This window comes from Gallinula chloropus, assembly GCF_964237585.1.
Source record: "Gallinula chloropus genome assembly, chromosome: 27".
Lineage (NCBI taxonomy): Eukaryota > Metazoa > Chordata > Aves > Gruiformes > Rallidae > Gallinula > Gallinula chloropus.
The window spans coordinates 849,164-1,131,352 of NC_140112.1; the positions used below are offsets into that span (position 1 = coordinate 849,164).

The window sequence follows — 282,189 nt, forward strand, 5'->3', positions numbered from 1 at the left end:
GACTTGGGAGATTCCCCTCCTGTACTCTGCCCTCTCCATAGCCAGGTCTGAGATACCTTCAGAGCATGTGGTACCAATCATGTGCATCTCTTGGACTTCAAAGGGGTCCTGCCAACCCCATCATCAGGCCAGGCCTGGCCACACAGCATCAACACAATCCCAGCACCACAGTGCCCAGCACCCTGCAGTGGGCACAGGTACCAATCCTGCGTGGCAGAGCACAGACTGCTGTCTCCCCCCAGAAGCTTCTCCCTCCCAGCACTCAGGGCACAATCTTCTCCCTCCTTTCCTTGGCCAGAGCAAGAAGATTATAACCAGCTCCAAGGGACATCCCTGATCCTTGGGGTCTTGGTGTGTCCCTTCCCCTTTGTGGCTCCAGCAAAGGCTCCTCTGACTCCAGAGAGTGGGTCCATCAGGATGGGGTATGGGCACAGGCCCCCAAGATGTGTGGACAGACTGAGTAGTGAGAGCTGCCCTGGGGACATGCCCAGGACATCTCCAGGGAGGAGGAAAGGGTTGTTTTGAGGGTTTTTTGGGGGGGGAGTGCAGTCTGCTGAGATGGTGGCCTGAGGGAAGACAGCACAGAGAACCTCCAGCCCTGCTGGGCCTTGGAGAAGGGAGGGCAGTTGCAGGGGGCTTGGGCACTGAGTCCCCAGACCCAGCCTCATTTGCATGTGTGCTGATCAGGGAATTTCCCCATTTTTTCCGTCAGCAAGCAGCAGAACCTTCTGCACAGTGACCTTTGTCCCCACCCAGGGTGGGGCGCCCATGGCAGCTGCCAAATGTCACTGTGGTGCCCCACTCCCCACAGGTAGGTTGGGGACCTGTCCCTCTGCACGGGGGGTGCAGTAGCACCCCCTGGGCTGTGGGCACACAGAGAAGGCAAAGGCAAGGGGTCTGGACCCTACCCCCTCCCCCCCCCAGCACCCACACAGCAGGAAAGCCACTCTGCCACCCCCAACATGTCCCCCAGGGAGGGCAGGGTTCCCCTGTCCCCAGTCACCCCCCTCACATCACTGGGGTGGGTGCCCACCCTGCTTCCAGCCCAGGTGATAACACACTACCCCACAGGAAGGGGAAGGCAGAAGCACCAGCCCTCCCATGTCTGATGGCAGATGGGGTCACACCCCCATTCCTGGGGGTGCTCAGCACCCCCCTGCATCAGGCCCTGGCTGCTGTGGCTGGGTGCTGCCCATGGATGCAGAAGGAGCAGCCCCTGGATGGGGCAAGCTGCCTGGTTTGAAGGCACGCTGGGAGGAGGGGGGACCAAGAGGTGCCATGTAGGAGATGTGGGGTGGGGATGTGGGGTGGGGCAGGGGTCTCTGAATGGCACCCCTGCAGAGTGGAAGCCTGTGGCCACCACCCCACCCCTATGGGACTCCCCATCCTGCCAGGGGTGCCTACGGGAGGTTCCTTGTGGGCAGCCCAGCCAAGCTGTGCCCAGAGATGCTCTCCCAGGGGGCTGTGACACCAGACTGCCCTGCTGCCATCCTCAAAGCTCAGCACCTCCCAGTAGGGATCCATCACCCCTGCCCAGGGGGGCCCATCATCCCCAGCAGCACCCAAGCAGGGACATCCCATCCACCAGCTCCTGCTGCTTTCCAAGGAGACAAACCCTGATATTCCCAGTAAATGCAAATCAACCTGACTTTTGCTCCAAGACCTTGGCTGGTTGAGGCAGAGCATGGCCTGGGGCCAGCACCCTGCCTCTCTCGAGCCTGCTTGGCATCTGGCCTTCCACAGGCGGGTTATTTTCCACCAGTGTTCCCCTGGCACCCAGGTTTTGGCAGCAGGTGGGTTGTGGTTACAGGTCACCCGAGCTGCCTCTCCCTCTGCCGACACAAGAGGGGATGGCAGCCCAGGCACAGGCCACTCAGCACAGGTCCTCTGTCCCCAGAGCCCCCACAGCCCTTTCTCATGCTCCTCTGCCCACCCCCCCAGCTCTGCTCTGCAGCCCCATGGGTTTTAACTGCCAGGACTGCAGGAGCTGGGACTCCCTGAGAGCAGGTAGGGATGTGAAACACCCTGGAAGTGGCACTGGGAATCGGGATGTGACAAGCCCAATAGCCTGCAGCACGGTGGTTTTCACCAGTGCTGATGTCCCCCAGGACTTTGAGGGGGTGCTGTCACCCCAAATCCAAGCTCCACACAGCTCTGAAGCCCCCAACTGCAGCGTGGCACTGGTGGAGGAGGAGGACACAACAGCAAGGGAGCTTCCCTTTTCCAGAAGCAGGGAAAATGGAGTTGTTACTTGAGCTGGGGGGGCTGACCTGAGGCAGATGAAGCAACCAAATACCTCATCCAGCACAAAAAAAGAAGGTGAGAGGCTTGAAAATGGTTGATTTTCCACCTTAAACTTATGACCAAGCTGCATTTGTGAGTCCAGGTATATTTACAGGGAACTCTGGGGTGGATCACCAAGGGGACTCCACCACAGAGCCCAAGTTCAGGGCCTCCCCAAAGTGACCTCTCCCTGCTTCAAGACCACCACTTACTTCATTCCTTGGGAAAATACTGCCTTTGCCCTAAGCTGAACTCGCCTTGGGTTCTCACTTCCTTCCCTGCACACACCATGACCCACCACTCCTGCAAACACAGAGCTGCACAGCCCCTGCTCCCAGCTGCATCCCATGCTGCAGCACCCAGCCCCTGGATGTCCCCACCAGGGCCCCGGTGAGGAAGCCCCGGGGAAGTTGCCTCCTGCTGCGGCTCCAGGAAAATCCCATCCGTCCTTTTGATTTCCCTGCCTGCAGGATGGGGGTTGAGCGCTCGTGTCACACTCGAAAACCAGTGCTTTACTGGGAAAGCAGCCAGCGGGGAGCAGCGCCAGCATCCTGCAGGCATCCGGGAAGGCCACGGGGTGCAGGTTGGCTCCAGCGGTGCAGGATGCAGCGAGCTCAGCCCGAGCGTGGTCTGGTGATGGGAGAGGCTTTTCACAAGCTCTGGGGAGGAGGTGCCAGGAGCAAGGGGTGGGAGAGCTGCAGGCTTCTGCATCCAGCTGGCTGGCACCTGTTGTGCTGAGAAAAACTGGTCAAACGTTACAGGCTGCTTCACCTCAACAGCCCCCAAGTCCTGGGGCTGAGCTGGTTCCTGCCATCCCTGCAGGAGACAGCACTGGTGGGGGACTCTAGGCACCACCAGAAAGCAGTGGGTGAGGTGGTGTGCTCCAGGCATGGAGCAAACACTGGGATGAGGGGTCATGGTGATGGTGGGAAGCTCCTGCCCACCTCCTGCAGACCTGCCTCTGGAGCAGGAGCTGCCTGAGTACTTGGCAGGAGAAGAGGGATGGAGTGAAGCTGGAGGAGGGAAGGGGGAGAGGAGAGATTAGGGGGAAGTTCTTTGCAGAGAGAGTGGTGAGGGGCTGGAACAGGCTGCCCAGAGAGGGGGTGGGTGCCCCATCCCTGGGGGTGTTCAAGGCCAGGTTGGCTGGGGCCCTGGGCAACCTTGTGTAGCTCCAGGCCTGGAGGTTGGTGTCCCTGCCTGTGGCAGGGGGTTGGAGCTCTGTGACCCTTGGGGTCCCTTCCAACCCAGCCCAGGCTGGGATTCTATGATTCTACTGGCTTTGCCTGCACCAGCTGCCTGTGTTTACCATGTCCCCTCCCTGCCCTCTCCCCTTTTTTCCAAGGAACCACACTCTTTACCAGCAAACAGGCGTGTACCAGCCCTGCTGCTGCTGCTGTGCTCCCACGGAGCCCAGCCTGTGTGGTGGAAACAAAACACAGCCATTTTCCTCCTCTCACTGGGTATTTTGGCCTCATCTGCCCTGAGTCCCTCAACCAACACAGATGTATAAGGTCCACAGTGTGGGGCACCTGCAGTGGCAGGGCTCTGGAGCAGCTCAGCGTTGCAGGTGAGGCATCCAAGACACATCTGCTTCTGCTATGTGCTGTCAGAGGGAGCTGGTGGTAGCCCTGAGGAGCTCATCAAAGCTCACCAGGAGGCAGGCTGAAGAAGCCTTCAGGGTCTAACATTTCTACTGGTTTAAGAAAAAGATTATTCTCATCAATGAAAAAAAAAAAATCAGGGATGGAATCAAGTCCAAGTGTGGCTGCTCCTCAGTGGCCTGAGCCTGGCTTGGGGGGTGAGGTGCCTGGGCAGTGCAGGAGAGCTTGTCCCTCCCACCTGGCTGCTCTCCCAGCCTGCCTGCACACAGCTCAGTGTCACTGGTGCTGTCCATCTCCTAGGAAAAATGGTCCTTATCTCCCACACAGGCAGCCTGGTGGGATTTCTGGACACAGATGGTGGGATTTCTGGACACAGACAGTGGGATTTCCCACATACCTTCAGGTGACAACCCACCCAACTGTCCATCTCAGCACATGGCACAATGATCTTACTGCTGCCCAGGCATCTGAGTGTCCTGCATCTCAGCCCTGCCCCTGCATGGGGCAACTGTCCTTCTGCCCAGAAGTCACAAGGCCAGGGAACAATGTCATATGGACTGTGACCAGGCACAGCTCACCCTGCTGGGCTCTTTCATGAATAGAATGCTGGAGCATGAGAGGGAGGACACTGTGGCTCCCTGTGGAGGTAGGAAGGGAGTCAGAGAAACCCCCTGAGATAGGGAGGGGGTCTCAGCTGGCACAGATGCTGCCCACTCACACACCCTGGTGTCTTGGTGATGGAACCCCACTATCCCCTCCAGCCAGGGAGTGACTGCAGCAACAGGACCAGACATGGCATCTCCCTCCTGAACCATCCCCAGCATCCAGAGAGCTGTGGTGGGACACAGTGGGCACTTGGATGGGAGGTGAAGCTTCACAGCTGCCCTGGGCTGCAGCAGAACAGTCTTGCTCCAAAAGACCAGCTTTAAAAAAGCCCCCAGAAGCATTTGGTGTGGCACAGTGCAGGCTCAGAAATACTTCTGCCCCTTTTCTATCAGATTATTTAGAACTTGTTCCTGAGGGGGCTGCCACCCTGGGCCTCAGGGTGTGGAGATAGATGCAGCTGGGATGGGATTTTCATGCAGACTTGTCCAAAACTTGGAGGGTTGAACAAAATATCTGGAAGAGGAGATTAAGGAAGAAACGTCCCCTGGGTGGCAGTGGAAAGTTCTGGCTGATGAAAGTACCTCCAAGGAGATGTCTCCAAACCCAAAGACACACTCATGTCCCGAGAAACAGTCTCAACACACCCATGAATTTGGGTTGGAGAAGATACATGTGCCCTTCCTGAATGGTCTCCAGGGCTGCTGGTCAGACCCCCAGGGACCCACAACTGGTTAGGAGCTCCTGGCTGGAGAGAGGGGACTGAGATGAGCATCTCAAGGAGGCTGCTTGGGCAGTGATTCCCAGATCCTGCCTGAGGTCACTCCCATGCCAGTGAAGTGTCACCTTGCCCTAGTGAACTCTGCTTCTGTCTTCAGGCAGCTCCATGACACACCCAGCCATTGTGCAAGGGCCATGAAATGAGACTAAAAATAGCTCACTCTCCTTGCAGGAAAACACCTTGCTGCCTTGCACCAGGGCCAGGAGGTGCTGGGTGCCAAGCATCCTGCCAGGAGCTGTATCCATCCTGCCTGGTGAAGGAGCACATGGAGGGCTCCCTCCTCCAAGCCAGTGTGGGCACTGAGGAAACACCTCCTGCTCCGTGCTCCTGCTCCAAGCCCTGCCTTGCCCATGTTCATCCACTGCTCAGCTCCCTCACCAGGCAGCTGGGTTTTCCTCCAAGCCTTCCCCAAGGTGCAGGGGCATCTCTCCCTGAACCTCAGGTGGGGGTGGGTACCACCCACCTCTCACTCCCAGTGAAGGCAGCTCCAGGGAGGTGGTCTGGATGTGTGAGGGTGTCTTGAGTCCAGGCTGAGTGTGGCAGAGGACAGGGCATGGTGGCCAGTGCTGGACCTGGGGCATCCTCATCCTCAGTGCTTCCTGCCCAGGGGACAGACCTTGAGTAGGATGAGCAGAGGCCAGCAGCCCATTCCCAGTGCCAAGCCACAGGCAGCCTTTGCCTGGTTTGTACTGGGGAGATACTGGGGATGGGATGTTGGGTGATGCTGGGGAGGATGCTGAGGAGGATGTCACAGGCTGTGTGTCCCTTGGTGCCAGGGATGCCAGGGGATGCTGAGCAGGATGCTGGGTGCTGTTGGGGATGCTGAGCAGGATGTTGGGTGCTGTTGGGGATGCTGAGGGATGCTGAGCAGGATGTTGGGTGCTGTTGGGGATACCAGGGGATGCTGAGCAGGATGTTGGGTGCTGTTGGGGATGCTGAGGGATGCTGAGCAGGATGTTGGGTGCTGTTTGGGATGCTGAGCAGGATGTTGGGTGCTGTTGGGGGATGCCAGGGGATGCTGAGCAGGGTGTTGGGTGCTGTTGGGGATGCTGAGCAGGATGTTGGGTACTGTTGGGAGATGCCAGGGGATGCTGAGCAGGGTGTTGGGTGCTGTTGGGGATGCTGAGCAGGGTGTTGGGTGCTGTTGGGGATGCCAGGGGATGCTGAGCAGGATGTTGGGTGCTGTTGGGGATGCTGAGCAGGATGTTGGGTGCTGTTGGGGATGCCAGGGGATGCTGAGCAGGATGCTGGGTGCTGTTGGGGATACCAGGGGATGCTGAGCAGGATGCTGGGTGCTGTTAGGGATGCCAGGGGATGCTGAGCAGGATGCTGGGTGCTGTTGGGGATGCTGAGCAGGATGTTGGGTGCTGTTGGGGATGCCGGGGGATGCCGAGTGGGATGTCGGGAGTTGCCGGGGGATGCCGGGGGATGCCGAGCGGCCCTGCCTGGGCGCTGGCGCATCTCGGCGGAGCTTGGCAGCCGCCCCCGGCGCGGTGGGTGACCAGCAGAGGGCCCGGCGCTCCCCAGCGCGGTTTTTATCCTGCCCAGAGCTCTGCAGACAGCCCAGAGCAGCGGTGGGAGCCAGACAGAGCGGCTGCTCCTGCGGACCCGCACCCCGCTCCTTGGGGTCCCTGTGTTTGGGGCTGCTCCCTTTCCCACCACAGGTTCTCTCCGGACCATGCCTCCTCCTCCTCCTCTTCCTCCTCCTCCTCCGCTTGTCCCGCTGCTGCTGGTGCTGCTGCTGGCGCCGGGGGCTGTGTGGGTGCAAGGCAGGGCTCAGCACCCTGGGGAAAGCAGCACCCACCCTGCCCAGGGTGCAGATGGAGGTAGGACTCAGCCAGCGATCCTCCGGGGTGGTGCAGAGGTGCGGGTGATGGAGAGGCTGCGCCGGGGGACGGAGGAAGACCCCAAATCTGTGCAGCACTACGTGCCGGGGGTGCGCGTGGAGTTCCCCCGGCCCCTCAACTCCGCCAGCCTGCACCCAACCAAATCCCTGCTGCCCTCCAGCACCGACCCATCTGAGCAGCAGCAGCCAGGGGTCCCCACAGATGGGGAGGGGGCAGAACCTCGAGCCAACCTCACCACCGTGGCTGACAAGAGGCTGCAGATCCAGAACCCCTTATACCCCCTGACAGAGAGCTCCTACAGCGCCTACGCCGTCATGGTCCTGGCCCTGCTGGTGTTCGCCGTGGGCATCATCGGGAACCTGTCTGTCATGTGCATCGTGTGGCACAACTACTACATGAAGAGTGCCTGGAATTCCATCCTGGCTAGCTTGGCTTTCTGGGATTTCCTCATCCTCTTCTTCTGCCTGCCCGTGGTCATCTTCAACGAGATCACCAAGAAGAGGTTGCTGGGGGACGTGTCCTGCCGCATCGTGCCTTTCATGGAGGTAAGGGACTGCCCTGGAAGGCTTGAGGACTCATCTCCTCCCTGCTGTCTTGTTTTGCTGGCAGTTCGTGCTGCCCATGGGCTGTGTACCCCAGAAACCCCCATCATGGGTCATGGCAAGAGGCTGAGGGATGGTCCGAATATTCACCTTGTCCTGGGTGCAGCTCCTCAGGCTCTGCAGCCATCAGCAACCCTGCCAGGGCTGGGAAGAACTCCTGAAACCAGGTGTTGTCCAGCCAGACTGCTGTCTGGGGTGGTCCTTCAGTCTGTCTGTCCCTATTGCAGCCCCACAGTCCCCAGCCTGATGGCCCAGCACCGGCTGTGGTGGGCTACTGAGGATGGTTCCAGAGCAGCACCAGGGTTGGAGAGCCCAGGGATTATGTTTGGGGACCTGAGATCTTTGGTTGTCCTCAAGCTTCACTCCTGATGGGCTGGCCATCTTTGGGGTGAGCTGGGTGCCCACTGAGAAGGCTACAGGGATGGTGGTGACACAGGAAGACAGAATGAGCAGAAACACCCTAAATGTGTTTTGTGTGGTGATCCTCTTGTGTTGGAAGCTGCCCCACACTGTGGGGCATCTCCCAGCCTGTAGGGATGGCTGGGACCAGGCTGCTCCCTTCCCTGCCCATGTGTGACAGACAGATGCAGTCTGCAGGGCTCCACAGCCTGGTTTACTGAAGAAGGGTGTGGAAACAAGCTTGGAAGGGATCAGAGATAGTGTCAGGTGCCTGAAGATCCTCTCAGGCTTGGTCAGGTCAGGCCAGATGGAGTTCAGAACCTGCCCATCCCACCAAGCAGCTGCTTCCAGGGTCAGTGCCCCAGGTACAACACAGCACAAGGTGAGGGCACAGCTTGTGCTGGAGCTCCTAGGAGACCCTTGCTCTTTCCCAACCTGGTCAGGTTGGCACCCTGTGGCACCCATGCCCAGACCAACCCTGCCCCTCCCAGGGCTGTCACTGTGCTGAGTGGGACCTGGCCATCTGTCACTGCTGGACCTGTCTGTGGCCATCACCAGGACTCAAACCTGCTCAGAGGAGCAACACCTGGAGCAGGCAGAGAGCAGCCCTTGGTACTCAGGTGGGGAAAGCTTGTGGCTGTAGGGACCTCAGTCATTGCTAGAAAAGAAATGGCCCCAAGACACTGACATGTCCCATCACAATCCTCTCCCCAGCATCCCTCTCCCTGGTCCAGCTTCTGCAGGAACCCTCAGGCTCCTTGGCCATGTCCCTGCAGGGGATCCCTGGGGTGGCACCTTCAGCAGCACCAGGGTGCCTCTGGGACACCTCCATGCCCAAAGGAGGCAGGAAGGATGATGGAATGGTGGGGCTGAAGGATGGCCATGGTACAGTCCACCCGGGAAGCTACTCCTACACTGCCACTCCTGCCCTGTCCCCTTCCCTTGGGGTCCCAGAGAAAGGGCAGAAAGGGGCTTTCAGGGCTCCTCTGTTCACATGGGACCAAACACCAGGGTCCCTTCTGCCTGGGTGGGACAGCACAGCCAGGCCAGAGCTAAATCCCCAGCAAAGATGGGGATGAGTCTGCAGCCCAGTAATTAACATCCAGCCTTTCTGTAGGGGGATGTGCACATGTTCCAGGCTGCTGGTTGGACCCAGCTTTGGGGCTTCTCAGATGCTCTGTGGGTGTGGCACCAAAACCTGTTTTTTGGAGCAGAAATGGCTCTGGTGATGGGCAGCCTCCAGGGATGTGCCTGGGGTGACCAGTGGCACCGGCTGCATCCCTGCCAGGGCACTGCTGAAGGATGCTCTGCCTGGACCAAGGGGACCAGGAGAGGCAGAGGAACCTGTGGGATGCTACAGGGGCAGAAGAGATGCAACAGCACAGCAACACTGGGAGGGCTGCAAGTGCTCTCCAGGGAGCTGGGCAGCTACACTGGGTGCTGGTTGTGGGGCAGAGCAGCGGTGCTGGGTGATCAGGATGGCTCTGGACACTGGGCAGAGGAGCTGGGACACGAGCTGCTGGGTGGGGGGGGGCTGTGCAGGATGGTGCTGCTGGGCTAGTGCCCTGATGCTGTGTCAGGGGAACGCTGCTATGCCAGACCTGTTTACATCATGCAGACCTCCAGGAGGTTTTCCTGAGTGCTGGGAAGGTCCTTCAGGACAGGGTGATGTTTGATGCCTTCATGAGGCCAGGAACAGCCCCAGGGCTGGGGGGGTCACCAGCACGTGACTCAGGGAGTGAGGGTGCTGGGAGTGTGAATGCTGATTGTGCCCCTTGGGTGCCTTGCCAGCCCTCCCAGAGCCACCTCAGGTCCTCTGCCTCCTTTGGCCTCTTCTCTTTGGCAATTGGGATGTTTTTCCTGCCCTCTCAATGCAGCGGAAATTGCCCCAAGCTGATTTGTGACAACAGCCCCTTCAGCTCCTTCTGCCTGCCCAGGAAGTGGGCAGCTGCTCTGCTGAGCAGCACAGTGACCTGGGAGAGCTGGGGGGGGCCACAGGGACCCTGGGAAGGTTCTGGTGGGTGTGATGGTCCCTGCTTTTCCTCCCCAAAAGCCATCCAAAATAGAGGAAGAGTCTGAGGGGCGATCCTGCTGTTCCCACCACGGCTGGATGAGACAGACAGACATCCAGCAAAGCCTCTCCCTTCTGCAGAAGAGGCGTCTGGGCAGGGACAAAGGGGTCAAGGGACATTTTTATCCACTGCCATTTCAGGAGTTGCAGAAAAAAAATGTCTCCAACCCACAGCCACAGGCTGTGACCCCTCTAAAACCCCAGAGGAAGGGCTCTTGGGTAGCCAGGGGTTTGCCACCTAGCCTGGTAAAGCCAAAAACTCCCCTGTGACATCCCTGTTCTTACAACATCTTCCCTCTTGCCAGGTGTCTTCTCTGGGAGTCACCACCTTCAGCCTCTGCGCCCTGGGCATTGACAGGTTTCACGCAGCAACCAGCCCCCAGGCCAGCGCCCGTCCCATTGAGCAGTGCCAGTCCATCATTGCCAAGCTGGCTGTCATCTGGGTGGGCTCCATGATGCTCTCAGTGCCCGAGCTCCTCCTCTGGCAGCTGGCACAGGACACCTCACCCGTGTCTGGGGTGGTGAGTGAGTACTGCACCATGAAGCCCTCAGCCAGCCTGCCCGAGTCCATCTACTCGCTGGTGCTCACCTACCAGAACGCCCGCATGTGGTGGTACTTTGGCTGCTACTTCTGCCTGCCCATCCTCTTCACCCTCAGCTGCCAGCTGGTGACCCACAGGGTCAGGGGCACCCAGAAGAAGAGCGAGTGCCGGGTCACCAAGCACAGCCAGTGTGAGAGCCACCTGAACTGCACCATCATCGGGCTGACCATCATCTACGGGCTCTGCACCACCCCTGAGAACGTCTGCAACATCGTGGTGGCCTACATGTCCCCAGACATGGCCAAACAGACCTTGGACCTGCTCAACCTCATCAACCAGTTCTTCCTCTTCTTCAAGTGCTCGGTGACGCCCGTCCTGCTGCTGTGTCTCTGCAGGCCCCTGGGCCAGGCCTTCATGGACTGCTGCTGCTGCTGCTGCGAGGGCTGCGGCCCCGACACGGCCTCCAGCGAGGGCAGCGCTGACAGCAAGCTCAAAACAGAGATGTCCTCCTCCATCTTTTTTGACAAGCCCCGGGAGTCCCCTCCACCCCTCCTCACCCTGGGGACCCCTTGCTAAGGGCCTCCTCCGGGGAGCTGTAGAGATCAATCCACCACGTCCTCCCAAGACCAAATGTTGTTTTTGCCATTAGTGTCCGTGGCTGGACTTGGAGCAAGGAGAAGAGACAGCTGAAGGGGGCTGCACCATGGGCTTCAAACCCCCACGCTGGGCGAGTGGGGCTTTAGAACACCAGTCCCTGTGGCTAACTGGCAGCCTTCTTGCCTCTACCCAAAGGCAGCAAGGACAGCAGCACCCTCCCATCCTGGCTGCCTGGCCAGGCTCAGCGGGGTTGCTGCTCTGGTGATGGAGTTGTGCCAGAAAGATCCCATCTGAAACTCCGGAGGGTTTCCATGGTGGCTTGTAGAGGACATAGCAAACAAACTGCCCTCGTCCTGTCCCATCCCCTCCTGTCAGCCCCTTCCACAGTAGTAGAAAGTCCCAGTGACTGTATCCCACCAGATCCAAGCAGTGCCCTGTAAGAGCTCAATAAACCAGTAACCTAGAGCACCCTGTGCTTGCAGCCATCCAGCACTGGTGCTGCTGTGCAGTGCCTGGGGCTTGATTGGCTCTTCCCTAAAATCTATGGGGGGGTGCCTGGGGTGGGGGTGAGGCAGCACCCCAGGGTGCTGGGGAAAGGCCCCTCTGCCCTCTGGGGTGATGCTGAGCAAGCTGGTGCCAGGCCAGGTCCTGGAAGGGTCTCCTCCAAAGCCCCAGGCTCGGGGTGGTTTGTAGGACTCAAACTGATCCCAGTAAAGCCCAGCTCAGCCCAGCACTAGGCTGAGGTGCTCCCACAGCCTGCAAGGTTGTCTACCCACACCCTGCAGAGAGCCAAGGTGCTGCTGTGCAGTGCTGGGGCAGGGGGGCCCTGTGGGACCACATTCCCACCCCCCCCAGCACCCTTTGAGGAGCAGATATCACCCACACAGCCCCGTGCAGGGCTCCTGACCTTCATTCACCTGCCCACCATGAGGACAGAACTGTCCCAGTGCTGGTTTAAGGGTTTTAAGGGGTTTCTATGCCCTATATCCACCCCCTGCCCCGGGGCTCCTACACCTAAGGGCGGGGTAGGCCTCAGCATCTCAGGCAGTGGGATCGGGCAGGGCCAGGCCCGTCTGCCCCAGCTCGTTAAGGGCTCCTTGTGCTGCCGCTGGCGCCCACCCCAGCCAGAGAAATGCCGGGGCGAGGGAGACGGTTGCTAAGGCCGGGTGAATGCGAGGGGCTCACTGAGGCCTTTGTGCGGCACCCGCCACCGGCCTTTGCTTTCTCGGCCCGGTTTCCAAGGAGACAAAAGCCCCAGTTTTCTTCCCAGAGCACAAAACCGGGTGTTTTTTTTCCCATTCCTCCTCCCCTTCTCTCCTTCCATCCCCATCCCCGAAGTTTGGGAGCAGGAGGAGGGGGTGTGGGGCTGGGAGGGGGATGCTGAGGCCCCGCTGCCCCTGTGCGCTCACCCCCCCCCCCACCCCTCTCTGCGGCCCAGCAGCCAGCGCGGTCGGGGCTGGGGGGCTCTGGGGGGCTCTGGGGGGGTGTCAGAGGCGGTGGGTGGGAGGAGGGGAGCCCTGCTGCTCTCATGGGCTTTCTCCGTGCCGCTCCGTCCTGAGCCCGGGCCAAGGGCGGACAAAGCCGGGCTTGTTGCTGCCGCCCGGCTGCGTGGGGTGGGGGGAGGGAAGGAGGGGGGGGGGGAAGGGAAGAGGGACACACGGGGGGCAGGGAGGGCACCAGCAGCAGCACTGCAGGGTGAGAACCCAGCGCTGGGTCCCCAGCGAGGCACAAAGGGTGACCCTGAGGGGCAGGGACCAGCCCTGGGGGACAGAGGTGGCTTCACCAGCAATGGCCACACGCACCCACCCCCCGGTTCAGGAGGGGCAGGGGACAAGGAGAGGGAGCAGCATCCCTGCAGCATCTGGGCTCCAAACACATCACGGGACAGGGCGCTGCAGAGCTCCTGGGGGACACGGTGTGGGGGCAGGGGAAGGTTCAGGATGGTCACTGTCCTGCCTGTTACCCCCCCATCCCGCCCGTTACCCCCCATCCTGCCCCTTACCCCCCCATCCTGCCTGTTACCCCCCATCCTGTTACCCATCCTGCCCCTTACCCCCCATCCTGTTACCCCCCCATCCTGTTACCCCCCAACCTGCCCCTTACCCCCCCCATCCTGTTACCCCCCCAACCTGCCCCTTACCCCCCCCATCCTGTTACCCCCCATCCTGCCAGTTACCCCCCCATCCTGTTACCCCCCCCAACCTGCCCCTTACCCCCCCATCCTGTTACCCCCCCATCCCACCTGTTACCCCCCATCCTGCCCCTTACCCCCATCCTGTAACCCCCCATGCTGCCTGTTACCCCATCCCGCCTGTTACCCCCCATCCTGCCCCTTACCCCCATCCTGTTACCCCCCCATGCTGCCCGTTACCCCCCCATCCCGCCCGTTACCCCCCATCCTGCCCCTTACCCCCCCATCCTGCCTGTTATCCCCCATCCTGTCCCTTACCCCCCATCCTGCCCCTTACCCCCCCATCCCGCCCCTTAACCCCCCCATCCTGCCCGTTACCCCCCCATCCTGCTCAGGACCCTTCCCTGTGCAGCCACAGCACCTCCCAATGGAGGTCTCTGGTCTCACCTTTGCCCCCCAGCCAAAACCCAACAGAATCCAGAGCTATCAGAGCTGCTCTGACACATCTTTGGTGAGCACGGCCATGCAGGTGTCTGGCATAACCTGGGGTGGGGGACAGGACCCCTCACACACCCTGTGCTCCAAGACAGGGGGCCCAGCACTGAGGTGTGGGGGGGGGGGGAGCGTCGAGGAATCAAAGGTGACAGCACCCACCACACCCCCCCCAACACAAAATTGTTAATTTATTATTAGGAGGCAAAAAAATTGTACAGTTACAAGAATCATTTCCCAACAGAGGTAAAACCCGAGCCAAAATATCTCTTAAAAAAAAAAAGGGGGGGGGGTAAAGGGATGGGGATGTGGGGGGGGGGGGGACGGGACAAACACTTTACAAGACGTTAAATTAAAGAAAGGAGAAAGAAAACCTCTCTTTGTGCAATTCTGCAAAAAACAGGAACAGAAGAGAAAGCCCCAGCCTCACCTCCCTGGTGCTGAGCAGAGGAAGGGGCAGCAAGAGGGACCCTGCAGTCCCCCCCCACCCCATGGCCACCAGCACCCCGTCCCCCAGCCCTGAGCTGGGGACAGGCAGCTGCTTCCCCCTTGTGCCACTGAGCTGACCCAGCTACACCCCCACCCTGCTGATGCAGTGCATCCCCACCCCCAGCCCAACTAAATCCACCCCCCACCCCCTCCCAACTGGCCTCAATCGAGCTGGCCAGGCCCCCAGGCTGCACCTGCAGAGACCCAGCAACTCGTCACATGTCACAGATAAGCAAAGTCTTCCTGACTCCCCCCCCCCCCCAGATTTCCTCTTACCCCCTCCCCATCTGCAGATCAGCACCCCAGCCCTGTGCTCAGCTGCTCTGTGTCCTCTGCTGGGGGTCAGCAACAGAACCAGGGCACACAGAGCAGGGCACATGCTGGGCACACCCCCTACACCCACCTCAGTGTCTCCCCTGGCACGGTCACCCCTGCCTGGTGTCCTGCCCCTCCTCCCTGGTACCCCTGCCTAATGTCCTTGGGGGGGGCACACGGGGAGCCAGCACAGCCCAGGCAGCCACACAGGCATCTCCAGGGCAGGGAGGGGGGGTAGGAGCATCACTGGCCCCTTCTGTGCTGGCACCAGCCCCTCTGAATGCTGCTGTGAAGCAGCAGGGCTGGGCAGAGGGGCAGGATTTGGCCCAGGGGTCAGGGTTGGAGGGGGGGAGGAAGATGTGAGGCAGAGGGATGAGCAGCCCAGGGCAGGGTTGGAGAGGGGGAGGAAGATGTGAGGCAGGGGGATGAGCAGCCCAGGGCAGGATTGGAGGGGGGAGGAAGATGTGAGGCAGAGGGATGAGCAGCCCAGGTTGGGGCTGGAGAGGGGGAGGAAGATGTGAGGCAGAGGGATGAGCAGCCCAGGGCAGTTGGGGGGCTCAGGGCAGTGGTGATGGGGGGGGAGGCTGGTTGCAGTGGCTCATGACTAATCCCAGCCCCCATGAAGGGGGGAGGAGTCTTTTGGGGGGTGGTGGCATCACCTCCCTCCAAACCCTGCCTGGGGTCTGCAGCCTGGGGAAGGACAAGGGGTGTTACACATACATGCTGACACACCCAGGATGCTCCCTGCCCAGGGCTGCAGGCAGACCCCTCCTGGAAGGGATAAAGGGAGCAGCAGGGGACTCACCCACAGCCTGGCACAGCCCCATCCCCAAGGGGCAGCCTTCTGCCACCATCCTCATCCTCCTCCCACCGCTGGCCTTGGCAGGGGGGAGCCCACAGCCTTCCTACCACTCACAGGGCCCAGTTTAGTAACAGCTCTATCACTTAAATTAAAAAAATTAAAATATATATACATATATATATATACTGTATACACAGACAACAACAGAACAGTGCCAAAAGGTGGTGGGGGGGGAAGAGACAGAGAGAGGAGAGGGCAGTCAGACATCTTCTTTACAATAAAAACAAGGGCTCCACCTCAATGCGAGCAGAGTCTGGGGTCCCCTAAAAATACCCATCTAGAGGGAGCTGGAGGGACAGAGCAGGAGAGAGAAGGGGGATGGGCTTGTACAATGGCATCTTCCCAATGTGAGCCGTGCTCTGCAGGATCTCAGCTTCTCCTGGACTTTGAGTGCTGGATAAGCCACTGTAGGGTGATGTCTGTGGAGGGAAGAAGGGGATACACTTAGAGCTTCTCCCTCCAGCTGTCACCCCCCCTCTCCTGGGTTTGGGCAAACAGCCTGGGCCCTGCACTGGGCCACCAGTACTCACCAATGTTGTCCTTTTCTTTGCAGGAGATGGAGTAGCAACAGATCTCTCGGTCCTGGATGGCAGAGAGGTTCCTGTGGAAGATGAGCAAGTTCTGGCTGCTGACTCCCAGAGCTGCACGGTGGCAGCAGCAGGAGACACCTCCAGGCAGCCTGCTGAAGGGTCTTTTTGGACCCCAGGTCTAAGATGAGGAACACAGTGCAGGGACAATCTCTCCCCAAGGAACTCTGTGTGGGTTGGGTAATGCCACCAGCATCAGGGCTGGGGGCAGGTGTGGTGTGTAGGTGTGATGGAATGGGGCAGGGGGGAACAGACCTTGCAGAGAGCCCAGCCATGGCATCACACAGCATCCCTCCCAAAACCTGTGCCAAGACTGTGGCAGGAGGGTTTGGGAGCAGCCCAGGTGCCTGTGGGACAGGTGAGGTCTCTCAGGGGTGGCCAGAGGAAAGCAGAGATGGTAACAAATCAGAGCAGCATCCTGGTACCCCAGCTTCAGTGGATGGGTGGAGCTGGGCAGGAGGCAGCTGTGGCTGGGAGGAGGCCCTGCACCCACAAGACAGAGGGTGCCAAAATAAGGGAGACCTCTGTGGATTGTCTCACACACTCATGAGTGAGACAATTCTGCCCTGGTCAGGCCCCACCTGGAGTGTTGTGTCCAGTTCTGGGCTCCCTGGGATCAAACAGACAGGGATCTCCTGGAGAGAGTCCAGAGGAGGGACAGAGATGCTGAAGGGCCTGGAGCATCTCCCCTGTGAGGAAAGGCTGAGGGAGCTGGGGCTGTTCAGCCTGGAGAGAAGAGACTGAGAGGGGATCTGATCAATGGGGATCAATAGCTGAAGGGTGGGACACAGGGGGCCATGGGCAGCCCCTTTTCAGCGTCTGTGGGGACAGGACAAGGGGCAATGGCTGCAAGTTGGAGCACAGGGAGTTCCACACCAAGATGGGGAAGAACTTTTCCCCAGTGAGGGTGAGGGAGCCCTGGGACAGGCTGCCCAGGGGGTGTGGAGTCTCCATCTCTGGAGAGATTCCAGCTCCACCTGGACACCAACCTGTGTGCCCTGTCCTAGGGACCCTGCTCTGGCAGGGGGGTTACACTCCATCTCTGGGGGTCCCTTCCAACCCCTTCCATCCTGTGACTCATCTGGCCCTGGCAGGGAGCAGCCAGGGAGCAGCACAGACAGAGCAGGGGGAGGGAGGGGAAGGAGGAGCAGCACCCGAGCAGGAGCCCAGCCCTGGGGCCCCAACGCCACCGTGTGGCACAGGGGACCCAGCGCTGGCACCGGCAGCTCCCAGCTCCTCCCAGATCCACCAGTGCCCATCCCCACCCACCCCAGGCGCTGGGGTTGATGTCCCCCCCCGGCTGGGGTGCCCATGGAGGGGTGTCACCCTGTGTGACAGTCCCCCTGCAGCTGCCACCAGCACACTTACATCTTCTCAATGAGCTCCTTCTCATCCAAGGCACCGGGCAGGTCTCGCTTGTTCCCCAGGACTAGAACCTGCAAGGGTGGGGGAGAGGGGACACCTGAAGCTCCTGCCCACCAGACCAGGCACAAACCTGCTTCTGCTGCCCAGAATTAGACCCTGCTTGAAATGTGTGACAGCCCTGGACACTTCCCCCTCAAAGAAAACTCCTTCAGTGGGCAATCAGAAGGCAAAGCACTTCAATTAATGCTTTTAATTAGCCTGCACACAGCATCTCCCTGGACTCTCTAGTCCCAGTGAGAAACTAGCCCCACACAGCACCTCCTCCCCTGAGGGGCACCAACGTCTCTCCTGCTCTCTAGGACATTCTCCTGGGACCCTTGAGCTGCCTTTGAGCAAAGAACCCAGTGACATGGCTAAATCCCATGGTTTTGGGAAGGAGATGTGGGTATTGTGCAGAACCTGCTCTCTGCAGGCAGCCAGTCCAAAAGCACCAGGGCTGTATGCACCAGGCACTCATCTCTTTACTTCAAGGCTTCCTCACATCCCATAATGGCATCCTGAGACTATACAAGGGAAATAATCACCCAGCAGGACTTGGTCACCCCTCTGGAGCGTGTCACACGACTGTCATCTGACAAGGACACCCCGGGGTGAGCTGAGGCCTCTGCAGCAGCACCAGGAACACAGCACCCCCCAGTTCAAATGGGGAGAGTTGCTCTCAACCAGGAGGACTCAGAAGGGCTTCAAAAGCAGCACGTGGTGTTGACAGTTCAATTTAGGGGGCAGTGAGCACCAGGGATGTGTGGCAACACCCCCAATTAGCTCTATTGCCAAAGGATGATGATTTCGGATGCTCCATAAGCATCCCCATCCTGGCATGTGCAGTGTACCATGTGCTGCCACCACAACCCACCTCCTGCAAACACCACAGCCCAGCAGCTGCTCTCCTAGGTGACAAGACCCTCCTGTCCCACTATAAATATAGTACAAATTCATGCAAGACCCCTCCTCAATTCATGGGGGGGGGGGGAGTGTCTATTTTAAAGCTCTTTCCTGTGGGTTGGCCCAGTCCTGAGCTAGAAAGCATCCCATCTCCAGCTCCTACAGGCTGCAGCAGGGAAGGGAACCCCCAACAGTAGGGGATTTGCCCCCTCCCTGAATCTGCTCTGGGAAATTCAAGCCCCTGGCAGCCACCAGCCTGGGGACCTGAGCAGCAGGAGGGAGCCTGTCCAGACCAGCTCACCGGGATGCCCTGGAGCTGCGGCTTGTCCAGCAGGTTGTGCAGCTCATTCTTGGAGGCCTCTATCTTCTCCTGGTCAGCAGCATCCACCATGTACCTGCAAGGAAAAGGACACCCCTGAGCACACAGAGTGAGGTCAGCCCAGCCCAGGGCTGAGGTTTATGCTCACACAGAGCAGCTGCATCACCCCCCACCAGCCCCAGGGGCCAGCGTATGGCAGGGATGGGGAACAGGATCCTTCCCCCAGGACCCCTCTTCCCAAAGAGGGCTGTGGGGCCTCATGAGAGCCTCTCCTGTCTCCCAGGGGATGAGGGATCTCCATGTCCCTGTCCCCATGGAGGGTGTGGGGGGTACAGCAGGGACATGGAGCCTGGGCAAAGGAGCTGCCAAGCAAACGTTCCTCCTCAGATCTCAAGCAAAGCTCCTCATGGAGACACCCAGCATCCAGGGCAAGAGGAGAAGACATTGACTCATGTCAGGGAGAACAACCTGCCTGTCTTTGCAGGAGTGATCTTGGGCAAAGGGACACAAAGGGCCACAGAACAAAGGGCACACCAAGCCAGCAGTGAGAAAAGCCTGCTCAGAGCTGCTAGGGGGGATTTGGGGAAGGGTTCAGGTCTCATGGGCCTGTCCTGTGAAGGATGGAAGGGGAGCCAAAACTGGGAGAGGAGCTGCTCAAAGCAGCCTTTATTTTACAGATCAAGAAGGTGGGAGAGAAGTGAGAAACACTATGAAGCTTCTTCAGGCTTTGTGGGTTTTCTAGAAGTAGGGAAACAGCCTGTGGGTGCTGAAGTGCTGGACACAGGTGGCTGCATGGAAGGGGACAGGGAAAAGCACTACCCAGGCACTGCCATGAGCCTTTGGCATGCTGGATGGGGCAGGAGGGCTGAAGGCAAGAGAAAAGGGAGGTGACAGCTTGAGGAGAGGAAGGCAGACTGGAGCATGACTTGGATGGTCACAGGTCCTTTCATTCCCTTTTAATCAGACAGGCTGCTTTAGGAAATGATTGAAAGAGGCAGTAAACAGTGAAAAAAAATGGGATCTTGGCATTTCCAGCAAAGCTCACTGCAATGAAAAGTGTCCAGGATCTCTCCTGACATGGTGACAATCAGCAAGGGCAGGACCAGACACTGCTGTCCTACAAAACAAGACAGGAAGGGCAGCACAGCAACCCAGCTCTCCCAAGTCTCAGGGCACTGTCAGCTGGTGAAGATCATATAGATCTGATGTTCTATTTGGGTTTAAGCCACACTGCTGTGGTGTTCTGGGGTAAACTCTTGCCCTTAGGAGCAGGCAGTGTGTTTCCCAGGAGCATCTCACCAGGCTCATCCCCAGCTCCCTGGGGCAACGCAGGAGGTGATGTGTGGGGACACTCAGAGGCTTCCTGAGCCAAACCCATGGCCTCTGCACAGCCCCTGTGATGGAGGAGCAGTGCAGGGAGCCAGGGAGAGCCTGGCAGCAGCTCTGGCATCGGGAGGTGGGCGCTGGGGGTCGCAGGGGTACTCACACGATGGCGCTCACGCCGCGGCAGTACCGCTCCCACATGCTGCGAAACCGCGGCTGCCCACCGATGTCCCACAGCTGTGAGAGGGAGAGAGGGCATTACCCCACTGTCCTGCCCTGCCCATTACCCCCCATCCTGCCCATTACCCCACTGTCCTGCCCATTACCCCACTGTCCTGCTCATTGCCCCACTGTCCTGCCCATTACCCCACTGTCCTGCTCATTACCCCACTGCCCTGCCCATTACCCCCCCATCCTGCCCATTACCCCACTGTCCTGCTCATTACCCCACTGTCCTGCTCATTAACCCCCCCATCCTGCCCATTACCCCACTGCCCTGCCCCTTACCCCCCATCCTGCCCATTACCCCACCGTCCTGCCCATTACCCCACTGTCCTGCCCATTACCCCACTGTCCTGCTCATTATCCCCCCATCCTGCCCCTTACCCCCCATCCTGCCCCTTACCCCCCCATCCTGCCTGTATCCCCATGACCCTGCCCCTTACCCCCCATCCTGCTCCTTACCCGCCCATCCTGCTCATTACCCCATCCTGCCATCCTGTTCATTACCCCCCAATCCTGCCCACTATCCCCTCATCCTGCCCCTTACCCCCCATCCTGCTCATTACCCCACTGTCCTGCCCATTAGCCCCCCGTCCTGCCCATTACCCCACTGTTCTGCCCATTACCCCACTGTCCTGCCCACTACCCCACTGCCCTGCCCATTACCCCCCATCCTGCTCATTACTCCCCCATCCTGACCCTTACCTCCCCATCCTGCTCATTACCCCCCATCCTGCCCCTTACCCCCCCATCCTGCCCCTTACCCCATCATCATGATCATTACCCCCCATCCTGACCCTTACCTCCCCATCCTGCTCATTACCCCCCCATCCTGTCCCTTACACCCCCATCCTGCCCCTTATCCCTCCATCCTGCCCCTTACCCCATCATCCTTCCCCTTACCCCCCCATCCTGCTCATTACCCCCCCATCCTGCCCCTTACCCCCCATCCTGCTCATTACCCCCCCATCCTGCCCCTTACCCCCCATGCTGCTCAGGACCCTTCCCTGTGCAGCCACAGCCCCTGGCAAGCACCAAGCCCCCACCCTCAGACCTAACAAGGAGGCTCCAGACGTGGTGAGGAGAGGAGACACCTCAGGAGGGACAGCTGGGGGGTGGTGAACACCTCTCCCAGCGTGGCTCTGCTGGCACAGAGGGACCCCAGGCCCAAGCTGGGAACTCATACCCAAACCCACCACCCCTCTGGCCTTTCACTGACTCAGCACACCCTCCAAAACATTTCTGCAGCAGGCAGAGATCCCAAATCAGCTTTGCAAGCCTGTCTAACCCTTGAGAGACCCAGAAGGGGTAGAAGCCTCTCCCTTTGCTCTCAAGGCACAGACCAGCACCCCAAGACATCACCTTTTTTCCCCTTGTTCCCACCACCAGCAACTTATCCACATCCATGAGTCCTGCCAGCAAGCCAGAGGGATAAGAAAACCTCCAGCTTTGCAGCCTGGACTGGAGGTTTGGATCTCCTACATCCTCTGGAGGTACAAGACAGGGCAGATCTTCTAGTGATAGGGCAAAGGGGGTGGGTTTAAGCTGAAGGAGGGCAGGTTTAGATGAGGTATTAGGAGGAAGTTCTTTCCTCTGAGGGTGGGGAGGCCCAGCAACAGGGTGCCCAGAGAGGCTGTGGAAGCCCCATCCCTAGAAGGGCCAGGTTGGATGGGGCTTTGGACAACCTGGGCTAGTGGAGGGTGTCCCTGCCCATGGCAGGGGGGCTGGAACTAGATGATCTCTGAGGTTCCTTCCAACTCAAACCTACTGGGATCTTTCAGCCTCCAGTAGAAGTCTCACCAGTCTCTCTTCACCCTCTCATCCCAAGAGCCCCAGGCCAGTGGTGACAGCTGCTCCTCACCTTTATGGTAACGTTCCCCTTGGTGATTTTCCTCATGTTGAAGCCCACTGTTGGGATCATGTCTTCATTGAACTGTCCTGACTGCAAGGAACAAGGTGGAACAGAGTTAGGAAGCACTGAAACCCTACCAGCCTGCCCAGAAAGAACCCCACACCCTGCTCCTGGTCCACACCAGGAGTGAAAACAGAGCCAAGGAGATTAAATATCTGCAGGAGGGAACACAGGGAGCCCTGTGTGCCCCAGTGAAGCCCCCAGCCCCCCTACAAGCTGCCACTCAGCCCCAGACATGCTGTCATCACAGTAGGGTGGTGGATGGAGGCTCCCCCAGCCCCTTCCTGGATTCCCAAGCCCTTTGCAGGAGGCAGAGACCTTCACTTGCTGCAGTGACCTCAGGGCAGCTCTGTGGGACCTAAACCTGTCCCACACAACCCCCTGGCAGCCTGGTGAGGAACCTGAGTGTGGGCAGCTGGCTGGGCTTCCCTGCCCAGGTCACAAGTCCTGGGCTCCAGCCTGTTTCCTGCTTTGAATCATCTACAGCCCAGCCCAAACCAGACTGACTTCTCCTTTCCTGCAGCTCTGCCTGAGAGGAGCCTCTGCCCCCCACACCCAGCCTGTGGCTGTGAAAGACAGGATCTTGTGCTGAGAGACTGGGAGGGATGTAAAAGGTCCCCTGTCCCCAGCCCCAGCAGCTGGCACTGCCTGGCCTCCAGCAGTGGAGCTGGGTCAGGAATCCCTGTGGATCTTCAGCATCCCAGTGCTGCTGCCAAACCAGGTTAGCCTGGTTTGAGGGGTGAGCTTCCCTCTGCCACCACAGGAAGATGCCAGCCAGCTCACCAGCTTTTGTGGAGGGTCAGGATGGTGCTGGTCTGTTAAGACCTCACCTTCCAGTTTGCTGCCTAAATCCCAGAGGGAACTGTCAGAGGGAAGCTCCACGTGGCCTGCAGCATCCCTGGGGGCCAGAGGGTGAAGCTGGCCAAGCCCTTCACCCTCTCCCTCCTTCAGCCTCTCCCTCTTGCAGCTTCCACATTGCATGACCAGGAGCAAACCCAGTTTCTCCTCTGTGCCTGACACACATCCCTGAGGGAGGCATGAAGAGGGCTCAATAACCAGGCTAAGAAGATGCTCCCAGGGCTTTTGCAAATCACCCACCTCAGCTGAATTCAGCCCAGCAGCTCTTCCCTGGCTTCAAATCTTGGTTTCCCAGAGGCTTTCCTGGGTTTTCTTTCAGCTGACACAGACCTCAGAAGGGGAAGGAGACTCAGGCCATTTCCTGAGCAGCAGAAGGTTGTGCCTGGCTGAGCCAACAGCCCCTCCAGCCCCACCACATCAGCTCGTCCCCCAGGGCTTTCCTGACCTCTTCCACCAGTTCTGCTGAGCACACCACTTCCCTTTTTCATTTCCCTTCTGGGTCCCTCAGCACAGCCCAGCAGCCAAGGGAGCTCCAGGCCACAGTGCACCCAGAAACCACGCTGGGGACTGGCAGGGAAGGGCAGAAAGGGAGCTGGGGTGGGGATAGGACCAGAGGGGATGGCTGCCAGTTGTACCAGGGGAGGTTCAGGTTAGAAATGAGGAGGAATTTCCTCTCCAAAAGAGCAGTTGGGCATCAGAAGGGGCTGCCCAGGGAGGTGGTGGAGTCATTGTCCCTTGGGGTGTGCAAGAGAGGTTGGGTAGGGACTGAGGGACAAGGTTTAGGAAGGAATACAGGTGATAGGGGAACATTTGGACTAGATGATCTTGGAAGGCTTTGGTACCAGGGAGTATCTCCTGCAGGCTGAGGTTCAACATGCAGCTTGACTTTATGGGCCAGGCTTTCAGGAGTTCTGATGGCAGGATGTGGAGAGCAATTGGTGAAGAGCTCTGCAGGCACCTCCATGGGGGATCTCAGACCACACCAGGGCTGCTGGCTGTGTGGAAACCATCCAAGACATGGCTCACATGTGATAACAGCTCTTCTTCCTCCAGGAAGGGATGGGCTGCAGGAGCCAGGAGTCACCTCCACCTTCTCCCATGAGAGATGGGAGGAAGCACATTGCCACAAGCAAAGCCCAGCCTTGCTCCCCTCCCCAAATTCTTCCCTCACTGTGGCTCCTGCCTCCAGCTGCCCATGGCCAAGGGGCAAACACACAACTGCTCATGCTGGGCTGGGAATGTGATGTTATGGCCCACAGTGGCTTGCACAGACTCCCTGGGGTCCTGGCACCTTCAATCTGCTGCAAGGCACTTGGGTCCTGGAACAAACCCTGAATGGTGCAAACACAACGTCCCCTGGGACCTCTCCAACTGTTCCAGATGCTGATGCCTCCAGCACATCATCAACTACCTGCAGGGTCCAGCCACCCACAGCTCCACGAGCCCAGCCTGGCTGCAGCCATGCCCAAGCTGCACTGGACACACCTTCCCCCCAAAACCTTGGCTGTGGGGTTTGGGTGTGGAATGGGATTCCCCCAGGAGGCATAAACATCACAGACCCACAGAGAGAGTGGTGAGGGGCTGGAACAGGCTGCCCAGAGAGGGGGTGGGTGCCCCATCCCTGGGGGTGTTCAAGGCCAGGTTGGATGGGGCCCTGGGCAACCTTGTGTAGCTCCAGGCCTGGAGGTTGGTGTCCCTGCCTGTGGCAGGGGGTTGGAGCTCTGTGATCCTTGGGGTCCCTTCCAATCCAGACCAGTCTGGGATTCTGGGATTCTGTGACTAGATTTACAGGGCAGTGGGGGTTGGGGGTCCTCTGGAGATCACCAAGCAGTGCCACAGCAGGGTCACCTCGAGCAGGCTGCACATCCAGGTGAGTTTGGGATCTCTCCAGAGAAGGAGACCCCCCCCCAACCTCTCCAGGCAGCCAGTCTCAGGGCTTGGGCACCCCTAGGGTGAAATTCTTCCTCCTACTGAGCTGGTTACTGGGAAAGGCAGCCAACAGCCCCCCTTTGTGGGGCTGAGCTGAGCCTCTGCCTCTTACACATGGACATGATGTCACCTGCCCCTGGAGCCACTGTCCCTGGCTCACCCAGCACTTGGCACACCAGGAGACCACCTCAGCCTTCCACACTGCACCCACCAGCTCTGTGAGCAACGTGCTGAGCCAAGGGGGCTGTGCCCAGCTCCTCACTGTGGCCAGGTGGCTGTCACCCTCTCAGGAAGGTGGTGACACCCCTATGCCACCCAAGAAATGGCTGCAGCATCCTTACCCCTATGAGCTGCTGGTGGGGACTGGAGATTGGCCCAGCTCCCAGTCATTTGAAGGATGAGTCCACCAGCATGTGTTCCTCCAGGAGGCAGGAGCACCTCAGCACCTCAGCACCCCCAAACCCACCCAGCCTCACAGCCTGGCAGGCACCTCCTGCTGCTTGGCACAGCAAGTGCTGCCCAAACCCTGCCCAAGCTCCAGCCCAGGGAGAAATGCAGGTATGGGGGGGGTTAATATCCCACCTGTAACCTCCCCAGACTGGCTTTGTGCACAGCACAGGGTGGGGACACCTGGCAGTTGGGAGCTTCACTTGCAAAGCCACCACTTTTCCAAGAGCTCAGAGCTAAACCAGTGAGGCTGGAGCCCCCCCCTCCATAGCACATCTGGTCACCAAGCCAAGCCCCACAGCCCCAGAGATGGGCATCTGACCCTGAGCACCCCATGGGGATGGGAAGAAGTGAAGTTCAAGCCAAGACTTCCTGATGTTTCCCTTCAAGAGTGAGTCCTACAGCTTTTGGGGGCTCTGAGCACTGCAGTTCATGAAGCTCTGTGCTCCCCTGGGGACAGGGATGTCCCCAAGCACAGCACAGAGAACCCAGAGACCATGGGAACAGGGGCTGGCACCCAGAGCTGGGTGTGATGGAGCTTCCCCAGGGGTGGCAGCAAGAAAGAAGAGCCACACATGGCCAAGAAAAGCCCAACTTTTGCCCCAAATCCACAGCTTGGCTTCAAAAATCTCCACACAGAGGAGCTGTGCTGAAGGGACCCATGTTGGCCAGACTGCAGTGCCACGGGCAGCACAGCACCCTGAGCTGGGCAAGCACAGTGCTGTGGGACAGGCACAGCACCCTCCATCCCAGAGGGGCCCATGGTTTGGCTCTGCAGCTCCCCTCAGCTCAGACATTCAACCCTGGGGTCCTTCAGCACAGCAGAAAGCCCATGGTCCCTCCTGGCCAGACTCCAGCCAGGTGATGCCACCACAGCTGGAACAGGCTGTGGTACCCCCCACCCCTCCATCCCCTGATCCCACCAGCCCTGTCTCCAGGACATTCTGTATCTTGAGAGCAAAACCAGGGCCCAAGGACAAGCAGCCAGGTCCTACAGCAGTGTCATCACCAGGTGACACTGGCCCTACCCTGCTGGCCAGCCCACAGGAGCCAGGCAGGATGATGCTCTCCAGCAGACTCATCCTGCTCCCTGCAATGCAGCTGATGGGGTCTGCTTTGGGGTTTGGGGTGTTTCAGGAGCCTGGTACCACTGAAGCTGAGTGTCTTTCAGGAGAACAAGGATGCTCAGGTGAAGGGGAAAAGCCTTGAGCTGCTTTTGCTTCTTCAGCACTGCAGCACAGCTTGAAACACCCAGGGTGCTGGTGCTGAGGTTGTGCTGACCCAACAGCCTCTCTGAGGCACAGACACACAGGGAATGCTCCCAGCAGCTCCTCAGCACAACTCTGGACTCTTCAGATGGATCAAGCATCTCTGGACAAGAGCTGCAGCAATGTTTGCTCCCACCTCTGGCTAGAGACACCCCAGAATTGCCTACAATTAGCAGTCATTAGCAGCAAGATGTGTCTCTAACGAGGCAGCATCAGGACCAAGGGATGGAGGTGGTGGCCACAGGGAGTGCTGGTGGCTCTAGTGACCACGTGCTGGTAGCCCAGGCTTTGGGCTGCCAGATGTGTGCAGGTCTCACCATCAGCAGGGCCTGTGACAAAGACTCTGGATAAAAGCAAAAGCCTTTGGATCCAAGCAAGGCACCAAGAAGGTCCCCCCACTGCAGGACAGGACTGGAGCAGAGCCAGCCCACATCCCAAGCCAACCCTGTAGTGCCTTGGGAAGCTTCTAGATCCTCTGGGACAAGGTGGAGGTCACAGCTGAGCAGCTCTGCCCTTGGCATCATCCTCTGGAAGGAAACAGAAGGGGTCTCCCTGCTATCCAGTGCACACCTCCCAGTACAAAGCTCCCATGTGAGGTGCCTACATGGTACCTGCACCCTTGGTTCTGGCTGCCCAGCCCAGTGGACAATCCCAGCAACAGAACCCTGAAGACAGAGTGGTTAAACCATATCCAGCCCACCATGTCTCCACATCCCTGCTCTGCCCATCCAGCACCCATCTGTCTCCTCCCAACATCCCAACCCAGCTCACACAGTCTCAGTGCTGGAGCAGCTTGGCCTGAGCCCTGTTCCTGATGCTGCTCACTCTCCCTTTGGTCTTCTCCTGAATTACAACACTCAGGCTGTGCCCTCTCCAAGCTCTGGCTTCTAAGAGAACTCCAGACATCATCCTTGCTCCCAGCTGAACCTTCTCCCTTCCCAGCCCCTCCTCCCCAGGCACAGCATCCCAAACCACGTGCACCTCACAGGAGGGACAATGGGGTCAGCAGCCTGGCCAGGTGGCACCTCAGGAAGACAAAGCCCTGTGCTCTCCTTCCTCAGCTGGGTTTAACCAAGGGGAAGCCAAGCTGCAGGGGATGTCCTAGACAAGCCTGGCAGAGGTAATGATGAAGTTATGGGATATGAAGCTGATCTGCACACAAAGGAACGTGGAGAGGCAGGAGCAGGTGGATAAACCCAACAGAACCAGCTGCTCCCAGGGCAGGTTGCCCCACACATGGGACACAATAGCAGGTGAGGAACCCCAAGTATGGCATGGAAAAAGCACCTTGGCATTGCACAAGGCTGCTTCTGGGATGCCCATGGCAGCAAACATGGGAGAACAGAGGAATAAGGAGATAAAAAAGGACAACAGGCTGTTTGTCTGGCCTTGCCTTGTGCTTAACCAGCAGAGTCTGTCCTGTCTTCTTACCAAACTGCATTTCCAACCATCTCCCTGGGTAGGAGGCTCTGTCTTGCATGTGCATGTGTGTGGCTGGGGCTCTGAGCACCAGCACTGGTCTCCAGACCAAGGTTCAGAGGCCACACTTGTTGCTGGTGCAACTGGAGTGAGGGTGGGTGGATGGGTGTGCAGCCCCCACTGAGCAGGTGGGGTGGTCACAGAGCCAGGGGGTGGGGGTCTCCAGGGGTGAAACCATGGGAGAAGGGGGTCTCCAGGGATGAGACCATGGGAGAAGGTGGCTGATGGAGGGACCATGGGGTCCAGGACAAGTGCCAGTGTAAGTGTGGGCTCTGAGGGTCAACTGAGATGGGGTGGGAAGGGGGAAGGTGTCAGAGCTGCATGGCCACCAGCAAGTGAAGCCCTTCTTTCCTCTAAGGCTGTAAAGATGAGACTGGAGTAAATATTTGAGCAGTGCCCATAGAAACCAACTCTTCCACCAGCTGGAACTGCTGCTCCTGAGAAGTACAATTAGCTAGAGGAGAAGATCTGTGTAGCAGCAGCAAGCAAAGATGAAAGCAGGAGTGGGGAAGCCTGGAGCTGGAGCAGTGCTGATCCATTCCCTGCTCTTAGAGGAAATCAGGACCATGTTTGGTCTTTCCATTGAAGAAAAAGCAGAACAAGAGGGAGAACTGAGCAGTGGGGCAGGCTGTGGAAGCAGGAGAAAGCTGGGGACTCTGGCTACCAGGCCAGAGGAAGTAAGAGGGAATAGAGGAGTTTGCTGCTTGGCCATCTGTCCCTGGCCCTGACCCCACACAGCCCTTGGCTTCTGATGCTTGTGGCTGTTCATCCTTGAAAGTCAGCAAGGTCCCACCACCAGATCCATGGGCAAAGGTGCCAAGCTTTGAGCTCAGACCTGGCCTTACTGTGCCCAGTGCCCCTGGGTTCTCCCCCAGCCCTCTGCAGAGCCCAGCAGAACACAGAGCCCCACTCCTCTCTTCTCCAGCTGCTCTGCTCTTCACTGCAGGGGTGGAGGCTGATTGCTGCAGTGCTGACACCCCCATATGGGACCTCTCCACCAGGGAAGAGACCTGCATGTGCTACAAGGGCCAGGCAGAAGTCTAAACCCCTCCCTGTGCTCCCCACAGCCTGGCAGCCCTTGGTCCTTCAAAGCTGGATCAACCTCCAAGGGCTGCCTGGTTTGAAAGACCAGAGATCTCCACCCAAGGCCACCCTTGAACTTCAGAGTCTTGCTGATGTTTACATCTTCCTGGGGCTGCCTTTTAACTTTGTGCTCTTTAATTAGGAAAAGAAGTCATAATTACAACGTTCCTTAATGAGAATCACAGACCAGCAGCTCTTGGCTACATCCGGACCTGGGGTTATGCTGAAGGGGACACACACACACACACACACAATGACCCTGCTTGGGTTTCTCAGGTGCTGTCACCCAGAGGATGGCACCCACACCATGGGACACACCTGGCCAGGCAGATACTCCTGCACCCAGCTCAGCCCCAGCACAGGCCTGTGCCCAGGAGAACCTGGCTGGGGGCCCTGCAGTCCTAAAACCTGATCACTTGGGTGCAGGGTGATGCCACTGTGCCCCAGCCCTGGGATGGGACAGTCCCTCTTCTCAGCTGTGCCCTGCTCAGGACACTCCAGTGAGCTGGAAGCACACTGGAATGGCCCAGAGACACACCACAATTGGGGTGGGGAGGGTTTAAGGCAGTGTGAGCATGGTACAGGGTATCCCACCAGGCTTGGTCCCTCTCCTGACATGCCCCTGTGAACCCTCCCTGTGAGCTGGACAGCAACAAACACAGTCAAGACATCAAGGTCTTGACTCCAGGTTGGGTTTTGGCCACAATTCCATTTGTCAGGTGTAGTTCACAGCCTTTCACCCCTCTCTGCACACAGGACTTTGAGCTCCAGCTCCTGCCAGCCAGGGAAAGAAAAACTGAGCCCTGCCAAATTAAAACCCCTGGGCAGATGACCCTGGACTCACCTGGAATCTGCTCTGGGCTGCTGTAGGAAACCACCCAATCTTCCAGGCATATAGATGACATTTTTTTTAGGTGCTGCTAAAACTCCTGGAAGAGAAGGATGGCACCAAACCTCCCAGGGTGGCTCCAGCCACAGCACCATGGCAGGTGCTGCACTCCAGGGAGCATCCCCAGCACCCATGAAGGATCCTGGGACATCCCTCCAACAATCCCCAAATCAGCTCAGGTTCTCCCCTCTGCCTCCCAAAGCCCCACTCCAAAGCTGTTTTCCTTTCCAGTGCTCCCATTACACCACCCCAAAAGCCAGAGAGCTCCCAGGCTGCTCGTGCAGTTCCTGTTGAGCTGGGATTTTCTGTGTGTCACGCTGGTGTTCAGCTGTCCCCAACAAGTTCTTCTCCACAGGACATTTCTGCAAAGGTCAGGGCCTCTTTATTTTTTTTTTTCATGGGCATCTGATACAAAACCCCCAAACTTTCCAAATGACTCCACAGACAAGAGGCAGAACTGCAGCTCAGCACCCTGAGCTTGACTGCCCTGCAATGGTGTTGAACACCCCAGCACACACCTCCTGAAGCCACCTTCAGCCTGTGCACAGAGCTGCTGTGATCCCTGGGCATCACTTTTCCCTACACCAGCAAAGCAGGAGGAGTCCTGGTGTGTGGGTATCACAGGTGGGGTCTCTCACAAGGGCAAACTGCAGGAGCAGGAAAGCCACTGAAGGCCATGCTGAGCCTGGGCTGCTGCAGACAGGGCTGGGAGAGGAGGAGGTGCACAGGGAAAGGGGAGCAGGGCTGGCTAAGGAGCTGTTGGAAGAGGGTGAGGACCATCCCTGGTGAATTCCTGCCCAGTGCAGGTGGAACAGCCCAGCAGGTTTGGGATAAAGCTCCATCTCTCCTTAATGCTTATCCAGTTATTTAAAAAGGTGCTGAACTACCTTCCATTTTCCATGCAGCCTGTGATGCTATTAGCAGGTGTGCAGCAGGGGCAGAGCAGGGCCAGCCCAGCTATAGCACCACCACATCCCACCCCAACACACAACTGCAAAACAAGGACCATCAGAATCATAGAATCCCAGCCTGGGATGGGTTGGGAGGGACCCCAAGGGTCACAGAGCTCCAACCCCCTGCCACAGGCAGGGACACCAACCTCCAGGCCTGGAGCTACACAAGGTTGCCCAGGGCCCCAGCCAACCTGGCCTTGAACACCCCCAGGGATGGGGCACCCACCCCCTCTCTGGGCAGCCTGTTGAACATGCAAAAGTCACCCCAAAAGAGGAGCAGTGCTCACGGGCACTGGCACAAAGCTCCCTGTCCCTCTCCAAGGTGATGAGCATTTTAGGGTGTCCTCCCTCTGCCCCCAGGCACTTCAGAAGGGACCTTGTGGTCCCTGCAGCACGAGGCACCAAGGGACACCCTCCCAGGGAGCAGGGCTGCAGCACAAGGAAACCTCCAAACCAGCTGCACAATCCCCTTTGCCAGCCCAAGCAGCTTCCAGTGCCCAGAGCCAGCAGAAACCACTCGCCTGGCTTGGGAGCCGAGGCACCAGAGGAAGCAACGTGCCCCCAGCAGGGACCCCCAGCTCCCAAGACTCAGGGTGTCCAGCCCCACGGGACACCCCGTGGTGTGAGGGGACTGTGTGGGTGCAAAGGGCACCTCATCTGCAGTCACAGGGCAGTTTTGTGCACTGGGAGGTGGGGTTTAGACCTGGCACCTTGCCACCGTGCCTCAGTTTCCCCAGATAACGGGCTGCAAGTGCTTTCACGTTCTTACCCCTGGATTCCTCAGATCTCTGCAGAGCCAGCAGCCCAGGGCCATGGCATGAGGCACCAAGGGACACCCTCCCAGGGAGCAGGGCTGCAGCATAAGGAAGCCTCCAAATCAGCTGCACAATCCCCTTTGCAGCTTCCAGTGCCCAGAGCCAGCAGAAACCACTCGCCTGGCTTGGGAGCCGAGGCACCAGAGGAAGCAACGAGCCCCCAGTAGGATGGCTATGGGGGGAACTGGGACAGGCACAGGACCCACATCTGCCTCTCTGGGAGCGACGACCCAAACCTGCCCCTGTGGGGTCCACCCGCCCGCAGGTCCTGCCTCTCAGCACCGCATCTGGAGAGGGTGAAACTGCCCAAAAAAGAAAGAGGAAAGACCCTGCTGCTCATCCCTGTGGGTGACACAAACCACAGCCCAGGCTTGAGGCCGGGGGGCTCCCAGCTCAGGCTCCACAGCCAGGCCTGGGCACTGCAGCCAGGGAGGGGTTGGGGTCCGGGGGTCCCCAGGGTGGGTGCTGCTGCCTTGTTTGGGGTACAGAGCACCCAGCAGCCACCAGACGCTGCTGCTGGAGGAGGAAGGGAGAAGGGTTGGGAGATAAATAAGCTCCCGGCCCGGTCCCAGGGCCTGTCCCAAGGCCCCACCGGCGCGTCCCTCGGCTGGGCCCGGCGATGACAAAGCGCCTGGTGCCGAGGGGACGAGGGGCAGGGGCATCCCCGGCCACAGGCACCGGCCAGCCCGGCTGGCAGCAGCCGCGCAGGGAGGGCCGGCCCCTGCCCTGGATCCAGCAGCTCCCCAGCCGCACAGCCCCGGCCGGGGAAGGGCGGGCAGGTGCCGGGATCCTGCCCGGGCTCTGTCCCGGCTGCGGCGCCCCAGCCCCCGCGGTGGAGGGTGATGGGGGGGGGGTGCGGGGAGCAGCCGCCGGGGTTTTTGCCTGGGTTCGGGCCGTGTGCTGCCCGCCCTGCGCTCCGCACCCCCCCAGCCCGCACCCTGCAACCCCCCCCCCCCGAATGCGTTCGCGGGCTGGGGCAGCTCTGGGGAGCAACCCGGGGCGGGCAGGACGGGGGAGCCGCGGGGCTGGTGCAAGATGGATGCGATGGGGATGATGGGGGGGGGGGGATGGAGGCTGGGGGGGGGGGATGGTCCAAGACTTGGGGGGGGGGGGGGATGGCCCAAGACTTGGGGGGGCGGATGGTCCAAGACTTGGTGGGGGGGGATGGTCCAAGACTTGGGGGGGGGGGATGGTCCAAGACTTGAGGGGGGGGGATGGTCCAAGACTTGAGGGGGGGGGATGGTCCAAGACTTGGGGGGGGGATGGCCCAAGACTTGGGGGGGGATGGCCCAAGACTTGGGAGGGGGGGGATGGTCCAAGACTTGGGGGGGGGGGGGGATGGTCCAAGACTTGGGAGCGAGGACGCGGGGGGCAATCGGGTGCAGGGTGCAGGCCGGGGGCTGGGAGCACGGCCGAGCATCCCCCCCACCCCCCCCCCCCTTCCATCCCTCCCCCGCGGGACCCGCTGCCGGAGGGGTGGGGGAAGGGCAGGGCAGGGCAGGGCAGGCGGCGCTCACCGCGATCACGTTGACGAAGGTGGTCTTGCCCGAGTACTGCAGCCCCACCAGGGTCAGCTCCATCTCCTCCTTCCAGAACAGCGCCCGGAACCAGTCCAGCAGCTTGTTGAAGAGCGCCAGCATGGTGCCGGGCCGGGCCGAGCCGAGCGGGGCCGAGCTGAGCCGAGCGGGGCCGAGCCTGGCCGGGCCGAGCCGGGGCGGGGCCGGGGCCAGCCGGGCTGAGCCGAACGGAGCCGAACGGAGCCGAACGTGTCCGGGCGGAGCCGAAGGTGGCCGAGCCGGGCCGAGGTGCCGCCGCCCCGGTATTGTCCGCGCGCCGCGCACCCCTCCTGCCGCACCGCCGCGCGCCGCCCCGAGCCCCGCGCGCGCCGGGTGGGGCCCCCGCGCGCCGCCAGCCGCCGGCGCCGCTACCGCCCCCTGCAGGATGGAGGACCCGCCGCCGCAGGCGGGGTACGGCCGGGGGGACCCGCAAGCCCGGGACCCCCGGGACCCCCGCGAACCCCGGGAACCCCGGGACCCCGCAGCCTGCACTGCCGGCAGCCAGCCCTTCTGCAGCCCCGCACCCCTGCGCCCCGCACCCCTGTGCCCCTGCGCCCCGCACCCTGTTCCGCTCTGCCCTGCACCCCTGATCCCCTGTGTCCCGCACCCTGTTCCCCTGCACCCCGCACCCCTGTTCCCCTGCACCCCGCACCCCTGTTCCCCTGCGCCCCGCACCCCTGTGCCCCTGCATCCTGCACCCTGTGCCCCTGCATCCCGCACCCTGTGCCCCCGCACCCCCGCACCCCTGCACCCCGCACCCTGTTCCCCTGCACCCCGCACCCTGTGCCCCTGCGCCCCGCACCCTGTTCCCCTGCACCCCTGATCCCCTGCGCCCCGCACCCTGCGCCCTGTGCACCCCGCACCCTGTTCCCCTGCACCCCGCACCCTCTTCCCCTGCGCCCCGCACCCCTGATCCCCTGCACCCCGCACCCGGTTCCCCTGCACCACTGTGCACCCCGCACCCCTGCGCCCCGCACCCCTGTGCACCCTGCACCCTGCACCCTGTTCCCCACACCCTGTTCCCCTGTGCCCCGCACCCTGTTCCCCTGCCCCCCGCACCCCTGTTCCCCTGCACCACTGTGCACCCCGTTCCCCTGCGCCCCGCACCCTGTTCCCTACACCCCGCACCCTGTGCACCCTGCACCCCGCACCCTGATCCCCTGCACCCTGCACCCTCTTCCCCTGCGCCCCGCACCCCTGTGCACCCTGCGCCCCGCACCCTGTTCCCCTGTGTCCCGCACCCTGTTCCCTGCGCCCTGCACCCCTGTGCACACTGTACCCCGCACCCTCTTCCCCTGCACCCTGCACCCCCGCAGCCTCAGCACCCTGGGACTTGTGCAGCCCCAGCCCCGCTGCGCTCTGCATGCCCACACTTTGCACCCCTGGACCCCTGTGTCCTTCTGCACCCCCCACCCACCGCACCCCTGCACCCACAGCATCCCTGCACCCAGCACCCGTGTGCCCCCTGCCCCTCTGCACCCTGCACCCAGCAGCCCTGGGGCCTTCCTGAGCCCTGTGCACCCTCACACCTCGTCACCCCGGTGCCTTTCATGCCCAGGGGCCCGTGCACCCAGGGCAGTGTGTGCCTGGCACCCTGCACTGGGTGCCATGTGTTCTGCACCCTGGGACAGAGGGTGCAACCTGCCCCCCTCCAGCCACACCGGCCAGGCAGAGCCCCAATCCTGCACCCTGAGCTGTTGCCATCCCTAGATCCCAGCTGCCTGGGGGTCCCACAGAGCACCCCAGCACCCACAGCAGTGCTGGGCCGGCCTGTGGGGAAGCTCCCCTGCCCTCCAGCCCCACTGCAGCCCACTCCACAGTCCCCTGTTGTCACCAGCCACCCCACAGGGCGCAACACCCAGCCAGAGGCCAAGACAGTTTGGGTGGCCCAGCAGGAGCCACCCCTGTGTCACAGCTGGAAGTCACACAGGGGCTGTGTGGCAGTGCTAGATGCTCCCAAAGGATGGTTCTGGCAGCTGGACAGCCCAGGGCCCCATCCAACCTGGCCTTGAACACCCCCAGGGATGGGGCACCCACCCCCTCTCTGGGCAGCCTGTCGAATGTGGAAAAGTCACCCCAAAAGAGGAGCAGTGCTCACAGGCACTGGCACAAAGCTCCCTGTCCCCCAAGGCCAGAGGGGGTCTATTGGGAGAACCAGCACAAGGCCTGAGCAGTGACTGCCAGCAGAACATCATCTCCAAGGTGATGAGCATTTTAGGGTGTCCTCCCTCTGCCCCCAGGCACTTCAGAAGGGACCTTGTGGTCCCTGCAGGGACACCCTCCCAGGCAGCACGGCTGCAGCACAAGGAAACCTCCAAACCAGCTGCACAATCCCCTTTGCCAGCCCAAGCAGCTTCCAGTGCCCAGAGCCAGCAGAAACCACTCGCCTGGCTTGGGAGCCGAGGCACCAGAGGAAGCAACGTGCCCCCAGCAGGGACCCCCAGCCCCCAAGACTCAGGGTGTCCAGCCCCACGGGACACCCTGTGGTGTGAGGGGACCGTGTGGGTGCAAAGGGCACCTCATCTGCAGTCACAGGGCAGTTTAGTGCACTGGGAGGTGGGGTTTAGACCTGGCACTTTGCCACCGTGCCTCAGTTTCCCCAGATAACGGGCTGCAAGTGCTTTCACGTTCTTACCCCTTGATTCCTCAGATCTCTGCAGAGCCAGCAGCCCAGGGCCATGGCACAAGAGCTGAGGAGCAGCCTTCCCATGCAGAAAGAGATACAGCTGAAGCTGTGACATTCTCCAGGGATGTATCTAGATGTTTACACAACCTGCTGCATCATCAGCATTTAGAGATCCAGGCTGAGCCCTTCTGCCACAAAACCCTCCTCATTTTCACCCAGCTCAGCCCTCCTGCCTTGCAAGGGGATGCTAAGCTGCTCCTGCCCTCCAGGTCCTTGTGCTGCCTGTGCTTTCTCTCTGCTTATCCCTTCTATGTGGGGATGCTGAGCACTCAGGCCAAGGCAGCCTGCTGCCAGATGCTGCCCTGCCTGGCTGTGCAACAACAAGGCTCAGTTACAGCCAGGGTGGATTTAAGCCAGTCCTAAAGTAAGGACTGACAGATCTGCCATCCACTTACACCAGGGAGGGTGAAGAGGCAGGATTTTTATTGCCACTCTTGGGCAAGAAGGGGCTGCCCCTGTGCAGAGTTTCTCACTGAGACAAGGATGCTCAATTCACTGCTGGGGCTCCCTGGGTGCCCAAGACAAACACATACACACAGAGCACAGAGAAACTGAGCTGTGGCTGGATCTGCCTCACAGTGGGTATCTCAGAGCCCATGACAATTAATGGGGGGGGGGGAAAGAGTTTCCATCCCATTCCATAAGTCACTGGAAAAGCTGCCTTTGTTTCCAGAGACAGAACCCATTTTGTTTGCAGAGATGCTGCAGCCTGCTCAAGCTTCCAGAGCTTTCAAGGGGAAGCCTGAGGAAGCAGGAATCTCATCACCACCTTTAATTACACCATTATAGCTCCTCCTCATACCAGTGAAAAATGCCTCATCCCCCAGTTCTTGGGTGTAATTTCTGACTGAAGATCTTTTTTTTTCCCCCAAACAGGTTTTTTTGGGGGGTTTTGGGTTTGTTTGGGGTTTTTTTTTTTTGCCTGGGGAATGTCCCCACACCAGTTTGGAGCTTCCCAACTCAAAATGCCTGTGGCACTGGAGTTGTTAGCAGAGATTGCCTCCTGATAGCATGGGAGTTACTGCTGGCCCTGCCAGAGGAACTGTCCATCAAGCTGATCACCCCCCCCTCTCAGCAGGGATGGGATCTGGGCAATTTCATGGGAGCCAGGGGCAAAAATGAGCAAATGAGCTAAAAAAAAGGTCCTTTTCAGGCACTGCCCCATACTGCCCATTACCATTCCTTTTGTTGCCAGCAAGGGAAGGGTCTCACACCAGCCCAGGCAGGGTTGGAGATGTTTGGCTGTTGCCTCCTGGTTTGAAACAGGCTGTTCCCTGCAGAGGAGCAGTGACAACCCACCTGCCTGAGCCACATCTGCTCCCTGCAGTTCCACCTCTGCAGCATCATCCCAACCTTGGGTCCCACATGGTCTCCATGCCAGGAGTGTCTATCTGGGCAGAGCATGGTGGGCAGGAGCCAGGACCACTCCAGGAGCTCTGCAGACAAAGGGCATATTTGACATTCCCAGAAGGTTTTGATCTGGTTGCTCAACCTAAGCTGAGCTGAGGGCTGTGCTCCACCTTCCCGTGGGGTAATGGGTGGATTCTGCTTCACATTCCCTCATTCCCTGGTTTAATCACTGGGCTTCTCAAGACCAGCATCACCTGATGACACTCTTGGGCCCCATAGTGCCCTTGGGGCTGCCAGACACCAGGTCAACCTGTCCCTCTGGTGCTGGGTGAGGTGCTGCTGGGTGGTGAGGTGCTCCTCCAGGTGCTCTCAGGGTGCCTCTGTGAGCTTCTGGATCCCAGCACTGCCCATGTCAGAGCATGCCTGGAAATTCCTCCTTTCTGGGCTGTGGCTTGCTCATTGATGACTTGGAGTCCCTGAGGATGCTTTTGGAGACTCATCTCTGGCTACAGTGCTTGTCTGAGAGGAGAACTGTTACTGGATGCTCCAACCACTGGATTTTGGTTCATCCTACTCCATCCAGGGCTCTGCTTTTCCAAGCAGCTGGATGAAGTGGTGCCCAGCTGCAGCCTGCACTGCTGTGCTGGGTTCAGTGGGGACAACATACTGGTGCTGAGGTGAATTTGGAGCACCCTGGCTCTCCTCACCCTCAGCAGGGCCTGTGGGTGCTCCTACAGCCATGTGCACCCCGTCAGCATCACGTTTTCTACTCCCTCCAGCCTGATGAGTTGTCCCAATGGTTGCAAACTGATTTACCAGCCTGGGAAACCTCAGGGCAAAATTGGAGTGGGGAAAGGACTTTTCCTTAACCCTGGGCAGTGCCTAGCCTGCTGGGGACATGGTTCCCAGTGTCAGCTCCCCACACAGTTGTCTGAGCACAGGAACCCCAGGAGAAGGAAGGCAGCTGGGTCCATGCCAGGGTTTTCAAGCTGGGGAATGAGGACCAGGAGCTCTCTTAGCCCCTTGGGGGTCTTAATCCCAAATGGGGGGCACAGAGGAACATGAGACTGGAGGGATGATTCCTTTCCCCTGCCTGCCAGGCACCCATGGTGTTTATGGATAAGATGAGGTGGTTTCCCAGGACACAGGTCTGCCTGACACAGCCAGACCAGACCCAGCACCCTGCTTCACCTCAGCCCTGACACAGTAACCCAGCATGGCCTGAGCAGCCCTTGGGAAACAGATGGATGGGGAGATGCTCAGATGGTGGTAACAGGCTGATAAGTGTTTCAGACAGATAGAGCTGGTTAGAGATTGAGATTGAAAGGCAGGAAAACAGCTTAACTGATCCTGATCTGTATCAGACCAGGGAACTGAGAAGCTCCCAGCAGCTGACAGGGAATCTGAGAGGGAGTGACAACACCCCCTGCCTGGCTGCTGGTCCCAGTGCTGCTCCTGGGTGCCCTGGGAGACCCTCACAGCTCTCACTGCCCTGACAGGTCTCTGACAGGAGAAAAGCAGTGTATGCCCTGCTGCCCAGGGAATGCATGGAAAGACTCTGCCTTCTCACAGTCCTCAGGATCCTCTGCCTGATGGGGATGTGGGAGAGAAACACTTAGAAATGTAAGGAGATGCTGTGGGCCAGCTGAACAACGTCTGACTCAGATGAACTCAGAACCTCCATGAATGGCTTGTGAGACACCATCAGAGGCCACATCAACTGTGTAGGCAAAGTCCTGAGCCATAGTTTGAGCTTCAGGATGCTTGTGAGGCTCTGTGGTCCCTCCAAGTGCCCAGGCACCAGGTCAGAGCCCTGCAGAGATCAGGGTCCCCCTGGTCAAGGCCAGGTTGGATGAGGCTTGGGGCACCCTGGGCTGGGGTGTGTGTGTGGGTGTCTCTGCCCATGGCAGGGATTTGGAAGCTAGATGGCCAGTAAGATCCCTTCCAACCCAACCCATTCTGTGATCCTTTGAATCTCTCCCACTTTAAGGCTGCACACAGGGCAGCCTCTGCCCACAGATGATACCCAGGCAGGAGAGAGGCTGTTTATTGGCAGGGTAACTGTACCAGCATCTTAATGGGGTAGACATTTCTGTGCAGCTAAAAGGCAAACTCTGCTCCCAGTGCTCACCCAGCTTCAGTTCCTCCACCCTGCTTGTTCTTCTGGTTGAGGATAAGATGTTTTGAAAGCCAAAGCTTCTTTCCAGGGGTGAAATCTGCCTCGAGCCAGCAGGGATGGCACCTTGAGCACCTCCAGAGTCTCTGATATGAACCCCCCCCAAACACTACCCATCCCCATGTGTCTGCTTGGCTGTGCTCATCCAGTGATAGTCATGCTGCTGTCGGAGGGGTTTCCATGGAGGTCTCCTCATGTCTGGTGCAGGGAAGGTTGGAGCAGGGAGCCAAAAGCCCAGTGGGAGCCCTGTGCTAGTGGCCTCCCACCTCCGGCAGCTGGGAAGCATAGAGAGCTAGTGTGTGATGGAGGAACTGGTACTGCTCACTTGTCTGGATCATCCCGCCTCTGCAAGGGAAAGACAGGGCCCTCTGATACCTTGCTGGAGCCCACAGCCCCATTCCCAGCTCCCTGGTCCCTGGGGGGCAAATATTCCTGCTTCACCCACCACATCCAGGTACCTCTGAAGCAACCACCAGGACTGCCCACCCAGTATTTGGGCTCAGAAGTATTGCTGGGCTGTTCAAGATGTACATTAGCAACTGATCTGGCCCCAGGTTTACTGTTGAAAACTGGTCAAACTGAGTGTTTCTGAATTCAGGGGCTGAGCTGGAAGGAGCAGAGCAGCTGCCAGGTTCAGAGCTTCTCTCCTCTCCCTCATCCCCAGTTCCCCAAAGCTCCAATATCCCTGACACCAAAGCCAGCCCAGCACTGAGCACTCACTCACTGCCACCACAGCTGCATCTTTCAGCAGCCCCTCTGGTTTCCATCACAAATTGTCCCTGTGCCCCCTCCTGACGCCCATCCCCAAGTGCCTCCCACGTCCCAGGCTTAGAATCCCAGACTGGGCTGGGTTGGAAGGGACCCCAAGGATCACAGAGCTCCAGCCCCCTGCCACAGGCAGGGACACCAACCTCCAGGGCTGGAGCTACACAAGGTTGCCCAGGCTTGGCAGGACCCTCCAAGGAGCCGCCTCCTCTGAGCACCCACCTGTCGATGCGGAGGCGGCACACGATTCCCAGGATGTCCACCTCTCCCTTGGCCTTCAGCTCCTGGCAGCCAATCCTGGTGGCAATGAAGCAGCCTGTCCGGCCAATGCCAGCACTGTGGGGGACACAGAGCTGTGTTGAGCCCACAGAATCAAAGGACCACAAAGTTGGAAAAGCCCTTTAAGATCACAGAGTCCAACTGTCCCTGTCCTGTGCTGACCCAGATCCCTCAGTACCTCATCTCCCCCCTGTTAAACACCCCCAGGGATGGGGACTCAGCCCCCTCCCTGGGCAGCCTGTGCCACAGCCCCACAACTCTTTCAGGGAAGAGCTTTTCCCTCCCATCTGCTCTGCCCCTGCCCTGGGGCAGCTTGAGCCCATTGCCCCTTGTCCCAGCTCCTGTCCCCTGGCTGAAGAGACCATCGCCCACCTCTCTGCACCCTCCTGGCAGGGCAGGGGAGGGGAGAGAAGGTCTCCCCTCAGCCTCCTCTTCTCCAGGCTCAACACCCCCAGCTCCCTCAGCTGCTCCTCAGAGGATTTGCCCTCCAGCCCCTTCCCCAGCCTGGTTGCCCTTCTCTGGACTCACTCCAGGACCTCCATGTCCTTCTGATGGTGAGGAGCCCAGAACTGGACCCAGCACTCGAGGTGCAGCCTCCCCAGTGCCCAGTCCAGGGGCACAATCCCCTCCCCAGACCTACTGGCCATGCTATTTCTCATACAAGCAAAGATGAGGTCACTCTGGAAACACAAACCAAGTCTGTGCCACCCCTCCCCATCCCTGCACGGCGCCTTCTCCTCTCCTCCAGATATGCTCCAACCCTGACAGCTTGCCCTGAAGCACCCCAGCCTGAAGCATTACCCTCGAGTGCATCATACAGGGACAAACAATTTTTGTCCCCAAAGTCACTTAGCAGTGGGAGAAAATACCCCAGGGGTGCCTCCTCCAGGAGGGCTCCCCTGAAAAGCAGCTTCCCAGTCCAACTGCTGAGCTGTGCTCAGTCGTGGAGGCAGCAGGAGCCTGAGCTGTGGTTCTGTCGTGGGTCTGGTGGTGGATCCTGACCCTGCAGCAATCCTGCTCCCACCCTGCCATGCACAAACCCAGGCAGAACACCTCATTTCTGTGTGTGGCAGCGTGCACCACACTAATGCCACCTCCTGATGACAGCACAGGAGATGCTGGCTGAGTAACTCTGTGTGGGCATGCCATGCCCTGGGGTGTCTGCACCTCACTGGGACCAGATCATCAGCTGGGGGGGGGGATTCTCCCCTCTGGCACTTGCAGACTGACCCCCAGGTGAGGGACAAGACATGGAAAGCTCTTACCTGCAATGCACAACGATGGGCCCTGGGCTGGCTGCAGCCTGCAGAGTTTCATTCACCTTGGACACCAAGTGCAGCAGGGGCTTGGCTGACTCAGGTGTCTGCTGGTCGGGCCAGGAGGGAAAGAGGATGTGTTTGACCTGGCGACATTCACCTTCCAGCTTCTCCAGTGTAGGAAAGAAAAATCAGGATGAGGGAGCACAGACTCACTGGATGAAGGGCTGGGGTCCAGCTCAAGGAGAGGCCAAGCAGCTTGTGACCATCTCAACTGCCCCCCCTCCCAAATCACTCTTTGATCCTCTGTCAGACACCCAAGAGAGACCCCTGGGCTGGTGTCCCAGCCCAGAAGATGGAAACAAACACAGTGTCCCAATACCATCCCCACAGTCCAGGTAAAGCCAGCAAGGTCCTTTTGGCTAGTGTCAGCCCTGGGTGACTATGGATGAAGCCCAGATGGGCTAACAGAGCTGCTCTCCCCAGCTGACCCTGTCCCCTCCAGCGCTCCCCCTCTGACACCAGAAGGGAGCTGGAACCCACCTGGATGGAGAGATCCCGGACCACGTACTCCACGCACTCGCTCACCCCCTGCACACAGATGCTGAAGGGGCCATAGGTACCCTCCTTCTCAGGCCAGTAGTGGACACATTTCTGGAAGAACCAGGCAGGTTTTGTGGCTGTGGAGGTGCTCAAGGTACCCACTGGGTACCTGAGCTATGCTTTGCTCAGTGCAAAGGGAAGAGGCATCACACAGGGAGGTGTGAGAGAGTGGGGAGGGTGGGTCTGGAGTGACACACAACATAGGATGGGATAGAACCTTCTCCCCACATCTGCCTCCCCAGCACCCTTTCCCAAGCCTGCCATATGGCTTGCAGTCCCCAGGGATGCCCATCTCTTCCCCAGTCCCAAAGGAGCTATGTCTGGGGCAGTCCATGTCCTGTCAGACCAAGAGGAGGTCAGGGAAGGCCATAGGGATGCTGCATCAGCCAGGAGAGAAGGAAGGAAGGACATGCCCAGGAAAGAGAGGGTGGGTTCCCCCAGCCCCATGCCTCTTGAACAGGGAGCTAAGGGCTCTGCTGGCTCCTTTCCCAGCCTGGATCCACTGGCTGACAGCTCTCAGCCCAGGAGGAGAGCTACTTGGGGCTGGAGGGATGCTGTTGACCAGTGCCTCTGCTCCCTCTCCCAGGGGTTGCCCTAATCCCTTTATCCTATTATCCAGCTGGCAAAGCATGCCCAGAGCACGAGATGCCACGTGAGAAGGGAAGGCTTTGCTGGATGGAGCCAAGGCTGCAGCCCTGAGGCCGTTCTCCTCCCAGTGGGCCCCATCAGGGGTACCCTCTGGGACCAGAGCTCACCATGTTTGGTGTTGCACAAGCCTTTCCTGGTGTCATCACCCCAGCCTGTGCTCCTGGCTGGGGTGCAGTACCCAGGCCAGGGGAGGGATAGCAGTACCTCTTTGCGCTCCTGGAGCTTGGTTAACATGACGATGAGGGGCACGTCCTCCTGCCACACCATCTCCCAGAAGTCAGACATGGTGTTCAGCATGGGGCCCTGGGTGGCAATGTACTCCCTGGGCCGCCCTGCATAGCCCTGTGAAGAACACAGTCCCTCAGTGACCCTGGGGAGGACCCTGATGTGTGAGGGGAGGCTGTCTCCAGCTCTTGTGGTGCTCATCATCCTCTACAGGTGAGAGGTGGAGCCACACAGGCCACTCATTCTGTCCTTAAAACCTGACTGCTAATTTGCTGATGTGCCCACAAATTCCTGCACCGTGATGCCCTTGGAGAGGTGAGTGGAAGAAAGGGGTCAGGAAGCACCAGCTCCACAGAGGAAAGTGGGGGAGTGTGCACACACACGTGTGTGAGAGAGGGGTGGGCAGTGTGTGCATCTCAGTGTGATTCAGAGGGGGACCCATGTGTCCATATATAGCCTGATGCATGTGGACAGGGTGTCACCTGATGGGAAGCTTGAGGAAGACTGCTCTAGACTACTCTGGGCTGCTCTTCCTCTGCTGCCCACGTTCAAACCCTCATCTGGACCAGCAAGCCTCCAACAGTTCTAGGCACGATGCTCCTGTGCCCAAAGTCAGACTTGGACCCTCCCCATGGGATGCTGGCAGCTCACACAGCTGCTGGCTTGTTGGATCATACCCATGGGCACCATCAGATAAGAAATGCTAATAAATGCTAATTAGTGCCCTCCAGCTCCAACCTGCACCCACAGACCACCTTGTTGCTGTCTCAAGGGCCCTTTTGTGGGCTACTTTTCTTGGGTCCCACACTCCCACACTTTCCTTGCTGCCACACACTCTGAGTATCTGTGGACCCACCTTTGCCCCAGGCCTGTCCCAAGGGGAAGAGGGCTGGAAGGAGATGAATCACTCCAAAAGAAGAATGCTAACCAGGCAGAGCAGGTACCTGGCTGACACAGGAGCCTGTTATAGGTTCAGCACAAGTAAGACTGCAGGCTGGAAGGGGTCATTTGCACAGGAGAATCGTTATAATTAAGTAACACCCTTGGTCCTGGGAGTTCTCAGCCTCTGGAAAGGGACCCCATCATGTGGCAGAGATAAGCCATGCCTGTGTCAGCATTCTTCTTGGGAAACTGCAACAAACCCACTGAGCAGAGAGGAAACTCCTGGATGCATAAGGCTTGGGATGCTGTGCTGACATGGCTTGCCTCCTGTGGCCTTGCTAGGCAACCATGTAGTGTGGCAGGAGACAGAGAAGCCCCTGTGAGGGAGCCTGGAGCCTGTATAGGTGCTCAACCTGCCCAAGCAGCAGGAGCTGAGAGCAGCTACCATGTGAGGCTTTCCCAGCAGAAGGGATGGAGTACCAGCCCTGCATGGATGGAGCCACACCTCACCAGCTCAGAAAGGGGTGGCAAGCTCATACTTCTACCCCAAGGCAGCCACAGGTCAGTGGATGACAGTCAGTGCTCTGGCATCCAGGTCCCAGCATGGCACCTGCAGGACCTGGGAGAGCACCAGCCGGGCAGGACACTCACCGTGATGTAGTTGGCATTTATGTAACTCTCCTCCTCCTGGATCCCAGCCCTCCTGAGACAGACCCGGCTCTCAGGATCTGAAACACATGGCAGGCAGTGCCCCAGGGACAGTCCAGAGCCTGCCCCTGCCCATCCTCCAGCAGACTCAGCTCCAGCAGCTGGAGATGGAGTTGGCCTAGCTCCATGCTTAGAGCTGTCTGCACCCTCCCTCAGACCCTTGTTGTCCCACTCCACCCTCCCCACCCAGTCATGATACACCCAGCCATGCCCAAACCTGCCTGTACTGGAGTGAGCCTGTGGGGTAACTTGCCCACCAGGCAGTGACCCTCTGGGGCCTTCACACTGTGCCCAAAGGATTCCTCCTATAATGTTCTCAGCCTTTATACCCCTAGCAACACACTTTTGGGACATGTAAGGCCCCCATGGTTGCAGGAGGGAACTCAGGCTGGGCTGACATGTGCTACACACCCTGGGAATAGCCCCCAAGGAGTAGCTCCCCTGGTACCACCCCATAACATGGTGAACACCCCTTGCAACACAGCAACCAGGTCCTGCAACATGGGCAGCAGGAACGAGCATGGCAGGAAGACCAAGAGCCCAGAAGTTCCCAAGAGCCCAGATGTTCCCACCAGGGCTTCTCTGAGGCACCCCTTTCCCATGCACAACACCCCCACCCCTTCCCCTGCACATAGCACCTGGGACAATGTGAGGGGAAGGGATGGCACTTACTGGGCAGGATGGTTTTGTATCTGTCCTTGGAGGCATGTCCAGGGATCTCCAGCTCCTCTGGGCTGACAAAGTTGGGTGGGATTTTCTGCAGGAGAAGAGAACATCTATGAGGAAACCTCTTTGCAGCTGCCTGTGTCCCCTCATCGTGGCAGAGCTGGGCCTCCAGGCACCTAGCAGCATCACCAGAACTGGAAGCTCCTGGGAGAGCCCTCCCCTTAGCCCAGATGTGGTGGGACACCTTCCACAGAAGCTACCTAGGGAGAAGAGTTTGACATGGGAGGGCAAGGACAGGCTTTCCAGGGCCACAAGGAGAACCTGTGTGCACCAGGGGATGCTCAGGGCACCCCTCTCCCCTGTTTGTCCACATCACCTTCCTTCCCAACAGTGCTATGGGAACATGGCTGGGCTTGGAGGGTCCCTTGCAGATATTGTGTGTGCCCCCCCAAATCCAGCCCCTTCCAGTCCCCATGTGTGGAGAGGGGAGAGGAGCATCACACCGAAAACTCCTCCTGGAGCTCTGTCAGGCTCTGGGCACGGTGCTGGAGCTCCTCTCTCCTCAGCGTGTGGCTGGATGTCCTCAGGAAGTTCAGCGTGATGTCCCGAGGAGTACAGATGGTCTGGATGGGCTCCACACTCCCCAGAGAACTCATGTCCAGCGTCAGTGACACGTTGGAGCCCCTCCTGCAAGGAAAGGGTCCATGGTTGCCCCTCTGCCACCTTGGGACAGGAGGGCAGCCCATCCCACCACATTGTCAGTTAAAACCACTCCACACCGAGCAAAAGCCAGGCTGGGAATGACATGGGATGAAGGAAGGGACCCAATAGAGACCCCAGGAGACCAGGGTGTAGAGGAGCAAGGAACTAATTGGTCATTTGGCCTTTTATCAATGGGAATCCCACAAGGTCTAGATTTGGCCAGGGGTGGGCTGAGGGGGGTGGTCGGGGCTGCCTCCATGCTCTGCAGACGTTGGCAGGCAGAGGTCTGGCTGGGGGAGGATGTTTGGGGGAGCCCAAGGCCTGAGAATGAGCAGTGCCTGGCTTGGGTACCTGCTGGCCAGGTTGAGGTGGACACCAAAGGGTTTGGGCTGCAGGCACTACCCAGCCACGCTCACCTCTCCTGAAGATGCACATGCTTCTTGGCAGAGGGACTGGGCTTGTCTGTCTTGTCCATGTCTGCCCCAGCTGTCTGGGCTGTTGGGATGCTGTTATGAATTCTGGAGCACACCAAGCAGGCTTGTACCATGCTGTGGCAGCCACAGAGCCCTTGTCCTGAAGCACAGGGAGTGGATGCAGGGGACCCTCAGCTCCCAGGGAATCAAGAAGCCATCAGAGGAGAAGCAGCTGGAAAAGACAAGGCAGATCTGAGAGATACCATGAAGCTGGGTGGACCCCTGACAGATGGTACCTAAGAAAGGGGCAGGTTTTAGGTCCTCATCTGCCCTGGCATCAGGGGCCCCAGCCCTTGAATCCAGGCACAGGGAGAGCTCCCAGCATGTTCACCCTCCAGCATGCCAGCAGCACGTGCCCACACAGGCACCCGTGATCCTGGATATCACACCAACAGCCACCTGTGTGTGCTGAGCAGAGGATGCCCACATCAGAGCATGGTCTGATTTTGGGGAAGCCCAAGATGCTCTCCACCTCCATGGGAAACACATGCTGCTGTGAGTTTCCAGTCCTTCCCTGGCATGCCTGATTCAGCCTGGGGCATGGTGTGGAGGAGGGAGAGCTGGAACCTGCATGAGGGCAGCAGCGTTCGGTACATGAAATGAGGTGGGCTGTAGGGACCACAAAGAGCCTGGCCAGCTCCTGCTGTTGGGAAACACGTGGCCAGACAACCTCAACAGGCTTTGGCAAGGGAGAGATGACCCTGGGACAGCGTCCTCTGTCCCATGGGTCTCAGCAACCGTCAAAAGGAAACTACATTATCTGGGTGGTTGAGCAAGAGGCGATGGGGTAGCCCAGCTGGAGGAGAGTGCCATGGCTCCACTGCCACCAGCCCTGGCACAGCCCCTGGCAGATACAGAGAGATGTGAGTGATGCTCATCTCCAGGCAAACTCAAGCGGCACCCTGAGAGCAGGAGGTTCTATCTCATTCCCAGCTCCCTCCACGAGGTAGAGCTGGACCCAAAAGGGCAGGGGATGCTGTGGAGTCCAAGCTCTCAAAGAGTGGGGTCCCAGGTACCACATCAGGGAGGTTCTGCAGAGAACCGTGTCCACACTGTGGCCATGCCCTTTGGGAGCAGGGCTGGGGCAGGAGCCATTCCCCAGGCCTCCCCGCTACCCAGCGGCATGACTGGCGGCGCCAGTGCAGCCACTGCATGAGCTCCAGTCCCCATGTCCCACACAGGGCACCCTGTGCTGCTGGGGTGTCCCTAGGCATGCAAGGGAAGAGCAGCTGCTCCATCAGGTGCTGCAGCATCTTGGCCAGAGCCAGCAGCAGGCTCCAACCCCCATAGCCATCCCTCACACACCATCCAGGAAACCCTTGGGAGATGCCCCCAGCCAAGCCCCCAGCAGAGAGGAGGTCCCTGGGCAGAGCCCCAGCTGTGGCACTTGAAGAGAGACTGTCCCATCACCCTGCCCAGCATCCCAGCCCTGCCTGGCGCTGCTCAGCGATGAGCACATGCCTGCTGCCCCATGGGTGCTAAGGCCCAGCACTCCCTGGCAGGGGTTCCCACTGCAATGGGTGCCCGGGCAGGCTGGGGGGTGGTGTGGGGGGTGTTGGGTGGGGGGGGGGGGCTGCCTACCTGCTGCCCTGTGGCGTGGGCTCCCTTGGTCCCGGCACAGGCCCGCAGGTGCCGCGGCGTGTGGGTCTAACACCAGGGTTTGAAAGTGTTCAGGAAGCTGCTTATCAAAGGAGCTGCTGCCTCTGCCGCTTCCTCTCCCTCCTTCTCCCCCACCCTGCCTGCCGCCCACACACATACCGGCCACATCGCCACAGCCTGGCTCCGCTGGGCCGCGCGCAGCCCCAGCCCCGCTCCCCGCTGGCCCAGATCCATGGGGTTCCTCATGGGGATCTCTGGCAGGGCCTGGAGGTGTGCATGGTGCCTCTCTCCTCTGGGAGAAGCCATGGTCAGTGCTGCTGCTGGCTCATGGGGCGTGGAGGGACAGGCAAGACCAGGCTGTGGGGCTGGGGAGCTGGCAGGAGGGTTGGGATGGGGTATTTCGTGCTCTAGGGCAGCAGGCCCCACCTGACCCACAGGGAGTCAGGGTGTCTGCTCCCCATCCCTGTCATGCTGGCTGTAGCCCCTTGCCCGGGCTGTGCATCAGCTGCTCCCCATGCTGCTGCAAGGCAAGCCAGGGCTTGGCACCTCCCACCCTCCATGCCTGCTTGTGCACAGCGTGGTCCACATGCCATCCCACTGTCCCCCCTAACCCATGTCCCTGTGGGTGCCACCTGCCAGCCCTCTGTACCCAGGCCCAACCCTGGGCACCTCGAGGGAAGATACAGGCCCAGCAGGTCAGGGAGTAGGTGTATTTGGGAGGGAAGATCCCTGGAAGGCCTGGCTCAGGTAGGACAAGCCTGCCCTTGGGGCACTGCACATCCTTCCCCTGATGCCCGCTGTGGCAGCTCTTCCTGTTTGTTATTGCCTGGGCCCTGCACAGCGACACTGCACACTTCCTTCCTCTTCTGCCCCCACCCTGCTGCACTTGCAGCGGCTCCCACTGTGTTTCCACCAGCCACCATGTGCCCTGCATCCCAAACACCTTCTCCCCTTGCTGCCCCAGTGGCTTCTGGAGCCCCCTGCCCCACTCCAGCCCAGTTCCCTGATTGAAGGGGCTGTCCCTGGGACATGTAGGGCTGGCTGGAGAAGTGTGGGCTACACAGGGTAGCTCTGCTGGCTGGGATCAAGAAGGACACCCAGGAGAGAGACCCTGGGAACCCCACCTGACCCCTTTTGGCTTTTTGGTATTCAAAAAGCGCTGGTGACGACTGAAGGGACTGTCCTGGCCATGGGTAATCATCCAGGATGGAGAGCACACAGGAGGAAGGCAAAGATGAGGTGCAGGGATGGTCCAGGCTCCGAGGGACAGACACCTCTGGACCCCTACACACATGTGGTGGCACAGGGATGGACCCCAGTGTGCTTCCAATGGCCAGCACAGCTCCTGCTCCTCCCTCTGCTGAAGCACCAGCAGGTTGGGCCATAACAAGGGAGGTGCATTTGGGGAAGACAAAGCATGGGAGGCCACATCCCAGTGGAGACCCAGAGCACAAAAGCCAAGGTGCTGGTGGAAAATTAGGCCTGAGCCTTGGGTGGACATAGACTGTACGTGAGGGAGACCACGAGCAGCCAGAGCAGGAACACACCACTTGACCCAAGCTGCTTCTCCTCTCTCAGTGCCTCTCCTGCAGCAAGCTCTTCCCCTCCACACCTCATTACACCCACCCCCATGGCTGCTGCCCACCTAGAATGGCAGGTGCTCCCCTGGCCTGCGTGCCCACAGGGGCACATGGGTGGGATGCAGCCCCACAGGTGCAAAGTGAACATCCTTGTTTACACACTGGTGTCCACCCATGCAGGCACAGGGCATGCAAATACCTCGCTGGCCTGTGCAGAGCAGTGAAGTGCCAGAGATGCTCAGATCTTCTGGCCACCTCTGCATCCCCCTTTGGAAGACAATGCTCCTCTGGAGGGGCATGGAGTGGTGCAATGGTGAGCAAAGAGTGAGGAGCTGCTCTGGGCAGCAGTACGAGGCAAGGGGCTTGCTTGGCCAGTGCTGCACCACCAGCTCTACACTGGATGCATCAGGCTGGCCTGGGGTACAGAGGAGCCATGGCTGGGGCCATGGAAGACCTGCCATAGGGCCTGTCCTCAAGGTGTCCACTCTGGGGGGAGACACCCACCCAGGGACACCTGTGATACAGCCCCCTGTATCACAAGCTGCCACAGGCATAGAGCAACTGGGCAGTCCAAAGCCCAGAGGGGATGAGGGGATGAGGGGAAGCAACATTGGAGGAAATGGCTCTGGGGTGGGATCCATAGGACCACAGCCATGACCCTTGCCATCTCCCCTCCCTTGCCTGGCAGGCCAGGAAGGGTCACAGCCCAGCACAGGAAGGTCCCTTGTCCCCAGCACTCCTCTCTGCTCTGACCTTGGTGGCAGCACGGTGTCAGTTCCTGGATCCCTCAAGGGTGACCTTCACACTTGTGCCCTCACAGCCCAGCTGTAGAGCAGGACTGCTGCAGGGAGAACGGCTGCCCTGCTGCCAAACCCTTCTCCTGCCTCGCTGCAGAAGCACCAGCCTTCTCCTGTCTCCAGAGGCATCCTCCCCACACAGTGTCCATGGTGTCCAGCACAGTGAACAGGGTGGGTAAGGGCTCCCATCTGTGCTTTGGGAGGGGATGGTGATACCCAGAGTGGTGTTGAGACCACAGAGAACTGGTGATGGCAAATTCTGAGGGAAGGGTCCCAGCTATTACCACCTCCTGGCCCAATGTGAGGTGCACAGAGATGTGGCGTGGGATCCTATGTGTCCCCTGTCTGGGGACACCTATGCATTAGTCATGAATTGGGATACAGGGACTGGAGAGGCTTGTGGCAGAACCTCTGGGGTCTTCAATGGGCTGTATAGCTGTGGAGACAGGCTGAGAGAGCTGGGCTGGTTCAGCCTGGAAAAGAGAAGGCTCTGGGGAGACCTCAGAGCCCCTTCCAATCCTTTGAGGGGCCTACAAGAAAGCTATTTACCACAAGGTCCTGTAGTTATAGGACAAGGGGTAATGGTTTTAAACTGAAGAAGGGAGATTTAGATTAGATATTGGGAAGAAATCCTTCCCTGGGAGGCTGGAGAGGTCCTGATACAGGTTGCCCAGAAAACCTGCAGCTGCCCCTGGATCCCTGGCAGGGTTCAATGCCAGGCTGGATGGGGCTTTGGGCAACCTGGTCTATGGGAGGGTGTCCCAGCCCATGGCAGGGGGTGGGACTGGATGGGCTCTGAAGTCCCTTCCAACCCAAACCACTCGAAACAATTCTGTGACCCTGCACCCCAAGCATCCTCTGACTATACCATCACAGCCAGCTCCCTTTGTGCAGAGAGCATCTCCCAGCTTCAGGCTGGGAGTTTCTCTCCCCGTTAACAACAAGCCAGTCCCTACTCCCATTTTTGCCCCCCCCAGCCTGCTCTCCCAGCCACCCTTCCCTGATCCACACACCCCAGCGCCCCTCCTCACCCTCTCCAAACAGCAGTGAAGCCTCAGAGTCACCTGAGTCCAGGCAGGCACTGAACCACCACCCAAAACACAGGGGGTACCCCACAGTCTCACTCCCCCCATGCTTGCCTACCGCACCATGACCTCGTCTCGCGGGTCCAGAGCTCAGCCAGGGCCGCTCTCGCTCCCGCTGCCTCCACTAAGGAGCTCAAGGATGTCTTGCAGTTTTTTTGGAGCTCAGCCCATCTCCTCGGCTGCCTAAACACCTCTCAGAGGCTTGAAGGTTAACTGGCTGCCTGGGGATTCAGCAGACTCCTTTAAAGCCAGCTGAACGGCTCCCGGAGCTGGCGTGAGGAGGACTCTGCAATCAGCCCCAGCATCCTGCAGAGCCACGGGGGATGCGAACAGCCCAGTTACCGCTCGGCAGCGGGGGACTCTGCATCACGCGCCTGCCAGCCTGGGGACAGCCAGACCCAGGGACAGCCAGGCCCAGGGACAGCCAGACCCAGAGACAGCCAGACCCAGGGACAGCCAGACCTGGGCACAGCCAGGCCCGGGGAGCTGAGGGAAGCACCTCTGCAGATCGCTCTTCCAGGAGAACGACCGTCTCGCTCCTCCAGCGTCCTCCGCCTCAGCGCGTTCCCAAGGACGGCGCCTGCACTCCCTGCCTGGACTGGAAAACGTCTGCCAGGAACAGCCCATGGTGGTGGGGCTGCCAGGAGCACCCCACACGAGCCTGGACCCTCGGGATCCCGCTGGGATAGAGCCGATCTTGAGGAGGGAGGGTGGAGGAGGGAGCAGCGTGTGACCATCCTCCCCGCTGCCGGAGACTATCCATGCAGAGTTCGCTCCTGCTGCTGCCCAGCAAACAATCAGGCAGTTGCTGTTTCATTTTTAAAAGGCTGCTGATCTCACCAGCCCCTGTGCTCCCTCCCTTCTCCTCCTGGAGAGCCAGAAGGATGCTTTAAGGATGGTTTGTCACCTGGATTTCTTGTTTAACTGGTTTTGGGCTGGTGGTTTTTCTTCTTCCCTGAATGACTGCTGAGCAGAACCACTTTTGCTTTCTGGAATCAGATCCTCTCCCACGTCTCTTGCCAGCAAGCTGAGCTTTCCTCCGAATCTGCAAACAGGAAGGCAGAGGCAAAGCAGGTGAACCACGAGCCCCCTCTGTGTGGGGCTGGCAGTGCCATAGACTTGGGCTAAAGAGGGGGGTGTGGGCACAAGAAACAGCTCCCAGGGATGGTGTTCTCCTGGCACAAACATGTTTTATATCAGTGTGGTTTATTGCTTTCCCCTTTGTGGGAACAAGTTCCCCCCCATTCATGTTTAGCTTCATGCATGGAGGATTGCTCCTAAATTGAATGGTGAAGGGAGAGGTCCCAGAATGTGGAGCCAGACCTCCAAGGTGCTGAGACTTTGACTCTGTCCAACAAATGCCAGAGGAGAAGCCACGGGGGTGTAGCAAGAGCCATGGGGCTACCTGGTCACCCAGGACACACTGCTGCACCTTGAGAGGACACAGCCCCAGCCCCAGCAGCAGCATCTTGTTGCTTAGGCTTGTTCTGTGTTTCCCTGGCTCCTTCCAAGAGCATGGAGCTTTTGGAAAGGCTGCTTGGAAATCTTTCTGTGCCTCACTTTCCTCTGGGGAGCTAGCTGTCCACCTTGTATGGGAAGCTTGGTGAGATGGCAGCAAACAGTGGCCTGCCCCAGACCAAGAGACACACACACATCATGTCTTCTCAGGAGGCTCTAGACTACGGTGCCTGCTTGAAAAACACCGTGGGGTGTGTGGGCAGGAAGAAGGCTCCCAAAACCAAGAGCCCCTCCCAGCTACTCTCCATCCCTAAAGCATACAGGATAAAGCAGCTCCCCAAGAAAAAGGCACAAAAAGGCTTGAAGATCCTGAAGACCTATCACATCAGTCATATCCTGGGTCCTTTTTTGGGTACGCTGCACCCTATAGCAGCAGGGACCTTGGCACCCAGTGGCATGGACTGAGACTTGCTGCCTGTCCCAGCAAAGGTTGCTTGGGCTTTGCTTTGCACATCCCTGGGCCGTTTTCTTCTGGTGTGTGGGCACCGAGAGCAGTGACCTCTGGCTGGGTGCAGAGGCCATCATCAATAACAGGAAACGAACTTGTCAGGAGGGGCAGAAAGGGAGAGAGAGGCCCAGAAAGAAAAGGAAGTGGTTAGAAAGTGCTCACTTCCATTTTTGCTGAGAGGGCCCGCGCCCACGCGCCATTGGGCTTGGGGGAAGCAGCGCTGGCTTTCTGCAGGCTTATCTGGTCTGGGATCGGCACTGAGTTGTTCAGAGAGCACTCAGATCATCTCCTACCCTGTGGTGACAGCTAGAAACAAGACAGTAAACCAGGGATGCTTAAAAATAGCCCGGTCTCAGCCAGTGTCTCTGGCAGATGTAGGTGCTGTGAGTCAAACAGATGAGGAGTTTGTGATTCCACAGGGGCCATGGTTCTTTAACCCCGATGAAATCAGCCTGTGCACGTGGTGGATGATGACTGTACTGTCTGACCCTAGCACAGGACAGACCTGTGGGTGCAGCTACCTGGGGTTGAGGGGCTTTGCTGCTACATGGCATGGGGCAGGGAGGATGGGCCAGCAGCTCCTGCGTGGAGCCTCAGAGGTGGGATGAGCTAGAAGAAGAGTGGTACAGGGTGGAGGTGACTCAAAAGCTCAGCTCCTCCAGTTCCCAGCTGCTGGTGTGCCAACCGGTGCTGCTGGACAGGAGGCATCTTTTCTCCATCCAGATATTTATGTAACTCACCTTGGCAGCCTCATCTTCTATTCTTGGGGCAAACTGCAGAGCTGAGGCCTGTCAAATCTTTTACCAAAAGCTGTTTTCCAGAGCTTCCCTCACTGTTTCCCCACACTCCACTGAAGTATCTTTTTAAGGTAGGAATCATAGAATCCCAGACTGGTCTGGGTTGGAAGGGACCCCAAGGGTCACAGAGCTCCAACCCCCTGCCACAGGCAGGGACACCAACCTCCAGGCCTGGAGCTACACAAGGTTGCCCAGGGCCCCATCCAACCTGGCCTTGAACACCCCCAGGGATGGGGCACCCACCCCCTCTCTGGGCAGAAGAAAAGCTTTGCTTTCCTTTCTCACAGAAAAGCTTTGCTGGCCCCTGCAAATGTGAATCTACTGCCACATCTCTTGTTATACAGCACCCTGCAAGGTGCCCCTTGAGCCCACAGGTTCAGCCTCCTTGCCCTGCATCTCACCAAGACAATCATGTCTTAGGGCAGCAGGGCATGTCCTACAGCCAGGACCTGCACTTGGTCAGCCAGGACCATGTGAGATCCATGTGAGAGTCACAGAATCATAGAATCTGAGCTGGAAAGGACCATTGAGTCCAACTCCCAGCTCCCAGCTCCACACAGGCCCAGCCCAGTCAGAGGTGGCACTGAGGCCATTGTCCAGATGCTTCTTGCCCTCAGCCCAGCTCGGGGCTGTGACCCCTTCCCTGGGGAGCCTGTTCCCAACCACTCTCTCATTACAGAACCTCTTCCTAACATCCAACCTGAACCTCCCCTGTCACAGCTTCATGCTGGTCCCTCCCTGGTTCCATCCCTGGTCACTGAACAGAGGAGATCGGTGCCAGCCCCTTCACTCCCCCTTGTCAGGAAGCCATGATGAGCTCTCCCCTCAGCCTCTTCTTCTCCAAGCTGAACAAACACAGGCACTTCAGCCTCTCCTCCTGAACCTTCCCCTCCAGACTCAAATGCCTTCGATCCTGTGGTTTGGCGCTAGGCCGCCAGCACCCACCGCTGGCTGAGGGCACACAGCTCTGCTCCCAGAGGAAGGTTCTTGAGCTGTGGGGCCTCTATCAGGAGCCAGAGGCCCATGGCAGGTCCCATCCCTTCAGCTGGAGGGATAGATGTGCAGACACAGGCAGAGGGCAGCAATGCAGAGACAACAGGGACCTGCACAGTGCAGCTCCTGACACCCAGCCAGGGTGTGAGTGCGTGGGCCTGCCTGCTCTTGAAAGCTGCTTCACACAGTGTTTTCTGGCCCCAGAAGGTTCAGGAAGCCGCCACGTTGGTTGGTGCATTGCTCCTGCTGAGACTCTGTGCCTCCTGAGTCCCCTTGGTCTCCCTGCAGCTGTGTGGCCATTGGAGCTCACAGTATGTGGTGTCTGTTTTATCCCAGCTCCAGCTATCAGAAGTGTTCCTCTTGGCTCGCTGGGGGGAAGCCATAGTGCTGGAAGCCACAGATGCCCCAGATCTGAAGGAAAAGTTAAGAAGCTGCTAGCTTTTTAGGGTTTTTTTCTTCTGAGATTGAGGCCAAGAGGGGTCCCCAGATGCTCTGGGGCAGGGGACACCTTTCCTGCCAGCAAGTGCAGGTAGCAGAGGATGGAGCCATGGAGCTTTCAGCGCTGGAAGATAAATCAAGGCAGCAGCTGGTGGCACCAGAGCCCCTGGTGCAGCACAGGAATCAGGCTTTTTGCCCATGAAAGCCTGGCCTTGCCAGCACTGGAAGAGCTGCAGAGGCAGACAGCAGACCTCTCCATCACCCAGGGATGCCAAACACACTTCCTCTGCTCCTGCCTGGCATGGGCATGGGGTGAAGCCATGGGGCTGGCATCAGGGCAGTGTCTGCAGTAACCCTGACCAGGGCACTGGGACTGCCATCACATGGAAGAGCAGCAGGTCACAGTTGTGGTGCCTGGTGGGCAGGTCACTTGCTCAGCGCTGCAGCTGTCACCAGCCCGCTCTTCTCCCCCTTTACCTCACCTCTGGCTTGCAGGAGATGTTGTGTCCTATTAACAAGGGCTGCTGGGCTGTGTGGGCATCTTGGGAAAGGGTGGGCCCAGCTGATCCCCCCAAGCCTTGGGGTAGTTCATCCCAGAGCCTGCAGCCCATCCCAGCTGCACCACCCATGAGAAGCAGGGCAGCGTGGCTTCGTGGCTTCACAGCCCAGATGCCAAACTTGCTGCTAATGACAGGACAGGGAGGGGTGAGGAGGCCCAGAAAAGCTTGATGCATCCCCGTTACCAGCCTGTCACCTGCTCACCCACCTTCCCCTCTGGCAGCAGAGCACCTCTGCTTCCTGGTGCATGGATGGTAAACTGAGGCAGGGCTGGCATATTCCACTTCAGAGGAGAAAATAGCTTCTGCCCCTGCTTTGGGTAGGGACCAGTCTCCAGGTCTGGCATCTGGGAAGGTCTTCATGCCCCACAAACCCTCCATGCCCCCAAACCCTCAAGCAAAGATGTTCAACCACATGGATACACTGGGACAGACAAGGCTGAGCTCCATCACACTGCAGGACCCTGTGAATGGTCCCCACGGTCCCAAGTCAAGCAGCAGAGGTTGTAGCTGATAGGACAGACACTGCACAGGGATCTGGAGCAAAACTGTCAGTAGGAAACAGAGGAGGCTGATCCCACATCCCTCTGTGACCACTGTGATGGTCACTGCAGCTGAGCCTGGGGGAGTAGTGCTGGGGTGAGGGCCCCCCAAGGCTCCGTTGTAGGGGTCTGGATAGAGAAACCAGCAGGCAGCAGAGAGGTGGCCTCGTGTTGTGTTTGGCTCCTGGTGTGGTGGAAGATGCCAGGGAGAAGCCAGGGAGCTGCAGAAGCAGGAGCTGCCAAGGGCAGGGGAGCACCCCTGGGTGCTATGCCACAGCACCCTGAGTACCAGGAGATCCTGCACCCTTCCCCACTCCCTGGGACCCTCCCAAGCATCACAGCTACGGGTCTACCAGGGTCCTGTGCTCCCAAGGACCTGGTCAGCAAGTCAGTAAGGTGCAGGGGTGGTGCTGCTGCTCGCAGGGTACGTGGGAGAGGGAAAGCAGCCAGGCAGCAAGATGGGACAATGCCCTGCCTTCCCCTGGAGCTGCCAGGCAAGCCTCCTGCCTGGGGGCATGGAGGATGGGCAGACCTTGTGTTTATTCCTCAAAAAAAAAAAACAACCAGAGACCTTCCTCCTGAAAACAAACCCTTTTGTGTGCAAATGCAGCCGCCTGGCAGGTTTGGTTTCAGACAGGAAACTTTGAACCAGGGGGCTGGGGCTGGTTTCATTTTGAAGTGATTTTATTTTCTGTTCATGGTGGCATTTGGTAACTGAGCTGCTTTCCAAATTTGGAGCCTGTGTGTTCACAGAGCTGCTGAGCATGGCAGCAATGCCCAGGGCTTCCTTCTCTCCCTGGCTGGTTTGTACTGAGCCAGCATCCCTCTTCCTTTTGTCTGCAGAGAGCTTTGCCCAGCTGGGGGTTGGAGGGGGCACCAGCAGGGATGGGTGCCCATGGTGGGAGGGCTGATTTCCTTGGGTGGCAACTGAAATGTGGTGACTCCCATGGGACTGGAAGGGTCAGAAGCAGAGGTATCCCACCCATGCACCTCACAGCAGATGCAGGAACCTGCTGCTCTCAAGTGGAGCTAATCCAGGCTGATCCTCCCAGCCTCTTGTGAGGAGGCCACAAACATGAGCTCCAGGTCTTGTGTCAGCTGGGACTGCAGGAGTCCTCACACTCACTGTCATGACTCTTGTACCTCCTCCTGCTGCATTTATCAAGGTGGGAGAGGGGATGCCTTGGGACCTGCTCCCATGGTCCCAGCTCTCCTCCAAACCCACCAGCAGGACCCTTTTCCTTGCACTGAAGGACCAGCTGTTATCCACTGGATGAGGATAAGCCCCATCGTGGACAAGTTCTTGGGATGCTCTGCACCTCCTGAGCCAACCCACTGGCTCCTCTCCACTTCCCCCTTGATGTGGAACTGAGAGGGACCAGGATGCTCTCACTCCAGGATGGTGACTGGTCTGATGGGTCTCAGAGCAGTGAAGCATTTGGCAATCACAGCCCACAGACACCTTCAGGGCTGGAGCATGGGTCTTGGTGGTGTCCGTGCTGGGTCCATCACAGCCTTGGGGCCCTCCCTGTTGCCCTTTGCTACAGCAGTATCACAGAATCCCAGACTGGTCTGGGTTGGGAGATACCCCAAGGATCACAGAGCTCCAACCCCCTGCCACAGGCAGGGACACCAACCTCCAGGCCTGGAGCTACACAAGGTTGCCCAGGGCCCCATCCAACCTGGCTTTGAACACCCCCAGGGATGGGGCACCCACCCCCTCTCTGGGCAGCCTGTTCCAGCCCCTCACCACTCTCTCTGCAAAGAACTTCCCCCTAATACCCAATTTAACCCTTCCCTCCTTCAGCTTCACTCCAGTCTGAAGGGATGCTCACCAACCCCAGGGATGTGTCCCATCACAGGGTGCTCCCCAGGAGCTGGGCTGCCCCCACCCACAGCATGTGGAGCAAAGCCAGGCAAGGAGCAGGGAGGTGAGACATGCCCAGCCTGCAGCGTGGCACCTGTCTCCTGCCCTCCCTGCTGTGCAGACCTGTGTTGTTACAGGGCCATGGAGGCACCTCCATCCACCTGATCGCTCCTCCCTGGCATCCTGCAGCCTCCACTCTGGGCAAGCCCAGACGGGCTTCCCCACAGGACCAGCCCAGACTTGAGCACCAGAGCTGAGCACAAGCAGGAGTAAAGGAACACTGTGAGGGAGTGTGAGCACACCACGTTGACACCACACGTGCCAGGCTCCTGGGGACAGGCTGTGGACCCCGCTGAGGACGGCCACCAGAAGAGGTACCACTCTTTGCCCCTCTCTCTCTCTTCCCAGGCACGGGGTGGAAGCTGAGATGTGTGTGGGAGGAGGAGGAGCACAGACCCTCCTGTGCTCTGCCATGGTGTGGGCAGACCCCATCCCATGGCCCCAGGGTGGGGTGGCAGGGGATGAGGGGGTCAGGGTTTGGCATCCTCCCTGCATGGCTGGGTCAGAAGCAGAGCCTGGCATGGTGCTGTTGTGCCCTTGCAGGGCACATCTTGTGCTTGGGGTCCCCAGCATGCTCAAGTGTGGGTGGGCACTGGGGGCTGCTTCATGGCTGCTTCCTGGCTCCGTGAGCATGGTATCCTGGTGGCACCACACACCTTTGCTGTCAGCCTGTGCTGGCACTGAGTGCCAGGGTGGGAGCAGAGCCCTGTTGGTGACAGGGTGGGACGTTTTGGGGACCATCCAGCTCTGTCCTAGCACTGCTTGCAGGAGGTGTGTGGTGGGGACTCCCCAGGCTGCTCTCAGCCCTCCCCAGCTGGTGTCTCTTGCCCCGGCCAGGGGAAGGGGACTCCTGAGCCTGCTCAGCCCCGGGAGCAGAGCAGGAGCTGCACCCGTGCCCGGGGGAGGGTGCAGAGCAGGTCTGCCCTGCTCAGCAGGCTTTGGGCTGCTCTGAGTCACCCCCAGCCCTGCTCTTCCCAGGTCTTCAGGCGCCTGGTTCATGCCCTCAGGCAGAGAGCACAGAGCATCACTCATGCACAGGCATCACCCCTGCAGCTCCTGGCCATCCCACAGAAGGGGTGATGTCCCCCACTGCCTGCCTTTCCTCCCCTCTCTGCAAAAGAAGAGGGGCTCCCAGGCTTAGGAGCACAGAGCAGGACAGGCAGGGATGCCAGGCTCCACCTGGAAATGGGGGTGAAGGGGGTGGCCCAGTATCTAGGGCTTAGGGGTAGAGAATAGTGGTATGTGAACCTTGCAAAGAGAGAGGCCCCAGTGGCACCTGCATCCTCCACAGGTTCTGCCCCCAGGTCCTGGCTGCTCCCCTGGTTCGCTCGCAGCTCTGGGCACCTGACAGGTGGAGAAATTGTGGCCTGGGGCAGGTGACAGTGCTGGTAGGCACAAGAAGGGACAGGGACTGGAGGGACAGGGACCAGAAGGATGTTGCTGCCGGGCTGAGGCAGGGCAGAAGCCCCAGAGCTGCTCCCAGCCCCGTCCCAGTGGCACCAGTGCCCCTTATCACAGGCCCCAGGGCATCAGCTTGGATGTGTGGGGTCCTGCACAGGGAGGGCTGGCAGAGCTCCCTCAGAAACAGCAGGGCTCTGCACCCAGACATGGGGACAGACCCCTCCTCACAGCACAGCACCAGGCTGTGCCATCTTTGGGGGGCAGGCTGAGTCCCTCAGGGGGGTGCCAGCATTCTGGCTGCCTGCTGTCCCTGGTAGCAGTGTGCAGGGACTGTGCCAGGCTCTGCCCATGCCCAGCCTCAGGTCACTGTGCTGTCACCACACACAGCCCCTTGACACTGGGGATGCTCGGGTGCCACAGGCTCTGCTGCCCACCCTGCTCATCCTCACCCCAGCTGGTGCTTCCCAGGGGGGGTCCCCTGCTTCATGGGTGTGGGGTGCCATGATCAGGTCTGGGAGGTGCCTCAGCAGGGACGAGCCCTGTGTCACCCACTCTGTGCCCAGTGCATGGAGTACAAAGGCAAACTGGGGGTGGACTCAGCTCTGGTCTGACATTGGCACTGCACAGGAGGAACCCTGGCCAGACAGGACCTTTGCCACTGCACTGTGGCTACTGCCCATCAGCATAGCAAGACCTGACACCACAGTGATGGGCACGCTGTCAGAGATCCCCTTTCCTGTCTCTGCTCCAAACTGAACAGAATCATAGAATCATAGAATTGTAGGGGTTGGAAGGGACCTCGAGAGATCAGTGGGTCCAACCCCCCTGCCAAAGCAGCTCCCCAGGACATATCACTCAGATAGGCATCCAGGTGGGTCTTGAATCTCTCCAGAGAAGGAGACTCCACACCCCCTGGGCAGCCTGTCCCAGGGCTCTGTCACCCTCACTGGGGAAAAGTTCTTCCCCATGTTGGTGTGGAACTCCCTGTGCTCCAACTTGCAGCCATTGCCCCTTGTCCTGTCCCCACAGACACTGAAAAGGGGCTGCCCATTTCCCCCTGCATCCCCTGCTTCAGATAATTATAGACTTTAATTAGGTCCCCCCCTTAGTCTTCTCTCCAGGCTGAACAGCCCCAGCTCACTCAGCCTTTCCTCACAGGGGAGATGCTCCAGGCCCTTCAGCATCTCCGTAGCCTCCTCTGGACTCTCTCCAGGAGATCCCTGTCTGTTTGATCCCAGGGAGCCCAGCACTGGACACAACACTCCAGGTGGGGCCTGACCAGGGCAGAGCAGAGGGGGAGGATCCCCTCCTGTGACTTGCTGCCCACACTCCTCCTGATGCCCCCAGGATCCCATTGTCTCTCTCAGCCCCAGGACACACTGCTGGCTCATGGCCACCCTGTCACCCACCAGGACACCCAGGTCCTTCTCCACAGAGCTCTTCTCCAGCAGTTCACCCCCAGCCTGTCCTGATCCCAGCAGTTATTCCTCCCCAGGTGCCAGACTCTCCACTTTCTTTTATTGAACCCCATCTGGTCTCTCCCTGCCCAGCTCTCCAGCCTGTCCAGGTCTCTCTGGATGGCAGCGCAGTGTCCTGTGTGTCAGACACCCCTCCCAGCTCTGGATCACTGGGTACTTGCTGAGGGTGGGTGCTGTTCCCTCATCAATAATAATCCCACTGGAGCCCAGGGCAAGGACCATCTCCCAGCCTGAGGCTCTCCCCGGTGCAGGAGGTGGTGCCTTGGTTGCACAGACCCCGTGGTCCCACCCCAGCTCTGGCCAGCACAGCACTCAGATGCTCCCTGGCAGCCGGGCATCCCCATCCCCTGCTCCTTCCCTTTGCTTCCACACGGAAAATGTGATGACTCTGCAGCCCCTGAGTTTCCAGGCTTCATTCCAGCTCCTGGGTGGAGAAACCTCCTGCAGTTGTTTTTGGGTCTGGCACAGCTGAAGGCTTCACTGTTGGGGGAACCAGAGGGGAGATCTGGCATCCCAACTGAAAGCAGGCACTCCCCCTGTCCTTACCAGCGGTGACACGGTGTCACCAGGGGGGGTTTGGGGGGGACAGTGCTGGAACATAATGAGCAGCTTCTTCTGCCCAGTATGGGAGGCTGCTGAGCCTGGCTTTGGCTCCCACCAGCACTTGGGGTTGTTCCCACCACAGGTATAGCCCAAACTCCTGGAGCTGAGGTGGGACAACCTGGTCCCCAGGTGTAGATCAGTGGGAGGGGTATGGATGTGTGCCCGTTGGTAGTGGGGACTCAGCTCTGTGTGCCCTGTGACAGGCCACCAGCAGCATGTAGAGGCTGGGAGAGCTGCAGGGACACCTCCAGGGCCACATCCAGAGGTTGGTCCTATCCTGGGGAGCAGCAAGGCACGGTGCTGGGGCATCATCACCCCCAGCGTGTCCTCATGCTTGGCAGGGGTCACCTCTCCTGGATGGGGATGTGCAGGGCAGCAGCACAGCATGGCAGCAGGCTCCAGGGGAACAGGGACACTGCTCCAGGAATCCTTACTCAGTTCCACAGCCCAGGGACCAGGAGGGGCAGGACAGACCCTCTTACCCTTGAGCAAGCCAATGCCTGGAGAAACTACTTTGGTGATGGAGTCATACCACCACGCAGGGCTGTGGCAGCAGTTTTCCAGCAAGCTCCTGGGATGCCACATCCCACCTTACTCCGTTGCAGGTCCATCCAACTGGTCCAGAGTGGCTGGAGATGGAGATGACTGGCTTTGCAGTGGCAGGGACACTGGGCTGTGGGCGGGCAGGTGTAGCAGGTACCCATGGGCTCAGATTGATCCCCAGCTGGGCAGGGCAGGTGGAGTTTCCCAGGACTCCAGTGAGTGGGTTTGTCCTCTTTCCAGCCCTGACCTGCTCTTTGATGTGCTTTGAAGCAGGAGGAGACTCACCTTGACTCTGTAGCCTGGGAAAATCCTCTGTCTGTGTCACTGCGGGGGACGCTGCCTCCTGCCACCTGCCTCAGACACTGGGTGATGCAAAAATCTCTTCCCATGGTTTTCCTTGATAATGCAGGGTCCCTCCTGCCCCATCCCCCTCCCCTGGCCCTCCATCCTAATTTCTGACCCCTGCTTCACCAGCCAGAGGCTCCCCTCCAGGAGTTCAGCTTGTGTCACCTGTCATGCACCGTGACACCACACAGTCCCCCCAGTGTCCCCTGCCTCTGCCCCACACTCCTTGCACTGCCATGGCAGGGGGCATTGCCTGACAGCCTGCACCCTGCCACAGACCTGCATGGGGACATCCACCCAGAGCCTTTCTGCAGATGCATTTGGGGAGCAGCCAGCTGTAACCTCCCAGACCCTGCCCTGGGCCCCCGGTAAACCTGGCAAGTCCTCACTGCGGTGGGGAGCTCCAGCCTCCTCCCAGCTGCCTGCAGCTGCCCAGCCCTGGAAAAGAGCCTTTGAAAACAGTCCCCAGCCCACTGGAGACAGCAGCAGCCAGCCCCAAACCTCCCTCTGCCTTGGCTTGTGGAGGTGACTCCCTCCCCACCCATCTAAGCAGCTAGAGGATCCATGAGCACCCACCTTGTGTCCCCAGTCACTCCAGCAGCAGTGATGGGTGTTCCCAGCTGTCTGTGGCACTGATGATCCCCATCACCTTGGGTGCTGGGGGACCTCAGTTCTAAGGAGACCCCCTAAGCCCCAGAGTTTTTCCCTAGGCCTCCAGGGCTTGGAGCAAATGCACCATTTGCATTTTTGACTTTCAGCCCTCTCTGGAGCTGCCAGGATTAAGGATTAAAAGAGTTTGCCTGTGCTGGGATCAAGGCATTGCCTCTGCTCCCACCCTGATCCCCATGTCCAGGGTGCAGGGGGAGGGCAGGTCTGTGACTCGAAGGGCTTCTGGTTGTTGAGAGGTGCCGTTCTGCTGGGGTCACCCTGGAGTCAGGAAGAGAGGAGAGAAAGGTGGTAAATAAGCCCTCACTGCTGGGCTCAGCAGGGCTCCTTTACCCTCAGCCCACCCCAGGCCCCAGACCTCTGCACAAGACATGACTGTGACCATGGAGCAGGACTCTGGGCACCCATCCTGCTTGGCCAGGACCTGGGGAATTGACTGTTCCCCATACCAAGGGGAAGGGACTTATGTGCCCTGTCCCCTTTCTCAGCTGGTCCCATCAGGCTGTCAAGAGGTTTGGGGGATGGACCTGGGGTTGGAAATGGGTCCTGGATAGGGGCCCTTCTGTCCCCCTCTCTTCTCAATTACCTGCAGGGGTGGGGGGCTTTCCCATGTCTGCACCAGGGGCTGATCTGTCTGTCACAGGTCCCACCTGATGGACTTCTGAGTTTTTGGGGGAGGATATCTGCTGTCCTGGGGCCAGCTGGAGGATGTGTCCCACTCACCCTGGCAGCCCAGTGGCTGCCAGCAATAAGCAGAGCTTGAATAGCCCCTGTTGGTATCTGTGCTGGCTACTGGGACAGACTCCCACGGCCACACAGGCTGTGCTGGCTTCCAGGATAGATGCATCACTGAACCTCATCCAGCACTGTCCCAGATCTCCAGCGCTGATGTGAAACCAATGGCATCTCGGCTCTGAATCAGAGCTGGCACCCTGCCCTGCATTGCACAGGCACAGCACAGCCCCACACAGCCCTGCACACAGCTTGGGGGGGGGGAGGGGGAGCACAGCGTGTTTCCCCCATGGCAAAGCATTGTCCCTACAGCCCAGGAACGGAAAAGGCACGGCTCAGACCCAGCCAGCCCCTCAAACGGGCAGGGATGCCTGTGGGATGCCCGAGGGATGGATGCACTGTGAAGGAACCTCTCCCAATAGGTACACCCCCAGCCCCATCCTCCCCCAGCTCCGGTCTGCCTGCCCCTCTCTCACGGGCATCACACAGATGCAGACAGAGCTCAAAGGTGCACAGAGAGATCCGCACGCTGCACAGCACCTCGGATCCACAGTCCTACCGATGTTCCCTCCCTCCCTCCAGCATCCCAGCCCAGCATCCACCCCGCTCCCCTCGCTGGGGGCTGGTTTGGGCACTCCTCCCAGCTCCCAGCCGCCCTCTGTCCCGTCCTGCCTCCTCCTCCTCCTCTTCTCCTCCCCCCACTCAGCACCATCTCCCACAACTCCGCAGACCGCCTTCTGATGGCCAGACCGGGCTCCAGCCCTGCAGAGCCCCAGCCAGAGCCTGAGCCCCCCCTCCAGCCCCCCCGGCGAGCAGCGCCCCGGCCGCGGCACTCACACGCTCCCCCAAGGACAGCGACAGAGCCACCGCAGAGGGACAATAGCACATGCACAGAGCGCCAGCCACACAGCCAGACAGACTGACAGACACGCTCTCGCCTTCTCCCAGCCCGCAGGCGAGCTCCGGTCCTGCCCAAGGACAGCTGGCAGGGCTGATGCGCATGGCATGCGGCGAGGGTCCCCACTGATGCCACTCTGTCCCCCGCGCTGGGGGAGCATGCGGGGAGGCAGCCCCTTGCTGCCGTGGGAGAAGGGGCCGGCTGGGGACAGCGGCTGCTGAGAAGCTTCCCCTCCATCCCCAGCTTGTCATCTCTGTCATCTGCAGCCACCCCGGTCCCAATGAGACCACTGCTGCTGCTGCTGCTGCTGCTGGTCCTGTGGGTGCCACGTCTCCAGGGAGCCCTGGCAGAGGTAAGCCCTTCTCTCTTCAACCCGCTCTGCTCCACGCAGGCTCCTGAATCCCCAGCTCGCTGGCAGCAAGGACAGTCCTACCCCGCTGAGGAATGACGGCATCTTTCTGGGCTGCCTCTCCAGCCCTGCAGCTGCACCGAATTAGCAGCGTTTGCAATTACGAGCTGGCTCTTTCCTCCACTTCCCCCCCTTCCTCCTCCTCCTCCTCCTCTTCTCCCCCCTCTCCCACAGTGCCCTCTGGCCCCGGTGCCTGGGATCCCAGCGTGTCCCTGGTGCCATGGCTGCATGGCTCCTTCAGCACAGGAACTGCCTGGCTGCTTTCCCCAAGCTCCAGAGCCCCTTCGTTCCCCTCCCGAAAGCACCGCGGCGCTGAGGGAGCCAGAAATGAGTCAGCCAGCAGAGCCAAGGGGAAAATAGCTACAGAGAGAGATGATTGCTCCTCTGTGGCTGGTTGCAGGACAGGGAGTGGGCAGAGATGTTTCCTTTCATGTGGAGGGAACTGGCCTCAACCTAAAGCAGGGCGCACCCTGCTCGGGAGCAGGCTGTGGGGAGAGGAGCGTCCCGTGAGCGTGCTCAGCACCCGCTGTGGTTTGGAGGGTGCCAGATGCTCTGGAGCTTGGGCCAAGCCTTCTCTTTGCAGGCTGCGAAGGATGGCAGCTGGAGGGTCAGGGGTCCCCTTCATCTCTCATCCCCTCCCTGCCATGATCATGGGAAGGTGGGGAGGTGCCTGTAGAGGAATGAGGTTAATTGGGCCTGTCCAGAGCTTTGTCCCTCCCCAAATCTTCCCCTTGTGCCCTGTTTGTTTTGGTGTGATGTCTTCCCCCATGGGCATGGCCCCATGTTGGTCTGCAGCCCCAGGACCCAGGGAAGCCCACAAGCTACATCTGCTGAGCCTCAGTTAGGGGAGGGTGATGCAAGCAGTGACCCTGAGAGAAGGGGTCACAGCCCCTAGGTGCCATGCCAGGATGGGACCTGTGCCTGGTCAGCCTGACACCTGTCCTGGCACAGGGCATCTCTCTTAGGCGCTGGTCTGAGCTCAGACTACCTCACCTTGCTCTGATGTGACCCCTTCAATCCCCCAGGGTGAGGGATGCAACCGCACGGCACAGGCAGGGCTGGAGGGACAGGACACCCGCATGGATAGAGGTAAGTCAAGCAGAGACATTCCCACTCTGCAGAGGGTGATCTTGGTGCCTGGGAGATGAGATGTGCTGGGTTAGAATTCCTGCAGTTAAGACTAGCTTTGTAAATACTCTGCCTTAGATTTACTGCAGGCTGCAAGTCATGGCCAGGGAGGGGGAGGGAGTCAGCCCCATCCTCCTCCAGCAACCAGCCTTCTGGGGTGGAGTGTGTGAGACAGACAGGGTTCCAAGCTCTCCCCTTCCCATGGAGCATCAGGTGGGCTCAGCAGCCACAGAGCCATAGGTGCACTGCACGGAGCCCCTGCAGTTGGCTGAGCAAGATTGTGCTCCATGGGGCAGCCCCATGGCTGTGCCAGGCTGGCTGGGAAGCAGCACAGCCACGCTTATGCTGCAGCCAGCAAGCTCTGCAATGTGCTTGGAGTCAGCGTGGTGCCTGCAGAGCGCTGGCTTGTGCCAGGGAAAACTCTTCCCAGTGATCTGCAGGCACCAGTCAGGGCATGGAGCATAGCAGGTTACAGCTGGCTGTGATGTTCTTGGTGGAGCTTATCTACAAAGACATGAGCAGTGTTGTGAGGATGCCCCTGGCCCATTTGAGATATTCATTTGTGCTGCAGAGGTGAAGAAGATGATTGCCAGGGGACAGATGGAGGCAGGCGATGCAGTCTGCTGGAGACCTGGGAGCAGCAGACAAAAACTGTGGGTGGAGAACTCATACCTTCAGGAGATAAGGAAGAGCCTGCAGTGAAAAACCATCCCAGCTTGAACTGCACACAGAGCAGGGTCCTGCTGGCTGTTGTCAGGAGATTAGCCATGCTCTGTGCTCCACAAGCTGCTGTGAATGGGTCTCTGCAGCCAGCAAGGGGAGCAGGGTACCCAGCACAGGGACACCCAGCTACCTTCAGATAACCCTCCCTGAGCAGCCTGGTCCTAAATCTGCACGTGAACCTTCTCAGGGTGGCAGCAGGCTCCCATCAAGCACTCAACACCGTCCAGCTTTGTGTTAAGGCCACAAAAAAACCCTGAGCAGTCCCAGTGCCACCCCTGGGGCTCAACCCACACCCCACACTGCTGCTTTTGATGGGAAAAGGCAGCCCCTGGGCAGGCTGCTGGGGCTGTGCTTGTCTAAAGCTCCCTTACCCTGCCAGGCCACATGTAGGCTGCTGCAACGTGTTGTTGAGCCCTAACTTTGAAGTCCTCATTACAAATCTGCCTCATTAGCACTAGAGTTGTTGTTGGGGTGTTTCCTGAAGGCAGAAAGCAGTAGAGAGCTCAGAGTTCACAGCAAGGCTGGGGATGGAGAGCCTCTGCTAGTGGAGACACGGGGAGGCAGAGATGGAGCCTGCGAGGGTCACGTTGCCAGCCTGGTCCCAACAGAGAGGCTCTGTCTGGCTCCTCTTTGTGTAGGTGGTTCCTGAGCAAGTCCAACAGCAGGGATTCTATGCCAGTTTTGGAGAATGACCCACCAGTTAGGCCAAGATCTGTACACCATTTCCTTGTCACCAGATGCCGCGACGCTGGCCAAGCAGCCCCAGCGTGCTGACCTTGCTGCTGTGGCAAGGCCAAGGCAGGGACACACCTCAGCAGGGGGTTGTGCAAACCTGGCCCCATATTTCCCCCACATACACAGTGTCCTGCTCTTCCCATGTCATTTCTGCACTGGCTAGGACAGTATGACATCCCTCCAAAGCAGCCTTTACCCTCTGCCAGAGCCCACACAGAGACTAATGCCCCGCTGCCATATCCGTCCTGCTCCCTCAGTGGGGATGACCCTCAACATCTTTTTAGAGGTTCAAACAAACCAAGGTGTCAAACAAATGATTATACCAATCCAGGGCAACCTGTCTGCCATAAACCAGGCCTGCCTGGACACAGCGAGTGATGGCCTGAAGCATTCAGGTCTTTCTCCAGGGGAGGAGATTCTCCATGCTTAGGAGCATCTCTTTCTTGTGGTACCTTTGGCCCCAGTCCTTGGGGGTTCCTGAACCTTCTCATGTTTTCCAAAGGCTGCCTGGAGCCCTTGGTGTTGTTGGGTGGCCTGTGCCAAGGTGTGCAGCAAGAGTGGTTGGGATGGGGAGCCTGACACTGCAAGCTGGCCACCCAGCAGCACCACAGCTCCCTCTTGAAGGTTTTGGCTTTCCTTCTGCAGGGACCCTCCTGAACCTCACTGCAAGTGACCATGGCCGGTCAGACTCCCTCCTCCTGTCCTGGGATGAGCCAGAGGGGGGTGCTGAGGGATATTTGCTTGCCCTCTCCTCCCTGGGCTCAGGCACGCTGCTGCAGAATGGATCTGCTGGACCCAACATCACCAGCTTCTGGTTCCATGGGCTGACTCCTGGCATGGACTATGAGATTGAGGTGACAGCCACGCTCACCTGCAAGGAGACCACCAGCCAGACAGTCACAGCACAGACAAGTAAGGGGTTTGCCAGGGACTGCAGAGTCAAAGGGCATTAGTGCTCCTGCCAGTGATCACTGCGCTGCTTTGGAGAATGTGATGTGCAGGTCTGTGTGCAGTCCCATGAGCTCATGGGGACATCAGGCCTTTCCTCACTTCCTCAAGGATTAGGGTCTTTCCCTGGTCCTCAGAGCTTCATCCAGGGTCCTGTCCCTGCATGGGCAGGGTTCATGCTACATCTTCTCCTGAAAAAATACAGCAAATGATGTTCCAAACCATGATATGGACTACAGAGAGCTGAGGGGTGGACAATGTCATGCCTGGAGGTGTTGTAGAAACAGCTACAAGGAAGCAGCATCTGCTCCCTGATTTTGGCACATCTCTGCCAATCCCTGCTTCAGCCACTAAACCAAGCTCTGTGCCCTCCCTGGTGGGTGCTGAGGACTGGGGGAAGGGTGCAGGCACGGTGAGCCCACAGCTCAGGTGAGGATGAGCTCCTCCCTTGCCAACAGCTCTCCAGAAGATCCTTGAATAAATCAGTGCAGATAGAGGAGGGAAATCTAGAAGAGGAGAGTAGAGCTGAAGGGAGAGGGTTGGCCAGCTGGAGGGGTGGTGGCAGATAGCAGTGGTGGCTGCAGGGAGCAGGGTGTTCACAGGAAGACAGGACCCACAGGGCCAGGAGGAGCAGAGGACCTGGCAGCAGGTGAGCTCACAGGTAAGCTGATGGCTTCACCTTTCTCAGCACACACCTGGTGTGTTGTCCCTGGCTGAGCCTCCCTGGCCTGTTCAGAGGGACTGTGTAGAGACTGATCCAAAGGGAACAGTGCATCCCACACAGCCAGTGGGAGAGCAGTGAGCTGGCAGGGAGGTGGTAGGGCTGGCTTGATGCACTGAGTCCTCACAGGACCTCATCAGATGAAGGCAGCGTTCCACCAACCTGGCAGGCAGGTCAGACATCACCAGACAACCTGCCAACACTGTGCCATGTCCAATGCAGGTCCTTCACCTGTCCACAACCTGAGCCTGAGCAGTGCTGGAAGCTCCACCATGCTGCATGCCTCCTGGGCACATGCCCATGGGCATCGAGACAGCTACCACCTTGCCCTCTACCACAGTGACACCCAGATGCTGGTGAGAAATGCATCCATCCTGCCCAATGCCACCACGTTCCTGTTTGAAGGGCTGCTGGCTGGCAGTGAGTACGCTTTGAAGGTCAGCACGCTGGCTGGATCCAACCAGGCAAGCACCAGTATCCACCAGTGGACAGGTAAGGAGTGATGGGTGTGCCTGCCCAAGAGGGAAGGGATGGGAAGAAAGGGTTTGGAAGGATGGTGGCTGGGCTGGTGGAGATGGGGTGGAGGTCTCTAGGCTTGGAGTGGGGAACAGCTGGGGGTTCTTCACATCCCTGCTATAAGCCCAGGGCACTTGGCCAAGGGGACAACCTTGCATCCCAGGCCTGCTTTGCAGGACCCTCAGCTTGGATTTGTGTGCTCCATGTCCCTGTGGTCAACCTGGGGATGCTGGCAAAAGGTCTTGGCTAGTGGTAGATGGAGAAATGTCACACTGCACAGGCTGTCACCCTCTCTGTCACACCCTGAAATGATGTGACACTATGGAGGGACCTTGAGAGCCCCTCAGCCTGCCTGGGAAGGGACATGGGAGAGATGTCCCTCAGCAGATCCCTGCCAGACCTTCAGTCCTTGTGCCAGCACACAGAGCATCTGTGGGGTTAGGAGACCCTGGAGAAAGATGAGGGTCCAGGGAAGCCCCAGCCCCAGTGCTGACCCTGCTGCCTCCTGCTTTCTCCTTCAGCTCCCTCCATCCCCACCCAGCTGAGGCTCAGCCCCAGCTCCAGTACCAGCCTTGTTGCCTCCTGGGCGGGTGCTGCAGGGGCTGCCTGGCTGCACCTCGTCCTCCACAACCTCCTCACCCAGACAGTGACCACGACCCTGTCAGCCAGGAGGGGCCTCACCAGCTACACCTTCCAGCATCTCCAGCCAGGCACCCAGTACGGGCTGGGGCTGAGCGCCATGGCCGGGCCCTATACTGTGGGAGGGCCCAACGCCACAGCCTGGACATGTGAGTAGTATGGCCAGTGATGGGGCAGGACCTTGCTGGCCCTGGCTTTCTCCTTGCCTTTAGTCCAGCTTCTCAAGTCAAAAGTGTCCTGCCAGAGCCTTGGGTGCAGAGGACCATTCTTCTGCTGGGACCTGGCTGACAGCTGCTCTAGCACCCAGTTTTGGGGACGGTGGGGATGGCAAGACCCCTGGGCAGGTGAATTCCCAGTGCTAGGCTGCTTCTCCCTGGAATGCACTGGGATCAGCCTGTGGCCTCTCCCCTTTAAGGAGGAGGATGGATCCTGCTGGTGTTGGGTGCAGCTGGGGACAGGCTCTCCTGCCTCAGGGTGTCCAAGGGCAGCAGAGGGAACAGGGGCAAAGGGACAGGTAGTTTGAATGGGAGGGTTTTGGAGGGAGGTTTTTGTGGGTCTTTGGTCCTCTGGCTGATGTCAAGGGTATGTTTTGGTGTAGCCCCTGATCGCCTCATCCTGGTGGATATCCCTAATGTGCTGGGTGCTATGCAAACATAAGCAAAGGAAACCAGACTCTGGCAGGTCAAGAAGTTGATGGTAGCCCTCCCAGACCCCAGCTCGTTGCACTGTTCAACCCAACTTCTTCCACCTTCTGCCCTCAGGCTGACAAGGGCCCCTGAGAGAGGGTGATTTCCACCACCACAGTCCTGGGTTGCTGCCAACACTTCATCCATAGCACTCTGAACAGTCCTGGCCCCAGACTTGCTCTCCCAGACATCCCCAGGAAAACCAGAGGGGAAATGGAGAGGGCAAGCCAAGCCTCCTGGACAAAAGCCAGACTCCTGCCAAATGCCAGGAAAGTGTTAGCCCTTTCTAGTGAGGACCAACACATTATGGAGGTGCCAAGCTGCAGACTCAGGGCTGTCATGGTCAGTGATTAGTCCTGACCCAAGGCAAAGACACTGGTCAGGCACATGCTGGAAGGACCTAGGTGCTACCAGGTGATGTGAAAGAGACCCCATCTCTTTCCTGTTCTGTCTGGCAGTGTGGGAAGCTGGAGCTTGCTCAATACTGACTCTGCAGCTGGGATTTTGGAAGACCTCCATATCCCCAGCTGGTTTGTTTCTGCAATGAAGCGAGTCTGACTCGATCCCTGATGTTGCCTACCACTACTGCTCTGATCTACTCAATTAATAAATCCTGGTGCCAGATGCACAAGCTAAGGGCATCCATCCAGGACTTCAGGCCAGGCCAGTTCCTGGGAATATCAGCAAGCTCCTGATGGGACATGAATGGAGAAGAGGGGCACTTTTAGGTATTTCCCAGCAGGGCTTCCACCTTTGTCTGAGCTCTACTGGACCAGGAGTGTTTGTGCTAAGGAGATGGTATGTTCCAAAATGTTGTCTAAGCCTGGATGTCACCCTGCAGATAAGGAAGCAAAAAATAAGCCCTGGGCAACCTTGTGTAGCTCCAGGCCTGGAGGTTGGTGTCCCTGCCTGTGGCAGGGGGGTTGGAGCTCTATGATCCTTGGGGTCCCTTCCAACCCAGACCATTCTATGATTCTCTGATTCTATGATTTGTGGGTTTCATAACACTCCATAATTCTGACACACACAATCCTGTTCCCTTCCAGACCCCCTGAGCCCTGGAAATGTGACCCTGAGCAGTGCAGAGGTGCCGAGCTCCTTGCAGGCTCACTGGAGCACCCCAGCGGGACAGAGGGATTTCTACCTGGTGATGCTGCAGGAGGCAGAGGGTGGTGCTCTGATAAGGAACATCTCCGTGGCTGGAGGCAACAGCCACCTCACCTTCCATGGGCTGAGCCCTGGGAAGCCATACTCTGTGCAGGTGGTGGCCGTGGCTGGGCCTTACCGCGCCTCAGCCCGCAGCACAGCAGCCTGGACAAGTAAGCAGGAGGCCCCAGCGTGTCTTTTTGAGGGAGGCAGGTGGGCTGGGGAGGGGGCCTGTGGCAGGGGCAGGGGTGGGCTGCACAGTGCAGTAGCACCTGGTCTCAAAAGCAGGACGTGGGCTGGAGCTGCTGCCCCACAGTTCCTCCTGAGGGTGGGCTCGGAGGTCTCGGTGCTGAGTAGTGTCAGGTCTGAATCAAGCCCAGACCCCACTCAGGAACCTCAGGGCTCAGTGTTTGGCAGGTTTCAAGTCAGCTTCCCCCCTCTTTGCCCGTGGCAGCTGCTTTGGTGGGTAGTGAGGCACCACCAGTCCCCCCAGAGCAGCACCTCCCCACGCCCAGTCCCTCTGGGTGACTCGTGGAGCCATGGTTGATGCCAGGTGGGCAGGAAGGAGAGGCACTCCCCCAGACCCTGGTGCAGGAGCAGTGAAAGGCTCTTCCTCAGGCCCTGGTTGCTTGTGTTTGCTGGTGGAGGGGGAGCAATCTGTCTGTCTCTCAGAGTGACATCCACAGTCCCACCCTTGTCCCTTGCAGAGCCACTACCACCATCTGCTGTGAGCCTGTCCAGCCTGGGGAGCCCTCACAGCCTGCTAGCCAGCTGGGAAGAGGCAACAGGGGAGGGCTACGTGCTGGCCCTGAGCCCCACGGAGCACCCTGTGAAGAACAGCTCGCTGCTCAGAGGTGTCACCAACTTCACCTATGAGGGCCTCAGCCCTGGCACCCTCTACACCTTTGAGGTCAGCACCGTGGCTGGTCCCTACACATCCTCACCCCGGCGCGGCGTCAACTGGACATGTGAGTGTGACACAGCCCTCACTGCAGCCAGCCCCAGCCTTCCCACCAGGGTGTGCCTTGCCCTGCAGGGTCAGGCCTCAGGGCAGGTGATAGCACAGGTCTGCTGCAGCTTCAGGCAATTAAAGGGCAAAAGGCTCCAGAGGAAAGCAGAGGATCTGCTGGGTATTGTTCATCCTGGGCTGGAGCCCAACTGCCCAGCATAAGGGGCAGCAGAGCCCAGTGCCCTCCTCCTCCTCCTCCTCCTCCTCCTTTGGCCACCCACCTGTGGCACCGCTCAGGCTGCATCTGCCTTGAACCACCTCTCCACCACCCTGCTCCAGACTGCTTGGCCCACCACCTCCTCCAGCAACAGAGCAGTCCCTTGTACCACCATGCCAGCTCAAAATCTGTGCTGGCCCCAGTCTCTGCCCAACTGGTGTGTAGGTGTCATCAGGTGGACAGTGTCCTGGTCAAACCCTGTGGGTGGCCAGAGCACCTGGATGTGGGTTTTCCCAGGGAAGGGGCTCCAATCCCAGCACATTTGGGGTTGTGCTGTTGCTGGGTGACCCCAGTCAGGGTATGGCTGTGACTCTAGACCTCTCTTTTCCTAGATCCTCTGCCCCTGGAGCAGCTGACCCTCAGCAATCAGGGCCACAGCACCTCTCTGCAAGCCTCTTGGAGAGCAGTGACCACTGGCAGCACTGGCTATGCAGGGACCCTCTGGGAAACCAAGTCCCAGCAGCAGGTCAGGAACGTAACTGTGGGGAAGAACTGGACAAATGTCACCTTTGAGGACCTGGTCCCTGGGCGACAGTACACACTGGAGATGGCAGCTGTGGCTGGACCTTACAGATCCCCTGGAGAATCAGCCACAGACTGGACATGTGAGTGTGACAGTCCTACCTCAACCCTACTGCAAGTTGCAACTGTGGCTTGCCAAACAGCAGAAAGCTCACAGCATGGAAGCAAGGCAGAGTGTAGACCAGGTATGGGGAGGAGGGGGAACCAGGGGTAGACAGACAAGGAGTGGAAGGACAGAGCAACCACAACCCCATTCAGCCAGGTTGGAAGTAAAAGGTTCCTGAGTGCTGGAGAAATCCCTCCCTGAACAGAAAACTGTTCCAAATGTCGCCCAGCAGTGGAGGTGGGGATCTGCACCCATGTTGCTGTGGAGCAGGAGCTCAGGCTTTTCTGGGGTTTGATGTGCCAGGGCTGATTTCTGACCTGAGCCCACCAGGGACAGGTGATGGAGGGTGCCCAGGACAGGCACATGTAGGCCCCTGCTCCACCCCACAGCAGCTCCTCCACTGTGGCCTCTCACTGCCTGGATATCTTCTCTCTCAGACCCCCTGGCACCAGCTGGCGTGACCCTGACCAACACCCGACACCCGCTGGGACTCTCAGCCTTCTGGGAAAAGGCTGCTGGTGATGTGGACCAGTTCCAGCTTGAGCTCTACAGCAAGAGTCATCCAACACACAGGAACATCTCCGTGGGGCCCAACACCCACAACTTCACGTTCCTGGGGCTGTCCCCTGGCATTCAGTACTTCCTGAAGGTGACTGTCCTGGCTGGTCCCTACAGATCCTCATCACACTTTGCCACCGAGTGGACATGTGAGTGAGAAGAGTCCCCAGCCTCCTGCAGAGAGGGGTCATCTCCTCACTGCCTGCAAGACTGGCAGTGACACGGATCTGTCTGGGTGCAGGGAGGGCTCCAGGGAGACCTGCATGCTCCCTGCCCTTGGGAATCAGAGAATATGTCAGGAGTTAGGTGCTGTGTGCTGGTTTCTGGGCCTAGGCCACTTGTGATCTGAAGGCCAGCCTGGGACTGGTGGGAGAGGGGTGCAAGAGAGGAAGCTCAGAGACCGATCTGGGTTTGCTGCTCCCTGTCCATGGAGCAGGGCAGCCCGTTGGAGAGCCAAGTGCCCTCTTTCTCAGTACAGCACCTGGCTGTTGGCAGTGCCCTGGGGACATGGATGGGCAACTACCTGTGTGACCTGTCCTAGGGAGCTGCTTTGGCAGGGGAGTTGGGCTCTGGAGGTCCCTTCCAACCCCTACAGCTCTGTAAATCTATGAATTTACTCGTCCTCCAGGACCACAGGAGAGCTGACAGTCAGCTGCCACTGCTTCTCCTTAGGCTGTGTGCAGAGGTGCAGGCTATGTCCTGGATCCTCCAGTTCCTTTCCTCCCCCATCTCATGGGTCTCCACGCTGTGTTTTCCCCTAGATCCACTGTCTCTGGCTAATGTGAGTGTACAGCCTGGCCAGAGACCCCAGGAGCTACATGTGAGCTGGGCAGAGTCAGGCGGTGGCAGAGACCACTTGGTACAGCTCTCAGTGGCCGAGTCCCTGTCGATCATCAGGAACGTCTCTGTCCCCCGTGGAGTCACACAGCTTGACCTGGAGGGTCTGGTGCCAGGGGCCCGCTACCGCGTGGAGATCATTTCTCAAGCTGGGCCTCACCGCACCTCCTCTCAGACTGCCATCAGCTACACTGGTAAGGACACAGATCCTCTGCACCCAGCCCTGGTGCCCAGCCTGGCTCTGACCTGGTGAGGCATTGGAGACTAAGAGGGCTGTCCCAGGGCTGTCCTGCAGGATGGCACTGAGCTTCTACCATACCCCACAACCCACTAGTGCCTGTCTCCTGTTCATGATGCTGTCTCTCTTGTTGGGACCCTCATCCTGAGAGCAGCAGCTCAATGGGGCATGCTGTGAGCCCAGCCCAGCACTCTGGGACCAGAGGGTCTCAGACCATGGTAGTGATGCACCATTATCACCTGGGACACAGGGAGCAGCTTCGATCTGGGAGCACCCCACTGTTTGTGGCAGTCTTTAGACAGCATGTTAGATTCTCACAGCCCTGCAGCTTCCAGCTTCATTCCCAGACTAGAGACAGGCCTGAGCATCCCAGGTCTGTTCCCTGTAACAGTGTTTCTCTCCCACAGTCCCACTACCTCCTGTTTCCCTGTTGGCAAGCCCTGTCAGCACTGCCTGGGCTCTGGCTGTGCAGTGGGAGACCCCTCCTGGGCAGAGGGACAGATACTTGCTCAGCGTGCATGAGGAAGGCTCTTCATCACCAGCAAGGAGCTTGGAAGCAGGGAAAGACAGCACCAACATCACCCTGGCACAGCTGGCACCAGGAACTTGCTACCTTGTTGGCATCTGGGCAGTAGCTGGACCCTATCGCTCCCTCCCCAAGAATGTCACTGGCTGCACAGGTGAGAACCCCCACCACCCATGGGGGACTGGGATGGGAGCACTGTGAGGAGGTCTAGAGTGGGATAGGGCTCAATGGGAGGGCACCTGGTCTGGAGACGCTGGTCTGCAGTCATCTCCTGCCTCTTGCAGCCTTCTTGTACCATGTGGGCACAGAGCATTTGCTGGCCAGTTGCTGCTGGGGAAAGCAAAACTCCTCCCAGTAGGCAGCTGCATGTTCAGAACTGCATCTGGTTCTCTCTGACTCACGTGTCTCTCCTCACAGTTCCTGCTGCCCCGACAAACCTGAGCCTTACCAACCCAGGCAGCTCCTCAGAGCTTTACACCTCCTGGAACAAGCCTCCTGGCAGGAGGGACCACTACCGTGCTGTTCTGCACAGCCTCAGCACCCAGGGCAGGCAGCGGGTCCAGACCGTGGGCGCGGGCGCACAGAACATCACCTGGGCTCAGCTGGAGGCAGGCAGCAGGTTTGCTGTGCAGGTCATCGCTGTGAAAGGCTCATCTGAAGCCTCCTCCACCAACATCACCCAGTGGACATGTGAGTCTGATGGCTTGGCTTGGACAAGGCACCCCACTGTGGCCCAGAGCATCCATCTGAGCCTTGTAAAGCACCCACTGCCACCTTCCCCATCCCAAACTGTCCCCACTGTGCCCCCAGCTTCTACACAGTTGTCCCACCTTTCTGCTTACTGTCCTCATTCCCTCTGGACACAGAGCCAATCCCTTCTACCCACCTCCAAGGCTCTTCCTATCTCCCCTGACATATCCAGCTGCAGACCCTGGGGGTATTGCACTCCCATCCCTCCCCCCCTGCCCCCTCCCCAGTTGGAGCTGGTGTCCAGCACTGCCAGAGCTCAAGGAGCCACTGGGCAAAGCTCACAGCTCTGAGCAGAGCGTGCTGGCACGAGGATCTGACTGTCTCCCTCCTGCTTTTCAGATCCCTTGGCTCCTGCCAACCTCAGTCTGGGCAGCCCCTCTGCCTCCACCCTGCAGGTCTCCTGGGCAGCCATGGGCCGAGGAGCAGAAGGCTATGAGGTGGATGTCTATGACACAGCCTCCAGCAGCCACGCTGGGCACGTGATGCTGGGTTGGGTTGCCAGGAGTCACATCTTCAGGAACCTGAGCCCTGGCACATACTACAGTGTGACAGTGAGGGCCACTGCTGGGCCCTTCCAAAACAGCACCCCCAGTCTCACCCACTGCACACGTGAGTATGATGCTATCCTTGCAGCCAGGCATCCCCCAGGTCTCCCCCTTCCTGGGTCAAATAAGAGGCCATACTGGTACAGCCAGACCCTGCCTTCCTCTTACCCATGCAAGCACCCAGTGCTCATGTCCTGCTGGATGCAGCATGGGGAGTCCCCATGACCCTTGTGGCCTGGCCACCCGTGTCCCTGGGAGCTGTGCACAACCATCCCACAGGCTCAGGCAGCTGCCACAGAATCAAGGGCAAAGCCAGCCCTTGGCACCTTGCAGGGCTGGCCCATCTCCTGCACAGCAGGCTTGGCACAGACATGGAGTGTCTCCTTTCCCTCAGCCCAGACATGGCTCCTGGCAGTGTCTCCTTGTCTCTCCTCCTCAGGCCCACTGCCCCCAGCTGCCGTGCGCTGGCTGAGCACGGGGCACCCTGACAGGCTGAGTGCATCCTGGGGACCTGCTGCTGGGGGGCGAGATGGCTACACACTGACCCTGTACCACCTGCTGCTGGGCACCGTGGCAGCTACAGCCTCACTCAGGAGAGACACCCACAACTTCACCTTCACCAGCCTGAGCCCGGGATACGAGTACTCTCTGCAAGTCAGTGCCACAGCTGGGCCATACCAGGCAGCAGCACCCAACATCAGTGGCTGGACACGTGAGTGCCTGGGGGGAGGCTGTTCCCTGCAGAGGGGTGGGAGATGTTGCATCACTGGGCAGTCTTGAGGAGGGGTGGGAGGTCTGCAGGGGACCTTTGGAGAGGTGCACACGCAGCTGCATGGACGCAACACACAGCAGCTGATGCAGGAGCACACTGTTACCCTCATGGGCACATGGATATTAAGCTGTAGACGTGTGAATGACATGCAGGGCTGTTATACTGTGCCCATGTGGGGACTTCCCCCTGCCCATGCTGCCCCAGCTCCCTCTAACAAGAGCACTCCCACGCTCTGAGTCTCCTCCAGCAAGTGCAAACCACATTACCATAAATGTTTATGCAATGAATCAGTGTAGGGCAAGAGGGGAATGCAGAGTCCTGCCAGGAGAACGGGTCTTTCTTCTGGATATGAACACATCTCCCCACCCAGAAAGATTTTAGGGCTGGACAGAGTATTTTAGGGCTGTGAGAGCCTTGCCCAGGCAGCTGCACTCCAGCTGGGTGCTGGAAGATAGATGTGGGTGTAACAGTGCCAAAGGCACTCCGTCAGCTTAGGAGGATGAGGGAGACCTGGATGAAGGAGAGTTGGTATGTGAGGGACCATAAAAGGGTGGTCAGCATTAAGGCTGAGGTGGGGTGGAGAGGGAAAAGAGAAAAGGGAGGAGGAGGAGGAGTGTGCCAGAGGGTGTCTATGAGGCCCAGCCCTCAGGGAGCATCAGTCCTGCTGCACAAGTGTTTCCTTCTGCACAGTCTGCAGTCCCTAACACCAGTCTGGTGATTCCCCAGGCCCCCTGCCCCCCACCACGGTGCGCTTGCTGAGCACGGGGCACCCCACCAAGCTGAGTGCATCCTGGGGAGCTGCGGCAGGGGGGCGAGATGGCTACACACTGACCCTGTACCAGGCGCGGCCGGGCACCGTGGCAGCTACAGCCTCACTCGGGAGGGACACCCACAACTTCACCTTCACGGGACTGGCCCCAGGAAGCAAGTACATCCTGAGAGTGGTGTCCATGGCAGGCTCCTACCAGACACCTGCAGGGAATGTCAGCAACTGGACGTGTGAGTACTCTGTGCTGATGCAGTGTGTGCCCTGCTGAGCAGCCATGAAGGCTTGTTGTGAAGGACACGGTCCTGCTGAGCTTGACAGCAGACCCTGAGCCCTGGCCTGATCCCAAGGGCAAACTGGAGCCATGGCACCAGGCAGGGATCTGCCCACTTGCACTGTTAGCTCCACCTGCCTGGATTAGGCTAGCTGAAGCTCCAGGGACTGTGCTTCAGGGGAGAGGCATGGAGGGAAAGGACAGGAGCATTCACCTTCCCCTCCTCCCTAGCTGGCTGGGTGCTCACCCATCTCCAGCTGGGACAGGGCTGTCTGCTCAGACAGACGCCCCTGGAAAGCCTGCAGAAGATCACAGAATCACAGAATCCCAGGGGTTGGAAGGGACCTTGAGAGATCATCGGGTCCAACCCCCCTGCCAAAGCAGCTCCCTAGGACATATCACTCAGATAGGCGTCCAGACAAGTCTTGAATATCTCCAGTGAAGGAGACTCCACACCCCCTGGGCAGCCTGTCCCAGGGCTCCCTCACCCTCACTGGGGAAAAGTTCTTCCCCATCTTGGTGTGGAACTCCCTGTGCTCCAACTTGCAGCCATTGCCCCTTGTCCTGTCCCCACAGACACTGAAAAGGGGCTGGCTGATTCCCCCTGCATCCCCTGCTTCAGATAATTATAGACTTTAATTAGGTCCCCCCTTAGTCTTCTCTTCTCAAGGCTGAACAGCCCCAGCTCACTCAGCCTTTCCTCATAGGGGAGATGCTCCAGGCCCTTCATCATCTTTGCAGAGTAGATGCTTTTAGCTGCCTCCAGGCTGGTGGATGCAGCATTCCAGCCAAAACAAAGTGCCCTGTCCTATATGGTGCATCTCTTCTGATGACAGTGCCAAGATACCCAGCCCATGTCCTCAGACCCTTCACTGACAAGTCTCCCATCCTGTTTCTCCAGACCCCCTGGCACCCCGCAGTGTGTACATGACGAACCAGGGGTATCCCAGCAGGCTGAGTGCATCCTGGCGAGCTGAACCCCAAGGGCAAGACAGTTACAGGCTCCTCCTGTATCACTCAGGATCAGGTATCGTGGCAGCCAACGTATCTGTTGGGAAAGGCACCAGCAAATTCATCTTTTCTGGCCTGGCTGCAGGACACAAATACCTGCTGGAAGTGGTGTCCATGGCAGGACCCTACATGGCCTCTGCAGGGAACATCAGTGACTGGACAAGTAAGTGGCAAGAGCTGGAGGTCTTTGCATCATGCATGAGGTTCAGCCTTCCCCAGCTGGGTGGGCTCAGCCCCCACAGTGGGATGGTGCAGGGATGTAGCCAGACCTGCTGCCTGGAAGCTGTAGGTACCACCAGTGGGATCAGGGGCTATGCAAGCCCCCACTGGAAGGGAGAGCAGGGCAATGCTACTGCCTGTAGGACAGTCTGGCACCCAAGGGTGCTGTTCCAGGCAGCAGACCTCCAATTTCTGTCCTGGCTGTTCACACAAGCTGTCTCCTCCAGGCATGGGTGACTGAACAAGAAGAGGGGATCCCATGGCTGTGGTGCTGGAGGACATCCAGAGCCTGGGAGACCATGAGGGAAGACACCCCACCACCCCTCTGCTTTTCTCCCTGGCACTCAGAAAATTCTTGGCATGGGGAATAAGGGGAGGCTGGGCTTTTTTTTTTTTTTCCCCTCTTTTTTAAAAGGAATGTGGAAATTGCAGATAAGCACAATGAGCCTTTTCATGTGCTTGTCCCCACAGCCCCTGCACTTTGCTTGGGGAATCCAGAGGGAGTCTCTGCTCCCACGCTCAGCCAGCCCCTGGCACGGTGGTTGGAGTCACGTGCAGAGCCCTCCAGGCAGGTCTCTAATGAAACTTGCTAATTAGCAGGAGAAAGAACCCATCTCCTTGTGCCCATCACTCTGCATGTTCTCCAGTTGCCACTTAAAGGTCATTTCTGGTAGTGGCAGCCACCAGCTGCAGAAATGTTCTCACTGAACATAGGAAGTTCCCTTGCAGATTACCCATCTTCTAGGTGTATCTCCATAGCATGGAAGAGAGTCCAAGGATGCCAATAACTCCTTGGTGTGGTTTTCATTGTAGCCCCTTCAGTTCCCAACAACCTCTCTGCGGTGGCTGGAGGGAACAACACGATGCTCATCTCCTGGGACAGTGTGTCTGGACAGCAGGACGACTGCCAGCTCTGGCTGCGGGACCCCAGGAACAGCTCACTGACCTGGAGGCACACCCTGGGCAGAGGGCAAGTCCAGCACCTGCTCCAGGGGCTGGTCCCAGGGAGGAACTACTCTGTGTCCCTGAGCTGTGTGGCTGGGCCCTACTGGAGCAGCACCAAGCCCTTGGCAGTAGCGATGGGTGGGTATGCTCTGCCATGGGGATGGCAGGAGTGGAGGTGGGAAGGGGGAGAAATGCCTGGGTGACCTCAAGAGTGGATGAACCCTTGGGAGTCAACAGAAGGATGGGAAGTCCTCATGGTAGGACATAAGGAAAACCAGCAAGATGTACTTCTAGGGGCCATGAGGATCCCTAAGTTAGCCCCATCACAAAGATTTCCCAGCCCCTTGTGGCCTGGTTACCTGTGAAGGAAAGCAGACTCTGCAGAGATCTCCACTGATCTGCTTCTCCTGCAAGGGATCTGATCAGGTCCTGACCCATTCAGCTTGTCCTGTGGCCCTTGGCACAGAAGGCTCCCAGGTTGCAGATGTCCAACTCTGCTTCTCTCTCAGTGACTCGGGGACAGGACCATAGTGGCTCTGGGACACATGGGCTGAGGTTGGGATTTCTCTGATCCAGAGTTCAGAGCCAGCCCTCTCTCCTTCACAGAGCCAAACCCAGTGGAGGATGTGCAATGCCTACCAGGGTCAAGGAGCCTGTACTTGAACTGGACCAACTCTCCTGGTGATGTGGAGGCTTATGAGGTGGTGACAGAGAGACTCTCTGATGGACCTCCCAGCTCCAAGGATGTCTTGAGCGTTCCTACAAGCCAGGCCAGTCTGGAGGGGCTGGGACCAAACTCATTGTACCGAATTGTTGTGAGGACAGTGGGCATGAACACAATGAAAAGCCAGGCTGTGACTCTGCTCTGCAACACAACAGTAGAGGGTGAGTCCCCTCCTTTCCCATAACCTTGCCACAGACCCCAGGAGAAGACACCCAGTCTTGCTACTTAACCCTGGGGAGTCTTCCAGGTGCCTGTGAGCCCCACGTGGTCGTGCACTGAGCTGTGGTGGGTCAGGGCTCTGAGCAGGGATGCTGGGGCTAGCCACAGGCTGAGCAATGTGTCTATGGGAGCAGGGACACACTGACAAGCTGTGCTTGCTGTTTCCTTCTCCAGCCCTGCCTCCACCTCTGCAAGCAGACATCTTCCAGGTGGAGGCCAGCTCCACAGTTGTTATTTCATCTGACCTGTTCAGTGAGGAGAATGGCCAGATCAAGTATTACGGTGTCATTGCAACCACTAACGATTCATGTAAGTGTCCTTGCACATCCCACCCTGCAGTGGCTCCCCAGAGGACCACAGGTCCCCTGGATGTCACTTTGGGACTTGTCACCTTGTACATTCCCCTTCAGTGCTGAGGCCCACCCAGGAAAGCATGTCCAGCACATGGTATGACCACTACTATGGGACAGAAGACTCCTACCTGGCTGTGCTAATCCCCAATCCCTTCCATCCAAGCCCCAGGAGCTCCCCTGAAACCTGGAGAGTGCCAGTGGGAACAGAGGAGTGTGGCCAGTCTAGGGCAACGTGCAACGGGAAGCTGAAAGCCAACGAACAGTACAGGTGAGAGGTGGCCCAGTACAGGTGGGAGATGGCCCAGTACAGGTGAGAGGTGGCCCAGTACAGCTAAGAGATGGCCCAGTACAGGTAAGAGATGGCCCAGTACAGGTGAGAGGTGGCCCAGTACAGGTGAGAGGTGGCCCAGTACAGCTAAGAGATGGCCCAGTACAGGTGAGAGGTGGCCCAGTACAGGTGAGAGGTGGCCCAGTACAGGTAAGAGATGGCCCAGTACAGGTGAGAGGTGGCCCAGTACAGCTAAGAGATGGCCCAGTACAGGGGAGAGGTGGCCCAGTACAGGTGAGAGGTGGCCCAGTACAGCTAAGAGATGGCCCAGTACAGGTGAGAGGTGGCCCAGTACAGGTGAGAGGTGGCCCAGTACAGGTAAGAGATGGCTCAGTACAGGTGAGAGGTGGCCCAGTACAGCTAAGAGATGGCCCAGTACAGGGGAGAGGTGGCCCAGTACAGGTGAGAGGTGGCCCAGTACAGGTAAGAGATGGCCCAGTACAGGTGAGAGGTGGCCCAGAACAGGTGAGAGGTGGCAACATCCTGACATTCCCTGAGGGTGTGACATTCCCCTGTGAGGTACCACCAGCTCCCTGGATGTCACCTCACCCTCATACTCCTGCGACATCCAGCAGTAGACCCCAGGGGTTGCTCTACCAAGCAGCATTTGAAGGATGCAGGGGCTGAGGGCCAGGGAATATTGGGCCAGGAGAGGGGCAGCAGAAATGAAAGCTAAGGCTGACAAGGGCTGTGCACTGCCTTGGGGCTGGGCAGTTTTCCACCTCCAGAGCAGGAACTGAAGTGGAAGCTGTCATTTGTCAGGCTTTGTGTGTGACCCAAGGCCATGGGCAGACTCAGGGGGTGAAGAAGGGAAACTTGATTTGGGAACATTAGTTCAATTGGTGCCCACACAACTGGGGTCTCAGAGATTGAGGGCAGCAAACACCCAGGCTAAGGACCAGGCTCCCCATGAGACACACATACAGATCACAATATTCATAAATTCAGAGTCTTACCTCACAGCAGATAGAACCCAGGAACACAAAGGTACAAGTTTGTTATAGGTGTATGTATATACCTTTGAAATAATTGATGGTAAAACAGGTTTTCTACACCAATCAGTCATCTCTTTTAGCCAGTCCTCTGGTCCTTGAGCAGCTCAGTCCCAGGCAGTGCTCTGACAAAGGGATCCCCTGGAACATTATCCCATTTCCACTTAAATTAACTTACAGCAAGGGTGGCTGGCTGGGGATAGAACTTGCTGACAGTGTTGGGGAAAGAGAAAGAAAGACCATGAGGAAGTGTGTGCATGAGAGAGAGCTTCACTTTCCCCCATGAGTAAAGTGAGAGTAGATCTGCCCTTCAGTTTGGTGGCGAGTGGAGTCAAGGTCCTTATGTTGGGTTTGGATCTGTTGGCTCTCCTCCCTTTCTCCTGTTCCTTTCTCTGCTTTGCTTTGTCTGCTTTTGCCATGTGCAGACTCTGTGTTGCATGGAAAACAGAGTGATTCTTAGAGTTGCTCTAGATTTCCACGTGTTGCCAAACAGGCTCCTAATTGGAGCTGCTGTTGGAGGCAGCGCTGACAGGGAATACAGATGGTGTTACATCAGGGGTGGTGGAAATGCCTGCTGCTGGGGATAAAAGAGCTTCCAGAGAGCCATTTCCTTGGAAATCCCACACAGAGGTGAATCATCAAGAGCAAAAAACTCTTGGCCTCTCCCTGCATACTCTATTATCATGCCTGGCTAGAGAACTGCGTGATGATGCACTCCCCTCTCTCCTGTTGACTCAGAAGCTTTGGGATGATTAACCATGAAGGCTATATCTTTATTGCTCAGGCTGCTGCTTGGCATGGCAGGGCAAGGCAGCAGCCTCCCCTCCTGCCTCATGCTCCAGCCAGCACGGTGGAGATGGAGCTGCCTGGCTGCAAGCTGGGTCTGTGTTACTCGTTGGTTCAGACCACAACTGCTGCCAGGCTTGAGGGGACAGAGACTGGGGATACCTCACCACCCCCAATACTGTCCAGTCAGTCTGAGAGGGTTTATTTGCCCTCCCAGCAGCATTTTCACTCCATCTACCTCCTGCAGGCTAGCAGCTGATCCAGACCCATCAAGCTGTTACCTGTCAGGATTCAGGAAGTTACTCAGGACTAGGAAAGTCCTTTTGCACCTTGTGGGACCCAGACACAGGATGCTACAGGACACCTCTTCACAGCCTGCTGTGTTTGGCTGCCCTGAACAACGTGCATCCTCAGCACCCTGCTGCTTTCCTAGTCAGTCCTTAGTGGTGTGGTGAAAAGCAGGTAGTTCTGAGAGCCCCTCTCTGCTCTCAAGCCAGCCCTTGCCTCCTGCCTGTCAGTGACTTACCTGCTCACCAGCCCTTACCTCTCACACCATGGCATCTGCAAGCTCTGATTCCAATGAGGTCTTTGCTCTGGCAGCCAAGTCTGGAGGGCTGCCAGGGGGGACTCACACCAAGCTCCACAAACTCCTGGCTGCCAAAATCCAAAGCTGAAATCTGTGGCTTATATTCCAAGTTACCTGTTCAGAAGGGACTCAGCACTACAGGGAGCTGTGAGGCTTGGTGAGCACACTGCCAGGAGGAGGATGAAGGGCAGATCATCACAGGGACAAGGAGGGTCTGGGTCAAAGCTCAGCCTTCCCAGCTGAGGTGCCCCTGTTTCAAACAGTTACCCAGGCTCAGCTCTTTCAAGTCAACCCAATCAATGGGCTGCCATGAATGAAGCCAGTGACTCAATCCAACTTGATTTTCCCTATTTACTGTTGTCTTTCCCTATTTATGTCCTGTAAGAGAGCAAAAACTTACTACTTGTCTCTGCAAATAACCCTTTGGAGGAGAGCTGGCTTCCATTTGTGCCTTCTGAACATCTTCTCATGGTCTCCCAAGAGCAACAAACTTGTCCAAGAGGCAGAAAAAGGGAGGAAAACTCATTTCCACACATCCCCTACTAGAAAACCAGCTTCTTCCAGTACAGCATTTGAACACAGGCAGCTGTGCTGTTGTCTTGGATCTTCCTGCTGCTGGCTGCATGTGTGCTGTTCTCACTTCAGATTGCCCCTGATGGCAGGACTCTGCTTTGCCCTAGGTTCAGCATTGCTGCCTTCACCAAATATGACCCAGTGGCCCCTGCAGTGACGTTCACCATGTTCTCAGGTAAGGTGGAGAATGCCATCTTCCCTACCTGGAGGTGTAGGTTAGAGGTAATTAACAAGCTTGGCAAGCCAGGGGGGAGATCATAGGCTGTAGCAAGTACAGTAGTGTAAATGCAGCCATTAACTGCCTCTTCCTTCTGTCCACTCTCCTTTTTTATTCCAGCTGCTGGATCTGGTGCAGACACAGCTCCACTCTCAATGCCAATCATCGCTGGAATCATCATGGGATTTCTCTTGACACTTGGAGCTCTTTTTGCTTTGGTTTACTGGAAGCACCTCAGACCAAAGAGGTGAGGGTGACCCATCTCTCACCCAGTGCAGGCTGAGAAGCCCAGCCTTTGGTGCAGGCTGGAGAGGAGAGCAGTGAGAGGGTAGAAAAAGAGATTTAGCCAAACTAGACCACCTGCTAGTGGAGCTGTGCCTGGCAAGCATGGAAGCAAAGGGCAGAGGGGAAGGGGAGCTGCTTGTGTGCAGTTAGTTCACAGGACCCTACACAGAGTGCCTGATGTGAGCTGTCTGCTCAGGAGCCACAGCATCTCTCCCTGTAACATCTTGTGTGCTTTGAATCACAGAATCCCAGACTGGTCTGGGTTGGGAGGGACCCCAAGGATCACAGAGCTCCAACCCCCTGCCACAGGCAGGGCCACCAACCTCCAGGCCTGGAGCTACACAAGGTTGCCCAGGGCCCTGATTCTAGATCTTTGATTCTAGTTTCTTTCATTCTAGAACCAAGAAGAGCAGCCTGCCCCAGGAAATGGTGACCTACAGCTTGAGGTGCGTGCTGGACTCTCCCCTCTCTGTGTGCCCACTGCAGGTCCCAGAGTCCTTCACCTAATTCCTGTCTCATGCTTTGACTCAGGAGAAGTCTCTGCTCCCTCAGTAATGTCTCACATCCCAGGCTCTCCCATGGTCAGCATTTACTACCCAGCTCAAACCCAAATCAATGTATTCTCAGTGCATTTTCCCCACCTCCTCTGCAAGACTTCTGCAGTAGGAGCATATCCTTATCACCTTGAAATGCCTTCCAGTATCTAAACAATGCTCTGCTGGACCCACTTCCCTGGGCAATGATGAGGGTCATAAACCATCCCTCTGTGTGTGTGTGTGTGTGTGTGTGCAGCTGGGTACTGCAGGGCAGGAGCTGGGCTGTCTCACTGGCCACTCCCAACAGCTAAAGCAAGTTTTCCTCTGGACTTCATTCCATGCAGGCACGTCCATCGGCCCATTCCCATACAGAACTTCAAGCAGTACTATGAGATGAAGACAGCAAGTGCTAACCACGCTTTCTTCCAGGAGTTTGAGGTGAGATGAGACTCCTGCTAGAGATGGGACTTCATTTCCCCTCATGTAGCTCATGCCCCAGCTGTTGGGTGGCTTCTGTGGCCTCTTCATCTCTAAGGATGGTAACCCATCTCTGTAGCAACCCAGCCACCCTACTAGGCTGTCTTAGAGGCCAAAGATTAGATGGACCAAGTAATCAGGCAATTCCTCTGCTCAAAACCTGCTTTGTTCAGGTTCTGGTAGAAGTACATGTTATCTGTGGTGTGAGGTGAACAAGTACTGTCCATAGCTGCTGGACAAAGCTCAAGGTCCCCAGCCTGGACTGGAGGAGAAGATGCTGAGTGGTTGTGTAACCTGGAGATGAACCTTGCCAGTGTTAGAGCCTGCAGCCAGAAGGAAGGTCAGGGAGCACTCTGAGAGCTATAGGGCCAGGCTGTGAAATTCTCCTCAGGTCACCTTCACTGGCCAACATCTTCAGGCTCTGACTTCTTCTTCTGCCAGCACCTTTCTAAGTTCCATGAGCTATTTCAAACCCTCCTCACCCTTCTCTTGCCTTCTGAGAGAGGACAGAGGCAGAAGCAGCACGAGATAGTTCTGTTTCTGCAACACAAGAGGTTTCTGTTTTCTCAGCACAAAATGCTCTGAGCTTCTTGGTAGGTTTCTGATTTCTGAGAAGGGTTTTTTTCCCCAATACTTGTTATTTTGCCTTGTTTTCTTTTAAACACAAACAGTGCAAAGGCACTGGGAAAAGCCAGCTCAGAATTCACAGGCTGTGCAGGATAGAGCAGTTCCCTGGGTGAGGGTGACCCTCTTGAGACAGGGAACAGAGCCTTGCCCATGAGCAGGGAGCTGGGTTAACTGGGAGCTCTCCAGGGAGACAGTTGTGCTTATCTTCTCCCCTGTCATCCAGGAGCTGAAGGAAGTTGGGAAGGAGCAGACGAAGGTGGAGGCTGAGCTACCAGTCAATGTCTCCAAGAACAGATATGCTCATGTGCTGCCATGTAAGTGCTGCCTGCAGCATCCAGGGTGGGAGTGCAGTGCCCAGCTGAGCCCTGGCAGCACTGCAGGGTTCCCAGTGCCTCCTGGCAGGAGGAGTCTTGAGATGAGCCTCAGGTTCCCTTTTCCTGTTGGAGGTTCAAGGCTTAAGGGCTGAGCCACCATCCTCAGCTCCTCTGGGTCCCACCTGGGGACCAAAAGGGGACCATAAGTGTCTCTTGGCTTCTCCAATGAGCTCCCCTGATATCAGCTCTGCTTTCTTACCCCCCTGCTAGCCCGGTTGGCAGGCAGTGCTCACCCCTCCAGGGAGGAGGTCCCTGGCCATTCACAGAGCTAGCAGAGCTGCTGGGGCTCCTGCTGACGTCTCAGCTAGGGGAAGAGGAGATGGCCTCTGGTTGCATTGTGGCTTCACCTGGCAGATGACTAGAACAGCCACACAACTGCTCACTCACCAGCCCCTCCCAGTGGGATGGAGCAGAGAATTGAAAATGGAAAAGGAAAGAAACACTTCATAGCTTGAGATAAGGACAATTTCATGGGACAAAAAAACCTCAAACCCAAAATAAAACAAAAAAAATAACAACAAGTGATGGGCAGCACAGTCTCTCACACTCCACAGTTGGTGCTGCACAAGGCCCCAAGCTGACCAGGCTCCTGGCCCATCCCCAGTTATAAATGGAACATGTTGTAATATGGCTCAGAATATCTCTTTGGCCAGTTTGGGTCAGTTGTCCTGGCTGTGTCCCCTCCCAGCTTCCTGGGAGCCCCCCCTTCTCATTAGCAGAGCAATATGAGAAGCTTGAAAATCCTTCACTGCTTGGCAGCAGCTAAAATCAGCAGTGTGTTATCAGCATCACTCTCATCCTTATCTCATCCTAACTCCCCAACCAGCTGCTAGAAAGGAAATGAAGTCTCTCCCTGCTGAAAGCAGGACACCATGTCTCCACGAAGGGCTTCCCTGCAGCATCAGCTGTGTCTGGTCTCTTGCAGATGATCACTCTCGGGTCAAGCTGAGCCGGCTGGGGGAGGATCCACACTCAGACTACATCAACGCAAACTTCATGCCTGTGAGTGCCCACCTGCCTTCTCCAGAGAGACCTGGCCATGGGGCACCGTCAGGGAAACTGGTCTGAGGGCTGGTGGGCAAGAGCCACAGCTGGCCCAGGCTGGCAAGGAGCTGGGGGTCAGGTGGAGGTGCAGGGTCACCCTTTGGCAGGGGCTGATGGCCATCCTCAGATGGCAAGCGCTGTGAACGCGGAGCTGTGAGTGTGGGGAGACTAGCCAGGCTTTCTGCTTCCTTCCTGAGGGATTATGCTCCCACCCTCTCCCAGCTTACTGCCCCGTCTGTCTGTCTGCTCTTTCTCCTTCTGGTCTGTGCAGCTGCATTTGAGCAACCCCTGGAGCTGTGCCCACATCCCCCATCCAGGCGATCCTCCCAGGTAACAGGCGAGGCACACGCCCTGCGCGCGCGGGCTGGGGAGCCACGGGGCATGTGCGTGCCAGAGGGGCAGAGGCACAGCCTGAGACCTTGCATGCTTCCCCTCACCTCCAGAGACCCCTGGGGAGCACGGGAAAGACCCAGATCTCTCTTCCCCTGGCTAGACTGAATGAGGAACTGCTTGGAGGGAGATGGCAGGGGTCATGTCTTCATTGCAAATATCTAGACAGCATGTGTTGGGCAGTTCATGCTTCCTGTGAGATCAGCTGCTGCTGAGATCAGCTGCATGGAACTGATCTGGCATGGGCAAAGGGTAACGGGCATTTCTCCCTCCACCACATGAGCAGACCAGGCACTGACTGTCCCAGAGCAGCATCCATCTGTCTCAGCAGTTTGCCAACTCCTTCCTGTTCTGCCTCTTGCTCAGGGCTATACATCCCAGCAGGAGTTCATTGCCACCCAGGGACCCCTGAAGAAAACCATCGATGACTTCTGGAGGCTGGTGTGGGAGCAGAATGTCTGCAACATCATCATGCTGACAGTGTGCATGGAGAATGGGCGGGTAGGTGGGCACTGCTGGGCTTCCAGGGGCCAGCTCCAGCCAAGACCTGGTCATGTGAGCTGAACCCAGGGCTGGGTTTGTGTCCTCCACCAACCCCTGCTCAGATATAGCTCCAGGGTAAGCAGAGGCCACAGAGTTTCCCTGATAGGCAGTTTGAGGGGGAACAGGGGCTGATGTGTGTAGCTCAGTGTTAGCTTGGGTGGGAAGGGGAAGAAGTGGAGCTTAGCTGGAACCATGTGCATTACCCTCAGATATTTCTTCACCATCTGAAATTGCCACTTGCCTCTGGGTGAGACACATCACAGGGGCTGCTCCTCCAGTCTCCAGGGATGATGAGACCCACTCAGGTCCTCTTCTCCAGAGGAGGCTGAGATCCAAACAAGAGGGAGGTGTGGGAGTGCTCTACAAAGCTCCTGTTGGGCACAGGAAACATCCCTGCCTCCTCCCCAAGACCTGCCCTGGCTCCCTGCACAACTGCTGCTCTCCAGATACTCCAAAGAAGCCAGGAGGTCACACAGGGGGACTTGGGTCCTCACTGAGACCTCATCTTGCTTCTATTCTAGGTCCTCTGTGATCACTACTGGCCATCTGAATCTGCCCCAGTCTCCTATGGGCAGGTCCAGGTCCACCTGCTGACGCAGAGCAGCTCCGAGGAGTGGACCACACGCGAGTTCAAACTCTGGCACGTGAGTGAGGACCCAAGAGGATGGATGGACTTAGGGACCTGTCCAGAGCTGGGAGTCTGTATGGGATGCAGTGGTGTTTTTCCTTGGTGGTGGCATAATTTCCTTTCCTTGCCATTGGCAGCCTCGGGTCTTTGAACTGTGAGAGTGACAGAGCCCTGGGACAGGCTGCCCAGAGAGGTTCAAATCCCACCTGGATGCATTCCCGTGGGATTTAGTCTGAGTGATCCTGCTCTGGCAGGGGGGGTTGGACTAGATGAGCTTTCGAGGTCCCTTCCAACTCCTAACGTTCTGTGAGTCTCCTGTGGAGCAGTCTGTCCCTGGCAACATGTCTCATCACCCCTGTTTTCCACCTTTGTTCCCTCCTTTCCATGTCCCTGCACTGGAACCTGCTTCAAGGGCACGTTCCCTACCAGTCAAAGGCAGGTCTCTTCTTTGCCATCTCCATGTGTCTCACCATGGCAGGGGACCCAGAGGGAGGACAGGGTAGCAGGAGCCACCAGGCAGTGCAGCAGACCTGATGCTGGCTGAGATGGGTGTCACCAAGTCACTGGGTTCTCCAGGGCTGTGGGGTGTATGGATGCCCCCATCCTGGTGGGTTGCACACTGATCCCCAACATCCACCCTGGCAGGAGGGTCTCCAGGCAGAGCGACACGTGTCCCACCTGCACTACACAGCGTGGCCTGACCACGGGATCCCAGAGTCCACAACTTCCATCATGACCTTCAGAGAGCTGGTCCGTGAGCACATCCAGAGCACCAAGGACGCGGGGCCGACCCTGGTGCACTGCAGGTGAGGGTCTGCTCCAGGGGGTGACAGGAGGGGACAATGGGAGAGGGCAAGGGAGGGGCTGGATCAGGCTGCCCAGAGAGGGGGTGGGTGCCCCATCCCTGGGGGTGTTCAAGGCCAGGTTGGCTGGGGCCCTGGGCAACCTTGTGTAGCTCCAGGCCTGGAGGTTGGTGTCCCTGCCTGTGGCAGGGGGTTGGAGCTCTGTGATCCTTGGGGTCCCTTCCAACCCTGACCATTCTATGATTCTATTCTATGATTCTAAGGGAGGGAAAGGTCCTGCTCCTGCCCAAACTGGGAGGGAGAGCAGTGCACAGGAGACAGCTCTTCTGTAGAAAGTCTCTGCTTAGACCTTGGGGGTTACAGGTCTGCTTGCTGACTGACCCCCCATCCCAGGGGCTGGGGCAGCTGGAGATGGTCAGCACCAACCCCAGGCAGCCTGAAAGGCTCCTCAGCCCCATGCTGGTTCTCCAGGGTGCAGTATCTGGGAGCCATGTCTTGCAGCAGGAGGGGAGCCCCTGGCTGGGGGGAGTCAGGCAATGTTTCACCCTCTCTGTGCTCGTAGCGCTGGGGTCGGCCGCACGGGCACCTTCATCGCCCTGGACCAGCTGCTGCAGCAGATGAAGCAGGAGAAGGTGGTGGACACCTTTGGAGTTGTTTACACCTTGAGGATGAACCGTTACCTGATGATTCAGACCCTGGTGAGACCTCTGCTCCCTCTTACCCCACCCCCAGGCCTTGCTCCATGGCATCAAAGCTAACCAGGGTGGCAGACAGATGGGCCAACCAGTCAGCCCCAGCACCCCCCAGGCTGTTCCCCAGTATGATGGGGTTGTCACAGTGCCACTCAAATGGAGTGGAAATGGCTCTTCTGGGGGGGTTCTCTAGCAGCTTCACACCCCACCAGACCCTCTGGAACACCCTAGAGCAAGCACCTAGGAGTGGGATCAGGCCCCTTGCAGGCAGTTCTTAACCCACAGCGTGTTGTTGGCCTGTGGTGCTCCCCAGGCAATGTCATACTGTGTACTCAGGGTTGGGACAAGGTGTCAGCACTGCCCTGCAGAACAGAGTGGAGGAATCCAGGGGATTGTGGTTGGAGTAGGCAGGGCCTTCTGGGCTTGAATGTAGGACTGTGGTTGCTCCTGTGTGAGGCCAGGAGTTGGTCCCTTCCAACTCAGTATATTCTATGAGTCTGTGGCTTTTGGGGCATGAGTGTAGGACACAGTGCCCATCCCCACCCTTCTGTACTGTCTCCATGGTGCAATGCCCTACACTGCTGTCTGCCTTTGCCTTCCAGTCCCAGTACATTTTCCTGCACAGCTGTATCCTGGAAAAGATCTTGGAGGAACCACTCTTGGGTTTGTCAGGGACAGAGAGGTAAGATTTTGCCTGACACCCTACCCATCCCCACCCATTGCCCCTTCAGGCAGCAGGCTGGAACCCTGACCCCATCTTGAACCTTTGACTCCTGGACAGAAGAATGGGGAAGCTCACCCAGCTGTCCCACTCAGTATTTCAAGATGGGTCAGCCCAGGGCTGGTTGTTCCCTGCAGCACAGGGAGTCCAGCCCAGAACTAGGTATCAGCCACTGGGAACACTGGGAGGGCTTGGGCATCACATCCTTTTCTGCATCTTCCTCCTGGGCTATGCCAGTGCCAAAGAGATGCAGAGGTGTCCTGGGGAAGGCATTTTGATGAGTCCCTGGTTTCCCAACTCTCAGGGATGCCCTAGAGATGGGTTCAAACTGGAGGAGCTCATGGCAGCTGGATGCCCTTGGGATGTACCTTCTAATAGACACCAAGAACAGGGAGCAGGTTCAGGCTGGGCATGGCTTTGCCCACCTACCTCATTGTCTCTGAGGCTACATCTGGAGGTTACATATCTCTTTATGGTCAAATTGTCTCCTCCCTCATGCAGAACAGGATGCTCTTGTCCTTGCTGCATCTTGGGAATGGGCCCTGGGCTGTGCCACACCTGAGATCTGCCTTTGTGTAGGGGAGAGCAGGTTGGCTGGGCCAGGGTCCCAGCATCTGAGGGGTGAAAGCCCTGTCCACCTACTGCAGACACAGCTTGGATGCTGCTGAGTTTGCTCAACCTCACCCTTACTGCCAGTGTCTCCCCTCAGGTCCTGCCCCATCCCACTGAAAAGCTTTGCTCAGCACTACACCCAGAAGGCAGCCAAGTCCCACGTGGGCTTCCTGAGGGAGTATGAGGTGAGAGCTGTGCTGGGCAGGGGGCAGGGAGCAATGACATGACCATTTGCACTGGAGGGACCTGGTCAAGCTGGGGGACACCCAAGAAGTGCCTCCTGAGTAGGTCCCATGCCCCAGTTTCCATGTGCCTGGATGTCCTGGCAGTGTCACCTCTCTGTGGCATGGTGTCCCCAGGCATGTGGCTCCCTCAGGGTCTGTCCATGACCCCTTCCTTTCCCTATGCAGGGTAGGAACTTATCTGAACACCATTCTCCAACAGAGATGCAGCCATCTCCTGACAGGATGGTCTGCAGACCACCCCTCAGAGGAGCAGACCACCCCAGAGATGGTCACATAGCAACCCCACTATTCTGCATGTGCAGCTATAACCATCCCTCTGCCAAGGCCAGACATCCTCAGAGCTCCCCAGTTCCTCCTGCTCCTCCTGACCCTTCCCCTGCTCACAGCTTACTCCCACTCTTACAGACTCTCCTAGAGGTTGTGAAGGAAGAAGCAAGCTCTGCAACACCATCTTCAGGCAACCAGCAGACACAGCCCTCTTCCAGCATCCTCCCATGTAAGTGCTGTGGCACCTTGCACCTCTCCCTTCCTGGACCTGCCTGGAGCTGGGTTGGACCTGGGCCCACAGTAGAAGGAATTATTTTGAGGTTGCAGTGAGTCCTCTGGAAGTCTACAGAGGTGTTTTGGGGGCTGGAGCACATGAGGTATGGGGCTGAGATAGGTGGGTTTATTCAGCCTGGAGAAAAGGGGAGATCTTCTTGATATCTTTAGTTACCTGCTGGGAGGGCAGAGAGAAAATAGAGGTGCACCATGGAAGGACAAGAGGCAATGGGGTTTGTTTTGAAGAGAATCCAACTCAGTATAAGGAAAAAGTAGGTCCTGTGAAGGTGGCCAGACACTGGATCAGGGGTCCAACCTTCCATCATCACTGGCTGAGACACCAAGCAGCCTGCAGGACATGTATCTGCTCTGAGCAGGAGGTTGGGATAGAGACCTGTCACTTGGGTGTCCATGTCCATGAGCTGAACAGGAGCACTGCAGAGGGGCAGCACCTTTACAGAGGAATGGGAATGGGAGGGTTGGGTCTGTATGGCTGTGTGAAGTCTGGTGGTTGGTCTGCAGGAGCTGTGTGAGCCAAAGTCTACCCTGGATCCCTCCAGCTCCCACCTGTTTTGCAGATGATCGCTCCAGAGTGAAGTTTTCCCTGCTGGAACAGAGCCCCTTCTCAGGTCTCCTGCAGGTGTGGCATGTCCCGGTGAGTCTTTCCTCCAGAAGCAATGCCCACCCTGTGCCTGGATCCCAAGGGCAGCAGGGGATGCTCCCCTTCCCACACCAGGCTTCTCCTTTCTGCCTGATCCCTGCACTGCTTCACCAGTCACTGCTGCAGTGACCTGGTGTGGACAAGAGTGGGGATGTGAGGATGTGCCTTCCCTCACCTGCCCACTTTGGGTTGTCCTCACTTCCTTCTCTTGGTGCTTTCTCCTCTCTCTTTGTCTCCTGACCTGTTGAGCTTCCCTTCTTTCCCTGGTCTCTCCTGCAGCTGCCTGGGCTGACAGGGCACCCATGCCACCCTGTTCTGCAGGAGAGTGATGTTCTTGTTCCCTATGCAGAGCTGTAGCTCCAGCAGGGAGTACCTGGCTGTCCAAGGGCCTGACAAGTTGACCATGGAGGACTTCTGGACCCTGGTGTGGGAACAGGATGTTCACACCATCCTAACACTTCTCCCCTGGCAGGAGAAGGGGGAGGTAAGGCACCGTGTCTTCCTGTGCCATGGCAGAGCAGGGATCTGTCTAATGGAGCTGGAATCTAGCATGGCTTTGAAACTGGAGCTCTCTTCACTGCTCCTGGGTACAGATCCAGCTTAGCTAGAGCTGAACTTTCCCTTTGGGCTTCCATCATGGGAGGCAGGTTCTGCCTGCCCACCCTGTGGTCTGTGGCCCCTGACTCAGCTGGCACTCTGCATCGCTGTGGTGCCCAAGCACAGCAGCTCTGGTGGCCTCTGTCCATCTGAGGTGAAGAGCATTTGCTGAGCAGATTCCCCCTCCCAAGCAGCCCTGTGTGGACAGGGAAGCTGGGCTGCAACCTGCTGTTGTTCCCAACCCCCCCACACCTTGGGGAGGAAATGACAGGGTGTGATGTTGGGGGTGCTCCTGGTCCCATCACAGACTCCTTCATCAACATGAAGCCAAACTGGTTCTTGCACACAGGTCCCAAGTGAGGCGTGCTGGCCCCTGGAAGAAGACTCTCTCTGCACAAAGATGCTGACCATCCAGTGTGGCACAGAGAAGCTCGTCTCTGGGTGGAGGTGTATCCAGCTCAAAATGAAACACGTATGTGCTGACGGGGCTGGTCTGGCTCCCACTGCCTGGGATGTCCTTCACTGCTAGCAAACAGGTCTGTAGGGCTGAAAGGTCCATGGAGACTTGGCTGAGCTGTGAAAGCAGAGAGCCAGCAGTCCACAAATGCAGGAGGGAATCTAAATGACAACATCCAGAAGAGCACCTGCTGAGTGAACACAGGAGAGGCACAGGAGAGGCTCAGAGACTTCCCCCACCCCTCACTGATACATTTTTCTGCCCCTCTTTGAAAAGGTTCTCAGTCTCCCTCTCAAGGGGCAGGTTGGGATGCTGTGGGGAAGGAGAGCAGGTTGCTACAGGCTCTGTACCCTCTTCATGGGTGATGGGCAGTGCCCCAGCAGAGACTGCCCAGACAGCTTTGCAGAAGGTAGCAGTTAGCTCAGGAAAGTATCTGACAGCCTAAGGACTGGAGAGCTGGGACCCCTCTGCATCCAAACTCACCCATCCCTCCCCAGCAGCCATCACAACTCTTTGTGTCTCACCAGGAGAAGAAAGCAAAGGAGAGGCAGGTACAACAGTTCCTGTACACACTCTGGAGCAGCAAGAAGCAACCAGATGTCCAGAGCCTGGTGGATCTCCTCACTGCTGTCAGACGGTGCACGCCCCACAGGAAGAGAGCTGGTCCTCTCCTGCTGCACTGCAGGTATGTGGCATTACTGCTCCAGCCATGGGCTGAGCTGGTGCCCACCAGGCTTTGGCATGGACACCAGCAAACCTCTACCAAGGCTTCCACCAAGGACCACAAGGCTTTGGGGCATGTTGAGAGTTGGTCCATGGGAGCCAGGGAAGCTCTGAGCTCAGGAGGTCAGATGGAGCAATGCTCTGCCTAGCAGATGGGAGAAGGGTGGGCAAGCAGGGCCTGGGGCAAGCATGAATGGAGCAGGTGTTCTTGGGCTGAGGTGCCCAGGGCTGCTGGGATCCTTGGAGCTGCCCTGATGTCCTCACCTCCTTGCAGCCAGGGAGTGTTCACACTTCTGCAGGAGCCTATAGAGCCAGTACCTCAGCAGAGCTGGCTTGGGTGAGGGATGCACAGCTTGGCAGGGCAGGCTGGGTGTCCAGGCTCCTTCAAACAGCCACTTTGGGGTCCCATCCCCTGGGTCAGCACTCCTAGAGCAGTGCTCACAGTCCCCTGATCCCACCATACTCACCTGCTGCATGTTTTTCTATGGGACTTCTGCCTTCTTGGGCTGGTACCCACCTCCAAAGAGGTTCAGCTCAGCTGGACCCTCCATAAATGCCCCTCTGTTGTCCCTTGCAGCAATGGCATGAGCCAAATGGGGATGATCATCTCCCTGGACTGCCTGTTGCACCAGATGAAAGCTGAGAAAACCGTGGACATCTATGGGGTGACCCTCCAGCTCACAAGAAGCTGCTGTCTCATGACCCCAACTCTGGTAGGTGGGAAAGAGGAAGGGTGGTGGGCCAGGCAGAACAGGACATCCCTGCTAAGCTGCCTGGAGCTGGAAGCCTGTCCAGCTTGGTCAGGGATTTATTCCATGCTTCCTCTGCCAGACACCAAGGGCTAAGGTCTTTTTCCAGGACTTCCCATCTCCTCAGTTCTGGAGTAAAACCAGGTTCAATTGCATGCCAGCTCACAGTAACTGCAAGGCATTCCTCCTGTTCTGCCCTGGAGAGCAGCAAGCACTGGTTTCATCCTCCCTGACAAACCTGCCTGCTCACACCAGCCTCTGACACAGCTGCCAGGCTGGGTACCCAGCACCTGCCAGGCTTCCCTTTGCCTTTCCATGCCCCGAGCCTGCTCCTGGTCCCTTCCTGCTGCCAGAGCTGGGGCTGCCTGCGAGGGGTCAGCAGGACAGCCTGCCCTGTTTGCAGCTGCCCTACAGCCATGTGGGCTGTGGTGCTGTCTAATGGTGCCACAGCTGTGCCCTGCCCTGCCATGCCCTGCCATGCTGTGCCATGCTGTGGCATACCCTGCCGTGCCCTGCCATGCCCTGCCCTGCCATGCCATGCTGTGCCCTGCCATGCCATGCCATGCCCTGCCATGTTGTGCCCTGCCATGCCCTGCCCTGTCATGCTGTGCCATGCTGTGCCATGACCTGCCATGCCATGCTGTGCCCTGCCATTCCCTGCCCTACCATGCCCTGCCATGCCATGCTGTGCCCTGCTATGCCCTGTCATGCCATTCCATGCCCTGCCCTGCCATGCCATGCCATGCCCTGCCATGCCCTGCCCTGCCATGCCATGTTGTGCCCTGCTATGCCCTGCCCTGTCATGAAGTGCCATGCTGTGCCATGCCCTACCATGCCATGCTGTGCCATGCCCTGCCATGCTGTGCCATGCCCTGCCATGCTATGCCATGCCCTGCCATGCCATGCTGTGCCCTGCCATGCTGTGTCATGCTGTGCCATGCCCTGCCATGCTGTGCCATGCCCTGCCATGCTATGCCATGCCCTGCCATGCCATGCTGTGCCCTGCCATGCTGTGTCATGCTGTGCCCTGCCCTGCCATGCTGTGCCATGCCCTGCCATGCCATGCTGTGCCCTGCCATGCTGTGCCATGCCCTGCCATGCTGTGCCATGCTGTGCCATGCCCTGCCATGCCGTGCTGTGCCCTGCCATGCTGTGTCATGCTGTGCCCTGCCCTGCCATGCTGTGCCATGCCCTGCCATGCCATGCTGTGCCCTGCCATGCCGTGCTGTGCCCTGCCATGCTGTGCCATGCTGTGCCATGCCCTGCCATGCCGTGCCATGCCATGCTGTGCCACACCATGCCGTGCCCTGCCCTGACATGCCATGCTGTGCCATGCCGTGCCATGCCATGCTGTGCCACACCATGCCGTGCCCTGCAATGCTGTGCCCTGCCATGCCCTGCCCTGCCCTGCCCTGACATGCCATGCTGTGTCCTGCCATGCCCTGCCATCCATGCCCTGCTGTGCCATGCCCTGCAGTGCCCTGCCATGCCCTGCTGTGCCAGTCCAGCCTCCCAGGCCCGCAGCGTGCTGCTCCTGACTCGTGCTGGTGGTACAGATGCCCTCTGGACAGCGCTTTCATTCTGCTTCAACTGCTGAAGGAGCTGATTCAGCATCCCTGGAAACCCTCCCCACAGGGGACAGCAGAATTAGGGCAGATCTCTCCAGGGCTTCCCAGCTGCAGAGCTGCCTGCAAAGCAGCTAATCTCCCTCTTAATTAATGTGAACCACGCGCACGGTGGGAGCCAGGGGAGGGCAAGGCAGCCGCTGCCCCTGCTCACAGCTCCTTTGTGTTCCAGCAGCCGTTCTGGCTGAGCAAAGACACAACGTGCCCAGAAAAGCACAGCCAGAGCTGACCAAAAGGCGCTGCCCCTCTGAGGGGGGGAGCAGCAGGGGCAGCTCCCTCCCCACCTTGCCGCTAGCAGTGGGCACTCGGATGGCCGGGCTGCCGTCCAGCGCCGTGCCCTGGCCCTGTGCCTGCCAGCCTCCTCCATCGCTGCAGGGGATTGCCAGGATCCCTCTGATTCTAGCAGGGGCACGCTGCTGTGGTGCCAGGGCCACTAGATGAATTTTTTTGGGGGGGTTTAGTACCATACAAGGGGGAAGAGGAACCTTTGAGCTGCACCCGGATAACCGCTGGGTGTTGAAGCACTCCCAGCGTGGCACGTGGCTCTGGGGATGTGCTCCTGCCTTTAGCCAGGCACTGAGTGTGCCTGGGCTGAAGTTGATCCTGGGCTGTCACCCCTGATTTCACAATCATTGAAAACAGTTGCTGGGGACCTGGAGCTGTTGTGTGATCTGTGGCTTTCCCGGCCCTTCGGTGGGGCTAAACCCACCGCTGGCAGGGGAGGAGGCAACTCGTGACTTGCAGCTTAGCCAGAGCATTAGTGAGCTCTTTGGAGGCCCCTCTGTCAGTCCCTAATCCCCCCTTGAGGGCTGCCATGTGATTTCAACCCTCAGCATTTGCCCTGCCCTTCAGCTCTGCACCCTGCCTCTGTCATTCCCCATTCCCACACCTTGCCTGGCTTCACAGCCTGGCATCATTTTGGAGCAGCCTGGCATCTGAGCAGAACCCCAGATCAAATCCATGGTGGAGTGGAGACCTCTGGACCCACATTTGGTGTTGATGGATCACTTTGGTGATCTTAAAAATACAGAAGTGATGCAACTGGGCTAAAACCCCCCAGCTCTTGTACCTCTGCAGCCTAGCAGTGACCTGTCAGCCCTTGATTTGGGTATGCTGAGACTAAGGCCAAGGGAAACTCCTGCTCCAGAGGTCTTCTTTCCTGACCACAGACCCTGGGCACTCCAGCAGGGCACAGGTCTCCCCACTCAGTGCTCTGCATCCTCCCTGGCACTGCTCTTCAGTCCTGTTTCAGATGACACACCACAGTGCATCCAACAGCTGCTGAGCACCTTGAGGCAATCAGAGGACCTTGCTCCTCTCATGCTGTGGAGCAGTTTGCCTTCAGGTGCTGTGAGTGGGGGTGAGGAAGCAGGAGGAACCAAACATGGTGTAACCACAGCTCCAGGCCTAATTCTTCCTTTCTGGGCAGCTCTGGTGCCACAGGACAAACAGGGATCACTTGGGACAGCCAATCCTCCTCCACCATGGCTAATTAGAACCTTTTAGGGCAAATTGCAGGGTTAATCCTGCAACCAGGAGGTGTCTGTCAGAAACATGACCCCAGACACCCCCTTTTCTCTTCTGCAGGACCAGTATGTGTTCCTGTACACCTGCATCAGGGACATCCTGACCCAGAAACAGCCCTAACTGCCTGGCACCGTCCTGCCCTCCACCTCCACAGGACCCTGTCTGGAGCCAGGAGCTGGGCTGGAAGCATCATCAGGGTCCTGGCACAGACCAAGCTGTGCAGTGAGAGAGGAGCCAGCGTGCCACTGCCACTGATGCAGTGAGAGAGGAGCCAGCGTGCCACTGCCACGTCCTGCGTGGTGCTCGCGGTGACATGAGGCTCCCTAAGCAGGTGGGCAGGGGCAGTGCTGTCCTGCTGCAGGCTGCTGTAGCCCCTCAGTGCAGACACAGTGAGGGGATGGATGGGATGCTCCCCTGCTTTGGCCATCTCCTGGAATTCCTGGTGCCTGGAAAGTGTGTTAACCTCACTGCAGCACGCAGCAGCTGTGGGGGCCCTGCAGTGTCCTTGCCCCTCAGCACAGAAGTGGTAGCCCTGGGCTTGCTCCTGGACAGCCCTGGGCTTGCTCCTGGACAGCCCTGACACCCACAGGCTGCTGAGGTCTAACACTGGGCACCATGGTCTCTGTACGACCATGGGCACAAGGTGTGCTGAGGTCTGTGGCCAGAGCGTGGTGGGAGCAGGTTTGTCTCAGCTGGTGGGTTGGTTTTAGGTACAAATAAACAGTGTGCTCAGAGAGGTGAGTTGGCTTCTGTGGGGTCTCAGTGGTGCCAAGCCCTTCCCCTGCTGTAGCACAGCTGCTGTTCCCAAAAGAGCAGCTATGTCCCCAGCCATGGCACATAAACCATCCTCCTTAGACACCCATCAAGAACAAGCCCAGTGTCCAGCTTTCACCCTCCAGCTGCTGCCAGCCTTGAAAACAATTCCTGGGGTACAGGACAGTAGCCTTTCTGCCAGGCCCTGCAAGTCCACAATCCTCTAACAAACCCCTACAAGGACAGTGAGAGTGCTGATACTTCCATCATCCAGTTGTGGAGTCCCCTCCTGGCTGCCTTAGCCTCAGCACAGCTGACCTCCAGAGCACAGGAAAGGCAGAGCTCCCTGTGCAGGAACCTCCATGACCTCATCAGACTGGTGCTCATTCCCTCAAATGTGAGACATGAAGCAGGCCTGGATCCCAGCCCAGCATGTCCCAGCTGGTGGCTGGACACAGACTGTGACTCCTAGTTGCCATGCATGTCCCAGAACCCCCCAGATGCTGAGCACAGTTACACCTCAAAGGTGTGTGCAGATGTCAGCTTTAACCTGGGCTCCAGAAGGCTCTTGTTCAAAGTGTGCAGTCACCACTGAACCCCAGGCAGCACCTGTATGCCCCAGGATGGTTTATGACACACAGGACACTCAATGCTCCCAGTCTCAGAACAATTCCAGTGCTGTGACCTGGGAAGTGGAGCCAGTTCCAGTGACAGTGAAGGTGTGAAGGAAGAGCCAGGGAGCCTGACAGGGGCACAGAAGCAGCATTACTGGGTTGCAATTTCTCCTTTCATCCCACAGCAGCCTGGGGCTCTGCACAAGACCCTTACTCTGCCAAGCACAGCCCTCAGGGTCTCCCACCAGCCTGTCCAGGAGCATCCTCAGAAAGGGGCAGGAATTCCCCTCCCTCTCTGTTCTGTTTTTCTGCAATCAGAGCTGCCCTGTGGCTTTCAGGATCATTAAGCCTGGGGCTTTGCTCAAAGCCATATTCCCCATGGAAAGGGTTTGGGTCTGGCTCTACAGCTTGTGGCACAGGAGAGAGGCCTGAGATGGGGACAGTATTCCTGGGGACTGCTTGTGGGCTCTTGCTTTGTGCAGAGAAGAGCCTGACAACAGCCATATGAGCCAGCTTGGCCACCCACCAGTTCATCCTTAGCTGGTGCCAGTGGTGGAGCAAGATGGGGAGTGAGTTCTCCTGGTACCTGCCCCACACCACCTCTCAGCCCAGCAGGGCTCAGTTCAGCACAGCACTACCCAGCCACCTTGACTGATGGGCTGCAGCACCAGGACCTTCCTACAGCCCCTTTGGGAAAGTGCCCACGGGTCTCCTGCAGGTCCCTGCACAGGGAGGGCAGTCCCAGCCATCGGGCACAGCTCCACATTCCCAGGTAGGGCTGGTGTGTGGATCCAGGGGGCTGGTGTGTGGATCCAGGGACTGATGCATGGATGCAGGAGGATCTAGTGGGCTGCTGTGTGGACCCAGGGGGCTGCTGTGTGGACCCAGGGGGCTGATGTGTGGATCCAAGGGGCTGGTGTGTGGATCCAGGGGGCTGGTGTGTGGACCCAGGGGGCTGGTGTGTGGATCCAGGGGACTGATGTGTGGGACCCAGGGGGCTGGTGTGTGGATCCAGTGACTGATGCATGGATGCAGGTGGATCTAGTGGGCTGCTGTGTGGACCCAGGGGGCTGATGTGTGGATCCAAGGGGCTGGTGTGTGGATCCAGGGAGCTGGTGTGTGGATCCAGGGGGCTAGTGTGTGGATCCAGGGGGGTGATGTGTGGACCCAGGGGGCTGGTGTGTGGACCCAGGGGGCTGGTGTGTGGATCCAGGGGGCTGATGTGTGGACCCAGGGACTGATGCATGGATCCAGGTGGATCTAGTGGGCTGCTGTGTGGACCCAGGGGGCTGCTGTGTGGACCCAAGGGGCTGGTGTGTGGATCCAGGGACTGATGCATGGATCCAGGGACTGATGCATGGATCCAGGTGGATCTAGTGGGCTGGTGTGTGGACCCAGGGGGCTGATGTGTGGACCCAGGGGGCTGGTGTGTGGATCCAGGTAGCTGGTGTGTGGACCCAGGGACTGATGCATGGATCCAGGTGGATCTAGTGGGGGCTGCTGTGTGGACCCAGGGGGCTGATGTGTGGATCCAAGGGGCTGGTGTGTGGATCCAGGGAGCTGGTGTGTGGATCCAGGGGGCTGGTGTGTGGGACCCAGGGGGCTGGTGTGTGGATCCAGGGGGCTGATGTGTGGACCCAGGGGGCTGGTGTGTGGATCCAGGGACTGATGTGTGGATGCAGGTGGATCTAGTGGGCTGATGTGTGGACCCAGGGGGCTGATGTGTGGATCCAGGGGGCTGGTGTGTGGACCCAGGGAGCTGGTGTGTGGATCCAGGGGGCTGGTGTGTGGACCCAGGGAGCTGGTGTGTGGACCCAGGGGGCTGGTGTGTGGACCCAGGGCTTGTGGCACAGAGCTGCAAGGGGCACTGGCTCTGAGACTGGCTCTAAGGAAGCAAGTGGAGGAAGAGTCATGTTGCTGTTACAGGGCTTCCAGAAGTCTAGGAGCAAGTGATCCCACAGCCCTCACATCTGGCTAGCACAACACAACAGGGGTTTCAGCAGAGCCAGCAGCCAAGATGAACCCACAGACATCTGCAGCTCCTCTGGCAGATGGGAAGGGACCCTCACCTCCACGGGACGGGGGTTGGTCACACAAACTGGCAGGTTCCACCCAGTGAGGCTGGTATGGCTGCCTGTGGCACAGCCCCACTGCTCTGCCTTCCACATCCAGTCTAGCAGGAGGCTGACTCGGTGGTGATGATGAATTTACGACCTCCCACCCACTGCTGCAGCGGAGTCTGGAGCCACAGATGCTTACAGAGGGTGTCGTGGGAGCTGTGGTTTGGATGAATAATTTTCCAGCCCTGCAGCTCAGAGCCACAAAACCCAGAGGGGGAGAGAGAGAGAGACAACAAAACAGTAAAACAAAACAAGCCTCCAGCACGGGCCGCCCAGCGAGTTCTGGAGTGTGCCATGCTGGGCTTCACACAGCCTGCTCTAGTCGGGCAGTCACCACTCTCCTCCACCAGCCCCCCCTGCAGAGGTCAAGGCCCTGGAGATGGGGAGGACTGTGTACATTTGGGGGGGGTCCTTTCCACCTCTTTCACCCCATGGCTGCCAGAGCAGGGGCAGACTGGGACAGCATTGCCAAGTGTCAGGAGATGCAAGGGTGGAAGCACAGCCATGGGAGCCTGCTGGTGACTGCTGGAACACCACAGCCCCCTGATCCCACAGCTTCTCCATTCATGAGTGCTGAGTCTCTGCTCCAGGCTCTCCCTGTCTTCTGCTCCCTCCAGGGCTCAGAGTCCAGCAGCTGCCACTGTTACTTGGCTCAAAAGGGTGTTGCTCCCACCACAGGGACCAGGACACCCAGCCACATCCCAACGTGGGCACCCCTGTGATATTAGGTGCCTGGAGCTGGGCTGTGGCTGCCCCTGACATGGCCATGGTGTAGGGATGTGCACTGCTCACTGTGTCTCCCACCTGAGCTGTACCAGCACCAGGAAGCAGCAGGGATGCAGCCTGCTCCTCCCCAGGATCTCCATCATCATCTCTCACCAGCTACTGCTGTCAGCCACCTCCTGGAGAGCAGAAGCTCTGGGACCAGATAGATCCAGGGCAGGTCTGAGCTGGAAGGGAAATTTCTCCTGGGTCAACCAAGTAGGACCACAGCTGAAGCTCCCTCTTCCACACCCTGCATGTGCTGGGCTTGCCATGGCTTTGTGTCCCTGACCCAGATGATGCAAGCACTGCAGAAGGGAAGGTCTTCAAGCACGTAGGACCCTGAAACAGGTGTCCCACTGCACTGAGCCCATCCCTGTTGGTTTGGGCCACATTCTGCTCTCCTCAGAACCTGGAGGACCAGATCCAGGAGGAGCCAGGGATAGCAAGAAAGTCTGGAGGGCTTATTTTATAGACACATCACGTCTCAGGAGTGCTCCCTGCACAGAGGTGTCGGAGATGAGGTGGGACAGAGGCCAGTCCTGGTGATGCCTGCTCTTCTCTGGTGTCTCTGTGCTTTGTGAGGCTGTCTGGGCCTCTCTGCATCTCCCCCTGCCCCTGCAAGCCCTTCTGGAGGGACTCCTTCTCTGTTGTCCTCTCCATGTGCAACACAGTGGGGTCTTGGTTCCTGCCATGACCTTGGCAGTGAAAACCAGGCAGCATCTGAAGGAGGGACTGGTTGTCCTTGGAGATCAACAGCCAAAGTGGAATTCTACTGGGGTGATCCTGAACCCTCTCCAGTCCAGGAGGGAATAAAAAGAGGGCACAAGCAGTTGTCCCATGGGAGCAGGGCTGAAGACACACTGGGGGCCCTGGCACATGCTGAGGACAGAAAGAAACAGCCTCCAGTCCCTTGGCTCAGCCAGCACAACCTGTCTCCCAGCTTGGGAAGATCCCTGGCTGGATGTCCATGGAATCAGCAGCACCCTGGGAGGAATGACACTGCCCAACACCTCTCTGCTCTGCAGGAGGAGCACTGCTGAGTGACAAGGGCAAAGTCCCACAAGCTGCCTTGTCACTTCGGTTCTGTGGGAGGGGACACGTTGTAATGGTTCACCTGCAGCCCTGCCCCAGCTTTATCTCCACAACAGCTTTGTTATCCTTTAATCTCCAGCAGCTCTAAACAGCCCTGCCAGCTGCAGTCTGCAGCCCAAAGCTTGTTTGGCATTTCATTTCTGGTCCTCAGAGAGGCTGTGGCCAGCTCTGGTACCCAGCTCTCCTCAGCTCCACAGCTGGACCACCTTATATTGTGCTGGCATGAACAACACATCCCTTTCCCATCACACCTGCCTCTCTGTATCCCTGAGGACCAGAAGCAATAACTATGCTCTCAGTACCTCACATGAGCTATAGACCTTGTTCCCTGCTTAGTTTGTACTCTGAATTTCCCCAGGGTTTTCCTTCCCTGCTTTAAAACAAACTTTAGGAAGACTTGTTGGCTGGGCATTGTGGAGGCAGCAGGAGAAAAATCACCTGGGATGTCACCTGGCACCCAGAGGTGCCGGGGAGCCCTGGTGTTTGATGCCAGAGTCTCAGCTCCATCCTTTAACAGCAGGACTCTGGAAACGAGGGGTGCAGCAGAGTGTTGGGGAGCCAGGCTGGGACAACCACAGGGAAGCAAACAGTGCTGCTCAGCGTGCTGTGGACCAGTGCTCTCCTCATCCCAACATCTCCCCAAAACCACAGCCTGCCGCTAGAGGACAACACACCAACACATCTGCGCCCTGCAGAGCAACGTTCCCTCCTGTTAGGAGGCTGAAGCTGGATCTGGAGTTCCCCGTGCCTCTAATTAGGGTGCAGTGCAGCCTGTGCTGCTCACAGCAATTTCAGTGAGAGCCACCTGAAAAGTGACACTTCCACCCCAGAGGGACTACTGAGAACTCCAGGTTTACCACAAAAAACATCAAATCTCCCTGGTCCAAACGATTTGATGCCCAGACACTTGGATTTGCCAGGAGCTGGGCGACACGCTGAAGTAAGTGAGCACTTTGCCTGTTAATGTCTATTATTGGCTCCCAAAGAAACCAGATGTAGACATGAAACACCAAAGCCAAGCTGCAAAAAAAACCCCTAAAATCCCAGCAAACAGAAAAGTCAAAGCAAAGTGACACACACAGGGCACAACCTTCCAACTGGGCACAACCTTCCTGGGCTGGTCCAGAACACGTGGAGAATGTCATTGCAGGCAGTGACATCCTGAGGAGATGGCTCTGCTGCAGTGGAATGGCAGTTTTCAGTAGACATCTCTTCAGTGTGATTTTTGGAAGGGTTCTGTTGCTAGTGTGCTCAGCCAGAGCCCTGGATCCCCAAGGAGAATTTGCTGAGAGAGGAACTGTCAGGAGCTTGCAATGCGGTTGGTGTCTGGCTGGTTTGGCTGCAGAGGGACAGAGATGGGAAAACAGCAGATAAAAGCTGCTGCTTCAGCCAGGAGCAGGGTGATAGGTCTGACACTTTCTCCAGACTGACACCAAATTCCTGGCTGCTGTCAGAGTGAATCTGGCTGTTTCAGGCCAAGCTAAAGCCCCATGTCAGAGCTGGAGGGGAAGCTTGTCAAGGAACGCAAGGAGGAACCCTGAGGAGGGTTTCCCATCTCCCCACCAAGCACCCCTCTACCCCAGCAGTGTGTTACATTTGGGGCTGTCAAAATCCATTGCAGACCATGGATTAATAACATCTCCAGAACTGCTTCTGATGGAAGGAGCTTAATTCCAGCTAAATAAGTTCCTGCTCCTAGACTGGAACACACTGGTTCTGGTGGGGTCCAGCCCACCTCAAGCCCAGTGGTGAGCTCTGCAGTGCCAGAGACCCATGCTGGAGATGGCTCTGCAGAGAGAGGCACAGTGTGGTTCAAGCTGTGGGGTCAGACTCAGCCCCATCACCAAACCACTGCCCTGGGAGGACAGCAGTCACCCCAGCCAGGGGCATCATGACAACCCTGAACATCCAGTAGCCACAAACAGGAGGGAGGAGCAGAGGGGGCACACAGCCTTGGCAGCCTTTTCCCACTGCAGATCCAGCTCCCCTTTCTGAACAGGTGCTTCTGCTGCCCCAGAACTCAGGGACTCCTCGACACCCCAGCGACCACAAATCCTGTTCTGACACATGTGCTTCAGGATACCCCCAGCCCCGGGCTGGGCTGGCACAGACAGTACCCCCCTGCTAAGACAGACCTGCATCTGGAGCTCCAGATGAGGTGGCTTCAAGCCCCACCACCCCCTCAACAGACCATTCGTCTGCTTTGACCTCTGACCACGTTACTCCAGGTTAGAAAGAGCTCTGGGAGCAAACCAGCCACCTGCTCCTAGCATGGTGCAGTGCAGCTCCTGGCACAGCTTTACACACAGAGCTGCCCCTGACATGGGCAACACTAAGCCAGTCATGCACACAGCATGGCTACAAGAGCTCTGCATCCCACCACCCTGGAGAGCACTCTGGAGATGTCCCACACTGAGCCAGGCACCAGGACACTGTGACTCCATCCCCCTGCATCTCCCAACCAGGCCCTTCCCTGTGCATGGGGACAGGGACAGAGCTGCTCATGAGGAGGGTCAGACAGACAGACAGACCTCCAGCCCTGGGCATGGTTGCTCCCAGCCACCAGCTTGTGTGAGCACCTCACTCCCTTCTCCCCAGCTGCACCCTGACTTTCCAGTTGCCGCTGGCTTGAGCAGCCAGCACAGACACACAGAGTCCTTTATCTGGGGTTGGATTTCAGCGTCCTGAAGTCTGGAGCCCTTGAAGTGCTTGTTGGGTACTCCTGTCTCCTTATTTATCCTCCTCTGCCCTGCTGGAGCCAGCTCTGCCTTCCCCTGCCCTGCTATCTCACACAAACAGAGTTACAAAACAAGCACAGGTCCTGGAGCTATGAACAGGTCTTTATTTGTTGAGGTTTCTTTTTTATTATTATTTTTTTTCTTCCTTTTTTTTTTTTTCTCCTTTCCACCCCTTTCTTCCCTTTGAATGAAATTCCTGCCAGCTCTAAGAGAGAGAGAGGGAGAGAGAGGGAAAGAGTAGAAAGTTTAACTCCTCCCATTGGAGTGTCTCACGCCCCTGCCCAGCCCTTGAAACCCAATAACCAAGATCATTCAACAATGCCTTCCCTTCCCTGGCTGCATCCCTCCTGCCACACTCCGACCTGCGGGACGTCCCCTGCCCGCTGCGTGCGAGGCAGCCCCCCTGCACCCCTCCACCCAGCTCAGCCCCGGGCTCGGGGTGACCCAGCGGCACCTCGCAGGGTTCCCACCGCCCCAGCCAAGGTGAGGATGGACAAGCTCTTCTTCTGGAGCGTTCTCCTGGCCTCCTCTGCCCGCTTCCCGGCGGTGCCCGCCGAGCAAGGTGCTGCGCTCTCCTGCCCACCCCAGTGCCACTGCGAGGAGGATGGCATCATGCTCTCAGTGGATTGCTCCGAGCTGGGGCTTTCAGAGGTCCCTGCCAACCTCAGCCCTCTCACAGCTTACCTGTAAGTACAGCCCTTGCCATTTCTTTCCACTACACCTCTTCTTTTTTTAAGCTCTCAACCCCTCCGACACCCGCAGCTCTCCCTCTAGCTTGGGACTTTGCGCCACGTTTTCCTGAAATTCAATTTCCTCCAGTAATTAGAAACAAAATAAAGCACCAACAAAAAAGGCAACTACCCCAGGACGTGCCAAGCCCCCCCCTCCCCTCTCCCCCCCACCTCCTCCCAGCGCCCCTCTGCAAATGCTGTTTATATTGCCATGTTATGCATGCTTTGCTTCTTGATTACAGTGGATCAGAGGGAGCTGATTTGCTGGGTGGATTCTGATTGTCTGAGAACATAATGGAGTATTTATACTGAGCAATTAGTGCAAACTGCTCTGGGATCCTTCTGTCAAACATTTCAATAGCTGTGATAACTCATGGCTTTCGGGGGGTTGGATTGAGCTGGCCACCAGCAAGGTCCAATTTACCCTTTTAAAATGGATATTAAAGTCTTATAGGAGGAGGTTGGGGGCTTTGGGGATTTGGGGGGGTTGTTTGGGGTTTTGTTTGATTTAAAAAGTCTTAATTATGCAAATGTTTTCCATTCTTTCTGGTATTAATACCCCACAGTGTTAAACTACTCCAGAGATGGGTGGGTTGGTTTTTAACCCCAGAGATGGTTGCAGTGGTGCCAGCTGGTTAGTCATGACTGAGGATGTCCCCAGGGTGAAGAAGAGACTCCATGGAAGGGTCTCAGGGTTTGGCCAGGAGAGGAAACACCTCAGGGAGACAAGTTGGCCTTGTGGAAGACACTCAGTCTACTTATTCACAGAAGGTGCTGCAGCCCCAACTGCACTGTGCAGCAGGTGGGCTGGGAAGAACCTTGGCTTTCCCAGCTAGGGATGCAGCTGAGGAGCTACCAAGGAAAAGCCAGGTGCACCCCAGTCTCTGAGGATAACTGGTAGACCCCAGGCAGTGCTGGGGACGTTTATTCTGTGCTCGTGGTGCTGAGAGCACACTTGTGTCCAGGGGTAGCATGCAGAATGTGTTGCTGGTTTTCTGGTGTTCCTGGATTGTCCTGAGGTGTGATTACTCAACTGTTAAAGCTGAGCAACCCAACCTGCTCAAGGACGGGCTTTGCAACGCCAGGTTGAAGCTGCCACAGCTGGATAAGAGCTGCTCTGCTCATCCTGCTTGCCTGAGGAGTGCATTGCTTTATGTCTGTCTTGTGCCAACCACTGCATGTCCAGAGCTGTGTTGGGTCAGCTGAGAAAGAAACCCAGCAGGAAAGGACAATTTTTCTCTGCCAGTGAGAGGAGTGTGTCGTGCAGCTTGTATTTCACTGGGAGAGGGAAACCAAAGAGCGTTTGGCACCTGAGGTGTGTCCTGTGTAGAGCCATCTACTGCCTTCCCCCCTGTGCACACACGCTGGGGCTGAGTTTGGAGCCAGCTGCCCATGGGTGAGGAGTCACTACAGCTCCTGAGCATGTCCTGGTGGAGGTGGTTAGGGCTGTAGGTGTGGGAGGCTGCAGAGCTGGGCTGCACTGCTGCTAGTGCAGAGACAAGTGGCAGCCCAGTCGTGGACTCGCTCCCCAGTCATCACAAGACAGAGCACCTGTGGCCTGAGCCTGCAGACAGCATGATCCCCATCCTCTCTGCAGAGCTATCCCCCTGGGATGTGGAGCCACGGATTGCTCCAAGGGACAGCTGGATGTTACATGGGTCTCACTGCCACATTCCTCCCGAGCGTGGTGATGGGAGCAGGGACACCGAGCCCCGGGCTACAGCTCCCTTGTGCCCTCAGCCCAGCAGATGCTCCTGGGGCGGCCGGTGGCTGCTTTCTAGGACGAGCCCTTCGGCACCCGCCGCCGTGGGACGTGTCCAGCTCCTCAGCCCGACCCTCCCGTGGGTGCTGCACCAGCCGGGTCCCTCGCACGGTGGCGCCGGTGACAGCCCTTTGCCGAGACGCACCGGCTGTGCCGCCCGTCACCGCGCAGGGATCGCCGGGCGGGGGGACCCTGAGGCTGCGAAATCCGTGGGGACAGACAGGGGGGCTGGGGGGACCACGGTGGGGACAACCGACGAGAAGTCGGAGGGACCAGAGGTTTCCATCTCTGGAGAGATTCCAGCCCCGTCTGGACGCCGCCCTGTGCAAGATGAGCTGGGGAGCTGCTTTGGCAGGGGGGTTGGACCCCAGGAGCTCTCCAGGTCCCTTCCAACCCCTGTGAGTCTGTGATTCTGTGATCCTTTGATTCCTCCTCTCCTCAGGGCTGTGCCTATTCGGGGAAACCCAGCGCGTTTGCTGCTGTTCTGTAATGAACACGTAAGGTGGAGCAGAGATGGGAAGGCAGGATGGGTGAGGAAATAAAGGAAGGGGACTGGTGAGGTGGTTTTCTCCCTGTTTCCCACACTGCCTTCTCGGGCTACCTTCAGCATGTGGTGTAAGATTAGTTTCTCATTTATAAGGCATGTTTTTCAGGGCTGGTTTATCAAATCAGCATCCATGTTGTAGAAAGTATAGATATTTGAAAGAGAATCTAAGCTTTTTCTGTGAATTCAGGCTTTAAATGCACATTCAGATGTGCAAAGAGATGCCCACGTTTAGTTTTGAGAGCTGCAGGTGCTGAGAAGCCAGCCCTGTAAAGGTGGTGAGGGGCATGGGGGTGAAGGGCAGCTTCTCCTAAAAACCTCCCAGTTCCTCTGCTCCCCGTCCTGTCCTCTATGCAAATCACTGCTACTCCTTTCTGTGAAGAGCAGGGCTCCCTCAGGTGCAAAATAAAGGATCCTTGTAATAAGCTCTGGTTAGACACTGCCTCACCACTAATGAGCTGGTGTTCATGCCCCATCCTGACAGTGCTGTGCCTCTGCCATGCCTGTCTCTCTCCAAGCACCCTGTCCTTGCTCAGTCTCACACCTTCCTGAAACTGAACCTCATCTTACCCATCCAAAGCCAAACTTTACCACTGGAGAGCTTGTGGTTGTGGGTCAGCTCTTCCCAAGGGGTGCCAGACATGCTGGTGTCTCACTGCTGGCCCTGGGGAGAGCCCAGGCAGCTTGCTCAGCTGGGGGTTGTCCATGTTGGGTGACTTGTCCCTGCTGTCTTCATTGTTCCTACTTAGTCAGGGCTCTTATTGGCTCTAACAGCCCATTTCCTCTGGAGCAGCTTACAACCACCCTGTCTGGCTCATCACATGAGGTCTGGCAAAGAGTTTCTTAGTGTGTGATGTATTTGGAAGGGTGAACTGTGGCTTAGCCTGGTCTGAGAGTCCAGCCATGAAAAGTCAAGGTCAGCACACCCTCTCCTCTTCAGCTGTGCCCAGTGACTCTAGGGCCTGTATGGACCCCAAAGAGGTGAGCTGCTCAGAGAGCAGATTTAACCTTTAGCTGACACACCAGTAAGCCCTGACAGCAGCATGTCAGGTGTCGTGACTCTGTCTTCCATGGCCAGCACTGTATGTAAGAGAGTTGCTTTTGGGACTGGCAACAGAGATGGACTGGAGCTGCTGGGGTGTCTCTGGAGAGGAAAGCAGCAAGCTGAGAGTGCAGAAGGAGGGCTGAAGCTGCAAAGGGGAAGATTCCTGAGCAGCAGACTGGAGACTGCACAAGGTGCATGGAGGAGGATAGAAGCACTATGGCTCAAAGCTGAGCTGGAGGACCCAACCCTGCCCTTCCCCAGGGTACCAACACAAGGGTCAGGCTCAGTGCCCCATCCCCAGAAGCTCTGATAACCACTGTGTCCTTGTCCCAGGCACCAAACACACCTTTCAGTACAACCACACAGCTGCTGAGCAGCTTACTGCATGTAGTGATGCTGCTGTGTCCTGGAAAGTCCTGAAGTCCTGCCAGGAGGGTGCAGAGAGGCGGGCAATGGTCTCTTCAGCCAGGGGACAGGAGATGGGCTCAAGCTGCCCCAGGGCAGGGTCAGAGCAGATGGGAGGGAAAAGTTCTTCCCTGGCAGAGTTGTCAGGGCCTGGCACAGGCTGCCCAGGGAGGGGGCTGAGTCCCCACCCCTGGGGGTGTTTAACAGAGGGGAGATGAGGTACTGAGGGATCTGGGTCAGCACAGGACAGGCACAGTTGGACTCTGTGATCTTAAAGGGCTTTTCCAACCTGGGGATTCTGTGGTTCTGTGAAAAGACTTTTGGGGCCCAAGACAAGTGAAGAGGTTGTCAGGAAGAAGGAGCAGCAGTCTGGCTGCTCCCAGGTATCACCAGGCATTTCAGGAGGGTGACCAGACAGAAAGTGTCTAATTCCCTACACTGTTGACATTGAAGTGAGTTGGATCAGGAGATCTCAGGGCTGTTCTCACCCTGCAGAGACATTTTGAGCCATTTACTGGAATTTAGCATATCAGTGGGAGTCTGGGGGGGGGCTCCCATCACCCGTGCTCTCCTCTGAGCTGCCTTCTGGTGCCACCCAGAGTCATGAGATGGATACAGAGGAGGCAGGGATGCTCAGACATGAAGCTGGGCGAGCACTTCCCTGGTCACACACAAGACAAAGAGTGGAAGAGGACTCTTCCTTTATGTTTGCATTTCCTAAGCACCCACAATCTTGGTTGGTGAGACAGCTGCAGGGAGGGGTGTTGGTGTTGAAGGTATGGCTAGGCTAGCAGGGATCTGGCAAGGAAATGGAATCCTTGTAGTGATGAGAGGGACCTCTGTGTGCCTTTGGGTGTTAGGTGACAGTCACACCCCCTGGGGAGACAGAGGGAGCAGCAGAAAATACAGACAGCACCAAATCCCAGTGCCAGGTGTAATTAAGTCCTTCCTGGGGGGCACACCTGCTCTCCTGCCCTTGGTGATTTTGCAAAGAGCACCTTGGTGAGTCACCATCCTGTGACTGAAGCTTGCCCAGTGCCAGGACCCATCCACAGACTCTTCCTCACACCACGGTGCTCCAGGACCCCAAGGATTGCACCAGGACCCATCCAAATCTGCCACAAAGTTGCATGTCCATGCACACACCCCCACCCCACACCCCCACACCCCATGCCCCAAGCTCCCAGACCCTTCTACTTCCCATGCCACGACAGAGCACAGGATTTCCAGGGCCACCCCAAGGTCCTTCTGGCCAGCATGAAGGGCAGGTTCTCTGCCTGATCTTCTTCCCTGCTGCAAGACTAATGGCAAATGCCCCATAGAGCCAGAAGTCCACAGTCTCACACTCAGCAATGCCCAGCATGCCTGGGAGAACAGCAGCCATAGCAGGAGCAAAGGGAAATATCTCTGAGCTTGGGGTCCCCGGAATGGGACATCTGGCTGGTGAGAGGCACCAGGAGAGATGGGCTCTGACACACAATCTGCAGTGGGTTCATGGGTTTGAGTTCACCATTTAAAAGCTTTGGGGAGCTTTTCCTTCACCCTTAAAATATCAGAGATAACCAGAGTTTCCCACCTTCAGGGATCTGGCTTCCTCCAAAAGGTATCTATAAAAGTCATATGGGCACTCCTCAAGGACAAAGGCATCTTCTGCATCCTTAATGCATCTTTGCCAGCAGGATATCAAGGAGGCTTTAAGGTCAGGTCTCCTGGGTTCAACTCCAATTACCCAGCACCCCAATTATCACTTCAGGGTCTCCAGTGGCTTTTTGCTGGCATGTTGCAGTGAAGATCCCCTGGAGGGGTGTCTCCCAGAATTAATGGATGCTGACACTTGAGGATACCTGAGTAGGCTGAGCCAAACCAAGATGTGCCCAAGTCTCTGGTATCAGGGACTGCTGCTGGTAACGACTCTGACACTGACTCTGGCTGGTGTTTCCTTCAGGAGAAGGCAGATGAAGGCTGTGCAGAAGCAGTATAATTCCTTCCCCTGTGCTTCCCAGCCTGGAACAAGGAGAAAACCAAACTGAGTGGATCTGAGATCAGGCACAGCTTAGAAGTGACTTGTGAGAGAACCTGCAAAGCAACCTGGAAAAGCCACAGCTACTGAGTGTGTGCTTCCAAATGGCTTTTTGTATCCCCCAGGCATTGTGTAACTCTGGGCCAGCCAACAATTGAAATTTCACAGTCCCTTGGCCCCTAGCAGTGCTCAGAGTGTGGCTGGTTTAGCATCAGAGAGCAGAAAACCTTCATCCCTGCGTTAGGCCCTGATGAGCCTCATGTTGCACATGCTGTGTGGTGGTTCAGGGCAGAGCAGCAGGAACCCTTGTGAGCAGACAAAGGAGTGGTGAGAGGAAAACGCTGTCCCAGGGGGATCTGCAAAGCCAGAATTGCAGGACCAGTAACAGTGAAGTCAGTCCTAGAGCTGCCTGAAGAGCACGTTGGGTGGGATGGTTTTCTAAGCGATACCTCGTTTCATTGGAAAGGAAAAGCCTAATGAAAATGGATCCCTCTTCATGGGGCTGTGAGTGGGGGAAATGTAGTAACAAGTTAAATCAGGAGTGATGATTTCAATGCTTTCACTTCATGGTGGTGTTTCCCTTTACATCTTTTCACCTGCTGGTGTTACGTTTGCCCATAGGCAATTTAATATTCACATTGCAGGACTCCAGAGCTATCAAAGCAAACATCTTGATGTTTCTGAAACACAATAGATTGATTTTATTGGTTTGGTTTGGTTTTGGGTTTGGGGGTTGATTTTTTTTGTTTGTTCTACACTAAATATTGACATGTTAACTCTTTTTTTTCTGGGTTCAAGGGAAAGGAAATTTTGAGGTCTTTGAATTTCCATGGAGGTGAAACTTTCAAGTTGATGACAGCTCTTTGTATCTTCTGCCTCATCCTCTCCCAGCCCCTTTTCTCTGCCATAAGCTCTGCTCCCTTTTACATCTTGATACCATGAGCTAGAAAAGCTTTTGGTCCAGCAGTGGTTTTCTTTTACTTGGGTGCTGCTGTGCCAGTGTGGGTGCTGCTGTGCTTCATGGGATGCTGAGCTCTTCAGAGAGCAGCTGATCCACGGACAAGGGTTGCAGCCATCAGTCCCTCCACCTACAACAGGCACTGCTGTGGGGTTTAGTACCACAGGTCATGGCAGAGACCTTCCCAGTTGAAAAGGAAGGACACATCCTCTGTTCAGAAGTAGCAGCAGGGTGAATGGGGTGCTGGATGTGTGTTTCTTGGAGGGGGTCTGTCTAAGCAGGGCTGCAGCAGGCAAGACACAGGACCTGCCCCATCCCAAAGGCAGTGGCTGGTGCCCAGATCTTTCCGTGGCAGAGACCTGTCTCCTGCACTTGCTTGGCAGCTGGCAACCAGCACCATGTTCCCTGGCAAGAAGGGAGCAGGTGTACAGGCGAGGAGTGTGGTGGGAGGCAGCACAGTGGAGTCACAGGGGGGTGGCACGGCCTCCTCTCTCCTTCACTCTGCAACCAGCCCGGCTTGACTGGGCCTGGAGGAGACCAGGCCGGCTCAGACTTTGAGGGACACCCCACTGCTGGTCCCACGCTGTGTCCACCACCCATGCAGGGAGCCTACGGGGAGGGAGCAGCTGCTCACCCACACATGTTCTGGTCTTCAGCCACACCAGGCTGGTCTTCACTCACTCCCAATGCTGCTCCCCTTCCCTGCCATGTCTGAGAGCACTGGCCACGGCCAGGCCTTGGCTTCCTGCAACATGGTGCACTTCCACTGCAAATGCCTTTCTCCATCCTCCCCCCATCTCCTCCCTGCCTGCCCCCCAGGCTAAGTAATATGCCACAGCCTCCCCTCTCTCCCTCCCTTCCTTGAAGAATAAGCTCATAAATCTGCCTGGGGCAATGAAAACACTGAGCTCATGGCCCTTAGATCTGTGCGGGAGGAGCTCTAGCTGGCGATTAAAGGAGTTTAGGGTTTTCTTTGAAAAGCTCTTTGATTCTGGCAGAGGCTCTGGTGCCAAAAGGCAGCAATGGAGCTGCAAATGCCTCCCCCCCTCTGCACCTGCCTGGGTCAGGGAGCAGCAGGAAGGTGGAGGAGGGAAAGGGAAGTGTAGAGCTTCCCAGCTCACTGCAGCAGGGGTTGAGGGACCCCTGCCATCCTCTTTCAGGGGGACAGCCCCCTCTGCCAACAGCAAGGCAGGGGGTGCTGCTGCCTTTGAGCCCAGATGATGTACTGGGGTGCCAAAATGATCTGCTGCTGTGGAACAAGCTGATCCCCCAGGGCCTTCTTTGAGGAGCTGGGCTATGTATCAGCAAGCCATCCACCCATAGGACAGATGGACTCAGAAGTCATCCAGCATGGGCCAGGCTGCTTGGGGATCTGAAACAGGAACATGAGTCACCTTCATGCACCACAGGAATATAGCTCTGGGAGGGGAAGGGGATGCCAAGCTCCCCGCAGGCAGCACATAGTCCTGCCTGGGTGCCAGGAGAGGCTGTGAGGAGCCAGAAAGGAGTGGTGGCCAGGAAAGGAATGGCCACAGCAGTGCTCTGAAAAGTGAGGAGGGATAGGAGATGACTGTCTGGACTGAGAGGAGCCTGAGGTCTTGGAGAAGGACTTGAGTTTGGTAGGACCTGAAGAGAGATCAGAAGCAGCCTTCATGAAGAGCAGGACCAAGCACAAGTGTCCAGTGTTGCATCCAAGTCAAAACAGAGCCAGTCTCCAGCCCAGGCAGAGGCAGGAGTTGCACTGGTGGTGGGAGCAATGGGAGAACACAGTGAAGCTTGGGTGGTGCCTCCTGTCTTGCAAGGGTGTGTCAAGGATCCAGGAAGAGCTAATGCAAAAGCTTTCCCAGATCCACCAACACAGGCTTTGCTCCAGACTCCTCCCCTTCATGGGGTGAGAAGGGAGTCTCCCATGGTATCAGCAGCTCTCCATCTCCATTTGTCTTGTTTGCAGTTCTTCCTGTAGCTGTTTAAACCTCTTTGAAGGATTTGGAAATGAAAAGCAGCCCCATGGGAGTGGAGCGAGTCAGACACACCTGTAAGGGTAGGACCTGCTCAAGGGACCTGCTGTCTCTTCTTGTGAGCAGCCACAGTCCCACTACAAAGAGACCCTGGGGAGCCAGGACACTTCCCAGCTCTGAACATCCCCATGAGGCACCAATTAGTAACATTCCCTTTCATTCAAAGGGAGGGTGAAGCCCAAACCCTGCTTGTCATCCCATCGGGGTTATGCACGCCGCAGTGGGAACCGCAGGGGTGGAAGGGGAGCGGAAATGTGGTCTCCTCTTCCAAATAAGGCTGGGAGAGCAGGGAGGTGCCAGCATGGGGCCAGGGAAGGCTGCTGGGAGGATGCCCGCTGTGGTGGTTTGACCCTGGCTGGAAGCCAGGCTCCTACCAAAGCTCCTCTGTCACTCCCCTTTTCAGCTGGACAGGGGAGAAAATAGATACTGAGAGGCTGGGGAGTGGAGATAAGGGCAGGGAGGGATCATTCCACAGTCAGTGTCACAGGCAGAACAGACTCAGCACAGGATAAAGCACAGAAAACTCTCTAATTGATGGCACTGCCCTGCACCCCCAGTGACACCAGAGTCAGGGGATGAGAAGTGTGACCAGATCTTAAAGCAGCTCCCCCCACTCCTCCCTTCTCAGCAGACTGACCTTTAGTCAGGATTTCGCTCCCTTCTTCCCCCCACTGTGGCACAGGGAGCGGCAGGGACTGGGGGTTTGCATCAGTTCCTCAAGAGATGCTCTCCTTCTTAGCCAGGGGGGGACACAGACACATTCCTCACCCCCTTCCCCTGCTGCACTGTGGGGTCCCACCCACAGCAGACAGTCCTCCAGGAACTTCTCCAACATGAATCCATTCCCATGGGGCTTCAGCTCTTCCCCAGCTGCCCCAGCCTGGGTCACTGCTGTGGGTGCAGCCATCAATCACAGAATGTCTCTCAGTCCCTCAGGCCCAGACTGCTCCAGCCTGGTCCCCCACGGGGTCACAAGCCCCCCCTGCAATCCTGCTGCAGTGTGGGTCTCTCCCTCACTCATCTCTGTGTCTCTGTCTCTCTCCATGGGCTGCAAGTGCTGGCAGGGCCTTGCTCCAACACGGGTCACAGCAGCTCCTGTCTGTCTCCCCCTGCTCCAGCCTGGGGCCTCTCCACGGGCTGCAGGTGGGGTCTGGGCCTCGTCCATGGGCTGTGGGGGATTGTACGGTGACACTGAGCTCTACAGACCACCAGTCCCTGGGACATTCCCTCTGCCCTGTGCCAGCCAGTGGTACCTTGTGGTTGGAGCCAAGGCCACAGCAGCTACTGTCAGTGTGACAGTGTGGCCAAGCCCCAGGGATCTCAGAGACATGCAGGATCTGAAGGGACAAGTCAGCTTCCTGAGAAGGTTTTCTGATGTAGGGATGATTATGGGTGTAATTGCATTTTCCAGCTTCAAGAGAATTCCCTCTTCTGGGCATTTCTTAACCTTAGTAAAGCAAATTTTCCTATTTGAGTGCATGAAACCAGCAGGAAAGGCATTAGCACTCTTGTACAGGCATTAATCTTCTATCACTCCCAAAGAACACAAGAAGAACTTCTGGCTGCAGGCAACAATCTCTATGGTTTTGCTTTACCCCACCACTGGCTCCCCAGGACCTGGGAGCTGAGAAGGGCAGTAGCCATGTGTGCACTTCATTGACTTCCCAGGCAGCACCCTGAGTCAGTCTGACAACAGAGATGAACTCAGGGCTCCTGCTGCTGCTGAGTCAGCATCTCCCAAGGGAAACATGAGGTGCAGAGTCACATCACTGCACCTGGGAGGCTTTATTCTCTCAGTACATAGGTGCCTGGGAGTTGTCAGGTATTGTTCCAAGCTGTTGTCCCACGACCCAGAGGTCACCTCCCTGAGCAGCGTGTGCCCCCGGTACCAAAGGACAGAGACACCCTTAGGGTCAGGTGTGTTGCACAGCCAAAGGTATTGCAGCCAGGAGAGGACGTTGATTATAGGTGCAGGTGAGACTTTCCTTGATGCACTCATTTCCTGTGGCAATGAGTCCCCCAGGTTAATGAGGTGCCTGTTGCACAGAGCGGTTTTCCCTGTGCGCTGGCAACAGCATGTGGGGCTTTGCTGAGCGCAGGGGCAGCCTTGCTAGGCATCCTGTCTTTTAACTTGTCTTCATCTCAGGGCCAAAGCAGCAGATTCCTGTGCTGCAGGTTCTGTTTGCAGCTGTAGCCCTGCACAGGGAAGTGCCTGTTGGTTAAGGGGTTGTTGTGCTTTCATGTGGTGTAAGGCAGTGCAAGATTTATTAGGGACAAAAGCATGAATGCTGGAAGTCTTGATTTATTGAAGCAGGGGGATGAAGAAAAGTGTTGCAGCCCATGCTGGTTGCTGTGGTGTGTCTGAGAAGAGCCAGCACATACTGCAGATGCTGCCCTGTTACTCCACGAGGTCTCTGGTTCAGCTGGGGATACCATGAGGTAGACCCACTCCTTTTCCACAGGATGACTTTCCACTGACCATCATGCAGATGCTTTGAGGAAAGGGCTTCTCCTAAATGGGGGAGCACAAAGGCTTTAGGAACAAGGACTCCCTTGTATGGTGGAGGTGGGAGATACAGAGGACTGGAGTGCAGCTTGAGAAACCTGGATTGGTTTTTAGTTCTGTCCCAGCCTCGTGGTTTACCCCACACAAGTCCTCTCTTTTCCCTGTGCCTCAGTCTCTCTAACTTTAAAGGACTAATAAAAAAAACCCCTTCTCTAATGCACTTTGAGATCAACTGATGAAAGCCCTGCCGGAGAAGAGTTGGAGACTCTCAGCACTTTTCAGCCACATGTCTGGACCTCTCAAGCTAAAATCCCTTTTAAAAGTTGATTAAAAAATTCTTGAGCTTTACATTTGTTCAGCCACAACATGAAGAGCAGCAACGCTCGTAGCCTGCCTTTCATGTCCACTGACCTCATCCCTCCTCGCTCAGGGATGCAGCCACAAGTCAGTGCAGCTACTGAAACGCTCCTCTGGAGCCACATCCAGCAGCTGTTCAAAAGCTCATGGGCAGCACTAGCGAGCTCCAGAGAGGAAATGATCCCAGCTTGGCCAGAGCTTCTGTAAACTCCCAATTCTTTCATCTAATCTGGTTTCTATAGGAAACTACTTTTTTTTTGGTGCATACTTCTTCCTGGACTTATGGGGGTAGGTAACAGCTATTCCAGCCATTTAAAGTGAAAAGAGAGGGGAAGATTGTCTTGAGTTAAGCAAATAAGCCTTTTTTTTTTCCAGGTTTCCCATGTAATTAAAACTAAACCAAACCAAAACAAACCAAACCACGTTTGCTCTAGGTAAACCTGAAACATTTTGCTTTAACCCCCCCAAAAAAACCACCCCATCTTCTTTCATTTTTCTGGTACTTGAAAGTCTTTAAACCCTTTTGAAAAAGATCTTACAGAAATCTTATAAATATATATAAATAATAATATATCTTATAAATATATATACATCTTGTAGATCTTATAAAAAGAGCTTATAATGAAATATTCCACCACCTGTCCCCCTCTTTTTTCAGCAGACCACAACTTTTCTGTGCCTTTGTTTCTGACTGAAATGCTCTGGGTTCTGGCCTGATCTGGGAAGTCACCTGGCTGAGCTCATGCTGGCATTTGGCTTTGCTTTCCACACCGTTTCTGCCCTTTCCCCTCCCACTCTACAGACACACGGGTCCTATGGGAGCATCATCCTCATCCCAGCACTGCGCTGACTTTCCAGGGAGACTGGAGAGTGACTGGGAGAGAGGAGGAAAGGATCCATGCAGGTTATTTTGGCTTCAGAGAGCTCCTCTGGCTCTTCTGACTATCTCTGGCTACTGCCAAGGCTCCTTCGAAACACCTTTGAAACGTCTCCAGTGCGCTGGGCACCGTGACTTGGCTGGAGGGGAACTCCACGTTCCCTTTGAAGTCTGGATACTTGAGCAGTCTTAGAATTATAGGGCTGTAATATACAGGAATGTGTGGGGCTGTAATTGTGACTTAGATCCTTGGATGAAAGGTGCTATGTACATACAAAAGGTATTATTATTATTGCTATTATTATTACTATTATTATTATTATTATAGGCCTACAATATGCGGATTGCAGATGAAAGTAGCACCGAGAGATCCTGAAAGACGAGCTGTGTCTTAAGGAAATTTCAGCTTGGAATTAGGTTTTGTCTACACAGGGGAAGCAGAGCCGGCTGGCTGCCCTGCACTGACAGCTCTGGGGCTTTTAGGGAAGAAGAAGTCCTTATGCAGGCATGATTCCCAGATCCAAGTTGTTCTGACACTCAGAAGGGTGTTTCCAGGAGGAGCTACTCCAGAGCAGTTTTTGTACAACAAATGACATCAGACATTTTCACCATTCCTTCTGAGACACTCTGATTGCTGCCAGGCAGGCTGTAGTTGTCACAGAGTAAGTTCCTGGTGCTTGAGCCATCCAGTATGAGAAGTAGAGGAACTGGTGACTCTCAGCAGGGCTAGTGTTGGTTGCTGAGCTGCAGAGAGAGCTCCTGTGTGCATTGATCCTGCTGCACATCATCAGGAGATGGGGCCAGATCCAGCATCCTGAGCTCACCCTCCTCTTTCCAGCCATCAATCACATCTCTCCCTGAGCAGCCGGGGAGCAGAGCATGAAGGAACACAGGGATCAGCTTTGATCCTTCATTGGCTTTGTGGCTCTGCACAGCTTTTGCCATCAGCCTCAAATTGTTTCTCCTGCCCTGTTCTGCACTCACATCTCATTAACAAGGGCAGGCGTAAGTGAAGGCAGGCACTGAAGTGGGACTCCCCATGAGAGCACTGTGGAGGTTTTCTCCTGTGTCACAGACTCTGCTAAGCATCAGGTTTCACCCTAGCTTGCAGCTCCAGCTGCCTCTCCTGGGTAAGTTGGGGGAGGATTTCACAGAATCACAGAATTACAAGGTTGGAAAAGACCTTTAAGACCATCAAGTCCAACCACTCCTGTCCTGTGCTAAAACATATCCCTAAGTACCTCATCTCCCCGACCTGCTTGCATTCATCCCTTTCACTTAGGCTATCCTGCCTGGTGCAGGGTACAGGGTCACTCTGATCCTGGATGCTACTTACTGGGTGCTCATGTTTCTGTTGCTGGGAGGACAGAGTCTGGCTCCACTGATCAATCTCCATCTCAGCTTCCCTGATGCTCATAAGTCTTTCTAGTTGGTCTTTGAGCACATCTGCTTCATCTTGCAGGTCTGAGCTCAGCTGAGATCCCTGCTCTGTTCACACAGCACACAGCCCTGGTCAGAGCTGCCTCCTGCTGCTAGCAGGCTGTGGCATTCCCTGCACCCTGAGACCTGCACAGCTACATGCTGCTGTGGTTGTTTGAACTGGGTTCCTGCTTCCACACTGGAAGGTGTTGGGGTCCTGGAAGGTGTTGGGGTCCTAACCCTTAGCCAGGTAGACACCATCACTCAATTCCTTGCCAGAGATTAGTGACCCTCACCAGCCAGACTCACCTCTCAGCTGGCTGAGCTCGGCTTCCCTCCCCTGCCTGGTGGGCAGGCTGGCTGGTGTCAGCTCTCTCGCTTGCTGAGTGGGTGGGCAGCAACTCGTCACTCCTGGACATCATTTAAGGCTGTGGGGAGGTAGGGGTGGGGTACATGACATCAGGAGGAGGCAAACTTGGGCGAGCTTCTGGGTTTCTGCCACAGTTTGAAGGAGCTGCATGGGGTGCCCTGATCTAGGGACCCCTCTGCCCAGCCTGATCCCTCGCTCAGCTGCTGGGCCCACCTCAGGGGTCACTGTCGCCACTGCCAAGGCTTCACCGCATCCCAACCTCCTCACGGTTTCACACCCTCTTGAACTCTCTCTTCAAAGTTCATTTCAGCTTTCCCTTATGGTACTTGCTGGCTATTGGTCTCATGCTGGAGTTTAACACCTGCCCTGGGCTGCGCTCCCAAGCAGCTCGACTCTGAGAAGCCCCAGGCCCGGCGCGCTGGGAGGCCGCTACCGGCCTCACACCATCCATGGGCTGCGGCCTCCATCACAAGGATTTGGGTCCCCAGAGAGGGCCACTGGGGAGGGGGCTTCTGTACACCACATGACCCACGCCCCACCACAGGGGATTTGGTGCTGGGCTCTTCCCTCTTCACTCATCGTTACCGAGGGAATCCTCATGAGCTTCTTTTCGATTTGATCTGCTCTGGTTTCCATCAGCTTTGAAAGTCCAAGCAAAATCAGATTGAGTTTTAACACTGACTTCAAAGGTCTTGGGAAAAGGCCTTGGATCTCCTGCTTTGGGGCTGTGATCTGTGAGAGTGCAGGGGCAGGTCTGCTGGCAGCTGGTCTCTCTGAAGAGCTGAACCAGAGGCATGGCAGACAGGTGGAGGTGGGAAGGACAGTTCTGCTAGAACTGGACCCTTCCCTAGAGGAGGCTTTCTCCTTTCCTGGGCTGCAGTGCTGGCTCTGGTCAGCATGGACTAGCTCTGATGTGGCACTGAGATTTAATTGATGAGCTTGAGCAAGAACCAAACCTACCAGTCAGGGAACAGATTGAGCTGACTGCTCTGATGCACCCAGGGACTTCCTTCGAGCACCCAGGCCTCCATTCTCCTGCAGTGTGGTGTGAGCAGTAGACAGCATCATGCTTGGAAGGTGTCTCATTTCAAATGTGGCTATGAGATGGCATGGTGAATAATTCTGTGTGCAAGGCTGATGTACACCCATTCTCTTTAACTGTCTTCTTAAGTCTCTCTCTTGCTGCTTCTGTGGCAGCACTTCAGTTCCCAGCACGATGTGCAGCAGGGCAGCTTCTCCCAAACAGACTCTTTCCATGAGGGCATGGATCAACTGTTAGAGATGAATATGCAGGAAATAGCTGTGTGCTGGTGGCCCTCTGGGGTGTTACCACCTACAGCCCTTTTGCAAAGCAGCTTCTCACCTGATGCTGTTTGTGGCAGGTAAAAGAGGGGGAATTCAAAACCCTGCAAGGAAGGATTCGTAAAGCCTTTGTATTGTAAGTATGCCGGATGGTCTTGGAAGGAGCAAAGGAGGGCCTGGACTACCAAACAAGGGCCACTTTGACTTAGAAGAAACATCTTTCCCAAGAGATATCCAGAAACTTATGCTAGATGCTCCATTCACATCAAACCAGATCTCACCTGCAGAGCAGATGCTCTTTGGACAGCAGAGCATTGACACTGGGACTTGGGCACAGCCCCAGAACTGACTGTGAAACAAAACTCTCCACTCAGTAAGGACAGGCAGATTGTTCAGCAGCCCTGAACTACCAGAGGTGCCCCTGGAGCAAAGGATCATCCCAGGCATCTAAAATCCAGACACCAAAACATTTTCCCTGCTAAGATGCTTGCCAAAATCCTTTGAAATATCTGTGAACCAGACGTGGTCTAGTGAGTGGCCTGAGCCAGTTGCTGTGCCCCAGTCTGGCAAACAGGAGGAGCCCTGGGCACTGCTGTGCATCCCTAGGCACCACTCTCTGCATCCCTGGGGACCACTCTGTGCATCCCAGCAGGTCTTCACTCAGCTCTGTGAGTGCAGGGCTCTGGGCCTCAGGTTTCCCTGGCTGTTGTGCTCCTTCTTCATCCAGTCATCTTCCTGTCAGTTTACCCCATGGCCAAACTTTTTGGCCAAGCCATCCCACACATGCTGGCTTCCTGGGAATTTCAGTATGCTTCTGGTCAAACATTGCTCTTGCCTTGTTACTCCATGTGCCTTGTGAAATCAGGCATGCAGAAGCAAGGAGCAAGGCATCTACCTGAACCACAGAGGCCACGGAGCAAAGGTTGGCTCACACAGGGGGTGATGAGTCAGGCCCATCTGCAGCAGTCTGTCCGTTTCTGAACTCCCACAAGTGAGGTCTGGCTCCTCAGCAGGAAGGTTCTTCTCCCCAGCCCTGCCCTGCTCTTTCCTAATTGCATCAATAAGTGGAGTTTTCTCCCCAGCAGTTGGGAGTGACAGTGACTTGCCACCACTTCAGTGTGAACCATCAGCCAGGCACTCCATGCTGGAGACAAGAAGACTCTTGTTACCCACTTGACAGCTAAAGAAAGGCTTTTCTTGGTGTGCAGGGACCACCCACCAGAGAATGAGACAAGGCAAGAGCTGTCACGCTCTAATGTCTTGTGGCTTCCTGGTGACACCATAGAGTCTGCTGCAGTTAATGGAAACCTGCTAGTTGCTCAGGGTAGCAGAGATCACTCTGAGAGGAGCCCACTCTTGGCATCTCTGAAATGCAGCCTGTCACACCATAAGAGCTCCCAACTCCCTGCCAAGCCATTGCTGGGTTTGGCTGGAGAACACCTCAGCCCAAATCCCAGCAGGCATCGTGTTGCCCTTAGAATGGACTAGCATGGTTAGGGATGCAGCTGGTATTCATCTCTCACCTTGGGCTGTGAGCTTCACCCACAAAGCCGAGCTGCTACAGTGTACAGAAGCTCTTCTCCTCTGCTGTCATAAGTGCTCAGAGACTCTTTGTTTATAAATCATGTGCTGTCTTGGGAGGCAGTGCTTGGATGCTTAGTAAACACAGAGACCCAAGCTCTTCTGGTGTACGGTGCTGGCAGGATCAGGAGTTCTTCAGGAAAGGATTCAGAAATTAACTAATTGTATTCACTTGCTCCACTGGTGCCACAGGGAACTCTGCCCTGATGGGCTGTGTCAGGAGAAGGAAAGACCGACAGGATCCTGACTGTCTTGTGTCCCCATAACCAAGATGGAAACCTTGGGTTGGATCCTCAGTTTCTGCTGGCTGAGATTTCATGGCTTCTGCCTTCAAAACTTCATCTTGTAAAGGCATTTTTCAAAAGCTTTCAGCCATAATGATTCATGTTTGACAGTCTTTGGCCTGAACACAGATAGTTTTCAGTCATTTTTGGCTGAAAAACACCAGCAATTTTCAATTCTGATAAAAATGCTATTATCCAGTTGACAGTGTCAACAACTGTTGTTTTTTGCTCCTTGCTCATTACAGTTTCCTACAAAGAGGGGAAAAAAATATCTCTAGGCAGCAACCCCTTGGGATCCCAACAGTTTATCCATCTCTCTCAGCTGACACAGTGCCTCCTCTGAGGCCCATTTCTGTTACCTCCAAAGAGATGCAGGATGCTGCCTCTGGCCCAGGAGTCTGGGTTGTGTGTGGACAGGAATGTTAGTTATTGACCCCACTGGCTGGGGTCTTGCTGCACAGTAAGATTCAGCTCAAAGAGAAAGGATAAACCACGTTCAGAATGGTGATGACTAATAATGTCATGGCTGGCAGAGGGTAGCAGATAGGGACTGGCTGTGTATTGCCCCAGAGAGCTTCCCTGTGTGCAGCTTATGGGGGCTTGGCCCCAAGCAGCAGCTCAGTACCCACCCAGCTGCTTGCTCACTCCCCACAGTGGGATGGGGAGGAGGGAATCAAAAGCAAAAATAGAGGGACTTCATGGGTCAAGATAAAGACAGTGTAACAGGTAAAGCAAAGCCAAACAAGGAAATCATTCACTACTTCCCATCAGCAGGGAGGTGCTGAGCCACTTCCAGGAAAGCAGGGCATCATCACACATGGTAGTTACTTGGGAAGACACACATCATACCCAGGAATATCCCCCCTTCCTCCTTCTTTCCCCATAGCTTTTCTTGACGAGCATGATGTCATATAGTATGGGCTATATGTCTGATCAGTTCAGATCAGTGGTCCTGGTTGTGTTCCCTCCCAATATTTTCATGCCCCCAGCCTTTTCCTAGAGGGGACAGAGTGGGAAAAAATGCTGTGCAAGCACTCCAGCAATAGCCAGAACACTATGAGCATAGTCACAGATCCAAAACACAGCACCCTGTGGGCTGCTATGAAGAAAATGAACTCCAGCCCAGCCAGAAACAATTCACCCCTCCATCAGTTTGCCAGACTCCAGAATCCACACCCTTGTACTTCTCTCTGGCAGGATTTTGCAAGCTGGTGTGGAGGTAAAGGCTCTCTTCCCAGATCCTGTTATCACTGTATGAGTTCATGGCCACAGACAGATTAAAATCATCCTTTATTCAATCCCATTGTTGATCTTCTAGATTATGGTGTTGATCCTTGTTGCTGTTGTGGGCAGGATCCTGCTAAATCTTGATAAATCAATCCAATTCTGATAAATCAGTCCAGCTTATTCACTTTATATCCAGTTATTTCTGTGATGTTGTTCATCACTTAGGTGACCTCCTCCCTCACTATGTTACTCACAACTTTTTGGAGTCAGGAAGATAACATTTATATCTTGTAGCTCCAGTCCCACAGTCTTTCCCACAGTCCCACACAACTGGTTACAGCACAAGCCTTCAAGGGCAGGGAACATCTGTACAACCTTCTTTCTCAACATCCAGAAAATAATTCCTGCCTGGTCATCACATTCTTCTGCCTGGAAGATGTGAGGAAATGTCTGTGAAGTTCTGTGTGTGAGGTCAGACTTGGTGCCATCAGAAGGTTTCAAAGGGTTGTGTGTGGACACAACCCTTTGGCTGTCCTACCTGCTCCTGTTGTCTGCTACAGTTTGAACTTTCTTCAGACCCTCCAGGTTCATGATTAGACCTCGAAAAGCATTTTCCTATCTCACAAATTTGAGTTATCTTGGTGGGGCAGTGATCTGTCCCAGCTGCAGGACCGCAATGCTGCTTCTCACACGAGGGAGTGCTGTGGCTGTACTAGAGGAGCTTTGCTGCCCTGTTGCCCATTGTCTCTCATTATTACTGATGTGTGCAGGCTCAGCATTCCTCTGCTGCCTCCTACAAGAATGTGGAGACTGATCTAAATAGATGAACCTGCCTCATCTGCATTGACTTTGGTGATTTACTAATTCTAGATACTAGTCTCCAACTCTTTGGCATTTACCTGCTTCTTAATACTCCACATCTACCAGTTTCCAGACACTGCAGCCAAGTGGATTTGCACTGGGTCACATCTGTCAAAAAAAGGGAATTAGAAACACTCTGAGGGTCACTTCACTGGTCACACCACAGCAACCAGCAGCCCTGTCAAAACATGAGCTTCCAAAGTTCCACTCAGTATAAGCAGTCAAACTGATTTCTGCTGTCAAAAGCCTCTGTTCTCCCCCCTGCAAAGTGTCACTGACTTAATGCTGTCTGCAGGCTTCCTCAGTATAGATCTGTTGTCTCTCTTGCACCTCAGTAAGATCCCAGAATGGGACCATCATGAATCTGGTGGGATGGAAGTAAGAATTGTCCTGTGTCTGCACTTGCAGACAGGGATGATCAGATCTGTGCCATCCACCAGCCTACCCAGCTCATAGATGCCACAGTCCTGTGAGTCTGGAGCAGGGTTTACCAGAGGGAAAGCAGAACAACCCGTGCCCAAAGCCACCATCTACTGGTGACACCAATAGATGCCAAAGTCATTTATTGTCAGTGTGCATGCAATGGAAAAGGAATTCTGCTTTCATGCCACTCTGCACCCATCCTGCACAGTGTGGAGGCTATAGACCTGCCATCCACAGGGACCACACTACTTTGACAGTCTCAAGATTGGGTGGATCTGCTTTAGCTCTGAGTTCCCATCTCATTCTCCATCTCACCCAGGAGACAACAAAGTGAGTGGCTGCTGTGATTTCTCCAGTGGACTGGGATTGTGTCAGGGCTATTCCTCAGGTGTGATTTTATCTGTGGGACTTGTTGCTTTTTCTTACTGTGGAGAGCATGGCTCCCTAATTAGTGCAAGTGCTCAGGGCAGAAGATGACCACTCCATGGGTTTCTGAAGTCTATCTATGTGCAGGAGCTCAGGCCTCCACCAAGATGGCCTGGTGCCTGTCCTATGAAAGACATGGCTGAGTACTGACTTTGCCAGCAGAAACTGCTCATTTAGGCAGCTGGCAGTTCATCTACCTCATTTCCAACTGCTTTAAATGTCTCTGGTCTGTGTGTCTTTACGAGGAGCTGAAAGGAAAAGAAACTACAAGAACCTGTCTGACACAGACTGTGCTGTGGGTCTCCACTGCCAGGGCTCACTAGGGTCTGAGCCTCTCCACTGGAGCAACCACTGAAACCAGAACAAAATGGAAACAGTCCTTTTCCCAGAAGTAAGGTTCATGGTGTAGGAAAAGGCTGGATTAGTGCTCAAAGCAGGAAACATTAGGGAATGCACAGGAAGCTTTCAGGATGGATATGCAAACAATGTTTATCACATAGGTATAACATTATTGGAGAAGGGCTCTCAGAACATAAAAACACCATACCTATCCACCATGGTGTGGCCTAGATTCCTCTGTGTCTCCTGGATGGAGGATTTGCATGAGATTTTCAGTGGCTCTCCAACATTCATAACTCCCAAACCAAAGAAATGCTGTCTATGAGTTTCCTCAGAATCCAATACTTCTTGGATTTGATACCCTGGAGGGTCACCAATCTAGATTAGAGATTAGAAGGAGGGGAGTGCTTTTTCAAATGTCCTTTCTTGGGGAGTATGAAACTGTTTCTTCATGAAACAGGGGAAGAACTCAAAGCAGCAAAGAAATGGTGAAAGGCTCCCCACAAAAACAACAGTTAAATTTTTAGATGGGAGTGAAGTTTGTAGGTGTTTTGTCTAGACTGTATCTCCTTTTGATGGACTTTGAGACTCCCAACAATGAAAATCTGGCTGGGCTTTAAAGACTTCCTTTGATTTTTCCAGAAGGGACTGTAATCCCAGTGCAGAGTCTGGCCTAGCTGAGAAATCTGGTCCTTTGTAATTTAGTGCAACTGAGAGTGAAGCCATTGATAGACATTACCCTGTCAGTCCAGTCAGCTGCACGGATGGATGGATGAAGCAATGCTGTGGGAATAGTGCACTCAGGATCAAATATACTCGATCATCCAGACAGCACAAGCGTAATGATCATCCCAGTATTTAGTTTATTTTTACTCATCACCTTAAGTGCATATGCAACTGTGAGTATCTCTTTTGTGCCCAGTAGATTGATTCCTTTCCAAAACATGGATGAAATCTGGGGCTTTTAGTCAGATATCACAGTAGGCAGCAAGTCTGTAAGTTAAGAAAAGCTGAGCTGCTTCCTTAATAGTAGGACGGTGGATGCATGGTGGAAGTTGTATTGTCTTAATTAAGCTCATTAATAAGGGGGGGGAAAGATAAAAGCTGTTCTGATTTCCTGAAGGTAGGAAATGTAAGCTTAGATCAGCAATGTAAGCTAAAGAAAGAGCTATCTCCTGCTTTGTGAACCTGCTTTGGCAGGAGGGTTGGACCCAATGATCTCTTGAGGTCCCTTCCAACCCCTGTGATTCTGTGATTCTGTGATTCCTAGCCAGAGTAAGCAATCTCATGTTTGCATGTTGTGTGAGTACCTTGCTTTGGTTGAAGACTATAAGCCATGAGTAGGCAAAATCATCTTTACAGTGGCTGATAAACCTGAACAGGTTACCTTGGCAAACTCCATGAGGTTTTAAGACTGATCTCCAGCACTGTAGACACAGCTGGTTGGTCATGCTGTTAATCTAAAGCCTGCTTTCCCCATTTTCCCAACAGAGAAACATGCAAGATGATGAGAGGAAAGATGATAATCAGGAAACAAAGTGGGATAACAGTGGTTAAGTCTTGCAGCTACAGAACCTTAGACTCCTTGGTGTTCCTGTCCCGCTGGGCAGGAGTGGCTTTGCTGCAGGTAGCTCATCAATAGCAGCTAACTCTGTTGAACTGAACTAACTAAAAATAGCTTGTCTGAGGAGGAAGCTGTGGTGGAAAGGTCTTTAACTGAGCTATGAGTCCTCCAGCTGGTAGCAGCTCTCCTCTCCAATGAGAAACATCTGCTTTAACAATGAACTGATGGGAAGGTTATGCGTATATTATGAATGGGACAATTAGAAAGACCTATTTAAAACTATCCTGTATTTCCTCAGCACCTAGAGTGTGATTTATCTCCACCTAAAATGCATACTTAAATTAGGCTGTATGAATCACACGGTGAAAGGACTTGTTTCTCTTCCTGGGACTATAAAGGGAATCCAAAGTCTAGCGCAGACGTAGACATGTGCGTTGTAAGCATCTGCACTGAGGTGGTGAGAGTCAAACGTTCCCCTCTTTAATAAGTCCAGGAATGGAAGATTATTTGGTGAAGTCTTTAATTAATTGGTGATAAAAGCTAATTAAGCTAAGAAAGCACCGAAACCTAGTAACTGCCTTTGGTGTGTCCAAGTCTGTCATTTCTCAGAGTTCATTTCCATTGCCTCTGGGGAGGTGAAGCAGCCCAGGAATTCAATAGAAGACCTTGCAGAATTTCACCTCTCTAATTTGGGATATGAGTGTGACAACACAAATACTCTGGGACAGATTTTACAAGCTGATCAGGTTGGATCATGCCCTGTGAAAAAAAAAAAAAAAAGAAAGAAAAGCTGTTGTCCAAGAGTATTATTACAAAGGAATCTAGTAAATCTCTAAAAAACATAATTAAAAAATTTTGCAAGGTAACTGCAGAATTAGATAGGCCAAAGGGCATGATCAAATACTCAAAGTGTCTGTCTCTGGTCCAAAAGATCATTTTTGTTTTATCTTCTGAGGATTCTCTTGCCAAACTTCAGACGTCTCTGAGTTGCAGTTTTGTAAAGACATCCTCTGTAATCTCATTTTTAAGATCAAGAGTAATGGATGTCTTTTCTCACAACCGTCTTACCTGATTTCCAGAACCTTGATGTATGATGGCAATAAGCCATCCTACTTGCACACAAAAAGCATGTGAGGACACCTGTGGCAAAGCTGAGGGATGTACAAACCCTCTGGCTGGCTTTCAGAGGTGTTCTCCAAGTGCTTTTATGTTGGTGCTGACAATGGATGAAGGAACACAAATTTGACCACATTGCCTCCCAGGTCATCTGCCCAAAGGGAGAGTGGAGGGGAGCTCATTGTGTCTCCACAGTCAATATCATATTGGCATAAGAGGTACCTGTTTCCTAACTCATGCAAGGCTGGTGTAGTGCCAACGATCCTTCCTCCTGAGACCAGGACTCGGGTGGCACTACTTTCTGATGGCATATAGATGGAGACAAAAATCAAAAATCCCCTCATTCCAAAGGGATAAAGATTGTGCAGGGAGAGCCAGACTCTCACCCCCTACACATAATTAGGAAATGGGGTGAGTGAGCCACACAAAATGTAATAACTGGTTAATTTTGCCATGTAGCAGCAGCCACTACTAATAACATCAACTATTTCTGTCACACAAGAAGCAGGCAATCAGACAGGCCAAAGGTGTTAGAGATGGGAAGAGCTGCTCAAACACAGGGCCATCACCATAAAATTAATTAATTTCCTTTGTTGTTTCCTGAGAACAGGCTGTGGATGCTTCCCTCAAAGCTGCTTTCAAATGGGGACAAATCTGAGAACAAATGGGTAAGACAAATAGGCAAAATTGCCAGAACCAGGTAATATTTGCACAGCTTCTAAAGGCACCCAAATGTGAGATTACTGACTTACTAACTATCCTGTTTAACCCAGTGTTTAAACCAGTTTTGCTGCCTGAAAAATGCCACACCAGCTTTTGAAAAGCCTTTGGGTGCAATCCAGGGAGTCACAGACCCTTAAGCCCATCAGAGGGAGTGAAAGCTAGAAGGAAGGAACAGAATTAGATACAATGATAGTGGGTAGGTTGGGTAGGAGATAAAAAGAGGAGAGTCTGAAAAGGGGAAACCATTATTGAAGTTGCCACCAGAAATTATTTCTTGAGTTTCCAGGAAGTCCCTGAGATGAGCCCCTGTCAAACTCTCTTAAAGAAATTAATTTGATACAGACTGATGGCTGGGTAGGAGAACGGAAATGAAAGCAGACTCAGTGGGCATTTTCAGAGCAGAAGGTAGGGGGAACCAAGGACCAGGAGAGTGCACAGGAACATATGCCTCTGCCAGACAGCAGAGCTTTGCCAGGAGAACAAAACAGGCAAAATTCAGTTTTGAGAAACCCAGAGACAAACCACTACTTGGGTACACACACCAGCAGGTTGTAGGCATGTTATGATCAGATGAGAAGGAATCCATGGAGGCTGTGCAGGCAGATTGAGAAGGTATCAGATTGAGAAGGTATCAGCTTGGCTGTCAAGGTGATCAAAACCACAATTCCTTGTTAAGCAGTGTTCAGAGATGGAGGGAAGCCTCACCAGATCTAGTCTCTAAAACTATGCAGCAAGTCCACTGAAGTTAAAAGGGGTGACCAGAGGTCAGGACTACCTTCTTTCCACACTGCAGTCAAATACAAAGTCTCATAGGTTCAGGATCCAGAGCTTAGAGAAGAGACAGTAAAATAGAAAGTAGATCTGTAATACCCAACAACCACTTTTTTGCACCAGTCTTGAATCCCTGCTTCTCTTTGTTACTCCAGAAGGTCTTGCTCTACTGCCCCAGCCAGTTTCACATGTTTTTGACTTGGGAGCTTAGGAAAATGTTCATTTTACCAGGTTTTTCTTCCTGCCACTGCTCAGAGCAGTTCCCACGCTGTGAAGCACTTTTGTGGAAAAATTCTACCTCAGAGGGGATTTTCAAGCCTGTTGTGGGTGCAATGTGGTCTCCCTATGTGAGAACTGCTAGTGAAGTTATTACATAGCCAATGGTCACTGGCTCCACCATGAAAATGACACAGATTAGTTATGTCAACTTCTACTACCACTTCCTTGACTTGTCTTGCTGAAATAACAGTAACTTCACAGCAACCATGTGTCCTGTTTCCTTCTTCCCAGTCCATCCTGGGACAGAGAGAACTAGGTCCCTCTGAAACATCTCCATCTCTCCTGATATCAGCTGAGGTAGAGTTAATTTTCTTTCTAGTAGCCAGTGTAGTGCTGTGGCTTGGGGATTGAGTATGAGAATAATGTTGGTAACAGACTGATGTTGTTAGTGTTGCTGGGTAGTTGTAGTGTCTACACTAAGTTAAGGACTTTTCAGCTTCTTACACTCCTGTAGTTTTGTGTGGCCGGGTTCTGGTGGAACAGGGGGGCTGCAGGGGTGGCTGCTGCAAGGAGCAGCCAGAAGCTCTCTGCAGGCCCCACAGGGCAAACACCAGCCGGCTCAAGGCTGGAGTCGCTGCTGACCAAGGCCAAGCCCATCAGCCATGGTCACAGCGCCCCTGGGAGTCACAGTGAGGAGACAAAAACCCACCAGCAGCTGCTTTGTGCCCCCAGAGAAGGGAGTGAGAAGATGTGAGGAGCTGTGCAGGCACCAAGGGCAGGGAAGGGGGCAGGAGGCGCCCCAGGTGCCGGAGAGAAAGATGCCCCTGAGCCCCTGGAGAAACCCATGGTGGAGCGGGTGTCCCCCCACAGCCCATGGACAAGGCCCAGACCCCACCTGCAGCCCGTGGAGAGGCCCCAGGCTGGAGCAGGGGGAGACAGACAGGAGATGCTGTGACCCGTGTTGGAGCAAGGCCCTGCCAGCACTTGCAGCCCATGGAGAGAGACAGAGACACAGAGATGAGTGAGGGAGAGACCCACACTGCAGCAGGGGGAGACAGGCAGGAGATGCTGTGACCCGTGTTGGAGCAAGCCTGTTCCATGACATGAGTCTATTCTGCCTGTGGCACTGATTGTGGAATGATCTCTCCCTGCCCTTATCTGGACTCCTCAACCTCTCAATATCTATTTTCTCCCCTGTCCAGCTGAAAAAGGGAGTGACAGAGTGGCTTTGGTGGGCGTCTGGCCTCCAGCCAGCGTCATATCATCACACACACCTTGCACAGGAAGCCAGGAGAGCACAGCCAGGAAAGCTCACCCAGACTGGTCCAAGTGATATTCCCTGCTATATAACATCATGCTCTGGATATACCTGGGGAAGCTGACTAGGAGGTGGGATCACTGCTTGGAAAAGGGCATTGGGTAGTTTTTTATCCTTCTGCATGTGGCAGGGAATTGCATTTATGCATCACTTCTTTTATCACCATAAGCATTATTATTGTTGTTATCATTATTATCCATATTATTATTGTGATTATCATCACCTTCCTGTGTTATCCTATTAAACTCTCTTCATCTCAGCCCATGAGGGGTTTTTTTTCCCATTCTCCTTCCTGTCCCCTTGAGTAGGTGAAGGTTAATGAGCAGCTCTGGGGTGCTCAGTTACCAGCTGGGGCTAAACCATGATGGGTCAGTTTTAAGTGCTTCATATATTTGGTGCTGGGGAGCTCAAAAACTGAGCCATTGTGTTGGCAGGTACTTCTGGTGCTGCCTTCTTACAAAATCCAGACTACACTGAGGTGCCTACAAGGAAGCTAAACTCTTCTGAAAATCTGGCTCCCAACCAGGCAGCTCCTGGCATGTTCTTCCCAGGCGAGTGCTGCACACTGACTCAACAGAAAAGGGAAGTTTCTGGGTTAGGTTTTTGGTGGGTTTTGGTGGGGTTTTTTTAATGGAAAAAATGTGGTTTGTCCTCAAATTGAATATTTCCTTCAGAACATAGTGATGTTTGCAGGAACATCTCAAGTTTCCACTGGGAAAGTCAAATCATGATGAATTGACCAGCATCCTCCAATGCACTTGGCTGGGTCAAACCCCCCCCCATATTTGACTTCACAGTGACACCAAACTGTATAATGGGAGGCACCTTCTTGGACCTGTAGCTCAGATAATCCTGCTAACAGTTTTCCTAACTGGACCCCCACAGTGACTGTGATGTGAAAAATTAATGATGGAAATTTGTTTTCCATGTGGAAAACACAGGAAAGCAAATACTATATCTGCAGCTTTGTTTTTATTCTGAAAAATAGATTGGAAATAATCCAAGCAGCCTTGATCAGATTAGCTGGCTTTTTACCAGGTCCATTCTGAGTCCTGGCTGGTGGTCTTTGTAGGTGGAGATGGAGAAACTGTAGGAAACAAGAAAAAAAAAGAATCCCAGAAGAAAATACTGTTCTCCCAAGTTGAAAACCAGAAGCATTTGTTCTCAGTTGAAGACAATGTTTTGTCTGAACGGATTTCAAGCAATTCAGCCAATTTAACTGTGTCAGTTTGGATGAAGAAAAATGTATTCCAAGGGATTTTGTGAAAATAGAGCATGTTAATCCTTTCAGAGTTTTTCAGCCTTTGCCTCCACAGATAATTGGAAAACCTGATGTTGATTTGCCAAGTCTTGTATTCCAACCCCATCAGCGTATTTGGCCAAAGAAATGTTAGTCAAAACCCTTTTTGCCATCACTGCAGTAAGTTCAGTGCTGAGTTCCCCATCACTGCTGAGTACCCCATCACTGCTGAGTACCCCATCACCGCTGAGTACCTCATCACTGCTGAGTACCTCATCACTGCTGAGTACCCCATCACTGCTGAGCCCCCCATCACTGCTGAGCACCCCATCACAGTGAAAACTGAGCCCAGCAGGAGGGAATGATGGCTTAGCAGAGCCAGTTGGCCAAACTCTTGCCTTGTGAACACTGGTGTGAAATCTGGTAGGACATAGTCAGGGTAGCTTGCCACAAATTTACCATGTCTTAAGATACCTGTTTAGATCTTAATACAGAGAACCTCCCTGGCAGCAACCCAAAGGTGACATTGTCATTTTCTTCCTCCTTAGACATTTTTTTCTATATTAAAAGCTGTCTGTACAACTCAACTTCAGTTGTCTCTGGTGACAAGTGGTAGATACTGAGATGCTCTGATTAGGGCAATGGTGTGTTTTCAGGGCTCTGCATGGGTGTACACAGAGAGAGCTGGAAGCTCCACAGCAAAGCTGCAGCATTTTTGTCTAGTGAATGTGAGAAGAAAGCCAAAGTCCTGGTTTTGTATGGGGGAGAGCAGTCTGCAAGCTGCCCAGAAGATGCTCCTGTCCAACCGTGGAGACAAGGGCAGCCAGATGGAAGGAGCCTGGGCATGGGAAGAAGTCTGGAGGGATGAGGAGGGATAACAACCATCAGCTGGCATCAGGCAGAAACTGGGAATTGGGCAGTTGTGGGCTGAGAGCAGAAGTAGCTGTGGACTGAGGTACAGTGCCAGCTGCAGGTTTGCAAGGCCACTAGCAGGAAGGGAGGTACTTTGGACCTCTGGTGAAGACTCTCTGTTCAGAGCAGCAAGGAGCATCAGTCCATGTGTAACAGATCTGGGCTTGGTACTTCCTTCTCCCCTGCTGTCAAGAGGATTTACAGCTCCTGGTAGGGAAGGCAGCAACATTAATAGTGCAGAGTGAGAGCTGAGTCTTTTGAAGACAGGAACTGCATGGAAGGATGGCCTGGCACGGCTGGGACCTGCACCCTGCAGCCAAACCCTTCCAGCCTTCCTCCAACCCCAGCCAGGACACCAGCCTCAAACCCTGCAGCAAGGAGGGGCTGCTGCTTTCAGAGAAAACACAGGTTCTGCTGAAACCACTGCACTAACTGCCCTGGTTGAGGGTCAGAAAGCTGGTGGTCAGAGTCAGGAGGTTTCTGAGATGATTGGCACGTGCTGGGGGTGGTTGGGCAGTGATGTGCTCTCACCATAGTGTTTTGCTATGTGGTTGGTTTTGTGATTCAGCTCCCAGGTCTTTGCAAGTGGTAAAGCTCCCTTTTCCTTGTTTTCCAGGAGTCTCAAGGGCCCAGGGAAGGGAAGGGAAGGGAAGGGAAGGGAAGGGAAGGGAAGGGAAGGGAAGGGAAGGGAAGGGAAGGGAAGGGAAGGGAAGGGAAGGGAAGGGAAGGGAAGGGAAGGGAAGGGAAGGGAAGGGAAGGGAAGGGAAGGGAAGGGAAGGGAAGGGAAGGGAAGGGAAGGGAAGGGAAGGGAAGGGAAGGGACCATCTGAGAGAGGACAGTGGCACAGCTGGATCAGGGTGGTCAACCACTTGTAAAGCTTTGTCCCTGCTGCCTGCTCTCCTTTGCTTGTGCAGTCTATATAGACATGCATATCACAGTAGATAGAGGCACACCCTCTGCATGGTAGGATGTGGTCATGGAGCTCCACATGGAGCATCTCTAAGAGCTCCCTGACTCTTGCCTGTGGCAGCAGGGAGGGCAGTGGTGCTCTTCTTAGGACTCTTCATTTAACAAGGAAAAAACAGAGTCCAAATTCTGAGCACCAAGCACAGGGACTGTTTGCATCTCTGCTAGTCCCATGGACCTACTTCCCTTTGAGAAATATTGCTCACAGCTTGGCAGAAGGATGGCAAACTGAGTAGGAGGATAGAGGGAGATGTGTCACATACCAAAGACTGGCTGACTGGCCTTTGTTTGGTCTGGGGGTACCACAACAGCAGCCCTAAGTGTTGAATTCCCACCTCCAATCCTCACCAGGCATTATGAAGTGCCATTGATTGTCTTCATGAAGCCAAATATCATCTCTGGGTCACTCTCTGGAAGATTGGTTAGCAAGGAACAGGGCAGGTGCTCATGATCAGAACACAGAAGGCAGCACACACGTGACTGGTGGGGATGTCAAACCTTTATACTTGGAGTGGTGCTTAGGGACATGTTTTACTGGTGGTTTAAGTTGGTGATCACAGATTTGATGATCTGGAAGGTCCCTTCCAACCAAGACAATTCTCTGATTTTATGATTCTAACACCAGCTCCTGCAATCACACACAGTGAGGGTTTTTCCTTTGAAGAAGACATTTCCTGGCCTCTAAAATTTCAGAAGCCAAAACCAAAGAAACCCAATATTCTTCATTCTTCCAAACCTTTTGCCCAAGCAAGATGACAATCCCCAGAGTCATGAAGGGATGGTTTTGTTAGGATGAAAAGTAAATTACAGGAGTTGGGTGTATTCTTGATGTAATCTCATTTATTTACCAAGAGCACATGCTGGGGCCTGTTTCCCCATGTGCTGCAGAACAAATACCACGAGCTTTGCTCAGAAACCCCACACTTTCCCCCCTGTGCCCAGGAAGCCCTGTCTCCTGTCACTGAGCAGCTTCTCCCAGACCAAGCTCCCTCACTGGCAGCCTGACTCCAGGACCTGATCTCACAAATCCTATACCCACACAGCCTTTGGTCTGAGGTTCCTCTGTGGGGAGTGAGGAGCAACTATCAGTATGATGCTTCTTGTGTCTGGTTGTTAAAAGTGTGTTGTCTTTTGGAGTCTGGATGGGTGTATTTGGAACCTGCGTTGGCTGGAAGGGAACTGGAGGTGCTTTTGCACTGGAAGTCTGATGTCTCCTTAAGATAAATTAATAGTTGCTTCATTCTGCAAGCTTATGGGGCATTTTAAGGCTGAGATGGACATCTCTCATGTCGAAAGCAAGACTGGAATTGTTAATACTCTTGTAACAGGAATGCACTGGTGCAGATGGATGTAACAAGGAAGTAGGAATGTGCTCTCTGATGGAGCAGGGAAATCCAGAATGTTGCCAGGCATCCAAGTATTATTGAGATATTTAATTAGTAGAGCTATTCCAGAGTTTTTTCAAAGGCTGAACAGGCACCAGAAATCCCAGTACTATTCTCTCAGGGTGATTCAGGGCTCATCATGCCAAGTGCCTTGTGTTTTCCCTTTGCATTTCCAAGCAGAAGTCCCTTTAAAAGTTATACCCATGACAGCTGTGAGCCAAGGTAGTCACTCCCTACAGCAGGCCCTGCTCCAGGACGGTGTATAAAGACATCACCCTGTGATGACTCACAGTTCCCAAGCTGTGATCACAGTATGTCACACAGGGATTCCTCCCATGCACCTTCTGTGCAGTAGGCACCATTCCTCATGCTCCTGTTGGATTTCTCTCCAGCAGCAGGTGCCAAGGAACTGTGTTCAGGATGTTCTTCCTTCCTTCTTCCATCCCTTGCTGCTTCTGTTTGAGACACATAAACCTGCTAAATAATGGGATTAACCTTGTGAAAGAGCTTTGCAACAACATTCATACATGACTGGGGACTGCACCTCCCACCAGTGTGTGCAGTATTGTGTGCCCTTTTCCTGGCCTGCCATCACCTTGACTCCAGGACACCTGAGAGACACGTCTCATGATGGCAGAGCTCAGCTTCCAATAGCAGGAATGGCATCTGCAAGCAGGGACCAGAGCAGGCACAAGGCTGCAGTTCTACCACACAGACAAGGTTTCAAAGATTTCTGCTGACATTTGACAGCCCATGTCTCTGCTGTCCTCTGGGCATGACACTGTTTGTCATGCAGGAAGCTCAGTCACTGCTCAGGGGTCATGATGTTTGGCCAATTCTGCTGCCAGATCCCCATCTCCAGCCCAGGCTGCACTTCATATCTCAAGCATTGAAGTGCATTGAAGTGCAGAGACGTTCTTGCTCCAGTAAGCAGTGCAGATGGGGACACTGACAACTGCCCTCCAGCTTCCAGAAGCAGTGTGGGGAACACTTAGAGGATCCTGCAGAATGGCTGGCCTTTGGCTGTGAGGAGCAGCTCAAGATAAGGTCCCTCAAGGTCCCTTCCAACCCCTATGATTCTATGATTCTGTGATCTGGCTCAGAAAAGGACATCTGCCCAGCCCCTGTGTGAGGGAATGAGGGCTCTCTTCCCCTCTCAGCCATCACCCATCATTCCCCACAGTAGTCTAGGCCAGCCCATCACTTTGTGGCTGCACTTGAGGATTCAAACTCCCCCTACAATGTCCATCAGATCAGTGGGTGATGGGAGTTGTGCCAGCTCTGAGGGCTACTCTAGAAGAAGAATCACTGCCTCAGTCTGTTCAGGCAAGGAAAGGCTATGGATCCCAGAGCTGAGTCCAAAATGCAAGAGACAAATGACACAACCACTGATTTCCTCCAGGAATGTTCTGCACAGTTGAACTGCTCAAGAGAAAAGCAAGATCAAACTGGAGTTGGACAGGAATGCTGGACCAGCGTGGGCTGGGGGGTGGGAGTGAGGTGCTGTTTGTGTCACCATCAACCAGAGATTCTTCCTTCCACCTTACAGGCAGAGGAAGAACCACAGGGCCCTGGTGCAAGGCAGGCCATGGCTCTGGAGATGGTTTATACAGGATCAGGCTGCCAGCAACCATTACAGCTGTGAAAAGGTGTCTGCCCATACCCCAAGGAATACAGCCACATCCTGAGTGGGAAGGCAGTCAAAACCCAAAGTATTCCCTAGATTACCCACACAAACACCTCAATCTCTGTGTCCAAGGTCAACTCCACTCAAACAGGGCAGAGCAGTCACCTGAGGCTGAGTATGTAGCAGCCAGAGCCTGTCTGTCTCTCCACATAGCAGCATCCAGCTCCTCTCTGCTGCTCCTTTCTCTGCTTTCCTTGAGGGCTACAGGTGAAAACCCCTCTAGCCCAGGCTGTATTAGAGGTGCCTGATAACATCACTTGGCAGGTTACTCACCTGTCCCAGAGGAAACAGTAAATAACATCATAATGATACAGCAGAGAGGGTGCAAAGAGGTGCCCATGCCAGCCAACAGGCTGCCCAAAGCACGGAGCAGAGAGGAACTTGCAGCACAGTTGGGAAACAAATCAGGGAAGCCTACTGTGGACTGCTGTGCAGCTGCTTCATGGTCCTGTGTCCAACCTCCACCACTTGCACACAGGGAGGCTCTGCAGGGGATGTCACATCACCTCTCCAGATTTCTGCTGCAGCTCCTTTCCTTCTCCCCTGCACTCAGCCCTCACAGCACTTGCTGTGCATCTGGAGCTCATCAGAACAGATCTGGTGGAGCAGCAGTGGCAGGAAGAGGTGGTGGTCAGACATCAGCCAGATAGGATGCCCTCCAGCACTAGGGCTGCCGACAAGCATGACATCTGCTTCTCACTTGGGCATCCTCAGTCTTCTCACAATCTGCACAACTCTGAGCACTCTTGTTTCATCAGAGCTTGAATTTTACTTTAATTTTACTTCTTTTTCATTGTCTTCTTTCTCTTACTTTCAGTAATTTTGTCTAGCAAGACTGAGATTGGGAATCTGGCCATAACTTGGCTTGAGAAAGGGCTGCAGATGGAGGGACTAAAACTGTGAAGCAGTTCAGCAGGTGCAGCTCCTGGGTCTTCCAGACTAGTGAAAGAACCTCAGAAAGCAGATATCACTGCAGCTGCCTCTGGTTTCTTGCACAGATGTTGTGCAGGATACAGCAGGCAAATAGTGTCTTGTCAATTAATCAGGGACTGCTTAATTTTGTCCCTGTCATGGTTTCAGCTGGGTTAGAGTTAGTTTTCTTACTAGTAGTGGATGCAGTGCTGTGCTTTGGATTTAAGATAAGAATAATGCTGATAACACACTGATGTTTTGGTTTTTACTAAGCAGTAAAGCACTTTTAAGCTTCTCATACGGGCCTGCCAGTGAGAAGGCAGGGAGGGGGCACAGCCAGGACAGCTGACCCAAACTGGCCAAAGGGATATTCCATACCATATGATGTCATGCTCTGTATATAACTGGGGGAGTTGGCCAGGAGGCAGTGCAGCTCAGAAACTCGCTGAGCATCAGTTCTGGGTGGTGAGAAATTGTGCTGTGCATCATTTTCTATATTCTTTTTATCATTGCTGTTGTTGCTATTATTATTTTGTCACCATCATCATCGTCATCATCACTATCACCATCACCCTGTCTTTATCTCAACCCATGAGTTGAGGGCATCCTTGTCAGGGCAACAAGAACGGTGAAGGGTCTGGAGGGAAAGTCTCACAAGGAGAGGTTGAAGTCCCTTGGTGTGTTCAGCCTGGAGAAAAGGAGCCTGAGGGGACCTGAGGAGACCTCATTGCAGTCCAGGTCTTCCTGATGAGGGGGAGTGAAGGGGCAGGCACTGATCTCCTCTCTTCAGCGACCAGTGATAGGACCTGAGGGAGTGGTATGAAGCTGGACTGAGAGAGTGGTTGGGCAATGGCACAGGCTCCCCAGGTCACAGCACTGAGCTAGAAGCTCCTTCCATAACAGCATCACCCTCCCTCTGAAAATCTCAACACAGAGAGGACCCCAGTCCTTCCCATCACAACCCTGACCAGCATCCAGCCTGAATGACACCTGCACTAGGCAGGCAAGGCTGGATGCTTCTGCAAGCCAGACGCCCACGTGTCAGAGCAGCCTCTTGGAGATCTCCTCCCCACCCAGAAATCCTTGGCCCTTTTCCTGCTTTATTCTTCTGTCTTTTAATACATGAGAAGTTACTCAAGCCCACTGATTGTTTTCCCTTTTGTGCTGGGGCAGACAGACAGGCTCCCCAGACAATAGGCAGGCTTCACCAATGACTGGGAAAGAGAGGTGGATGATTTACTGCCATGAGGTAATTGGCTGGAGGAATCTGAACTTTCTTTGCTTCAGGAACTGCTTCCATTGTCCTGCCTTGTCAGCAAAGTGGAGATAGGGAGGGTCCCAAGTGTGGTGTGCTTGCGACAGGCGAGATTTGCCTTCTGAGCACCAGCTTCATCCACAGACCTGAGCCAGAACCTGAATCCTTTGGCTGTGACTGTTTTCTGCCTCTGGGTGCAGCTTGCCCCACCTGCTTTGACACTTCTTTTGCCAGGTTTCTCAACCATGTCTGGTTGGTGACCCCTCTTCCCTTTATTCAGAGCATAAAAATGTCCCAACCCTTTTTCATTTAACCCAACATGAAGAACAAAACCATTTCCCTGATGCCATTGATAGTGCATTAGAACACAGGCAGACAGCATCACATGCCGGATCACAACAGTGTGGAGGTACATGGTGAGACCAGCAGGAAGCCAATGCAGAAGGTGAGGTCTTCTGGGCTGCCTGGGGGTGGGAAAACATCCACTTCAGCTGCAAGAAACACTTGGGCAACTTGCAGCTGTCCACTCAGAGTGGTTGCAGTCTCCTCTTGCTGTGGGTGTAGCAGGTGATGCTGCACTAGCTATGCTGACCCTTCATCATCCTTCTTGCTGTGAAAGTTGTTGGGATCCACAACTTCAGGCTGCCACATTGCTTAGAGTCCTGGCTGCTCCAGGCAGTGCCTAATCATAGAATCACAGAATCCCAGGGTGGGAAGGGACCTGGAGAGCTCCTGGGGTCCAACCCCCCTGCCAAAGCAGCTCCCCAGCTCATATTGCACAGGGCGGCGTCCAGACGGGGCTGGAATCTCTCCAGAGATGGAGACTCCACACCCCTTGGGCAGCCTGTCCCAGGGCTCCCTCACCCTCACTGGGGAAAAGTTCTTCCTCATGTTGAAGTAGTAAGAGGTTGGTTTAACCCAGTATGGGTGCACTGGTTGCAGCTGTACAACACTGTCACGTCCTCTCTGTGTTGCTGAGTTTTACAGCTGTCTGAGGTGATGTCCTTGGACACGTTTAGGTCGTTGCATGAGCTGGTTAGAAAACCAACAGGAAGTTTCAAGAAGATGTACACCCTTTAGCACACCCCTTCTTGCATAGACATTGTCAACAGGCTCTCAGATGGAGACAGGCAGGTAGACTGTCTGGTCAGCAGCTCATTCCCCGTACTTCATGGACATTGTTCTCCCACCCCAGCCCAGAGATGAGATGGGAGCATCAGGGTGTGGAACATAACTTGTGCCCAAGTGGTGGGGGAAGGCCAACAGGCAGATTGCATGTCCCAGGGTCATGCCATGGCTTTTGACACCCCTTGCAGAGAACAGTGGGAGTCATCCAGTAATATCCTATCCCTGCTCAGAGCATTAGTCTTGTGGTTTCTGCCCCAACACCACCAGGGAGGCCAGTGCTTCTCAGTTTTTGCAAAGCTCTAGATAAAGGACTTAAATGATAATAAAAAAGCTATTTTAAGTTTTATTTATACTTCTGGCTTATCTCAAACTCTATTGTTGGGGTTTTTTCACTTTCCCTCTCCATGTGTGAGGTCAGCCATTGGTACTGGTGTGGGCTGTGAATCCCACCCCAGAGCCCATTCTGCTTCTTTAAGGTCCTATTTCCCTTCTCAGTCTGTGCAAATAACTCTTCCTTTATAAAGAAAAAAAAGGAAAAGGAAGGCAGGAACAAATATTTTTATTTTGGAGACTTCCTTTACTTAGAGTTTCATGAAGAGGAACATTTAACACTGGCCTGGGCACCAACAGAGGCTCATCGACCCCCAAGGCTCTGACATCAGAGCTTTGTCTCATGGGGCTCGAGGTAGGGATCCAATATCCAGAGCCAAATGGTGAAGCCACACTCTGAGGGCAGGACTGGTGGTGCACCAGCCCCCTTCATGCCCTTCCCTGCTTCGAACACTGGGTGGCCAGCATCAGGCTTCAAGAACATTAGCTTTGGCCATCACCTTGCATGAGCCACCACCAGACAGCATGTTGCAGCCCATCATGGCCAGTTCTGCAAAGCCCACCATGGACACCCATGCCAGGTCAGCCACACTGCAAGGACATGTCTGGCCTCCTGCCACAGTGTTGGGAGCACATGGTCTCAGCTTGTCTTTTAATTCTCAGACCACATGTCAGTGTGGTCTCAGACTGCACACAGAGGGAACTGGCAGGAGAGGAGTACAACCCTCACTCAAGCCCCACTGTTTCTGCCAAACCACCCAGATACATGGTGCAGGATGTTGAAGAGCCTGGCCATGTCTGATCAGCACCAGTATTATTTCCACAGCAGCACCTAGCAATACCCAACCCCCAAGAAACAGAATAGGGCAATTTTGTGCATTTCTATGCCCTTCCTGTGTGACCTACTCTAGGTGACCCTGCTCTGGCAAGGAGGTTGGACGAGGTGATCTTTGGAGGTCCCTTCCAACCCCTAACAGTCTGTGATTCTTTCCCAGCTGAGATGGTTTATCATTGGTCATGCCACAAGGCAAAATGGTTTGAACTTCTTTGGGACAAGTTGAAAACAATAGAAAACCAAACTTCTGTTCCATAAAAGCACCTGCCAAGCCCAAGTCAAAATATAAATCATCTGTAGTGCCAGACCATTCAGTCCTGCTCCAGAGTGAATTACTGCCTTCCGTTGTGCCTGAGTGCTTTCAATTTACTCAGCCTTGTCATGACATGACAGTTCCTTCTCTGACTTGTTTTGGCATGGAGCACACCTACCCCAAGACGAGTGAGTGGAGAAGCAAAGCCTGGATCCTGTCTCATCACCAAGCAGGTGTTAGGCTATGACATGATTTTCTCCTCTTGAGGCAGCCACTCTTCAGATGTCCCCTTCTTATGGTTTGCAGTTTTTAGGGCCTTACTTAAGTTTCTCTGAAAGCCCCAGCCTGCAAATGTAGCTCTCTGTCTCAGCAGCAGCTTCCAGAGTCGTGACTAAAATAGTGCCACAAACCACATTAAGAAAAGGAAGTGCAAGGGAGGTTCTTCTGCCCCATCTTGTCAGTGGGAAAGTGTTCCCTCACCATGAGGTCAAGGACTTGGGCCTAAAGTCATCAGCTTGTATCTAGAATATTAAGTGCTCTTTTCCCTCTGACTTAAGATCTTTTTTCACCTTCTGAGTAAGATAAACTGCTGGGATCAGGACAGGCTGGGGTGACCTGCTGGAGAGGAGCTCTGTGGAGAAGGACCTGGGGGTGCTGGTGGGTGACAGGGTGGCCATGAGCCAGCAGTGTGCCCTGGGGGCTGAGAGAGACAATGGGATCCTGGGGGCATCAGGAGGAGTGTGGGCAGCAGGTCACAGGAGGGGATCCTCCCCCTCTGCTCTGCCCTGGTCAGGCCCCACCTGGAGTGTTGTGTCCAGTTCTGGGCTCCCTGGGATCAAACAGACTGGGATCTCCTGGAGAGAGTCCAGAGGAGGGACAGAGATGCTGAAGGGCCTGGAGCATCTCCCCTGTGAGGAAAGGCTGAGTGAGCTGGGGCTGTTCAGCCTGGAGAGAAGAAGACTAAGGGGGGGACCTTATTCATGTTTATAAATATCTTAAGTATGGGATGCAGGAGGAATCAGCCAGCCCCTTTTCAGTGGTTTGCCAGTGAAATACAGAAACTCCTCATCTTTCCATCATGGAGGGCACACAGCATGGTGCAGAGTCCAGGCAGCTATGGGAGGACCTGTAAGTGGAGGACCCAGAGCAGCATCAGAGCTGTGCTTGCTGTAGGTCACTGCACAGACCAGACTTCTGAAGACTTGCTGGTGCAGGGATGGGCTTAATCTCACCCTGGCAAACTGGCCTTGGCTGAGTCTTTATTATTGAAACACTGTGGAGATCTCAGGGAGGGCCTACACATGGAGGATGATCTAAGATGACTGATCTATTTTCAAACGTGGAGTGGTGGGAGTAGAAACACGTTCTGCTCTTGCCTATTGCAGTGATATGGGATTGAAGCCGGGCTGGTGCCTGTAGATATGGTGTAACGCAAATAGCTCTTCCTGCTTTGATCTCTTTATCTTCCCTTGCTCCTTCTCTTCATGGAGACTACCTTTAGTGTAGTTTGCAACCTGCAGGCTTTTAGGAACCATTTCAGCTGGCTCTATGGCTCCAAGTACCATTCCATCATCAGCCCCAGCATTACCCCAAGCACTTTGTGGTGACCTCGGAGATTTCAAGATAAAGGGGAAAGGAGATAACAAGAACCTTTATGAATCACTCTAGTATAATCTGAAGAATTTCTAAAACCATCGTTTATTGCCTTTGGGCTTCTTTTCTAAAGGTGGTGTAATTGTGTGTTTTTCACTGGAAGTTAATGAGAGTGGCCAGAAGATAGGTAGAGCATGGCTGATATCCTAGTGATTTCAGAGATAAGAGCGTTTCATGCCTTGCAAGAACAGGTCTGGTGTTGGACCTTTCAAGGATGAGGATGGGAATTTTGGTCTGGCTTGTACAGTTGCCCAAGAATCAGACTGGGTGCCCTTAATGCAGTAATTGTGCAATTAATTAATCAAGAGGATACCAGGTCATTAGCTTCTCCTCACAGTCATAAAAGTTTCTGCCTGACTGCTTGAGTGTAAGAAAGGTCTTTTTTTGTGGCCCAGGAATCCATGTGTTCAGCACCAACATTGTGAGGAGTTGGGTTGAGTCTGTGCTGGGAAGAGAGTACATTAATATCCTGAACATCTTGAAAAACAGAAATAAAAAGGTGAAGCAGGGCAATTTAGGGCTTGAGTCACCATTTGGGATCCTTAATAGTTTCCTGTAGGCTCAAAACCTGAGGAGAGCAGTCAGATCAATTCTTTGAGGCAATCTTGCCTCCTTACAGGACCAGAAGGTCCATTTCCCTAAATACTGGAAATCCTGTCCAGTGATTTGGGCAATGTCTGTCATTGATTCCAGCTGTTTCCATATGCATGGGGTTTCACTGAGGTATGAAAGAAGCCATGGAATACCCCACTCTCTGAAGGTCTGCCCCTTTACCCACACCCTGAGCTTGCAGAAACGTTGTAGGTCAAAGATCTGCTTGAAGGCAGATAACTCCCCTGCTCTCATAGCAGGAGGACAGAGGCTTCTTGTCATGCTGAGTGACAGAGGGACCCATGGAGAACACCTTGGGGCACAGAAGCTAGTGACCAGACTTTCTGCCCCTCTGTAGTAGAGAGATGGCTGTGAAATGTCTCCACTTGGGCAGTGGCTGGAGAGCTGCCTGGCAGAGAAGGACCTGGGGCTGTTGGTCAACAGCCAGCTAAACATGAGCCAGCAGTGTACCCAGGTAGCCAAGAAGGCCAACAACATCCTGGCTTGTGTCAGCAATGGTGTGGCCAGCAAGACGAGGGCAGTGACCATCCCCTGTACTGGGCACTGGTGTGGTCGTCCCTTGAGGGCTGTGTTCAGGATTGGGCCCCTTGCTACAAGAAGAATGTTGGGGTGCTGGAGCAGGTCCAGAGAAGGGGAATAAATCAGGTGAAGGGTTTAGAGCACAAGTCTGATGGGGAGCAGCTGAAGGAATGTGTGGGTTTAGACTGGAGAATGGCGGGGCGGGGGCTGAAGGGAGACTTGATTGCTCTCTACAGCTACCTGGAAGGAGGGTGTAGTGAGGTAAAGGTTGGTCTTTTCTGCCCAGTGCCTAGCAATAGGACAAGAGGTAATGGTCTCAAGTTGCATCAGGAGAGGTTTAGGTTGGGTATTAGGAAAAGTTTCTTCACTTTCTTCTGAAAGAGTGGTCAGGCATTGGGACAGGCTGCCTGGAGCAGTGGTGTAGTCACCATCTCTGGAGGGGTTCAGAAAATCCAAGACATGGTTTAGTTGACATACTGGGCAGATGGTTGGACTTGATGATCTTAGAGGTCTCTTCCCACCTTAAAGATTCAATGATGCTGTGATTCTCCAGCCATGGCTGGGAGCTGCTTCTTTGGAGGAAATCTCCCGGCACCATCTCTCTGCCAGTCATGTGCACTTTGCAGATCTCGAGCCAGATGCACATCTGACTCTCAAGGTTATGTGCTTGGCCTCAGCCTTACCACCTTACCACCACAAATCTCACCTTCAAACCCCCCTGAGTGAGCAGCCACAATCCCTTTGTGTTACCCCAGCGGAGCCCCAACCTGTTGTGCTTTAGGTCTGTTGACATCTGCTTGTGTTATTTCACATCCATGCGCATCTCTGGGGAAACAGTTGCTTATAGTCAGGGAAGAGGCTTGTCAGGAGTTTTGGGGGTGACAGGCAGGGGTCATGTCTCCTCTGTTTTGTGGGCAGATTTTAGACACCTTGAGTTTGTGTGAAAGACTTTAGTCCTGCTGTCCACAGAGGTACATCCTGGGCCTAGTGCTGAGGCCTACCTTGGGCAAGTACCGTAGGGAGCCCTTCATGCAGCCTTACATATTGTAGTCCAAAAATCATCACTTTTGGCCTAAGAGCACACATTTCTAGAGGGTCCTGCAAGTGCTTCACCAGACCTGGACAGTGTCTGCTGCAACTGTGCTGCTCCCCACAGGGGAACCCACAGCTCCATGTTTCAGAGCCCCACGGCCTGTGTTCCACCTGCCTGAGCACTTATGCCAGAGATAAACTCCTTTGATTTTAAAGTGTATAAGATCCCTGAACTAAAATACTGTGGTAACCATCTCATAGCACCGGTAGAGAGCGTGGCAGACAGCCCTTCTGGGGTAGCCAAAGCATGTGTGTGTGTCACATCGGTTTTTGGTAAGGAAGATCAGGTAATCAGTGAGCAATCAAAGGTTGTTCATGAAAGAAGGCGACATCAAAGCAAATAATTGAAGGAACCCCTCGAGGGCCAGAGGAGTTGTAAGGTCTGAGGCTGAATCACATGAGCTCAGCTTCCATGAACTGTGTCTCAGTTTTCCTGCAGGTACAAGTTCAAAATGCTTACGATAAATGTTTAGAATTAGTGGGGGGGTGGGGGTTGTGTGTGTTAAATCACACTAATTATAGCCATGATGGCTTTGGTGCAGTGCCATTTGAAAGCATAGGTAATTTCAACACTTAGTGCCTTAAAAGACATGACTTCATGAGTAAGTGGGGGTGATACCAGAACAGTTTCAGTTCCAGGAGTAGTAGAGTAGTTCACCTTGCTGTCAGCATTTCAGACCACAGCCATGCACAATGAATTGACATTAAAAGGATTCCTGGATTTATTTGACAGCTTGCACAGAGGACAGACCTGCCAGTCACTGGGGAAAGAGGAACAGGGGAGCTCTGGGACAGGAGAGGGATGGCTTGTCCCAGTGTGCCAATGCAGCATGGCAGAGGCAAGAATCTGCACAGCTCCTCTGCTTGTCCTATTCTGGGTGAGGCTGCAGGACCCCATTTCCTCTCCTCCATCTCTAATTCCTTTTAGAGTTTAGTCTTTTTAGTCTTTGAGATCTGCATTATGTTCTTTGTGCATGATGCCTGCTGTGGTACAGTCCCCATCTTGGTAGTGCTTTCTCCAGTGCACATGACAATAGCCATGCTTAGATGTGAGTGACCCAACTTTTGTTTGACCCTGCTGGAGGCTAGTCACTCAAAAGAGCTACTTTTGGAAAGTCAAAGTCATTGACAAAGCTGAGAAGGGTCAGAAGAATCCCTAACCCATTTAATCCATCAATCCCTAATCCCAGATGTAGTTTAAAAAAAATATAATCCAAGTTTCAAATACCATGGGTTCCTTATAAAATCAACTAAATGATTGAAATAACCACCCTCAAACACTTGGATAGATAAATAGCTTCTCTGATTACTCTGACAGGAAGCATTTCCACTGTTGCATGCACTGAGGATGCACATAACACAAGCAGCCTTACTAAGAGGAAAAGCACGAGCTTGGGAAAACACAGCAACAAGTCAACAACATTTCTACATGAGTAATAAGTCAAATACTTACTCCCACAACACTTCAGGCAAGAATCCTGTGCCTCAGCTTTCACACAAGCATGGACAGAAAGCCTGTGGAGAAACATTCTGCATGGTTGTGGCGAGCAGAATCACTGGGTCCAGGCCTGTGGTCAGGAAGTTCATTTCCAGCCCTTGGGGGAACTTGTTCTTCCTTCACACCATCTTCCCTTGCACTGTCCCCCCCCCCCCCATGCTATCTTCACATCACTCATGGTGAGTCCAGGAACATCAAGCAAGGTGTGATGTCCACTGCTCTGGAGGAGCTGGTGTGAGGCCCCTGTGAGACACCTTGCTCATTGGCCTCATATTTGCCTTGTTGTCCATTAGTTAGGAGACCACTACCAGGGTTTGCACTACATGCCTCCCCTTTTCAGTATCAGGAGTGTGGATGTGGATGTGCTGCGCTCAAGTCCTGAAGGACTTCAAACCACCAGAGCATCCAAACACCCAAAACACCCAAGACACCAGTGAGTTTGAAATAGAATGACCCAAAATGTAATAGCCTTAGAAATGAGGGCTGCATTTTTCTTCACTTCCCTAAGAGACAGTGGGAGAGAGCCCCTTCCCTCAGACCTGCCCATCTCCAGGAGCCTCAGGGTTGCAAGAGGGTGAGAAGGAGGGTAGCAGGGCTCTTGGAGAGCAGCCACGCGAGGTGGATCTGTGAGGGTATCAGAGTGATGGGATAATGCTATTTCCTCTCTGCCTTTTGGAAGATTTCTTCAGAAACCAGTGTGCTTTGTTCCTCTTCAGGGTGTGGATCAAGGGGGAGGAAAGAAGGGGTCAAAACATCTTTGACTTCCCCATTGCTACCAGCAACATACTGACATGCTGCGGGGTAGGACTGATGCTGAGGGTCTCTCCATCCCTGCAACCCATTCCTGCCCAGGGGTGCAGAACAGGGGTCTGTCCCTGTCATCCCTAGGAATGGGCTGGGCACCCAAAATGCAGCTCAGTGAATTTGAAAAGTGTCTCCTGTGGTGAGAAAGGACTATTCTCTACACCGCCACAGGAAGCAACTGCAGGACTACTCCCCAGAGTCTCAAGATCCTGGATGCTGCAGGTCTCTGTTTTGTTTCATCACCTTTCATTTTACGTTATTTTTCATTCTTTTTACATTGTTTCACAACATGTCAAAACATCAGACCGATTCATTACAACATAAACAGGAGACACTTTGATGTAGGGAAAAAAGATGCTTTAATGGGTGCTAAGTAGCAACTGCCCTTAGGGAGTTAAAAATAAAAATAGAAGCAGCACAAAGTAATATTTTAACCCTTCTATTGTATCCTGGGATGATCCAAATAGAGAATGCAGGGCTGGACACAGAGCAATGCAGACAGTAACTTTATTTTTTGCATTCGTTCTGAAAAGATAACTTTGAATTTTCAGAGGTCTTCTGGGGATTTTTCCACCACTTTTTTGGAGATGGGAAAATTGTAAAGAAAACCCCCAAACTTTTCCAGGATTATCTTCAGTAGGGCTCATGAAACTGCAATGCTCACACCCTAAGATAATGACAGCTCACAGTGACTCCCTAATGTAGGAAGGGCTGAAGGCTCAGCAGACCCCTTGGATCATGGCACAGTCTCCTCTGTGAGGGTCTGTCAGACCCTAAGGAGACAGGACATGAGCCTTCAGCTGGAGATGGCAAAGACTGAGACCAGCCCAATGAGACAGAGTCCGGTCCTCCCACTCCATAAACTCAGAGTTTGTCACCCACAGAGCCAACCTCTATCCCTCATTCCTGGTGTTTTCTCTAGTTTCTCTAGTTTTCCCAGTAGAGCAGGCCTGTCCAGTGGGATGTACCTCTTCCATGGCTCACACTTCCCTCAAAAGCATCTGTCAATCCATTGAAAAGCCCCTTGTGGTGTCTGGTGTGAGCAGTCACAGAGAGATACTTCTGGGCCTGAGGACACACTGTGCTACTCCAGCATCACTGGGCTTCCTGTTCTCTCTGCAAAAGCTGTGAGACACTAATACTGCCTGTACTGTTTGGAAATGTCCAAATCCTGGAGGAGCTCAGAGCACCCTGAAGGAGCAAGTGCCTCTCTGGTTACTCCATCCCTTTGTGGGCAGAGCCTGGGCTGTGAGAAAACACTAATCCTGAAATGCTGTTTGCTGGGCTTCTTGTATCCCCTCTCAGCAGAGAGAGAACACAGAGCCTGGTGTTGAGGTTTATTCTGTCCACACCCCTGTGTGACTGATCAGAGGCTTCTGTCTTTCCTCCCCACCAGAGATCTGAGCATGAACAACATCAGCAGGCTGCAGCCCAGCACCCTCCGTCACCTGCGCTTCCTGGAGGAGCTGTAAGTATGAGGTGGATGCACTGGGCAGAGCAGTGGGGTTGGGGTGGTGATGGGACACTGGGGAGGTGCCCCTGGCTTTGGCAGCAACCCCCAACATCCTCACTGTGGCCATAGGCTGAGATGGAAGGAGGCTGCATGCTGGGAGAAGGTCCATTTGCTACTCTAGTTCAGGGGGTTGATGAGGTCATTACCATTAGGCTGAGATGGTGCATGTGCCAAAAGCCAAGATTAAAGAGGAACCAATCCATTATGCAAAAATTAACACTGCACCCCCAGCACACAGGGACCTTTGGTCACCCTTCTGCATACAGCATCCTCTTCCCAGCCTCCTGAAATCTAGAGGCTCATAAGCTGCTGGGCACTTTGTAATTCAGATGGCAATGAGCCTGGGAAATCAAAGCAAAATAAATTTGTCCCAAAGGCTGAGGTGCCCCATCATGCTCCACTGTGTGCTGTGGCCATGGCACACTCACACACAGCAGCAACAGTCCCAATGCCCAGGGACCAGCACGTGGCAGTGTGTCAGTGAAGGAGTGGCACCACTTCCCGAAGTGTGAAAGTTAACCACTGGCATTAGGAATCACTGGAATCTCCTGGGAGCCCCAAAAACAGGAGCCTGGGGGACAGAATGTTGAGGGTGGCCATTTCTGTGTGGGTGAATTGTACCTGCATTGTCTTATTCCACTTGACCATGAGAAATACCTCGGGTGTTGTTCTCAGGCTGTTGCTGCTTTCAGCACAACAGCTTCTGTTGGAAAACACAGTATCTTGAAAACACTGTTATTAGATCACATGAAATACTAATATTAATGCTGCATTTAATGGCTGTTTTGTAAACTTGCTGTACATGTAACACTGCAGCTTAATCCAAGTGAAACACTTTGATGCTACTGAATGAGTTCTTGCAGCCACCACCATCTGTGGCATCAACATTTCACAAATGGCATCTTCCAAAATGCCAGAATTTCCTACAAGACAGGTGTTTGTGCTGTCCTGAACAGAGAGAGGCATTTTCATCTCCTGGATGTATGAGCCCACATGTTCTGCACTGGAGCCACCCTGAATCGTCAGCATCCAGCACTGAGTGTAACACCAGTGATGTGCACAGGCTGCAGTGACCTGTCTAAACTGATGGTGCAGTGTGACAGTGTGCCATAGAATCCCAGACTGCTCTGGGTTGGGAGGGACCCCAAGGATCACAGAGCTCCAACCCCCTGCCACAGGCAGGGACACCAACCTCCAGGCCTGGAGCTACACAAGGTTGCCCAAGGCCCCATCCAACCTGGCCATGCCCAGGCACTTCTGCCAAGAGCAGAAAGCCCTGTCTGTCTGTGCACTTATGGAAGAGTGTGCAGATGAGTGTACACACCTATGTGGACACACACAAACAAAGACAAAGTTACTTTTCTGAACATTCAGTCTTGCCTGAGGAGACCAGACAAGATACCAACATCCATTATTCCCACCACAGGTCAAATCTCATAATTACCAAATCATACTATAGGTTTTTAAGTTCAAATGGTCTTGCAACTTCTCTTCATCTGTCTGCAGTTTCTATTCATCAGACTTGTAAGGACCCCAGCTACCCAAATTCCCCTCCCCATTACTCACTTACCAACTGAACAGGAGTAATTTTTTTGTTCCTTCCTTAGTTTTGGAGCCAGAGCTCCCCAAGGAGGAGGATTTTTCAAGACCTTGCATCCACCTTGCACCCTTTCTCTTTCCATTGTGTCCATATCTATGTTGAGGTGTGGACACCCAAAGCATTCATGGTACAGCTTTCCACGCACAGAGTATGTGTCCACAATTACCTGTTGTCTTGCTGCAAGCAATCATGTCCTGATTACGTCATGTACAAGCAGAACAGTCTCCACCAGCAATGAATAAATATTCATAGGCTCCAAAGTAGCCAGCTTCCCACAGCCAAAAATAATTATGAACAACACAGAAGAAGAGGAAAAAATTAAACAGGAAAATCTGAAAAAGAATTGGAAGCTGTTAGAGAAAATTTTGCTAGAGGTTCAAAATGCCACAAGTCCTCCCTTGGAAAGCAGAGGTATTTTGACTAGGAAAAACCATCACAGTTAGGAGGAGAAATGGAAACTGCCCTTTTCACTTAAATCTTTAGCAAATTTTCATCCCAAAACATGTCAGGACTATGACGTTCAGGATGGGATCACCCTCTGTGCCAGGCTGTGCACAAGAACCAAGCAAACAAATGCTGGCTGTTTACATGCCCTCAAGAGAAGTTTGTTCAAGTTTTACAGCTCAAATCTCTGCAGATTTCATCTACCCAGGAGAGATGCCCTTCAGTCTGCTGGGGTGGCATGTAGCACAGGAGACCAAGCCTTCTGCCTGCATCCCCATGATGGACATACTGAGGGAAGACCAGAAAACCCTTCTGAGCAATGAGGGACAACCCAAGTATCTCAGTGTTCATGCCTCCTGGGGAGGAGGAAGAGTTGCCTGACTGGCCTCCTGACCTCCAGGCAGAGAAGGGCTGACAATGATGTCTCTGCTGCAGCTCATCCTTGCTGCAAGTGCCCATCTTCAGGGAGATCAAAACCTTTCAGCAGGTTTCTCATCTCCAGATATTTCATGTGACCTTAAGGCTCCAGCCTGTCTCAGGTGCTGTTACCTTCCCCTGATAAACTGGATGAGTAACAGGCTGGAGCAACTGAAGATAAAATTTGCATAATTCAATTCAAGGTGAACCAAAACATGTTGTGGGCCTTTGGTCAACCCAAAAGAAGTTATTTTAACCTGAAAGAGAAAGAGTTGCATTATTTTTCAGGATATTTCTTAAATTTTACTTTTTTACTTTGGGTCAAACTTGGAAAGAAAAGGGTATTTCAAATATTTGCTTTATTGCAAAGAAGATGCTTGGGCATTAACAGATTCCTCAGCAAAGCCATTTGCCAAATTCAACACAGATTTTCAAATGTCCTTTTCAGGTCCCCTGAAAATGTTATATTTTAGTGACATGTTTCCCTTGGCCTAATGCTCATAAACAGCCCAGAAAGTCCTGATACCCCTGGCCCCCAAACACATATGAATGTCATCTGTAACCCTCATCTTTGACAGTCAGAGAAGGTCCATGTTCCTCTGCCTCTTCCATGAGCTCCTCATAGTCCCCCTCTCCTGCTCTGCTGATCTCCTCTCGTTAGATCCAGTAGAGCTGGTGGTTCACACTTCTTACTTCTTCCTCCTCTTTCTGTGCCTCTGCTTTAGCACCATCTCCTTGAGAAGGTTCACAAAAGCCAGAGGCAGCTGGACTGGAGGCTCAGCTTGTGCATGGAGCTGGGGTTCAGCCGAGGAACAGAGTGGGAAAGGGAAAGCAGGAAAATGGGAAGGGGAAAGCAAGCTGCAAAAATGCACGTATGAAGCACGTGTCCAGTGGGCACCTGAGGACAAAAATGCCTTCTTGCACATTCTTCAGGCTGCTGTGGAGCTCAGTGACTCCACACCAGCCTGAGTATGTCAGTCCTTTGCACTCACCCACACTGGGTGGGGACATGCAAGGAACAAGGCAGAGCAAGGTGGCACCTGAGGGTCTTGAGGACAATGAAGCCATCACCCAAGCCACACCATGATGCCAATCCAGGCTGTGACCCATGGGACATTTCTGCATTGGTTCTGGTCCCCTGTGGAGCCCAGCCAGCCATGTCACACAAGGGACAGGAGGCAACACTGCGCTTGGGGCACAGCTGAGGCCACCAGCACTTCTCCAGCTCTAACTCCTTACTCACTGTGTGGTCCTGGCAAAGTGATTTTCCCTACCAGTCCCATCCCATCTTCTCTTCTTTCTCTTCCCTTTCCCCTTCCCTTCCCTTTCCCCTTCCCTTCCCTTCCCTTCCCTTCCCTTCCCTTCCCTTCCCTTCCCTTCCCTTCCCTTCCCTTCCCTTCCCTTCCCTTCCCTTCCCTTCCCTTCCCTTCCCTTCCCTTCCCTTCCCTTCCCTTCCCTTCCCTTCCCTTCCCTTCCCTTCCCTTCCCTTCCCTTCCCTTCCCTTCCCTTCCCTTCCCTTCCCTTCCCTTCCCTTCCCTTCCTCCTCTCCTTCCTTCCCTCTCCTTCCTTCCTTCCTTCCTTCCTTCCTTCCTTCCTTCCTTCCTTCCTTCCTTCCTTCCTTCCTTCCTTCCTTCCTTCCTTCCTTCCTTCCTTCCTTCCTTCCTTCCTTCCTTCCTTCCTTTCCTTCTTTTCTTTTCTTTTCTTTTCTTTTCTTTTCTTTTCTTTTCTTTTCTTTTCTTTTCTTTTCTTTTCTTTTCTTTTCTTTTCTTTTCTTTTCTTTTCTTTTCTTTTCTTTTCTTTTCTTTTCTTTTCTTTTCTTTTCTTTTCTTCTTTATTTTCTTTTCTTTTCCTTTTCTTTTCTCTTTTCCTTTCTTTTTTCTTTTCTCTCTTTCTTTGGCAGCAGGAAGGTTGTTTAAAGTTGCTAATAAATTCCAGTTAATGAAGCCTGAAAAGCCAGAGCTGGGAGCCAAGAGAAACAAGAGCAATCAGTACAGAAGGAATAGAAAGAGGATCTTGAAAGCCAGCCTGGGAATAATAACATGTTGAAATGTGTTCACCGGCAAAGGCTTTGTTACCAGGCTTTGAATCCAAACATGAGCACTTGGTGCCAAGAGGAGAAACTGCAGCCAAAGGCAGGTGTTCATTGCCATTCACCTCTTGCTTCGGGGCACAGCGGCAAGATCAGACCCCTTCCCAGCCACTGGCTCTTTCACCTGCCTCTTCCCAGGCCCCCAGGGCAGCAGGACTCACCATCACGGGGAGTGCCGTGCCTCTGCACTGCTGAAGGCAGAGCAAGCTCAGGACCCACACCACAGCCTCCCCTTACAGGCTGTTCCCTTTCCCAGGCAGCTCCTGCAGTTCAAGGGGTGGGAGTCCAAGGAACAGCATGGAAGCAAAATGGAATGAAATGGAAGCATGGATGCTGTGAGCACTGCAGCCCTCTCCTCCTCCCCTGCACCAGGGAGAAACCCCTCCTTCTCACTCCCCTCACAGTGTGGGTGCAAGGGCTGGTGGGCATCAGGGGTTGCAGAGCACCAGCATTGCTGCAGTGGCCCCCTGCCCAGTGCTGGAGCACCCACTGCTACCTACATCAGCTCCCAGGCACTGGAAACATCCATCTTTGGGGGTATTGCCCAGCACAGGGTTGCACTCCAATGAAACCCCATTCTTGTAAGAGGCAGCACTGCAGTAAGGATGGCTCTGGGGCATGACTCCTTCTGGAGTGATAGCTCTGCTGTGTACAAGGGTGCTGACATTTCTGGGCAATGTTCAAGTGTGCTGGCACCATGGTGAAAAGCCTTTCCTGGAGCAGAGCAGTAACATGTCTGGACTAGAAGTAGGGTGCTCCCAGGAGAGCAGCTTTAGTGGGTTCCTATGACATTGCAGGATGGAGAGGTCTCTCTCAGAGAGAGAGAGAGAGAGAGAGAGATAAATCCTTGTAGGGCCATGACCTTGCTTTGTTGTGCTGAGAGGCAGCATCCCTGCTCCTTTGGTAGGTGTCTTGCCTGACACAGCTCTCCATTTCCAGATGGCTGTGGGTGAGGAGCTGCAGGTCCCCTGAATGCTTGGACACCATGGCTATCCTGTGTTGGAGAAAGCAGCAGGTTGCAACCTGTTAGCAGCAAGGGGACTATCCCAGGACTTTCTGACATCCTGGTTGACAGAGTCAATAGATGGGCAAAAGCACAGAGACGGTTAAAGGGTAATTGCTCAGATGAAGCCTTCCAAAGATCATCCCTGTGCAATCTGGTATGCCATGGAGGCAGATGTTGGCTAAGGTGCAGTTGGGGACAGAAGAGAAGGGCTTCTAAGGGGTCTTCCATCATGCCCTTTGCAAAATTAAGCCAAGATACTGCAGGGACCCAAGTAACTTTCAAAATGTGGTAAAAATTTAGAGATTTCAGTTCCTTTTCTACTCCACTTAGTCTGGGGATACTGTTCAGTAATTGAAAAATCCCTGCAAGTGGGGATAGCTGGCCCCAATTGTCCTGAAAACTGCCTTCCAAATGACTAGCTCTGTGCTTGAGTACCCCAAGTGGGACCCCAGAGTAGACCCAAAAGTCAAAACTGCTCTGAAGGTTTGAGGGGAACAAACCTCCCCTGAAAACCTTGACAGTTTATACTACCGGGGGGTGGAGTGAAGGTTTTCAGTGTCCTGTCTTGGGTTGTTCATGAAGGAGTTGTGCCTTATTAAATCTTACTTGGCAAATCAATGCAAACGAGCTTGCAGATGAACATTCGTGTGGGCTGAGAACTGGCTTGAAGAGCATAAACAAAAGAAAGAAATGCCATCAACCTATCGAGTTGGAACAGGCATTTGGTGGGGGTACAGAGAGCACAGAAACAGGCCTGCATAGTCTGAGCCTCAGGGATGGAGTAAGGCCATAAAGACCACGTTAGAGAAAGCTCCAGGTGATACCAGCCTAGGATCAGCTGCAGATTCCTGTGTGGGAAGGGAGAGTCCAAGCCTGGCTGCTTTCTCAGATGTGCCATGTTCTCACTTGCAGGACTCCATTGGCTTCGTTCCTGTTCTGCACCAGCACGAGAACAAACCCCAGCCTAACGTGGGGCCCTTGGTCCCCTGTGTGCCCAGGGGATGGCACAGCCTTGGTGTGATGACACTGTTTAGACAGGAGCGTGAAGAGTTTATCTGGGCTCAGGTTCTGCCTTGACAGTGTTAGTGCTTGAGAAATGAACCAGAGCAGGAGATCAAAGGGGGAGCCTGACATGCTCAATACAGCTCTGGCAAGGGGAAAATTCCACTGGGATATGGACACACATGTTTGTCCTGTCCTGCCAATGGGCAATGTTCCTGCCTCCTAATGTGAGTGATAAGAGCATCACAGTGTTGCCTGAGCACATGACATGAGCGATCATGCCCAACAAACAGCCTTTGGGCGTGCCATGGAAGTTGTAGCATGACCAAGGAGCCCAAGATACAGGAGGGAGTGGGAGCCTGTGGTAACTGAACTGCAGCAACCAGGAGGTGGTAAACCATGAGTTTGTTCCAACTTGGAGTGTATTGGGAATGCAGATCAAAGCCTGGAGGAATGTTCCCAGAAGTCACGGGAGTGGGAAAGGAGGAGGGGGGGGGGGGTGCAGGATCTAAAATCCACCGAACACATGAGCTTTCCAAAGCAAGCCAGCAAACTCCAGCTTCCACCCTCCTCTTCCACCTGCCCTTTCTCTCCTTCTTCCATCAGCCACTTGAAATCCAGAGCTTTTTCTCTCCCTCTGGCAGGGCGTGCAGCTGAACCAAGTCTGCCTGTCCTAAAGAGACACCTGACCAGGCCTGGAGCAGAGCTTGTGTGCTGTGGCCCAGACATTCACCCCTGCAAGAGTAGCTCCTCTTCTCTCCACATGCTTAAGGCACAAGGGAATGTCACCTCTCAGTCTCTCTTGGGTGGTTATTTGCTTCAGCCTTCTCCATAGACAGAGCAATTTAAGAGCTGCTTCAGGGGAAGCCACCCTGGCAGCATCACTTCAAATGTTACTGTTCCCTTTTAAACAGAAATGAAGGAGCCATTGCAGTGGGTTTCCTGTGGGATCTGGCTTCAGGAGATATATTCACTGTGTGCCTGTCTGCCAGGCTGGGAGGGAGCTCCAGTGAGAGGGACAGAGGGAGCCAAGCACTAGTCAGATTGCCAAGTGACCACGGACAGATGAAGGGTCACACACAGGGAGCCTTTTGTAGCTTGGTTCTCTTACATGAGCTGGCTAACAGCATGGAAGTGTGCATCTCTTCCTCCTGCTGGATAGGGCACCCCAAGACCTACCCATTCGTGACCTGCACTCAGAGAGATGTCACAGCTCTGCTCCCTGGCCTGGGACACCTGACTACTGCTCACAGCATCACACAGCTCCTGTCCTGGGAGGTACAACAAACCTCCAAAGCCCACACCTCTAGACCCTGTGTGCACATCCCTGCCACATCCCTCCAGGAGAGCAAAACCTCAGCCTAGGGGCATGAACAGAGACATCTCCCACCTCCCAGCCTCTGTGTGCATACAAGTGAGCAGAGCACAGCGTGGACCCCAGCAGCACTGGCAGTTGCCTCAAGAGGTGAAGCTGGTGCCTCTCTGTGCCTGCTCCATGGCTCAGCCTGGAGCTTCACTTCTTGGGGTGAGGAACTGGGCTGCACTGGAAGTGGGGAGGAGGTAAAGGTGGAGAGAGAAGAGACAGAGGCCAGAAGTGAGCCAGGGACGCAGCACAGTCTCAGTGTTGTGAGAGGGACAAGGGTGGAAGCAGCAGCAACAGGGAGGCATGGCTGCCCTTCCTGGGGCTGGGGATGCCTTGTGCCTCTAAATTCACCCCGAGATGGTGCCTAGTGAAAGCAGGACATCTCCCACAGAGTTGTTTTTCCACTCATGTTCTGTTTTCGTGGTGCTGTGATACCACAAACTGGCTCAGCACATATCCCACCAGCACATGGGGCCCCAGCCTGGGCTCCATCCAAGCTCCACACTCCCTTTTCTGATAATCCTGGAGGTCCCAAATCCATTTAGGGACCTGGCAAGCACTCAAACACACCCAGGAAGGTGAACATAAAGGTGCAGAGCTACAAGGAAACAAGTCAAGAGGCACGTTTAACTGTGAATACATGTGAACTGCTGCCAGTGAAGGCACTGGACAGACAGGAGCTCCAGGGAGGTGAGGACAGACAGCCCCCCCATAGAGCAATTTCAGCCTGGCAGGACAGATGGTGAGGGCAGGCTGGAGATGCCTTGCAGGAACCCCTCCCCTCCAGGCAAGCACAACAGCCTCCTGGACAACACTCCCTCCCATGTGGAAATCAGCAATCAAAAGGAGCAATTACCCCAAATCACAGCCCCCAAGTGACAAATAGCCCAGCCTGCCAGGCAGCTTGCATGCTGCAGAGAGGCAGGTTACAACCTGCTCACACACATTAAAGAAACGACCCTGTGCTGTTTATGCTGTCGGAAACCTAATTATGGGAGCAATTTTCTCTAGATTCCCAAAGGGAGAATCAGGGAGGGAGAAGCTTGGGCATCCACTCATGGCTGCTCTGCCAGCAGTGAGTGTAGCCCCCAAAACAGCTCAGATCCTCTCCATGACCTTTGCAGAGTCCTCACTGCATCTTTCCAGCTGGGATCACACTGATTATCCACGACACCTGTCTCCTTTGCAAGGAAAACACCTAAAATGAAATGAGCTTTGTCAGTGCTCAGTGAGTACAACGTGATCACCAGCTTCTGTGACCACCTTCATGTGGTCTTTCTGGGGGAGTGAAGATGAGCCTGGTCACAAATTATGTTCTGTGTCTCCTCTGGGGAGGTGTAATCCCCTCCAAGTCTGTCTCCTTTGGGACCTCAAAGCCAACAGACAAGTTTCTTACCCTGTGACTGTGGAGAAGTCCAGCCTTGGCTTCTGCTTGACCACGTGGGGATTGGGAAGCAAAGCACTAATGCAGTAGTAATTCGGGATCTTGATCAGGTTTTTGAACCTGTCCTCATGATTTCTGGCTGATGGGCAATGGGACTTGGTCCATGTTTGTCCTCTTGGGAGAAACAGGAGAATAAGATTCTCCTAAGATTCTCCCAGACTTGAGAGCCCTGGACTTTATTTCTGGTTCCACCACGGGCTCCCATGGTGGTGCCTCAGGATGACTGTCCTCATCAGTGAAAGTCACGGTGACAGTGATGCGATTCCCAATGTCAGTGAAACGTCTGAATCCCTGTTAATGTCCCAGCTTGATCTGGGCCTTGATAAAATTTGAGTACTCTGATCAGATGCTGCTGTACAAGGGGGAACCCCACAGGTTTCCTTGGGTAAATTCTCTCAGCCAGTTCTGAACGTTGTGCCCCTGCTCTTTGTTCCATGTCCCACTCTCCTTTGTGATGTTGCTCTTCACTTTGTCTTCCTCTCTCATCCCTTCACATTCATCTTCACTCATCAGCCTTCCCAGGCCACATTGTCCCTATCCTTGTCTTCCCACATATTTGTCCAGCTATAACTCATCAGAGAACCACTTTTGACTTTTCTGTCCTGGTTTTGGAAGCTGTACTGAGGTGAGCTGGATCTGCTGTAGCACCTACACATAGTCTCCATCTCTACCCACTTCTCTGGTCTCCCTTCACAGCAGTGATACCACACTCATGTGTTGAAGGAGCTGGGTCTTAGCTGTGACCACAAAGGTCAGATCAGGGCTGGGAATGAGGGAGTGGAAACAAATCAATTGGCACTGAGTTTTGATGGACAAGTTAGAGGAGATCCTGCAGGATGCAGAAGCAGACTGTGTCCAGACAAAAGGGACAGCTAAGAATCCATCATTTAGGGGTGGTCCTCCCAGGACTATGCATGAGCAGAAAGCCACTCTGCCCTTGTTCCACCCTCACTGCCAGGTGTCTGGTGTAGAGCAGGGTCTGTAGGTGCCCTTGAGCAGAGGTCCATCTCACAGGCAGTCTGTGCTGTAATTTCTGTGGAGGGGGTTCTCCTGCAGGTATCCAGGGAATGACCTGAGCCATGAGCTGAGTCACTGATGCTGAAAACCCTGGTTTCAGGTCTAGCAGGCATAATAAGCTATTATTTTCTTTGCCTGTTCCCCAGGCTGTAGGAGCAGGTGATACACAGAGGTTACCCAAGCACATGACCATGGCTCAGGTGTTGCAGCCTCCTTCCCAAGGGAACTGTGGTGAGATGCACCAGTTGTTAAACCTCTGCAGACAAGGGACTGTCATTATCTTCTTTTCACTGCAGACGCCTCTCTGGAAACCAGATCTCCAAGATCCCAGGGGAAGCTTTCTCTGGCCTCTACAGCCTGAAGATTCTGTAAGTAACTCACTGCCCTCTGCAGAGCCACCCCCACCTGCCACCTCCTCCCCTCCCCTCACCACTGGCCCCCAGAGGGGGATGCAAATCATGGTGTCAGTTGTTAAACCCACCCTGGCTAACGTGCCCCTCGGTGAGTGAGGACCCAGGAACACCCGTCCCCCCTACACTGCTTCCTCACTTCAGCTACAGCCAACCTGGAACATGTCACCTCCAGTGTGCCACAGGAGGATCTGCAGAGGTTCACATTTTGCATAAAACCCACTAAAGGCCCCAGTGTGGTATCTCCCCAGTGTGGGTCTGGACCACATCTTCTGGCCCCATCTTCTCTGATCAGAGTCTTGGGGCTGGGTCAAAGCAACACAAAGGTCCAGATATCTTCACTCTGGCAGGTGCCATGGAAAGCTCCTGTGCTTTGTCCACCTCAGATGCCTCTTTGCAACCAGCCTGCCCTTGCTACAACGTTCTGTGTGGGCCAAGATGCTTCTGCAGGACTCTGTAGTGACCTTCCCCTGGGAAGGGTGGGATCCTTGGGCAGCCTGACCAGCCTGAGCCCAGCCTGACCATGGGGGTGACAGGAGATGTGCAGCTGGACCATCAGGCCATGCCTGGGGACTGCCAGCCCTGGGCAAGGAAAGCCTCCTCATCACTGAGGGCCAGCCACCCATCTCTGACTGTCTGGTGAGGAAGATCTAAGTGACAAAGGTTACCAACAAGTTCCTCCCAGAGCATTTTCCTCTGGGCCCAGGTCTCTGCTTGTGTAGCCTCACTGGGTTTTGTACCCACGTCTCCATCCCACAGGGTCTGTGCAGGGTGTAGAGGTGGGAGTCCCTTTCTTGCTTTCAGGAACCATCTTAAAAATCTTCTGCAATAAACATTTCATCCCCAAGGGGATGTTTTGAACTCAGCCACAATGTGAAATTGTTGTAGCTGGTCCAGTTTATACAGAGCGAGCAGGTACAAACCTGCTCCTGGGATTAGAGACTATAGGGCTGTTTACTACGTCTTCTGAAGATGTAAAGTATGAATCCTGCCCTAAATCTCAGGGCTTAGAGATTTATCCATCCCCTGCATTAGGCAACAAATCAAAGGAACTGAGGAGAAAACCGCAGCTCTCCCACCCAATTTCAAGAAGAGGAACTCTCTGCTCAGGGAACACAGGAGCTTTTCAAGCCGCTTTTGATCAATTTCTATTTGTGTCAGGCCCAGGGAGCTGCTGATGCAGAGAACAAGAGTGATGCCTCCCTTACAGAGCCAGCACGCTGGCCGTGGGCTGCAGTGAGAAGAGGAACTTGCTCCCTCTGCCCCACCACCCACGTGCAGACAGGACACCTGTCATGCCTCACCAGGAGGGAGTCTTTCAGGGGTGATGCCACAGGGAGGAGAGGTCTGAAGGATCAGGGCATTTTCAGCTGGGAAGTGGTTGTATGGAGAAGCTTGCTCCAGGCTGTCTTGTGAGGGTTGGTGTCCCCATGCTTCAGGATAACCTGCTTTGCTCTCAGCCAGCCTGTGTGCAGTGACAGAGGGTGGCACTTGGGCTGGCATACCAACCCCTCTGGATGCAGACCTGCCTTAAATTTACTCTAACACCCCAACCTTTCCCGTGGAGGTATGCAGAGGAGCAGCCCAGATCCAAGGCCAGGGAAGGAAGGGTTGATGCTCACAGTGCCTGGCTGATCCAGGCCCTGCTATGGGCATCTTATTTAAAGAAGTTCCTGCTTCCTAAAAGCAGGTGTGCTGGCAGCCCTCATTTCACTGGGAACATTAGACTTTTCAAAAGCTCTGATGCTCTCCTGGCTTGTTTGCAGGAACCCATTGGGATGTCACGTGCTCTTGCTGTAGGAGATGCTCACATTGCTTTTGGTAACAATACTGTTGGCTCCACAGGCTGAGGTCACTGGGAGATGCAGTTGTGGATCCCTGCACCCCCCAGGAGCAGCAATCATTCACAATCATCTGTTTCACTCTGAGAGTGCTCTGAGATCTGCTCAATCTCCCCAGAGACCATGGGGAACAAGTGTCCTTCCTGGCACTGGTTTGCTGAAGAGCCGTGGGCTTCTCTGCATCCTCAGGACAGGAGTGTGAATGCAGGGTGCCTTCCACAGCCACCTCGTTGGCAGCATAATAACATAAACCAAAACTTCCCATAGGGAAAGGAAATATTACTGACATTTTACTGACTGGAAAAGCTAAGGCAGGAAGGGAGCTTGGGATCATGGTGTTCCTTCCCAGCACAGAGCACCTTGCACCTTCCCCCAGAGTCTGGTTGTGGTTGGGGTGGAGAGCAGAGCCTGGAGAGAGACTGAGAGTCTCACTTGCCCTGCTCCTTGCACACTGGGAGTGACCAAAAGTCCTCACCCTCTTCCCAAGCCATGTCTCAGTTCCCTCTTCTCCAATCCCATCCAAGCCTTCTGAGGGCAAGACCACCGTGGTGAGCTGGGCAAGCTGGCTGCTCCAGGATCTCCATGAGACCAGGCACTTGGAAACTGAGAAGAGCAACTAGTGGGAGCTGCAGGGATTTATAGGATAGGGGTGACCAGCTGTAAATGGGTGTAAACTGCTTTGCCTCATGTAGCACACAGAACTGTGCCAGGTAACTGGGGAGCATCTGCTTGGCCCCAGTCATGTCCCATGTCCTGTGGGGCTGCCATGAAGCTCCTGTGCAGAGCAGTGCATTTCATGGTGACAGGAGCTGCTCACTGCACTGCGCCCTGTAAATCAGATCCTTGCTCCCTTAGGACCAGTATAACCACTCCTGCAGTCTTGTGCTTTCCTCTGCACTTCAATATCCACCAAAAAAAGCATGGATCATGAAGGAGGTATCTGGAGAGGGAATCTGAAGAGCCCATGAGGCAGGAAAGATGTCAGGTATTAAAAGACCTGGGATGTCAGGTATTAAAAGACATAACAAGGAGGAAAGTCCTGTCTCCTTGCTTTAGATAGAGGCAAAGCAGCAAGTTTACACTGAAGCATTCTGGTGCTCCTGAAAATCAAACCAGAAGAGGACTTGGTGAGTCCTTTGGGGTATACCCTGAGCTTCCCTGGGGGTGCTGGGCTCTGACAGCTATGAGACAGGCTGTTGGGCTGGGTATTGACCAGCACCCAGACAGCTGCTGTGATGCTTTTGCTCCTCTTGATGTTGCATAAGCTTTGGCCAGGACATGCTGTCCCATCTGGGACCTCTCCTGCAGCAGGAGAGCAGCCAGAGGACAATTGTCACATGGACAAGGAGATGCCAGATCCTCACCTTGAGGGGAGACATGAATAGAAATTACAGGGGGGGCAGAAGGATGTAGTTGGAATAGTTTGGTTTAGAAGAGCAAAGGCTCAGGAAGCAGCGTAGGAATGTCAGTGTTTGTAGGGGCTCCCTCTGCCCAGCCCCTCATCCTGCATCTCCTGCACAGAGCAGGTCTGTGGGCAGCACAAGTGGTCCTGAGTGCCCTGGTGCACACAAGGCACAGTCTGAGCCCCAGATGCTCTGGCAGCCTCAGATCCCAGCTCTGCTCACTCCTAATTCTCCTCTAACCACTCTGCTGAACTCCACTCCTGTCATCTTGCTGCTCTCAGAACACTTCCCCCTCTTCCCCTTCCTGGGTGATCTTCTCATCACCTTCTCTGCTTGGGCACAGGCCATGAGCACCATGAGCTTCCTCACTGCTGCACCCAGAGCCTGCATGGTGCCTGCTGCAAGGCTCAGAAGCAGAGGGAACATCACTCAAGGAGGGACCATCACCCACAGAGGCTCATGTGGCTGCTGTGGGCTGTGCCCTGATGACTCCATGATCGTTGCCCTGCTTCTCCTTCCATGCTCGTGAAAGGGAAGTGTCAGCCACAGTGAATCCATCCCAAGGGTGCTGTCTGCAGCCCACTGGGATGGGGAAGCTCATCCAGGTGAACAGACAGCTGGCACACACACAGAGAGGGACCAACATAACCCCCTGGGGCTCCTCACCCAGTGCATGGATTTCCTCCTGCAGCCAAGGTGTGCTGAGGGATCCAACACAGGATCCTGCAGCCCAGTGAAACAGAAAACCAAATTGCTTTATTTTAAACCAGTGAGAAGGATCAGGGGTCTGATGATGAACTTGGGGAACAGTGAATCAACTGAGATTACTTAACCTGAAGGAGGGATGAGTAAGGATGGACATAAACCTCTAAGGACAAGCAGCTCCTGCAGTAAGGAAGAAAACAGGACTAGCAGTTTTTGGAGCAGGTGGCACCAGGCACCAGTCAGGATAGATGCATTTATAGATGTGGATGCTCTGTCACAGAGCAAACCTCTGGCTGAGGTTTGGCAGGTGACAGGCATGGCTGCAGCTGGGAAGGGCTGCACTAACCATGACCAGCTGAGCCTGCCAGGAGCAGACTCACAGCAGGACCAGAGATCTTACCTCCAGTGACAGGGCTGTCCCTCAAGGAGACAAGCTGGTAGCAAGGTCCAAAAGTTAATTTTAATGTGCTAGGTCCTTGGAGCTACTTGTGGTGATGTCCATGTCCATAAGAAAATTCTCACGTGCATCTTAGGCTGTCAAGGGGGCTGGTGCTTTCCTGGTCTATCCAGAGAATGAGCTTAAGCTAAAAAGTGATGGGAAACATCCTAGGAACTCCTCCACAAACGTGCCTGTGCAGATGGTCCTCTCCCTGCCCTGAGAGTGAATCCCAGAGGTACTGGAAGCAGGACCAGATTCTTGGCTCTGCCTCCTCTGGTTGCTTCACTGTGCAAAAACCACCTGGAACGTGGCCATGAAGATAGGCTGGTGCAGAAACCATGCAGGGGTACACCAGGGGAAGCAGGTGTGTGGAGACTTGGGAGAGAGCAAGTGAAGAGCCAGGATGCCCCACTACCAATAAAACTTCATGACACAGGGAAATGTGCCAAGGTCTTCATGCATCCAGCAGTGAGCCAGCCCCCAGCTGAAGGCAAGGTGAGGTGTGGCCTCCAGAGAGCACAGACTGACAGCAATGGATGCTCAGCAGTGGTAGCTGGTGCTCTTTGCTCTCAATTGATGGGTACATCCCCTTTGCAAAGAGACTTTACCTCTTCCAGGGACTCTGCTCTGCAGCATGGCCAACTCACACTGTCCCCATGGGGGCTGATGCTCCTGGGTCCATACTTCAACACCCAGGATCATTAGAAAACTAGTTCCATAGACTAGTTTGTCTCTTCTGTCAAGGTCCTTCCCTTGCAAAATTAACTCCTTAGTCCAGTCTTGGAGCTTTCCAGGGTGGCAGAGGATCCTGCTCAATCAGAGTCCCTGGAAAACTGGAAACTTCCCCATCCTCCCAGACCTGAGTTGGCCCCATCCTTCCTGAGTTGCCTGGATGCCCCTTATCTCTGAGTGGCCTAGCTGGAGCTCCATCACCCAGAGAGCATCCATCCCAACTGGCCATGTGCTTCACACTGCATCCCACCCTTACACACACATCCCTCACCAAACTCTCTGCTGCACAAGGATTGCCAGACCTCTTCTCTTCCTGGCTGAAGATGCTGCAGCAGTAACAGCAGCACCTACTAGCAGAGAAGGAATCCCACACCAGACTCCAAGTACAACCACAACCCGAGCCTGCCTCACCCCAAAACGTGGAGGGAAAAAATGCCTGGGTGCATCCTCTTGTCTGCAGCCCCTGCAGCTGCAGCAGCCAGCTGGGGTGGCCCACCCCAGTGCCTCCGTTCCTCAGCAAGCCTCAACCAGCCTGCGTGGGCAGGTGTACCCAGTGCTGCCCTGAGCCTGCCTGCACCGTGGTGTGAGGGCTGCCCAGCACCTGCCTGCACAAGTGTGGTGACCCAGTGCTGCCTGCAGCCACTCCCACCCACACGCTGCCCCAGTGCTGCCCGTAGCTGGTCTCCATCAACTGGTAGGCTGGAGCCAGCCTGGCATGACCAACCTTGCTCTGCATATGCCACATCTCCTGGCTGGGTGGACCCTACCCAGTGTTCACCCCCACTGCTCCCTCTTATCTCTTCCCTGCAATCCCAGTGCCCCCATGTGGTCCAGGACAGGTGCTGACTAGCCTGGCTTCTGACCAGACCCCAAAAAAACATGAGTAAAAAAAGCCATGTTGCCCCAGGATGACAGGTTTGCAGGTGGCTTTGGACACTTCAGGAATCCCAAGGCAGCCTTTGAGACAAAAAGAATGGTGGGGCACATCCAAGAGACGCTCCCATGGGGAGGGAAGAGGAGCGTGCAGACTTTGGAATGTCTTTAATCCCTGTGCACGGGCTCCAGGCACAGTTGCCTCCAGCAATAACAGCCCTTTGACTGTGGTGGCTGAGTCACTTCAGCCTCCCAAGATGGGGACATTTCATCATGCACAGGCCTGTACCTCTGAGGGCTGTAAGTCTGCTGAGAGTGTCTTGTGCAAGGATCCTGGTGTGATGGGACCTGATCCCAGGATTTTTCTGGTCATTCAGGACTAGACTCTGCCAAAAAAGAAAAGGAAAAAAGTCCTTCTTCTGAAAATAAAACGTGACCTCTGAAGAGCTGTGATTTATTCTGGTTCCAGCCAGGCTGCTGGGGGGAGTAGGTTGAGTGGCCACATCTTCCAGTGTCTGCAAGCTCCAGTGTGGCCACCTGAACAGAGCCAACCAAAGGTTGTCATGCACTATCCTGTTTTGAGCACTGAATGGTCTTTGCTTCTCACGTTCATCCATGTTCTCTGCTGGCCCAGAAGGCCTGGTACAGCATGGGATAGTGGCTCATGGACCAGCACAGTCCTGTAGGACTCCACTCAGTGATGCAGCTGCTTGGAGAGAGAAAACTGTGGTCAGAGATTGAGAAGCTGCACCAGCCAGAGTGAGGAGAAGTCTGAGTAGGTGGTGAGGTTGCTCCACGGGCACCAGAAGTCGTGCTGTGACTGAGGTTGTCACCAAGGTGTGGGAAGCAGCAGCTTTCAGTAGGAAAGGTAATGAAGGCCAGGAATTTTGTTTGAATTGGAGCCAGTAGCTGGTGGAAAGGCAGAAGCAAAAGCAGGTGAAGAAAAGATAGGGCCAGTGTGGTGTAGTGTCTTGTGGACTGAGGTCCAGGTTCACAACTGTGCCTCAGTCACCCTGAGTCAATATCTCCAGGGATGGGGCCTCCACCACCTCTCTGGGCAACCTCTGCCAGTGACACACCAGCCTCCTTTGAAGAACTTTTTCCTACTACCCAACCTAAATCTCCCCTTTTCCAGTTTAAAACCATCCCCAGTTCTTCCCCAGCTTCCTACAGGCACCTGTCAGGGATGGGAAGGGGCTGTAAGGTCCCCCCACAGCCTTCTCTCCTCCAGGATGAACCAGCCCAGCTCTCCCAGCCTGGTTTCACAGGAGAGCTGCTCCAGCCCTTGGATCATGTTTGTGGCCTCCTCTGGACATTCTCCAACAGGCCCATGTCCTTCTTGTGCTGAGGGCTCCAAAGCTGGACCCAGCATTCCAGGTGAGGTCTGACCAGAACAGAGGGGCAGAATCACCTCTCCTGATCCCAAAATTGTTCAGGTGGCACCAGCCATTTAGCCTTGTGTTTGTAGGTTGTATCCTCATTTATAGATTGCATCCTCATGACATATAGGGATTGACTGCAGTGACCAGGGGCCTGACAGGGCCTTTAATACCAGAAAAGCCACCCTGGGACATGAGGGATAATGCAAGATGCCTTTTCCTGCCCAATCCTGAGCTCTCAGTGAGCAGAGCTGGGGTTTTCCTAAGCTCAAAGCTGAATGAAGAACTTGGTTCACACCATGGTGGCCCTGTCCTTCGAAAATTACCTCTCCCTGTTTGGAACTATTTTGGGGCTCTCTGTATCATGTTCTAACAATGAATGAGTGGATTAATTCTGTGCAGTATGGAGAAGCACTGCTTTGGGTCCCAGTCCCACGGTCTGAGAACTCCTCCAGCTGCCCTGCTGTTGTGGAAACTACCACTACCCAGCACTCCAGTGGTTTGAGAGGTCTCCGAAGCATCTTCCTAAATATTGTTTGTCTGCACCAAAATGGCTTCGTTTTGGAGCCAGTCCACACTGATGGTGGTCTGGCAAGCCTCTCAGTCTGTGTTGCTGGTTGGAGAAGGGAACTGTAGTAATTGGGAGGCAGCAGGATCCAGCAGTAGTGTGACAATGGGTTTTGCTTTCAAACTGACTCCAGATACTTCCACTGCTGAACCCTAATGCTGAGCACAGATTTCTCAGAGCCACTGAGACCCAGTGGAGGTCCCACCAAAACCCCAATCGAGCTTCTAAAGCTGTCACTGTCATTCAGCTGAGCCTCCTCTGATTTTTAACAGGCCTGAATTGTTCTACTTCTCCACTGGGCTGCAGGATCCTGTGTTGGATCCCTCAGCACACCTTGGCTGCAGGAAGAAAACCATGTGCAGGATGAGGAGCCCCAGGGGTTATGTTGGTCCCAGATGACTACAGCTGGTCAGACACCCACCCCTGGGGAAGGGGCAGCCAGTGTATTCTCCTCCCCAACAACTTCTGTAGTTACCTCAATGTTCATGGCCCTTCTTCATGCCATATGCTGACTTCCATGTCTGAGAAATGCTCCTGGGTCTGGCCCATTCAGCCCAACACCTCCAGTCACCTGCTCTTTCTGAAGGCTCTGGGCTGGTTTGGTTTTTTCCCCACAGTGGCTCCAGTTGCTGCTTCAAGTCATGCCAGTGTGCTTCAAGTCATGCCAGTGTGCAAAGTCCCTCAGCAAAAGGCTGTGGAGAGGTTCCTCCTCCATTGTGTTTGTAACTGTCCCACAAGTTGAATGAGAAACCTGCCTGCAGCTGGTTTCCACAGACCCTGCGTAGGTACCATCACTGAGGTGCTCTGGGAGGAGGATGTCTTACACAGCTGTAAATACAGGACAACTCACCTGAAAGCACTGGCATTACCCTGGACTGAGATGCACATAGAATCACAGAATCACAGACTGGTCTGGGTTGGAAGGGACCCCAAGGATCACAGAGCTCCAACCCCCTGCCACAGGCAGGGACACCAACCTCCAGGCCTGGAGCTACACAAGGTTGCCCAGGGCCCCATCCAACCTGGCCTTGAACACCCCCAGGGATGGGGCACCCACCCCCTCTCTGGGCAGCCTGTTCCAGCCCCTCACCACTCTCTCTGCAAAGAACTTCCCCCTAATATCTCATCTCACCCTTCCCTCCTTCAGCTTCACTCCATCCCCCTTGTCCTGCCAGTCTCTGCCCTTTAACAAGCCCATTCCCCTCCTGTTCCTCTGCTCCCTTCAGGGACTGGAAGGCTGCAATGAGGTCCCCCCACAGCCTTCTCTTCTCCAGGCTGAACCAGCCCAGCTCCCTCAGCCTCTCTCCATAGGGGAGCTGCTCCAGCCCTCTGAGCATCTCCGGAGCTCCTCTGACCCCTCTCCAACAGCCCCACATCTTTCTTGTCCTGGGGCCCCAGCTCTGGACACAGGACTCCAGCTGGGGCCTCCCGAGGGCAGAGCAGAGAGGGACAATCCCCTCCCTGTCCCTGCTGCCACCCCTCTGCTGATGGAGCCCAGGATCCCATCGCCCTTCTGAGCTGCAGAAGCCACTGCTGGCTCATGTTAGAGCTTCTCATTCACCAGAATCCCCAGGTCCTTCCCAGCAGGGCTGCTCTCCAGGAGCTCTTCTCCCAGCCTGTATCTGTGTCTGGGATTCTTCAGGCTCAAGTGCAGTGGAGAGGCATAGTCATGGTCACATCCCCCATTGCCACCCCAAACTCACCCTGGGACCCTCTGCTGCAGGGTGCTCCACCAGCCTGGCCTGCAGCTCATCTGTCAGCAGCCTGCAAGCTTGCTTGGAGCCCTAGGTGACCAATATGGTGCTTTCCAACCCCTCCAGCTTTGCAGCAGAGCCCAGCTCAGCTTCTTCCATTTTGTCAGGCTTTTTTTTTTTTCTGTTAACAAAGTTTTCTTTTTCTCTAATTATAGGATGTTGCAGAACAATCAGCTGAGTTGCATCCCTGCAGAGGCACTGAGAGATCTTCCAAACCTCCAATCTCTGTAAGTCATTAAAAATCAATGCTCTGAGCTGCACAGTCCCTTGGGAGCCCCAGGCTTCCCAGCACTTGAGTCATTAGTTCCTTTGTCAAGGATGTTCTGTCCCTTCTTCCTTTTCTTTTCCAATTAAAGCAGAGATTACTGTCACTTAGCATGGAAGGGAGGGGAGGGAAGTTTTCAAGGAAGGAACACTGTCTTGGTAAAGGATGTTGAAATTACAGCTTCCCATGTCTGTGTCATGATGAAAAGGCCACCAGCACCAATGCAAGGAACTGGAAAATATCCACCCAGAAGGGGCTCCATCAAGTGGGTCACAGTGGGAAAAGGACCTGCCAGGGAGCATAGAGGACACTCTGGTCTGTCAACATGTGACTTGGGCTGTTTTACCCAGATAGAGGGTAGTTATGGTGTGGTGGAAATGCTTTAAAGCTCTTTTAGTGATTCAGCGGTGAGAAGAAGCTGAGACTGTGATTGTTCTTGTCCAGTAACTCCCTCTGCAGCAGGTTTGTGCTCCTGTATTCACTAAAAGTCACACCTCACTGAAATGTTCACAGTTTCCCTGAGTATGAACACACTTTCAATCTGATCCTGGTAGTGCACCTCAATTCAGGGAAGGTCTGTTCCATGTCAGCCACACTGCTGAAGCTTGTAAGAGTATTTTGAACAGGGATGGACCACTGAAAAACCAACCTTAACCTTAATCCTTAACTTAAATCCTAGTCTTACTCTGTCTTTTTGTCAGAAACATTGGCTGGAAGTGGTTTCTCCAGACCAGCCTCCTGTAACCACTGTGTCTTGAGCTGCTTAAAGCATGACCTGCTTTCCTCCCAGGTCTCCATCCTGTGCCACTCCCCCAAGGGAGAAGCCATGCTTGCAGAGTCTTGCAGTTCTCCTTCTAGGTGATGTTTAGAGATGCTTTTCCATAGCCTCCTTCTCCTTTCAAGCAGGGAAAAGCTCCATAAAGAGAAATGATTTGAAAAAGAGAGGTGGCAGAGTGTGGACAGTCACTATGTCTTAAGGCAGACACAGAGCTAAGATGCTGTTTTATTTGGTGCTGCCATGACTTCTCCAAATGTGGTTACTAATCTTAGCCTCTAGTACAGGTCCCTGTTAGACATATTTTGTTCCCCTCTTTTTCAAATACCTGAGTCATTTTCCACAAGCTTCTGAGACTTGTGTATACATTGCCAAAAGCTCAGCCAGCAGGGAACACCCATAGGTCACTCCCAGAACAGTTTCCAACATTCCTTCTGGGCCAACCACATCCTGGCCAGCAGATCAGGAGAGGTGATTCTGCCCCTCTGTTCTGGTCAGACCTCACCTGAGAAGAGACCTCACCTCCAAAGTGTCCAGCTTTGGAGTCCTCAGCACAAGAAGGACATGGGCCTGTTGGAGCATGTCCAGAGGAGGCCACAAACATGATCCAAGGGCTGGAGCAGCTCTCCTGTGAAACCAGGCTGGGAGAGCTGGGCTGGTTCAGCCTGGAGGAGAGAAGGCTGTGGGGGGACCTTAAAGCCCCTTCCCATCCCTGACAGGTGCCTGTAGGAAGCTGGGGAAGAACTGGGGATGGTTTTGAACTGGAAAAGGGGTGATTTAGGTTGGGTATTAGGAAAAAGTTCTTCAAAGGAGGGTGGTGTGTGACTGGCAGAGGTTGCCCAGAGAGGTGGCAGGGGCCCCATCCCTGGAAATATTCCAGGTCAGGCTTGATGGGGCTCTGAGCGACCTCATCTAGTGAAGATGTCCCTGCTCACTGCAGGGGAGTTGGACTAGATGATGCCTAAAGGTCCCTTCCAACCTTACACATTCTATGATTCCATGGATCCTGTTCAGGCTGAGACCCAGTGTACTCATGTTGCCCAGAGTCTTATTTTTTTCCATTCAGAAGGGGAAGTGGCTTCATGGCACATCATGGCACTTCATGAGTTACCAGCTTTTCATGGCACATTAACTACCTGCAACACATGCTGAGCAGGCAGGACAGCTAGAAAACAGGGGTGCAAATGGGAGCCAAGGGGAGTGGAGTGGAACAGACAGCAGTGCTGAACAGAAAGGGATTGTGTGCTGGTTATTTTCTTGCTCTTTCAGATATTTGCATTTGATGTCAACGTTCGTCATCCTGGGATTCAGACAGGATATAAAGGGAAAGAATGTGTTACCTTAAGCTCACATGGGAGAGGAGGAACAGGCTTCTCCATGCACAAGTTTTTTTCTCAGGTTTCCAACAGAAGCAGCCAAACCAAGTGGAAGCTGAGCACAGTTGTTTTCAGCATAGCTCTAGCAGGCGACTCAAGGCATGAGGGGGCCAAGCCAGTGGGACAGGAGGGGATGCTTCTGGCCACTGTGGGACAGAGGGAGGGTGGGATTTACTGCCTGCACAGCACCAAGCTGAGGTGGAATGTAGCAAAAGCCTAATGAGTCAGTGGAGTCCCTGAAAGAGGAAAGCAAAAGAATAATGATCAATAAACTCCAGTTGCCACCAAAAGAGGCAGCTGTCTCTTCTTCTGAGCCTTGAGAGGATGCCCACTGAGACAGGCAGCTTTTGGAACTGAACTGCTAGGTCCCTTTGCTGTGCTGCTGGGGCTCAAGCTGGGGTCCCAGGTATGAGGAATGTTCTGACCTGTACTGAAGTCCCACTGCTTGCTGGCTGAGAGTACTTGGACCATGCAGGCAGCCAGATGCTCCTCAGGCTCTGCAAGATGCCTGCTGTGAGGTCATGGTGCCAGCTAGGAAGTTTGCAGCAAGTTTGGGAGTCTCTAACAGCAGCAGATCAATTTACAGACACATGCTTGAGGAGAAGAAAGTCAAGGCAGAAAGAGCCTCCAATAAACACCATCACTCAGAGGGCAGAGGGAAGTTACTCCTCCTATTTCTTGGGGGATGATGCACATGGAAGTAGGACTCTCCTGTCCAGAATAATCAGGGAGTTTGTGGCACAGTCAGGCATGAACTCTCTTCTCCAGAGTACCTTGCCCCCAGGAAAGCTTGTTCCATGTTGGAGTCCTCTTGCATTGCACATGCAGACTGCACACCTTCCCATGTGGCTTTTTTTGTGGCAGCCTGAACAAAGGACTCCACTTCCAGGGAGAAGAAGCAGCAGCTCTCTGCTAACATGGCCTGGCTCCTGCTCACACATCTGTCTCTAGAAGACCAGAAACAAGGAAGGAGAAACACTGGCCAGGTGTCATAACAAGCATGCTTGCACTGCTCTCCTTCTGTGGGCTTCTCCCTGCTCTTGCCTTGTGATCTGGCTAAGATGAGGATCTATCTTCAGACAAGGAGCTGCAAGCTTTGGCCAGGTGTCAGGTGTGGTGTCACCCACAAGAGACGTGTTGAGCTGTAGGAAGGGAAGACACTAACTGTAAGTCGTAGCCTAGGGGAGGCATACTGGCTCTCAGGAAACCTCAGTTACTGAAACTCAAGTCCATGGGACAGACAGCATGCCAAACAACCTGACTTTAGATTCAGACAGGCTTAGGTGAGGTGTGTGGGTCAGGGTGTTCCTTGTGGATGCTCTCAAGAGGATGTTCCCATTGCCCTGTGTGATCTCCCCATTGCCCTGTGTGATCTCCCCATACCTTTTCTAACTGAGGAGGATGCAGTCCTGAGTTTTGGATGATATTTCAAGCACACTAACAGGGCTTCCTCCTGCAGATTCTAACACAGCCACTGTGAGGTTTCCAGCCTCTGCGCCATGGGCGTCTGTAGGTCTGGGACACCCATTCCACACCACCTTATGTGCTGACCCAAATCTTGGCTCCTCTGGGTTGGCATGCTGTGTAGCACTGAGTATCACTCATCAGTGACTTCCTGCAGTCTGGGGCACTCCCTCTTCAGAGGGAAGCATTCACTGCGGGGGTTCAGTGTTTCCCAACCAGAGGTGCTCATGATTCACCCTGCCCCATGGATGCCAGCCAGCCTGAGGAGGCAAGTGTCAAATCCACCCAAATACCCCCATCCACATCAGACACATCTATCCTTACAAATACCCCTCATCACAGGTCCTCTGAAGCTGCAGCCATGCCCCTGGGGCCTGAATTAGACCTGCCCTGCTCCCTGTCAGATACAGGATGTGGAGGCATCAGCGCCTGGAGCCCAAAGCTGTCAGGAAGGAGATCTTGGCGGGGATCACCAGATGAATACAAAGAGGAATTTGGATTTCAAAAGAGGGGGAATACAAAGCTCTGCAGGCTGAGCCTCCTACCAAGTGTCAGGGAGCTGCTTCCCGGACATGTTGCTTTATCTGGGAAGCATTTTGGGAAGCCCAGTGGGGAAGATTAGAGAGAACATGCACAGCCGATGGCAAGGCTCTGAGCCCCGTGAGGGGTGCCAAGGCTTTACGTAATTCTCTGATCCAGTTGTGATCCCCTGGCAGAGTGTCTGGTTACCAGTGGTTTATAGGTGCAGTAACAACATACCATGTGTATTCTGGAAGAGTCGTGTGTCAGGCTAATTAACGACTTTGTGGTTTGTGAGCACTTACCTAAAGCAGATGGGCACTGTGTCTGTTCCTGTGCCAGGCAGAAGGAGTCCAAGGTATTTCAAAGTGAGCAGGTGCTATAAATTAAAATTACCAGGCTTGCAGAGGTAGAGAGAGCAGAGAAAAGAAACCTGATGGATTAAGAGATCAAGATAAACTCTGGGTCTTTCTTTTTTCAAATACCTATGGAAAGTGATGTGAATGGCTTGGCTCTTTATTGGAGTTTCTCACAGATCAGCACTTTATGAAGGTGCTTGGCGTGTGTCTGGCTCTCAGGTAGGTGTTGCCTACAGCAGTTTGGAGGGGGAAAGGGGAGATTAGTGCCAGCCAGAAGAGTGTGAGAGCTTTTCCAGCATGGGTGGCTACATGGTGGCCTCAGGACAGTCATCACAGCTTCTCACCTGCTTTGAGGCCAGGGACTCCAGGAGGGTAAGGTTTCTGAGTGGCCCAGTGCAGCTTTCCCAAAGTTACTGCTGTAGTTCAGGTTCATGGTACCAGGTTGTGCTTCCAGAAGGCTGATCTGGGGCCTGAATCCCAGAGCTCTGCATTTCCTTGGCTTTCCCTCCTCCAGACTGAGGAGGAACTGCACTAACAGTGAATTGCTGGGATTCTGAGAGACTTAGGGCATCCCTAGGACAGTAGCAGGGTTTTTGTCCCAGTAGGACATAGGCACAAAGCTTCCAGTCACATTTCTTCCTGCTGGACAAAGACATGCACCCCTTTCTGTCCTGTGCCATGGTAGCTCATTTCTCCTCCCACAGAGCCTTGTGTCACTGCATGTAGACCCCAGAGCACTGGTGTGGACACAGCTGGCACAGAGACACCGATACACATAAACTCACCTAACCCCAGTGGGACATCAGCAGAGTGGAATGCATCAGCTGAGCTCCTCTTCATGTGTTTGAGCATCGGTCTTTAGTCAGGAGAAGCAGATACACTGGGGGAGAGACTCATCTGCTGGGAAACAGGAACCTTCATTTGGGGGTGCATCACTTACAGGGTGCCTGGTCTTCTCCAGGAGGAGGGGACACAGTTTAAAAGGAGACACCTGAGTATAGTTGAGATGACTTCTATCTGTGATACCCACCTGTGTGTCACAGTCGATGTCCTCATTAAGTCCTCGGTGCCTGGAGCATGGTGTGTGAATCAAGGAGTTAACCACAGCCCATCCCCTGGCTTGCATGTGCAGGGATTTGTCCAGAAACAACTGCTAACCCTGCTTCAGAGGAGAGAGAGTCATCACTTTCCCATTTCAGATGCTTGTATGACAGCAGTCTGTCCTCTTCACATCTGTCCTGCAGAAGGATTTGATGCCTTCCTAAGATGACAGGATGCAGTCTGGAGGACAAACCATGTCATACACAGTGTTCTTAAAAATGCTACAAGCATTTTCATGTTTGCCACAAACACATTTTTCCATTATATTCTGATTTCCCACCAGATTTACTTTACTCACAACCTCTTAGCACACAGGTTCATTTTACCTCTAACTAAAACAATCCAGCTCCTCCAAGCCATTGGTTTCCCACTTCTCTGATACCTTTAGGAAGAAACTTTTGGAGCCTTATGGGAATGCAATAAATACTACTCCATCCTCTGTCCCTCAAGGCAGGTAATTATTTTTATATATGTGACCAGAGATTAAAATGCAAAGAATGACTTACAGGACTTTGAGAACATGTGGACTTTGATGTAGACAAAGGGGAAAAGCTCTTCCCACCTGATCACATTCTCACAAGCACATAAATTCTTATGACAGAAGGAAGAAAAAGTTTTCAAAAATGCTTTGGAATCAGCATGGCCTGAAGAGCTCAGTCAATTTAGTCCTTGTTTCACTTCTTTGATCTGTTTGGGATCTGACAGTTTGCTGTTAGCAGCAATATTCCTCTCCATAAATCACATGTGATGCAGTTGGGTTTAAGGAAGGTGTTGTTTCCACTGGGTGTTTAGAGGATAAAAGCTATGGAAAAAACCAGAAGTCTATAAAGTCAACATAACATGGCAGTGACTTACAGTCTGTTGGCATAGAAGTTGTGGTGTGGAAAGACCACCTCAGCCCCATAATGTGATTTATTGGCTACGGGGTCTTTCTGGGGCACAATGGAAATGAAGTCAGGGAAGAGCAGTGAGGTAGTTCTTAGTGGTGACCCTGAAGACAGACTGAAACAAAGCAACCACAACTGCTTTGTTGACAATCACTGCTTCTGAGAGCACAGGAGCTTTAATTTCACCTGTCATAGACCACTTTTCAGCAGCAAGCATGCCTGTGGCAGGAAAAAGAGTGCAGAACAAGTGTCACGGTGCAGACGAGATGCTAAAGATGTTTCCTCCACTCAGTAAGACACTTGCCGCTCAAAACCTTCCTGTGCCTCCTCTGAAATCCCCTCTTTTCCCTGAGGCAGCTCTTCTCAGCAGCCAGCTCTGGAGAGGGGCTAAAGCAGTGGAGTTTTGTGGCCACCCCTGTTCCCAGAAGTCTGGTCTCCATTTTGGCAGTTCAAGTGTTTTAATGTTATTTCTACAATGAAGAAAGTCTGGAGAGGCCAAGACCACATTCCAAGTGAACACCACAGCCAGCTGTGCCACACATCTGGATGTACTGTGGGTAACTCCCATGCAGAGATGTAGCCATGGTATGGTGAGCCCTTCCTGAAGTGTGGCTGCTGTTAGTATCCCTCTCTGGCTGTATGGAAGCAGGAGCCTCTCTGGCTCTGTGTTGCCATGATCTTTCCTCCCAGGTGTAGTGTGCACACCTGAGGTTCACCTTAAAATGCTCAGGTGGCCCCTGTAGCTTGGATAGTTGAGCCAGTGCACAGATAGGGAGGAAATGTTCCAGCTGTGGTCTCTGTCTTTGCATTCAGGTGGGCTGATGTCCGTGGAAGGGACTGAGGCTCTCCTCCTCCATGGGCACATCTTGTCAACTATTTCATGAGTGATAAGCTAAATTTAGAGGAGTTACTGCTTTTTGGCTTAGACTTTGAGCAGACAAGATTCTTCTGCTTCCACGTACCACAGGCTGTCACCCAGCCTGCCACTTGCTAGCTCTTTTCTCCACCAAGTCTGAGCTGTCACTGAAGATCTGTGCTTGTCTCTAGGACTGGCAGCAATAACTTGGCAATATCAGACTAGGTTTGAGGAGAAAAAGCTGTATTAAATCATAAATCCAGTTCAAGATTCAGATTCTGGACTTGGTCCTCTGCTGACACTGGCCTGATCCAAATCCCTGCTCTGGGTCCAAGGGTGTCCCAGACTGGAAAACAAAGTGTGTGGCTGGACCTTATTTCATATTCCAGCAGCTCTCTCTGCCGTTCAGCTTGTGTCCCCATGGTGTTTATGGAATGTGCTTTTGAAGAGCACTAGCATCTTTGCTGCAACGATGGGCAATAATGCACTTCCAAAACCCATCTGCAAATCTTGGCAGGAAACATGTCACCCTCTTTTAGAGGGGCAAAAACTGTGGTTTGGTCACTGTGTTTCTGGCAGGACACAACAAGCAGCTTCAGTGCCTCCCCGTTGCAGCCCTCAAAGAGCAGCAGTGGGATCAGCCACACTGGCATTTGGCATCGCAGTGATTAACCTGGGTCACGTTTGTAGTTGGGAAGCTGAGTGGTTGGGACCAGGAGGTTGGTGTCTTTGTGCCTCTGCTGTGGCTGGAGTGCTAGATCCATCTTTCATGGTGTGAGATCCTAAGATACCACCAGGAATGAAGTAAAATTCTTCTGAGTCATCCTTCATGGCCTCCCTACAAAACCTTCCTTCCCTTCAAGGTAAAGTTCTGCTGTGCCCACATCTCCCTCAGGCAGACCAGGTGGATTTGTCTCCTCTGCCTGTAGCCTGTCTGGATATTACTCATCTCAGCTAGTCATCAGGGGAAGATGATCAGCATCTCCAGAGGGTGAATCACCACTGTTATCTCAGAGCCCTGTCTGGGGGGATGAATCACTCTCTGAAGGACTCTGGTTTTCTCTTCTGGCTATGGAAAGACCCTAAAAATTGGTTTCAAGTTCTGTGTGAATAAGGATTGGATGAGATGGGTTCTTCCTACCCCTGGAAAGGAAAACCCAGATCACTTTGCTAACACACATAAGAGATGAACACAAGAGCAGAGCTGAGCAGCTCTCCTGCCCCATGGCCCCATGATGCATGTGGCACAGCACTCACCTGTGTAGCCCTCAGAGAAAGCTATCAGAGGAGATCATCGTGCCCAAAAATACAGCTGCAAGGAGCATTAACCATTACCCAGAGAAGAATTTCTCTTTACTCCAAAGCTGGAGGGGTTTGAAGTTGTAGCTGTAGTTCTGGGGGCAAGTCAGAAATGAGAAAGGCTCCTGACATGGGTACTGGGTGCATCAAGTGAAGAGGTCACAGCAGAGGTTGGGTGGCGTGAGCTGTACTTGGCTTGGAGCTTGGCAGAGGTGATACCTGCATGGCTGTACCCATCACGTACTGTAGTCACCTCCAAACCTTTCTATATTGACTGCCTGCAATCCAGTGTGTCAACCAGCAGTTCCATTTTGATAAATGGATCAAAATCCATTCAGACCAAGCTGGAACTTGTGGTCACTTGCCTATCAGTATCGTTCCTGCCTCTCTCTGCCCACACTACAGTGATTGTAGCACCCATATTTCAATAAGAAAACATCCCTCAGCAGAGACTCTGACAAACAGAGAATCATAGAATCACAGAATTGTAGGGGTTGGAAGGGACCTGGAGAGCTCCTGGGGTCCAACCCCCCTGCCAAAGCAGCTCCCCAGCTCATATTGCACAGGGCGGTGTCCAGACGGGGCTGGAATCTCTCCAGAGATGGAGACTCCACACCCCCTGGGCAGCCTGTCCCAGGGCTCCCTCAGCCTCACTGGGGAAAAGTTCTTCCCCAGGTTGGTGTGGAACTCCCTGTGCTCCAACTTGCAGCCATTGCCCCTGGTCCTGTCCCCACAGACACTGAAAAGGGGCTGCCCATTCCCCCTGCATCCCATACTGAAGATATTTATAACCATTAATCAGGTCCCCCCTTAGTCTTCTTCTCTCCAGGCTGAACAGCCCCAGCTCACTCAGCCTTTCCTCACAGGGGAGATGCTCCAGGCCCTTCAGCATCTCCGTAGCCTCCTCTGGACTCTCTCCAGGAGATCCCTGTCTGTTTGATCCCAGGGAGCCCAGAACTGGACACAACACTCCACATCCATACCTCTCTCATATGCACTGTCAGTTCCCATCTCAGGCTGTAACAGCTTTCAGGAAGAGCCACATCCTATCTTGACTCCCTCCCAGTGCCTAGAACATGGTAGGTACTAAAGAAATAATAATCACAGCTCACAGCCACAATCCACACACACACACAGAGACTCTCACAGATGAGTCATATAGTGAACTCCAATGTGTTTTCCATTGACCTTTATTATGAGGACTCATGAACCTGAACTCTCTCACTTATGCACATCAGCATCCAGGGCACGCTGCATTTCCCCAGTGACAACTCCATAGAGAAAACAGACAATGGGTCCCAGATGTTCTATACAGTAGATACAACCACACAGCGGTGGAGATGGGTCCCAGATGTTTACATACAGTAGATGTGTCAGTGCAAAAGGAAGATGGGTCCCAGATGTTACATGGAAGCACTCCTGATGAGCCACAGAGAAGCTTCAGGTGAACTGAAAGAAGGCAAGCAAGAAATGAACAGCATATTTAAACTGGCACCCATCTATGCAGCATGTAGGTCTCTAAGCAAGATGTACCTGTCTGCTCTCACCTTAAACTCTCTGACTCTTTCATAATCCTGTGGACTTCAAGAAGTTCCTCCCACAGCATGGTAGGTGGGAGCACAGTCAGTCTAGTGAGACCCAGGGATGAAAAGTACAGAACTGTCTCAGTTTATGAGGTTCAGGGTAGGAAGCTGTGTTGGTAGGATAGGCATAAAGTTACTTTTTAGTCAAGTGATGTGATGTGCATCAAATTTTAGGAGCAGCAGGAACCAGCCCTCTCAGACACAGTGAGCTCAGTGTGATGATCTGTCAGGTCCCTGCTAGCTCAGGCTGTGGATGGCCCAAGCAATCTGTCTCCTAACAGCCACCTGCACTAGAGATGGCTCTGGAAGGGAGGCAGGTTCCCCCCACAGCCCCTTGCATTGCAGGGCAGAGGTGCTGCTCCCTTTGGGCAGAGGGAGGGGGGAGCAAAGAAAAGCCCAGCAACTTGTCCAGGGTCCCACATGGGCAGAGCAGGGACAGTGCACAGGTAGCTCCAAATCCCAGCCAAAGGAATACACCCTGTTTGCACAGCTCTGTGTTATACCTCGAAAGCAGCCCCGGCTTCCAGAAGGAGCACAGAGCTTCCTGGTGTGGCCCCAAAATTGCTTTGTCTGGTCCATGGAGGATCACCTCAGCCAGAGAAGGAGCCAAGGGACAGGCCCACAGATCCCAGCGCTGGCTCCAGAGGGCTTGCAGCTGCCATGCTGTTGAAAACAGCCTGGTAACTTGTGCAGGAGCTAAACCCAGAGACCCTCAGGCCCTGAGGAGATGGAGAGCTGTGGTGCACTCTTCTCCAGGACAACATCTGGCCTGCTGTGGACCACATGTGTTCAGTGAGAATTGATGCACCACATGCATGGCCACTGAGGCTGTCAGCAAAGGCCAGTGCTTTGCCCCAGAACACTCTGTGAGCTTGAAGGGTGAAGGTTTAATTGCTAAAATAAAGATGGTTGTATTGGAAGGTCATAGGGGATCCTATGGGTGCTCACCCAGCTCCAGGAAGCATTCAAACACACTGGGGCACAGGAGGAAGCACCCACATAAGGGTCCATCAGAACAAACCAACCACTGGTCCAGCAAGGCCTGAGCCAAACACATCTGGAGCCCTATCTGCATGTCAGCTCACAAGTGGAGAGGGTATGGAGCAAGGCACACATGAACACCTCTGTGACCACCCTGCAGGTCCCCACTGCCAGCCAGGGACCTTGTGATGCAGGGGCATAATAAGGAGTGTCTGTTTAGTCTGGAGGAGGCCCCGTTGCTTTCTACACCCAGCTGAAGGGAGGTTGTAGAGAGGTGGGTGCTGACTTCTCCCTAGTGACCAGCAACAGGACAAGAGGAAATGGCCTCAAGTATGCCAGGGTAGGTTTAGATTGGATGTTGCAACAAATTTCTTCATGTAGAGGGTTCCCAGGCATTGGAATGGGCTGCCCAGGGAGGGGGTGGAGTCACCATCCCTGTAGGTATTTAAAAGATGGGTAGATGCAGTGCTTAGGGACATGGTGTAGTGGTGGGTTTGGCAGGTTAGGTTGATGTTTGGACTTGATCACCCGAAAAGTCCCTTCCAACCAAGATATGATTCTGTCTGGTCTGGCCCTGGTCCCTGAGCATTCCAGATGTGAGCTGGCTTCTATGTCCCAGGACATGCTAGGCCCTGGTTATCTCTCAGGTCACCGTGACCTACTGAGAGCTGTTGAGAAGTGCTTCCCATTCCTTCTGTCAGCAAGAGCTGCTGTCCCTTCTCTCTTGTGTGCTTGACAAACACCACATTTCCCAGCAAATATGTAGGACCCACACTTCTTGGTGGGCCTTTGAGCCACTCTGCTTAGCTTCTGGCTGCTTCCTGTGCCATGTGCATTCCCCCAAGCCTGGAACCATGGGCAAGGGGGACCATGCCAGGTGCCCAGGGAGAGGGCTGGTCAGGGAGTTGGTGTAGCACTGGTGTGCAGCTACCCAACTGTCAGCAGTTTCTATAGCTGCACAGAGATTTTGGCAATCCTTCCTGGACGGTTCTGACCTGAGGGGTTTTGGAGGTGTATGCAACTGGGGATAACAAAGCCCTCTTGTCTGTACCAAAGGCACTTTGTGTGGAGTCTAGGTATTGCTCTGATTTCATTTCCTGAGCATCCTTCATGGAGGGCTTCCCAGAGATACATGTCCTGTTTAGTCAGGAGTGAAGACTCATTGCAGTCCAAAGAGAGCCCTGCAAACTTTTCCACCAGGACTTGTTCCACAGCCAACTGGAAACATGTTTGTGTCTTGCACCTTCATTCACTGCATTTCACAAGAGTTTCTAGTCTGGAAACAGAGCTAGGGAGCTCTTAGGAGTCTTGCTTGAGGGCTCTGAGCACTTCTGTGGTGGTGGAAGTAATCCCAGGTGTTAGAGCAGGCCTACAATCCATGTTTTACCTATTCAGTAACGTGTCATTCATAGAATCACAAAGAAGACACCTTCAAAGATCACCTAGTCCAACCCCCTCCAATGATCAAGGACATCTTCATCCAGATAAGGTTGCTTAGTGCCCTGTCCAACCTGACCTTGAATGTTTCCAGGGATGGGGCATCTATAATTCTCTCTGAAACCTGTGCCAGTGTTTCACCACTCATCATAAAATCATCTTCCTTCTATCTAGTTTGAATCTGCCTTCTTTGGGTTTAAAACCATTATCCCTTGTCCTCTCACTACGGGCCCTACTAAAATGTCTGTCCCTGTCTTTCTTGTAAGCCTCCTTTAAGTATAGAAAGCTCACAATAAGCATTCTCTAGGCTGAACAAACCCATGTCTCCCAGCCTTACCTCATAGCAGAGTTATTCCAGCTCCTTGGTCATTTTTGTGGCCTCCTCTGGACCTGCTCCAGCAGGTCCATTCTCCCACTGTATCTGCAGTACATTATGACCAGAAGGACATGACAGGCAGAGAAGAAATGTAATGTAGTTGCCCATCTTCCAGGTTAGCGCTGCAATCACTGGCTGCCTTTCTCATGTCCCATTTGGTATCAGGTCATGGAAGCCTTTGCTCTTCACCTGGGTTGTTTGGGACCAAGAACCTCCTATCTTTGTGTGTCCAGGCCCTTTCAGGTGCTGTACCTGACAGAAAGAGCAGCACGTGTGGACCTGGCTTGCAAAGAAGAGTGGCAGAGGAGGACAGAGTGCCTTTGAGCAGGGTATTTTGCAGGGCTCTGGAGCTGTCCTCCCTTGCTGTGCCCTGAGCTCCTCACATGGTGAGCTCCCCAGGAGCTCAGAAGCCAGGTCCTGGTGCAGTGTGTCTGGGAGTTTTGCCTGAGAAAAGAGGTGAGATGTTGGCCCCAGTCATTAGGAAGTTATCAGAGAAGTTTAGCTGCAGTGACATCATCTCCTTCTTATGTTACTACAAGGAACTTAGATCCTATTATGGGATAGGAGGTAACTAAATCAAGCCTTTCAAGATAAACTCAGACAGGAAGAGAGACATGATTGCCTGAAGGCACCAATTAGACATTTCTGGTGAGATCAGCTCTCTTCAGCCGACACACATGCATGCTGGGGCCAGGGAAGACAGCAAGCACCTCACTCCTCAGGAAGATGGTGGTCTCAGGGAGGGGTGGGCAACCAGCTCTTCCTCCCACTGCTGCCAGGTCAGTCCTCACTCTTTCAAGGGCTACACCTTTCTCTCCAGACCATCACTTCTTTATGTCCTCTATTCTGCTGTTGGCAGATGATCAAGATGCAGAGAAGCTCCTTGATTTGGAGAGGGAATATCCAAGCTCAGTACCACCCAATGCTGCACATGGTATCTGGTGGCAAATGCTCTCCAACTTTATCAAGGGAAGCCCAAGATACTGCAAAAAAATGCTGGAAGGATGGGTTAGAGTTTGATGTCCCACTGTCCCATTGTGGGACCCTGGACTGTGGGCAGTGGAGGAACATCACAGTCTATCCTGCAGACTGGTTACTGCAGATAGTTTGTCTGAGGCATCCAGCCAGCCAGCCATGACTGTCTCTACTGTAGGCAAGGAAGGAAGAACAGCAGCAAAAGGTGGGCTATTTCCTGACAGCATGGCATTGTGCATTCTTATTAGCTTCCAGGCTGCAGCTACCCCTGTAAATGTTCCACAGCCAGAAGGAACTGGAAAGATATGGGGAATGTTGCTCCTGCCAGTTGCAGGTTGAGGTTTGCACCATGTGTGTTAGGGAACAGAGAGGCTGTTTCTGGTTATCCACTTCTGCACACTTCTGCCAGTCCTCTTACAGACTGCAGGGTGCATCTGCTCACAGATGTGTGGGAGATGAACTTGTACATCCTCTGAAATGCTCTGGAAGAAGTTCTTGGAACAAGACAGTTCTTAGTAACTGCTGGGTCTGTGGCACAGGAAGCCAAAGATCTGAGATTAAAGCTTGACCTGTCAGAATTAATAGAAAACTCATGGCATGCTCTCTGCACTGGCAGCTGCACAAAGACTCAGCACTGACTGGACCACCTGAATGGCTGCACTGCTTGTGCTGGCCTATCTTCTGCACACTAGGAGGGATGAATCTCCCACTCTTGACCTTTTCTTATTAGAAAATTATTTCCCTACCTGCTTGGTTCCTTCTAGGAATGGTTTTGATCCTGACAGCATCTCTAGACTGTTCATGGCAAGAAGGCAGGTGATTCCTCCTCAAGCCTGTATGAAACACAGACAAAGCTCAAAGCAATGAAGGGCTCTTCAAAGGCATGCTGGGCTTTTACCCCTGCACCACACAAAGCCTACCTGACACTGACCTGCCCAAGGAAAGTCTTCCTTTTCCCACCCCACACAAGTTCCTTTGGTTCTCAGAGCTGCTACTGGCTGCAGCAGCAGGAAAGGCACCACCTGACAGGGCTTAAACATAGATGCATTTGGTGCTGAACTGCTCCTCTCACCATGGCTCAGCAAAGTCATGAACAAAGATGACATAGGTAATGCCCCAGGCCAAAAGCCATGGACTTTTGGTGTTCTTTCCAGGCAGCTCCCTCTTTCCCCATCCCTGTAGTCCCTAAACCAGAAAATGGCATAAAATCTGAGGTGATTCCAGGCACTTCCAGGAATTTTGATCATCAGGTTGAAGTCACAGAAATGCCCCATAACTATCAGCAGTAGATGCAGATCTAAAGGCAGGAGCTGAGATTTTCAAGCAGCTGGTGGTTTTCATGTGCCATTTGTCCTTGAATATCTGCAACAGACAGGATGCTGCTCTGCAGTGCCTCACTTGAGCCTGTGAAGTCACTTGGAAGTCTTGTCCATGCAGACACCTGGAGATCACTGTGTCTCATCCACTCTGCAGACCTACAGGACTGCTCAGCAGCAGGCATGAGGTGAAGTCTCACTTCCAAGCCATCCAGCAGCTCTATTGAAAGCCGCATCTCCCTCTGTAAGCAACAAATGGGTTAATGCTTGGAAGGAAAACCAACTGTCAGATTTGGTGAAATAAAAACTCAAACATCTCCGTGGAAGGTGAGGAGCCAGCCCCAGCCTGTGCTGTCCCATTTACCCACTAATCAGTCCAATTATCTTAGGTATAAATCATAACACAAAACACTTAGGGAGCCAGAGTCACACACTGAAGAAAGGAGAGAACTGTTGGGTTGGTTTTTGTTTAGTATAATTGATATAATTACTAACAACTCTGTGCCAAGAACTTAAGGTTTTCTCCTTCCAGAAGAGAGTGGAGAGCTGTCTGAAAGCCATAGCAATTAGCAATCCCTGCATGCACAGCTTTTATTAGAAAGAATGCACCTCTATTCCAGAAGGAGCCAGCAACTCCCTGGGGAGCCATTAAACCACTGAGAGACCTTTGGGTACCAGGAACACAGCCATCACTCAGTCCATGCTCTCTGTTCCCTTGTCAATGCTGCAAAAGCACATAAGGAATCCTGCCCATCATGCTACACATGAAATGCCTTCACCAGGACACTTCCTTGTTCCTAATTTTAACTTCACTACCTCCAGATAGGTGGCACTTGCTGGGCTGTGCTCCAAGCAGGCTGCTGTTTCTGAGGTTGCTCAGGTCTTTGTCCAGCTCCTTGCCACCAGCAGAAAGTCTCCCTTTCACTCCACTGCCTGGGGTCTGATTTTCACCCTCTGAGGCAGATTCCAGCAGCAATTAGATGGCTGGAGCTCAGCAACACTACTTGAGCACACCGCTCACCAAACCATGTCGCACAGGCAGTGGCCACGCTCATCACAACAGGCTGTGTTGCATGAGGCAGCCCCTGCAGAGGTGAGGAGACAGAAGACTTGGGGCTCATTTTACCCTTGCAGAGGTGCCCTCTCATTGACAGCAGCGTGTGGAGACATGGAGCAGAGCCTGGCTCGGCGCTGCAGCATGTCCAAAGCTCATGGACACCCAGAACTGTTAGCAAACTCCTTAGATGATGCTCAGTTATTGCCCCTGTACTTAACCAGGGGGATATACAGAGGCAGGGAGGCATCAGAGTCCCTCAGAAAATTCCACCAAGGACCCATGCTACCTCATTGCCACTTCTCCCTTCTCACTAGGGATGTGAAAAAATACCTTTCCAGACCATATGCTAAGTAACCATGGAGCAAATCCATCAATGTTAATGGTTTCCCCAAGACCTTCAGGCAGCATCACACTGAAGCCAAACTCCCTTGTTTCTCAGGTGGCTTCACCCAGGAATTCATGACCAAGGTGTGGGATAAAGCAAGACAGTCAAGGGGTCCATCTTGCTGCCTTTACACGAACCATCCCTGTCTTGGACAGCTCAGCCTGGTGTACCAGCCCTTGGCTCTGTTTTAATGTCTCTATTTCTGAAAACTTCATTTGGTTTTGAAAAATGATAACTGTTCCCAGCAGATATTTTCATTGTCTGTCCTTTAATTAATCAAACCTGAAACTCAGCACTCTCTTTACAGCAATCTTCAGTAAGCATAGAGGGATTTGGATGAAAGAACACCTATGTGAAAAGCAAGCAGTACTTATTTAAAACAAACAAACAAACAAACAGATTATGATGCCAAAAGCCTAACGGAATTCTTATGCTGCAGAAGGAATGGAAAAATTAAGCAAAGATTAACATTTCCCACACGAGCTTTAATTCTGCTCAAAAAGTTCTTGTTTTTGCCAAAACATTTTTGATGAAAAATTTCAAATAGAGTCTTTAATCTTACTCTGAGCTGCTGCAGGCTTTGCTTCCCTGCTCTTTTTTTCTTTGGATTTGTCTTCTTGGGGAAGATGATTTGTTTGTAGTCTTGGTGACAGGAGGTAAATTGAGGCAGAATTTGCAATATGCTCACCCTCTTCAAGAAGAAAAGAGTCTTGTGTCAGCCCTCTGAGCAAAGATGCTAATCCTGTGGCAGCTGAGCTCAGCTTGGGGTGTAACGTGCTTTTGTCCTTCACAGAGGAATTAGTAGATCTGGCTGAAAATCCCTCAGCTGAACAGCCTTGCACCAGAAAATGCCCCTTTGCAGCATGACAATAGTATTGCAATTTGGAAATGTGGGGAAATGGCAATAATGAAATAGGGTATTTTAATAGACCTTGGGATATGAGTTCAGCTTGACGTGATGTTGCATCAAGACCTTTCCACTGTATTTAAAAGACAGCTTTCCAAGGGAGATCTTCAGAAGGTTTGAGTGAACTTCTCAACCAGGTACCAATCTCCAGCTTTATCCATCAAGGTCAGGGCAGCCAGTGCAGGATATACTTCACTCTGTGTCAGAGGCAAAGGTCTGTTTACCAGGATCATGTGAGAATTCCACCCAGGAATACCCCCACTGCAGAGCCCACAGCTTGCACCTCACATCCTCCCTGCTCCGTGCAACTGATGGAGCATTGACTCTCCTCCTGCAGACTGAACGTTTATAGCAGGGTACTGGGAACTGGATTGGGAACTAGGAAAGGCAGTGTCTGTGCTCTTTGGACATTGGTCTGGTGCTGGGGGGAGAAACAGTGTCTGGGGGTCTGCTCCAGTGTCCAACTTTCATCAAAAATATTTCTTTACATTGTCAAAAATGCTGATTTCTACAGCACTTTCCTTTATGGAAGATGATTGTTGGTTTGAGGGCTGGGCCATGGCAGTTCTGTTAACTTCCTTCTCTTGTGCTTTGATAAGAGACATTGTGCTTTCTCTTTGCAGTTTGAATTCAGAGATCTTTCCCTTAGATAGTGTGGAATAATAAAATAAGCTCTGTTGGCTGTGAATGGAAATCAGAATTTGCTTTCTCCTTGGTGTAATTGGTTCCTGGTATTTCATCCAAATTTGAAGTGTTTTCCTCTTATAATTTGATTTTTAAATCTACAGATAACACATTGTATCCTGCTCACCACTGTTGAAACAAGAGATGCCCAAACCTAGGGTTTTAACCTGTGTTTCGTAATAAGCTCAGTATTGTTTGGGCTTCACGTTCTATTTTGGAACAAAAACAAGTCTTAAAAATTAAAGTTTCTCACCAAATGAAACCTCAAATTCACTGCCTTAAGGTTGATGATGATTAAAAAAAAAAACCCAGCAATTGGCAATCAAGGAGCAAGGCCTGAACATGTGCAAGGCAGAGAGCACAGGCTTAATTCCTGCACTGTGACACACGGTCTGAGCCGTTCCCAGTGCTTTGCAGGTAGCTCTGGCTGGTTGGATCAAACACAGGACCCCAGGCACAGCTGCCATGTATTTTGTATTTCCAGAATTTCTTCTGGAATGGGGCTCTGGCTGCTTGGTTTGGCTGCTCTGGGGCTGAGTGGGTTATGGGGCACCCCAAAAGGGGCTGTGCCCCTGCAGACTGGCTCATGCAGACGCATGGCAAGCCCAGCCCCAGGGGATGCAGCTTGGATGCCCGTTTCTAATGGGGGGTGCCTGCAAGCCACAGCCAGGGTCAGTCTGGGGAGTGTGTGTGAGAGGACCCACTTTAACAAGCTGCCCACGTTTCTAATGGGGGTGCCTGCAAGCCACAGCCAGGGTCAGTCTGGGGACTCTGTGTGAAAGGATTCACTCACTTTAAGAAGCTGCCATCAGTGGGCAGCACTAAATGATGGTCAGGAAGGGCTCACCCTTGGCAGCAGTCAGACACCTCCAAGCACAGGCAAGAGCCTTGCGCTGAGACCTCCTTATGCTAATCACTATTTACACCCTGAGCCAATCTCCCTGTGGCCATCACTCCATCCCGCCTCGGCATCACAACTCCCTTTGCACAACACTGCGGGCACATGAAGCAGGTGCTGGATCCATCTCTCACTTTATCCCCACCCTGTTTCTTTTCCCACTCAGACGCCTGGATGCAAACCTGATCTCTGTGGTACCTGAGAAGAGCTTTGAAGGGCTGCTCTCCTTGCGTCACCTGTGGCTGGACGATAACGCCTTGACGGAGATCCCTGTCCAAGCTCTGAACCACCTGCCAGCGCTGCAAGCCATGACCCTGGCTCTCAACCAGATCTGGCACATCCCTGATTACGCCTTCCAGAACCTCAGCAGCCTCGTGGTGCTGTAAGCCTCCTCCACTTGTTACTCACTCGCAGCCCGCGCCGTCCTCCAGCTGTGTGCTCTTGCAGCTCGTAGGGCCAATGGGATCCTGGGCTCCAGCAGCAGAGGGGTGGCAGCAGGGACAGGGAGGGGATTGTCCCTCTCTGCTCTGCCCTCCCCAGCTGGAGTCCTGTCTCCAGAGCTGGGGCCCCCAATACAAGAAGGATGTGGAATTGTTGGAGAGGGTTCAGAGGAGCCACAAGGATGATGCTCAGAGGGCTGGAGCACCTGCCCTACAAAGAGAGGCTGAGGGAACTGGGCTTGTTCAGCCTGGAGAAGAGAAGGCTGTGGGGGGACCTCATTGCAGCCTCCCAGTCCCTGAAGGGAGCAGAGGAACAGGAGGGGAATCAGCTTGTTAAAGGGCAGAGACTGGCAGGACAAGGGGGATGGAGTGAAGCTGGAGGAGGGAAGGTTTAGATTAGATATTAGGGGGAAATTTTTTACAAAAAGAGTGGTGAGGGGCTGGAACAGGCTGCCTGGAGAGGGGGTGGGTGCCCCATCCCTGGGGGTGTTCAAGGCCAGGTTGGATGGGGCCCTGGGCAACCTTGTGTAGCTCCAGGCCTGGAGGTTGGTGTCCCTGCCTGTGGCAGGGGGTTGGAGCTCTGTGATCCTTGGGGTCCCTTCCAACCCAGACCATTCTATGATTCTATGATTCTATGACAAGGTGCTGACAAGCCTGGGAACAGTGTCTTCCTCCCATGGGAAGACCCCTTGGTCGCTCCCCAGAAGCAGCTTCTTGCTGCAGGGGTAGCAGGCAGAATTTTTGTTCACAAGAGCCAAGGAAACCCTGTTCTTTGATACAAAAGGCTAAAATTTGCTGCTTTTGGGTTTTTTTCCCATGTTTTCTGTACTTCTCATTGAAGAGCCAAAAAGGTTTCACTTCCAAAAAATACTTTGCATTAAAAAAAAAAAGTATCTGGAAATAAAAAGCAGATTCATTTCTTTCCCCTGAAGATTCAAACAGCAAAAAGCTCCTCAGTTCTATTTACCCCTTTAGTTCCTGTGTTAAAAAGACAGGAATTTCTATCAAAATTTTCAAAATTTGGAAAAAACCTTGCAGTCAGGTAAAAAAGTTTGTGGTTTTTTTTTTTCCCCTGGAAAACAGGTTCAAGAAATGATTTTTTTTTTCACCAAACATGGTTTTGAACAAAAGGTCTGATCTCAACACCTTGTCCAAGCCTCTGTGTGTGCTTCATTGCATGACTCTGTGACTTATGCAGATCGACTGTCCTTTGCTGTTGTCCAGTTTGTATTCTGAACACTTTACTCAGAGCTGTGTAGGGAACAGTGCTGCTCTCTCTTCCCTGGTCCAGAGGGAAACATTTACTCCATGGGCAGTGAGACAGGCTAGAAGGGTGTGCAGCCTGCAATCAGAAGGTGCATCCTTTCTATCCACAGAGCCTTTTATTATCTAGCTTTAAAAGGAAGTTTACATGTGCACATTAGCTAGTCGTTACTTTTTTGCTGTTGATTAGCAAGTACAGGTGTGATTGCCAATTACTTTAGAGCTTCTCTATCTACATGAAATCCTACCTTTTAGCTTGGTAATATGTACTGATACCAGGGGATTAAGTAACCTCAGCATGTGGTGCCCCAGTGAAAGTTTAGCAATTATTTCCTTTTCAGAATTAAAGTGTTTACTGAAGCCATCTAGCACAGAAAGTGCTTGGACAAAGCACAGTCCAGCGTTTTACTAAGCATCAAATTCAGCTGTTTAGACCAAGCATAAAGGCTTATTTAAGAGAAATGCTAAAAGCAACTTGAGAAATGTCAAATAAGTAGTTTTCACCCACAATAGCTCTCATTCTACAAGGCATCCCATGACCATCATAATGCAACCACTTCATTAAGCTTTAATAGCCAGCACGGAGGGTGAGCTGACATTTGGGTTTTTGTTTCAGTCTCCAAAGCATGCTCCTTTCTTTCTGGCTTATCCCATCCTTTGGGTGGGAAGCAACTTCTTAATTAAACAGGCAAGCTCAAGAAATAAAAGTCATTGACCATTAGGTCACAAGGGAGAGAATAATGTCCCACCACAGGCAATTGGAAGGGAACACGTGTGATCCTGCCAGGCGCTGTGGGACACGATGCTGAATTTTTGTGGGATGGCAAGCGTTTGGCAGAGCTGGCCCCATAAATCTCTCCCAGGCCTCCATGCATACCCTTGTCAGCACACAGCCAGTGGAAAGTCACCCAGTGTTCTTCCTGCACACCCTACCAGGGATGTTTCCCTGCTTCACTCCCCCTCCGAGTTGAGAAGCAAACGCTCCCGAAGCCCAGCCAAGCTCAGCAGTACAGTTTGTGAGGAGAGTTTCCCTGCCAGGATGCAGATGGTACATACACATCTTCCTCTGCCAGTTTCTGAGTTTGCAGGTAGGTGGAGAAGAGCTGGCTGCTACCATACACATCAGGAGCCTTCTAGCCTGAGAGGTGGTCAAGTGAGCGCACAGGGGAGGAGAGCCAAGAGCAGATGTGAGGGAGCGCTGTGGAATCTCTCCTATCAGCCTGGTTAATGCTCATGGACAGGACTGACCACACCTTCCCAGGTGCAGATGTGTGCTTTTTCTTCTCCACACACCTTGGGCCTTTGGGAGAGATGTGGGTTATCATCACACACTGACACAAAGCGCCAACAGCAGATTATACAAGCCTTGGTCTGCAGTAAGTCAAGGGGTTCAGTCTCTGCTCATAAATTACACCTCTGCTGAGGAATTCCCTGATCTTATTCCCATCTATTGCTGCTGCAGGTTTCAAACTAGGGCTGCAGGGTGTTCAGTAAGGAGATCCTCATGTAAATCACTCATCCTGAACTATATGAGTCTGGGTAATTGGCGCCATCCTTTCCCAAGCTTTGATAACAAGGGCTTCATGTGCTGTGATGCTGGCACCCTGCTGCTGATGGCAGAAGGGAGATGGCTTGTTTGATCAGGGTGGCTCATGGGAATAGGATACTGGAGATGATACCTCCAAGTCTGATCTATTCAGGACAAAATGTGTCGTAGCATCAGAAACAGTCCTGAAGATTTTTCAGCTAATTACTTGTATCAAGCAAAGGGTTTGGGTTTTTTTACAAAAAGCATCTTCTTTCTTAGGCATAAAAGATTTTTCACTTAGAAGCAAGCATCTGAAACCCCCATGCTGCTCTGCTGACAGGCTGATAAAGTGCATGACAGCAGTTCTTGTTAGTGTCCCTCATCTCCTCTGTCAGCTGAATTCAGCAGGATGTCAGCTCTCGAGCCAGGAATCACAGCACCTCTTTCAGCCCTGCTGCCCACATGGGTCCACTGGTTCTGCAGTAAAATCTCACATGGATGAATTTGGGAACCGTGGCCAGGAATTCCCCCAGTGCCACAGATATATATCCCTGTGCTGTCACACCTCTGCAGTGGGCTGCAGTTCTGCTGTCACCAAGGGAGCTGTGAGCACTCCAGCAGAGATGCTGGTACACGGGTGGGACACAGACTTAGTCACCTACCCTACACAGACCAGGCAGGAGAGAGGTTTGCTCTGCAGCTTTGTAATGATGGACTTGGCTAGAGAGAGTCTTTGGGAAGTTTTACTCTCATCACATGGCAGGGAATCCCTTAAGTTAGAGCAAATGAGGTCAAAATGCAGATCCTTCTCTAGGTCCACAGGGAGCCTCAGCTCCTGGAAACCCCTCTGACTCAAACACTCCTGCAATGCTGAACAGCTGCTCTCACAAGCACTCAGCATGTGCTGCCTCCTGCACCATGAGCTCCGAGCCAAGGAGTTAACTCAGCCCCATGATGCAAAAAAGATGCTCCACTCCTCTTATCTGGCCCCAGCCCTGCACAAGGACTCTGGGAAAGTTGTTTTCATGCAGCTACCAGTCAGTTTTGCTGAATGCCCTCTAATTCTTGCTCTCCCTCTCTAGCTCTGTATTTGCTGCCATCTCTCCTACCCTTCCATTGCAGCCCATATCCAGTTAGCTGGTTTCCAGCCAGGAGTTGGTCTCCATATCACACGTGTTTGCTCTTCACACCTTTGCAATGGAGAGACCAAAACTGCAGATCCATTGTCTCTCTCCTAGGCATACCTAGAATTTGATTTGCTTTTTTTTCTTTACAGCTATTAAACACCAAGGGCTCCTTCCTGTAGCTATTTTAAAGCCTGTTACTGCATGTGCTCCTATAAGACTGGTTCCCTGCCCCCTCCCCTCCCTGCACTTTATGTTCACACGACCAGAATTTCAGCTGATGTTGTGTTGTTGAGGCCAAGCTGCTCTCCTGCCAGTGCTTCCCTCCTAGGACACCCAGCAAGATCTTCCAGCTGAATGTGTTGAGAATTGAAGACAGTAAATGAATGATATTTATTAGGATTTCTCTTTCTTAAGCAGTTGTTATCATGTGAGGACGTGATGCAGCTCTCTCTAACAGTGTGGTTTGGGGACTAGATGAGAAAACTCAATCCCAAGACTCTTAAGACTCCTGGATTCCCTCTGCCACTTTGGTCCTTGTTCTGGTGTTACTCTGGCTAAAATGTTCAGGAGGGCCCACTGATTTTCAGTGCCCTCCCTGTCTGCCTGGGAGTAAACACCAAGCTCCTCCAAGGGAGCTGAGAACAAATTCAGCTGATATCTGTGGGACTCAGAGCTCCCCAACATGATAAACCTCAGTCTGTTACATCAGTGCCAGGATGAACCTGCACATAGAATCACAGGGGTGGGGAGGGACCTCAATGATCATCTCATCCCATCTGTCTAGGGTGCCCAAAGCCCCATCCAACCCGGCCTTGAGCCCTGACAAGGATCCCAGGGCAGCCCCAGCTTCTCTGGGCACCCTGTGCCAGGGCCTCCCCCATCCCCAGGAAGGATTTCTACCTCCAAGCCCCTCTCCATCCCCCTCCTGCAGCTGAAGGCCCTTCCCCTGGGCCTGGCCCACCCTGCCCTGGGCATCAGTCCCTCTCCAGGTCTCCTAGAGCCCCTCGAGGGACTGGAAGGGGCTCAGAGCTCTCCCCAGATGCAGTCTTCTCTTCTCTGGGCTGAGCCTGCCCAGCTCTGCCAGCCTGGCTCCATGGCAGAAGTGCTCCAGCCCTTGGATCATCTCTGTTGCCTCTACTGGACTCACTCCAACAGCTCCGTGTCCTTCTTCTCCTGGGGATCCCTGAGCTGGATGCAGCATTACCTGGGGGGGCTCTCCAGAGTGCAGCAGAGGGGCAGAATCACCCCCCAGACCTGCTGGCCCCACTGCTGGGGGTGCAGCTGAGGACATGGGTGGCTTTCTGGCCTGCCCAGCACACAGTGACAGGCTGTGTGGAGCTTTTCATCAACCACTCTTCACCTGCACAAGGGAGTTAACAAGTCACTCTCTGAGAAGTACTTGGGAACCTCGGTGTTGGCAGGGAGTGCCAGGCATGTGCAAATTCAGTATTACTAAGAACAATGTTGCCTGGAACATCTGGGTCCCATTCATGGGCCTTTCAATGTGCAGAAGAGCTTTTGCTCCCTGAGGACCGAGCACGCTGCCTGGGCAAAAGTGAGTTTCCCTCTCCAGCACTTGAGGAAGAAGTAAACAGCACTCTAACACACCCCTGCCAATGTCACTCCTGATGGAGCTTTATTCTTCACCAGACAAGTCCCAGGCTCGTCCCTCACTACACAAGGGAATTTGGAATTTGCACCACTTCTGATTTAGGTTTCTCTACTTATCCCTGCCCAAATCGATGAAAAAGGACAATTTTGCCACAACACAGCCAGACATTCACCCTGACAAAGGCTGATCCAGTGTGAGAATTAATATGTCAAGATTCCAACTTCGTTCAAATCACCTCATGCAAATAACTGATGGAAGATGTTTGCATTCGTCCTTCTTGAGAAAGAGAAAATGAAGTCATTAGAAATGAAAGCAAGGGAGAATCCAACCCTTCTCTTTGTAGTTTGTTCCAGTGGTTAATCATCCTTAGTGTTAACAAAAAAAAAAAACTCAAGCTCATATTTCCCATTTGAATTTTCTTTGGCTTCGACTTCAGACATTTGTTCTTATTATTCTTTTCTCCACTAAATCACAGAATGATTTTAGTACCCATTTTCTAACCAGGAAAAATCCTGTACATTACACTGCACTCATCCCCTTGATCTTATTTTTAATAAGCTAAACAGATTGAGTTCTTTATGTCTCCATCCCAGGTTTTTTTCCAGCCCTTGGATCATTTTTATTGTTCTTCTCAGCACCCATCCCAAATGATCAACATCCTCTTAACAATGTGGGTACCAGAAATAGGTTTAGCCTTCCACAACCCATCTCACCAGTGCATGATGCAGATGTGATATCACATCCCTTTCCTTACAGCCTGGTTCATCCAGACACCAGCAGCTGGAACATTTGCTCAAGGTGCTTTCCCTTATATGTAAGAGAAATGATGGAGATTCCCTGTCCCCTTGGAGGTGGCATTTTCAGACTCAGAGCTCCCAGTGCTAATGCCTGTGTTGGGCTGTCTCTCACTTCAGTACAAAGTTGTTCACCAATGGATCCTTTGATCCATTGGAAAAATATATGGAGAAGGAAGTGAACTGAAAATGAAACAAAATACTGGGAGTGCTGCAGGGATGATTTGGGAAAATCACATTTATGCCCAGTTTGGGATAAGGAATTGTTGGCAAGGACAGAATATCCTCCTTCTAGAAACCATTGTGCCTTTTTTTCTTCTTTTTTTCCCTTTCTAATCTTTTTTCTTCTTTTTTGTTCTTTCTTGGGGTACAAATGGATCTTTTAGGATTTTTTTTTTTCTGGTGTGTTTCTAAACTATCATCACCTGAGACATCAACCAACCTCAAGCCATCCCTATCCCTATCCTGTCTGCTCTCTGGGGGATTGTGGCCATGTGGTATTCTGCAGCCCTGTGGTATTTATGCTGCCTTTCAGCAAGGCCCAGCATGGGGTCACCTGGCAGGGCAGAGCAGAACAAGCTAGTCCATCCCATGCCAGAGGTTGGTCATGACAATTCCTTTTGCAGAGACCACTGTTTTCTAAAGGAGATGCACAACTGAAGAACAGTCTACATGCTGGCCCACAAAAAAAGCAGTGACTGTCCTGCTCTTCCTGGGCAAAGCTGCTTTCATGGACAATCATCCCATACCAGCCTCACTTGATGGTACTGACCTGCAAAGGAGATAACACAGATCTTAAAGTCCATTGCTCTTACTGAGGATGGGGGTGGATGCAAACTCCAAGAGGAATAGCAAAAGCTTAAAGATTTCTCATGTTTCTGCATCATGAGTGGGTTGTTTACAGCCCAGAACTGAGTATCTCAAGCTCCTATCAAACCAGCTGTAATTTACAGGGCAGAATATAACGTCGTGTGGGCTGAGCTCAAACTGACAAACACTGGGGATGTTGCAATTCAACTTGTTAAAATTTGTTTACCAGGGGAGAAAAAAAAAAAGGAAAAAAAAAAAAAAAAGGGCAGGGTGGAAGCAAAGGGGGGAGTTTTCAAGTGTTTACCTTTCCAGCTCTCTTGTTTCTATTATTGCCATGTGGTTGGGTAACAACTCTGGAGTTCAGCTTGGACAGCACATTTTTTTTTTTATAACTCTCTTTTTCAGTTGCTCGTAACTTTCTCGCCAACAAAGAACTTCCTTCTGATGATTTTCATTACTCTGCCTCCAAACAAAGCACTTTAGAGCCAAATATAAACACAGCAGGTGATTGCTTTCTTATTCTGTCCCCTTGGCTGACTGGAGTGGAAGCAGTCAGGTCCTCAGCATGCCTGAGCATGGTGTCCTGTTGTACCACCCCAACTAAGCTCCAGGAAGCTCTCATCTTCCCTAGCACCTGCATGGCCTTTCTTGCCATGCAGTGCCCTCACAACAGGCACAGGACCCTCTATTTGCCAAATCCAGTGCTCAAAGGGACCCAAAGTGGTTGGCACCGTTCTGCACTGGAAGTGGAAAATGAAGCAAGGGAAACATGATCTGAAACTAATCCCATAACACTGGATGGAAGAAACCATCTGGACTTGAACTTCTTTTCTTGTGACAGAGAGAAATATCTCCTGTAAGATTTTGCTCTCAGCTCTCCCCTAAGAGTCTCAATCAAACCAAGTTTTCTTGCAGGCAATATCCTTTTACTTTCCCCTGCTATGGCTCAAAGGAGCAAACATACTTTATCATGCATCTTTCCCCTCCCTTGCCCTTCCTCTGACATGTTTGTATGTTCTCATCCCAATGACAAACATCCTTCTTGGGCTGGTTTCTGTTTTGCAAGCCCCTACCAAACTGCCCTAGAGCCTGGCTGTTCCTCCACTCCCAGCTCCCTCCTGTTTTACCCTAGAATATTTGGCAGTGGGAGCTGCCTGTGCTGAGCCAAACTGCTCACACTTGAATCAAGGTGGAGTAAGGGATTTTTCAAGCTGAGACAGATTTAGATCAAGCAGCAAATAAAGAAAAAGTCATTGAGCCACCTGCCAGCGTGGAGCCTCCCCCTGGCTCTTGGAAGGAGACTGCAAGTGTTGGACAAAGGCTGGTGCATCCCTGAGGATGGGCAAGGGAGGAAAGGACCCCAAAGGCACGTGGTGTAGCAACACGTTCATCACACAGGGCTCGTTTAAAGCAGAATTTGAACTGTAAAATGGGGAAACCTCTCCTGACAGAGAGTAAAGAGCATATCCTGCCCCAGAGGTACCTTACCTCCTCAGTGAGCATTCCTCCACACAGACCATCCCAGTGCAAGCGTGGACTTCACTGATGTGCTGAAGTGCAACTGGTAGAAGCGCAGGCTGGGCATCAGTGGGTTGTCTTCTCCTGTTTTACAGCAGGCTTTCCTCAGGCTGCTCACAAGATCTCTCTATGTCAACTTCAGCCTGCCCTTGAGTGGGATTTCAGAGGGAGATGCAGCTCCCACAACCCGCAAAGGAAGCCAGATGGCAAAAGTACTTAGATGTGCTCACAGTCTCTGACAATTGGAGATGAAAAATCCAGGAATTAAGATCTTGGGTTTGCCAAAAAAATAATGAGACATAGGAGTAAGGAGCCCATGGAAAGTGAGGACCTGGCAGATGGGACTCATCACATTGTCTGTGATGCTTCCAAGGCAAAAATACACCAGGTGGCTGTGCAGGGGTAGCAGCACATGGCTCTTCAGCACCAACACAAAGACTGGAAGCTCTAGAGTCCTTAAGCACCAGATGTTCAAGGATGAGGGGGAATGGGTTTAAATTGGAAGGGGGTAGATTTAAATTGGATGTTAGGAAGAAATTCTTCACTGCAAGGGTGGTGAGGCACTGGAACAGGTTGCCCAGGGAAGTGGTGGATGCCCCATCCTTGGAGGTGTTCAAGGCTGGGTTGGATGGAGCCTTGAGCAGCCTGGTCTAGTGAGGGTGTCCCTGCCCATGGCAGGGGGGTGGGAACTTGATGATCTTTAAGGTCCCTGCCATCCCAAAGCATTCTGTGATTCTATGACTGTGTAGCACCAGGATGAAGAGGAATGGGCTAAAAAACCAGCTTTAGTGTAGACAGTGTGCATCAGTCTGTTGCACGGCCCCTGCACGTCAGCCAGACACTCTGCAGCATTAAACTGAAGATGACTTTCATTGCAATCAACCTGGACCTAACCCAGGAACCAGCTGCATTTTCATTTATTTTGCAAGATAATAAACTGTGACTAACAGGATGATCTTGAACTCAAAGTCTTCTTGCTGCTCCGAGGAGTCCAAATATGCCCATTAACAACTGGTGAAGCCACATGGCACGTTACAGGGTAAGGTGAGATCTAGGGTGTTTCTGGAAACTTCTTGCTTAAGCATGTTCATCCAAAGTCACCTGGCAGCTGTGAAAGGGGAGCTCTCAGGGATTCTCCTACCTGAATTCCTGGGAGACACAGGAGCTCTGTAGCTGCTCTGCAAGCACTGCTGCACCCAGCATGTCTCTGATGGGGCAAGAGAGGGGACCTTATAACCCCTCATCACGTTCCCAGCCCAGGCTGTGCTCAGCTTGCAGGATGTCCCTGGGCAGTGGCTCAGACTGGCAGGAAAAGGTCAGTTTGCACCTCCAGTGACCATCTCTGTTGTCTCCACAGGCACCTACACAACAACCGGATCCAAAGCCTGGGAGCCAACGGCTTTGATGGGCTGCACAGCTTGGAAACCCTGTGAGTCACCTGTTTTCTTCTCTGTTCTAAAGATCTCCTGTGCATTCATCCTCTCCAGCACAGTCTGCAGGAAAGGGCTGGTGTGTTTGGGTCAGTCCCACTGTGTGCTCACGTGTCACCGAGGGCAGCAGCAGGGCTGGCTCCAGGCACCAGCCCAGCAAGTGTATGCCCAGGGCATGATGCTTCCTGGGATGGTGGCAGGCTGGACTTTCTCCCTGTGTCTGTGTAAGCTGGTCTGGCAGTGCTGCTGCTGCTGCAGAGGGGTCTGTGCATGTGAGTCAAGTGGCTGGGAGGAGACTTTGAGGCCCTGGACACAAGTCTAATCCTGGTGCAATCCACAGCACTACCAGGATGTGGCTTTCTGCAAGGCTGTGACAGTGGAAGTCCTGTCCACAATGACCAGGCAGCCTGTTGTTCCAGGGCTTGTCCCCATCAAGCAGGACTCTGCCTGACTGCTGCCTTCATCCAGGCTCTGATGGCCCAGACCTGCACAGTGCTGTGGTGAGACCTCCAGACTCTCCTCCACATCTCATCACACTGAAGGAGTGTCCTCAAGAGACAGTGGCTTGGCTTTTGCTCCTCTTGGCTTGAGCATCTAATTCTCACCTCCAGGCCAGCAAGTGTTTTAAGCCTCTGATCTCCAGCACTCATTGCTGATGATGTCCAAAGCTGGCCAAGCTTTGTGGCACACAACAGCTGAGCATTTTGCTGCAAGAGCCCAGCCAAGCTGCTAAACCTGCAGCCACCTACCACCTCTCAGTTCCTGTGCATGTGGAGACTATTACAGTCTCCACACAAACCCTTTAACTCAAATTATGATTACATTCTGTTGACAGCACTTAGCACATTTTCTTGGCTTGTGGAGGCCAAACTGTGCTCTCAGTTACCCTGTGGGCGTTACCTCCTGGAAGGCAGCAGGATGGTAAGACTTGGTGAAGACAGACTCTTCTTCAGGGTTCCTAAAATGAGTACCTGTGGCCAGATGCTGATTATAAACCAGGCACAATGGTTAAAGACCTGGAGAAGTTGAAGTGAAAAAGAAAAACAAGTGTTTGGGGCTTTTCAGAAAAGCCTGGGAAGTTTTAGGTGCAGAAACTTCTGCTCCCCTGAGGGAATTGTTTCTTCTAGACAAGGATACTTCTATTTTTATCAAGTGCAGGCAAAGCTTTAAGGGAAACAGCACGTGCTGCTCCATGCAGGTCTCAGCAGCCTGCAAGCTGCCCCTGCACAGCCACACCGGATGCCTACCCCAGGTCTTGTCATGTCTGCAAGACACAGATCCCAGTGGAGCATCTCTGTTCTTGGAGAGAGCTTGGCCCTCATGGTTTAGGAGGGTAGCAAATCTAGAAAGAGGTAAAGTGAAGCCAGGTGAATGACTTCATGTTTCTCCTGCGTTGACTTGCAGCTACTGAGCACGAGTCATTTCTGCCAGGTACAGCACCAGAACAAAATCTGTGTTTTCCATGCTGACCAGGGGGTAGATGTCCAGCACCCACCAGGTCTCAACTGGTCAAACACCAGCATGTAGCTGGAGAAAGCATCTCCAAGAAAACTTTCTCTGGCAGTGTAAAATGTGTCTGTTCACCAGCTCCCCCCCAACCCCCAAGGAAGGAAACCTGGGCAAGCAGGCTGGCAGCAAGTCAGAGCTGCTCTGGCCAGATTCCCAAGAGGGTTTCGAAATACCCTTGAAACCCAGTGAGATTCCCTCACCAGTTCCCATGAGCACAGACCGACCCTTCAGGGCTGTGGATACAAACCTGACGCACGGCTGAACCACGACACCAGGTATCAGGTAGCCAAAGTGGGTGATGCTTGGCATTTTTCAGCCCTCTACCAAAGACACAGAGTAAATAAGAGTGTAGATGTCCTTATGTGACATATTCTTCCTGTAGCCCCTTTGGGTAATGGGCTAGATCCTTTAAATATGGTGCAAGCTCAGGGGGTGCCCGTGGGAGATACAGAGCAGATTCAACAGGCACAGAGGGGCACAGAGACTTTAAATACCAAGGAAAGGACCCCCATAACCCATAGGCATGCCCAGAAGGGAAGACCTGTGGCTGAGGGGAGCATGTGGACCACAGTAAATGGCCTGGTGTGGTGGGCTGGTGGGTTTTATCCCGTCGGGACTGTTTTGTCCAAGTAGGCAGAGGAGGTGGTGTGGTCCTGAGCACCTGCTGTGTGCACTCAGGGTGAGGAAACCTGTTGAGGGAAGTCCTTAGGGCTTCTGCTATGGGGTCAGCAGGTCTAGGCTCTTGTGTGGCTTTTGGGTGTGGGTGGGCTGGCAGCACCGAGCATGCCCCTGGCATGGGTATGTGCAGGTCCCCCCATCACAAACACCACCACATATCCCCCAATGTCTGTGCAGGGCTCAATTTTGTGCTGCTGAGCTGGAAAGACAAGTTCAAAAGCAAGAGGTATGGCCTTTCCAGTGGTCCTGTCCATGGACATGGCCAAGTCACCCATACAGCATGAGCTCAACAAAAAATTGGGGCCAGAGCTCCTCCCTGCCCTGGTATGTGCAGCCAAACAAGACCCTGATATGGGCATAGAGCAAAATATGTCTTGTCAGAGTCCTGTTTCCCCATCCCACAGCAGGACTAAGGTGGCTCCTGGAGCTGAGGCAAGGGTGGGAAAAACAAATGGCTGCTCCCCAAAACCAGCCCAAAATGCTGAAGGCTTCCAGGCTATGGCCAAAACAGCAATGATTGCCCCAAAAGTGCTGCTCCTCCAATTGTTGAGACATCCCCAGCCTCCCTCTGACACAGACGTGATGGGGAAGCAGCTCAGAGAGGCCCCGCAGCCCTCACCCATCCCCTCCACCTGAGATGAACCCGCTGCTTCCTATCTCTGATGTTTCCCTCCCCATCCACATCCCTGCCAGCTCCTCTGCTCCTCAGACAAAGGAGATAAATCACTTGGAAAGAGAAAAATCTCCATTCATTTAAAACCCTATTAATTTATTTAAAAAAAAAAGCGCTAATAAATTAAAAACGTCTCCCAGAAGGGCTGAATCCAAAACCCTCTGGCTCCAGGCATTTTATCTGCCTAACCTTGTCTCACAGGAAATGCCCTTACCACAGGCTTTCTCAGCACACTGCTCTATTAGCTGGGTAATTAGTCGAGTCTGTAAATGCAGAGCAGAACTGAAACCTACCGACTCCTCCAGAGAGTCGAGTTTTCTATGGGGGAGAGAGAGAAATACAAGAAAATTAATATAAAGTGCACCCCAGGCAATGAAGGCAGGAAGAAGGAAATGGGAAATATCTCCACCACAGCTCATACAAGGGGTTTTTTAACCCTTTAGGGCCAAGCAAGCTTTGCTGGAAAACTGTTAAGTGCCACCTTGCTCCTCAGGTGCCATTTGTCTCCACCAGCATGTTTGATTTGAAACCTTTTGTGCAGGCTTGTGGTGGTAATCCCAGTCTGTGCAATTCTGGAGGTTGCTGATAGTTTTTGACTTCTCCAAGGATGTCCTGTTTGCTGTGCTGAGCCGATGATCCAGAGCTGGGAGGGGTGTCTGACACACAGGGCACTGTGCTGCCATCCAGAGAGACCTGGACAGGCTGGAGAGCTGGGCAGGGAGAGACCAGATGGGGTTCAACTAAAGCAAGTGGAGAGTCTGGCACCTGGGGAGGAATAACTGCTGGGATCAGGACAGGCTGGGGGTGACCTGCTGGAGAGGAGCTCTGTGGAGAAGGACCTGGGGGTCCTGGTGGGTGACAGGGTGGCCATGAGCCAGCAGTGTGCCCTGGGGGCTGAGAGAGACAATGGGATCCTGGGGGCATCAGGAGGAGTGTGGGCAGCAGGTCACAGGAGGGGATCCTCCCCCTCTGCTCTGCCCTGCTCAGGCCCCACCTGGAGTGTTGTGTCCAGTTCTGGGCTCCCTGGGATCAAACAGACAGGGATCTCCTGGAGAGAGTCCAGAGGAGGGACAGAGATGCTGAAGGGCCTGGAGCATCTCCCCTGTGAGGAAAGGCTGAGTGAGCTGGGACTGTTCAGCCTTGAGAAGAGAAGACTAAGGGGGGACCTAATTAATGTTTATCAATATCTGAAGCAGGGGATGCAGGGGGAATGGGCAGCCCCTTTTCAGTGTCTGTGGGGACAGGACAAGGGGCAATGGCTGCAAGTTGGAGCACAGGGAGTTCCACAGCAACATGGGGAAGAACTTTTCCCCAGTGAGGGTGAGGGAGCCCTGGGACAGGCTGCCCAGGGGGTGTGGAGTCTCCATGCATGGGTGTCTGGTCCAAGAACAGAGCTATAAAATTCATTACCTGTTCTGATCATGATGTAAATGGAAGGTGACTTTTCCAAACAGAGAAATCCACCTGTCAAACTGAATTGTCACACACACAAAGCAGTCTGGGACCAGACATTTCCCTTCTGTGGACTCCTTGGGCCAACTGGTCCCAGTTTGCTGCATCATCTCCCCCAAGAGCAGAAGCCTGGACTGCCACAGGTACCTTCCCAATTGGCTCTGAGCTCTGGCTCACCATGACCCCAAGCTGACATGATATTTTACAAGATTATAAAGAAAAAAGGCAGGAAGTGAAGGCAGCTGAGGTGAAAAGGTATTTCTGGCACCACTGCCTTTTCCCATGCCTCATGGCTCTGCTCTAAGGCTCTCCTCCTTTGCAGGACTCTGCTTATTCTTCCCTTGCCCACCAAGTCCTCACACCACCCCTTCTGCACCCTGACAGCCCTCCTGCCTGGCTTCCCAATCCCTGGAGCTGCTGATCTTACAGTGCTGAGTCTCCCCAAACCCCCAACCCCTGGACCTCCAGACCTGCCTGCTGTGACTTGTCAGGTGTCCCCATCTCCCCTGGCTCCTCGGGCTTCATTTTACTCAAAGCCTTGAGCAGATGAGCGAGGGCAGCTGCCCACGCTGGAGCAGGGAAGCCTCTGCCTCCAGAAACATGTGAGAGAGAGTTGATTACCTGTGTAAAGGAGGAGCAGACCCTGCAAGACAGCAGAAACAGCAGCAGAGACAAGCTGCAGGCATGTTTTCCCCATGCCTGATGCACAGAAGCTCTGCTCCCCAGCCCACACCCCATCCTTCCAGCAGCGGGGCCGGGGGCTGAGCACCTTGGGAGGGGGTAGGTAGAGGTCCCCAGCTCCCTTCCCACAGTTCAGAAACTCTCTGCTGTAGGCCAGACTTCCTAGAGCCTGCCTTGTCCCCTGCCTGGCATAGTGCAGCAGCCTTCTCCGTGCCTGAGTCATCGGCTGCGTGGTTATTGTCTGTGCGTCCCGGGGACCGTGGTCCCTGCTGCTGGGCTCTGCGGTCAGCTGCCTTTGTGTCTTGTAAACGATATGTGCAGAGCAGTGCCTGGGCTCCCAGGACCCCCCAGGAGATCCTGTTCTCAAGAGGCTCCTTTCAACCTTGTTAAATAAATCAAAGGGAATTGGAACCATATTTAATCCGGTACCTTCGTCAGTTGGAGGACAGGCAGGAATAGTGCTTGGGATAGACACATTCTGGGAACTGCTGCCTTTTTAAATGAAGAACAGAGCTGTGCAGGGAAGGATCCGTGGCTGTGTGCATACAAGGCAATGCCTACACACAGGTCCCCCCCCTCTCTGCCCCAGCAATAGACCTTCCTGTGTCACATAACCCCTGTGAAACGGGGCAGCACCCTGTGAGAGATGGGGATGTTCCCAGGGCTGGCTGGCAGAATGAGTCCTTGTGCAGAGGTTGCTGCTTGCTCCAGGCAGGAATCAGGTACCATTCCCACCTGACAACCTTCCCATGGTGTGGGGACCCTGTGGGACATCCATGAACTCTGTTGCCCTCCATCACATACTCTTCTCCTTATAATTTGCCAAAAATGGGCTTTTTTAGGACCTGATTAGTCTCCCCCAAATTGCAACACTGACCCAGCAGATGAATCCCATGATGGGTCATTTCTCTCTCTCCTGCCCACACTCGAGCATCCCTCTCTTGTGTGTCTCCATTTAGGGGGATGGGCACACAGCTCCTGGCTGATCAGAGTCAGACATGAGGTTTGGGTCCTTCCCCATCCCCCTCCCTCCTTTCACTCATTATGGGCACTTGCTGCATCTCCTCATCCAGACCGTGCTGTGGAAGGACACACATGCACCACACGTGCTACCAGGAGAGCAGAGTTGGTGCTGATACTAGCCAACCAGAAGCATGGTACCATTGTGTCTCATACTCAGGCCTAATCAAACAGCTCTTCCCAGCTCGAGCTCAACCACAAGCCATGAGCATGATGCCTGGGTAAAGCTGGTGCAGGCCAAGGGGTCAAACTACATGGTGACAACGGGCCCCGTGGGCTTTCAGACTGCCAATTAAATCATTTCCAGTGCTTGGCTTGGCAACAGTAACCAGCACCACTAAGAGCAGTGGTAATTACTGGCAGCTTGATTAGATGCAAGCACAGGACAGGTGGAAATGTCCTTATCAGAGGCTGCACAAAGTCCCTCTCCAGGGCACAGCAGTAACATCCCCAACTAGACTGAGACTGAAATAGTCAGCACATGTCCCATCTCCAGCTTCTAATCATCCTGCATCTTCAGGTTTATTAGCTGCAAATTTGTGGTGTTTTGTGGCTTATGGAAGAATTTATAGTACTATATAATTTTTTTGGCTTCCTGTGTGGAACCACTAATAGTCCCTAACAGGCAGAAAATTGACTTGAGACTCTTTCCCCTCCTTCTCTCCTTTTGGCCTGACTGAAGATATTAATAGTTCCAGTCTGCATGTTGTCAGCTTCAAATCACCCTGGCAGTTAAAGCCCAAAATAACTGTGCCTTTGATGTCAATTTACTTTTACTTCTAAATAAACAACAGGGTTGGTTAAGATCTTCCAAATATGAAGCTATAGGCTCACTCTAGAAATAACAGCAATGGAAAGCCAGCCAGTTCCTTCTGTCTTGGGCAGACTGGGTGACCTTTAAGAGGTTTTAATTACAACTAGAAGAACAGACAAGGCTCCTTCTGGCATCCCACTGTGATGCCTAGAGCTGCTAACTTGGAGCCCAACTAAGGAAAGTGATTTTTATAGTCATTTCTCTTGCACATCATTTCTGAACCTGGGTGAATTTGGTTCCAGAAGTTCTTGATAACAAGCAAAACTCTTCCTTGTTCTATGCCAATTATTTCTTTTTTCCCTGTGCCTTCTTTTGGCATAGCCATGGCCAGGGTGTGTTGGCATCCTTCCACCAAGTAATGCCAGCATTGGGTCCACTTTCCCAGTCGTGCCAAAAAGAGCAGTGCCCCACAGCCAGGACACCCCATCTGTAGTGTTCAAGCCTTGGGGGAGACCCCAGAGCTGGGGCAGCTGAGACCCCAACAGTGCCAGGTCCAGTTCCTTGGGCCAAGAGGTCTCCCTGTCCAGCCCCACGGCCACCACAGTCCATGTGTCACAGCAGTGGCTTTCTGCAGCTTTCCCCACATCATCCCACAGCTGAAAGCAGTGGTAAAGTGTCAGAGTGTGGAGTTGGAGCCAGCAAAGCATTGCCCAAGCAGCTCAGGTAAGGCAGGGAGAGGAAGAGGACACTTGGAGGAGTTCTGTGTGGCATGTCCATTTCCTGTACCCACCCAGCCCCTGGAAAGGGTTTGGAAATGATGGACAGTCCACTCAGTGGAGGAAGTTTTGTTGCAACTGTCAAAACACATAATCCTCCCTGACCCACTGAGCCTGGATTCCTTCCCATCTGCCTTGGCCCTACATGAGAAAGAAGCTCTGGACACCCACCCCCAGGCACAGGGGCTGGTCCAGATTCATCACAGGAGAGCAGACAGAGAGGGGTGGTGTCTGGGGTGGATGCAGCTCAGCTGATATCAGGCATCTGTGGAAAGACCTGAGAATGGAATTTCACTACATGAGCAGAAACTTCCCCACTGCCCCCTGCCATGAAGACTGGAGGCTGCTTCTGGGTCATTGCTTGGACCAGAGAACGTTCTGGGAAGGAAGGAGAAGGAGGGAAGCCACCCCTGTGTCCTCATTTGGGTCTGGGCCTTGGGCACAGGGCAGGGAAGAGATGACAGTTGGGGACTATCTCAGCTACTGGCCTCTTCCAGCCTCTTCCAACCAGATGAAGACCCCCCAACCCCTGGAAGTCAGCATGGCTTGGCAGCAGCAGGGCAGTGCTTGAGGCAAGTCAGGGCGCTGTGAACTGGATGGAGAGCAGTTGGCTCCAAGCATCACTCAGAGGAGCTGTTAACCAGCACCTTTGGGCATGTTTTCTGGGCCAGAGGCTCACCTCACTGAAACCCAGGAAGCACCATGAGGAGCGAGCATGGGCACATTGTCTCTCCAGAACAGGCTGGGGTTGCTGGCAACCAGGCTGGAGCAGCATGACTACACCTGGTTGTACTTCCACTTTCCAACAAGCCTGCTGTATGCCAGCATTCAGAGGTGGCTTTTTTTACCCAGAGGGAGCTGCTGAACACAATGCTCTTTGTATCTATCAAGTGCAGGGGAGGGAGGGAGGCACAGAGATGCTGCCAGGGCTGGGAAAGGTGTGTGTTCTCTGGGGAAGGGCTGGTCCTGTACATACTTGCACATACACAGCGGTACAAACACAACCTCATCCGCTGATGAAAGACCAACCTGCCTGGAAGAGACTCAGACTGGAAAGGAAATGTATTTTTACAGCAAGGCAGGAGCAAATATTACAGCACACGGGATTGTTCCTTGTAAATACTGTTGGTTACAGATCTGCCATCCCTTTTTCTGCCAGTGAATCACAGGTGAGCTGAGCCTCCTCTCTGTTGGGCAACACTTTCCATCTGCCAGCTGCTCACAGGCACATCTGGTATCACTGGGGAGAAACTCAGCCCCACACCATTCCACAGTGCTTCTCCCAGTATCAGTGACGTGATGGTGGTGGGCTGAGTGTCACCTGGGGACAGGGCTCCTAGTGCCTTTCTCCAGGGCAGGTCCCTTGGCAGCACACAGGCTCACCCCAGTCCCTCTGTTTGCAGCACAAGGGAGGGAGGTGATGTGGGAAGTGATGCAGGCAGACAGCCAGACCTGAGTGGCCTGTGTGGCAACCTCTCTGCAACCTTGGGAAGTCACTGCAGAGTGAGACTTCCACAGGTATTAATCACTTCACGCAGAGATTTGGGACTGTCAGCCACTAATGCCCCCTGATGTCATCCAGTGCAGTGATCACGGGGTTAATGGGATGTGACTGATCATACCAAATGCCCAGCAGTCTTCTGACTGTGCTTCTAAGCACTCTGCTCTTTGGAATTCCAATTCTGGAGTGCCTGAGCTTCACTGAAGGGATGTGCATCATCCAAGTCCCACCCTGCCCTCTCTTCCCCACGTAACCCAGCCTGTGTAATGTGAGGCACTTCACCCAGACAATGATGGACACCTGACAGGTACCACTGACAGAGACTGGCTGAGAGCATCCAAGCAGCTGATTGCAAGCTGTGTGCACCCTGCAAAGAGTGAGGCACAGGAGCAGTCATCTGTGGGGTACTGATTCCTAAACAGATCATCCCACCTGGAGTGTTGTGTCCAGTTCTGGGTTCCCTGGGATCAAACAGACAGGGATCTCCTGGAGAGAGTCCAAAGAAGGGCTATGAAGATGATGAAGGGCCTGGAGCATCTCCCCTATGAGGAAAGGCTGAATAAGCCGGGGCTGTTCAGTCTTGAGAAGACTAAGGGGGGACCTTATTCATGTTTATCAATATCTTCAGTATGGGATGCAGGGGGAAATGGGCAGCCCCTTTTCAGTGTCTGTGGGGACAGGACAAGGGGCAATGGCTGCAAGTTGGAGCACAGGGAGTTCCACAGCAACATGGGGAAGAACTTTTCCCCAGTGAGGGTGAGGGAGCCCTGGGACAGGCTACCCAGGGGGTGTGGAGTCTCCATCTCTGGAGAGATTCCAGCCCCATCTGGACACCGCCCTGTGCAAGATGAGCTGGGGAGCTGCTTTGGCAGGGGGGTTGGACCCCAGGAGCTCTCCAGGTCCCTTCCAGCCCCTGTGAGTCTGTGATTCTGTGATTTGGGGTTCAAGCAGGGAAGGCTGGGAAAAGTCAGTGATCTGCTTGGACCCAGATGAGAACTGACAGTATCAGTGTGAGCTCCTTGGGAGGTGCAGAACTCTCATATCCAGGGGATGTGAGCTGGTGTGAGGAGGGGACACATCACCCCTGTGTCACTGGGGCACACAAGCTTCACAAGTGCTGGGACTCTGCTGCTGCACTGCAGGTTGGGCATGGCAGGGAGGCAGAGCTCATGGTCTGCCTGGTCACCAACCCCGTGCTCCTCTGCACTGGCGATTCCGAGGTGGTGTGAACTCTTTCCAGACCTTGAGGAGTAGGTCCTACAGGAACAGGATTCCTTGTGTTGAATCCATACAGGTAGTGCAGACAGCCAGACTCCCTCTGGAACTGGAGGAGCAAAAATAGCCCTTGGGGTGGGGGGACAATCCATGCACATCCCCCAGCTGCAAAGGGAATCCAGCAACAACGTCTGGTAAGGACCTGGTCAGGGCTACACAAGGCAAAATCCACCCAAGACAACCTTATCTCCTGTTTTGTTTCTGGTTTTGTCCCCTATCTTGTAGTTCCCTGGTAAGTAGGATGTAAGTTATATAAACCTGGAGTCATGGAAGGCACAAAGGAAGAGCAATTTGGAGGGTGTCTCTGGGTTGACTGACTGTGTAAATACCTCCAGGGCAAAGCCAAGACAGTGCCATACAGTGATTCCAGAGCAGGGACACTGGTGAAGGAGAAGACTGTAGAAGGGGAGGGGACTGTAAGAGAGATCATAACATAATTACCATGCCTGGGCCCAGAGGATGAGAATTACAAGGTAATTGGACAGCAGCTCATTGCTGTGTAAATGCATGGTTATTTCTGTTCCATAAACCACAATCCAGGTTACATGGTAATTACTTTGAGGTCCATTAAGTGTAATTATACAGTAATCTCCAGGAGCCAGTAATTACCCTCATGTTCCAAAGTATCTACCACTTAAAACTCAGGGAGTTTCATGCAGGTAGGAAGTAGTCCCGTGGTTTTCAGATTTCAGTGCTTTGGTCTGCGGGGTGGCCAGGATGGGGTCACATCTTCCCATCCCAGCTGGGAATACTTTTGAGAGGAGAGTGTTGGGCATGCCAGAGGAGGAGTTCTAGCCAGCTAAAGCCCAGCCAGTCTCCATGGGCTCTCCCACCAAGAGCAGGGTTGGTGCCTTCAGAGGGCTGATCCTCCTGGGCTGCCAGCAGTGCCCCACAGCCCAAATAAACTATTTTCCAGAGGCACCAGCCCATCCTTGGAGAACAAGGGAGGTTTCAGGCTCAGATGTCTCTCCTGGTTGCCAAGTCACGGCAGGTAAACTCTACCCTTGTCATCATGACCAACACATTGTATTTTACTTAATTTATTACGCTGCAAATTAAAACCTAATGCTCAACAGTGTCAGTATCTCTTGGCTCATGGTTTACAATGGGCACTCACCATCAGAAGACCTGGGCTCTCCCACAGGCTGTTCTTCCCACTGGGCCCTGTCCCAGCATGTCCCAGCAGCAGGGAGGGCCAGAGTCTTCAGGACAAGCACTAGGAGAATGGTCCCCTGAACCCCCCAGCACTGCAAGGTGAGGGGGGTGCAGTGAAGCCCTTTGATGGGGCTCTTCTGCTTTTGTCCTTCATAAAATCCCATTTTGACCTGGAAAGGCAGGAAAAACATCTCACAGATAAACCCCCTGGGCATGAGTTCCTGGGACAGGGGCATGGGTACTCTGGAGATGAAAAGCAGCAGCATGGTCCAGTGCCAGGCATGGAGGGACTTGGGGGGAAGGCATCCAGATGGCAGCCACCATGGCTTGGACAGGCTCTTGCCTGACAGTGCTCCTAGCAGGGAATATTCCTGCAGCAGGAATGTGTGAGATTTTGTTTCCAGGCAGTGGCTGGATCAGCACAGTAGGAAAAACCTGTCTCCCATGCTTAACAACCAAGTTTCCATGCCTTCAAAGCACAGATACACTCAGTTGAGTTCCTGCAGCAACATTAATTGATGTTTTTTCCCTTCTCTCTCTTTCAGGGATCTAAACTACAACGAGCTGCTGGAATTCCCTGGGGCTATCAAGACACTGGGCCGACTGCAGGAGCTGTGAGATTTTCTATTTATTCCTTTTCAAAAGCATTCCCCACCAGAGAGTGGCCAATAAAGCATCACATGTGCCCTGACTTGAGGAGAGCGCTCGCTCCAAGCCTTTCTTGTGTCTTTCACAGCCCCCTCTGCCATGCTCAGAAAACCAGTTTATCCCCTTGATTCCCATCAGCTCCAATCACCTCTCAGCCTCTGCACCACGGCAGGTGGGAGTGGGGGGATCACCCATCAGGCTTGTAGCAGGTTTCTCCTCCAGCTCTACATTCTTCCTTGATATCTGAGGGACACAAAGTCCATCTGATCTCCAGCTGCTTCCACTGTCCATTCCCTATCCTGGGACCACAGCCATGGAGTTACCTGTGTGGTGAGGCCATGTGGCCCTGTGCCACCTTCTCTGACATGCAGAAACTGTTTGATCTCACTTAGGACAAACTTGTAACAGGGAGTTATACAAGTTTATGACCATTTTAGTGGCTAGCTCACTCTCCTCTAACTGGTCAGACTGGGAAACACTCAAAAGGAGAAACCATCCCACTTGACATCCATGAAGGTAGAAGCTCCAGGATGGGGTCAAGTTGAGTTGATGTGGATCCTGTGGACCCTAAGGCTGTCACACTGGTGACAGGCTGGGGTGGGACACGGACCAAGCTGCTCTGGGGATTCTGGGAGGCTTGAAGTAAAAATCTGACACTGCTTTTTTCTTTTGATGGGAGAATTCTTAGGAGATTTCTCTGATCAGACCAGATATCATCATTAGTCTTACGTTTAAAATGAGAATAAGATCCTTACTCAGTTTAGGATGGCTTACATAAGAGGCCAATCTCAAACAGGCATCCAACTATCACTCACAGGGACTCTCTGGGATTAAGCAACCTGGGCATCACCAGGTCCTGGACACAGAACCAAGATGTACAGGAGATCAGATTGTAGCCAGAGTTTTTTACTGCTGCAAAAGTTTGCTGATAGCAATTTTCCCAAGCTATCACAGCTAGATCTGCAAATACTCTAAAGTTACATGGCCAATAACTGGTAGGCTGCACTCTTGTTAGAAGCTGTGGAGCTATAGGTGAGACCATCCATAAAAATGGTCATTCCTGGAGGATATAAATAAGTGTATTTTGTTTGCTCTTGCTTCCTGACCTATAAAGTATTAACCCTTGAGTACTTGTGTCCAGTGGAGTGACACATGGAGCACCAAGCTACATGCAGGGTTAACACAGCAGAATGAGGGCTCTGTCCTGAATGTCTTCACTTACTGGCATGATGATACAGCTGGAATGGAGTCTACACCTCCTATTTATGTGTGTTTTGAAGGCTATAAGCCTTCAAAAACGTTAAGGAAAGAAGGTATCTCCAAGTCTTTCTCATCCACTAATATCAAGCTGTTTGTTTCCCCTAACAGTGGTTTTCATAACAACAACATCAAAGCTATTCCAGAGAACGCTTTTGTTGGGAATCCCCTTCTCCAGACAATGTAAGAAAATTAATTAACGCTTCCTAAAGCCTTGTTTGCCCCAGAAAGGGGTATTTCATGGTGGTTTTTGGTTGGGATTTCTGACAGTTGTCCACATGACTGCAAGTTGACGTTTGCTGTACGTGGGCCAAGGCAGCTGGAATGATCTCCTCAGCTGCACCTCAGGGGGGGTTTGCCATGGGTTTTCCTTCCCCTGCAGCTGAACTCCTCTGCAGTCCAGGCTGATAACAATGAAGGAACAATATCTATGGGTGGTCTACATGGAGATCTTGATAACGGGATTTTCTGAGCCTCAGCTGACATCTGCCTGTGTTTATTCCTTGTGTTTGGAAAAGCTCCTAGACAGCTACAGTAGCAGCTACGTGTGCTGGGGAGACAGGACACCAGCTAGCTGTGTCTACCCCAGGCTCACAGACACAAAGCTCTGTGGATAAATACACCCAGTTGTCAGCTCTGTTTCCTCTCTGCCCCAGGGGAGAAGTAAGAGACTTTTGGATGGTTCTTCCCTGAGCAACACTGATACTGGAAGTGATGGCAAGTGACAAAAGCTCTGCTTAGCCAGGCTGGGACTGAAGTTATAGAAGTGCCAAAATCTGGAAAGCCATGGTGACACAGTCACTGCTTCAGTCAAACAAAACCAGCCCCAGCCCCATCTTCCTTGGGCACCATCTTTGGGGTGATGTGGGAGTGAGACACATCCAGACTACTTCTGTCTCCACTGGGTCTGCTCAAAGTCTCTCACAGTCAGTGGGGGGAAAGTGCTTCTTGTAGGCTCTGAGACAACTCCTAAAACTGGTTGGAACCCAGAAAAGTTCACTTCACTCACTGTGAGAGATAGGAAAGATGTTGGTGCTGTGGATAGGTAAGAGCAGAGGAGGTGTCATCCAGTGCAAGGTGTTTCTCAGTGGGGTGTACATTAGCAGGACTGAAGGAGGGCTTTGCTTCCTGGTTCAGCAGGACTAAAACCAGCCATTTCAGAGCAACACGAGACCTCAGTTGTACCAACATTCAGCCAAAACAGGCTAGTGTGAGAGCCTGGGGTTATCAGGGGCTCCTCACAGGATAGTCAGCACCTCCTACATAGCTTACCACTAGTTCCTCCAGGATTCTTGACCTGTAATAGCATCTTCTCTTCATGCACAGCAGAATCTGACTGGTTACTCATTTCCTTTGCAGCCATTTTTATGACAATCCTATCCAATTTGTTGGACAGTCTGCTTTCCAGTACTTGCCAAAGCTCCACACTCTGTAAGTTCACCAAGCATATCCAAGCTCCAAGCCCTGCGAGCTGGACATCGTAGTGTCCTCCCTTCCTATCTTCTTGAGCCCTTGTGCCAATAGAGGAGCATGATGCCACTCTTCTGGCCAGTCCCAAAGGGTCCCAAAGTCAGCCAAGGAGTAGACACTACTAAATGTTTTCTGCAGAGGAAGAATAATATTGAGAAGGGCATTTTGGAGGGACGAATTCATTCCCCCTGCCCACTCAGCTGGCAGACCCTGGAGTCTTCTAGAGTCTCCACAGCTGCCTCAGCACCAGCAAAGACAATGCTCAATGCCACAACTTCTGCTGCCTGCTGCTCAAGCAAACCCTGCCCTGTTGTGTAGTTGCCCAAACACAAGGACACTGAAGGCATCTGCCTTCCTCCACAAGGTGGAAAAGTACCCCAGGGACAGGTGTCCCACAGCACTGACACCATGGCACGAATAATCTTACTGGGCAGCCAGCAGTGACAGTTCTTCTTTCACATGTGTGGCCCTAAGCCTGTTCCAGGGGCACCATCTGGGCCATGACAGCTGCTCCCCGTTGGCTGACCTGGACTGGCTGGATTTGCAGCTAACCTGTTGGGACACAGCACTAAATACTGAAGCAGAGGCAACCTCAAAAATCTCTGTTTATAAACCTCACCCAGCTTCTCACTCCAGAAACACACACTCAGGCAAAGGAAAGAAATCCTTCGAATGCCCATGCATTCCTTAAATCCAAATGCACAGGCTTGGGGAGGCTTGGGGGGGGATACCCTGCTTACATTCCCCATGCTAATTGTTTGGTGGGGTTTTTTTTATTTCATTTGGGTAAAGATCATGCCAAGAATGTCAGTGGTTGGGGGAGGGTCTGAGCTTGCCAAGCCTTCTTGCATAGAAATGCCCGATCCCATCTCCCTGCATCTGCTCTGCATGGGATGGCTGCTCCACCCTGCAGCCAGCAGTGGCACGCTGAGAGGAGCACCTCCTGATCTGTGCTTCCAATGACCACACTTGTGTGTCAGGAAGCAAAAATGCCACCATGGCTGATGGGTCTGGGACCTTGGGCAGCTGCAGGTCCTCTGTCCACCTCACTTCCCCTTCATATTTCCCTGCAGGTCGCTCAATGGTGCAACAGACATCAGAGAATTCCCAGACCTGAAAGGCACCACCAGCCTAGAAGTTTTGTGAGTGGCAACTCTCCCTTTTACCCTGCTGTTTGTGCTCTTCCTCCTTCAAGGCTGCTCCAGCAAGGACAACTCTCCCAGTGCTGTGCAGTTTGCTGTTTCCAGCTCTGCCTCTCCCTGGTCACTCACCTCTCTGCTTCGTTTCACCCCTGTGGCTCCTGAAAGCAGCTTTCCTCTCTGTGAGTTGCTCTCTCAGTACTGTTGCATGTGCTCTGATCTTTTGTTTTCATTTTTTCTCCCTTCCTTTCTGCATCTGTGAGGGAAGAAGCCTTTGTGTGCAGTGCCTCAGCGTGTTCTGCTGGGACCCAGTGTCCCTGCCTGTCCTGGGACAGGGGCTGGCAGCACAGTGCAGTGCAGCAAACATTTGCCACCCAGGCTGGGGGCTCCTGGAACTGGGATGGTCCCATCCTTACACCACCAGACCCAGGAGATCGGGAGATTGGTGTCTTTGGCCACCCATGGCTCTTCTCTCTAGGCCACTGGTGCACATGTGGGCCATGTCCCCCCAAACTGGGGAGCACAGCTGAGCACCCCAGCCCAGGAGTGTGACCTGGCCTTGCCTCAGGGACAAACCACCCATCCCTATACATGCAGCTGTGGCTCTGGGTGGATCACCTGTCTGGACAATGTCAAACTGGGATGGCAGAGCATGGCATGAAGGGCACTTCCACCTGCCCTTGATGTGGCCAAGGACAGCAGAGAATTCAGTCCTCAGCAGTGTCCCAGATGTCCTTATTGGCCCAGTCACCATCACCAGGTCCAGCAGCAGTGCCTGTTAACAAGTCAGCCTTTTTTCTTTCCTGGTGTTTCATTATCCCATTGATACTGGCTCTTCTGCCACCATATGGGACCAGTAGCTGTGCCTATGGGTCACAGTCTGCACTGGCTCCCAGTAACAGCATTCCCTCTCCTCCACTCCTCTAGGACCTTGACCCGGGCAGGCATCCATTTACTCCCCAGAGCGATGTGCCAGCAGCTGCCCAGCCTCCGAGTCCTGTGAGTAACACGTTTCTCTGTCCTGCCATCAGAAACCAGGCTTAGGGAGGGGACCACCTGCAGAATACCACCCCATGGCTGCTGTTCCTGTTCTCTTTTCCATGCAGAAAACACCACCCTCTTAGGCACTACTGTAAGCTCTGTGTGTTCCTGAGCTTGCTTGCTTCATCCCAGAGTGATGCTCAGGACACATCCACACTCACCTCCTCCTTGCTCTGCACCAGTGGGAACTGTCTACCCCGTGCAAGGAGTGGAGAGAGTGTGCAAAGGGTGGTGGGTGAGAACAGCAGCAGCATTTCAGAGCTCTTCTGTGCACACAACACAAGAGCCAGAGGTAAATCATGCTCACAGAACAGTCTGGCTCAGAGCTGGGGTACTGCAGCCAGAGCTCCAGCAAGTGCTGTCCTCTGGAGGAAGGATCCTGTTCACACCCCTGGAGGGGACAGCCAAGACCTGATGGAGACCTGCAAAGCCACAGGGCCACAGCCCCTCACACAGTGTGGCAGTGGCAGGTCAGGCTCTTGCAAGAATGACACAGCTGGTTTGGCTCCAGCTGCTTGGCCAAGCACTGAAAGGATGCTGAGTGGGAGACAGGCTTTTTTCCCTTAACTTGGTACAGGCTGAAATCAGCATCTCTGAAAAAACTTCATCTTCCCCTCATTCCTGAGATCCCCAACCTTGTCTGCAGTCAAAGACCTCCTCAGGAAATGAGTCATGAGCCGGATTTATACAAGTTTGCAGCCTTAGGGCAGGCCTCCTGCTTGCCTCTCATCAGTCTTTATACAAGCAAGTGAAAAATGAAAATAAGTTTGTTCCAGGAAAGCAAGGGGATTGAATTCTTGATCACAGAAACTGGAAACAAGAGAAAACCATAAAAAAAAATATAAAAGAACACCATTTGTAACTTAGCAGATCACAGCATTTTGGCTCCAGCTGTCCCTGTAGGGAAGATCTCTCATCTTTAGACATCTGGACCAATTCAATGGCCATCTTGCCACCAAAGCATCCCCTTCAGAATGGCCCAGGCTGTAGGGTCCCAAGCTCTCTGTTTATGTTTGCAAGTTATCGGTCTGTAAACTTTTGCAACAGAGCCTGTTCCCCATGCCTGACCCCTCCTTGTGTGAGGGTTTTATTGGGACACCCCACCTTGTTCCTTGTTCCTTGTTCCTCTTGCCCAGTTAATTTTACTGACATTAATTGCGTTGCTTTCGGGGTTTGGAAAGAGGGTGTGTGGGCCAATGTTTGGGGTGTGTTTACATCTCCCTCTGCCTTTGAAACGCTCTGGCCTTGTGTCCCTGCAGAGCTGGTGGTTTTCCCTCACTGCTTCCCTCTGCTTTGCCAGCCCCTTGGCAGCGTGTCAGGTTGACGTTAGGACTGTGACACATCTGAGCACAGATGATACAGGCAGCACTGGGCCTCTGGCCCCCTGCAGCTTACACCACAATGAGTGTTTTCAGCAGAGATCGTGCACAGGAGCTGTAAGAGCCACCACAGGGGTGTGAAGCTTGTGGCTGTGCTGTGACAGTGATCTGTGCACGGGCACTGAGCCCAGCACACCCAGGCAGGGCAGCCTTGCTGGGCTTCAGCTGGGCATCAACCTGACATTGTCATAGAATCACAGACTCACAGGGGTTGGAAGGGACCTGGAGAGCTCCTGGGGTCCAACCCCCCTGCCAAAGCAGCTCCCCAGCTCATATTGCACAGGGCGGCGTCCAGACGGGGCTGGAATCTCTCCAGAGATGGAGACTCCACACCCCCTGGGCAGCCTGTCCCAGGGCTCCCTCACCCTCACTGGGGAAAAGTTCTTCCCCAGCTTGGTGTGGAACTCCCTGTGCTCCAACTTGCAGCCATTGCCCCTGGTCCTGTCCCCACAGACACTGAAAAGGGGCTGCCCATTTCCCCTGCATCCCATACTGAAGATATTGATAAACATTAATAAGGTCCCCCCTTAGTCTTCTTCTCTCCAGGCTGAACAGCCCCAGCTCACTCAGCCTTTCCTCACAGGGGAGATGCTCCAGGCCCTTCATCTCTGTCCCTCCTCTGGACTCTCTCCAGGAGATCTCTGTCTGTTTGATCCCAGGGAGCCCAGAACTGGACACAACACTCCAGGTGGGGCCTGAGCAGGGCAGAGCAGAGGGGGAGGATGCCCTCCTGTGACCTGCTGGCCACACTGCTTTTGATGCCCCCCAGGATCCCATTGTCCTGCTGCTTTTTTCCAGAGCTTCTGCTCAGGGCACAGATTTGTTTTTCCTCTCCAGCAGAAATAGATGAAACTTCCCTGAGCAGAGCTGAAGTCCCCTGATGACACCAACAACTTCATCTTGGTGTGTCCACCACACAGCATCAGTGACTGAGGCTGCTCTGCTGGTAGATACTGGGCTGCATCTGGTTATCAGTGGAATGAGAAATAACTCCTGGGCCTGTGTTCTGCCTTCATCACTGTCTAGCAAAGACACCACCTGTCAAACCCACTGAATTGACACAAGGAACAGAGAAAAATAACTCTTTCTCCATACTGGGTGACAGTCTCCACAGCTAAGCACAAATTTCCTTGCTTTTCCCTCCCTGCTCCTCCTCCCCATCATGGGAAACTGGTGCAGAGGGGCTTGGAAAAAATACATTTAAAAAAAAAAAATAATTGTGATGTTTTAGCAGCTATTTCTTGGCAGAACAATGGAAACTGAGTTTGGAAAGTTGGTGGAGAGGCCACATACCAAACTTTACCCTGGGGCAAATTTCCCTTGAACAACCACAAATCCAGCCTCTGCTGGTGGGCAAAGAGCAGGTCTCCAGCATTACTCCTTCCCCAGACCATTTCAGTTTTGATAATTCACAGTAGCCTGTACCAGGGTAGGTTTTCTTCTGGCTACCAAGTCACTCAACCCTGGATGCTGACACGACACTGGGCCATGAAGCTGTGGGAACAGGAGTCTGTTGGGAGTTGCTTTCAAGTGGCAGCACTTGAAGAATAGGAACCAGAGGTGTCCACAATCTGTAATGTCCTGTACCAGATACCTGCCAGTGCCACAACCCCTTCCCCAAGCCTGGGGAGAGCCAGGAGAGGACGAATGGAGAGCAGGCAATGGGCAGTTGGGTTTGTGGTGCCAGGGAGGAGGTAAGGCAGCTGGCTGGCTGCTCTGCTGCCAGAACCTCCCCAGGCTCTGCAAGCACATCTGCAAGCACAACCAGCAGGTCAGGAGCTCTGGCACAAACACCCCTCTGCTCTGCCCACAGAAAAGCAAAGCTGTGCATGGTAGAAGCTGGCACAGATGCATTTCTCAGCTGACCTGGGGCTGGGGAGGAAAAGCCCACCCCAGTTGTAGCAGCAGCTCTGTCAGTCCACAGCTTGGGCAGGAGGGAGCTGGGCTGGGGCTGGGTGAGTAGATAAACCACCAAGCAGTCCTCACCTTGCACAGAGATGCTCAGAGCAAGCCTCAGGTATGTGCACAGTGAAGATCTCCCTCCCCTGGGGTTACTGCTCTCTGCAGCTGTGCAAGATGGAAGTCAGGACATCCCCCTCCCCAAGGGAGGGGTCTCAGGCTCTTGCTTTGGGTCTCCTGACATGACTGTGCTGCTTCTTTCCCTGCAGAGAGCTGTCACACAACCAAATCGAGGACCTGCCCAGTTTCCACCGGTGTCAGCGGCTGGAGGAGCTGTGAGTATGGAGATGTTCTCACTTGCACCATGCTCTGGGGGAAAAGGGCTGTTTTGGGGACAATTGCAGTTCCCCCCCACAAAACTCAGCCTTCACCAAGCACTTAGGACTCACTATTTGGACTGCAGAGTGACCAGAGCTCTGCTCTCTGCCCCGGGAATAAAAACCCATCCCCTGTGCACAGGAGGCTACACAGTCCATACAGGACCTTTCAGAGTCAGTAACTCAAGTCCCAGTGTGAGCTAATAAAGAATAAGGTTTATCTCTACCATAAATGCCTTCTGCTTTAAGGAGAGGTCCTAAGCCATGAGCACAAAGCAGCTCTTACCCACACGGCTCAGGTCCTCAGGAGAAGGCTGATGCTTTCCACACTACGTGTAGCACTGTGTCCTCTCTGGGCCCTGGGAGGCACCTCTGAGAGAGTTATTCCCATTCAGGTCACAGTGTCTGGAGATCTATCCCTACAGTTTAAATCTAACAGACATTCTTGGCCTTTTTTTGAGGAAAAAAAGAAAATGATAAGACTCCATGATTTTTATCAGATCCTGCAGCCTGGAAGAACAGATGTGTGGGAGCAGCATCCCCACAAAAACACACTGCAGAGGTTGTTCCTGCTGTCTTTGCAGCACCCCAGCCTGGGTGACTAGACCAGTTGATCCAGCCTTTGTGAAGTTGTATGTTAGGACACTGCATGACATCACACAAAAATAAGCTACACAGCCCCTGATGCCTCTCCAGGAGCTCTGGGGACAGTCAGAGGTGGATGTTGTTTTTATCTAAAGTACCTCTAGGAAAATGTTAGGAAAAATAGAAAAGAGATTTTTTTTTTTTTCATTTCAAAAAAAGAACAAAGTTCCAGAATTCCAAACCTGTAGTTTCACACCTTGTGTCTAAATTTCTTCTTACAATATTTAATAATATGCCAAATTCAGACTTAGCATAAAAGCACAGTAAAACCCTCCTTCAGGCTACTGAAGTTAGACAGGCTGTCTCTGAGCGTTTTCTTACAGAATATTTGGTCCCTTAAGCACAAAGTTATCACGCTGGAAGCCCCACCCCCACCAGGCATCAGCATTCCTGCTGGGAAATAGGTTGGAAACAAGTCTGGTGGTGCGTGGTGGTACAGCCTGGCACGCAAACAACTGAGGTGTGCCAGTGGCTCTGCTGTAGCTGCCAACCTGCAGGTTTTTACCTGCAGCACACAGGTGGTCCCTCGCAGCTAAACACCCTTGAATTGTTTTTCTCCAGTGCTCCTTCTCTCCCAAGCTCCACCTCTCCCACTCAGTGAGACCCCCAGGTTTTCCATGGCCCTGACTTGAAATATTAGCTAGAAGTAGGAGCTTTGTTGGCTACATGGGGCATTGCAATGCCAGCAGTAGAGCAAAGACAGCCTCTAACCCCTGTCTCTGAAACACAAACATGTGGCCAAATACCAGCTGAGACTTTACAGCCATTACAGGTCCTTGTGTGAGATGAGTCAGGATCACTCAGGTTCACTACCCAGCCAATGCCCTGGGGAGCTGTTGTGGGCAGAGCACTGGGCAGTGGCTGTCTCCCCTTGCAGAAGGTCACACGTGGAGAATACAGCTTCTGCAGGTCTGGGAAGTCATGATGGGTATTCAGATAACTGGAAAACTGTGACTGTTTCCCACAAAGTCAATGTTTGGATCAGTTCTGGGTGTCTCTCCAGGGGCATAGGGAGTGTATAGGTCAGTCAGCACACACCATGCCAGCTCTTAACCTGCTCCCTGCCCCCAGTGAGTGCAGGAGGTTGCTGGAAGGCTGGTGTGCATTGGACCACAGAGCTGTTTGCTAATTTAACCAGATCCAAGTTCTCTTTTGCTCTGGATGAAGCATCTACAGGCTTGCAGTGGAACAGAGAGGAAAATCACTGTGGCTTTGGAGATAATGGGGCACTTCTAACCACTGCACATCACTTTACTGTGCCACTGTGGCATCAAAAGGAGAGTCTGTCTGAGCCCTGGAGCTGCCCATCAGAGAGAACAGCTTTGAGCTGTTTTGTTCTTCATCCTCTTCACCCCTGGCAATAAGAGTAGGTGTCCCAAGCTTGAATGACATCTTCTGCTGCAACCCTTCATGTCTGCTGCCATCCCAGAAGATCCAAGAAGTACAAATGCTGCCTTCAGCTATTTTCTCAAAGCAGTTTGTTTTTTCAGTGGTCTCCAACACAACAGGATCCATGAGATCAGAGCAGACACCTTTGTGCAGCTGATGGCCCTGCGCTCCATGTAAGTCTTGTCTGGTGGGGTGGTGGTGGTGGTGGTGGTGGTGGGGAGACAAACCATGAGCACCCAGCCAGGCTGATGAGGAGTTTCCCAGCCCCACTCCCCTGACTCTACTGGGAGGCTTTGCTGTCCAGTGGCTCTTCCACTTCCCATCCTAAAAGAACAGGGCACAAGCCTCCTCCCTGCCTTTCCTCTGCATGCAGACACCCTGTAAATAAACTCATTCCTACCAAGCATGAGGACACTCCACACCACAGGCTCTCTCTCCATGCTACAACTCAAGTGTTGCACAGCACATGTGATGGACACCTGCCTCCTAAATGCCCATGGACTCGTGGCAGGATTTACCAGGGAGTTCCAGCACCCCTTTCCTTACACATGCTAGTCCTGGGCTGGGCACTCCTGGGACATCCATGCAGAACTTCTTACTGGCTTTGAGACTGTCTCCCCACGACTCAAAAACATATGTCAGGTGCATTAAGTGCACACAAGTGTGGACATACCACACACACACACACTCTGACCTTGAAGTAGACTGCTCACTTAAGTACTTGGCCCCTTTGATGAGCTAGTAAGGCTTCACAGGGCATGATTCTCCCTGGGAAGAGCCCTCCAAGTGCTGATGGTCTTTATCTGTTGCCCTGTTTGGAAGTGAACTGAACTGCAGAAAGGCTTTTTCCCCTGGTGCAGCAACTGGAGTGTCATTTAACAGGCCAGCACCCCTAAGGATCCCATGAGTGCCAGGTACACCGTGTGTGTAACTGTACAGGAACACTCATGTCTTACATGTAACACTACAGACTGGCATGCTGCTGCCACGCTGTAGTCACACAGACACACAGCTGAGGGTGCAAGCTCCAGCATTTGTCTTTGCCTATGTTCTGGGTCCCTGTGGGAAGGATTCAACTCACCCAGCTTCAGCCTTCTGCAGTGAGACACACACATCTGGGCAGGCACCCTCCAGAGCTGGGGAGATACTGGTGCATGCAGGAGATTGCTCATGTGCTCAGCCTTGGGAGAAGAAATGCTTCTTGATATGCAGGTTCCTCTGTGCTGATGACAGAGGGAGATGAGCCTTCAAGTTCAGATAGAAGCAGAGCGTGTGGAGGAGCCTCAGGGAATCCTCCCCACAACCTGGGCACCTGTACATGACAGGAGACACTCTACCATGACTTCACTTCACCTTCCACATGGCTCCTGACCCTATTTGCCCCTGCTTGGGGACCCAGCAGTGTGACCACATCAGGGATGCTCTGGCACTAAGGCACAGTCTGTCTCATGTTAGCAATAAAGCTCCAAATTTACAGAAATGAACCCAAAAAGGAACCTTTCCTGTTGGTCTCAGTAGAGGAGCTCCTGCAAAGCAAACCCTTGTGTTAGAAACAACCCATACACAAACCCAAACATATTTGCCTCCCAGGACCTGCTTGGGGCTGACCAAGGGGCTCCTGATCCTACATTTACTCACACAAACCCTTTTACTAGGCTGGTGTCAGCAGCTCCACTGCCCTGCTCTGCACCCCTCTTACTGGCATGTCCTTTGCCTTGCAGAGACCTGAGCTGGAATTACATCCAGTTTATTCACCCTGAAGCCTTTGTGACCCTGCAGTCACTCACCAAGCTGTAAGTTGCAGTGGTATTTCTTTCACAGTGGGTACAGGAGGTATCTGAGGAGCTCAGACTGACTCCCTGGGGTCTCAGGACACCTGGCATTTAGATACCAGAAGGCTGCAGTGCTGATGTGCATGTCTCAGCACTCATATGGGTAGAGCAAAACCCAAGGTTTCCTATCAGTATTAAAGGGGTGATGGATGTGCAGAGGGGACCATCTTCAGGATGCTCTCACTCTGAACACTTAAACCTCCACTTTCTGATGCCTTTATGAAAGATCAGCATGATAGATTGCTTCAGCAAGAGTCACTGTGGACCATCTGTGCTGGCTCTGGAGGGGTCCCCAGTCCTCAACCCCCTCACTAAGACTCTTGAGGTATTTTATAGGCTGGGAGCTGCAGTCACACCTGACCTATGATGGGGGAAGTGGTGGGGGAAGAGATGTGTGGGCAGATATGTGCACAGGAAAGTAGATACCACCCAGGAGCTTTCAGCATGGGCATCAACCCCTCCCCCCTCCTTTTCCCTGGGGATTGCAGCATTTGTCTCCAGTGGATCCTGCTCCCTGTGCAGCACCCAGCCCCACTTCAGCACCACATTTGAGGGAGCACTCAAGGCAGACAGCGTGGGTCTCCAGGACTCTTTTTGGCTGAGATACCACTAGCAGCAAAGCCCTCACAGCCATCTCCCTCTGCTTTCCCTTCATCAGGGACTTGACTGATAACCAGCTGGTCACGCTGCCTCTGGATGGTTTGGGTGGACTGACCCATCTGAAGCTCCAAGGCAACCCATCTCTCTCTGAGCCCTTCACCAAGGAGAGCTTCCCCAAAATGAGGTACTGGTGGTGTTGGCTCTTTCACTCCTGGCACTCAGCACTGCCTATATTTGCTTACAGCAATCAGCCTCCTGCTTTCCTTGTTTATCTCATGCTTTCTTCCATCATTCCAGGCCAATAGGTTGAGGGAGCTTCAGCTGCTGCTAACGTGCCTCATCCTTTAAAGTCTTGCATGGGAGAGCAGTGATGTGCTGCTCCTGGGCCTGCTGCCCCCACCCCAAACACAGACACAAGTGGAAAGCATGGAGCAGGCCCAGCTCAGGGCTCCTCTCAATGGAAAACATTCCCAGAAGCCAGTCCTAGCTAATGACATCCAGCTTTCCTTCAGTAAACTCTGTTTGTGTGGCCGTGTCTTGTCTGCTATGGATTAATGAGGAGCCTGAAGGGGTCAAACTGAGCAAGATGAGGCTGCAAAAGGCTCGGAGAACAGTGCTGCACTGCAGGCTCTGGGTCTCCTGACCCTCCCTTAGTGGTGGGTCTCCAGCATGGCACCTGCCCTCAGGCTGAGAGGCCCATGGTCCAGATGACTCAAATTCCCCTGAGGTGAAGCCATCTTTTGCTTGGGTCTCCCAGGCAGTTCTTTTGCTGCCAAGGATGCATGACCTAATGCTCCCTCTCATCCAGTACGGGTTCCCAGGGCTGAAGCTGCTCACATTTAGACACCCACAGCTGGGGTCACAGACCAGTGCACCAACGCTGGGCTTAACAGCTCAGGTCCAGTGGAAAGTGTGGAGCTCTCATCTCAGTCTGCCTCAGCAGTGGGACGTGCAGGGCTTTCTCTTCTGACTTTTTGGACTCATCATAGTTGGGATCTGATGCATAACTGGTTTACCAAAGGGCAGGGGATCCCACAAGCTTCTGGAGGGCTTTCCACACCCAAGATGGTAATCACTTTGCAGAGTGGGTCAAGTTTGGCACATCCAGGGGCATTACTCCTCTAAACAAATTCCACAGACACCAGTGGAGCTGATTTGGATTTGTACCAAAGAGACTGAGTCTGCAGGACTGGTTCATTGAACCACACCAGGCAATGGACACCCTAACACCTCCTAAATGGTAGGGAGTACTGCCATTAGGCAGCCTTGTTCTTGGGGCATATATCTGAAGGAATCATCTGAGAACAGTCCTTAGCCGTCCTGGGAGGGAGGATCTCTCCCTCCCTACCACCTTTCAATAATGGGATTTAATTTGGAGCTTATAACAGGAAGCCAGCTTGTATACAGAGTTTCCATAGCCTCCCAGGGCTCAGCCAGAAATGTTTGGGAACTTAAAACAAAAGCATATTTTTAGAATATAGAATTTCACCATATTTACTGATCTTGTCAGAAGACCTTAATTGCCTGGAAAACCTGAGGTTCCTTTGCCTCCATCAGCAGTTTTCCTGACTTCCAGCAAAGAAGCAGGAGTTTGCTGGCTTTGAAGACAACACAGCTGCTGACTGATAGCTTGGTGTTTCATCCAGATGATGCTCAGCTGCTGTTTAATTAATCTTGTAATACATGCTGTAATTAACAACTAACAATTCTACTTTCAAGTAGAAACCAGGCATACTAAAATAACTTGCTGCACTTGATTTCCCTGCCTGAGCTGGGGAGGTGGTGTGGCACTTTGGAGGTGCCCCTCTGACCTTGCACTTGGGGAAGCTCTCACTAAGCTTCTCAACTTGGATAAAAGAATGTCCAGCAAAAAATGGCCTTGAGGTGAAAGTATGAAGATTCCACATGCCCAACATAAAGCCTATCTCCAGAGGGCATGGGAAATAGAAAGGAATTCAGCCTAGGGAGAGCTGCAGAAAGGGTTTTAGGAATTACCCAGGACCTTCAATGCAGTTTCTAAACCTGGTGTTTGACAACATCCTACTGACAGTGTCTTAAGCACCAGAAGTGGGGTGGGACATAGAGACCATGGGGTGAGCCAGGTCCACGCTCTGTGCTACACAGAGTCCTTCCCCAGGGCCAAGCCCTGCTCTGATGTACCCACTGCCTGACAGACTGGCTTTTGTCACATGTGGGAATTAAGCAAAAGGCTCCAAGGGATGGAGAGTTAGGTGGTGGAGGCAGCACACCTAGAAAGTTCTGCTTTCCCCCTTTGCAGGGTCCTGGAGGTACCTTACGCTTACCAGTGCTGTGCCTACGGCAGCTGCAGCAGCTTCTTCAAGATGCCCAACCAATGGGAGTCAGAAGACACGAGCCCTGAGGAGGAGGATCCCCACAAGAGGACCATGGAATTGTTTCCCAGTCATGCTGATAATCACTGTAAGTAAACTGGTCTGAGAGGTGATCAGTCCATGGTGTGAGCCAGGAGTGGTGATTGAGTGAAGTGTGATCATGCTGAACAGATTGATTTAGGATGGGTGTAGCTTAAGAGACAATTAATATAACCTTAATATAAAAATTTTTAAGGTTTAAAGAATAGATTAGTTTAAGAGAAAGCTGTAATCATATAAGCTGTTTCATGAAAGCAGCTACAAATCTTAACCACTATAGTGTAACTTGAAAACTAGTAGTAGCCTAGCCTTGAAACTACTAGTAGTAGTTTCAAGTAGCCTTGAAACTAGAGAAAGCAGAAGATAAGGGAGTCATAAATAATGAGACTAATGACCAATGAAGAGACAGAGTATGGCATGGAATCACACCCACCTCAGGGAAGACAGGCAGATCCTCCTCCAGCTCTGGGGGCCAGTTGCAGTGAATGGGCTTCAGTTACTGTCACTGCACTGGAGAAAGAGCTTATCTGGCACATCCAAACCTTTGCCATGTGGCAGAGAGACCTGGCAGTCCTCAGCACCATGGGTATGTTTTCTAATTTGGCCTTTGCTGACCACAGAGGGAGGATACTGCAGTCACCAGCAGTGGCTGAGGTTAGGTGGGACAGCTTCCCAGCTGGGTCAGTGGATTCCAGGGCAGTAGGGAGCCTTTGTACAGGGGATGGACCCTCGGATTAATCTGAGTAAGGGAAAGAACTTGAAGAACTGGAATGTGCAGCTGGATGGAGGTGAAGAGACCTGTGCCAGCGCTGCCTCTGTGCAGAGTTAGATATGAACAAATGGGCACTCCTGGGGCAGATGAGGAGCTCAGCACAGGCTGGGCAGGGCAGAAGTGGCTCTGTGGTGAGAGGTGAGCAGAGCTTTCTGTTCAGCTCTGTGCTTCAAGGTGCACTTCTGCACAGACCTCCACAGGATGCGCTGCACCAGGCCAGCAGAACCAGACCTCCTGCACCCACAGGCTCACAGCACAACAGCAGCTCCAGGGTGGTGTGATCCCTTTGCAAGAGAATCTCAGAACCATGTGAAATAAAACACGAGCCCCTTTACTTCCTCTGTAACTGCTGGAGAAAGGGAATAGCATTTCAGGACACAGTTTGGACACTACATTTGTTTAAATGTTTGTATAAATTCAGAGGCCACATGGCCTTCCAAGGTCTGAAACACCCTGAAGGCAAAGCCACATCGTGCTCCATTGCCTGTGGGAGATGGGGAGAGGGCTGAGTCCTTGGGCAGCCACCCAGCCACAACCAGGGCTCTGCAGAATCTCCTCCTGCCTCCTAAACAGGCAAGACTAGATCTGGAGGCATATATTGACCCAGAGCAGTTGGATCCTCTGTGTCACAGCAGTAATAGGAGGCAGGATGATCCAGATACTTTATGAAACAGCAAATGAAAGCCCTGCATCCCTGCTCCTGCCATCTGCCTTGCCCTGAGCTTCAGCAACACAAAAAGTCCAGCCAGAGGCTAGCAGGTCTGACTCCTACCAGCATGATGTGGGTTCTGGAAGCATGGTAGGCTTGGTGGTTACACTGGGCAGACAGTACAGAGGAACCATATGCTATGGTCATTGCTGCAGGAATTTCTTCTCAGCTGGGTCAGTTTTTCCATCATTAATGCAGCCCATACTTTACCAGCCCTTCTGCATATAGTCGAGGTGTTTGCCCAGCAAATTCCAGCATCTCTGAAAAGACCTGGTTTGCAGCCAGCAGACCTGCTCTTGCTGGGCATTAAAGTGTTTGATGTCTCAAAGGTCACACTCTCCTGGCCCTGTCAGCAGACCAGTACCTCCCACAGGCTTCCAGGCCTCCAAGCCAGTCCCAGCCTCCTGGATTATATGTGTGTTCGTGAGAGATCAGGACCAGAGGGGAACGCTGACTGATTTTAAGATGTGCCAGATGAGACTATTAGCAGCTCATAAAGGCTGGCATTTTCAGATGTTAAAGCACCCAGTTTGTCTTGAAATATCAAACTCCAGAGGTGCTAACATGAAAGGCACTAGAACATCCTTCCTTACTCCATGCAGCACTTGCAGATGACTGCCCTCACCGTTCAGCAGGTCACAGTCTCCTCTTGATGAGGAGGCTTTTGTGATATCTCTATTTTACTTAATTAATTGCTGCTTTATTTCTGTTCCCAGCACTTCCTTTCTGGTGGCCACCAATGGCATTTAGCTGTGTTACATGAATCTTGTAACACTTCCTCATTAAAGAAGAAGAAAAGCTCCCAAACATTCCTTCCATGCAAGAGATAAAGTGGTCTTGTTAAAAGAAAATAGCTTTGTCCCTGCAGTGTGCTGCCAGGCTCATCAGGGCACTTGGATGCTGTGGGAGAACTTGTGAGAGGGATGGGGCACACTTCCAGATAGCCATGTCCTCCCAGCCTTGTGTAGTGCTTCCAGCAAGGGACTGCAGAGCCCTTGACAAACAAACAGGGTGCTGAAAGGTGACTTCTCCCCAGGTAGGGGCAAAGGATGGTCCCCAGGGCACAGTCCTTCTCCAGCAGCCAGGCAATGCTGCCCTCCCCACGTGTCCTGCTCCCACATCCAGCACCCACCAGCTGACTCCAGCCACAGAGTGCACATGGTGCCACAGACCCTGGGTCCAGCTCAGCTGTCTCCCATCCTACCAGAGCCCCAGATGCCTGGCAGTTCCCCAGAGACCACCCAAGTATGTTCATTCCCACCCAAGTAATGGCTACCTGAGGCCCAAAGGAGTCTGGTTAGTGCCTGTCTCATCACTCTGTCACCTTGTCATGACAGAGATTCAAGGTTTCAGGCTCAGGACAGCAGACACCCCCTGCCCCAAGGCTGTTCCATCCAGCTGGGCAGCAGCCCAAAGGCAGCTGAGGGGTTTGTCCATGGGACACCCACCCAAAGCCCCAGGCAGCCACCTGTTGCCACCTCCCAAACATGACTGCAGAGGGGGGCAGGCAAAGTGCAGGTACTATCCACTTCAGGACCACTAATTTACTGACCAGTGTGTGTTTGCAGCAGTGGAACAGAGCTATAGGAGGTGAGAAGAGCACTCACTTGTATGGCTGCCCTTAGCATCACCCAGCCCAGCACCCCTATTACCTTGTAAAGCTGACTATTGCAGCCAGTTAGCAAGTCCTGGAGGGTCCTTAGCTACATTTTCACTGCTTCCATCATTCAAGAAAGCTACTCAAGGCCCCCAGAAAGCACTGACAAGGCCTCTTTCAGTCACACATGTCCCGAATCTGAGGGAGGGAGCAGGTATCTGCAAACCCCAGTGCAGTGATGACCGCCCTGGCTAAGGCAGATAAAGGGGAAGAAGCACCCAGCCCAAAGGGTTTTGCTCTACCCCTCCTCCAACAGTTCTCCTCCTCTTCCTCCCACTTTGGTGTTGGTACAGCCAGCTGGGAACCATTTGCCATGGAAAGGGCAGTAGGAGCAGAAAGAGTTTTGTCTGTAAGGCCTCAGAAAGTGGAGGCACCTTACCAAGATTCAGATGAATTAGCTACTTCCACAACAATGCAGCCTGCCTTGCTGGAACACACCAGCCCTTTTCTTTTATCTCCAGTTCCCAGGCTGGGAGAAGTACTGATTTCCATCAGAGAGAAGGTGCATTTTCTGCTTTGAATCCCACTGTGCTGGCCAGGGATTGCTTTGCCATTCACAGCTAGCTCTGGAGTCCAGGCAAAACAAAAGATCACTCCTCCAATTCGTGTTTAACCTACACTTAAACCCACCCTGGGTGCATTCTGGGCCTTTTAAGAGACAAGGGATGGAGACAGATTGCACTTTAAAATTACAGTGGGTTGAATGGCAGGGGGGACACAGAGAGTGCAAGTCTCTGCATTGATTTGAGTATCGTGACAGCACATCACAGCCTCTGTGCTGGGGATGGAAAAGACACCAGAGATTTATAAGACTATAAAATACAAGGAGGAAATATTTTTCCATCCCACTGTGAGTGTTTTCTTGCCAAACTCCAAAGCAGCAGTAATATTTCAATTCTTATACAGACAGATTGAAAAACCCCAGCATTTCTTTTTCCAAAGCTCACTGAAGCCAAGAAAGCCACAATGTCTGTCAGGAGGCACTAAAGATAGCACATTATTTGTCATCATTCTTTAATCAAATAATCCCAGTCGTATTTTCTAACACAGGCAGGAAGCAGACCTCATGAGAGGCACTATTCCTACTATTTAGGCAACTAAATCTCACTTGGGTTAATCATATCTTCAGCACTTGCTCTCCTGGAGAGTGTGTCAGCTGCCAGGTGCTCACTTGGGCATCAGTATCAATCCATATCATCCCATTCCCTGGCTATTGGGCCATGTCAGGCACAAAACATGCCTGTTCCCCTTCCTCCCACCCACAGAAATCTCTTCAGAGATCTCCACTGGGAGCAGAAGGTTGTGCTGATGCCATGGGTGGGGATGGTGGAGCGGGACAGCTGCTGTCCTCACTGTGTCCCCACGCTGTGAGTCAGTGGTAGTTTGAGAAGAGGAACCAGGCACAAAGCAGAAAAGCACGTCTTGGATTAAATTAAGAGGATGCCATTCTCCTTGGTGATGGTCTACACCTACACACCATCAAAACCACAGCTGAGGTCTCAGCCCCAGTCTCTTCCAGCGGTTTCTTGTGCAGCCAGAGAGTCTCTGCCTGACCCTCTGAGAGCCCAAGCCTGGCTCAGGATGCTGCCAGCGTGATGGGGATGCTGCCCCACCAGGCTGGGCTCTGAGAGCAGGGCAGACTGGTTCAATAGATCCCACGGCCCCAAAGCCTGCAGACAGGGGCAATCAGTCTGCCTCTAAGCAAATCCAGGACTGGGAATCATAGAATCACAGAATCCCAGACTGGTCTGGGTTGGGAGGGACCCCAAGGATCACAGAGCTCCAACCCCCTGCCACAGGCAGGGCCACCAACCTCCAGGCCTGGAGCTACACAAGGTTGCCCAGGGCCCAGGAATGTCCAGGGTTAAAAAAGAAAAGGCACCACGGTCCCAGGGAATCACAGGACATAACAGAAAGCAATATGAGTTGGGTTCTCTTGCCTTTTTGCTTCCGAGCTGTTTGGTGGTGGTGGTGGCTGCTGACAAAGAATTTGTGCTGCAAGTAGAAGCCAACAGCTCTCTTTGAACAAAGCTCCAAAGTCCTTGTTGATGAACTAGCCTTGGACAAGGCCTGCCCAGAAAGCTCCCAGTTAGAAGATGCATTTGAAGGCTTTGTCTTCTGTAACCACACAGGCTTCAGTATTTATTTTTAATAAAGCATGCTGGGAGGAGGGATCTGCAGTCACACAACTCTGGGATCTGGGGCTCTTACACTTCAAGTATTGAGACTAACCTAAAAACAGAGGGGTTGACCACACTGCAACCCACCAATGTTTAGAAGACCTTCTTGCTCCATAGCAGTGACTGCAAGAGGCAAACTGGACACCAGCAGCTCCTTTGAACTTGTTTGCTGGGAGCTGGCTGGGAAGGTCTGTGGTGAGGACAGGCAGTGGTAAAGCTTCTGGCCCAGCCAGTCCCAACGGTCCTACTTGTTCTTCCCTGAGCACCATTTCTTGTTGTTTTCTCCCCAGATGACCTAGATGCAGATGACCTCCAGCTGGAGCTCGAGGAATCAAAGCTGCACCCCGCTATCCAGTGCACACCAAGCCCTGGTGAGCAGCCAGGGAAACCTTCTGAGCACAACTGGGATCCTGGGAGCCCCCACAACCTTCCTGCAGACATGCAGCTCAGAAGTCTGAATGGCTGGGGTTTGGCCAAACTGGGGACAAGTGAGGAGCTTCCTTCTCCCACTCAGGTGTAGCTGCCATCCCGTGATGGGAGAACAAGGTCATGGTATCTCTGGCCAAGAGTCCCAGGTACCACCAGCTCCTCCATCCACTAACCTGCCCACAGTCAGACTCTGGCTCTCAAGAAGTTCCCATTTCCACACTAGACTTGGTTTTTCTTTGTCCCAGGCAGCCCATAATATGGCATGACAAGACCTTGTCCTTGATCTCCTGATCACTGCAAACTGTAGGGGCACTTCATTTCCTGAGAAAGTGAGGGAAGGGAGGTGCTGGTACCCAGCCACTTCTCCCTCATTTCAATCAAAAACGTGCCAGTGGGCACAGGCTGGCTGGGACATGAGGACAGCACCTGCTGGTTTTGTCCCCATTCACAGCTCAGTGTCCCCTACACAAGCACAGCTGGGGGGTGGCTCCATCCAGGCAGCTGTGGGACACTGGCAGGAATGGAGATTTTGCCAGTGAGTCTGCTGCAGAAGAGACAAGAAGGAAGGAGGTTCTAGCAGAGGGCATGCCCTGCTGCCTGGGTGGAGAGGTGCTGGATTTCTGAGGAAAGCAGCCAAAGACCTCCAACCCCTTGGAGATGAACAGGAATTCTCACTTTCTTCAATTTCTTTTTTCTCTCTACCACCTAAAACTTGGCCTGTCCTGTGTCCCACTTTGCTGAGCTCCTGCACTGTAACATCCAAATCCCCCTCAGAGGCAACTGTCTCTCATTACATTGTCTCTTCTTTCTCCTTTGGCAACGAGCCCCCACCACCAGTCCCCTTCTTACCCCTCCACGACCTGCCCTTACTTCTCCTCATGTCCATCCTCCACCATTCTTTGTCCTGGCATCCACCCACATTCTCCTTGTCCAGGCCCTTCTGTCCCTCCCCTGCCACCCCACCTCCCTTCCCACCTGCTGTCTCTCCCTCCTGCTCTAACACTTGATGTCATCTTGGCCATCCCCTCCGTGCAGAAACAACAGGACAGTGCTTGGCCAGGGTCTTGAGTACAAGGGCTGAGGTTGGCAGTGTCAGAGCTGGATGCAGCATCTCTCACACATCTCCACACCACTGACTCCAAGATACCAGTGGGTACAATGAGAAGGACCAGAGTGGCCAAAATGCCAGGCTGACACCAGGAGGGTTAGTGGGTCTGGAGTCCCACAGAAATCTAAGGCATTGGGGTCACGAGTTCCTTTGGAAAAAGGATGAGCAGAGCTCCAGCTCTACCCCACTGAACAGCACAGGGCAGGTGGGACACGTGGGCAAAAAAGGCTTTGCCATGCCATAGGGTGGCAGTGGCAGACCCTGACCTTTTTACATAGTTAGAGCTCTGATAGGTTTGCCTTTTCTCACATTCTGCATCTCATTTCTGCCCTGGACAAGATCAGAGAGGAGACCCCTGATGGCCTGCAGCTTCAGTGTGGGTTCAGGAGCACAGAGGAGGTGGGCCAGAGCAAAGAGGCAGCACTGCTGCAGTCTTGCTGCAGAATTGGGCAGAGAACATTGTAAGCTCCTTTCCAGCCCTCAGCATGCAAGGGGCTGGGGGGCCCTGGAGAAGGCTGGCACCTTGGCACTGCTCCCAGCAGCATCACTAGAGCAGAGTGGCATATTCTGTGTATAACTTAGTGTTTTGTTTTCTTCCAGGTCCCTTCAAGCCTTGTGATAACTTGTTTGAGAGCTGGATCATCCGCCTGGGAATCTGGGTCATTGTTCTGGTCTCGGTGCTCTGCAACGGGCTGGTCATCCTGGCTGTCTTCACCTCTCCCAGATACCTCTCTCCAGTTAAGTTCATCATTGGCTCCATTGCTGGAGCCAACATGCTGACTGGTGTTTACTGCAGTATGCTGGCCCTTGTCGATGCCCTGACCTACGGCCAGTTTGCCAGATACGGTGCCAGGTGGGAGACCAGCGTGGGCTGCAGGGTGACAGGGTTCCTCTCCGTGTTTGCCTCCGAGGCTGCCATCTTCCTGCTGACCTTGGCTGCTGTGCAGTGCAGCCTTTCTGTCTCCTGTGTGCAGGGCTACGGGAAGTCACCCTCCTTAGGCAAGGTGAAGGCTGCTGCCTGTTGCTGCCTGTTGCTGTCCTCTGTGGCTGCCGTGCTGCCTCTCTTCTCCATTGGGGAATATGGAGCATCGCCTCTCTGTCTCCCATATCCCATCCCAGATGGGAAACCTGCCACCCTGGGCTTCACTGTGGCTTTGGTGATGACAAACATGCTCTGCTTCCTGACTATCACAGGCACCTACATCCGACTCTACTGCAACCTGCTGAAGGGGGAGTTCAGCGCTGTCTGGGACTGTGCCATGGTCAAGCATGTGGCCTGGCTGATCTTCACCAACTGCCTCCTCTACTGCCCAGTGGCTCTCCTCACCTTCTCCTCCACACTCAACCTCTTCCTCATCACCCCAGAGGTCATCAAATCTGTTGTCCTTGTGGTCCTGCCCCTGCCCGCCTGCCTGAACCCCTTGCTCTACCTGCTCTTCAACCCCCACTTCAGAGATGACCTCCGCCAGCTGAGGCAGAAGAGCCAGGACAGGGGGAGATACCCCAAGTCCTGCAGAGTCGATGACATGGAGAAAAGCTCCTATGACTCCACCCAAGCTCTGGTGAGCTTCTCCGACATTGACCACATATTTGAGACACCCGATTCGCTGGGAGTTCACCCCATCCTCGACAGCTGCAGCTTCCCCTCCATGACACTCGTCCCCTGCCAGCAAAGGGTGGGGATGAGGGGGAAGGAGAGGGGCTTCTCTGAGCATTGCCCATGCCTCAGTGACAGTGAGGTGCTGATCGCTTCAGAGAGCCAAGATCCATCTGGCAGCAGCCTCCGGATAGCCTTCTTCCCCTCCCCACCCACACCGCCCTACACATCTCACTTACAAACATCCTCTGAGTAGCCACGCTGAGCAGCCCCACACCACACACTGAGGGCCAGCCCCAGCACTGGGTGGCCAGCAAAGTGACAGCAGGCTGCTCCATGTAAAGCACCAGTACAATCCATCTACCCTCACCCCCCCACCATATCTGCCTGGGCAACCAGCACCATTCTGCCAGCTGCCACTCACCTGGAAGGGCTCTGACTGAGCTCCAGATAATCCGGGCTGGCCATGTGAGGAGATAAACCCCCTGTGTGAGTGTTTCCCCTGCTAGGGACTGCCTGGGAGAGAGACCCACCAGCTCAGGAGATGAGTCAGGAAGACCCTCCTCATCATCATCCTACAGCATCATAAGCCAGGAGGAACCTGCAGCAAAGCCAAGCACGTCTTCTCAAGGCAGGGACATCTTCGCCAGCAAAAGCCCTGCTCTGTGGCAGAAACATATGGAAACAGCCAACTGCAATGATGTGGCCACCCATAGGGACCTCAGGCTTTGTCCTCCAGAGTCCTCTGCAGGTCCCACAGACCCCTGGAAATGGGCTTGTGTCTGTCCTACACTATCATCAGCTGGAAGAGCAGAGGAAGTGGGTTAAGAGCAGTGTATCTCTGTGTGCACCTGAGGTTTGGGCTGCTTCTGTTTTATCCACTGGGAGCCTCGTGAGTTGGGCAGGAACCCCAGTTTCAGATGACACCAGGAGCTGGGGTTCTTTCCATCCGAGCCACCAGTGTCTCATAAGGGGGTTCTGAACCCTAAGGCAGCCAAATTTCTCTCCAGAGGAGTATATCTGTTTTGCCTCAGGCCACTCAGGAGCACCTGGCCAGGGCACCCAAGGCAACACTGGGCTCCTTCCACCCTCATCACTCCCTGCACCTTTGCACACTGCAGCACTCCTGGGACACTCCTGCCCACAGCCACACAGCTCCTGGTCAGGCTCCGTGGAACAGGGTCTGGCTTCACAGAACCTCACTCCTGGAAGAGGCTTTTGGTTCTTGGGTTCATGTCCCCCAAGCAGAATAACCCCTTTGAGATCTGCACTTTCCCCTCCTAATTTAAGGGCAGCTCATGTAGGAGGAAACAGAAATCAGCTTCATGGGACAACGGCATCAGGAGGACACAGGCCACTGGGAACAGTCTCAAATTCACTCCCTGCAGCTCAGGGATCTCCCAAATCCATCCTTTCCACCCCAAACACTCCCACTGCCGCTACGCGCAGCAGGGAGCCCGTGGTCAGAGCTCAGGCCCTGGACAAAGCTTTGGTTCTGATAACATCACTGCAGCTGTTCAGTCCTTCATTCCTGTGAGATAATAAATGAGCCCCCGTACCGAGCAGTGGCTGGCTTCTGTCCTCTTGCATGAGAAAAGCATGGTGGTGGTTCATTCAGGGGCTGGCTGGCTGCCTCTCTCAGCCAAACCAGGCTGCTGCTCCTTGGATGTCACCTGTATCACTGAGGGAGGACTGGGAAATTGCACTGTGTCCACATGAGCTGGCACCATCCTCTCCACCCCTCTTGTTCAGAGGGAAGAGCCAAACTGTCTGCCTTGATGCAGCAGAATTGCATCACTATTGCCCACCTCCAGACCCCATGGACCAGTCTCACTTGGTGGCAGCCCTGATCTGCTGCTCAGCTGCATCCAGGGGCTGGGTTCATGGGCAGGACAGAGTTTGCTGCATAAAAGTTTAGGGTCATCATATAACAGGGTCTCCCACACAAAGAGAGACTCCCAGCTAGAGACAGGCTCTGCTTCCCTCCTCTTCACATGAACCCTGCAGTCTTACCTCAAGAAGAGAAAAGCTGAGAGAGCAGCAGGAAATCAGAGGAAGATCCAAAAGATTAGAGAAGAGGATAGGAATCCCAAATTTAGTGACAAATCAAAGGCTCTGCTACACATTCTGATGGGAACTACAAAGAAATTAGTCCTGTTGTAATACTTGTATCCTGATCTAGACTTCTGATGCCCTACAAATGCTCAGTATCAGTTCTCATGCTTGGCTTATTAAAAACATGGAGAACACTTTCTTCCATTTCTTTATGGCTGCTCATGTGCACATGACTGGTGAAGGCTCATACCTAGTTCTATTTGCAGAAATAAAATGCTCCTTCAGAAGTGAGATTATACATGCCCAGGAGAAATCCAAATTCCCCAGTATGTATCCTAACTTCCTAAGGAAATCCCTAAATATAAGAGACCCCAAAATATACCCCAGGAACATTGACACAAAGAGACTCATTACAAGACACAGACAAACTGCAATGCTCTATTGCCTGAAATCCTCTGCTCAGCACTGCTTCTGGGAGCATTCATGCCACACTAGCAGGCATTGAGGTATCCAAAGGAATCCTTGACAGACAGCTGTCCCCAATGGATGGTGTTCATGAGCTCTCCAGGGACACTGGGCCACCAGGGAACGGTCACACATCATGGTAGCAGGAACTGAGCAGTACCTGGGATAACAAAACCAGGATGCTCAATGGTCAACATAGCAAAAATTGAGTCCCCAGTCACCCCAGCTGGTAGATGGGGTTCCCAAAATGTATAGCTGTTAAGCATATTTCCTACACACAGGACATGTTCTGTCCTGGCCTGTGGAGATGCCTGAGAAACAGTGAGAGCTTATGGTTCTGCAGAGGTGCAGGAAACAGAGTAACACCCTTCCCTCTGCCATAAACCCAGAGTTTGGACACTGGCACATGTTCATTAAAGCACCTTTCATCACCTCTCTGACAGTGTACATGTGGCTTCCCACCCTAATAAACAACTAATTAAATAATTATGAAAAACAAAAGCAATCTTACACCATTCCATCTCCTTCTTAGCAGCTGGTTTGGTCCCTTACTGGTGCCAGGCTGACCACCTTCAGGCAGCTCAGTCTTCTGCCAGTGATTAGGTAACAGAGGATAACCCTGCTGCTCCACAGGCAACACAACCAGCCTGGGTTACCCAGTCTCATGGGCAGTCAGGAATCAGCTTGACCAGCTGGTCAACCAACAGTGATATGTAATGACTTCAGCAAGCCCAGAAGAGAGGAAAGTTCTTGCTCCCCATCCTCTACCAGTAACAACTCACAAGCCTGCTTTTCCACCTCCTGGACTAAGCTTTGGCAGTGAGATATCCTGTCTGGATACCTCCCCTCCAGATGATCCTCTTCAAGGCCACCAAACGCTAGCATGGGCCTCCCAACAGCAACCAGAAGTCCCTGAGGCACTGGGACCCCATTTCTTTGGAGACAGGGCTCCCCTGGATTCCAGACTTTGGAAGGGGATGCATGCAGCTAAGAGAGTGAGAGAGAGAGAGGTTTAAATCTGGGCACCCTCCCTGTAGCAAGGTTGCTCCTGGCTGGAAGGGCTTTGCAGCCAGTGAGCTGCACCTCGTGGCTGGACAAGTGGAAACAGGCTGTGAGTCCCAGTGTGGTGAGGCTGTAGCTGTGTCAGTGCAATAGCCTGTGTTGGCAACCCCCCTCCCCAAGTCAGCTGGTGGTGCTGGGCCACCCCAGCACACCAGAGGTTTCCAGGGGCTGATGGCCACACATGGCTGAGTGAACAAGAGGGCACAGAGGTGGTGGGACACATTGAGAGGGAGGAGAACAAGCCCACACTGCCCTGTGGATTACATCCTGGCTGATGTGGGCTATCCCAAGCCAAGGCCCTCTGGGTCGCTGGCTGACGTGCGGAACTGCTCTGGAAGCCATTGGGAGGGCTGGGCACCTTTGAGGTTTCCCCTGCATGTCAGCAAGGCACTGTCAGGACACCCTGAAGGGGAAAGACAGCATGTTTCAGGGAGTATCTTGGCCTTGAGGGACCCGGAAGCATTGTCTAACAGGACAATGTAGGGACAGTTTGTAGGCACGCTCAGATGTCAATTTTTCACTTGTCCAGCCCTCACAGCTGTAGATGTGCAACTCCTCTGAAATAAAGCCAGTGAAGCAAGCATCCTACAGGATTATTTTTTTCCCCAATATGATTGTTTTTTCCACCAGCATTGTGATTTCTGGAAGCCTGGGCTATTTTTCAGAATGCATGGGATGGCAGCAGTGCTGCAGCCATGGGAATACCAGTGATGAGAAGCAAGCATGGGATTGCAATATCTGGTACTAGCCAAGGTCAGAGAGAAGCAGAGGCATTTTGGAGAATGCAATTCCATTTTCAAAACTGAGACAGACCATGTGTCAGGTCTGGCAGCTGACCTCAGCTAGTTTCAGCTTGTACCCTGAGCTGCCAAGGGTTAATGTCTTTTCCCTACTCTCCAGTGACACAAAAGCATATTCACATTTTCAGACAATCTCTACCAGACATATTCCAAGAACCATTTACTGTTCAAGACTTCCAGGCTATCTCATTCCCACAACATTTGCTGGTTTGAGCTCCTGGAAGCAAACCCAGGGCATTTCATCTCAACGTTTTGTCTGTGAATATTCTGCCATCTTTAATTCCTGCTGGGATATTTCTCCTACCATCCAGGGGGATGTATCCATTCACATGGACACTATGCTCCCAGCCCTCACACAGCTCTTCTTTCCATCACAGAGCCCAGGAAGGGCATGCTGGCTGGTACAAGCACAGACAATCCAGAGCTGGAGCATCAAGGGGACCAAATATATTGGCTTTTGTTCTCAAAGTGAAAGGCATTGTCATCTTCAGTCTCCACTGGCCATGGTGTAGGTATCTACACCTTTGTATCTGCTGCATTCTATGGTGTCTGTCAGAGTTTCCAGGTGGAGCAGTCAAAGATGAGCAGACTGACATAGAAAAAGGTGACATCTGATGGGCAACCTCACAGAGGACTCAGTTACAAGAGACACTGGGTTTGATCTCTGTGCTGGTTATGGCTGGGATAGGGTTGATTTTCTTCTTAGTAGCTTCATATGGGGCTGTGATTTTGGTTTGTGCTGGAAACAGTGTTGATAATATAGAGATGTTTTCATTATTGCTGAGCAGCACTTACACTGTTCAGCTCCTCACCCAACCCCACCAGCAAGAAGGCTGGGGGTGCACAAGAAGCTGGGAAGGGACCCAGCTGGGACAGCTGACCCCAAGTGACCAAAGGGATATCCCATCCCATATGATGTGATGCTCAGCTTATAAGGGGCTGGGGAAAGAGGATGGAGAGGGAGGACTTGTTCAGAGTGATGGCATTTGTCTTCCCAAGTAACCATTGTGCATGATGGAGCCCTGCTTTCCAGAAGATCGAACACCTCCCTGCCATGGGAGGTGCTGAACAAATCCCTTGCCTTGCTTGGCTGGCTTGCACAGCTTTTGCTTTACATATTAAACTGTCTTTACCTGAATCCATGAGTTTTCTCACTTTCTCACTTCTGATTCTCTCATCCCATCTCACTAGAAGAGAAAGTGAGCAAAGGGCTGCATGGTGCTTAGTTTCCAGATGGGGTTAAACCACAACAACCCCAAAAAGGGCAGGGAGCCATGGCAAAGCTTGTGGTGTCCAAGGAAATGGCAGAGCAGGCTTCACTCCTGCTCTGCTTCCGTGCAGCAGAGAGCTGGCTGTCCTACACACTTACAGCCTTCAGGCATGAGCCTGGGAACTGGGTGTTCCTAGGAATGCAGTCAAAGCCACAGATCTGCCTGGGATCTACCTTGCTTCCAGCTGTATGATTCCTGTATCCAGAAGGAGGGAGAGGCACCACTTTCAAGGGTGACAGGCAGGAATGTGGTGCAGAGGAGGCAGGTTTCCAAGGGTTGAGAAACTAACAGTTTCTTCTGATTCCTCTGGGAAAGCCAGTACACTCTCCCACTACTATTTTGGGAAGAATCCTGGTGGGAAGCAGAAGTGTTCTGGGAAGTATGCTGCTAGGACACTTCTTAAACCTTAGATAAAAGTGAAATATATGGAAAACCTCCCCAGTTGCACTTCAAGGTATACCAATGCACTCAAGATCCTTGCTCACTGATCTCTCTTCAGATGTTTCTTGGCTGTTGCACAAGCAAGTGTCAAGTTGACTCTTGGTAAGATCCAGGAGAAGCTGAGTTCCCAATGTGAAAAGCCAGCTTGGGTAAAAGAATAAAGCTCCAGCTTCCTGAATGCCTCAAAACTGGAGTGAACTCCTTGCCATTAGTGAGGACAAAGAATCACACTCAAACACTGGCCAGTCATAAACTGAGCCAAACACCTTGACCTCTTTTGTGGCATCTCCTTCAAGACCCCAGAGCTGAAAGAATTAAGGCTTCACTGGGGCAGAGGATCACTAAGTAATGGTCACTACCCCTCATCCTAAAGGGCTGCCCATGGGACAGACATTAACAACACACAGATGCTTGAAGATGCAGAAAGAGATTTTCTGAAGCATTTTGGTTATTTACTTATGATTAGAAATAAACATTGAGGGTTTTTAAGGCCTAGTGAGGCCTCAGTGTGGAGTGAGTAAGCTGTGCTGAACTGCAAGCTAAGGGAACACTTTTATTCTCCTTTCTCAGCTTCCAGTGCCAGAAACTATTCATGACAGTAAATCTATCTGAGTGATATTAATCAGCATGTGTTACACTTCTCTATTGAATCCCATCACAGGGGGGCATCTGTATTCAAATCCAGCCTGAAGTTTTTGTATCAGTTTGTCTTTCTTGGCAAGTACTTCCAAATCATCATCTCCCCTCCTTTATACTCCAGATAAGCTGCTTCTGCATGTTCAAAGGCTACCTGTCATTTATCTTTTCCTAATTTTTAATAATACCACTATTAAATATTATACTTTTTTCATATTAGCTATTGTAGTGGTGGGTAAGAACCTATCAAGCATAGCCTTTTAGAGGTAAAGTATTTGTATCATTATTATCACTTATTGTTAAGAATAATTCCAAACTGTTCAGAATCAAATCAAGAGTACTTGTCATACTGTTCAGAATCAACCATGGTACTGGAATCACTGACTTCTCAAGATCACCTTGTCCAACCTGTCTACTCGAGCAGGGTCAGCCACAGCATGTTGTGTCCTGTCAGAATTCCAATAACTCCACAGGTGAAGACACAACAATCCCTTTGTACAATCTATTCCAGTGTTTGACCACCCTCAGAGTAAAAAAGTGGGGGGTTTATGTTCAGGTGGAAATTTCTGTACCTCAAATTGTTCCCATCACCTCTTGTTCTGTCACTGGCCACCACTAAGAAGAGTCTGACTCTCTTCATTCCCTCCCATCATGGGTTAAGATCCCTTAGCCTTCTGTTCTCCAGGATGAACACCTCAGATATTTGAGCTTCTTTTCCTATGAGAAATGCTCCAGGCCTTTAATAATTTTGGTGGCACTTCAGAGAATTCTCTCCAGTAACCAGCAGGTCTGGGGGGTGATTCTGCCCCACTGCTTCACTCTGGGAGACCCCTCTGTAGTGCTGCATCCAGCTCAGGGATCCCCAGGAGAAGACCCAGAGCTATTGGAGAGAGTCCGGTAGAGGCCACAGAGATGATCCAAGGGCTGGAGCCCCTCTGCTCTGGACCAGGCTGGCAGAGCTGGGCTGGCTCAGCCCAGAGAAGAGAAGGCTGCTTCTGGGGAGAGTTCTGAGCCTCTTGCTGTCCCTTGAGGGGCTCCATAAGAGCTGGAGAGGGGCTGGTGCCCAGGGCAGGGTGGGCCAGGCCCAGGGGAACAGCCTTCAGCTGCAGGAGGGGGATGGAGAGGGGCTGGGAGGCAAAAATCCTTCCTAGGGAGGGGGGAGGCCCTGGCACAGGGTGCCCAGAGAAGCTGGGGCTGCCCCTGGATCCCTGGCAGGGTTCAAGGCAGGGTTGGATGGGGCTTGGGGCACCCTGGGCTGGTGGTGGGGGGGTGTCCCTGCCCATGGCAGGGGTCACTGGGGGGCTCTGAGGTCCTTTCCAACCCAAACCAGTCTGGGGTTCTGAGATTCTGTGATTCTTAGTTTATGGCTTTCTTGCTCTGGGGGATGCAGAAATGGACACAATACACCATGTGTGTCCTCACCAGTGCTGAGTGTAGAGGAAGAATCACCTCCCTCCATCTGCTGGCAAGACTTTCATAATGCAACCCAGGATGCTGGTGGTTTCCCTTGGCACAAGGGTGCATTGCTCCTTCATGGTCAGTTCCTTGTCCACCCAGATCCCCAGGGCCTTCTCTGCAGAGCTGCTTCCCAACCAGGGGCCCTCCAGCTCATACTGACTGTGTGACATTATTTCTACTCCTATGTAAGGCTATGCATGGTCAAGAAAAGACTCTACATCAGCTGTTCTGTCTTCCTATACTCTGCCAATGTTATTGTATGTGTATGTGATTTCAGGCATGTCCATGCACACACACACACACAAAGATCCAGTAACCATGAATATAAGCACGATTCACTTATTTCTATACAAAAACACGTTGTTTCACCCCAAAGTTCTTCAAATGCCATCCTGAATTGCCTTGTGCATCACCCTGAGAAAGGAAGGAGATTATTGTCTGCTGTGGTGTGCAGAGCTGGGCTTATTCACAGCCTTAGTGCAGAGCAGTAAACAAGCCTTCTCAGCGCAGGATGAGGGGATTAGGGATTTCTCCACAGCATCCAACACCTGTCTGTGAGTGAGATGACATAAAACCAGATTAGCACAGCAATCCTCTGTTCTTTCCAGAGCTGTGATTCTCCTCTCCCAGGTCAACCCATGACATGTGTCTTTCTTTTGCCAAATTGTTGGACATTCTCTGGCATCCAGAGCAGCTCAAGTCCAATTCCATTTGCCATGACTGGTATCTCAGCGCTGTGCCACAACCCAGTGATGGGAATCTCATTTAGGAGCACACATTACCTTGTAAAAGGAGCTATAATGGAGCAACCTCAGTGTTTGGAAAATGTAAGACAGAGGAAATAGTACAACTCATTAAATTAGAGCATCCTGACAGCATTTTGTCACTTCTTTCTTGAGAGACACCAGAGAGCCACAGATGCTCTTGCATTCTGCATCCAAAGGCAGATCCAATGTTTATGGGTCAGCACGTGACAAGCTGAGGAACCTGTAAAGAATAGAACCATAGAATCATAGAATCATAGGATGGTCTGGGTTGGAAGGGACCCCAAGGATCATAGAGCTCCAACCCCCCTGCCACAGGCAGGGACACCAACCTCCAGGCCTGGATCTACACAAGGTTGCCCAGGGCCCCATCCAACCTGGCCCTGAACACCCCCAGAGATGGGGCACCCACCCCCTCTCTGGGCAGCCTGTTCCAGCCCCTCACCACTCTTTCTGTAAAAAACAGCTTCAGTTAACAGCTGAAAGGTGCTGGTTTGATTGCAGGTTTGATGCAAGAACACTACAGGGGATCAAGTCTATAGCAAGAAGTTCTCCTAGATTCTTCTGGGAATTGATAGCAAGCAATTAAGACATTTACTCAGCATGCTGAAATAATCTTCTTTGGATTTACACCTTCATAATTGACTGCATGGTGTGGCAATGGCTGGGCAGAGGCTGGGATGCAGCAGTGCCTTTCATGCATATCATGCAGTGAATATCACCTGCTTTGAACTATTGCTATGATCACATAAGGTCATAAGTCCAAGAAGAGAAACAAGGAGTGCTCTAGATAGGCATATTGGTGTCCAAAACATGGAGAGCAGTGGGACATGTTTTCCCCATTAAAAGCACAACACATGTTCTTTCATTACTCATTGCAGTTTCCATCATCCAAAAATAAAAGGGCAGACATGCCAAGTACTTCCTTGGACAGTATTAAGCAACTGCTCATTCATTTATTAATATCATCACAGATGGATGGTGACAATCAGGACAATCAGGATCATTTTGTATTTATTTTATTTCAAAGTCTTCTGAAAGAAAAGAAAATGTAAAATGAAAAGCAAGACCCACCAAGGGGACACGGGGAGACACGTTCTTCATAAGGAATAAAAGCCCTGTGTTTGAAGGTAATGACTAACACCACATCAAAGACCAAAACCTAAAATCAGAGGGGATTGGCCAACCAGTCAGCATCACACATAAACAGTAACATCTACTTCTTTAAAGTCATTAGCTGATTTTCCTAAAGTGTAAATCAACTTGACAGCAAAGCCATCTACAAACTAAACATGCATCTTCCCCTCTTCCTGATGACAGCATTTTCTTTGCTTGGGGAGAGACTGGATTCTTTGAGGTATTGTCTCCCTTCCTTATCCAGCAGCCTGGGATAGCCTCAGAGACAAAGAAAACTTGTAGCCTGTCAGACATGGCCCATGGTCCTGATTGTCCCATTGTCCAGCTCAGGGGCCTCCCTACGCACCACAGCACACTCCCAGCCTGCGTGCCCAGGTTTTGCTATCACATTGCAGAGGGACAGGAGGGAAGCAGGGGGAGAGGCACAGTTGGCCTTATCATAGAATCCTAGAATGGTCTGGGCTGGAAGGGACCCCAAGGATCACAGAGCTCCAACCCCCTGCCACAGGCAGGGACACCAACCTCCAGGCCTGGAGCTACACAAGGTGCCCAGGGCCCCATCCAACCTGGACTTGAACACCCCCAGGGATGGGGCACCCACCCCTTCTCTGGGCAGCCTGTTCCAGCCCCTCATCACTCTTTCTGCAAAGAACTTCCCCCTAAGATCTCCTCTCACCCTTCCCTCCTTCTGCTTCACTCCATCCCCCTTGTCCTGCCAGTCTCTGCCCTTTAACAAGCCCATTCCCCTCCTGTTCCTCTGCTCCCTTCAGGGACTGGGAGGCTGCAATGAGGTCCCCCCACAGCCTTCTCTTCTCCAGGCTGACCCAGCCCAGCTCCCTCAGCCTCTCTCCATAGGGGAGCTGCTCCAGCCCTCTGATCCCCTCCGTGGCTCCTCTGACCCCTCTCCAACAGCCCCACATCTTTCTTGTCCTGGGGCCCCAGCTCTGGACACTGGACTCCAGCTGGGGCCTCCTGAGGGCAGAGCAGAGAAGGACAATCCCCTCCCTGTCCCTGCTGCCACCCCTCATCCTACACTTGATCAGGAACACTGAGAGGGTCTGTGGTTTGCATATAACCAAACATACTTCTATAAACTCCTATAACTTTCCCAGCCAAGATGTAGGAGTGAGTAAAGGGCCAAGAACTTTGTGAGTAGAGGCAAAACCTAGCTCCTCCTCTCAAAAAACATCCTACATTCATGTTTACACCGTGGTGTGTGGGAAGAACTGATCCTGAAATGCTGCCAGCCCGGGGATAAGATCCAGCAGCTGCTCCACACCACCTAGGAACTGTCCGAGGTTAATCCTGAACAACAACAACAAAAGGCAATTCTCATTATGGGTGATTTCCTGAGCTTGGAGAAGGCAGGAGAACGAAGCCAGATGCCTTGTTTTGGAGGCAGTGTTAACTTTCCATCATATCAGCTGTTCAGGAAACTGCAGCAACCCAGCTAAAGTGCCCCTAAATCCTCAGAAAAAAAGCAGACACAAGGTAGGGGCTAAATGTTCCATTGGGGTTACAGGGGTGCCCTAAAGTAGCTTCACAGTCTTCCTCTCCTTTGCTTTGTTGCCCCACAATAATGGAGCCAGTTAATGAAGAGAAAAACAATTACACCAAAAATTCTGCAGTTATTTTAGCTCCAAGCCCTCAGGAAAAAGCCTTCCATGCTTTTTTGTTGTTGTTGTTGTTGTTTTTCTCTGGCATTTTTTGCCAATTGAATCAATCAATTAAAATAACTGGATTATTTTCCTCTCCCACCTCCTCCAACCCACCTCTTCTCTTCCTTCTCATCCCACTCTCACATTTAGATATTTATTTATCCTCTCTGTGTTTTGTTGGAGGGTTTTTTTTAAACTTCTGGTTTGGAAAAGTTACATAGCCAGAGTTTCCCATTTCCTTCTGCCACCACATTGAAACATTTGAGGAACACAGTGCAGTTCACCCTTGACACACACATGTTCAGTTACATTAAGGGCAAAAGGAAAAAAAGACAAGATGACAAAGCAGTTTCAAAGCTGAGTGGTGTGGTTGACACAAGAGAAGGAAAGGAAGCCATGCAGAGGGATCTTGACAGGCTGGAAAGATGGGCTCGGGTGAACCTAGTGAGGTTCAGCACTGCCAAGTGTCAGGTGTTGCACTGGGGCTGGAGGAATCCCAGACATAGATACAGGCTGGGAGAAGAGCTCCTGGAGAGCAGCCCTGCTGGGAAGGACCTGGGTGTCACAGAGGATGAGAAACTTCCCCTGAGCCAGCAGTGAGCCCTGTCTGGACTAGTGAGCCAAGAGGGACCATTAACTCCTTTTGGATGCTTCAGAAGAAACACCAGGGGTCTTTCCAGCCACTGTCACATCCACAGTGACGCAGACACAGGCACAGCATTCATATGGTTCTTACATCACTGCTGCTGGGAAGAGCTTTTCTTTGTAGATCAGCTAAAGCAGACTTGGGCCTACTCTGCCCTCATGTGGTGTGTGGACATTTCTGCAGTAAGACATCTCTGCTTGTTTATGGTTATCACTAGGTCACATCCTTACAACTTAACTGCTGTAGCTTCCTTATCAATGTCTGTAGAAGGTGCTCGACTCATTTGCACATGGGCTGAGGGACTGCTCTGAAGGTGCCTGAGAGATCACACCCAGCAAACATCTAAAGCACGCCCCAGAGACACGTGCCATTTTGAAGAGGAGCATAAGATGCCATCAGATGCTTTTTAATGCACATCTCAGATCACACTTGTGAGACATTTCTTACAGCATTCCTGAAGACACTCCCCAGTGGTGGAACCCTGCTATCCCAAAGTAATTCTGAATTGTCTCCAAGACTTCAAGAGAGAAAAAGAATTCAAAAAATCATCCAAAGCCCCAGACCAGGAACCACTCTGTGACTCCTCTGAAAGCTGGAAAAAATTCTGAGCTACAGATCCAGCACACCAGAAACCACAGCCAAAGGCAACTGTGAAAACATATAGATCCAAGGCCCCACCAAAGCAATTTATCAAATGTCTCAGTGATCCCATGGAAGGGACGTTTAAAAATGCCCATAGGGCACTACTGATGAAAAGGTTGTGAAAATCGCCAAGGCAGTTGTGAAGCTGCCCTAGAGTCAAACCATATGGATTTACTGGGAACATCTTGGCAATTCTAAAATTGCCCCAAATAACAGCATATAGAAGCCATTTTGGAAGGGAGCTGTAATGTCAGAGCATCACCATTAACAGCCCATTAAAAGGGCCATAAAAAAAAAGAAAACCAACAACAAAAAAAAAATCCCACAAAGCATCCAGTATTAAGAATCTTTTGTGTGATTTTTGGAAGCAATCTCATGGGGGCCTTTTGAAGGGATTTATACAATGATCCCTCAATTTTTTATGGTCCTATTTACAATGGCTCCTTTGTGGAGATTTTGGTTTACTCTTGATAGCTCCTTGGCAGTATATTTGGTCTCTTCAGTATGTTTTCACAATAGGTCCATGATGGAGATGGTGTATTTTTACAAGAGGCATTTCCTAGATTTTTTGGAGAGAGTTTACATAATGGTTATGTAATGGTGTCTTGGGGGAGGATCAGAGATTTGATTTAAACCATCTCAGTGATGCTGGATTTGCAAGTATTTTCCCTGTTAAGTCTACATTCATTGGACCACAGCCCCCATTTCATGCCATGAAGAGCAAAGAGAAGACAATCATAATCACAGGATTTCCACCACTCACTCCAGTTCCAGGGAAGGGTTGGAACAGCTGAAGATAAACCCACCCTGCAGTTCATAGAAGAAAAAAAGAAATGAATCTGCTATGAATCTTTCCATGCTCACAGAGTGTAACAATCCCAAAGTGATCATCTGTCATGGAGATGTCAACAGGAGGGCTCCTGTTGGACTCCCAGGCCTAAGGCATTGATGACTGTTAAGACCCATGCCTGAGGTTCTTCCTCTGGCTCTGCATTTATCAAATGTAGAGAAGCTTGTTGGAAGTCTTCCTTCCACAGGTTTCACACAGCAGCCATGAAAAGACATGCTGCCCCAGAAGGACAGTTGCAGTCTCAACCTTTCTGAGTTGTTTTATTATTGCTATTTATATATACATTGCTCTCAGGGGTATCCAGCCAGGCCAAAATCCAGGGAAGTGACCTTGTGCAGCTGCACTGATATGTTATCATCTGGATGGCTCCCATCTATCTTCAGAGCTGTAGCAAGACTCTTCTAGACACGAGAAAGAGTGACAAAACTGCTTCCCTGCAAAGAACAAAAGCAGAGGGGGGGTGTCATGTTTTCTTCAGAGACTTTTTTAGAGGGGTATTGAAACAGAGAGAGCATGAAAGGAAAAGCAGGAGGTATTGTGGAATCTTGAGGGAGAGCTATGGGTGAACATGGATCACAACAGTGACAGTCAAAACTCTACTCACTCTTGAGGATTGACCCCATCCTGGTTGCCTTTTCCACCACTCCCCTGACAGAAAGCATGAGTTTCTCACCCAGGGATCCAGTTGGCTTACTCCACATAAAAGCCAGATTGTAAATCATCATGCAAGAAGCGGAGGATCAAAGAGTCTGGTTCTTCATGATCACAGCCACAGTAATTTTGCCCATCCCAAACTGGTAAACCACTGCTGAAGAGGAATCTGGAGTGGCCTGCTTCTGCTCCAGGCTTGAAGGAGAACTTCTTGAGTGCCCAAACACTGGCCTGTTTCTCCAGGAATGTCAGTTGCTGTGATATAAGAAATCACCTCTTCCTGCAAAGCTTGCCTTGCTTTCAGCTGCAGAACATCCATCAGGCAGCTGGACTGGGAAAGAATAAAGACCTTTCTTAACACAGGGCTTGTAAGAAGTGCTGAAATGCAGTAAGTCTGAAATGCAGTGAGGCCTCTGCTCCTAGAAACTGCAGCACAAGTATTGAAAACAGACTCACATGTCCTCAGAGGAGCAGCTCAATGCAATGCCTTGCTGAAGCCAGCAGGCACACTGAGTGCTGCAGCCTTTGCATGCCTCTAGCCAGTGGAGCATTATCCTCTAGAAGACGTACCCAAATCCTGTGGTGGCTTCTGTCAGCGTTGACCTAAGTGACTGACAGTCAGCCCAATTCCAACCTTTCTTCATCTCCCACCCCCCAAACCATTCCTCCTCCCATGACAACAAAACAATTCTGTGTGCTTAGCATGATGAATTCATCCAGTGTGGGACCAAAATCACGAGAGTCCTTCTTAAATATGTTGTCCCAAAGGTGCTATCGCTGCTGATGATGGGCTTGGCCTTGGTCAGGGGTAGGTCTGGCCTTGAGCCAGCTGGTATTGGCTCTGTCAGACCTGGGGAAGGCTTCTAGCTGCTTCTTGCAGAAGCCACTCCTGCAGCTGCCACTGCTACCAAAACCTTGCCACGCAAACCCAACAGAGATGTACATGACAAGGAAGGGACAGGAGAGATTTCAACCACGTTCCACAAGAAACAGTAAATGCAAAGTGCCTCAGGCCTGGAATTTGGGCTCTGTAGTGTTGATCCCAAGTGAAAATGGCTTTCTAAGGAGAAAGACATTTGGGAGGAGAAGAGATGGAGGACACCCTAAGATGGTAGGCTTCACAGGGATCTTGTCCCAGCATACTTAACCCATGTGACCTGGAGACACAGTCTCTGTATATTAATTCTGGGGCAAAGTACATTTGATTTGCACAAGAGCTGCAGTATAACAGCAGCTTTCCCAGCATGGCTTGTCCAGGAGACACTGAGCTGGGACAGGGACATATTGCAAGCCAAACCAGTGCATCTGCTGGGAAACAGCTTCCCTGATATCCTAGCACAGGGATGGAAGAACACCTCAGTCATTCAGTCAGGTGATTCTGTGGGGTGCCTTGGGGGCACAAGGAGCCAGGCCCTGGCTGGCCTGAACAGGTCTGCTGCCTGTGAGGTTCACTATCATCTACCCCAAAAAATCACACCATGCAGACCACCACCACCACTTCAGTGTCAGGCTCCATGCCACCACATCCCAACTGCCTCTCCAAATATGGAACAACCCAGGCATGTCCTCTCACTTGCTGGACACTGTCCCAGTGGCAAGAGGTCCCTAAATGTGAGCCAGCCTGAGGGAACAACCCAAAAGGAAGCATATGGACAACGTTCTACCAAGCTTGTTCCCCATACTGTTCTAGCTGAGACCTTTTTATGGAATCCCAGATGACACTCTCAGGATAGGACCAGTCCTGCCAAGTCAAGCCAAGGAATTTAATTCTGTGGACATTAACAAAGACTCAAAGCACAATTTAGATCAGAGGCCTAGAAACTTCTGGAGGTCTCTACTCCCACCCCACCCAAAGCAGAGGCAACACCAACGACACATGAGGTTGCTCAGTGCCTTGTCCAGGTACATTGTGAGTATCTTCTTGCCACATGTTCTAGGTATCATCACCACAGTGTGATGGAACCACAGTCTCACACACGGGGATAACATGTTCATTTCCAAGCATCTGCTGTGCAAATAACAGCTTGTTGTGGGACAGGGTTACTGCATGAAGTTTATTTGTACATTATTTCTAATCCAGGTGATGTACTTTGCTCTTGTTTACACATTTTCAAAGTTGATGGGGTTTTTTCCCTCTATTTTAATTCCTTTTTTCCTATTTTAAAATACATCTTAAAAGGAGAAATAGAAGAACAACACTAATGTGAACGACTCAACATGAGGTAGAAGCAGGGACTGATTTGCCCTGTCTCTTGGGAGATGAGGAGCATGTAGCATGAAGGTAAGCACAGTGCAGGCATCTGCTTTTTTATCTGCCTTACCCCAGGCTGCATCTCTTGTGGACTGAGTCTGTTCTGACACTCCCAGAGAACCTTATGATGATGTAGCCTGACACAAAATTTCACTTACTGGTAGCTGCCTCCAGTAGAATATTTTTTGCTTGAACTAGATCCAGAGAAAGAGACATTTCATGCCGATTTAAGGATCCTACATGGCAGAGCACCTGCCTCCTCTGAAGGCAGAGGTTAAGTGCCCTCCTGGCTAAATGCTGTTTTCTCATCTCCAGCTGCTGGATCTTGCCAACCCTTTGTTCCCTACACTAGTATGACTAAGGTCCAACAAATCCTCCAAACTCTTGTTCCACATCCAGGCTCGAAACAGCCTGATCCTGCCTCTCTGAGGAGCGATTTAATAACTTAACGATCAACCTCCAGGCCAGGATAGTATCTTAATCTCCATGTACAGGTTTCTTAACTTAGAATTTCTCCTACATTTAGCTGAGAATTTCCCTCAGGTCACTAAGAATGACTCCGTGCTGACTGACTGTATGTATAACTTCAGGGTTTAAAATAAAACCCCTGGCACCTGGCAGGAGAGAAACCGGGCTGAGGGCAGGGGGGGAGCGGAGGTGGCAGCCACCAGGAGCTCAGGGCTGTCAGCTGGAGGCGATCTCCCAGAGATCTTGAGTCGGGTGTGTGGGAAGGGCTCAAAAATAGCACTCGTTTAAAATTCCGGGGATTTTAAAGCAGCTTTCTGGGGCCTCCCTCTCGGTTTGGCTCCAGAAGCCCTGGTAAAGCCAATGGCCGGGCGTTCACCCTCGGGGAGTGACTAAAAGGGCAGAGCGTGCCCCGTGCCCGGCTCCAGGCGCACCCCTTGCCGAGGCAGCGGGCAGTAACCCGCAGCATTGCCCGGAGCTCCCCCAGCCTGGGCAAGCCCAAACCGCTCCTGCCGCCGCGGGCCCGGGCTCCCGCCCCGCCGGGCTCCCGCCCCGCGCCCCTTTCTCCCGCTGCTGGCCGGGCTCGCTCAGCCGAGCCGGGCCGTGCCGGTCACGGGCGCTCCGGTGGAGGCGGCGGAGCCCGGAGCAGCCGGGATTGGGGAGGGGGTGGAGGGGGGGGGCAGACTGGGGAGACGTGGGGCCCGGTCGAGCCGGGGCGGCGGCAGGAGCCTGTTGCTAAGCAACCACGAGGCACCCCCGGGGCGGGGTAGACCCGCGTGGCGGCGCAATGACGCCATCAGAGCGCGCCGTGCGGGGAGAGAGGGAAGGGAGGGGGGGAGGCGAGGTGCGCGGGCCGGGACCTGTCCCCGCGGCGGTGAGTGCTGTCGGGTCTCTGCGGGCGGTGCTGCCGCTGCCGCCGCTGCCGCCGCCACGTTCCGGCGGGGAAGCCGCGCCGCGGGGCTGAGAGAAACCTGTCGCTGCCGGCGCAGGGCGGGGGAGACCCGGGCGGGGCAGGGAGGGGGGGGGAAGAGAGAGAGAGAGAGAGGAGAGAGGGAGGGGCGGCGCGGCGGGAGGGAGGGAGTTGCGGGGCGTGAGTGCGCCCCCTGGCGGCGCGGCGGGCGGGCCGTGACATGTGGCCGTGCTGGCTGTGCCCGCAGGTGCCGGGCGCCATGGCCCCCCCCAAGGACATCATGACCAACTCGCACGCCAAGTCCATCCTCAACGCCATGAACGCCCTGCGGAAGAGCAACACCCTCTGCGACGTCACCCTGCGCGTGGAGCACAAGGACTTCCCGGCCCACCGCATCGTCCTGGCCGCCTGCAGCGACTACTTCTGCGCCATGTTCACCAGCGAGGTCGGTGCGCCCCGAAACCCGCCAGCCCTGGGTGCTCTGCGGGTGGAGGAGGCAGGGCTGCCCAATGCTCAGGCTCCTCTCCAGCAAGCTGCTCAGCAGCTGGCCCAGGATCCTGTCCTGGTGGCTTGGAGTCCTCCCTCTTGATGGGTTTGGTGTGTCCAACCCCCCCCCCCCATGGTGACCCAAGGTCCCTCTGGAGCCACTCGTGGCAGCTCAAGATCCCCTTAGGGTGGGTCTGGAGCCCTCTGGATGCTCTCTTGGGGGTTCAGGATCTCCCCATGGGTCTCCTGATGGTGGCCCCAGAGCCCTTTATCGTGTCATGGTGGGAGTTAGAGGCAGCAGGTGGGGCCATGGCCCTGAATCCTTGCCTGCTGCGTGACCAACCTGTGCACCCGCGAGCTGCCAGGCTGAGCTGGCAAGCTAGAAGGCTCTGATGCATCGGCTGCTTTTTGTTCTAGCAGTCATTTGTGGCCTTTGTGCTTCTGGGCATCCTTCCTGCCAAGTGTACCAGCCCTAGTGCAGTGTGGTGCGAGCCGTGGCGTGCATGTTGGATGAGGCAGGGAATTAAAGCAGCCCTTTAAAACTGAAATGGAGGGTGTTTAACTCCTGTTCTGGTCTCTGCTTTGCACTGGTTGATCAGCTGGTACATGTTTCCTTGTGTTGCTTGCTCTTGTGAAGGGGGTGTAACCTCCAGGGGGTGGGGAGGGGGAGAGACTGTAAGCCCCTGTTGCTGTAGGCAGCAAAGCTTGTTTGTGAGGTCCTTTGCTCTCATGGAACTTACTGTCTTGGCTCACACTCCCTGTGTGCTGTTTCCCTGACTCACTGAAAGGCAGTGTTGGAGCTAATGCTAGCACATATTCATATTGTTAAATATGAGATGCTTTGCCTGGCTTTGTCTTTTGTAAGTTTGAATCCATCTTGGTGGCTTTTTTCTTACACAAGATGCTTGCTTCCCCATTCACAGGAAGAAAAAGGACTAAGTAGCTCAAAGGTCCTAAAGACCTTCCTGCTAGCCCAGTAGCCCTTGCAGGAGAGAATCATTTTCTTCTTTGTTTTATCCAGTGCTGAACACTGGGAGAGCTGCCTGTGTGCCCACTTCTCTTTCTTTCAGTGCTGTGTGGGGTGAGCAGGTGTCTTGGCTTTTGTAGTCCTATGCAAAGCAACCAGAAAAAGACAAACATGGACTCATCCTGTTCTCTGCCCATATCTTCATGAAATCTGTACATTTGTCAGGTTTATGCTTTTTCTCTGCATAAAGGGAATGTAATTAGGGGGTGAAAAAAAATTACACAAAGCAAATTCAGTCCCTGGAGGCTGAAGTTCTCTGCTTCCCCATAGCTTCAGGGTGCACAGCAGGATAGCAGGCTGTCTCTGCTTCTTTGTGTGTACCCCTGTGCTCCTGCCAATGCTTTGGACTTCCTGGACTTGATCAAGCAGTCTACAGAGATCTGATCGCTCTGCCTACTACAGAACCTTCTTTGTGGCTGCAGACAAAGGCTGAGGGTTGGCATATCTTGGCTCTAAGCTGAGATCGTCTCTCCTTTCTTCTTCTCTCATTTTAACATTGCAGTGACCTTATTTCATAGATGTAATTCTTCCTAGAAAAAGAAGTGCATCCAGTGCCCAGCAGGCATGACTGCTCCATCTCTCCTGCTCCCAAGCTGCTGCTTTAAAGGCTTTTACTTCTTTTGCTTAGTTTGTATTTCTTCCAAATGTGGGGTTTCTTTGTGTGTGGAAACCCCAGAACGACAACCCTGCCAAGCAGCACACAGAGTTTCTGACTGTGGGTGAGCGTTCTCTCCAGGAAATGACAGCTTGGTAAGCCTCAAAAGTGGACCTGCTTCCTATGTGTGTCAGTGACAAGGATGTTGGTGAGTGTAATGGGACAGTATTTGGTCTCTCTCCAAACACTTGTGGGTACAGAGTGTTTTTGGCCGTGGCTGTTACTTTAGGGAACTCAAGCTGCAGGGTTGTATAATGGACTGACAGGCTCTGGGAGAGCTTCCTTTGGTTCATCACTCCCCTCCTGTGAATTTAGTGGCTGCTTGGCTGGCTGTCAGGTGTGGCTTTTGTCAGGCTTGGGCTGCATGAAGTTCTGTTCAGGAACGATCCCTGGGTTGTGCCCAGTGGCACTCGTGGTGTTACATCTGTGCATGGCCAGCACAGCGCTGAGACTGTCACCAGAGATTACCCACAAAGATAACCCCCATGGCTGGAGTTTCCTTCCTTCTCTCACTTCTGACTGCTATGTTTACTTCCAAAACTCCCCAATCTTACTGTTAATTCCTTCCCATTTTCTGTTCCTGTTTTCCTGAATGAGGAGAAGCCACTGATCACCTGTTGGACACCTGCCTTTTGCCAACACTTTGCCCTTGTGCTGGGTTGAGTGGGGAGACTGAAACACCCACCAACCAGCTTTACCTACAGAGTTCCTCCTTGTAGTGAAAGCTGAAGAGCACTTTTACCAAAAGCTCCCCTGGCACCCAGTGTTGTACTGGCATTTCTGTCTTTGCTTGGACAAGTTTGTGGAACTCGGGATGTGCTAAGAGCTGAGCATTGGCTCCACCTTGGAAAGAAATGAGTCTGTCTTCTCTTGGAGGGTATGTTCTAGAAATGGAAGGGTTTGGGTTTTTTTCCTCTAAAACATGGAGAAAAATTCTACTTATTGTGAAAATAAACCAGTTGTTTCCAGGTTCTTACCTGGTCATCCTCACTGTACTGAGAACACCTTCCAGCATGCAGTGAGCCATCTATTAGCCCTGTCATGTTTCCCTATGTGTGAGAAGAAATTGAAGGGCTTTATTACCACCTTCTTCTGTGTATCTGCATTAGTGAAGCACAACCAAGAAGCAGCCTTGGATAAAAAAGCAGTTCCAAAGATTTAGGCCCATTGTTCTGTGCAGTAAGTTGTGTGATTTATGGATGGAATGGGGGACAGCAACATCATGTTTCACAACAGATCTGTGACCTACAGCCCCCACCTTTAGGCCTTCAGCAGCTCAGGCATCCTGGGGTAAAACCGATGTCTCTACATGACTCTCCTTAACTATGGGGATGTTTTTTCCTGGATGTTTTGGTTGATTTCTGGATCTGTACAGCTACAGACTTCCTGTGTTTGTGTCAGGGAGTATCAATCCCTCACTGCTCCACTTTCTGCTGGTTAGTTGAACACTTGATATTAAACAGCAAAGGGGGAAAATAGCCTGAAATAACCTAAAAAATTTGTACTGGGCACTGGTGAGGCTGCACCTCGAGTGCTGGGTCCAGTTCTGGGCTCCTCACCATCAGAAGGACATGGAGGTCCTGGAGCGAGTCCAGAGAAGGGCAACCAGGCTGGGGAAGGGGCTGGAGGGCAAATCCTCTGAGGAGCAGCTGAGGGAGCTGGGGGTGTTGAGCCTGGAGAAGAGGAGGCTGAGGGGAGACCTTCTCACCCCTCCACTGCCCTGCCAGGAGGGTGCAGAGAGGTGGGCGATGGTCTCTTCAGCCAGGGGACAGGAGATGGGACAAGGGGCAATGGGCTCAAGCTGCCCCAGGGCAGGGTCAGAGCAGATGGGAGGGAAAAGTTCTTCCCTGGCAGAGTTGTCAGGGCCTGGCCCAGGCTGCCCAGGGAGGAGGCTGAGTCCCCACCCCTGGGGGTGTTTAACAGGCGGGTAGATGAGGTGCTGAGGGATCTGGGTCAGCACAGGACAGGACAGTTGGAGTTGATGAACTTAAAGGGCTTTTCCAACCTGGGGATTCTGTGGTTCTAACAACAGAGCTGCAGAGCTGTGAAAGGAAAGCTGCTTAAACTGTGTTTTGATGAGATTCTTCCTGAGCCCAGGTGAGTGGATGTACTGATAAAGGAGGGACTCAGTGTGTCCTAACAGCACAGCACTAAGCACTGTGCAGTTGTCACACAATGCCTCTGCAGCTCAGAGTCCTCATGGGATGTCTCCACTCCGAGCTCCTTTTCAGATGTGGTCACAGGACCCCAAGTTACTGTGCATAACAAACAGGGCATGAAGTTACTTGAAATACTTCCTTCCTTCCAGGCAGTCGTAGGACAAATAGATTGTGAGCCCAGTAACAGCCGTGGAGTGGAGTGTAGCAGAAGCACAAGGGAAGCAGGCAGTGATCATCTCTGTACTGTTAGTATTGTCCCCATGTGTGTTGTGGTCAACAGTTTAAAGAGCATGTGCATGGCTGCTTATTGAATATTGGTTGTGAGGACAGGAGCCTCTTTACCAGTCCCAGGCTGATCTGTGAAGAACAGATGTCCTTAGTTTGTCCCTGATAGAGGCTAATTTGTTACCAGGAGCTCCAGTGCCCCTGCAGTCTCCTGTCCATAGATGTTTGTAACTTCTCTTTCTGCTGTGTATATATGGTCTACATCTCCATTTGCTTGTTGGAATCACATGAATGTCTTGCCTGATCAGTTGTGACCTTTGGCAACGTGACGTCTGTGTCCTTCATCTGTTGCACCAACCAGCTCAGCCTTGTCTGGGAACGTGTTGTGAGGAGCCCCTGTTACCTTCTTGCAGCACTGTGTGGCCTGGCACACAGCAGGGTGGACAAGGCAATTTGCTGTTGGTTTCTGACTCTGTGGGCCATACAGTTTGTTCATTGTGTCAAGAGACTTGAAGGGCCCCTTCCCTCAAATTACTTGGAGTATCACCATTACCTCTGTGCTTCCCTCCTGTGAAGTGTATCTCTGCAGCACAGAAAGGGCTCAGCCTCAGCAGAGATTTTTCTTCACTTCTGCTGTGTCATTTGAATGCCTCTGTAGGAATATCCTTGACTGCCCTTGTTTTCTCTACTCCTGTATGACCTTTTTCCCCAGCTGTGGTAGAATCTAAGCCAAGTGATCACGCTTTGATCATGTTTTCTGCTCAGTCTGCCTGGAACCAACTTCAGACTCATCCTTGCAGTAGTCCCAGGCTTTCATCTGCATCGTGCTTCTGATTTTCAGAGGGGAGAAAAAAGGTTGGGTCTGCAGTGTGCTGCATGGAGACCTTCTGCTGAGGTCCATTCAGTGCTGAGGAGAGCTCACAGCTACGTGCAGAGTGTGATTAGTGAGTTCCACCTACTAGACCATTGTTCATGAATCATCATGTGATTCTGTGCCAGGAGCCTCATGATGGGTGCATTCAACTCAAAGCTGATGCTTTGTGAGGTATAATCTCAGTTTTCTATCTGTAGAGGTGTACATTTGGTGGTGGATTTGCAGAATGTACTGTTCCCAAACACTGACTGTTGAGAGGGCAACGTTCCTTGGCAAAAAATAATGATTCCAAAATTATATATCTTAAAGGTGAGCAAACAGTCAGAGGACAAAGTCTGGATTGTGTAAGTACCTCAGTACTGTATGTACTATCGTTTTACTTTAAGCTAAGCCTACATTTAGCCTTTAATTCCAGATGTTCTGGCCTACAAACAGTCTTCTCTTTAGGGACCTTCACCATAAACTTGCAGAATGGATCAGGAATTGAAGAGTTAAGAAAGATTTTTATTTGGCTGGTTTTAGAGTGGAATGGGAAGGTGGGGACTTGATGTCCAGTGCAGTATGTCATACACAGCCTAGGAAGGACACACGGACACCCCCCTGGACGGTTCCTTCTAGTAAAGCTTGGAGTTACTGTGTGGAGTTACTGTGTGGAGTTACTGTGTGGAGTTACTGTGTGGAGGAAGGAGTTTAGTTATCTTGCACAAACAACACGTGTAACTTCTGCTATCTCTAATCTCAGCTTACTTGTTTTACAGTGCAGTTTACTGTCTCCTGATCCATAATGAACCTTCTCTCTTTTACTCACCCTGTAAGTGAATTCTTTAGGGCATTTCTCTCCTTCCCCTTACTCTTTCAATGACCACAAGAAGAGGAAGGGCAAATCTCTGTCGAAACCTCTCTGACAGATCACAACTCAAAATCAACCCAACCTCCTGAGCCTTGTCAGCTTTTTGATCACATTGCTGAAAAATAAACTTCTGTCTCCTTTCTGATTTACAGCTCTCAGAGAAAGATAAACCCTATGTAGATATCCAGGGACTGACAGCCTCCACCATGGAAATCCTGCTAGACTTTGTATATACAGAGACTGTTCATGTGACAGTAGAAAACGTCCAAGAATTGCTCCCAGCGGCGTGTCTGCTTCAGCTGAAAGGTAATTGCCAAGTATCAGCACAAACTGCATAGCTGCTGCTGTTCAGAGGTCTATCTGACCTTCTGTAAAGGGAAGACAGATTGTGGGAGGCGTGAGATTTGTAAGTGCTTATGTCAGACTTCTTCTGTTGTCTTGTGCAATGTCATATCTGGGAGAGGAACTGCCTGGGGTGGGAAAAGATATGATGAAACAGGTTATTGTTCTGTGTGTTGGGCAGAGGATTCACAGGAGAAACTGTGGGCTCTATGGCACATCGATGTTACAGCTCAGTCAGCTTGTAAGCAAAGCCTTGATGTTGTTTGACCTGCCATTGTCATGTGCCTGGGTCATAACAAGTGGGATGGTGTCATTGCATGTGCATCTCTGGAGCTATCCCAGGCAGGTACCCCACATCCCAGGCAACTATTGAAAAGACACTGAGGAAAACCTAGAAATCTGGTACCCATATGCACTACCACATACATTTTATGTTCAGAATCCATGAAGCTGAGGACAACTCACATTTGAGTCTCTTCCTAGCATCAGATTTATTAATTTTTCCTGTTAAACAGAACAGCCAGAGATCCAGAAAGCCCAACCACATGGGCTGCTGCTTAGTTTTTTCCCTCCAAAACCCCATATTTGCATGTCTGTGTTTCTGTAGTGTTTTAAGCTTGTTATTTTGAGTTTTCATTATTGTTTAGAACTTTCTGAAGCCCTTTCCAAAAGCAGTGGATTGACAGTAAGCATGCAGTGCTCATTCACCCCTCCGATTTTCCGTAGGTGTGAAACAAGCTTGCTGTGAGTTTCTAGAAAGCCAGCTGGATCCATCAAATTGTTTGGGCATTCGGGATTTTGCTGAGACACACAATTGTGTTGATCTAATGCAAGCTGCAGAGGTCTTCAGCCAGAAACATTTCCCAGAGGTGGTTCAGCATGAAGAGTTTATCCTCTTAAATCAAGAAGAGGTTGAAAAGCTCATCAAGTGTGATGAAATTCAGGTAAAACCTGAAAAGTACCATTACTGTGCAAAGCATTGAAGTAAAATGTTGAAACCAGTCAGAAATCAGTCCATACCTCTAGGGTAGACTTCTCACACAGTTTCTGAACTGGAAATTTAATTGCCAAGAAGCTTCTTCTAATTTTTTAGCCATGTAATCTAAAACTGAATGGTAACATGTAGCTTCTGTGTAAGAATTTGTTGTCACACAAGCATTTCCTGCAAGTAAGGCAATCACAGTTAGTTACCTCTGCAGAGTTCTTGTTCCTCTGTCTCCTCCTTTCCCTGCAGGAGCTTTCAGAGGTTACAAAGACAAGTTGTTTCAATGCCTACCCTTCAGAAATACCCCCAAGACTTTATCTTCTATTTGTAGCCCTTTCCTTGCTACTCAGCAGCACAAGGAATGCATGTGTCATCCCAGGCATTTGGGTGTCCTCCACTTTTACAAGCAGCAGAATGGTGCAGGGTAGTCTGACTCTTCAGGGAGTTAAATGCAGATTTTGTTGCTGTTTAGGTTGGTTTCTGGAGGGTTTACTGTTTGGCTGGAACCTGTCAAAGACATTTTTCTGAATTTACTACGATTATTGGTGCTCTTGAGAATTAAAATCAGTTGAACTTTGGTTGATAATAGGGAGGGGACTTGTGAGGGGGGTTTTATTGACGTGGTCTTTGTCAGTGTTTGCTTCAGTGAAGCGATTGAAGCGATCGCTGTTCTGAGTTCACCACATGAACTCTTTCAAGTGAACCAGGGTAAGTGATCTGTCTGGTGGAAATCTTGAGAAGCCAACACAGGGATAGCCAGAGGAGAATTCTTGATGTATGCCTTGAAAATGGCCCTCAGTCAAGCTGACATCTTGTTAATAAGTCTGCTTGACAGAGGGTGTGCAAGGAGGCAGTGAAAGGCCCCAGCACAGGCCGAGGTAGGCCGTGGAGAAAGGCCGAGTGTGTCTGGTGCTTAACCAGCTGCAGCTTTAATGCTGAGAGGGTTTGAGCTTGTGTGGGTTGTGGTGAGAACTGACATAACGCTTCTGGACAGTGAAGGGGAAATAATGAGGAACTGGAGAATGCTCCAGCCAAACTAATCAGACAGTCCACACAGGCGAAGGAAAAGTCCTGGTGGGTTGGAAGGCCGGATTCAGGCCTTGCAGACACTCTGTGTGCAGCCATAACACCTCCAGAAGGAGAAGGATACAGATCTAGCTGCTCTGTGCCAGTGCAGAGGTGAGGTGCTGTATGAGAGGGTACCCAGGGACCCCCTCTGCAAAATCCCCTGGCTGTTCAAGAAGTAGAATGGCAGGTGCTCACTGTGTTGCTGTGTTTAGCATTACTCATCGTTTATCAGAAAACAGAAACGATTTCATGGACAAACACGCTGTGAAGTGTAGCAGGGGACAGTCAGTTTGGGAGGGATAAAACATTCTTGCATCTGAGGAGGAGGTGAGGAAAATTTGAAACTCTATTTTTCGAGCTCTAATTGTCCTTTCCCTGTAATTCAAATAGAATGAGGCCATTTCAAATTAAACTCCTAACAAATATAAATCAGTGGCTTGGAAGAATTGCCTTACATAATTAACCTCTGTAGCTCTCTGCTTCAGAACATTCTGCAACAGACAGCTTCAAACTGAACTTCAAAGTGTACAAGGCATATATTGGTGGGGAGGCTCAGTCCTCTTATTACAGTATCTCCTTTTATCTTCATATTCAATAACAGTTAACAGACTTCATGACAATAAATTCACGTCTGCTTTGCCTTTGTTGGATGATCTGAAGACATGCAAAAAGAAAAACAAGCCTAAATAATATATTATAGAGCTTTTTGCAATTCTTCTGGTAATCACAGATGACCAGAGCACCTGAGGTTCTCTAAAAGCATCAAATTTAAATGGTTTACTGACTGTAAAAATCTCTGGAAGTGTTGTAAGCTCATGCTGGTCCTAAAGGGAGAGAGAGATAAACTAGGCCAAACAGAAACATTCCCACTCTGGGATTCTCCACTCTGAAATGCAGTTATTTATAGTTTCTTAAATGTAGAATGAAATAAAAGAACCCTTCAGTGTGCCTGCTATGGGTTGGGTGTTACAGGGGCAGTGCGTGGGCACAGGGCTGCAGGGGGTGAAGCGAAACACCACTCTGTAAGAGGGAAAAGTGGTTCTGATCATGTTTCTGGTGGTACTTTACACTGTGCAGGGTGGTAACTCCTGCTCCATGTGCAGCTGGGGGGAGCAGCCCTGGGAGTGGGGTCCAGCACTGGGCTCTCTCGAAGGTGGTGGGTTCCATCATACCATAAAGTTTACTCTCCTGGCACTTGTCCTGCCAGTTGTGGATCTCAGCTGTAAGGAAAAAAACCAAATGCAGTTTTAAGGGAAAGGAAATGAGGTGATTTCACAGCGCTGGTAAATACAGCTCATAGGAACTTCTGTAACTCTTACCTGAAGCATCCTGCTCTCTCACTTAGCTGCGAAGCAGCGTCAACAGCCTGCAAGTTGTCTGTTCCACAGCAGCTGCTGAAGCCCTGAGCCCTGATCGGTGTGTCTGTGCTCTTTGCAGGTGGACTCTGAGGAGCCTGTTTTTGAGGCGGTGATCAACTGGGTGAAGCACTCCAAGAAGGAGCGGGAAGCATCGCTGCCCGAGCTGCTGCAGTACGTGCGCATGCCGCTCCTCACCCCCCGCTACATCACCGACGTCATCGACACCGAGGTACCGGCAGCCCGCGGACACCCAGCAGCCAGGAGCCACTGTCTGTGTGTCATTGCCCTCTTCCTGCTTTGACTCCTGCTGCCCCAGCAGAACATGGTCAGAGCTGCTTCCTATGCTGACACTGAGGAGGGTCCCTGCTCAGTTGGAGTGCCCACTGAGTTACTCAGAAGTAGTTCCAGCATCCTGCTTTTTAGCTGGGAGGGTGCCTCATCCAGAGCAATAAGTTGTCTCCTGATACATGTAGCACCTTTGCATTGACATCTGTTAGTTTCTAACAATTCTGTGGGGTGCAGTCATAAATCATAGAAGGTCTCTCAGTCCCTCAGGCCCAGAGTGCTCCAGCCTGGTCCCCCACAGGGTCACAAGATGCCCCCCAGCAATCCTGCTGTAGCGTGGGTCTCTCCCTCACTCATCTCTGTGTCTCTGTCTCTCTCCATGGGCTGCAAGTGCTGGCAGGGCCTTGCTCCAACACGGGTCACAGCATCTCCTGCCTGTCTCCCCCTGCTCCAGCGTGGGGCCTCTCCATGGGCTGCAGGTGGGGTCTGGGCCTTGTCCATGGGCTGTGGGGGGACACCCGCTCCACCATGGGTTTCTCCAGGGGCTCAGGGGCATCTTTCTCTGCGGCACCTGGGGTGCCTCCTGCCCCCTTCCTTGCCCTTGGTGCCTGCACAGCTCCTCACATCTTCTCACTCCCTTCTCTGGGGGCACAAAGCGGCTGCTGGTGGGGTTTTGTCTCCTCACTGTGACTCCCAGGGGCGCTGTGACCATGGCTGATGGGCTCGGCCTTGGTCAGCAGCGACTCCGGCCTTGAGCCGGCTGGTGTTTGCCCTGTGGGGCCTGCAGAGAGCTTCTGGCTGCTTCTTGCAGCAGCTGTCCCTGCAGTCCCCTTCTCCACCTTGTCACTTAAAACCACAGCAGTGGTGACTCTGGAATGCCAGACTTCTTTTCATACAGAAATGGCTGGTTTAGCACCATTAGCTGCCTTTACAGATGGCCTCACATAAGGGTAGCTCACAGGCAGTTAGATTGTGCCAGGGCTAAAATGTGTTTGGTCGGATTGTTATTGTTCACCTTGAACTGAAATTGAAGCCAAGGCAAAGAGACTGGTACCAAAACAATTAGATCTGTTCCCAAAACAGCTGACTGTGGTGTGGGTACAGGGCCTCGGCTGTCTTGCTGAAGGTGACACACGCTAGTGGGACAGTGTGGAGCCGTGGTCCTGTGTGGTATCATCTGTTCTGAACATCTTGGCCTTCCTGCACAAGCACCAAGAACTTGCAAAGATAAATCTTACAAAAATAAACTTCCTGCAGCAGCTTGGAGCACCAAACAGCAAAGGAACTGAGCGCTGGGCATTCGGGGGAGGTTCAGCCAGGCCCTCAGCCAGGGAGGGGAATTACACGGCAGTACTTGGGGAGGAGATGAGGCTGTCCTTGGGCTGCAGTGCTCCTTGCTGCTTCTTTAGAAAACCTCACTGCTTCTGTAATCTTTTCATAGCTCCATGTGCACAGGGACCACGCTAATAGATCCAGAAAGCTCCCTCATTGGGCTGTGCTCCTTGTTTCTCCTTTGATGCCAGTTGCATGCTGAGAATTGATTATGTGGGGCAGGTCCTTGAGTTCAAATGTAGTTCCACTGCCAGTCCCCCTTCTCAGACATAATTCTGGTGGCTTAAACATATCAGAAGTGGCTTTTCCTTGGTTTTCCAGTATAGTTATCTTCATTATGGAACCTGCAGTGCCAGGCTTTGCATGAGAACCGAGCTGTGTCTTTTCAGCTGCAGTCCAGCCTTGGATGTCTTTGCCTTTGCTTGCATGCAGTATGAGAAAACTAGCCACAGCCTGCTCACAAGTCATTTTAACGCTGTCTGAACTGACAAGAGTTGGCTTTAGGACAGTTGTTAGGAGGGATCTTAAAATACTTTGCATGTACCAGTGACTCATGTTTTTCCTCAGCCTTTTATACGGTGCAGCCTGCAGTGCAGAGACCTCGTGGATGAAGCCAAGAAATTCCACCTGCGCCCTGAGCTCCGGAGTCAGATGCAGGGACCCAGGACAAGAGCACGTCTAGGTGAGCAGCAGAGGAGAGGACAGCCAGAAGTTGTCTAGGGCATTGGCAGGTGGTGTGTTACACAGCATGTCCAGTGCCTTGTAATTGCACTGTGGTGCTTCCCAGCAGTAACTTGCCAACCCCCAGCCCCAGCGGTACAGAGAAGGGACTGAGGCGAAGGGCAGAGGTGTGTTTTGTTCAGAGCACAGTTGCTTAGTGGCAGTGCAGGGACTAGATGGTTGTCTTTAATCCCAGGCCTCTGCTGTAACCATAAAACCAGTTTCCTGAGTTGTTGGTGCCTCCAGATATGTTTGTCTCTACATGCAGCTGTCCAAGAACTGAGGGAAGTTTTTTCCTGTCTAAGAAGGCAGAAGCAAAAGGAGCTGTGAGGTGAGAGACAGCTGTGTTATGGTGAAGGTACTTTTTCAGCAGGGAATCTTGGAGGGGAAGGCACAAGGAGGGACATAGTGAGGTCCCTCTTTCAGAGGTACTTTTGGGTTTTTTCCTCCTAGTCTTGTTAAGGTAAATAAATCATAGTGTCATTTAGGTTGAAACAGACCTTTAAGATCAGGTCCAAGGGTAAATTGTCCAATGGTAAATTATTTCTTCCTTTATTTCAGTACCTCCCACCAAGCACAGTCACTGAATTATTGGCAAAAAGCTTGGCCTAGGGCTGTAAGCACTGAGAGTGACATAAACAGTAGGCCTGACCTGCAGAAGTTGTTGGTTTTCATTTTGTTCTTAGCTGAAAGGCTTCACCTGATAAAGGAGACATCACAGGGCTGGTTTACTGTTAATTGTACAGGCAAAAACTGTATTGCTAAGGTTTGTCTGGATTCATCCCTACCTTTTTCAATTGATTCAGCACCATCTGCTATCAGCAATGCCTTTACCATGTGTCACTTACAACCTCTGATCAGGTTGTGTGTTAACTTTCTATGGGATGACTTCTAGCTGTCACACTATGCAGCAGGCTTTCCAAGTTGTTGGAGCTCTTTTTTGAGTCCTTCCCAGTTATTTTTAATATTGTTCTTCATCTGGGATGGCAGCTGCTTTGTGGCAGCAGGGGCTTGTTAAATCTCTGTTGCTCAGTGTTCAGTCCTTCTGCACTGAAAAGCTGGACAGTTGCAAACTCCAGTAAAACTCCCTGATGCAGAAAGGGCCCAGCAGATTCAGGGGATGTTCATCTTTTAAAACTGATAGAAACCTGATGCTGAGGCAATCATTGCAAGGGAAGTTACAACTCTCCAGGTCACAAGTCTTATTTAACTCTCAGGGAGGAACTAAGAAAAATTGAGAGGCAATCTCAGGCAAAAGGAGGGACAGAGAAGGCAACTTTGAAATGAAATAAGATACATAAGATTTAAGAGACAATTCCTCTGAAAAGATTTCATGACATTTTCAGGCTGCAGTCAGCCTGGCTGGTTGCTCAGTGAACAAAGGTGCTGTCTGGTCTGGATGGCATTTGCAAGCAAGGCCCCTGTTTAGTGTGGAGGCTGCAGGGAAGCAGCCATCCTCCTTCAGCTTTCATGGAGTGGTAGGAGGTTTGAGAAAAGAAATCGTGGAAAGAATAGCAAAGAAGATGATGTCAAGCCACCTTCAGCACCTAACTTAGTCACCTTGTCTTCTCAGAGTCCCTCTGACATGAGGAGGAACAGCAGACAGCTCCCAACCCCTGAGTTAGTGCTCCTGACATGCACCCTGAAGAGTTTCTCCATCTTCCTCCCCACTGAGGACAGAGGGAGTCCAGGTGACTGTACCCTGGTTAGGTGACAGCTGCCGAGTAGGGATGAAAACAGACTTAGAGGTGACTTGTTGCACCGAGGAAGGCTGCAGGATTCCTCAGGGGATTCTCTTGAGGTGGCACTTTGTTTGTGAAGGGGTTGACTTGCCTGTGCTCTCCCTCTTTGCTCCAGGGGCTAATGAAGTCCTGCTTGTGATCGGTGGCTTTGGCAGCCAGCAGTCACCTATCGATGTTGTGGAGAAGTACGACCCGAAGACTCAGGAGTGGAGTTTCTTGCCAGTAAGGGACCGTTTTTGACCACCACTGGGTTGAACAGGCTGTGAACAAACACTGATCCTGTGGCATCAGCTGTATAACATCCCTCCACGGGCTGCCCCTTGTGCTCTGCTCAGAATTTCTGCCATTAATTCTTGAGTTGATGAGTTTTAACGAGCAAGTGCCGAATCTGCTTCCTGTTTGCAGATCTGCTGAGTACCCTTTGGATGAGAGGTGGCTGTCATATTTCTAATCAGATGAGCCTACAGAGACCCACATCTTTGCTGTGGGAGTGAGAGCTATCATGTTTCTTATTGAAGGGGTGTTAAGTTTTAAGGTTAGTGCTGCTAATTGAAATGTCAATAGGAATCATGTAATCAGCCCTGTTTCCAGACAGGCTGCGTGATCTCTCTGCTTTTCATTGTCTTTGAGCATAACGGGAGATAGGAAAGAAGAGAGAATTCCTGCACTGAGGACTGTGTCTACCTAAATTTAAAATCACCTCTGCCTGGGGGAAATGCTAGAGAGCTGCCTCTTCTTTAATATCACTAATCACACAAGACCCAGGAGCACTTGGTGTCCTTTTTCAGAGGCCAAAAAGCTTCGGGTGTTTTCATCAAATCTTCCGAGCCTCCACACGTTCCCATTAGCAGTCTCTGCAGGGAGCCAGTGGGAGGCACATGAACTCCCAGGATGCTTCAAAGCTTCAGCAGCAGTGGAAGAGAAGTGACATTTAGTGCAAAATATTTTAGTGCATGAGAAGAGAGCATGGCAGAGACAGAGTCCAGGCAGAGAGCCTTCCAGTCCCTGAAGGGAGCAGAGGAACAGGAGGGGATTCAACTTTTTAAAAGGGTGGATAATGGCAGGACAAAGGGGATGGAGTGAAGCTGAAGGAGGGAAGGGTGAGATGAGATATCAGGGGGAAGTTCTTCCCAGAGAGAGTGGTGAGGGGCTGGAACAGGCTGCCCAGAGAGGGGGTGGGTGCCCCATCCCTGGGGGTGTTCAGGGCCAGGTTGGATGGGGCCCTGAGCAACCTTGTGTAGCTCCAGGCCTGGAGGTTGGTGTCCCTGCCTGTGGCAGGGGGTTGGAGCTCTGTGACCCTTGGGGTCCCTCCCAACTCAGACCAGTCTATGATTCTATGATTCTGTGCCTGTCAGTAGAGCATTTTAGCCAGGGCTGTATCCTTTAAATGAAGAGCATTAAGAGAGGGTGGAAGAGCAGTGGTCGGTCGCTGTGCACGGTGTCATCTCCTCCCCTTGCCCTGTTCATTCCTGTTGTAGAGCATCACCCGTAAGCGGCGCTACGTTGCCACCGTGTCCCTGCACGACCGGATCTACGTGATCGGGGGCTACGACGGGCGCTCCCGGCTCAGCTCGGTGGAGTGCCTGGATTACACCTCAGATGAGGACGGTATCTGGTACTCTGTGGCTCCCATGAACGTGCGGCGAGGCCTGGCAGGAGCCACCACCCTTGGAGGTAACGTCCTGGTCACCCGACTGCCAGGGCAGTACAGCCTGTTCAGTCCTTGCCCTGAGATGCCCTGAGCTGGTATGTGCAGAGTGGGATGGCTCCAGGGAGGAGGTGAGGCTGAAATTCTGGCTTCTTGCCATTTGGATGTAGAAATGGAAAACTTGCCCACGTATCCTGAGAGGAGCTTTGCCTCTGCTTGGTTCTTACAGGGTGTGTCTGGGCATGGAGGGAGAGGAACTCCAGGAGGAGGAAGGATTCACTGCCCAGAGAGGGGGTGGGTGCCCCGTCCCTGGGGGTGTTCCAGGCCAGGTTGGATGGGGCCCTGGGCAACCTTGTGTAGCTCCAGGCCTGGAGGTTGGTGGCCCTGCCTGTGGCAGGGGGTTGGAGCTCTGTGATCCTTGGGGTCCCTTCCAACCCATACAGTTCTATGATTCTATGACTTGTAAGAAGAAACCTACCTAGCAAAGCAGAGCATTTCAGCTTGCTGACACGGGCAAAGCAATGACCAAGAGGGGATGTGATTGTTCTCCAGGAGTCTAACTTGGCATGAGGAGGAAATGGGCAATATAAGAATTGACTAAGAAGAAATGGTTATAAACAGGCCAGGAAAAACTGGGTGTGGAAATGAGAGGAAGATTTCCAGCCATTAAAATAGCAGTTACTCTCATGGATACTCTGTGCTTTAATGCTGATAATATCTTCTTAATAATTAATACTGGTTAAATATTCTTCATTTAGATTGAGTCATTATTCAGATGAAGTCTCTTAAAAGTGCAGTTGCTTTGAGGATGACAGATTTGTGAAAGGGAATTACACAGAATCACAGGGTTGGAAAGACCTTTAAGATCATCAAGTCCAACCGTTCCCATCCTATGCTAGAATAAGGTTACTTGTTATAAGGGACTGATCTTGATAGTCCAGAAGTGTCTCTAGAACCTTCTTTCCTTTTGATATCTGCGTGGTTACCACCTTGTAGGCATTAACTTTGGGGAGGTGCTGCCAGGATGCTAGTGATGGGCATGGTTTGGGCAAAGCAGGGCATGACAAAAATAGCTGGGGTGTGTGTTCTCCTTCATCCACCAGCAAGCAGCAGATTTAAGGGCCAGATTTGGGGTCTGTGGGTGGGCTGATGCTGGGGTGAAGAGTCTGGGTTGGTCTTAGCTTCAAATGTGCAGAGGTCTGTGGTTGTTCCTGTGTGTTTTAAGCCCATGCTGTAGGCTTGCTCCATCAGTGAGGGTCTTCTTGCTCCATGTGCATGCTCAGTGCTTGACCTGCTGAGCCCAACCTCTGCCTGCCATTGCAGACATGATCTATGTGTCCGGAGGGTTTGATGGGAGCAGACGCCACACCAGTATGGAGCGTTACGACCCGAACATCGACCAGTGGAGTATGCTGGGAGACATGCAGACAGCGCGGGAAGGAGCCGGGCTCGTTGTAGCCAACGGAGTTATCTACTGCCTTGGTAGGTGTCCTGAGGACCTCCAGATGTTCTGCAGATACAGCAGTGCAGGTGCTGTCTGCAGGGACCACCAGTTACGTGGTGGCTGGGTTAGAAGAGTTCACTTCACCCCACTGGGCACTGCTCAGTGAACACAGCCAGTGCCCCCTGATACCCCCGCGGGGGAGCTGCTGACAGCAGAGGCTGTCAGAAGGCTGGACACAGTCAGCCTACATCTGTGGGGTGGCTGCAGTGCAGGGGGTGAGCACTGCCAGCTGAGGTGTGCCAGGGGGATGGCAATAGCTGAGAAGCTCTAGAGATGAAGCAGGTAGTCACAGGACAGAGATTGTACCTGCTCCACACCCAGCAGTGTTGGCTGTAGAGCTCCAGGAATGTGGCCTAAGCTGTACCTGTCCCAGGTCCTCTCTGTAGCTCTCATTTCCTTTCCTAGCACTCCTCTGGGAGTGGTAGAGAGCAAATCACTCTGAAGACTTTGATAAGCTTGTTCTGTAGAACAAGGTAGAATCCTGGGCCCCAGAAAAGTTAGGGCCAGCACTGCACCCACATTTGTGGCAGTCCTGTTCCTGGGGAGTCAGATACTGGACACTGGTGTATGGGTTGTACTTCTCTCTCACAACTGAGGAGATTTCTTAGTATCCTCTCATGAAATAGCCCTTTGAGGCATCCCAGCCCACACTGTGTAGCCTCACAGGGTCAGCAGCACACAGACCCTGAGCCAGTGCCAGCCCTGGGAGCCACACATCTGCTTTTAGCAGGATGGCATCAATGTTGGCATCAGCGTGCTGAGAGGCTGCTTTGGGCAGTGTGGTGCTAAGCCAGTGGTGCTGGTTTGGAGAAACAATGCTCTCCCAGCATGGCACCATGCAGTGCCAAGGCAGAGCTTGCTCTTAGCTGGCTCCAGCCTGGCACTGCAGGTTGCAGAGATGCTCTTTGTTCTGCCCACCCCAGCACCTTGAGTTGACTGCAGGGCAGCGCTGTGGTGGGATGACCCAGGCCTCTCTGCACAGAAGTCAGCCCCATGGTTGCTCCTGTATCTTGTTTCAGGTGGCTACGATGGACTCAACATACTGAATTCTGTGGAGAGGTATGATCCCCACACTGGACACTGGACAAATGTCACCCCAATGGCCACTAAGCGCTCAGGTAAGAGCCCACAGTGTGTCATGGTCAAAATGGTTTGTGCTGCTCTGGTTCCTCAGTTGCTACTGGGTTGTCCTGCTGCCCCAGTCTGGCCCCAGGGGGTGGTTTGGCTTTAGGAAGGGTTTAGGACACACACACTGACTTCACTTCCCAAGGAAACAATTCATTTTCACATGCCTGATGTCTCCATCCCATGCCAGGATACACAGAGAGGAACGTGGAGGGGGGGTTATATGGTACAGGGAGGAAGTCCTGTGTGACCTCCAGAACTAGGAACAGCTCATGGCTTGGAGAAAAGCCAGCAAGGATCAAAGCACAGACTGTAGTGTGAGGTAGTGGGACAGAGCACTCAGCTGGTGGTCCTCAGTGGACAGGACACTGCAGAAGCAGGAGAGCCCTGGGGCAGCACTCAGACAGAGAGCAGCACTGCCAGAGCAGTGTCCTGCTGCAACCATCTGGGGCTAATGACTTCAAACACAGTGCAGCAACATTAATTACCCACCAACAACCCTTAGTCTGTCTCTCCTGCTGGGCACCCTTCTCTGAGCTTTCTGCTTGGCAGCTGTACCTAGGAACAGATCCAATTCACACCCTACTTTCAGAGTCCCTGTCTGTCCTGGCTCTCACAGGAGTTCCTGTGGTGCTTGTGCAGCTCCTGCATGCCCAAGTGTTGCCCCTCTGCTCTTGCACTGTGCCTCAGGCCACCTTCCCCAGGTCTTCACAGCTGCACTGTGATCCATGGCCCTGCCAGCCACGTGTGGATGGGCAGGGTGCTCAGTGCCCTCACAGCTGGGTGGTTCTCAACGCTTCTCTGCCATGCTTACATGTACTTTCAAAGCCCTTTTTGAAGTTGCCTTTTCCCTCCTTCTTTCAATAAACACCCTCTGCAGTTAGGCCAGGCAGTATTGTTTCTGGTTGTTCTCTGCTGCAGTGCTCTTGTTTAGGGACAAGTGCTGCTTATTCAATTAAAACTGGTCTCTGTTCCAAAAGCATCTAAGCTTTCTTGTGCCTGTAGTGGCATTCACCAAACCCCCAAGCTTTAAATATTTACTCCTGTGACAGGGCTATTCCTGTTCAGTGTGGGTAGGAAAGTATTTCCCATATGCCAAGAATGGATTTGATTTAGAAGTTGGTTGTTTTCCACATCCAGGAAGGCCCCATGTACAGACATGTGATAAAATCTGTGGGTTTTCCTGCATCAGAGGCAACCTGGCCATGGATCTCTGGAAAGCTTAAGGATGACACAGCTCTCCCCAAGGGGTCTGTAGTGCACACCAGAGGAGGTGGCTTCTGGCAAGACCAAAAGTGAAGAGTTCAAGGGGAAAGCCTTTTATAAGAAGCATTTTCTGGGGCTGTGGCAGCTTCCACAGGACTCAGAGGCTTTTGGTAGCAGTGCCTCTGCTAGTGAGCAGGAATGTTGTGAGGCTCTTGGCCCCAGCCCTGGCTCAGCCAGGTTCCTTCCTCAGTGCTGTGACCAAGAGCTCTGAGGGCTGAGATGTTGGTGTGCCCAACACTTCTTTGGTCCAGGTTTTTGTGCTGCCATTCTGTGGCACCCCAAGCTACTGGTAGCTTGGATACCAGTTGTACTTGTATCCTGGTGTCAGTTCCAGTCCATTCATCCTGGTGACCTCAGGCCCTGTAAGATTTCTTTGCCCCAAGGCTTTGACACCCTTTCTGGAGCAGTCTGCTTGATGGTCTTTGCTTCCCAAGAGCAATCAGGACTAAAAGTAATCTTGTCTTTATTCACAGAGTGTCTTCTCCTTGTTTCTCTTCATCTCTTCAGACAGATTCCAGAGGCAGGCCACCCCTCAGAAACCATGGCCTTAGTCTGGTCTCTCCTCTCAGCCAAAATCCTCCTCAGTGAAGCTATCAGGGGGGCTGTCAGGGCAGCCTGGCCACCCCCAGCTGTTTGGTGCTCTCAGGAAGGACACACAGTAGAAGTGAGGTTGCATTTAGTGCAACAGGCAGAAAGTGGAGTGGAGCAGAAAGTCCTTTAGACCCCGTTTGCAGCGAAACAGGTTGACCCCTGCCCAGGAGCTGCAGGGTAGCAGCCTTGTTTCCTTTGGGATATTCACCAGCACAGCATGCTGATGGTAACAGCCTGACAGGGTTTGCTCTGCTCTCAAAGTGCAGCTCAAAACAGCTGTTGGGAAAAGCAGCTCAGGTCACTATGGGCACTGTTGTCTCTCCATCCTTTGGAGCTTTACCTGAAGGCAGCTGCAGATGTGGAGCAGAGAACAGCAGAGGTTCAGTTTCTGTTCTCCTCAGTTCCCTGTTGGGCCAGCTGTGTGAGCAATTGCTTTTACTGGGGCAGGTGAGAACAGCTGTTCAGACAGATGCTTTGGCCAGTTACCCCTCTGTGACCCTGCAGTGGACACCAGCCTTCACTCCCTTGCCTCTCAGAGGAGCAACGCCAAAGAAATCCCTTCTCCAGCTTCCCATGGAGCAGCATCCTTCTCCTTGTAGCAGCCAGGGGCTGGGTGACACCAGGGAGCCAGAAACATCAGAGAAACCTGTCTCTGTGGTGACAACCTGCCAGCAGAGCGTGGTCTGTTCAGGGGACAGGTTGTCTGTCAGCCAAGGGGAACACCTCATGCTGGTCTGCTGCCCTGGCTGCTGTGTTACAGGACTGGGTAGAGTTACAGGTTTCCCTCTATCCTACTGGAGACAGTGACAACAGGAGCTGCTGGGTTATCTCCCGTTGTGGGAGATCCAAGCAGAAGAAAATATCCCCTGCAGAGGAGGAACAAGGGTTCAGCCTCAAGCCCCTGCTCGGTGCTGCTGGTGTCGCTCCCGGGTGTC

General features: G+C 53.3%; 6 protein-coding genes across 6 annotated transcripts in view; 4 read left to right on the forward strand and 2 right to left on the reverse strand.

The window, feature by feature from the left end:
• Nucleotides 1-6,644: 6,644 nt before the first annotated feature.
• GPR37L1 (G protein-coupled receptor 37 like 1) lies at nucleotides 6,645-11,385 on the forward strand (the record flags this gene model as incomplete). Its single annotated transcript, XM_084275805.1, has 3 exons — nucleotides 6,645-6,765; nucleotides 6,933-7,660; nucleotides 10,493-11,385. The coding sequence occupies 3 exons, from the start codon at nucleotides 6,645-6,647 to the stop codon at nucleotides 11,303-11,305; spliced, it is 1,662 nt and encodes a 553-aa protein (XP_084131931.1). The 3' UTR covers nucleotides 11,306-11,385.
• Nucleotides 11,386-14,785: 3,400 nt separating this feature from the next.
• Nucleotides 14,786-33,847, reverse strand: ARL8A (ARF like GTPase 8A). Its single transcript, XM_084275984.1, has 7 exons — nucleotides 33,524-33,847; nucleotides 22,235-22,315; nucleotides 20,315-20,388; nucleotides 18,811-18,904; nucleotides 17,571-17,638; nucleotides 16,146-16,216; nucleotides 14,786-16,034 (listed from the first exon to the last, which is right to left on the reverse strand). The coding sequence occupies exons 1-7, from the start codon at nucleotides 33,644-33,646 to the stop codon at nucleotides 15,985-15,987; spliced, it is 561 nt and encodes a 186-aa protein (XP_084132110.1). The 5' UTR covers nucleotides 33,647-33,847; the 3' UTR covers nucleotides 14,786-15,984.
• Nucleotides 33,848-39,718: 5,871 nt separating this feature from the next.
• PTPN7 (protein tyrosine phosphatase non-receptor type 7) lies at nucleotides 39,719-47,055 on the reverse strand (the record flags this gene model as incomplete). The annotated part of the gene is made up of 9 exons (XM_084275757.1): nucleotides 39,719-40,119; nucleotides 40,762-40,875; nucleotides 42,084-42,244; nucleotides 42,618-42,728; nucleotides 43,530-43,667; nucleotides 45,084-45,160; nucleotides 45,813-45,897; nucleotides 46,310-46,493; nucleotides 46,925-47,055. 9 exons carry the CDS (start codon nucleotides 47,053-47,055, stop codon nucleotides 40,026-40,028), a joined length of 1,095 nt encoding a protein of 364 aa, XP_084131883.1. The 3' UTR covers nucleotides 39,719-40,025.
• Nucleotides 47,056-66,208: 19,153 nt separating this feature from the next.
• On the forward strand, nucleotides 66,209-103,238 carry LOC311201502 (receptor-type tyrosine-protein phosphatase V-like; the record flags this gene model as incomplete). The annotated part of the gene is made up of 39 exons (XM_084275892.1): nucleotides 66,209-66,280; nucleotides 67,363-67,426; nucleotides 69,569-69,835; nucleotides 70,815-71,084; nucleotides 71,630-71,896; nucleotides 73,480-73,752; nucleotides 74,287-74,547; nucleotides 75,138-75,410; nucleotides 75,871-76,140; nucleotides 76,753-77,022; nucleotides 77,474-77,746; nucleotides 78,010-78,282; nucleotides 78,682-78,951; nucleotides 79,327-79,599; nucleotides 80,386-80,658; nucleotides 81,601-81,873; nucleotides 82,743-83,012; nucleotides 83,481-83,759; nucleotides 83,992-84,126; nucleotides 84,228-84,438; nucleotides 87,543-87,610; nucleotides 87,773-87,899; nucleotides 88,336-88,383; nucleotides 88,818-88,911; nucleotides 89,801-89,891; nucleotides 90,877-90,953; nucleotides 91,752-91,886; nucleotides 92,450-92,572; nucleotides 93,202-93,362; nucleotides 93,922-94,057; nucleotides 94,654-94,733; nucleotides 95,482-95,569; nucleotides 96,035-96,125; nucleotides 96,748-96,824; nucleotides 97,180-97,314; nucleotides 97,777-97,899; nucleotides 98,412-98,569; nucleotides 99,185-99,320; nucleotides 102,569-103,238. The coding sequence occupies 39 exons, from the start codon at nucleotides 66,209-66,211 to the stop codon at nucleotides 102,626-102,628; spliced, it is 6,825 nt and encodes a 2,274-aa protein (XP_084132018.1). The 3' UTR covers nucleotides 102,629-103,238.
• Nucleotides 103,239-111,079: 7,841 nt separating this feature from the next.
• Nucleotides 111,080-243,106, forward strand: LGR6 (leucine rich repeat containing G protein-coupled receptor 6; the record flags this gene model as incomplete). The annotated part of the gene is made up of 18 exons (XM_084275806.1): nucleotides 111,080-111,276; nucleotides 156,234-156,305; nucleotides 167,029-167,100; nucleotides 176,992-177,063; nucleotides 196,503-196,718; nucleotides 206,786-206,857; nucleotides 218,878-218,946; nucleotides 220,349-220,420; nucleotides 221,597-221,668; nucleotides 222,781-222,849; nucleotides 223,774-223,845; nucleotides 227,435-227,500; nucleotides 229,678-229,749; nucleotides 231,298-231,369; nucleotides 232,067-232,192; nucleotides 234,287-234,447; nucleotides 240,007-240,087; nucleotides 241,854-243,106. The coding sequence occupies 18 exons, from the start codon at nucleotides 111,080-111,082 to the stop codon at nucleotides 243,104-243,106; spliced, it is 2,886 nt and encodes a 961-aa protein (XP_084131932.1).
• Nucleotides 243,107-260,889: 17,783 nt separating this feature from the next.
• Nucleotides 260,890-282,189, forward strand: part of KLHL12 (kelch like family member 12) — a gene marked incomplete at its 5' end in the record, with an annotated part of 23,239 nt that continues 1,939 nt past the window's right edge. The window contains 10 exons of the mRNA XM_084275924.1: nucleotides 260,890-260,976; nucleotides 261,260-261,457; nucleotides 267,441-267,594; nucleotides 268,357-268,574; nucleotides 271,121-271,270; nucleotides 273,226-273,340; nucleotides 275,236-275,342; nucleotides 276,599-276,794; nucleotides 278,092-278,250; nucleotides 279,292-279,390. Of these exons, the coding sequence (XP_084132050.1) occupies nucleotides 260,890-260,976; nucleotides 261,260-261,457; nucleotides 267,441-267,594; nucleotides 268,357-268,574; nucleotides 271,121-271,270; nucleotides 273,226-273,340; nucleotides 275,236-275,342; nucleotides 276,599-276,794; nucleotides 278,092-278,250; nucleotides 279,292-279,390 (1,483 nt within the window). The remainder of the gene's footprint in view (nucleotides 260,977-261,259; nucleotides 261,458-267,440; nucleotides 267,595-268,356; nucleotides 268,575-271,120; nucleotides 271,271-273,225; nucleotides 273,341-275,235; nucleotides 275,343-276,598; nucleotides 276,795-278,091; nucleotides 278,251-279,291; nucleotides 279,391-282,189) is intronic.

Bases quoted from the DNA above. Each gene is read 5' to 3' on its own strand.
- ARL8A (XM_084275984.1), bottom strand. From the start codon at position 33,646: ATGCTGGCGCTCTTCAACAAGCTGCTGGACTGGTTCCGGGCGCTGTTC. The intron at 18,905-20,314 runs GTGAGTACCCCT...TTTTCCTTGCAG, and splicing joins CGCGGCGTGAGCGCCATCGT to GTACATGGTGGATGCTGCTG. The intron at 17,639-18,810 runs GTGAGCTGGTCT...CCACCCTTGCAG, and splicing joins CGCAGCTCCAGGGCATCCCG to GTTCTAGTCCTGGGGAACAA.